Source organism: Struthio camelus, chromosome 2, assembly GCF_040807025.1.
Source record: "Struthio camelus isolate bStrCam1 chromosome 2, bStrCam1.hap1, whole genome shotgun sequence".
NCBI lineage: Eukaryota > Metazoa > Chordata > Aves > Struthioniformes > Struthionidae > Struthio > Struthio camelus.
The window spans coordinates 77,755,858-78,003,670 of NC_090943.1; the positions used below are offsets into that span (position 1 = coordinate 77,755,858).

The window sequence follows — 247,813 nt, forward strand, 5'->3', positions numbered from 1 at the left end:
ACTCCTATTTAACAGCAGCAACAAAACCCACTCCTCAAGCTTCCCCTTCTTCCTCTCAACTAGCTCCTTTCCCTCCCTTCTCCCTTCCCACAACTCAGGTCCTACCCCAGCACCTCATTTTGGGGGCAGCAGCACAGAGTTTGGTTTACAGCGCTAAGCAGCCCTGAGCTACCTTTGCCAAATGGTTGTGGGTAGCCTAACTGCGTAGCTGTGATCAGGACAGCTGCCTGCACATGTGATTCACACAACACAAAAATCTGCAAAGGCCAAGAGGTACAAGAATCCACCTTAAATATTCAGCTATCGTAAACAACAATTTGCCAGGATACCCTTGGAGATACAGTCATCAGCTGCCAGGTCTCTAGAACTACTGCTGTCTGCTATGCGCAGCCATGGACATCTTGGTTTTCATGGTTCAGCAGCCACAAGGTTATCATGGTTGCTTATCAACAAAAACAGGTAAAATAAGAATGTCAGAGAATGATGAAAAAATATACTAGAATCCAGTCAAATGAGTCTGAAGTGGTCTACACAACCCTGATATAGCAAGTGAGGGAAATTGTCGTCATCTGTAGGATGGTTTTTATAAAGCTGTGAGCAGCAGAACAACTCCAAATTCCATCCACGCTGCTCTCGGCACTGCTCTAGATTTCAGTAGCAGGACTCCTGCAAAGAGCTGCTTGCGGAACTCATCAGAGGAGTGTAATAGGTTTTTCGGGGGCGGGGGGGAGGGAGGGGAGTAGGGAGGGTGTTTGTTTTTAAGTCAAAACAGCTGCTGAAACCACCAAAATTAACCTGTATGAAAAAGAAGTTTTGCAAAAATGAAGCCAAATGCGGTCCTTTGCCCAGCTTGGTACATAACCTTAGCCTTCTCCCATGTCCTAGTGCAGAAACATCTGAACTAGAAACACGAGTGATCCTTATAAATGGTGTTAAACTGCATATTTTTCATTGAACTGCAGGGGACAGAAGCAAGGAGCAGAGAGACAAGACACCTGTTGCAAGCCTCCTTCAAAAGAAACTCTATAAAATCAGTTATAGGCTATCATAGAAAGCTTTACAATGCCTCAAAGGCACTGGGTCAATGTGTTAACAATTAGGTTCATATACTTAGTGGAAAAATGAAGAGAAAAGAACTTCGATGTATTCTTGTTCCCTGCAAACTAAAAATTTCAGTTGTACAGTCTGATGAGTGACATTATGTTTGAAATTCCATTATACTTCCAAAAAGAGTAAAAGAAACCCAACATGGTAGACAAAACCCCTAATATTGAAATAGTAATAGTGAAGGAAGAAAAGAATGATTTGAAGAGGTTCCCCATGGAGAGAGGAATTGTTTCTGTATAATCAAAAGACCATTCTTCTTCCCTGCTTTCTCAAGGCAAAACTTTGGTGCCAGTCTGTCTAAAAAGAACATCTTTGGTCTTCAGCTGATACCTTTTTCACTCACTGAGTGAACAGTGAGGAAAGGTAGCATCTTGGGAGAAACAAAGCCAAGAGCATTTACTGGAAGGTATTAACTATATCAGAAAGAGTACCTTAGACTGTGATTTAATTGAAATCAAGAATGTAGCTAGAGAAGAAAAAAACCATCGCCAGCATACCCTAGAGGGCAGTTCTCAAATCTGTGCTCTATTGACCGCTGACAATCCATAGAGAACTGGCAGGTCACACAGTGCTGCCTCTTCTCCTTGTCTCCAGCTGCTAAATTACATTAAAGTCAGCTTAAAATTCATTAAAGGCTTTCCTATCATTACTTTTCCATATATGCAGTCATTATAGCTGCTGCAGAGACATTGTATGATGGTGACTGTGACGGGAGAGGCCTGAGTAAATTATGCATAAGAAAGAAGAGTCGATCTTGACCAGAACAATGCTTGAGACCCTTTGCTTCAGAATTTAACAGCTCTTCAAAAGACAAAAACAGCTACACAGAGTGTTTCAAATTCAGACACTTAAATGCTCCAGAGACACCTTAATACTAAAAGTGGAGGTCATGTTTTGTTTTGCAGTTTTGTATAAATTCTTAAGCAGTGAGAGTCACCAATCGGTGAAACTGTCATTGCAATGATGCTGACCCAGTGTCAGTGATAATTACAGGTAATTTCAAGTGCTGTCATTAATTTGCCCTTTTCAATCACTCTGCAAACCTTTTTAGTCTTTGTCCTAAAAGGCCTATTTGTATACAACGATGCTGAGGGTAATAAGATTTCTATCAGTGGCTGAAGGAATTGGATTTAACTCTGATTTTTCTTAAGAGTTTGTAGTATCTTTTGCAGGTTTTGGAAGTTTTTCCAGAACAGGATACAGAGGACTGGACTTCCAGGCGCTACCAGAAATATACTGCTACCCAGCCCAAAAGGAAAGCTCATTTATTCGTGGAAGTTGCAGGGAGGTCCTCATCCCCACCCGCAAGCCAGCCTTTTTGCTCATGTTTAAGTAAGATCACAAATGTAAGGATTCTTGAATTCTGGCCTTTAATGGCATGTCCCATGGAACAAAGAAGAATCACCTGGCATGAAATAAATGTGGCTTTGCCATCAGGATGGAAATGACAGTGCTAGTCCAACATTAAATGGTATTTTGAAGGCAAACACCAAACACAGTGCTTTCCATTCATTACCTGCGTCATCCGATGTACATTAGAAAAACACATCTAAAGACCTTTAACAACACCTTATAGCTTAACTGAAAGAACAAACCTGTTGGGCTTTCTAATTGGGAACAAAGGAAAAGGATGAAATGGCAAAGTAAGAATCTACTGCAAGAAGAAACTTTTTACATATAAATAGAAAGCACACAACTTTTTTTTGGTAACTTACATGACTTAGCACTTTAAAAAAGTAATTAAAATCTTTACAGAGAAATCTTACTAAGCATTATGAACAGCCCAATGCCTTTAAAGACTTACTGTCCGTGCACAGGATTCTTGATAAGATTAGAATAAATATTAAAAGAATGTAAGTCCTACCATAAAGCCTGTACATCTGTACATCTTGGGAACTGGAGTTTGCATGGGGCATACAGAGATCCATACGCTGGATACCTTTCCTGCGTGCCATGGAGTTCCTCTGCATATGGAGTTTCCATTGGCCTCACAGCTGATCTAGGCTATGCAATGAAGCTTCCAGCACACAGCAGTTGTGTGTACTCTGGGCTCCTTCAGATCTTCACTGAGAATTCAGAGCTGAATTCGGCTTGTTTGGTTGTGTAGCAGAACACAGGAAATTCCTTACGACTGTGGCCTTCCCATGTTTTGGGGCAATAGCAAGAACAGTGGATAGCAAGTCAGTTTTTGTGAATGTTCAAAAATACAAAACAAGCCTGAGGAGACTTTCTTGAACCCAAGGGGCTTATAGGAAACTCAGTTAATCCAGCAGGTTTCCTCACTGGACTATCTACCACTGTGGAGAGATGAGTTGCAGATCCACTGGTTCTCTCTGGGAGCCAACGTAAGTAATTTAATCTTCCTAGGTGGAGCTGTTCTGCCCCCGCATGGTAGGTAGGGAGAAGAGCATGGAACTAGACTTCTGCTTTACACATAAAACCTGTCACCTTATTTCAAGGCAGGACAAAGAGTTTATGCCACACAGAAGAGACCTGTGCTGCTGTTCAGAGCATCATATTCTGTTACAATTGCACGTGCCAGAAAACCACAGTACGAAGACAGCTGAAGGGACATAAATACTGAAAAGAGCTCAGAACAAAGAATGGTAAGAAATGAAGATGAAACAGAAGCAAAGTGACCTATTGTAGACTTTGCATTGTGCTTTAATTTGAAGTACTAATTTAAAAGGATGGGGAAGTAAAGGCAGTTTTTTTACAGGAAGGATGCAAACTTGGCCTCTAGAAACAGGTTAATGAATATAGGGTGCAAACAGGATGGGGGTGTCTGACAACGTTAACCGCTCTGCAGATGCAAAGAATGAGATATAGAGCAAGATCCTGGAGAAGAACGAAGCAGAAAGCTTCTGTGGAGGAACCCAACCATCAACCTAGCAGCCAAAACTGATATTTTGGAGCTAGCCTTTGATGGGGGGAAGAGGAAGACCATGTCAGTAGAGAGGGCAATACACAGAACACGGAAGGTTCAGAGGAGCATGCTGAAACCTTCTCATGAGAAGACACAGCCTCCAAAAGAAGCCAGGCAGCACGAGCAGTCTCTGTCTGGGAGTGGCACAGAAGCTCATCTGCATTCAACCGACTCCTCTGAGAGTGGGAAGAAGATCGTGACTGTTTCCTGACTACATTCAAACAAATGTATAGAGCTTTTATGTGGGCAGGGGCAGCTGGTTCTTACACCATATGCTACTCCTTTTGGAGTATAAGTATATATCTGACTAAACGCAGGGGGATGTTTATATGATGAGCATGAAACAGTTTGAAACGGTACTAGAAGCCAGTAGTAATAAATAAACTTTGCTTTCCATCATGGGGCTCATCATCCTCTTAGTAAACTTTGCATTAATCTGCTTGATCTTAACTAAGATGGCACTTGTGCATGGAGGGGGGAAAAGACAGTTATTTTTCAAGATATGCCCAAAGTATATTTGTTACTTCACAAACATCCAAAACTTCACAAACAAAACAAACTGAAAACAAAACAAAACCTCATAAAATTCCATCACACCCCGGTAAATATTTGCTTCCTACATCGCTTGCCACCAAAAGCACTATATTCATTGATGCCTATTTAATACTCAGTTTCATTGAAATTACTCAGAGTAGAGAACTGAGAGCAAAGTTCTCCTGCTTTATCACCCCAGGACCCCTCCGCAGAGAGGACCGTGTGGGACTCCATACCAGGAGGCCTGGCAAGCCAGACCAGAATCCCTCACCTCAGAGGTGCCTCTGACCCTTGAAAAGTAGGGAAGCTGTGAACAAATGACTAAGTGCTATTCTTTCACAAAATAGAAACCATCCTTATAAGTGATGAGCATAGAATTTAAGGAGGCACCATGGGCTTCATTAACCCACATTTCTGAGGGATTCTCTCTGGCTTGAGAAGCATCCAGCCAAAAGCGTTTTTGCAGGTAATACAGGGTGGGAACTTGTGCACACATGACAGCAGCACAGTTTACAGTCCATGTTGTGATAAGGAATAAATAGGAAATAATTTCACAGCCTCTGGAGACTGAGTTCTATTAACTGTGGGCTGAGAAGAAAGAAGATCAAAAATAAACTGCTGAAGAAAAAGGGAAGAAATCTACCAAATACAGTTTGCGTATCTCAGACTGAAACCTGTGTGTGTCTGCGTGTGTATATATATACATGTGCATATATTATCTGTTACTAGGCTCTGCTGTTTTAAGTGAATTTCATACTAACCTCATCTCCTATGGAATGAAAGAATTGTTAAAAAATGAATGTTTCCCTGGAAGAAGCTTAAGGAAAGAGATCTTGAGGTGTATTGGTTCACATCCAAACTAGTTCTTACCTTGTGATACAGTGTAAATATTTATAGTGCGAGGACAGAAAAAGGCAGTACAACTGCCTTTGTACAACTAGCATGATGAATTTTCTTGACGTGAAATCTCTGAAGAAAGTTGTCCAGCAGAGAGAGAGAGCGAAAAGATGCCAAATATGACACAAGCATAAAGGCAGGACACAATGCAGATGTGTGGAGACAGGAGATACCAGGGTCTGTTTCTAGACAGGGGAGATGTCTATGATTAACTAGCAATCAGTAGATATTTGCCATTCTAACCCATGCAAACAACTTTCAATTAGACTTAAATTTCAGAATTTCCACAAAGAAATAGGCCAATATTGATGCCTAATGGATTTAGGAAGTACACATAAATACCTTCAGATGTATCATGTATGCACATATATACATATATACACATATGTTTCTGTGAATACACATCCGTATATTTAGGACTACAAAGGAAGAGCCACTGATTTATATTTATGTGATTATTCATAGATATAATGATATGGTGGGTTTATATTTGCACTGTATAACTCTAGATAGAAACACAGGTATGAGGTAGAAATGCTGGTATATATTGGAGGTTTCTTTCTACATCCAGAAGATACAGGAAATACATACATGAGTTAAAGCTGTACATAAAGATCTGGCAGCCTGATACACTGAATAGGCCTATGCTCTAACTGAAGGCTGGGGCTGTATTAATGTGAGTTTCCTTTCAACCATGAAAAGGAAGGAGGAGGGAGGTCTGGAAAGCACCATCTGCTTTTCCAGATTGCTGTTAATCTGCCAATAATTCATATTGGATATAAAGAATTAATGTTATGGGAGAATGATAAAAATATACAAAGCCCCTGCCTTAGCACACGGAGCAAAGACCAGCGAAGAACTGGCTTCAGGTGGTCCCCATGGGCCAAGAGGGCGAAGAACCTTCAGAAAAAAATGTTGCAGGTAAGAGAGAATCAAGCACAGACAGACATAGAAGGGGATATTCCCCTGATAATCAAACTCGGAAGAAACCTGCAAGTCAACAAAACTCCTTAAGTTTCTACAAGCAACACAGGAGAAACAGGACCCAGGCCAAGGCATGCATAGCAATGAAGAAAATCCTGGCTTTGCAGAAAATGCAGGCTGTGCTTTGTGACCCTGTGATCGTCTTCTCTGATAACACTCATTGAAAGTAGCCTTCAGGAAAAGGTCATATGAAAGGTGCCCAAAGTCACTTGGAAAGGATAACAGGGTGGCATCTGAGAGAAAGCAAAGCATGAGGTGAAACAACTGAGATGAAATGTTGATCCCTAACAGTTGATTGTGGGTTTTACATCGACCAGGAAAGGTAGACATATGGTATGCTAGGAAAACTGCCAACAAGATTCCTGCTATTTTTCAAATGCCTTTAATACAAATTTCAACCTTTTTCTTATTTTATCTATGCAGCTCTATCAGAGAAAAGAGTGTCGGCTCCTTCAAGGAGTGATCTCTATTTCATATGATGCCTCTGAACATGCAAGCTGAATTCAAGTAGAAATGAGTTACACGGAGGGCATACTTCATTGAAATAGAACTGTTTTGTCCTGCATATCCAGGATATTATTATCTAATAAGTGTAATATATGTAATATTCCAATATTACCTGGGTTTGGGAATCTCTGACTAAACCTATCCAAGTAAACTAAAGAGCGCCTGGGCACAGGTCTGAGCACTGGCCAGCAATCAGCCCTACCATGAAAGCGTTAGCATGGTTCCTGGCACAGTTTAGGCCCAAGCCAAATGACATTATTAATCGCTACGAACACTTCAGGAACTAAGGTAGGCACTCTGGATACAGCCAGCCTCTGTGAGGAAGAGGAAGGGTTAGGGGAATTTAGCTGTACGAACACCTCAGCCATGCCTGTTGGACCAGGATCACAGAACAGTCCCTAGCCCACTTTGTTCAGTAATACAGGTATGTAGCCTTTGAGTCCTGGCACCAGTTATTCATAAGTGCCTCTATACTTTGCTTCTACGGCCTTCATAAAATAATGACTTGGGCCAACGCACTGCCCACTTTGGAGCAATTTGCCAATTCCAGTGCTTGAATCCAGCTAATTCAAACAAGTACAGAATGTTTTTGCATAGGCAAAAAATGTTATTTTGGTTCCATACTTCTGATGCTCCCCCTCAAAGGTAGTAAAGGAGCATTACAGAGGTGAACAAATAACCTTTCACATCTGCTAGTTTTGCATTGTAGAAAAAAGTCTTTGGTGTCCTGTGCAGCACAGAATTGCCTTGTAACAACAACATTTGAGTTTCACACCAAAGGCAGAAGGACATACATACTCTGACACTAGAAAAAAAAAAAATCACCCGCCTCTCCAAGGATCGAAAGCTGGTACAGCAACATAAGTGATCTGGCAGATCTTGCAAGAGTAGCATAAACAGGAAGGGAAGAACTCCGCAAATTTGATGACATGTGGTCTTTATTTTCAGAGTTGTTTGATTGACAAGTGCCTGTGAAGGGGTGCTGAGTACAGGGAGCTCTGCTGATGGGCCTGGTGATCCAAAGCTGGAAGGAGTTCTAGACTGATATCATTGCTACCCGATGACAATTTTCTGGCTCTGTGGGGTACTTCTTCTGTCAGACATGCTGAGTTCTGAGTGCCACCTCTCCCTCATTTTATGTGTCTTTTTTTTCCTCTTTTTTTTCCTCTTCTGAGTTTTCTTAAAGCATAAAAATGTGTGAATGGGTATGCGCTGTAGTCTGAAACGATGAATGTGGTGTCTCTGTTTCATTTTAATTTTTATAATCCCTTTTTTATGCACAATTAAAACTACCAATAAAACAGCTCGGTTCATTCTCCTCTCTGATAAGCTTAAGCTGCAGGTTGAGAGCTTCTTGAAAGTTCAGCCTTTATGAAAAGACTACACAGGAGCAGCGGCCAAAGTCTAAAGCCACAGCACCATAAGATTGACCCTCCATCAGTAAAAGCACAGGCTAATAATTCACTTTCCAGGAGCAGGATAAAGTTTGTAAATAGAAATAAGAAATATTTTGGATCAAATAATACAGCTGGAAAAGAAATAGATAAGATTTTGGGCATACAAGTCTTTAACTGGGTTCTTTCCCATAAGATATTCATAGTTTAAAGCTTTAGTCTTCTGGATATTTGCCAGTAGCCTTAATTTCCATAGATGCTAAATGAATTTAAAGGGAAAAACTCAGCATTACATCATGTTCAGTTTACCTGTAACATGCAAAGCACAAACCCCAGAAATTACATCCGTGGCTATTCTAAATGTACTTATATTCCATATCTCCAAAGTATCTGTTGTTTAACTTGCTGTTCTGTTTTATGAAAAGAAAATGAAAGACATCATCAGTATAGCTGCTTAATGTTTTATTCCTTGCTGGGTATTTGGACTAGGAAAACAACAGCTTTCCTTTTGGCTGTTAGTGTTTAATTATTCGATGTTAACAGCCAAGAAGTAAGCTGTTAGCTCTCCTCCTCTTCTTCACAGCTTTTCCTTCCCTAGTGGGTCTAAATCTGTCCTTCACACATGGGAAGAGCAATCTGAATTGTACGGATTACATTTTGGCCTCAAAGGAAACAGCCTATGAATGACTTACAGTATTTCCTTTTAATATTGGTGTTGCTTGTTCTCCATTCTTTTAAAAAACATAAAGACACAGTAACAGCTTAACTTCCTGTCTTCAACGCTCTCCTTTAAATACCATCATAGATCCTTCTGCTTCACAGAGCTGCTCCCAAGCTAAGCTTTCTCAGTACCATTTCTGGAATGTAATGACCCTTCTACCCAAATCTCTCAACCCCACTGCTAGACAAAGTAAATCAGCTCTAAATTTGGCAATATTCCTGATGCTTCCTGAGAAGTCTTAGCAGCAGCATGCACATCTAACTAGACTGACTCTAGCTAAAACAACTATTTTAAAAAGTTGCTTTGAAAGCTGGCTGATAGTGGTATCAGAGGAAATGATTGTATCTGAATCATCCTCAAATAACAAACCATAAAGTAAATCACAAATTCAATATTTTTCGGTCAAGTGCTTGAAGGACAAATCCAATAATGACAGCAGTAGTAGTGTGTGAGCTGTCTTCTCCTAGACACTTAAAAAAGTTATGCATCTTGCCTCTCTAGGATGAAAGCAACTGTAATGACATAGTTGCACACCTTGAATGAACAGAGCTCTCCCCTTTATTCTCGTCTCCAAAAAACTCTAGAAACGGATTCATCTGCTCCAGCTATGCATGACCAAAGGTGGGTATGTATCCCTTCATGCCAAGTCATCCCTAACTACTTTTGTTACATCACTCAGGGATACACAATGGCTTATAAATATTTCCTAATCTTTGCTATCAATTTATTGCATCTGAATTACATTTTAGACTGATTCAATTCCACCAGCCTGTTACACTCAAGGGCAAAAGGGACACCCTATATTCAAACCAAGAATTTATTGTCAGCCTAGTTAAAGTCATAATAGTCTAATCAAATAAATATTATTAGTCCAGTTACAATAGACAACACACTAATGCTGCACAGTTCAAACTATATGTAATTATAATTGTATATACACAAACTTTTTATTATCTGCCCTCTTCTTTGGTTTTATGCTTACCTTTCCACTGCCCCTCTGGGTCTTAATGATGATGACTTAAGTAGAAGGGGAGAGGAATGGCAAGTTGTCAGCATCCAAGGCTTTCATTGGGAGGACTACAATGTAGATGTTGATAGTTTCTTCCTCCTCACTTTAGGATCTGCTTGGCGTCCTTTTTATATTTGCTAACATGCTCTACAGCTTGCTCTGTTTTCACTGGTCTCCAACTCCATATTGCATCTGAACTTACTACATATAGTGTGTGTTACATATGCTGAATAGTTGATCTTTGCTGTCTTTGCTATCTGTCACTGGTTTTACCTAGCTCCAAAAGTTGCATTCCTTTGATGACCAGTAAGTGACCACTGTGAGCTGTTAGAGCCTTGCAGCCTCTGGTATCATCCTGTGCCAGTACTTTCAAGGTTCCTGCTGTCATCCCCTGGTTTTAGTCATCTATACTGCATTTTATTCTGGGATCACAAATCCCAGAATTTCAGTTTAAAGAGAATAGCTACTTGTTATTAATATCTATTAGTTACAAAATATATATAACAATAGGCATAACCACACAGTTGTACAAAGCTAAACAAAAGCTAAAACAAAGTAAGTAGTTACCTAGTCCTTAGATGATTGATATTATAGCTAAAGAAGCTGAAAGAATCACAGAATCACAAAATGGTTGAGGCTGCAAGAGACCTATGGAGATCATCTGGAGCACATTGCACGGGATTGCATCCAGGCAGGTTTTGACTATCTCCAGCGAAGGACACTCCACAGCCTCTCTGGGCAACTCGCTCCAGAGCTCAGTCACCCTCATAGTAAAGAAGTTTTTCCTCATGCTCAGATGGCACTGCCTGTGCTTCAGTTTGTGCCCGTTGCCTCTTGTCCTGCTGCTGGGCACCACGGAGAAGAGTCTGGGCCCACCCTCTTGACACCCTCCCTTCAGATACTTGTACGCATTGATAAGATCCCTCCTCAGTCTTCTCTTCTCCAAGAAGAAGTCTCAGCTCCCTCAGCCTTTCCTCCTAGGAGAGATGCTCCAGGCCCCTCATCATCTTTGTAGCCCTCCGCTGGGCTCTCTCCAGGAGTGCCATGTCTCTCTTGTCCTGGGGAGCCCACAATTGGACGCAGTAGGCCAGGGGAGGCCTCCCCAGGGCTGAGGAGACGGGCAGGATCACCTCCCTCCACCTGCTGGCAACACTCTTCCTCATGCAGCCCAGGACACCATTGGCCTTCTCGGCCACAAGGCTGTATTGCTGGCTCACGCTCAACTTGTTCATGCTGGACCCAGTATTGACCCCTGAGAGACACCGCTAGCTACAGGCCTCCAACAAGACTCTGTGCCACTGAGCACAAATCTCCAGGGAGGCCAAGACAAGTCCAGACAAAGCCTAACAGATCTGGAGGCCTGCGCTCTTAGCTTCATGCAAAGCCTATGGTCTCATATAATCAATGACAACATCATTTTTACTGAGCTACATGGCTACAGCTTTTATTTTGAATATTAGCCTTATGATAACAATCTGAAAGTCAATGGCCGAGGTGGTCTTTATTCAAATGCTGAGTTTGAAAAAAAACTTTCAAGAATCTGTCTTCAAATCAGAAGTGGACGTCTGACAAGTGGTGGGGAACGTGATGCAAACGTTTCCTCTTTGAGATCAGCTATTCAAACTCGGACTACATTAGAAGGGACTAAATTTTTCACACATCAGTCGGTCTCGATGGAACACAGGAAAGAGCTGGTGATCGCACTCTAGTTCACTTCAGACAAGTATCTGGATTAATAATTTGCCCTCACATGAAAAAAGTGGGCATTTTTCTTAGTAGCTAAAGAAGAGAAGCTGAAGATTTCATGGCTGTGAAGAGCACTGTATATAGCACTTTGGTCCAGCTGAAAGCATAATTCTCAGCCAAAGTCAAGTGCTCACAGCTCCCTCTCTAGCTCACTCTATAGAGCGATCCTAACTGGAAGAGTATTGTACGTCAAGGAGTTAGTGATTCACATAACAGTTAATCTGAGTAGGTGCAGGCCTGTGCTGTGCTGTGCTGTGCTACACATACAGCTTTGCCTTCAGGCCTGTGCTGTGCTGCACGTATCCCTTGGCTGCAGAATAAACTTAGCCAGCTAATTGTAATTGAGGAACCTGTGGGCAGCTTCCACCTGGCCAGCGATTACACCTCCTGTGTGTCCTTGTCTTTATCTTAAAGTGAAGCAACAAGATCTCATGTGATCATCCTTTTGTTTGACAGTAGAAATGATGAACAGAATTGTTTTCCCCTAAGAAAATCCGATTAGAGCTCTGAAGAATAAAATGTCAGCAAACCTGTCCACAGATGGGACCTGCACTGTGTGCCATTCCCTGATTGGAGGTCCATCCAGTGCTGCACAAATGGGGGTTCCCAGCATCTGAAGGGACATAAGATTATCTACACTATCTTCTTTTTCCATCTAGTGTGAGCTCCAATAAACAGTATGTTAATCAATACATTAAGGAGTCTGAATGCTTTTCTTTCTGAGAGTGTAATAAACCCTAGCCCTGGTACACTGCACTCACAATACAGGAATAAACTGCAAATGCAAGTCTCCAGGACAGTCAACTTATTCTTCAATCTCTGCCTGTATGTCCAACCAAGAATGCAAATTTAGACTGTGGCTCACTATATCTGCCCTCTCTTTCTATTTCAATGTGTGTCACTTTGAAAGAATGGGTGTTCCTGATTATGTAACAATAATAAAAAGACATCAATGAAATCCATATAACTCTTAGTTTAGCCTTTACCCTTTCATGTCTTTTCTTGTGAGGCTCTCTTATTTCAAGAGATAAATTACTAACAGACACTGAATCTCATATCTCATGGAAGAAGGAAAAATATTTTTATTCCTATTATCTTCCTTCATTTTTAACCTAACGTTTCCTAATCTGCATTTTCAGGTGCTTTTTCCAAGCACTGTCAGCACCATCGTTCTCATTTCCCTCAACACAGATTCTTCTGGAATCTGGTGAAGAAAATTCCACCTGATGATGTTGTGTAAAGAAGCTTTATTCAAGGTCCACTGACCTAAGCTCTCTACAAACAGACAGAACACAATCCTAGACCACAATCAGTGACTTCCAAGATCTACTCTTTTCACAGATATTTTAACAAACCTAGGAGAAACCACTCCTATGTTCTGAGTTTACAACTCGTAGAAAAGAGGAGGCCCAATTTTTGAAAACTGTCTTTTGTGTACAACCCATCAACCATTGATTTGGGCTACTCATCTTGGAAAAAAAGAGATTGGGACAAAAATTAGTTATTATAGCTGCAGAATGTTTCAAAAAACAAAATTGCCCAAATAAGATAGATTTATTGTCTGATGTGTGAAGTTAGTTTAAGTATGGCAAGAACAAGGACACTTGCTTACAGATACAAAGAAGAGACTAAAAAAAGCCTGCCTTTGTGACTGAAGAATCTCTATGTCTTTAAAGACTGGAAGTTTTTATTCATTTCCCCACAAGATGGAGTAGCATGTACAGTTTTGACGATTCCTGCAGACAAATGATTTATTTATTTGGAGTGCATACCATATTCTTAGCTAATACTGTGGAACTATCTCTACTCAGTTCAGTAAACAAAATTCAAGTTCCAATGACTGAATAAAATCATAGAGAAAACTGAGAATCTTATTTCTCTTTCCACAATTCCCCAAGACAACTGATAAATTTGAAATAGGCTTTTACAGAGGTTCTGCTCATTGTCAGCTTCTTTTCATCTCAACTGCTGTCCAGCAGAAATATCCCAAGTTTCAGAGGATGCAGACTTTCAAGTCAGTGTCAGAAAGGCTCCACAAGAATATGGTTAGAGATCACAGGATAATAGGATAATTCATGCTGGAAGAGATGTTGGAAGGTCATCTAGTGCAACCTCCTGCTTCCTCCTGCTCAAAGCTGGGTCATCTATGAGATCAGACCAAGCTGCCCAAGGCTTTATCCTTCAGGTCTAGAAAAACTCCAAAGGTGATAACTGTACAGCCTCTCTGGGCAACCTGCTCCAATGCTTGACCATCCTCCAGGCGAACAAGTTTTTCCCTATATCCAGTCAGAATCTCTCTTGTTTCAATTTATACCCATTGTCTCTCATCCTCCACCATGCACTGCTGTGAAAAGACTGCCTCCATCTTCTTGATGACCTCCTTGCAAGTATTGGAAGGCTGTTATTACACCTCCTCTTCTCCAGGCTAGACAGGCCCAGTTCCCTCAGCCTCTTCTCACAGTGTAAGTCCTCCAGCCCCTGATTATCTTGGTGGCTAGACATGCTCCAGTTTACCACTATTTTCTGGTATGGAGGACACTCAAAACTGGACACAGCCTATCTCTGCTGTAAGTTGACTCATTGCGACTATCCATGCAGTTAATGCATGGGCTAACTCATATTAGATGCACTTCACACTTTTACACCAAGTGCACAGCATTGTGAGGGGGAAGATTTGCAACCCAGGAAACCCTGTCCAGATAGGTTTTGGATATCTCTGGGGGAAGGATATTCCACAACCTCGCTGGGCAACCTGCTCCAGGGCTCAGTCACCCTCACAGTAAAGAAGTTTTTCCTTATTATGTTCAGAGGGAACTGCCTGTGTTTCAGTTTGTGCCCGTTGCCTCTTGTGGGCACCAATAGAAAGAGTCAGGCCCCATTCTCTTTACATCCTCCCTACAGATACTTGCACGCATTGCTAAGACCCCTCCTCAGCCTTCTCTTCTCCAGGAAGAACAGTTCTCTCAGCCTTTCTTCACATAAGGAAAAGTCCCTTCATCATCTTTGTAGCCCTCCGCTGGGCTCTCTCCAGGAGTGCCATGTCTCTCTTGTCCTGGGGAGCCCAGAACTGGACACAGTACTCCAGATGTGGCCTCCCCAGGGCTTAGTAGAGAGGGAGGATCACCTCCCTCGACCTGCTGGCAACACTCTTCCTCATGCAGCCCAGGACACCACTGGCCTTCTTGGCCACAAGGCTGTATTGCTGGCTCACGCTCAACTTGTTGTTCACCAGCACTCCCAGGTCCTTCTCTGTGCAGCTGCTTCCCAGCAGGTCAGCCCCCAGCCTGTACTGCTGCATGGGTTATTCCTCCCTAGGGGCAGGACCCTGCGCTTGCCTTTGTTGAACTTCAGGAGGTTCCTCTCCGCCCAGCTCTCCAGCCTGTCCAGGTCCCTCGGAATGGCAGCACAGCCCTCTGGTGTATCAGCCACTCCTCCCAGGTTTGGATCATCAGCACACTTGCCGAGGGTGCACTCTGTCATTGATGAATAAGTTGAATGGGACTCGGACCAGTAGTGACCCCTGGAGGACCAGTATTGATCCCTGGCCCTACAGGCCTCCAACTAGACTTTGCATCACTGATCACGGCCCTCAGTCTACCTCACTGTCTGCTCCTCTAGCCCATACTTCATCAGCTTGCATATGAGGATAACATAGGAGATAGTGTCAAAAGCCTTGCTGAAGTCAAGGTAGACAACAGCCACTGCTCTCCCCTCACCAGCCAAGCCAGTCATTCCATTAAAGACGACTATTAAGTTGGTTAAACATGATTTCCCCTGCCTAAATTCATGCTCATTTCTCGCTATCACCTTCTTGTCCTTCATGCGCTTGGAGTTGGTATCCAGGATGAGCTGCTCCATTGCCTTTCCAGGGACTGCGGTGAGGCTGACTGGCCTGTAGTTCCCTGGGTCCTCCTTGCCATTTTTGAATGCAGCAGGGGCATTTGCTTTCTTGCAGATCTCAGGCACCTCTCCTGATCACAATGACCTTTCAAAGATGATTGAGAATGGCCTCAAAATGACATCAGCAGCTCCCTCAGCACTCGTGGGTACCTCCCATCGTGGCCTATGGACTTGTTCATGTCAAGTTTGTTTAAATACTACCTAACCTGATCCTCCTTCACCAAGGGTAGGTCTACCTTTGCCTCAACTTTCCCACTGGTCTCAGGGACCTGGGATTCCTGAAGGCTGGTCTTATCGGTAAAGACTCAGGTGAAGTAAGCATTCAGTATCTCTGCCTTTTCCGTCCCCTTTGTCTCGAGGGCCTCTGCCCCACTCAGCAGCAGACCCACATTTCCCCTTGTCTTCCTTTTGTTACTGATGTATTTATAGAAGCCCTTCTTGTTATCCTTGACATCCCTTGCCAGATTAAACTCCAGATGGGTCTTGGCTTTCCTAGTCTTATCCCTGCATACTCTGACAACATCCCTATTTTCCTCTCAGGTTACCTGTCCCTGATTTCCACAATGATCCCCTGCAAGGCCATCATAAATATTACAAGAAACATATATTCAAAGTTCAGCATAATTTGGCAACACTGACTTGAAATAAATACTATTCTTTCTTCATTATGGTGACAAAAGAACATTTCCTGTTTTGCTGGGCCCACTTTCAGAACCAGGTGAACCAGCAAAGAATACGACGTAGAGAGGGCCGTGATTACTGCCCTTCTCAGCAAGCAAATGGAATCTGTGCCTATGCAAGACCAAACACAACCAGACATAAAGGTCAAGTTAGTTCCTCAGTGAACTATATCCCATACATGAACCTTATCTCCTACAAAGTACTACTGGCAGCTAGTCAGGATATTGGGGATGGGAGAGAGGAATGAGGAGAGGCCTTGTGAACATTTAAAATAGGAAAGGAGCAGAGGGATCAAGCTGGCCAAAACTTGAAATCAACAGGATCAAGACTCCCTTGCAGAATCTCTGCTGACAACAAAGGAGAAAAGAGGAACAATTCATAAGAGCTTCTCTTGGTGTATGTGAGATTATATAAAGAATTATAAAGACGGTTCACAGCAGTTACTCGCTAGAAGACCTTTCTTTCAGAGATTCCACATGACCCAGTCTATAGGTGTGAGTGGAAGAATTTGTGCATCCTGATAGAGAACGATTAATCTGAGAACGATTAATTTCTGTATGTTCTTCTGACTGCTCGTTAGGGCTGCAAGAGTACCCCAAACAATTGTCTATGAGTATGTGCAAAAATTTGAAGCTGAATTCATTTCAGCAGTTCTTGTGAGTAGTGTATGTTTTCTTTCCACCAACATGTGAATGTTTCTTGCACACATGGACTTGCAAGGACTTGCACACAAGTCCTTGCACACAGACTGCAAACTAAGTACACATGCGGTAAGTCACAGCTTATCCCAACAAAAACATATCCATCTGTCATGTTGTTTATAAAATCTGAGCACATAAAAATGGGAAAAATACTATCACGATATCATAAATCTTGTAAGAAACTTATGAACATATGTCAGCACCTCTAAGTGAACTCTATTCTTTCTTCACTGTAGTAGAGAAGAGCATTCCTGCTTAGTTCTTTAACAAGACTTCTAAGCTAGTATAAAGGCACAGAAATCCCCCCTTTCCTCCTACAGCCTTTTCTGTCAAGTCATTTGTGACAGAATGGGGCAGGAGTCAAGACTGTGTTCACTAACGCATACAGCATGAATGACTCGGATAAATATCTGACCTCATCCATTAGAATTAGGACCTTCAGTGCTAAAATAAACACTAAGTATGTCCCCACAAATAGAAAAATAAATACTAATTCTCATTTTAGGTAACTTTACTACCTGGGTGACAGTTTTTCCTAGGAATGATGCTTTAGTGAAGGCCAATACGCCACAGAACATTAAAAACACATTGTGTTTCTAAACACAATGACTAAATGTTGCTTAACGCAAGCACCCCTGACCTGCTATTTAACCAGCCTAAAAGAATATCCAGCTCCTCTCACTAGCAAATTCATTCAGCTCATCCATGAAAGGGAACAGTTCAAGTTCTCCAAAAAACAGCGCTAGTCTGGATCCTGGCTTGGCAGGAGATGGGAAAGAAAGCTAAATAAAAAGCAATCACTAGGCAGGGACGTCAAGTAACCCACAAAGGGTTCCAGAGAGATCAACCCAAAACGTAATAACAACAGAGCAGTCAAAGGAGTTGTCAGTGATTAATACGGATCAGTCTAGTAATCAGCAAGACATAAACTGAGTAAAACCACAGTTAAAGGAGAAAACGGAAGCAGTATGACTAACATTAGAATGGTTTCTTGGTGGGCCCAGTTCTGCAGCTCACTTAATGAGTGAAAAAAGTAAGCTTTTTTCACTCATTCAAGTAAGTTTTTTTGAGATAAAAAAGAAAAGAGGCATATGCATGGGTTGGATTTCAAAACCATAGCTTTCAAATGTCTCTTTGTCAAACCAATGAAGACCTACGTTTAAGAGCCTGAAGAGCTGCTTATATGTCTTGTCTGTCTTTAATATTAAGCTCTTTTTGCTTACCAGTTTTCCAGTAACTACGTAACTTTGCTGTTTTTGTTTTCGGATTCAAAGTTCTTACAGGATTTTCCTGTAAGATGTTAATATATTTTTTAAGTGTTATTGCTATATCATTGCAGAAGCTTATCTTCAAATGCCAATGTAATACATTGCTATATCAAGTGTATTTCAAATATAATCCTTTCCTTCATAACATACAGTAAGAGAAAAATGTAGGTGTGCTTATATTTTAAAATAACAGCCTATTTTGAATAGGAATAGTAAGAACGGTGGATAGCAGTAACATAATAGGAAACAGTATTGGTCTGATATCCTGTTGCTGGCCAAAGAGTCCCTAAAGGCAGCAAACCTAGAGGAAAAAGAAATGATGCCAGTATTGCTAGTTACTAATATACTAATAGTAAGCATTAGAAGTTGTTAGCTATGAATAACATCTCAAAGTATGGTGTTTTCTTTGCTATCTTATTTCAAGACAAAATGTAGGTCTGCTTATATTTTAATTTTATTTCCTGTTATGAATGAGAGAGTGTTGTCTTCTGATGCATCTTAATGGCCTTACAGGGAGACTGTGCTACGGTGTTTTTACCTAGCAGCATCAAGTGAGGGTGACATGTGAAAAGAAAGAAGGGAAGCACTGCATGAAAGCTCTTTTGTCACAGCAGGTGCTGGAAATATTTAGCAGTGGTATGTTAATTAGGCATTACAGTTACACTTCCAAGCCTGGGATCTGGCGGTGTTAAATATACAGTGAAAAATGAGACTTTGTATGAGAAAATATCACTTTGCCACCATACATTTCCCAGCTTATGATAAAACAACTGAGTTACATGTGGAATGGCATAAACAACGGTGCTTTCACTCTACCATTTTGTTCCATCTTTGCAACTTTTTCATAGCCAGGTAGTTTACAAAGACATTTATTGTGAGATAGGATGCGGCGATTGGCATGTATGCCAATTTTTATGGCAAAGTTCTTTGGTCATCTGATACATGAATTAGCAATAAGAGAAACAATATTTTTCTCAACTTTGACATTATCTGAGAACCACTACGTTATAGCAGATGGTGGAGAAGCAGGTGCTGGAGCAATAATATAACTATCTTTGTAAGTCACAGCACTTTTCTATTAAATACAGAGATTAGATGGCTTTTTAAGATACCAATTTATTTCCCAACACTCATGCATTGTAGGGGAAAGGCAATAAAATTTCTTGCAGCAGTACCACCCTCCTATACTACTGACATATCTACAAAGCCAGTGAATCAGCTACGGATTTTACTAAGCCTGGCATGACTAAACCTACAACCTCACTGGTAAACAGTGTCTTTTTACAAAGGAAGGTAGCTAACCTGCTGCGCTATCCCAGTGTAACTTCTCAGACAAGACTTGGGAAGTTCATACATCTTAAATTATGGCGTTTAATCAGTTTATGAAAGGGTTTTATGATGCATTGCCTGCAAGAGCAGGGTAAGTGGACTTTGTGACCTTAGTGTATTTTCCACCCCTACGCTTTGTGGCAGAGGGGAGCCAGGCGTAGACATCCAGACATCTGTACCCAAGCCCTCTGGAAAATGTTCATACTTCAGCCACTGTGTGGGACCAGGCAGAGCTGTGTGGGTCAGCAGTGGCAGTTACTTGGCATGACACGAATGGGGTTCTCTCACAAAGCTTTTAGCACCTTGCCTACTCGAGAACAGGAAGAACACCTTCCAGCCCTAAGACCCTAGATGGGCCAAGGCTCCAGAGAGAAAGAACCAACATTTTCATCCAAACAAACAAGGAGCATTCCAGAGGCTGTCAGGCCAGAGGGCAGGCAAAAGCGATGAGGCCACTGGTAAAGTTATCTAAAAATCTGTATCTGCAGTGACAGAGGGAAGAGGAGCTGCGCACCAAACTATGCACTTGGACACATAGATATCAGCACATAATGGCATTTTAGGGAGACATCCTAGAGACTGAATCGTTTTTTTACTGGCAAATACAGTAGTAGTCCTAGATTCTTTTTTATTTTCAGAGACTAGTTCAAGGGAAGGCACTGTAGGCCTCTCCAGCTCATCCTCCTTGCAAAGTAGAGCATGAGCCTGCCCTTATGTGTAATCCAGTATCTCAATGCTAGCCTCGCATACAAGCCCAGGTTTAAAGCACAGTTAAATCAGGCATAACAGGTTTTTGGGAAGATGATCAAAAACTGGGACAAGAGCTTAGTGTACCCCTGCAGTGATGCAGACTTATTCTCATCCTCCTGGCAGGAAGGCAGCTGGTCTACTTTGGCAACTTCATGAAGACACCAAATTGCAAAAAGGGGTAGATAGGGTCAAGAACAGCACTGCCATTCAGCGGGACCTTGACAGCATGGAAAAATGGGCCAGCAAGGACAATGCATAGTCCCGTATTGTTGGTGGAGCAACACCACGCAATAAGACATGGACTGACTGGCTGGAGAGCAGCTCTACAGAAAAGGATCTGGGTACCCTGGTGGAACAAGGCTAGCCTTATAGCAATGAAGGCTAACCACATTAGCAAGAGGCCTAGCCAGTATGTTAAGGGAAGTTATCCTAAAGATTCCCTTTTATTTGGCACTCATCTGGAATACTGTGTCCAGCTTTGTGCCCCCAGTACAAAAGAAAAAATAATCAACTGGAGAGTCCAGCAGAGAGCCACTTAGATGATTTAGGGGGCTGGAGCACTTGATATACAGGGAGAGAGAGGGAACTGGGTTTGTTTAGCTCTAGAGGGCTAAGGGGGAAAACCTTACTGCTGGCTTCATCTGTCTAAGGCTGTAGAGAAGATGGACCCAGACTCTTCTCAGTAAAACACAGCAAAAGGATGAGAGGCAGTCACTGACAGCTGAAACAAGGAAACTTCTGATTGGACATAAGAAAGAATTCTTCACCATGACAGTGGTTAATCACCCTGGAACAGGTACCCAGAGAAGCTGTGAGATCTTCCTCCTTGGAGATGTTCAAAATGCGATTGGACAAGGCCCTCAACAATTTGACCTAGCTTTGAAGCTCTTGCTATAAGCAAGGGGTTGGACCAGAGTCTTCCGGGGGTCCCTTCCAACCTAAATTTCTCTATGACCTATACCCATTTTTGCACTATTACTTTACATTGCCTTAGCAATCTGGTGTTAAGCACTGGTTACAATGCGGAATTTCCTGTTCATGGAAAATGTCGATATTTAGCAATTTTCATTTTTATTTTGACAAAAAACAATTTAAAAAAGAAATATCTTTCTAGAATTTTTGGTTTGGGATTACAAAAAGTTAAGAATTTTCTTTGAAATAATTCCTTATCATAGGAATACATCAATAAAAATTTCTTATTTTCAATTTATTATTCATAGATTACTTTAAAAAAGACTGTGAATTTACAATAGCACTGGATTCTTCCAAATGCTAACCTTGTTATTTAGGAGGCAGACTGCTTTATTTTTTTCTAGGAGAATTTGCTCTGAGGGAAGATGTGGCTTCATTTTTTCCACCTGTCATCTACTTTAAGTTGTGTCCAACCGCATTCTATCTTTTCATGGCTATTTATTGAGAATGTAATAGAGGTATGAAAATCTAAGGCTGTTCAGTATGAAAACATCCTTCATCAAGATGTTAATTAGCCTTTGATTTAAATAGCTGTTTAATGAATAAAACAACTTCTAGACATCCTTTTGGACATAACTGCTCAGTTTTCCCTTCTTTAACACTTCATAGTTTCATCATTTCTCTAATTCTTCAGTGAACAGGCCTTAATATCTAATGTAGAAGACAAGCAGATTCAATGGTATGGAGGGAGTAGGGGGACAGTATTAACATAAACCTTCCAGTCTTTCTTTATACACTGTGAAAGCAGAAAGGGACATGTCCCTCCGTCCTTCTTTCCCTGTCTCATTAGTTCTGAAGGCTGCCTAGTTTCACCAAAACTGTTCTTGAAGCCTGCAGAGCTTATTCTATTGCTTTGCTGACAGACCACAGAGGCAAGAAGGGAGCCTTAGCACATTTCAGCCAGATCTGATGTGAAGCACCACAGTTTATGGCCATTGCTCCATACCACCTCCACGTCTGAAGTTCCACTGTTCCAAAGGAAAGAAAACCTGCCCTGGAATCCACTTGTTCCATAGCTCGAAGGAACAGCTGCAAAAGGAGAGCTGCAATGAACTGAGCCAAAGAAGAGGATATCATGCTGAAACACCAGCTTCACTGAAGTGAGCACTAAAGCTGATGTTAACAGGGCAGGTTTTGACCTGCTGTGCAGAAGCAAAGAGGCAGGGTTCATTATCCCTTCCTCCTGCTGCTATGTGGAGGCAAAAGGAATTTCCTGGTTATAGAACTGACTAGCTCCTCAAATAGCCTAATGACATATAAACAAATAGACACACATATCTTTTAATCCAGCTAACTAAAAAATTAAAATTACTAGTGCACATTAAGAAACAAACAACTACTTGATTTCTTTTTTTTCCCTTGGGATGTGGTAGATACTTTTGCTAAAGTCTACTGATCAGAAAAAGCATACAAAATACACCTCTGTTATCAATGGGGTACGGGAGAGGTGGAGCAGTGATTTCTATCTCAGTCACTTGACTTCTTCCCCCTTCTACCTCACCAGGTTGCCAGCATACACACCCTAGGCTGCACTATCTACTTTTCCATGCATGGCCAGCCCTTACAAGCTGTGCTCTACCTCTGTTATTTGGGCCTAGGTCCACCCCACAGACAAGCTACAGAAATACTCCCAAACACTATGGTATGGTACTTATTTTCACTTGTTTTCTTCACAGATAAGTAAAACATTCACATGAAATGCTAACAAGGTTTTGAGAAGTTCAGAAATACTCCCGTAATTCTGAGCATTAAGGTTGCACCTTAAGCTCCCAACACACTCAAACATCTAGAAACTTTCTGATATAATCAGGTACAAGCATCATCTCTCTTCTGAAGCATACTAAACTTTGCTATTAGTCACTTGTGGTGTATTTCGAAAGTGTAGAATCATAATTTTGTCATAGACCTCAATTTGACTATAATAAAATATAGTGAATATAATATAGCCCTAACAGCACAAATGTCACGAACTCTTTCACAGCCTGCCCAGTGCCTGCAACTTCAACCAAATGTATTCTTGCTCCTGTTCTCTGTAATGCTCCAAGTATCAAACAAGAATGGAATTAAAAATGCACTCTTTTGGAAGAAACACATTGTTTTAAAGCTCAATCCCCACTTCAAGTACAAAGAGGGTCTATTTTTTTAATTTAATTAATCATCAGTATAGTTCCTGAGTGTTCATTTCAAAATCCAGGTATGCAAGCATACAGTAAAGAGTACCTAGAAATTTAGCAGCATCAACAATAAATCTCCTTCTTGACATGAACCTACAACAACCTCCTTATCGTCCTCACACGGACCTTTAGGAACACTGACCATTATTGTTGATATGAGACCGGCAAGTCCATCAAAAAAAAAAAAAAAGTTTGCTAACAATTCTCAAAGAGGTTTTCTAGCATTCCTGATTACATAAGGATTTTGATACAGGACTAAAACTAATGGAAATTTATATCCAATCAATTTAATTTTCCCTCTTTGCATAGGGGGGCTCACTGCTCATACGTAGCACACAACGCTGCTTAGCAACAATGCCCAGCAATGGCAAGGCGCTCGCAAATGGAGTCTAACTCTGTGTCGACACAACCAGCATGAAACAAGTTAAAATGAAATGGTTCAATGATAACTACATGGAAAGAATGTGCTCCAGCAGCTCTTACTGATTTATTTTATTTTTCCAAGTGCTTTCCTGAGCTTTGAATTGTTTTTTCTTCAAGGATCACGCCGCTGCTAATACTTTTGCTCTTTGGAAAGCCTTGTGACTTGCCAAGTATGATTTCATGAGGTTTTTGGTTTTTCATCACCACAGGTTAGTTCAACACAGCTGGGATGCAGGGACAGGTTTCATCTCACACAATCTGACATCTACAGTGTTTACAACTACTACGACTACACCAAAGTGCCATCCACATCCCTTAACTGTCTGCAGGAACAAGCACTTACACAGCATCATATCATCTGACACTAAAACAGGTTAGCAGAACTGCATCTTAGAAATGTGTATTTGTCACCATTGACTACAAAAGTAGTCCAGATATTAGTGACTACATGTCGAAGTCTAAAGTTAACTGAGATAAATCTCACCTTAGGAGTCTTTCTTTCACACAGGGAAAAGGAGTTCAGCAAGTTGCCCATCCTCAAGGAAAGCCATGAAAAAGACTTAGTGGGGAGAAAGGACTACCACTGGATGAAATAGTAGCATTTCTTAAATGCCAGGAAGGAACAATTGCAGGTCAACTACTCTACTTGGACGTCAGGACATACCAAAGACTTCTGTGCTTTCTACAGAAGGCTGATTGATGCCTTTTCAGACAAGCTACACTGCCATAGCTACAATGGCCTAAAGAAATGAGGTATGAGGTTTGCTGCAATAATTAATTTTACTGAAAAATATTCTTCCTCCTTGAAGTGGTCATTTTTCATGCAGTGGTCCAAGACAAGATGTCCCATCTGATGCTCTTCTCTTCCTGAGAAGAGAAAGAGCAGAAAGGGATTGGAAAATATTCTTTGAGGCAGAACTAGCAAAAATATTCTCACATGTGCTAGGAGGTTCTCTGGGCAGAAATGAAGACATAACCTCACTCTACACTCTTATATTGGCTGAAGGTAATTCTACAGTTAGGGAATTCTGCATGCAAACAGCAGGAGATTAGCATTATTTGAGTCCACCTGAGAGAATGGGTCTAATTTTACTGTCCTCCCATGGGGAGCTCCTTATGCATAAGTTTTCGCTCCTCTGTAAAGCTTTTTCTTAAATCACCCCTGAATCCCATAAAAGGTGATAAAACAGCCTTTCACCAGGAGCATGGAAGCAATGGAGCAAAACTAGAAACTTAGGCCCACCAAGCCGCACTACTGCAACAGGTCCAGATTCATATTCAGTTATAATAGTTTGGGTCCATACCAACTTAGGATCAAGCTGTTAGGATTTCCATCCCTCAGATGTCTTCCTGAGCTGAGGAACACATACTCTCCTCTTCTTCACAGATTACAACATATACTGTATTGTATATACATACATATAAGTATATACATATACATACAACATATACATATATAATAGGTACTACACAGTACTTTTCTGAAAGAAGGGAGTAACATCACTTCCCAGCCAATCTTGGGAATGCAAGACAGCTGTAGGTGTTAACAAACCTGGAAGAAGGCCTCACAGAATAAGCATCTGATAATTAATAGAGGCTGGGAATGCACCTCCCCTGGAACTCAAATATGCTGATTTCAAATTTAGTTCTAATTTTACTCTGAAACCACCTCTTTGAGTTAATCTCATGTTTCTGCAGAACTTGTAAATATATTTACATCTCTCTGTAATATTAGAGGGGCAAAAATGGGTCAGTTTACTTAACTCAGTAATAAACACCCATATATAAAGATCACACCAAACAAGCCAAAGTTTCACTTTGTTAACATTAAGATAACAACTCTTTGGAGGAAGCTGTGCATGAAAAGTTTTGCTTATTCCATATTATGAAAAGAGAGTGTAATTTCAAAGAATTCCAATTCTGCCTGGTCAAAAAAATCACATACACCACTCTGGAAGGAAGGTGTGTTAAAAATCCTTCAGAATAAGGAAAGTAGGAATCACTATTTGCAACCTGCAGTCCAATGCAAGAATAAGGGTGTCACATCTCTGGTGATCCACATTCGAGCTTGGATTTTGTCATAAGCAAAATGGGTCTGTCCTGTTCGCAACTGTCACCAACAACGTCTCTACATCAGAGCATTATCCTATTCCTTGGCACAATTCGGTATAATTGGCAGTCTCCAGAGGAGAAGGGACAAACAGAATACAGTAGCAATGAGATGAGAAGGTCACAGTACAGGTCAGGAATGAGCTCTGCTCAGGAACTTCATTGCACCTGCTCTTGCTATGCCTGCCTTTCATTTCACCAACTTCTGAAATGAAAGCAGAAGTTGTAGACACTATATAATTTTTCCTCAATAAAAAAGGCAAAAGGTAAACAGTCCCCTCTTATAACTCACATCCCAAATTAAGAGTAATTACTATTACTATTAGCACTGAAAAGTCCACATAACCAGCCTTCTACAGAACACGTTTATATAAACAGCTAATATGAGGATGTCACTGCTGACTTGGTATCAAAGCTGAAAGTGTTTAACAACCTAGCCTTTGAAGAACCTAGACGCATCTGCTTTCAAAAGAGAAAAAAATGACAAAATTCTCCGCTAAGCACCCTATGGAATCTACTGATATATTTATAAAATCATGTAGCCCTCATAACATGATCTCAGTATAGCATCTACTCATCTACAGCCAATACAACTGAGGAAAAAAATACAAGCTTTTCAGTTTCCTTCTTTACACTGCTGAATATATCACAGTACAGTCCAATAAGGGCATACATACTTTTTCAGAGACTCATCCTTTTGCATCCCTAAACAGATTAACCTATGCAAGTGCATGTATATCTTTACAGATACATTTATGTATGCCCAGGGTAAAGACCTTATACTGTGAACAGTACTGAAGAGAGCTTACACTAGCTTATTTTATATCTGATAGGATCAGAGATCTTAAGAAACAGCTAAAGATAGACAAGACATTGAAAAGACCTGACAGGTCCTTCTTGGAGGGTAAATTCAGAGTCTGGTGTGAAAAAAAAAAAATCTTTCTGCTGTCAAACAAAGAGCTGTCCAAGACCATTGTCTTTAGCTAATGAATTTATGCACTTGGAAAACTGGCCTTTCCTCAGTCCCTTCAGTAACAAGAAACACTGCGAGAGGTCATCAGAGGTATATTATTTATCATGACATGACAGCAAAATATGGGAGGAGTTCCACACGCTATGTGCACAGTACAAAAGAGGCTGGCATGGGAGTAACCAATTAGATACCAGTAAATGATGAAGCCTAGAGAAACCAGCTTGCTTTTGCGTAGCACAGCTGGCTTCTGCACAGACAGCAGAAGTAAAAAGAAGTAATGCAACATAACTAACAAAGCCTACAGCAGCCTACCTACAGAACCGCAGATGGTGAGTTACTGACTTAAGTGCTCAAAAGGGTGCAATCTCAACAGTTGAAGTTTTTCCTATCATAAAGGCGTTTAAGAAGTTTAACTCTCCCTTCCCATATTCTCCACCAGGTAAAAAAGCCTTTTGCTCGGAGAGAACTTCCATAGTCTCCCTCTTCCACCAGCTGCCTATTTCACATGGCCCTTAGATACAGTGTCCTTCAGCTTCCACGCCTGCCTTAGATTTGACTGAAGTTGGCTCACATACCCAGGGCTGTTGTTGGGAGAGGGAAGGAAAGCTTACCTAACACAGACGTACTTACACATAACAGGACCACATAAGCCCTATTTCCTTATAGAACTCCTTTTTTCTCTTGAGGAACAATGGAGCCTGAGGTTGGAAATATTAAAAAAAAAAAAAAAAAAAAAAAGGAATACAACATTCTATCTAGTACCATGTTTCCTATGGAAATGTAAGTTCTCTCAGATCTCCTGAAACTTTGCTATTAAAAGACAGAGCACAGATCTCTGTGGACTTAGCTCCTTCTGTAGCTCTGAAGCAGACCATAGAGATACTTATAATTTGAAACAGCTAAGTTTTATTTTAGTCATATACAATTAGAGATAAAAATCTAAAGTCTTACTGTTTCCTTGTTGTCGGACATGAAATTTTGCAAATTACTATCCTTTATTTCTTTTCCACTTATTATTAAAAACCGTTATAACTTTCTGGTATCGTTAACTTAGGTACCATTCATCAGCATATCCATAATTTATTCACCTAGGCCAAATTAAATTTCACATTCATTAATAGCTAGACTTTTAGCAAGTCTTTATATTTTGTATTTCTTTATCTGTGCTCATGAAGTCTTGATAAACACTGACTGCAAGAATCCACTACAGCTCACATATACAAACATGAATATATTAACACTTTCAAGCAAATTATTAAAACAATCATAAATCAAAAATACACAACAGAGAAATCTTAGCCTTTTCATGATGCACAAGGAGCTATTGCAAAACCGTGGATGTTTCAATTAACGGCATCCAACTAAATCACTTCTTTCATGAAGCTTTTTAACTTTTAACTTTAAAGTGTGAGCTTTTTAAGCTCACACTTCCAAAATAAAAGCAGAGAATAGGAGAAAAGTAATCTGTGCACAACTGAAGGCATCAAACTATTTGACAGTGTGTGTAAAACTCTATGATACAGGCCATTCTAGAAAACAAAAGAGCTGATCAAGGAGAGCACACTGTCAAAGCAGTGAACAGTTTTATGAACAGATGTAGGCTAAATAAAATGGAGAATCTACAGCAATGAGCCTTTTCCTCCCTCTCCCCACCTTTTTTTTTTTTTGGGGGGGGGGGAGGGGGGGAGTAGGGCTGCTTTCAGCCTTTAGATCAACAAGATGCCAGAGAAGCAAAAATATGGAAGGCTTTAAATGAAGTATTTGATGTGATGGTCTTTATGCAGCAGAAGTGTTTAAACAGCAATTGTTGCTTGCCATGTTAGACAACTGTAGTTGAATTGCGCATCAACTAAATCAGAGGTTACCTACTTAGGTTTTACTATTATCTATTATTCCTTTCTCTTACAGTACCTTAGAGTCCATTTTTCCTTTCCCTTAAGTACTCCAAATTAAGTTAGCAGCATAGCCTGTCCACATGGCCAGCAGAACAACTGACTTGTATTTGCTCTTTTTTTAAGCGTTCTTTATCCCACCTTAAAATAAGGTCACTGGCTGCACAGATTTTACTTTCTTGCTAGGCAGAGAATTTAAACGAGTTCCTTACACCCACCTTTTGAAATGAGCTAAGCCTGTTTTCCCTTGTGGTGAGTTTTGACTTCCCTTCAATATGTGCAGCAGTAAGTGATTATGGAATACTTTTTCCTTTGATAGACAACATATTAATCTCCGTTTCCACAGCCTTTTTGTAACTTGCTACTATTGTCTTTCAGTCACCAGAATTCCCTATTCCTCAGCTTTCACTGCTCCCAAAACATAACTCACATCATTACATTTAGTAAGCCAGTTCTCAGATTCTGCTCCCAGTCTTCTGTCTTTCCTTGTACGTTTAGACTAGGTGCTAGGGTATAAGCACACCTCAAGGCAGGTACCTTATAGCCCTGAGACCACCATTCCTGTTTATTCCTGGTTTTTGTTGTTCTTTTCTGTAGTACTACTACTTTAAGAATTGCTTTATATGAGGGGGAGGGGCAGGTAAAGGAGAAAAAAAGGCTTCTGCAACCCAATGTCAAGGGTCAAACCTTTTATCAAGGTTGCATAACCAAGAATATTGTTTTCCTACTACGAGCTGACGTTCGAAAAGGAATTGTAACATGAGAAGTAGGCTAGAATAATGCTATCCAATAATATGGAATGAACTGATTGGGTTATGTCAATCTGAAGAGCACATCAGCTATGAGAATTAACTCACTCTATTGTACTAACATATATATATGTGTATATATGGGGGGGGGGGGGAGGGAAGCTGTTTGACCATCCAAATGGAAAATAAGAAATAACACCCAGGACACTCGAGTGATTATCCGAACAGCCACTTAGTTGCACCTCAGCCTGTTTGCATGTGAAGTTATTTTAAAAACAGCTATTACTTTTTCAGGCCTCCCATTCCATTTTCCTCCCTGAGTTTCCTCAAAGGATCCTAGACATGTGGAAAACTGACCATAGTTTTGCACCAAGAAGTACCAAATTGTCTTTGACAGTCATGCAATTATATTCTTTTCAAATCAAACAGGGTATATGTTCATATCTTTCATCAAAGTGCAGTTTGAAAAGCAGCTACACTTAAATATTTTATGTATCATTAACATAGCGTAAAATTTAACTTGCATTTAGGAAATAATCAAGCTATCCAACTTTTGTTCTGGAGACAGAGAGGAACATGACTAGCTCAACCAATTCATCTCAATTGAGATGTTTTTACTTTCACATGTTTGTGTACAAAATTTGGCGTCTCCCATTCAAAAAAAAATCTTCTAGTGTAAAATTATACATCAGTGCTCAGTATAAAAGAATCTGGTTTAAATTTCAAATTGCATTTGATCAGAAATATGGTTATATATGAAAAGCAATTATAATGCTTTAGCTGCTGTATGTTGAAGTAAGAGAAAAGAATAAAGTTAAGACTTTTTCCATTTCCATATACAAATTTTATTGCAATACCTGTATTCTAAGTGTACAGACACAAATACACAATGACTCATGACAGATTTCAAACCCTGCCCAGAGAACTGAGTTGATAGGACTTCAGTAGCTGATTGGAAGCTCCCCCACTCTCCAAGAACAACCAGGATCCACAATATTTTTGGTCCAAGATGCATGCTTTAAGTTCGCAGCTGAGTCTATGAACGAGTATATTTACCCCAGATGTGCAGCATAAACACAGAAGCAATAAAAAGAAGACTCATGACCAAAACTGGAACAGGACCACTAAAAATAAAAAAGAGAATGCATTAACATAAAAAAAGCAACAAAAAAAAAAATCTGCTTTGTCCAAAGGCCAGTATCAGTCAAACACACTCATCAGTTCATATGCAATTGTATGAGACAGCTCTTACACTGTTCCCATAGGAACACCTTAACACACACAGAAATGAGACAGCCATGTTTATCAAAAACTGCTGCTGCCGCTGTGTTTTTAAAAATAATTTTAAATATCCTAAACGTTACACGACTATAAAGCACAATATAATTACTTTTAAATACAGGTGGTTTTTGTTAACAGCTCACTATTGCTTGTTATCATGAAATGAATCTCCAGACTTGTAGAAGGTTATAATCTCTTTTTACTAATCAGATAGCCACCTGAACAGGCAGAGTCAGATATAAGAGACAACAGAGTCCTCTAGCGGCTAGTCAAATTTTGGCATAAAGTTCACATAATCTAGTAGCTGCCTTCTCAGAGTTTTTAATTCCATTGAAGACCATGGCAACAGAGAAGAGGTAGGTGGGGAGCTGTTGGGGGTTTTTTTGTTTGTTTTTAAAGAAAAGATGCACAGAAAGTCAAAGTCAAGCCCATTATAAAATCATTACCCGAAATGTACAATTCCAACAGATTTATTAGTTTTGGTCCAACAACTTTTACAGATTACGCTTTCACTTGACAAGCAGGGAGATGTTACTTGAATATAAAGTAAAAACAAAACGGAAACACGACCGAAATAATTTACTAATATTCCTATAAGATCTTGATCTACCTGTTTCAAATGTTTATAATTATTTTTCACAAGCACTTCTAAAACGCAATGATTATCTATCATGCTTAGGCTTAGCTGGGTATGGAGAACCCTAAAGAGACAAAAAGCATTTAACAAACACATTAATGACACAAACTAGAAACACACAGTGACTGCACAAGTAATCCCTATTGAGAGAAATACTTCATTAAGCAACAGAATCTGCTTCTCAATCCCTGGTGTTTCATTTGTTGAAGATTATGTCCTACAAGAACTCCTACAACAAGACTTCTACATGCAGATTACGTTGGTCCCACTACAGAAGCGACGTGCAGAAGTTTTCAGTACTGATGTCATGGCTATTTCAGTTCCTCCAGTACCACAGACAACCAGCTAAAACCCTGGAATTCTCCTCCATACACCTAAGTCTTCTCAACCTCATATGCTCAGTTAAAAAATATATACAAATAAAACAAAACCGACTCAGGCACCCCTAAAGACTTCGTGTTGTGCATCCTCAGAAGCGCCTTGGATAAGACTGCATACCAGTACTGTTAGTCCAATTTGATTCTCTATCATAGTTCCACAGGAAACCCCAGCTACTGTTCTTAAAAGCAGGAAAGCTCAAGACAACACACAGAAAACCACAAGTTCCAAGCAACACAGAAACAGCAACAAGCTTAAGGAGATTATTTTGCTTTAGTCCCGTTAAAGCACAAATTACTGAGTTTTAAAGAGAAAAATATCATATCCCACTCTCAGCCACATCCCACACAGTTCCCTTTTCGCTGGTATTGCTTTCAGAGACCATGCATTTTGTGGCATCCCCTATTAAAAAGGAACCTTCTTTCCTGAGGCAAAACAAACTTGCTTATTCAATGTATTTATTATTTCTGATGTTAAGTATAGACAGTAAAAGCCTGAAGCATCAGAAATACAATTATGCACAACATAAAATACACACTTTTTGATCTATAGCAGAATTGCCCCAATCACAGCTAGTACAAGATAATCTGTTCTCAGGTGGTTTTTATGAACTTTTCAAATTCCTAATAATTCTAAGAGCATGTATTTTAAATGGCACAAGAAAACAAAACAACAGAAAAAAAAAAATCACACTAAGCTTTCGCACCGCTCTATGTAGTGGTGGTCACAACTATTTTTAAAAGCAGCTTCTGCTGAAGCACTTAACTGAGGCAACCACAATTCATCTATAACCCATTTTTATTTTACAGCTTACTGAGCAGAACAGAGACCCTAGCAATCGGGTGATACAGACAGCACAGATCTGTAAGAAAGGAAGGAAGCTGCTTCCAAGCCGTGATTCACATAATGTTGTAATTTGTCTGCAGCTGGGCTGTAAAACCAACTCACTTTTACAAATTTTTGTTTCTTCCATTAACAGCCTGACCATAAAGTATCCATGGTGGCTTGCAGAAGCATTCTCAGGGCTCACTGTTCCACAACCTTTAACTTCATGTTGCAGCACAAACAGGAAGGGAAAAATCTACTGACCTGCTTGTATTGAAGACTAGAACAAAGCATTACATATGAATAGACGCTCAATGGCATAAGGGAGATGAAAAGATTCCACAAGGAAACTTACTGGAGAAGTTGGTGAAGCTGTTTTGACTGCTTTTATCACAGCTCCATTGAGGGGAAAAAAAAAATCCAACTACCTAAGGGTAGCATCCATCTGTTCTTTCAGTTTGTTTTTTTCTTTTTTTTAAACCTGGGGTTTAGTAGACTACACGATACACAAACCACTTTCCTATCTGCACAGACATACTCTAAAACATCACTGATGCTCATTTTCTCTTTATTGTCTTTGCCTTGCATGGTCCTTGAGTTCAGAAGGGAGAAAGTAAGATCTGCAATAACAAAATGCCACTGTTTTGATGATTTGCAGTAAAATTTGTTTTGTGTTTTTTTTTTTTTTTAAATAGAGCCAAGCACATATGAAAATGAAAATACTTAAGATGTCAGAGAAGATACAGGTTGTGAAAGTCACTACCTAGACTATCCTAAGCTCTCTCTCAAACATTTTCCTTGTGCAGCCAGCTGCAATGTATTTTCTTTTAAAAAGCCCCAGAATAAAATAATAATAGATTCCAGAAAAAAAGAAGCAATAGGGGCACCTCTGGATCTCTGGAGCCTCTTCAACCCAGTAACAAAAAATAAGAAGCTGTGAAGTACAACTTTACTAAAAACACAAGTCAACACAGTGACTTAGCACGTAGCTCTATCAGCTGAAACGGTCCCTCTACCTCCATTACCCAAGTGTTAGGCTGATGTGGGCAACTAGTCTGAATGACTGAATCTGGTTAAAAAGTAGACGTGTACGCTCTCTTTACAGACTGAGGAACACTATCCACGAGTTATCCGATCACAAACCTGGAAAGTTGATCTTGTAATAAGAGAGATAAACAGGATAAAACAGGATATTGGAATGTTATTCACTTCCACACTTTTAATGTAAGAGCTAAAATGGTTTATCTTCAGTTTCCTGATTAAAAAAATACTCAAAGTCTGCAAGTACACGGTGTATCAACTGTATTATGTTTTCAAAATAAAGATGAATGGTCACAATATGCATATTATTACATAAAAAACAAAAAGCTAGCTAAAAGAGTACAACTGTTATCACGATGATGCAAAAGCGTACGTAGCTGCCTAAATTCACTGTGACAATCGTTCCTAGCTTCAAAGGGACTGCTCAGTCTTCAAAGAGCAATTAAAGCAAACCTAGCTGATCACAAAACAGTACCCTGTTTCTTTTTAAACAACCCCAATCTGAAGGTTGAAAGCAACCTCTCCAGATTTACAGATTAAACATCAGGTTTCTTCCCAAATCTAAGCAGCCACCAGTCCAACGTGTTTTCCCATGCAGACCAGAACATCAACCTTTCAGGCCAAAGGTTAAAAGTAGAATAAACATGGGAAAGACAGGCTCCCCATGCCTGCCACCACCCCTGTTTCCAACTTACACTTTGAGCCCCGGAGAGTCCTCAGTGTAGAATCGCCACATCCCACCAGTGCCCGTGGACGTAGCACGGCCTGCGCTTCTGGTCCCGCAGCTGGCATTCTTCCTTCAGGGGGTAACACAGCAAAGCCCAAAACGCACACGTTAGCAACCTGCAAGCTCCTAACGCCAAACGCTCCAACCCCAAGAAGCCCTGCAGGCGCAAGGCGCTCGCACCAGCCTGCACGGCGGGGCAAGCCCCACGCAGGAGGCCTGGGGCAGCCCGCTGCACCGGCAGCCGGGGAGCCAGGCCCGGGCGCGCCCGCTCTCCGCCACCTGCCAGGCCGCTCGGGCAGGCAGCGGGGTGGGGGGCGGGCACGGCCCGCTGCGCCCCGCTCGCAGCCCGGGCGGGCACCGGGCACCTACCTCTGGCGGACGGTGGAGCCGGCCGCGCGGGGAGCCACGGCTTTGCTGGGCGAGCGGCCGGAGGCGCCGACGCTGGTGGCGCTGGGGTTGGGCCCGGGCTGCAGAGAGAGAGAGAGAGAGAGAGAGGAGAAACATGCGGCGGGGGAGAGAGAGGAGACACCGCAGGGGCAGCGGGAAGAGCCCGCGGGGAGGGCCGGGGGGACAAGACGACGCACCATAGCGCGAGCGGACACGACAGCTCCTCACACACTCGCCTCTTCGCCCACGGCCGAGCCAGCCACGTCCCCGGCCCGGCGAGGCCCCGCCCCCGGCCCGAGGCCCCAGCGGCTGCCCGCCATGACGCCTGATGCAACGCCGGCCCCTTTCCCCTTCCGCCAGCGCCCTCCGGGGAAGCTTGCTAAGCGAGCTAGCTCAGCCGCGCGCCCACTGCTCTACCGGCGGCTGGGCTCAGGCGGCCGAGCGGGGGAGAGGCGAGGCGAGCCATCGGGCAGCGCCGCGGCCACCTGGCAGGCGGGGAGCGGCGAGGCCGCGGGCGAGGGCTGACGTGTCCTCAGGAGGCGGCCGCCTGCGCATGCGCGCCGCCGCCGCCGGAGGGCGGGGCGGGCCCGGCGGCAGCCATGGCGGCGGCGGCGGCGGCGGGCCCGTCGGTGCTGTTCCTGCACCCGGACCTGGGGCTGGGCGGGGCGGAGCGGCTGGTGGTGGACGCGGCGCTGGCGCTGCAGGCGCGGGGCTGCCGCGTGCAGATCTGGACGGCGCACTTCGACGCGGCGCGGTGCTTCGCGGAGGCGCGCGGGCTGGCGGTGCGGCGGGCGGGCGGCTGGCTGCCGCGCAGCCTGTGGGGCCGCGGGCAGGCGCTGTGCGCCGCCCTCCGCATGGCCTTCGCCGCCCTCTACGTCCTGCTGCTCAGCGGCGAGGAGGTGGACGCCTTCGTCTGCGACCAGGTGCCGCGCCGCCGCGGAAGGCCGGCGGGAGGGGGGCCCGGTCGGGGGCGGCGGGGGAGGGAGCCGGCCCCGCTGGCCCCGCCGGCCCCGGGCCCTCCCCGCAGCGCTCTGCGGGCGGCCTGGCTTGGCGGGAGGAGGGAGCTGGGAAGGCGCCGTGATCTGGTGGGGGGAAGTGAGGGAAGAAACGCGGAGCCTCGGCGGGGGGTTTTGGGGGAGAGGGGGGCGGCTGGCTGTGCTGGAGGGCAGGGCTCGAGAGGAGGCGCTCGGGTGTCCGCCGGGCTCACGCGTGCACGCCAGCTGCGCTAACGCGAGCAATGCTTCCTCTTGCCCCGGTCTCTCCTGATTGCACCAGGTCTCCGCTTGCATTCCCATACTCAGACTGGCCAGAACGCGGAAGAAGGTTTTGTTTTACTGTCACTTTCCTGATCAGCTTCTGACCAAGAGAGAATCTTTTCTGAAACGCATCTACCGGATTCCTCTCGACTGGCTGGAAGAATACACAACCGGCATGGCAGACTGCATCGTTGTCAACAGCAAATTCACTGCCGGTGTGTTCAAGAACACGTTTAAGTCCTTATCTCACATAAACCCAGATGTTCTCTACCCGTCACTCAACATCAGAAGCTTTGAAACAATAGTTCCTGCAGACATAGCTGACCTGATACCCCAAAAGAAAAAGTTCTTGTTTCTTTCCATTAATAGGTATGAGAGAAAAAAGAATCTAGCGTTGGCCCTGGAAGCTTTGCATGAGCTTCGTGGGAGACTTGCTTCTCGTGAGTGGAATGAAGTTCACCTGGTTATGGCAGGTGGCTATGACAAAAGAGTTCTGGAAAACGTGGAGCACTATGAAGAGCTGAGGAGTATTACGACGGAGCTTAGTATTAGCGACAAGGTGACTTTTCTGAGATCGTTCTCAGATGAACAGAAAATCTCCCTTCTTAGTAACTCTGTGTGTGTGCTTTACACGCCAAGCGAAGAACACTTTGGCATTGTTCCTCTGGAGGCAATGTATATGAGATGTCCAGTTATAGCGGTTAATTCAGGTGGTCCTCTAGAATCAATCCTGAATAACGTTACAGGATTTTTGTGCGATCCTCTGCCAACGCAATTCTCTGAGGCCATGGAAAAATTTGTGAGAGATCCTCTCTTAAAAGACACAATGGGAGCAGCTGGGAGAGCCAGAGTTACGGAAAAATTTTCATCAGAAGCATTCTCAGAACAGCTGTACCAATACATATGCAGATTAACACAATAAAATTATATTCCTGTATTATATTTTACAGCTTGGTATGTTTGATCTTTATAGGGGACCAGTATTCGATGTGACTGTGAGTTTCCTTGTTATGCTGCTCAATACAAAAAGCGACAAGCAGAAAAGCTCCTGCTATTTTATTAGAAGGTTCACATGGTAGGCTGATTTGCCATTAATAGAAGCTCTGTGTGCTGTGCCTGGAAAAATGCATAGTTCAAATTGCACTAGACTTGCAAGATTATCACACATTTTAATACTGTATGGCATGGCTAATTGAATTTAGAAAATGCAAATTTGTACAAATAAGACTTAGTATTACAGCACAGCTTTGTTTTTTTGTAAAGCTGTCTTTCAAACTTCAATCTTTACTGCTTTGTAACTAAAAGAGCTGGAATGGAAAGAATTGCACAATTCAACCAACTGCACGTTTTTTTTTTTTTAAAAAAAAAACCCTTAAGAATGAGTGGTGTGGTCTTAAAATAATTGGCCTTTACTCCTCTCCTAGAATTTCCTTGTCTAGTCATCATAAAGAAGCACCCAAGTGTTTGAGCTGGAGGAAGCTGAGACAAGAACAAAACCAAGGACATCAGACTCCCTGGGGAAAAAAAGTTAGTTACTGCGCTGAAATTCTGTGCACATTATCTGCTATGCTTAAGGACGTAATTTTACTTTAACGATTTCTGATTCATAGAGACTTGAATGATACTCTCTTTATTGAAGATTTCTTTGTATTTTAAATGACGGAACACTAAGAAAAAATGGTAATCTGGGACGGGATAAGGATAGATTTTTATTTTGTCTATTTTAGTGGCAGCTCTTCAGTATGGTTTTTCTGAAGAGTTTAGCTGGGGGAGGGTCCCCATGCTTCTCTCCTGATGCAGTGGCCTTATATGAGACAGTAGTTCTGACTTTTTATTTGTTTGTTTTGAACTGTAATATCTGGTTTGGGGCCAGGAATATCTGGGTTTTGTGTCTTCTCCTTTTTTTTTTTTTTTTTTTTTCCAGCTCATCTTTACTGGTTGGTTCTTCTGGTACATCTCTAATAATGCGCTGTTACGCAATCTGTACAATTGAATTTTAAGCCCCAAAAATGGATTGGGAAATTATATAGTTTCCTTGCTCTTTGAAATCCAGTTTTACACAAAAAACATAATTTTATAGTTATGTTCTGCAATGTGTATTAAGATTTATGTGTTTTTAGATGTTCTCACATTTAGTATGTCACAGCATGCTTTCTGTATGAAAAACAGACCAGTCTTTCCATTGCTTAGGATTGCAACCTAGGTCTCAGTAAAAGGCTTTTTTTTAAAGTAGAAAAAAACAATTTCACAAATTCTGTCCTTGCCTTTAATTATAAAGTTAAGGTGTTATGATGGTTATTCATTGCATCCTGGGAGCACGTGATCTGACAGGCCCTATTTCCAACAATTCTGGTCACGTGAGAGGAATTGGCAAGCTTCAGTCTCCTCTCCTTGTTGCCTGTGTTAGCACTCCTTCCCTACCCTTTAATCCACTTGAAATACAAAGTTTTCCTAAGTCTTCGCATAACATTTTCTGGAAGGAAGCAGCAATGAGTGGCTGAAGGAACTGGGAAGAGAGCAAGAAGATAATTTCTAATCATTGAAGGTAACGCTTTCAAGGAGTATTTGGCTTGAGTATTACAAAGCTACAGTTAGAAAGTGCAAGATGGTTGGTACTGATTCCCATGGCTACTTAGTTTATGTTACATTCAGCTTTGCAGCTTGCACTAGAGTTAACATGGAGTTTAAGATATGTCAGTGCATAATGGTCAGGACAGCTGCAGGATATAGTTGATGGCTCCCAGTATTTAGAAGTGGGTCCCTTTCTTTCAAAAAAAGCATTTAGTCCTTAAAAAAAAAACAATGCTTGCAGAAAGTGGTGGTAGTATTCTGAAGATATCCAATATGTTCAGCCCTGTAGATCAGGGAGGAAGCAACCCATCTGAAATCCAGCAGGATGGTTAAAAATATGAATGGATTTTTCTCCACCTTCTCAGGCACAGAAACAGGAATTTCATGGGAAGTGCCACTGATGTAAATTCATGTGAGTGGTATCAGGGCTCTGGGTGCACCAGTAGGCCTTAATAGCGCTGAGCAGCCTCACCTGTGACCTTCATCCATGCTCCCTCTGCCCACTGGTCCAGGAGCTCTGTTTAAGCTTAAACCTTGGCCTCCAGCCCTTTCCTGAGGTGTGCTGTAGATAAGTCTGTGCCTAGCCCTGTGCCCTGCGGCTCCTATTGACTAAATTTCATGGATTGATCTTGGACCTGATTTGTCATCTCACATTTACCTGATGATCACTGGACTGTCAACAGAACCTGTTACTGTCTCCAAGCTGCCCTACTTGGGTACTGTGGAACTGTGCCCTGGTCAGTGAGGTCGCTGTCCCTGTGGTCACCATCAGCTTTCGGCCTGTCTTCTCTTGTGAAGCAGCCCCGCTTACTTTTCTCCCTGACAGTTAGCTCAGGCCTCAAACCTGAGCTGGCCACCATGGAGCATGGTCTCAGTGTGGGCAGGATCTTCCCCCTGAGGCTCCCACTCAGCTCCAGCTCAAAATCATGCAGGAAGCTAATGGTCAGCATGTAGAGGCATGATGCAACCCTTCAGGCTTCTTCAGCAACACCTGATCCCCAGCTTCCTGAACCATTCAGTGGGGACTGGGCAATGGTATGGGGATTTATGAGATAGATGTGGGTCATCTTTACAGCCTGTTCAGGGGCCTGCACAAGTGTGTAGATGTGCAGAAGTAATAATCTCCTAGCTCTCAGAAGTGGCCCTGGGTTGGATGAAGGCCCTATGTGAAGGACAATGACCCTGTTCTCCAAAACTCCGATGACTTATTCAATGCTTTGGAGTGGTTTTGGGGAGACTGCAATTGTGCAGCGGCCAGGACTGTCTTGCTGGAGTTCAGGCAGGGGAAGGAGTCGGCCACTAGCTACACAATTCAACTCACAAAGTTGGCAGTGGAAACAGCATGTAAAGAACAAACCCTTATGCCTCGCTACACGCTAGAGCTGCCTGAGGCCCTCCAAGATGAGAGGGCTAGGAATGACCTGCCCCAGTGCCTGGGGCAACCTGTCAGGCCTACCTATTGCTCTGGAAAAGCACCTGACTCTGCCAAAGAGAGCGTATCTGGATCCTGGGAGGAGCTCTGCCGCATTTTGCTCCACTTCCCTTGCTGCTACCCCCCAGAGGAGGAGCCTGTGGAATTTGGCGGCATTCAACCTCACCCCTCACCTGCGGAACACAGATGGAGAGAAGGGGATGGCTTTTACTCTGGTAAAAAAGGCCAACATGTTGTCACTTGCCCCAGCAATGCCCCCCTGCTTTGACTGTCCCTGACTACAGGTACACATGAGGTGGCTGGTGGGGCTGGATGACTCTGAGATTGGAAAACAAAGTTAGCAAAGAATGAAAAGTTAGCAAAGTGTGAAAGAGGGAAGCCTGGCAGGCAAGGTGGGGAGAGAGGCACTTCCTCCCTCAATAGTATTCCAGGATCTGGTTGTGCATCAGCACCACTGTTCGTTCTTCTCTTACCTCAGGAACATGCCACAACTCCTCAGAGGCAGCCTTCGTTTTCAGGAGCTCCTTGTCGCAGATGTCATAATTCCTATCAGTGGGAATGAGCTGCCAAGAGCTAAAGGCACAGGGTGGAGCTCCTGCTTCATGCCACTTTCTGGGAGAGGATGGCCCCTATGGCTAGGTCAGAAGCATCTGTTTCCACAATGAAACTCCGGACAGCGCCTGGGCAGGACTGCGATGCAAGTGGTGGTGAATGCCTATTTCCGTTTCTCAGAAGCTGTTTGTGCTTCGTATGTCCACAGAAAGTGAGAACCCTTTCAGGTAAGTGCTGTTATAGGAACCACAATACTGGAAAGCCCTGTTAAAAATTATCAGAAGTTGGCTATTTCTAAGAACCTCTTCATTCTCTGCATGTTAGTGGAATGAGTGGAAAACTGCCTTCTGAAACAGAAACAGACACTATGAGTATCTTGTGATGCCATTTGGTCTCTGCTATGCCCTGACCACTTTCCAGTATTTTGTAAATGATATCCTGTGGGACCTATCCTGTGGCATTCCTAACACTTTGATATTATCCAGCACTCAATAGGCACACATAGACTATGATGGAGACGTCCTGGGTCTCTTGCAACAGCGCTGACTCTGTGTCAAACCCCAGAAATCTGCTCCTTTCAACAAAACAGGGTGAAGTTCCTGGGGTACCTGGTGGACCTCAGCTGCTGGTATATGGAACCCAAGTAGATTGAAGCCATCGTAAGTCATCAGGCTCCTTCTGTGAAGATACACCCATCCTTCTTTTGGACAAAAAATATGGGGCACTGGGAGGTGGAGGGACAGATGACCCACATACCAGATTGTCCTTGAGATGTTTCTTGAGGGCTGCTGATTTGGGGTATGACAAAGCCTAGATGCTTTGTCAGCAGACCCCTCCTTTGGGGAGGCTGAGGGTCTCTCTGGATGCAGGAGAGGTTAGAAAAGCCCACAGAGCTGTGATCTACCTCTGCATGTTGATCTCTGCTCCCTGTAGGGTCTGGAGATCAAATAAGAGGTGTAGGGTGGCCATCGGGCCAGGTCTTATGGCACCTAGCTGCAGAGAAGCTGTGGGGGCAAGCCCTAGTTTAGCTTGAGGGCCATACCCTGTAGTGCTCAACTCAGAGCCTGAGCTAACGCAGGGAGCAGCAAGGGCAGGACTGCTCCAAAAGGGAAGGCAAGTCAGAAGCTGACAGTGGCAACAACACAAGCTGGGTAATAACCTCACTGAGAGGGTGCAGTTCCACAGCAACTGAAGTGGGCAAGTAAAGAAGGGGTGGTGAGAATAAAAGGTCCTATCTATAGTCCAGGGACCATCAGGCAAAAGCAAGGTAACAAGCCAGGTCCAAAACAGGAAATCCAAACAACAACTCAAGAACAGGACTAGGAACAAGTACACCTACAGCATACCATAAGCAGGAACTGAAGCTCCAGACCTGAACGTAAATTGAGCCTCTGGGTCCATGGGCAGAGGGTGTGGATGAAGACCCCCAGGTGAGTTTAGTAGGGCTATTGAGACCTACTGCTGTACTCAGGATCCTGACAGTGACCTGCTCATACAACTCCAACAGGTTCATATCATCTTCATAATGCAGTTGGAGAAGGCCAAAACCACAGTCGTTTTAACTAGTGACTGGATTTGTCCTTCCAGTGAGCATATCTGGACAGCCCATTCACTGCCAGTCCACTGTTATCTGGAGCCTTTCACCATTGCTGGTCAAGTCAACAGTTACTTACTGTGAGAAAGTCCCATGATCCCTAAAGATCCATCCAGTTGTTCATGTTTCCATCTGGAAGACTTACTATCCAGACCACTGCCAGCCCATGCTCCATCTGCTATCAGGATGCAGTAGCAACCACAGTGACACAAAATTTGAACTTTAAACTCATTTGGGGAAAGTTTCACTACCCTATCAATTACCAAGGTGATGGATCTGAAGGGCGCTCCTGGAAAGCAAAGCATATGCTCCCAAAAAAACCAGGGTTTTTCACAGCAAGTACCCTCTGAACCTGAGCCTTTGTGAAGGGTGGGAACATACCTTGATGGGAGGGGAGGTTGCTGTCAGGACCTGGGTGCACCAACAGGCCTTAATAGCCCTGACCAGCCTTACCTACATCTTCTACCTGCTTATCCTCTGCCCGTTGGCCCAGGAGCTCCATTTAAGCTCAGGCCCAGGCTCTTGCTTCTTTTTTGAACTATATGGTAGGTATACCTGTACTTAACCTGTCCTCTGCTGCTCTTGACTTCCTGCCTTGATTAACCTTAAACCTATCCTGCCACCTCACACTTGCCTAGTGATAGCAGGACTGCTGACAGACTCTCACTGTCACCAAGCTGCCCTGCTTGGGTACTGCAGAGCTGTGCCCTGGTTGGTGACATCAGTGCCCCAGTGTGCTGAGGTAGCCCTTGGCTCCTGGCTTAGCTGCCCTTGTGGAGCAGCCTCACTCTTGCTGTTCCCTGAAGTTAGCTCGGGGCTTCTTGAGCCAGATGTGGTTTCTTTGTGTTATTCAAATGGATTTTTTCCCTAAGTTTTTCCTTTTTCCCCGTGAAACTCATGGAAACTCAAGGAAATGTTTCCATTCATAACAGGCAGCTGCAAGGAGTTCCACAGCTTAATTCCCCATTGCATGAAGAAACACCTCCTTCAGACGTTTTTGGACATAGCTTCTAATTCATTTGTTTCAAGCTTCTTAATTCTTACATTAGAAGAGAAAGTGAACAACCACACCCTACGTATCTTCTTCCTGACTCATAATTGCAGTATAGTTGCAAAGGCCTGCCACTTTGCTTTCCCGTCTTATTCTCTCCTGCTAGAGGGAAGCTCTGTGCTGCATCCCCCAGAGCCACTTCCTTGTTATGGGATAAGGAGATGCAAAGAAGATTCTTTTTTCTTTTCTTTTAATTAATCTATCCTAGGTTGCCTCTGGACAGGGGATGCACAAGTCAGCTCCTCTTTGGCTGTCTTTGGTTTATATTCAGTAATCTCCATGCCCTGGATGGATTCCAGCTTGAAGAATAACCTCACAGCTGTCTAAACTGCCTCAGGATTTTTTCCTGTGTCTAGTATTTATCTTCATTTTCTGTCTTAAACCATTGACTACTACTGCTATGCATGAGAAAAGCAAACTATGTTCTAGAACTGCCTAGTGACTCTGAGCTGTAATGCTTCTGAGTAAGCTGCAGTTGTCCTGAAATGTTTTCAGATTATACAGTGTCTCATGTAGAAACGTTCTTCATCCAGTCCCACGCTTTCCTTTCACTACCGCTTAATTTTAAAGACCCACGCATGAACACAATGCTTTATGTTTACAGAAGAAAGAAATTCACTTTGTTTCAAGAGGTGCAAACATTCAGTAAGTTCTTTATTTTATGCCTAGATAGGTTTTTTTTTTCCTCTCTACTTCCTCTCCTCCCTTTTGGAAATCCTACAAGAATCTTGACCATGGAAGTAGACTGCATGATGTTTTTGTCAGTGATAAACCACCTGCCAATTAAATAGAAACACCTCCCTCATGAGCTGACAATAAGTGCCCCCATACTGCAGGGGAAATGAAGTACATTTTGTTTTGCTGTCTCTAGACTAACACAATATGGGAAAACAAAAGTGACTAGGGGTGTGTTTCCAAGATGGCAGCTTTTTATAGCAATACTTCCTTGTACCTATATGGAACCTGTCTTAAAAATACACACTCTTTAATTTGTGTATATTTTCCCCCTTTCTTCTTTACTTAAATAAGTTTTAAAGAGTTTTATTTAAATTAAATTGCAAATGCCCAGTGCAATCTGCCATCAGAAGAAATATTAAGTATAGCACTGATACAATTAAATGATAATTAGACTACAAGAAAATGAAGGACTTAAATTCATACCCCACTAGTTTGGTGTGAGGGAAGACAGAATACGAAGAAGGTGGTTGCAAAGAGGAATTCATATCTTATCCTCTCCTTCCCATATTTACACATATTTCCATCTTCAGTGAGAATGCAAATTTATAAAAAAAGACCAAATAAGGAAAGAGCGTAGCAGGCAAAATATGAAGCAAGTAGGTATAGGAACACTAGGTGTGACAAAGGAAGACAAGATGAGAGGTGATTAGGCTTCACATTTCTTCACTTAATAATATGGTGGGCTGGAAAGTGGAAACCCACCGTTTTCCTCGTTCAGTTTACCTTTACTATCTGTGGTAAATAAGATTTACTATTAATTATTACTTTATTATTAATTTAGATAAGGCTACAAAAATTATTTTATACACTCTTTTTCAAATTATAAAAATAAATTGGAATAACACCAATTTCAGGATTTCACCAGCCTCCTCATGTTGCTTTCCTTCCTCTTCCCACCCCCTTCATTACAATTTTATACAATTTTACACAATATAAAAAATTTATAGATTTTAACATTTACATAAAATCTATAAAAAACTCATGCTACATTATCCTATTTCTAAACTTTATTCCTTTTTATTATGGTTTTATTATTCTGTCTCATGGATGAAATGGCTGATATTTTATTTTGAATCATAATTTATCATACAGTTAATATCACAGGGGTATTTTTAATGAAACAGAGACTATAGAATACTGACAAAATATAGTATTATGAAAGGAATACATTCAATAGCATGAATATTAACACAGATAGTAGAAAAGTGAATATGCATTTTAATTATAGTTACCTTTATCTGCTTTTACGATGAAAGCAGAACATTTTGACCCAAAAGGAAATAAATCAGAGGTTAGTTGCTACTGATTTATGGAAGTGCAGTTCTTCAATGCCAGCTATTTTATGCAAGAAATTAAGTGAGTTGATTCCATAATTTTGTAGTGTTAGTCATATGGAAGGACCAACAAGTTTGACCTTATGAACAAACAAAACAGACAAACTGTTAAAATTGTGATATCTTCATCACCCCAATTCCTGTAAACTGAAAGAGAAGAAAAATATAACTTGAGAAAATGAAAATAGAAATCATTTGGAGTTTTTACACATGGAGAAAGGGAGCACAAGTTGCTAAGTTTTAAAAACCTTGCAGGAGATAATAAATCACTGGGAAACTAGCCTTCAGGCAGCCTATAACACAAATACAGGCACATACCATATTTTAATTTCATGAACTTTGTCCCCTCACATTACACAGAACATTTCTGCACCGTAGAACAAGATTTGTACGAGGCAACAAATTGAGAAGCCATCTTCAGTTATTCCCAGGCAAAAGTAAACAAATCTAGGTATAATTCTCAGTAGTGTCTCTAAGTATTTACATATGAATAAAAAAAGTCACAGGAGCATGATTTGGATTACTCTTTATCATCTTGATCCTGGCTTAGGATCAGCTCCTGTAAACAAACTTACAGTTGAACAAAAAGCTACACAGAGTAATAAATATTAAACCTAGTAATGACTGACTGCAGGAGCAGAACCTGATCGTCACATACTCCAAGAACATGGGGCTAGAGGACAGAAGAAGTATGAAATGGTAGAAGTATAAAACCTAGTAGAAATGCATTTTATATTAGCACTTGTTTTCTAGCACCTGGCACATAGGACAGACCATTTGTTTCCTCCATTCCCTCTTTTAAAAAACTTATTCATAGTAGTGAAAACCAGGAAAACTAACATGGCAAAGGACTGCTTAGCGGGAGGTAGGCACTGGAGCCTGGCAGGTCAGTTGACCCTCCACCCAGGTGGGCGACGCACCAGCGGAGCTTCTGAATGAGGAGTAATAGGAGTAATGCAGCAGCTGGAAGGAGGTGTCCGATGCTCCAGTTGAGGCTCATCAGCAGTCAGGGAGAATGAAGCCATCTTTGATCCTAATGAAGGAAACAGCATTCAGTGATGCCAGGAGGAAATCCAGGACCACCTCAATTCCCAACTATCTCAGATTCCCTCCAGTCCTTCCTTTCTTTTCCAACTCATCACCTATCCACATCTCATCAGGATAGAATTAGAGTGCCAGGAAGCAGCAGGGACCAGCTGCTCTCCAAGGGACAGGGAGCCAGGAGCTGTGTGGGGTAACAAGGCTGGCAGGGCCACAGATGGCAGAACACTGGGAGTGACTAATCACCATTGTTGCAAAGAAAGCTGAACCTAACACAAAGGGACCTGGAGGGTGGCCTAGGTATCAGCTGAGCAAATCAACCAGTTATGGCAGCTGAGTGAATCAGCTGGCTGTGTAAGGGTTCGTCCTTGAGTTAATCAAAAGAATGCAGATATATGTCTTCCTAAGTTAGCCAGAACAGTCTGGGGAGTGTATTTGTGGCTCATCCCAACTTAGCGTATTAAAAACCAAACAACAAACAGAAAGCTCTTCAGAGAGATCAATGGGCTTGAGCTGGTTTCAACCCACATATCCCTTCCTAGCAACTTGTGACACCCAGCATCGTGACGGTGAGCATATTATATAGACCAGTAATGAGAATCATATTTATATTGTGAGTCAACTGCCTATCGTAGTTGCTATACTTGGCTAAGTATAACTTGTACTTGTACTTTCATTCAAACACATTGCTGTATCACTCTCATAGATCAAAATCCCATGTAACGTCATATAGCTCCAAATAAGTGTGTCTGGTATTATACGTAACATATAGGCTCAAAATCTTGTTTATGGGCAAAGAGGAATACTTATATATTATAAATAGTATTTATTGCTATTATATATTTTAAGTATTATAAGTATTATTATATTACTTATATAAGTATTATTATATTACTTATATAGAAGTAAAGCCAAGAATTTTCTGTTGGTGTAATTAAAATCTTATGAGTCTAATCCTTTTTAATCCAGATCTAATTGTACCGAAAAAGAAAGAATAATAATATAGGTAAAACTGTTATACAGACACTAAGTTTCTACCCCTTTCCTGGTGTTATACTCATCCTTTCACTGCTCCTCTGGGTCCTAAGGTCAATGGTTTGGGTCTGCTGTGTGTGGAGGGGTTGTTATGGAGCGGTGCTGGCATCTGGAGACCTTCACTGGAAGGAACGGGATATTCAGGTTGACGGTTTCTTCTTCCTCACAGTAGGATCCACTTGGTGTCATTTTTATATGTTTGCTGGCCACCATTCACACCTTTCTCTTTCTTCTTTGGTCTGCAGCTCCATGTTACATCCTTTTTTTTTTATGGTGGCCCCTATGTATGTTAGATACTACTTCTTTGTTCTTTTTGTTACCTCTAAGACCAATTTTGTCTAGCTCAAGGTCTGACCTTTAGTGAGCTGGTTATAGCAGAAGTGTCTCCAATGCCAGGCCTGTGTCCTGCTCCCTGTCATCCCATGCCTGTACACCTCTACACCACATCCTGCATCTCCACTTCTCAAGGTCTCTGCAGTCATACTTAGTCCTGTGCTTCTCTACCCTACATCATGGTGTTAGTGTCAGAAATATCTGATTCTGCATAGAATAATTGCTTGTTGCTGCTGTCTGTATAAAACTACAGTTGTGCCACACAAAGATAAATAGCAGGAAAACAAATTAGCCATGGAAAATAGACAACTGGTCGGTTAGAGAAATTGCTGTCACAGCTAAAGCAAGTAAAACAAAATAGGCCAAGAAAAGTTCAGACAGAGCAAGTCTGACAAGCCTCAGTACTGTGGCCTTGAAAACTCAGCACAAAGCTTACAGCCTCTTATTAGCAATGGCAATGCTATATTGCAGAGTTTTATGGTTACGAAACCCCTGAGAGGAGGGGGAAGCAAATGACAGACAGTCTTTCCTCTCCAGACAGTCCCAAGTTCAGGGGCACGCTCCAAACAAGCCACATTTCTGACTACAGCATGGCCTGGCAAGCCCCTCCATCCCAAGAGCACAACAGGGCAGCTCACTCAGTCTCTTCCCATTTGTCTTCCAGCAGAAACACTGGCCTTCCCAGTATGAGCTTGCACACCCTTACTGCTTCTCCATTTCCCAACACACTACTGTGCCTGCTCTTCAGTTTGTACAGGCATGCAGCAGTCTCCACTGCATCCCCATCCCTCTGCACAGCCCTCTCCGGCACCACTGCTCCCTGGCCAGGGCCACCCTGCACAGCCTTCCCCCACCTCCACCTCCAGCAGCAGGTTCACGCTTCCTCACCCACCACCTCTCGCTCACACTTGCTCACACCCACAGTCTCCAGGCAAGCCATGAGTACAAACCTCATGTTTCAAGGCTTCAGACCATTCCTATTCAGAGGTACCTAGAGAGACTGGAGGAATAGGCCAACAGGAACCTTACACAATTCAGTAAGAACAAATGCAAAGCCCTGCACTGGGAAGGGAGAACCCTTCGCAATAATACGAGGGACTGGGGCTGGGGACTGACTGGCTGGAAAGCAGCTCTGTTGAAAAGAGCCTGGGGTTCTTGGTAGTGGCAAGCTGAACATGAGCCAGCAGTATGATATGGAAACAAAGGCCAACAGGATCCTCGGTTGTATTAACCAGAGGCCACAGGGAGTGATTATCCCCCTTTATCCAGCACTCATGTGACCACATCTAGAATACTGTGCCCAGTTTGGGGCCCCCAGTACAAGAAAGACATCAATAAATGGGACCAAGTTCATGGGAGGGCCCTACCAATGTGGTCAGGGGGTTGTAACATGTGTCCTGCGAGGAGAGGCAGAGGGAACTGGGTTTTTTAATAGCAGCCTTCCAGAACTTGTGAGGGGTTACTGAGAAGAAGGAGCCAGGCTTTTCACCATGGTGCATGGTGGGAGAATGACAATGGGCATAAATTGAAACAAGGGAGGTTCCAGCTGGACATAAGGAAAAACTTGCTCACCACAAGGACAGACAAACAATGGAACAGGTTGCTCAGACAGGTAGCGCAGTCTCCATCTTTGGAGGTTTTCAAGACCTGACTGGATAAGGTCCTGAGCAACACAGACTGATCTGAGCAGGAGGTTGGACTATATAGCCTCCTGAGGTTCCTTCCAATTTGATTTAGTCCATGATTCTATGATTTAATGATTCCAAGATTAACAAGCCCATTTTATCTTTTTCCTTTGCCTTGATTGCAGTGACCATAAGACTGTGGAGTTTAAGCTCTGAAGGGGTGTAATGAAGCAGAATAAAGCAAGCAGCAAAATAAAGACCCTGGACTTCAGTAGAGCAGACATCAACTTGCTCAGGGAACTGTTAGGAGGGATCCTCTTGGAGTCTGCTTTGAAGGGCAGAAAGAGCTCAGGAGTGCTTGGGTATTTTCAGAGGCAACCTTCTTGAGCACAAGGGCAGTCCAGCCCCCAAGTGGGAAAAGGAGCAGGCATAACCAGAAACCAGCCTGTTGAAATAGTGAGCTACTGAGAGAGTTGAAATGTGAAAAGGAAGCATATAAGAGATGGAAAAGGTGACAAACTCCCAAAGAGCAACATAGAAATATTGCTCAGGTATGCAGAGATGCAGCTAGGAAGGCAAAAGCTCAGCTAGAGCTCTAATTCACAAGAGATGTCAAGAATAGCAAATTGGACATAAACAAGTCTATAGAACCTGAAGGATGCATCCAAGGGTGCTAAGAGAGTTGGCTAACATCACTGCAAAGTCACTCTCTCTCATCTTTGAAAGGCCACAGAGATCAGGGGTAGTCTCAGATGACTGTCAAATATAAACATTACACCCATCTACAAAAGGACAAAAAAAAAAAAAAAGAGAAATTACAGACCAATCAGACTCACTTCAGTCCCTGGGAAGTTTATAGAACAGGTCCCCATGGCAGCTGTTTCTGGGCAAATGAAGGATGAGATGATGCTTAAGAAAAGCCAATACCGATTTACCAAGGGTAAATTGTGCTTGACCAACCTGATTGCCTTTTATGCTAAGATAGCTTACTGACTGGATGAGGAGAGAGCCGTGGATGTCATCTACCTTAATTTTAGCAAGACTTTTAACATGGTCTTCCACAACATCCTTAGTGACAAGGTGGTAAGACATTGACTGGACAGACATGTGGAAAACTGGCTAAACTGCCGAGCTCCAAGGATGGTTGTTAATGGCTCAAAGTCGCGCTGGCAGCTGGTTATAAGTGGAGTTCCTCAGATGTCAATGCTGGGTCCAATCACTAGTATTGGGTGATGGGATTGAAAGCACACTCACCAAGTTTGCAGATGACACCAAATTGGGAGAGATATATATGCTGGAGAGAAGAGCCACCATATATAGACACCTCCACAGGCTGTAAGATTGAGCCAACAGGAATTGCATGTGGTATAACAAAGATAAATGTAAAGTCCCATACTTGGGACAGAATAATCTCAAGCAACAGTACAGGCTGGGGTCTGACTGGCTGGGGTGTAGCTCTGCTGAAAAGGACCTAGGGGTCCTGCTGGACAGCAAGCTGAACACAAGCCAGCAGTGTGAAGGCAAACTGTGTCCTGGGCTGCATCAGCAAGATCAAGGGATGTAATTATGCCACTGTAGTTAGCACTACTTGTTAGACCACACCTGCAATACTGTATCCAGTTTTGGTCCCCCCAGTTCAAGAGGAAAATTACAAATTTAGAGAGGGTCCAGCAGAGGCCCACCACTATGTTTACAGGGTTGGAAAATTCAACATATGAAGAAAGACTGAAGAAACTGGGTTTGTTCAGCTTAGAGAAGAGAAAGCTTAGGGCAAATCCAGTCACAGTCTTCTAATGCTTAAAAGGTAATTGTAGAGAAGATGGAGAGGTTCTCTTCACGGCGACAAAACAAAAGGCAACAGGCACAAACTTCCATCTGGACAAAGGAAAAGAAATCCTCACTGTCAAAACATGTAAATTCTGGAATAGGTTGTGTTGGAGAAGTGGTGGAACCTCTCTTGCTGGAAATATTCAAGACTTGGCTTGACCGGGCTCTGAATAACCTAATCTGAGGCCCTGTTTTCAACAGAAGGTTAGACTGAATAATTTTCAGAGGTCATGTCCAACTAAGACTTTTCTGTGATTCTGTGATTCTCTCTACTTTGTTTAGTGATTTTAGAAACAAAAAAGTAGCCTCTTCCTTGTCATTTTCCTTATGCACTGTCCACAGCTATTGAGCAGGCAGTTAATTTTGTTCAGTCCATGGGGACTGTGTTTTGACACTGTAAGAACCTCCAGTGAGCTGAAATTGTGATCTGAAAGTAGCACTAACAGGTCTCTTTATTCTTGCTTAAAGGAGAGGAACAAAATGCAAAGAAAGCTGCTGTAGGGACCCACTGGATGTCACTGTATGAATGAAAAGTATTTGCTATTACTTCTGAGGTTTCAGCCTATTCCTTGGCTTTAGATGTAGCAAATGCAGGGAGTATACCTCTGTGTCATACCTCTTATGTATTAAAACCTGTGCTTGTGCAGATATGTAGCAGCAACAAGTGAAACACTAAATAGAGAAATTTTTTTGTTTTCTGTTTTGTTGATTGTGTTGTTTTCTGCTCTATGTATGTGATGACACTGTTTTAATATTAGCATTAGACTACAGGGTAAAAACAAAAATATCAAGTCATTTTCCCCACAGCACAGCTCCATTGTGGGAACTCTTTGCCTTAGTGTTGTAGCAAAAGCCAAAAATAGATTCGAATAAGAAGTAAGCAAATAAATAGATTTTTTTAAAAAATGATGGCCCAAATACAACATTACTTAGAACGCCCCTCAACAGCTGATCATTAGGAGCTGGGAAGTATATGAGAGAACACATCTGCTTTCAGGCACTGCTGAAAAGACAATACTAATCCAAGCAAGCCTTTGGTCTGTATTTGACACCTCTTCTGTCCTTAGGCAGAACCTCTCTACCCCAAAGTAACCCAAACTATTGAAAGATGGACCAAAAAGAACCCCAAAGAACATATGCTAAAAGGAAGGGAAAATAGAGATGAATCCCTTCCTGAAAAAATTTCACTCCTAGGAAAATCTATGCACCGTCATAAACAGCACTGCACAGAAAGAATTCTGCCGAGATGTTTAGTTCAGCCGGTGCTAGTGTCTGTTTTATTAAAATATTGTCTCTTAAAATTATTAAATTTATGTTACTAAACTATGTTATTAAAATTATGTCTATTTTGTAATTAATATTTAAAGGAAAGGGTACTCTGTCACCTATTCCCATAGCATCTCATTTTCTGGATGAAAGTATTCTAACAGAATCCTAGAAGCAAATTTTTAAAAGATCAATAGACAACAATCCAGAAGGATTAAATAACACATGTGAAGCTGATAGGAATGATTAACCATTAATATTCATTTCTTTTAGGTGCACAAGAAGCCAGTGCCTACATTTGTAAGAGATTCCTTGATCTAATATTTGGCTCCAAGAATGAATATTGTCCCCAAAAGCAACTTAAAGCAGAATTCCTTGGTTGAGCAAAGGACACTGTTTTGCAGGCTCCAGACCTCACAATTGCCAACAAGCGATTCTTTGTTCTGCTAATCCTTATAAAGGGATAAGACAAAGTGAATCCCGAGACCACTATACATAGACGAGTAGCAAATTTTGAAGAAGAAAAGACTGCAAATCTGTTGAATGCAGAGCAGACACAAGAAGTATCAAAACAACCGGCTAATAAAAAAATTTGGAAAGATATGGAATAGCCTGAAATAAAATATCCATGCTGCAATCTTCTTCAAACTGAGATTCAGGAGAAACCAGAACTTCCACAGGCGATTAGGAGGAAACAGGATTTTCCGCAAAGAATGTGTTTTTCTCCAAAGTAGGTAGCTTCTTCTTGAACCAGTCTCCTAAACAGCATTTTTCTCAATCAGACATAAAATAGTTCCTAACTACATTCATGTGTTACGGAACAAACTTGGAGTAACAGCAATGAATAGATGATTTACATCTAATTTACTTCTCAGTAATAAGGATCAGAATTTATACACACGTGCACACATACATTTAACTTACTTTAATGAACTGGAGGGAGGCATAGCCTCTTTATCTAATTTCCAGGGGGATAAAACACATTCTTGTTTAAGAAAATAATTGATATAAGGTCCTCTTACGAACTCAGCCGGAAATGGTAATATTCTTCAGGTCTTAGCCTAGTATCTGATATAATATCACTTTGGGCTGCCAACCAAGAAATATTTTTTATGTGCAAGCAACATTGTAGGAAGTGTTTTGTGACTGATGATCCACAAGAGAAAAAAAACAGATTAAACAGAGATTTTTAAAAAGCTGTATTGTGTTGCAAGCTGCCACACCTCAAGTCCAAAGTCATGCTGTAACAAGCAGTGGTTATGTTTGCATCAATGCCCTGTTTTCACCTGCTCTCTCTTTCTCTCTCTGCCCTAATACACTTACTGTTTGTTTTTACCAGATTTCACTCCCTATCCCCTCTCTTTATTACCACTTGCAAGACGCACTTCATTATTATAAAATATTCAGGAAACCGTTCTTCTCTTCTCAGAGAATTTCATCCTCAAATGGCCTTCATGACCACGACATGCAAAAAGAAAGGAGCAGAAAGCTGCTGTTTCTTGTGATTAATGCTTCATGCACTTGTACATGACACTGAGCTGCCATTCCCTTAGGAGCACGTGAAAGCCTTACAGAAGAGTAAAAAAAAGATTATGTCTACAAAACACTGGGATCTGTGACACATCCTCCAATGGCCATGGTAAGAAAGTGGAAAAAAAGTTCCCAGTGCTCAGATACCAGTACACAGTCACTACAATATTGCAGCTGCTTGGGCGGAAACTCCTCTCGATAATAAGCAGATGATAAAGAGGCAGGAAGATCAGCTCTTTCTACAACTTAATTCCAATCTCCTTTCTCTCTCTTGCCTGCAGGACTTCTTCCAGTTTTCACCCTCCTTCTTTAGATTCCTTCTATATCAGATTCTCTCACACAGGCAAAGAGTGAAGTCATTTACAATGGCAGTAGAAAGTTGATTAGAACAAATAGCAAAGGCCACAGTTTCAGGGAGTTAAAAAACTTTAAAAGCATTAAACAGATGATCGAAACTCAGGCAGGAGCTACTTATTATATCAATAGACTCCCACAGTGGATTTCAAGACAAGTGTTTCCTTTGCATAAGTGACTCCACGTTTCCTCCACCATGGTGACTCCAAGCTCAGAGTTCACCATAGAACTGTGCTGTTAACTATTAACGCACAAAAGGCCAAGCAATTAATTCCTAAGGTGTTCTCAAAATGACAGGCTAAGTCACACTCACCACAGGACTTTATGAGCCAAGCAAAGTAACTAAGTTCAGGTCTGAAATTCTTGGTGCCCTCCCCCATCCCAAAATTCAAATTACCTGTTAGACTGTGTTTGGTGCTAGCGCTGGCAAACAGAGACAGGAAAAATAAAGATATTTTTCCCCTTTGCAATATTGTTTGCCTCCTTCAAGTACCGAATTCTCTTTGCTAATAGCAAAGGGGATTCCGACCCATCCAAAGGAAAAGAGAGAAAGAAATGCTCTTGAGTTGGGCCTACAGCCAGGAAGTTATCTATAGACTTTCAGAGGATATCTTATTCCTCTGAATACTGAAGCTGATGAAACTCACTTTCACATGAGTTACGGCATAATCATGACAGGAGCTGACAAGCGTCAAAATCTTGCTGAACAAATAAGATTTCAAGTCCTATCTCTCTGCACCCAAGAAGAGCCAGCAAATATTACACATCCATTCTGCTCTTTCTCATGCAGTTCGCTCCTCTCAGTAGCTACAGCAGCATTCTAGAAGCATGTCCAATTCATGCTTTTACTTGGCATAGCTGCTGTTACCAACACTGATATTTAAACCAACTGTTCATGGTTTCCCAGTAGAGGTGGGACACTTTTCTAATTATCACTCTACAGTGGGGAGCAAAGAGTTACTGGATCCTCTGCCATCAGGACCGGGAATTTCTGTGCAGATGCTTAAGCCCAAAAAAACAATCCTTTGTGTTGACCAGAGACCCAAGGAATTATTTTCTTGATGGGCCAGAACATCTCTCTTTCGCTTTTTCATGTGCCCTCATCACACACCATGCAAGGAGTGTCTTAATGAAACAGATCAACCAGAGTGGACCTAGGTACAAAGGACAGATGGTGGTGAGAAACTGATAGATTAACACGGTGCTCACATGCAAACAGGGAGAAATTTCCAGCAGCTTATTCCTCCTAACAGTCACAGAATATGCATACACAGGGTGAACTGTGGCCTCTTTAACTGATAGGATACCACAAGCTGTTTGTTTTCAGAACAATGTCTACTTAATGCTCCCGCATAGTGACAAACCACACCACAGAGCAGATTGCTCATAATCACGCACTGTGCCTACAGCTGTGGGAATGGATAATTTCTCCTGACAACTCTCATCCTCCCCACTCAGGTTAGCTGCCATGACAGGCACTAAGAGTGTAAACTTTGTGTGACTAGGAGAGTGGGAGAGGCAATTTCAGGAAGAACTACCATGACCTGGAAGGCCTGTGGTTATTATTCGCAGTGAAGTAGTAACTTTTACACACACCTCCACATTGTGCTACTTCCTAGACCCATGCCATACTCCCAAGACTTGGGGGACTTCCCTTCAGCAGTCAGGCTTACCAAGGAGTGGAGAGTCTTAGGACAGTAGCATGAGATGAGGGTGAGCCTGTCCATTTGCTCTGTCAGAGCAGGTTCAGAAAACAGGCATGAAAACATGACATGGCAATGTGGACAGGAAGTTTGGGGACCTTCTGCAAATAAACCTCCATTGGATCCTTCCAAAATTTTATCCTGTACCTCCCCCACTCCCTTCCTTCCGGATGTATGACCAATTGGGATTGTATGTATGGGCAAGCAACACCCACAGCAGCCTCAAAGGCTTGGGAGAGATAATCCACACTGACCATGGTAGTGTGGATTCTGCCTTGGTAGAATCCACATAGAAATTCTACCATGGTAGGACTGAGACTCTTCCTCTCCTGGATCCGTACTGCATCATCTGCTCAACAAACAGAGCGGACACTTCATTTCTGGTCTCAAAATTCCCACATAACTTTACAGGGGATGCTAATACAGTGTGCCCTTGTGGCCAAGAAGGCCAATGGTCTCCTGGGGTGCATTAGGCAGAGTGTTGCCAGCAGGTGGAGGGAGGTGATCCTGCCCCTCTACTCAGCCCTGGGGAGGCCTCCCCTGGAGTACTGTGTCCAGTCTGGGCTCCCCAGTACAAGAGAGACATGGCACTCCTGGAGAGAGTCCAGCGGAGGGCTACCAAGATGATTAGAGGGCTGGAGCACCTCTCCTATGAAGAAAGACTGCAAGAGCTGGGCCTGTTCAGCCTGGAGAAGAGAAGATTGAGAGGCGATCTCATCAACGTGTACAAGTATCTGAAGGGAGAGTGTCAAGAGGATGAGGCCAGCCTCTTCTCCGTGGTGCCCAGCAACAGCACAAGAGGCAATGGGCAGAAACTGAACCACAGGAAGTTCCATCTGAACCTGAGGAAAAACTTCTTCACTGGGAGGGTGACAGAGCATTGGAACAGGTTGCCCAGAGAGGTAGTGGAGTCTCCTTCGCTGGAGATATTCAAAACCCGTCTGGATGTGATCCTGGGAAATATGCTCTAGGTGACCCTGCTTGAGCAGGGAGGTTGGACTAGATGATCTCCAGAGGTCCCTTCCAACCTAAGCGATTCTGTGATTAATGCATCTCAGATTTCTTCATTCACTCAGAGTAGGCTGTAAAGGAAGAGCAAGGAAGAGCCATTAGCACTAGGTCCCCTACACAGCAAAAATAAGATGATTGTCCCCTTCTTCTTCCATTGTTTGCAGTCAGGTCTCCTTCCAAGACTCCTATTCAGATTTTCCATTAGTGTCCCTGCCCTCTAGTTATTCCTTATGACACTCATATTGTGTTGTTTCATTAGGTCTCTAACTCGTAAAATAACTCAAATGCACAAATATTTTGATGTTGATTGTACTCTTTTGCCTCTCCTTAGATTTCCAAGCTCACTAGTAATTTCTCTTCATCCTCCAGCTGTATGATAGAGCAGTCACTCCCCTGTGGAGTCAAGCCAAGGTCCACACTGCAGAAAGATTCACAATAAGTCGTGAGTAAAAACAGTACAAAGGTACAAAGGGAGTCTCTGGTGAGGGAAGGCACTGTAATACACAGCAAATATCTTCCTGAGTGGAAAAATGTGCTTGTAGGATAGCTGAAGTGTTCTGCTAAGCAGGCCTGACTCAGGAAATTTTCTCCAGTCTGTAACTGCATGACAGACGTCTACGAACTTTTAGAAAGGAGGAGAAATGGTGGAGGAAAGAGGGAAGACCATTAGGGGGAAGGAGATGAGTTCTGGATCAACAATGGGAGGAGAAGCATTTGAGGGACCTCATAAAGCAGATTCAGGCACTTGCACGCGCTGGTTCTGTTTGCAGAAGTGCAGCACACAGGAAAAGGATGGTCACGCTCTCTCCCTATCTGATCAAAGAGCTCCCTCAAGGCTTTGTAGAAACTGTAGAGGTCACAACAAATTGCAGATGTAAGGATGCTGTAAATTATGTTGGCATTTAGCTTATCCAATGTTGCAGTCAACAAGCGAAAGAAAACTCTCAAGTTCTGCCAGGCAGGAAGTTCAGGGCCTGACTGAGGCCTCTGAGCACATTCTGACTGTGGCTACATATCCCAGGGGTCAGGCAGTCTCAGTGCCATGATACTACAGAAGGGTATCAAAATGTTAAAAGTGTCTGTGTTCCTCAAGGGACAGAATAGCAGTTGGTTTCTGCAGGAAGACACCATGGGCACCACGAATAGACCAGACTACTATCTCAAAGTCACCCCATATCCCCTCTCTGTCTGCTAATGCCCTGCTGGATCAGGGATCAGTACACCTTCCTCCAGTTACAGACATCGTGCAATGAGCACAGCCACTTGTAGAGCATGCTGTCATCACCACAGCTTGCACAAGCTGCAGGCAATTAGGCAAGTAGGGGAGGCTAGCACGCTAGAGGGGTCTGTGTTGCATAAGCAGGAGAGATGGGAGAGAATGGCTCTTGACACTTTGCTATGCCCCAGCCACTTTACAGTACAGACAAGACCCAGGACCATAAAGGCCCTGAGATGTGGGCAGTGCAGACTCATACCAGTTTGCTCTCTCATCCAAGTAACAAAACACATAGATGTGGTCAGAATGATCCATCTAGGACTACACAACCTACCTGCAGTAAATAGCTTATTGAGTGGCTTATCTACAGCCTCCAAAGGCAAGAGAAATCTCTTCATTATTTATTGTTAGTACCTCATGATTCGACATTTAATTTAAGTCGTCCACTGTGTATTGCCCAGCAGCCTCAGCATTATAAATAGGGAAGCACTTTCTTTCCCACTTAAGAATAAGCCACGAGGATTCAGGCTTGTCTGATGAACCTTTTTGTACAGCTAACGTTATATTGTTATACATGGGCGATGTTCAGAAGTTTGGAAGCACTCCTGTGATGAGGAAAGTTACCTAACTGCGCAAGACACTATTGCTTCAAGGTATCTATTGATTTCCAGCCTTCATGGGCAGAGGTGCTTCTCTCAATACTGTAGGAAATGAGGATTTCTGTTGCCTTTGGTGGCTGCAGATAAGCCACAGGACAAGCCTGGCCTGAAACCTATCCACATACCTTCCATCTGGAGCTGAAAAGTTAATCAGGCCATCTAGTCTATAGACCCCTTGCCCACATAACAGATAGACCCCTTTGTCATTAATAACTTTTCAAAGTGACTGCAAAAGCAGTTCTAGCGCTTATGCTTTCATAGATACTTGTGTCAGCATTTGAAACCTCTTTATCTACATAAATATCTACATTCCCTCAGGAATTCCTGAACCTGGAGAAAAGAGAGAAAGTTTGGAGAAGGAAGACTCTCCTTTGGTTGAGGAGGATCGAGTTACAGATCATTTAGGCAAACCTGACGTCCACAAATCCAGGGGCCCCGAGGGGATGCAGCCACGAGTGCTGAGGGAGCTGCCAGATGTCATCGCTAGGCCACTCTCCATCATTTTGGAAAGGTCATGGCAATCAGGAGAGGTGCCTGAGGCCTGGAAGAAAGCCAGCGTCACTCCAGGCTTCGAAAAGGGCAAGGAGGAGGAGCCAAGAAACGACAGGCCTGTCAGCCTCACCTCCGTCCCTGGAAAGGTGATGGAACCGCTCCTCCTGGAGGGTATCACTAAGCATACGGAGGACAAGAAGGTGATCGGGAGTAGTCAGCACAGATTCACCAAAGGGAAATCATGCTTGACCAGTCTGGAAGCTTTCTCTGATGGAATGCCTGGCTGGGTAGATGAGGGCAGAGCAGTGGAGGTTGTCGACTTTGACTTCCGCAAGGCTTTGGACACTCTCTCCCATCACATCCTCATAGGTACACTCAGGAAGCGTGGCTTGGATGAGTGGACGGTGAGGGGGACTGAGAAATGGCTGGACGGCAGAGCTCAGAGGGTTGTGGTCAGTGGTGCAGAGTCTAGTTGGGGGCCTGTAGCTAGCGGTGTCCCCCAGGGGTCAGTCCTGGCTTCAGTCGTGTGGAACGTATTCATCAATGACCTGGATGAAGGGGCAGAAGGCACTCTCAGCAAGTTTGCTGACGATCCTAAACTGTGGCGAGCGGCTGACACACCAGAAGGCTGTGCTGCCATTCCGAGGGACCTGGGCAGGCTGGAGAGCTGGGCGGAGAGGAACCTCCTGAAGTTCAACAAAGGCAAGCGCAGGGTCCTGCCCCTAGGGAGGAATAACCCCATGCAGCATACAGGCTGGGGGCTGACCTGCTGGGAAGCAGCTGCACAGAGAAGGACCTGGGAGTGCTGGTGGACAACAAGTTGAGCGTGAGCCAGCAATACAGCCTTGTGGCCGAGAAGGCCAATGGTGTCCTGGGCTGCATGAGGAAGAGTGTTGCCAGCAGGTGGAGGGAGGTGATCCTGCCCGTCTCCTCAGCCCTGGGGAGGCCTCCCCTGGCCTACTGCGTCCAATTGTGGGCTCCCCAGGACAAGAGAGACATGGCACTCCTGGAGAGAGCCCAGCGGAGGGCTACAAAGATGATGAGGGGCCTGGAGCATCTCTCCTGTGGGGAAAGGCTGAGGGAGCTGAGACTTCTTCTTGGAGAAGAGAAGACTGAGGAGGGATCTTATCAATGCTTACAAGTATCTGAAGGGAGGGTGTCAAGAGGGTGGGCCCAGACTCTTCTCCGTGGTGCCCAGCAGCAGGACAAGAGGCAACGGGCACAAACTGAAGCACAGGCAGTTCCCTCTGAACATGAGGAAAAACTTCTTTACTGCGAGGGGAGTAACAGAGCCCTGGAGCAGGTTGCCCAGAGAGGCTGTGGAGTCTCCTTTGCTGGAGAGAGTCAAAACCCGCCTGGCGGCGATCCTGTGCAATGTGCTCCAGATGACCCTGCTCGAGCTGGGGGGTTGGACTCGATGATCTCCAGAGGTGCCTTCCAACCTCGGCCATTCTGTGAGTCTGTGGGGCTTTTGCTCTCCTAAGCCCCTCCCTGCACGCTCACGCAGGGTCTCGCTAGTCCTCCTGCGTCACCTGGCCCTGCTGCCGCCTCTTGGCACCTTCCTTTCTTGGTCTGAGTTGAGGCAGGAGCTCCTTGCTCCTGCGGGCAGGCCTCCTTGCTCGACTTCCTGCTTGTTGGGTGGAGCCCTTGTGGAGCTTGGAGGAGGCGAGTCTTGAGCCTCAGACAGCTCTCTGGCACCCTCTTCCCGCCACGGAAGGATACCCCACGGCATTCGGCCAGGCAGCTCCCGGAAGAGGCCCAAGTCTGCTCTGCTGAAGGCCAGCGCTGGCAGCCTGCTCTTTGCCTTGCTCCCTCTCCTCCCACCATGCTCAATTCCACCAGCTCGTGGGCGCTGTAGCCAACGGCGGCCCTGACTGCTCGCCTCTAACTCGCTGCAACGCCCGCCTGCCACAGGCGAGACGGAGCCGCAGTCCGCGACGCTGCTCTCGCTCTGCCCAGCTGCCCAGCGCCTTTTTCTCACTGCCCGTGTGCAAGGCAGAGCTGGAGCCACAGGCGACCATCCCGCAGCCGGTGTCCTCAGCGGGTAGGCGGCGTTGCTCACCACCACCACCGCTGGCAGAGCTGGAGGGGGGGCTGACGATCCTCTTGGTCTGCGTGCTCCCCGCGCAGGGATCTTCACTGCCCGCCAGTGCCTTCAGCGGAGCTGGCGCTGCAGCTCTCCTCCTGGTCTCCATCGCCGGGGAGGTGGGAGCTTCTCTCCACACCCACCTCTGGGCTTGATCTGCAGGAGGGGCTCACAACAGGGGCCTCTGCATCCTCGCTGCACCACTCGGAGCTGCTCACGCTCTCCAGCTCCAGGACACAGCTGGGCGCGCGGCTTTCGCCCGCCTCCTCCGACTCCTCACTGGACAGGCAGCTGTAGTGCCCGGAGCAGCTCTCGCTCCCCCAGCTGGCCCAGCTGCACAGCGAGCATGTGTCTCTGGCCGTGTAAAACGAAAGAGCCACCATGTGGGTCACCAGCACGACCCGTGACTCCTCGCTGGCCAGGCAACTCCTCGCCCCAGCTGGGGAGGCAGCGGAGGGCTGGGTGGACGTGCTGCCAGAGCCCGCGGGGGCACCCTCCACCTGCTGCCCTGAGCTGGGGGCAGCGCTCGGCCCTCTGGCCAGGGCAGGGGACAGCGGTGGCGACAGGCTGCTGCCGGCATCCTGGCGCCTAGGTGTGCAGGCAAAGCAGCCCCGCACGGCCTGCCACCAGCGCCGAATCACAGTGGGGTGCTGCTCCTTCAGCTGCCTCCCGGCGCAGCGCCTTGTGGGCTCACACGAGGACTCCCCGGCCCCGGGAGCAGCACTCTCCGCTCTCCCCTTGCCACACGGGCCTTCCCCAGCAGCAGGCTGTGCAGCTGCTGCCCCGGGCCAGGGGGACACCTTGGCTGTCCTCATCTTCAGCCTCCGCCGCAGCCGCTCCATCCTGCAAGGGACAGAAGCAGGCGTGAGTGGCGGCTCAGGGACGCCTCGGCCTAAAAGCCTCTCCCAGCCCTTCCCAGCCATGCCCGGAGACCAGGACGCGCTCCACACACGCGCGCGCACACACACGCACACAAACATGCTCCAACGCACACACAGAGCAGGACATGCCCGGGCTAGGAGCCACAGCTCCAGAAGAGCCCTCTCTGCCTGCCCACCCCCACCAGGCTCCTGCAGAGCCAGCGAGGCACTCGCGCCAGCCCTCGAGCTGCCCGGCCATGCGCGGGCGACTCTTGCGGCCTCCCCTCCTCCCCAGCCGCTACCTGCTGCGCGGCACAGCTGCTCCGGCCACCTCCCTCTCTCGGCTCCGCTGCCCGCAGGCACAGCGGCCCGGGGGACGATGCGCGCCAACTGGGAGAAGGAGAAGGCAGGAGGCATGAAGGCGGCACGAACATTCAGCACCACTGCCCCCGCTCTCTGCGTCTGCAGGCAGGGCCGGGCCAGAAGTGGCTTCTGCCACCTACCCCAGGGCTCTCCCCGCCCAGCGCGTGCAGCAGCCCACCATGCTCCCCGCCCAGCAAAGCTCTCACCTGCCCACCAAGGGACGCAGCTCCAGGCGCCAGAGGCGAGAGCTCTGCACAGGCGCCTGCCTTCACGCTCCCGCCCTTGGCTTTCCACCGCCTGCAAGCCCAGCAACACAGCACCTACCACCAGAAAGAGACGGTTGGCGCCAGCTCCCAGGCGTCCCTCTGCTCCCTGCCGCACCCGCACCTGCACCCGCACCACCGCCCTGCTGCCCCCGAGGGGCACTCTTGAGGCGGTCGCTGAGCTCCCAGCACCTTCCTCCCGCACGCCCTGAGCTCCCACCAGCCACCCCGGGGAAAACACCAGCCCCTCCTCAGCAGCCTCAACACCAGCCTGCGCTTGGCCAGGCAGGGCCCCGGGCGCTCTTGCCAAGCCGCAGCCTCCCTCCACCCACGCACGACTCCACCACAAAGGCAAAGGCCACCACCCCCCGCCCACCACGGCCACCCACCCTCCCGGCGCCACCATCGCCCCTCTTTGGCACCGGCACGCTTTGCCCTTTGCTAGGCCCCGACCACCATGCCCCTCCCCGACCCTCCTCCTCAGCAACAGCTTCTGCCTCCCTTCTGCCCTCCTGCTCCCCGGAAAACACTCCCCACCCGCTCCTTTGCTTGCGCACGACCCTCGCGCACATCCCCTGCCCTCGCTGCCTGGCTGGCACGCGCGCACGCGTGCGGACACTGCTGCTCGGCCCCACAGAGGGCAGCTCCCCTGCCCCTGCCAAGCAGGGCCCTCTGCCAGCACACTTGCTCCTCCTGCCGTGGGGCGGCCAACACTTTGCCCCGCCGCCCTCAAGCACAAGCCCGGGCCGAAGGCAAGAGGCAGGCTCCGGAGAAGGTCCCAAACCCCGAGGAGAGGAGCCTCCCCTTGGCACGGAGCCCCTTGCTGGCTCTCCGAGCACAGCCCAGCCCAGCCCAGCCCATTGCTGGCTCCTCGTTGCCGCAGAGCCCCCCTGGCCACCTCACGCGCGGGGCCATGCTGGAGCCGCACGGGCTGAGCCGCGAGCCGGGCTCCCTGCAGCCTCCGTGGGCGCGCGGGGCCGAGGTGGGAAGGAAGCGGCTCTTACAACGTGCGGCTCCCAGGCTGGCGCTGCTCCCGCGACGGTCGCCCGACCGACACAGCTCCTGCTCGGCCACCGTCGCCACCAGGGACATCTGCACCAGGGACGGTGGGCGGCCGCCTCCTATTGTGGGCAGGACCGCACCTCACAATGGGGGGCGGGGCCGCAGCCACGCCCAGACCCTCCCCCACACACCTGCAGCCCCCGCACCTCCCCCCAGGGCCAGCCAGGCCCTCGCAGCGGCCGCCCTCCTCCTCCTCCTCCTCCCGGCCCACGCGGTTAGCCGGCAGGTCCCACCAGAGGGTCCTTGCACACCCCAGGCCCGCTCGTACCTCCGAGCGGCCCCAGCCGGGCTGCGAGACTGGGCAGGTACGGAGCTGGGCCCCGCGGCGCCTCCTCCTGCCCTTCCCGCTGCCCTGTGCAGCCGCCCCTGCGCCCCCACCCACACACAGAGGGTCTCAGCCCCCGCGCGGACTGCCCCGGCCAGGGCAGCCCTCCCTGCTCCTCCGCATCGCAGCCGTGGCCTCCCTCCTGCAGCCAGGGCCCGCAGCCCTGTCGCCCGCAGCTGCCTGCGCGGCACCTTCTGGCCCGGGCTTCGCCACCTGCCAGCTCGCGCCTCCCGACACCGTCCTCCCGGAGGGAAGCAGCCTTCGCCAGCCAGCTGTGATAAATGTTTTTGCAATCCTTATTATCATAATACCTGAGTAGCATAATACATGTGGTCTTAGAACGCTGCTGAGAGATAGGAAATTAATCGTACCTCCAACTTAGAGACAAGGAAGAGAGGTCTGTATTTTCTTAAGCAATTTGTGCTCAGCTCTTGGTCTTCTGATAAGATTTGCCTATGTCACTTCTGAAGACAGGACGTTGTTTCAGTCTCCTGAACCCTGCAACACTGACCACAAACACGTGATTAGTGTGCAGTCCTTGGACACAGGAGCTGCAGAATGAAATACAAGAATGAAAGCTGACATTCCACATAGTGGAGACCACGAGTGAACTTAGACTCTTTGTATTGGGCTATAGATGGAAGGGATCACAGCCTCCATTTCTGGCAGCTACTTTTATGTGGAGCAGGATCCAGCTGGCCTGCTCTAGGAGCACCTGCTGGATCAGGTCCCATGGATGAGGGAGTAAGCTATCCTCAGGGAGCTGAGCTGTTCCAAACTGCTCATCACTAACCCTGAAGCACATGCTGTGCCACTGGCTTACACGTGTGGCACCTTTGAACTAAAAAAGAATGTACTATCGTATTTTTTTCTGAAGTTTTGTTAATATAACTGTGCACAGAGGAAGACTGTATCCTTAGGATCAAGTGAAACTTTTAGTCAGCAGATGACATATTTTACTTTTTATCTATGTTATCTATCAGAATAATGTATAGAATAACGTACAGTGAAATCTTCTATTCAGATACCTATCAGTTTGTTGGAATTCTTCATTATCCTTACCTCCATTTTCAGTCTCAAAAAATAAAAGACCATACTGCTGACATTCATTTGAAATCAGATGAAGTAAAAGTTTCATGCCTTGGAAGAAAAGACTTTTAGCCCTAAGAAAAGGATCTTTCGGTGCAGGAACAATGGCTTGTATTAGATCTCCTTAGGCTAAAGTATTACTTCACTAAAAAAATTAAGCACTGGCCATTCCGTGTCAACTTTCAAGCGCCACTCTCCCTGCAGCAGAAACCCTAGAGCTTGATGTCCATGCTTTCCTTTCAGTGCCTCAAAAGCATATGATACCTCAGCATGGGAAATGAAAGCTTCAGCAGAGCTGCTGGGCAAGAAACCCCATGAAATAGTGAAAACTTCCTTGGAGAGAGAACAAATGCGAATACAACTCCCTAGCTGATGGGTGCTGTTAGCCCCTGTTCCTCTGGTGACCAAGACCTGGTGGCACTCTCAAAGAGCTGAGTCCTGATCTGTGTGAATCCTGCAAAGAGCTGAGTCCTGATCTGTGTGAATCCTGCAAACCTTGAGCTATTCCACCTAAGGCGGGATTGCCCCCTCTTTTGCAGTGTCTATTTTGAACAGGGACTTGTCTGATACACTTGAATACAGGAGCGGGCATCTTAAGCAGCAGATGCACAGTAAAACTGGAACAAGGCATAAGCTCCTTTATAACAGCAAGACTGATATGCCTCTGACTGTGCTCAGAAATAAGGTCAAAAGCAGAAGTGTCAGAAGCTGGAGGGGTACCCTGAGGAGCACGGTCTGGAATTCAGATGTCAGGTGGACGTCTGGTAAGATTTTGCCATCTAACTCTATGCAGAGGTCTAAACTTACAGCCTTCTCAAGTCAAGATTGCAGCTTCCAAAATTGGAATTTTGTTCTAAAAAAACCAAAACAAACAAACCCACCACTACCACTTTGTGATTTGCTCTCTAATGCAAGGATAATATTTTGCTTCTGACATATGAAAATGATAACAAAGATCTCAATGAAAGCACCTTAACATAACGCTGAACAAAGTTGACATACAGATAAATCAGACTTACCTGAAAAGGTCCTTTCTGACCTTGACTACAAAGCTCCTGGCACAATCACTCCCCACTTTCTTCCTAGATGTAGTAGATTTTACTCTTAAGATCAGCAAGTTAAAGGAAGTGATTGTTCTTTCTATTAGGCACTTATGAGTGCACAGTTTAGGACCTAGGAGAGACAGATAGCAAACTTGCACTAACGAAAATGTATTCTAGAAAGAACTCTAGAAGTACTTGAGAGATATTATTATATTATTTCTGAGGGAAAGCATTTCACTATATGATTAGAGACGCACTAACCAAATAGCTAAATACAGTTAGAAAGTAAAATTTTTAAGGTAACAGATGTGTCTCCCACAAGACCCTGATTTTCTAAGTTACCAGTAGCTCTTAAGCTATTTACGTTCTAAAGGTAAGGCTTAAACTATGCTTTTTAGACATGAAACGCTGAAGTTATAAAGAAGAGGGAGCCAGAATCTCCTTAGAGATAGGACAAGAAATAACAGATGTTAAGTTGCAACATGGGACATTCTGATTAGATATAAGGAAAAAAATTTTCACCATAAGGGTGGTCAAACACTGGAGCTCAGAGAGGATGTGGAATCTTCATCCTTGGAAATACTTAGAACTTGACTGGGTAAGTCCCTGAAAAAGTCTTTGATTACAACTACATCAAAGCCTCTTTTATATTCACGTTAATCATGTGATGTGACTGTGTCAACTCACATCAGTCCCCTGATGTCACAATATCAGTCTTCTGTTCCTATTTTATATTAAGTCAATCCTGACGGAGGTTGAAATTTTTTTTAAATCAGAACATTTGTGTTTACCATTTTTCTCTCAGCGTGAACACAGTCATATTTTAAATGCTTATTACCTTAATTGCTTTTTTTGGATGGCTATCCTAATATAGCTTCATTACAACGTTCCTAATTTTTCACAGCAAATCTACCTTTTAAAAACATCTACCTTTGTAACTAATAAAACCAGTGACATGTGCATTGTGACGAAAGAGTTTCAGTGTTTTTGACTTATCTAGATGGCCTCTTATTCAAGTGGAGTTACTCTGCAAGCACCTGGGAATATGTATCTCAGTTCTATGCGGTTTGTATGCACTTCTTGGATTAAATGAAAAATTTAATTATATGAAAAAAATGCAAATTGCTGCCAACTGTGTTAACTGTGAGAGCATTGTATTATCTTCTAACATAAATTGTCAGTGAATTGAAGAAAAGAGGTTTTGGAAGCTGATCTGATTACTGTCAGGGAAAGTGCTCAAACTCAATTGTTGGCAAATGTCCAGTAGCCATCACTGAATGATCATCGCCTCATCATTCAGCCTTCTCAACTGACATGCAAAACAACATCCAAATATTCATTGCACATCTGTGCTGGACAGATTATGCATTAGCAATTCAAATCAATTCAATGTACAGGCAGTTTCTGTAAAGGCGTCTGTTTGGGTGAGATGCCTTGTTGTCTGGGATGGATAATAAGGCAACTCTGTCTAATCTTGGAGAACAATCAACCCATCTTGAGAAGGTGACTGACTACGTATGCTCTTGCCCTGACAGCACTAGAACAATGGCCCCATAACGCACTTGACTCAGCTGGTAATAAAATCTACTTTTGATTAGCAGCTATGGCTTGTGTCAATCACCGCATGATGCACTATTGTCCTCTGGTCCTGAACACAGTTTATTTACAGGGAAACAAAAGCTTTTTGGATATGGCTGCTGCCCAGAGATTGCAAAATAGATTGAGCTGTCAGCCTCACACACTAGATGAAGATTAATGAGTTGTGCAGACAATAAATATGAAGCAATGACCATAAATATGCTAATAGGTATTATCCATATACACTATAATTGCTACAAAAATTAAAAAGTAGTGTGAAGGAAATAGGTCACAGGGTGACAGATAGATAATCTTGGATGCTGAAGATCTTTGGTTCAGTCAGATTCTCTACAGGTTTATTTTCTTCAATTAGACCCTTCAAAAGAGTAATTGTTTAAAAGCTATTTGAATAATCTCTTTTGAGACAGAGGTTTATGGGAAAATGTTTATGAAAAAGTGACTTCAATGAACATGTTATTAGAATGAAAAAGGTGACTAGCAAAAGCAAACTATGCAGAGATTAATATCTGTGATCAGCTGCCCAGCCTCCCTAGGAGGAAAGCATACGTTAAGTGGCACAGCAGTCAGGACCTCAAGGACTTCAAGATATACTAAAGAGACACAGCAGTTTGCATGCACAGACACAAATGAACAAGGTCATTCCTGAAGGAAATATAGAAGAGATGTATGTACATCTAGTTGTGCTGTTTTGGGTTTTTTTTTTGGGGGGGTGTTTTCAGCTTATTATTATTATTTTTATTTAACTGAAGGGAAGGATGCCCATGGCTCAAGTTTTCAGAGTACTTTCAGTCAAGCCTCTGATTTTCCTCTTCCTTTCAAAGAGCACACAGTCTAGACAGCACATGATTTTAGACGCTTAAGGATTTGATTTGAACCTGAAACTCAGAGAGTTAAACATCAAACTATGCTAGCTGCATGCATAAATGCTTCAGCAGCTAAGGCTACTGAGATTGTAGTGATACTGAAAATAAACGCAACCATGCTCTTGGTAACCAGGGGTTTGACTCTATTCTCTAAGACTCAGAAGTGCCACTGAATGCTTTTCAGGTCAGTTCACACCAACTATATCTCTCCTTCAGATTTTTAGCCTCTGGAGGTGGGAAATTATTCAGATACTCTCCCAGATCCAAGTTACTGCTAAAATGTTGTCAGGTTCAGTGAGGTAAATGAGTTATTTTCTCTTTCATTTCATACTTCAACAAGGAGTTATATCAGTCCATCTCTCAAATTATCATTGCTTGAATTTTTGGCTAACGGTCCACAGAGATGTACAACTGTCTTCGTGCTTCTGTGCCAGCCTTCCTGCAAACTCAGCCAGACATCAAATACGCTTGTCGAACATTTTGGAAGTTACTCTTTGTAAACAGAAATGCCAGTAAAACAAAGCAAAACAGGTGGGGGAGCGTTAAAGACAACATGTCTCACACAAAGCCAGCGGGTAAGAGAAGCAGCGCATCTTTTTGGATGGACAGATGGAGGGAGAGGGTCCCTGGAAGTTACAGGCTCAGGTACCAAGTTGTTGTTGATCCCAGTCCCACTTCAGCAGTGACACTGGATCTTTTTTACCTGGAGACAGGGACAACATTTTTCCTGGGACAACATTATCCATGTTACATGTTGTCAGGGTGAGCCAAGGCCCTGTCCCACCACTCAGCAAGGCAGTCAGGGCAGACTCTGAGTTGGTAGCCAGGTTCAAGTGAGAGTCCAAATCATCTTGCAAGTTCATGGCAATGAGACAGGTCTGAGGTCAAGCCAGAAACACAAGTCAGAAAATCCAGATCAGGTCTAGTGACTGCTGGGCAAGTCCATCGTAACAAGGCAGGTCTGAGCTCAAGCTGAGAAGACGGTGCATAGGTCAAAGATCAGTGAGGTCCATAGCCAAGCACAGGCATGGCTGTGATGGAGCTGGAGACAAGCACACCTACAACATAGCTCAAGCAGGGACTGAAAGCCCTGCACTGAACTGAAATGAAGCCCCTGGGCAGAGGCTGTGGGTGCAGGCCCCAGCTGAGGCTTGATAGGACCATTAAGACCACACAGTGCCCACAAGGCCCTGACTCATGTAAGCTAATGGGGTGTCATCTTGCCATTCAGTTGTTCCTACCTCCTCCACAAGAACCACACATGAAAAATCTCTGCATAAGATGAATCAAGTAAGTCTGCCAGAACCACAACAAAACCATGAGTTTTTCTCTCGGTCAGTTTTTCATCCTCCTTCCTGTTCAGGCACATAAATGCAAATGCCAGCAAAAGGGAGGGAATGCATGCCAGATAATTTCTAGCAGCTGTGAAAACAGAAAAAGAGCCGAGGGGTGTTATTTCACATAACTGATAGCTGAATCAGAGGCCTTGGCCCCTCTTCCGCTCAGGTCTCTTCCTTCTCCCTCCCACCAGTACTGGTATCTCTTTGAGTCCTCACTGAGCTGCTTCAGAGGCAAAATTAGGTAGAGAAATAATTTTTTTCTTTGTAGCACTAATTTTTTTGCTAGTTACTTAACTAGTTCATCATAGCGCCACGCAAACACCAAAGGTAGGAAAAGATAAGTGACTGCAATACACAAGCGTCCTGCTCAGTGATGGCTAGTCATTAGACTGGCTACCTGTAATGTCAGTGGGTACCAGATCTCTACTCTTCCCAGGATTTTCCATTCCTGTTTCAAGGTCAATTTCCCTTCCTCCTCTGCAGCCCAGAAGTTTTCCCCAGCTGCACGCAGTGAACAAACAAAACGTCAGAGGTTTGAACCTAGAAATTTTCACACGCAAAGCATGAAACAGACACCTATACCAACAAGCCACACTCCCCAGAAAAGACACGCTCCAGGCTCCAGGTTCATGGCCCCAGGGTCCAGCCTGATTGATAGGACTCTGCAACCAGGACCATTCATAAGCAGCCTTCCTGTTGGCTGCCCACCCAAAGCTCTTTTAAGAGAACACACATAAGACAGTGTTTCTGCTTATGGCTAGGTGAATGAGTAAACAGTTCTGCTGTAGATCACAAATACTGCCTAAGAGTTTTAGCCTCTGGATTTCTGGCCATATTGAGGAAATCAGGACATATAACCTAGAATTCATGCAGCTGAATGGGACTATTCCTGTTCAGTCAGCCCATAATGACAGCCCATCACTTTGGGACTATTCCAGCCAGCTCACTCTTTGCTACCTTATTGGAAAAATCAGTGAGGAAAGGCAGTGGATTATAATGAGATCCTGAGCAACGTTTTCATTATAAGGGCAGGTTTCGGTGACAGATGCTCCCCTAAAAGAGAAGCTGAATGCTCTTTGTGTGTATGTGGTGCCTGTAAAGGCTCTAGGTGTTTGTCTTGATCTGCTGGTGGTCAGCCATGCCTAGCTGCTCAGACTCACTAGGGGTAGGAGCTAAGGGCAGCAGGCCAGCAGCCTGGCTCTAGCAAACTGGGAAGGACAACCTGCTGGGTCTCGACACCCACCTGATTCAGCATCCCTTTAACACTCCTGAAGAAGGTACAATGACTATCCATGAACACATCCGCATTGCCGGGAAAGTACAAGGGCCTCCATCATGAGCAGCAAAACTTCACCCATACCTGAATGTGAGCTTCTCCTCCCCAGCATGTTTCTCCCTAGAGTAGGCAGAGCATTCACAATGCTTAGATTGTCAAACTAACCACAACATCAGGAAAGGAGAGAAATCCATCAAGAAAGTAGGAGGTAACTATGTAGATTCATCATTCCTAAATCTGCAAAGCATGTTCCACATTCCAGTTTTGTAGTTTAGCACATCCTCATTTCAAAAATGGGCTTGGCAATAATTTAAGATGAAAAGCAAAGCTTTCCAACTGAACAAAAAGGGGGGAAGCGAGTGAGTGAGCGAGTGAGAGTTCTCGGAAGAAACATGTACACTGGGTTCTCTCCAACAGTTTCTAAAACCAGTCTCTTATTCACATCTGCTGCTTAAGTGGGGGCCCAGTCATATAAATAAATGACATCAAATTTGTTTTTAGCAAATAGACCACTAAAACACTGAACATGAGAAAACATGGCACAAGCTTCAAAGCGTGATTTGTAGGGACAAATTTAACAGCAGTCTTATTTCTGTTGCATTTAGTTGAACAACTTTGTGTGTATTTATTATGAATTGTTGTGTTTTAAGACAGGGTAAAAGTTCATCTCATATGATACAACTTTATGAAGCCTTAATTCCCCATTGCTTTGCTAGACTTTCCCATCATTCCCTGAGGAGATGTTAGGAATATTAAATAAATGATATTAACAAAGCACCAAAAATTTTAGCAGTTCTGAAGGAAGGATCTATAGCAGTACCTGCCAAGAAAGTGACATTTTTGTTTTATTGTCGCTTTGAAGATGCCCTACATCATTAATTATCCTATTCTTACATGGAATTTTACTTGCATTTAAGCTGTAACTTTAGGTACTTTACAACATCAAACAATTCAAAATGATAAACAAGAGACTTGAGAAATTATGGGAAAACAGATGCATCCTAATGGCAGAAGCCCTAATGCAAGCAGACTAGAGAAAAAAAAATAGCAGACATCATATAAAAATTAAAAGAGTTCAAAGAAAAAGGAGCAGTACTGCTTAGGGGTATGTTTTTCTTAGATCAAATATCCCACTGCTCAGGTAAACACCACATGGGCCCAAATGCAGGCACAGAGGAACAGACTTCATATGTTTTGTTCTGTACCCTACCATGCACCAAATACAGACATTGTACAACTGTGAGAACGCTGTATCTTTAGCTTCTCTATTTTCACCCTGAGAGCCATCCCTGTGCTAGTTTGACCTAATCAGACAGTTCTCTTTACCTAGGGGAGGAGACTCATGGATTTGGAAAGAGTCATCTTGAAACTACAGGCTAAGGAAAGACTGTGCAATAAAGGAGTATGTGCCATTTGCAAAGGCCTATTCATTAAGGACGGAGGCTGTGCTTCGACAGGATTTGCAAGAGGAAGAACCAGATAGCTGTGTCGATCTGCTTCTATGACACAAAGGCCCCTAACAGTCCTTTCTATCAGGAAATTAATTTCACGCATCCATTGTTAATTGAGTGCTGATTTGCAGCTCTCTGCTAACGATTTATTGTGGAGTAGTTGCATCACCTTTGATCTCTGGGTACTAAAATAAACTCAAAGTTTCTGCATTACTACCACCTTGCTACCTTTTTGTCTATTTTCTTTATTCAGAGTTGTATTAATTCTCAAAATGAATAAATACCTCATTTTAATGTTGTTGGTTAGAATATTTGTTTTTAAAAACCTTCATTCAAAATGCTAACTGGCACCAAAAATACACTTTTTGTCTAACTGGACTACCGAGACTCCCCAGAAAGTCAGACTGCCAAGCTTGGGCAAAGCAGGTGGGGGAGAAAATAACAAAGGGCTAGGGAAGCTTGGTGAAGAAAGGTATTAAGCCGCTCTCATCAGCCTGTGGCACTATCATCAGGATTGCATTCGGAGTGTGATGCATGCCTACCTACATTTTATGAATCAACTTGCTATTAAAAATGCTTGTCATGGCATGGTACCAGTTTTTACACTACCTTGTAGATTTGCTGTCACTGTCCATCCCCCCCCACCATGCACACACACACATACTTTCAAAGAAGAAAGGCAGAAATTGTTTTTTACCCTAGGTGGGTGAAAGAATTTAGCATAAGGCACCCCATCTTCTTTGGGGCCTGGAACCGTTACAGCAGCATAAAGCTGGATAGAGAGAGGAGAGCTGAACTCTTCTGACCCCTTTCTGGATCGGACCGGTGTGGTCCATGCTAATCCAACAGACAGCTCGGCCCACAGCACTTGTCCCTGAAGTTTCAGGGAATAGCCAGCTGAAGGCAGGTACCATCTCCTGCCGGTGTAATTCCTGGCAATAGGGTGCAATGCAGAGGATGAAGAAGCAAAGTTCTCAGCCATGTCACTGGCCAATTAATGATCCATACACTATTAATCTGTTTTAGTATCCTAAGTAGCAAGTAGCTGATTTGCCTAAGATCCACTCTCACAACAGTAATAAAAAAGCGTGTTCGTAAGTTTCAGTTTCATTTCCTGTGTGAGCCTGGGTTTCGGGTTCGTTTTCCTTCTGATCCCAGCTGAGTTTCATTTCTTTGCTGCTTAGCTGAGCAGTATAAAAAGCCTGGCTGAGCCAGCAGTGTGCCTGCTGCACTCCACAGCGTCAGCCAAGGAAATGTCTGACCAGAATGTGCGCAATGCCGGTTTCACCTCTGCTGGGATCACAGGAGGCTCGCTTGCTTCCAAAATGATGTCCCAGGAAGCAAGAGCTATGGGGGGAGGTGTGCCTTCCCGAGGTCCTACTTCTACGCTCCAAGAAATGGGTATGAGCAAATTCTTTTTTCCTTAAAAACAAGAAACTAAAATGTAGCTTAGTGAGTAGAGACTAACGGAATTTTGCCCTTGGAAATAATCTTGCCAAGTAATCTCTTCCGTCCTATGTTCTTGCATTGCGCTGAAGACAAGATTCCCATGTTTAACTGCACGCTATGAGTGGGATGCTGTTGAGGGTGTTTTTTGTGTATGTACATATGCATGAGTGTACACATACGTAAGTGGTATTCATGTGTTTGGGACAGTGTTCATTTGAAGTTTATGCTCTCTCTCCACTTTTCTAGGAAACATCAATAGTGATAAGCAGTAATAAGCAATGATACACTTACACAGGAACATGCTCTGTGTACCAGGTTTCCTTTGCTCTGTATGTGCTTGTGTGTGTGTATGTATCCATCCCCACACCCATATGTATCCACATACAGAAAGAACCCATAAAACCTTATGCAAAGGCTGTAACAGAGGGAAATGAGCTGCAGTCCAAGAGCTAAATTCACAACAGGAGTATATACACTTCCTTCACGGCATGTGGCTAAGTACTAAAATTAGGCTTAGCTCGCTTTTGCATATGCTAAGCTGTAGGTGCATGCTTTTCTGTTCACACACAAAACTCTCCCAGATCTGACAGCTCTAAGCAGCCTGCCACTTGTGGGTTCATGCACCAGGTATTCTCCCTGCCCATCCTGCCTGTTGGACCTGATTCAGCAGGCATCCTCTAAGTATGCATAACTCCACGAAGAAGTTTGTCCCACTTAATCCTGTTTAACCCCACAGCACAGTAGTTAGCAGGCTGACCTTGGACAAAGGCTTCTCCACCCTCTTCTCCTGTGGAAGGAGTGTGCTAACCAGCGGACTATAGGCTGCGTTCAGGTCCTCTCTCATGTTGAAGCTGGTCAACTACTTCTGTAGTAAGCAGCTAAAAATCTCCTGAGGGATGGAGCTGAACCTAAATCTTCTACTTCCACCATAAAAATGAGGTTTTGGTCAGGTGAGCTGTCCAGGATTTGTATCATCTTTTATTTAGTAAAAAATGGGTTAAGCTTGATTGAGAAGGAGTAAGTTATTCTTTAGATGTGGTTTATATTGCTGCCAGTATTATTCGTAGAGCGATGCTCTCAACACAGTGGGGAATAAGTGATAAAAGAGTCATTTAGAGAGATGCTGCGTGTGACTCCTGTAACATGCTTTGTAATTTTTACTCCATATGATTTGGTCAGTGAACTTAGGGTACTGAATATGATGTTTATTGATAATGCGATAGGAAAGATGGCAGCCTTAAGGGACGCTGCCAGCAGAGGGACAGAATATGAGAGACTGTCAGAAAAGAAGGACCAAGAGAGTGAAAAGCAGAAAGAGCTACTCTGAGGCACCACACTACATAAACAGTGCTGATCCCTGTGCACAAGATCTGCCAGTTAATTAATCTAATTGTATATTAGAGTCCTGACAGCTGCACAGTCCTGCCTTCTGTTACAGATAACGGTTGTAGAGCAGCACGCAGCACACTGGTAACCAGAGACAAGCTCTTCAGTGGTGGCCCTCGATAGAGAGCGTGACGTTGCAGTTCCTAAAAATGAAAGAATGAAGACTTGTATCCCTCCCTGTGCCGAGAATCTTTAGAGGACAGAGGAGCAGACTAAACATTTAACAGCAACTGGTTTTATGCTTGCCATGCCTATATCAACTATGCACTTTTATGAAAATCACTTTTCCGGTGAAGAGAAATCTGTGTGACTCAAGAAAACCTTAGCCATGCCTACAGGAGATACTCCAAAAGAGCTTTTACTCACGTGAAGAACACTAGCTCTGTAATACTGCCAGGACAGGTGTGAGTTTTGGCTCCCTGCAGCAGGAGAGCTTGCCACGCATGCTTCACCTGAATGAGAGCTAGAAGGGTCTCATTTCATTTCCACAGGTGCTCACTGGCAACTCTTGCTCTTCAAACGCAGCTTCTTAACCTTTTCCTTCAGACTGCAACCCCTCCCCCAGGACAAACATGCAGGGAGGAGCGGCTGGTGCTACAGCAGGGCATGAATATTGTTCAGTATCACTTCATGGAAGATGTTATAGCAGGCTCATCGCCATAATATTTGAGCATCCTCCAGGAATGCTTTAAGCGATATGACTAACATTTGCCATTTCTAATGCTTTAGTCTTCTCCTAAAAAGAAAGTGTTTTCAATAGAATTCTTTATTTGGGTTTTATATTATAATGAGATGGAAAGGTATGTACATATGTACTAGACCACTGGCTACTGCAGTATGCTGTGTTTGAATTCTACAGGTATCTATTATGCATGGATTTATGCATAGAAAGTGAGCTCAAAGAAACATATCTGTCACTTGGAACAGTAAGTGGCGAGGTCTGCAACAGTCCTTAGTTGCTGTAGGAGCTTGCTTCACAGTTCTCATGCAGCTCCTCAGAAAACTGCAATTCCTGCAGAGGCAAACTGTGCCCATTTTGGAGAACCAGATTCATCAAAAATAGTCTTTGTCTGAGAGTTTTAGGAGATTTTTTTTTATGTTCTGGGAACATCTACAAAACATTGTAAATGTCTTCTCCGCAGTGTGGCAGCTAAAAAGTAGCATACTAATGGAGCAAGGCAAGCGATCAGCAGTTTCTTAGCTTTTCGACAGATTTTCCTTGGCATGTTTTAAAACCTGATAGGTTCCGATCGTTCACTAAGGCTCCTTCCAGTTAGGAAAACATATTAACATCTTTGCTGTAACTGTTCTAGGTGCCAGAGGCTCAACCCATTCAACAGGTTTTACCAGCAGCGGGATCTCTGGTGGATCCAAGGCCTCCACAATGATGTCCCAGGAGGCCAGGTCTCATGGAGGTGCAACTCCCAGGGGCAGTACAACTTCCACCGTCCAGTCCATCTGTAAGTGAAAGTCCCGCTCATAAGGATGAAATAACTAATGACTTCTGAGAGTTTATTTGTACAATTTCTGGGAAATCATACTATGACTTCCGAGCTCCATTGCTTGTAGCAACCTTAGAAGCTATCAGAAAAAAATCCTTAATATAGAACATGAATATCTGATTTGGGTTAAGCTGTCTCTTGTAGTTAGTGAGAGATTGAACGTAATAGAGAGACGTGAAAAGCTTTAAGAGCCTGGAAATCACCTGGAAGCTCACTGTGGTGTGGAATCTATTTATCTCTCATCATATTCAGAGCCTCACATCATGGGTTTCCCAGTTTAAAGTAAAACTGTCTGTAGATACTTGAAGACTAACACCATGAAGGGGATAGAAAGAGCATTAGCCTTGTACAAGTGAAAGCAATGGTAGTAAAACGGAATACAAGAAGGCTGATGTGTCAAGAAAATCATCCTGATGATGCATGTAAAACGATGAACAGATTGCAGGAAATCTGTCATGAGCAAATTTTAAAAATGTCTGGGCAAAATGCTTAGTAATCATTGCTTATTATTTTTTACTGTTTTCTGCTAGTTATTCCTTACATAATTGTCTTGTCATAAAATACTGAGCGCAATAGAAGGCCCAGGGAGCTCCACTGCACAAGGCCCTGTTTAAACACAAATTCAAAACCAGACCAAGAGCTTCATATTTAAACATACAAGACAGATAAAGGAGGAGGAAATAATGAAGCATAAGAATGGGGTCAGGCTAGCCGACAGGAATTGCTAGCTCATGTCTTGTGGCTTTTTAAAACAGCTTAGCTTGCTTTCTTGTAAAGAATTTGCATAGGAACAAGGCCTGCAGAAGGATGTTGAGGGGAAGTGCGGGGAAGGAGGCAGACCGGATGCGTGAAATAAGTATGTTAGCAACAGGAAAGATGGAAAAAAGCAAACAGTGATGGAGAGAGTGGACAGTGGAAAGCACACCAGGAAAATGGAGGTCAACTTGGAGGTGATGAGAGGCTTAGACTAAATCACTAATCAACAAGCAGTAAAGTTTGCACAGGCAGTTATGTCAGAGGATAAAATTGTTCTCACATTGTTCTTCATATTTACCTTTAGCAATGGGTGGCAAAGGAGGAAGGCGCTGAATAAGAAAAAAGTACTGGACCAGAAGCAAGCTCCACAAACAGTTCATCCCTCACTAATGGCATCATCTGACAGTTTCTGCCCTTCTCTGCTCTCCCCGATGCTGACATGAAAGAAAAAGCCTTTCCATGCACAAATAAGGATTCTGTTAAAATGATGGATGCTTGCAGGAAACTGGTTGTCCAGTGTATTTGTTTTAATAAAAAAAAAAAAATCCTGAGCTGATCGTATTAGTGGATATCTGTGTGAAATAAATGATAATGAATAAGAATCCCTACTAAGCATAAAAAACTTGGCTGCATGCTCAAGGGCACTGCTAGCTAGGGTACTTGTTGTTCCCTTCTTGTGGCTGATTTACCCCAGTTCTACCATCTCTTTACACGCGAGGGAGGGACTACAGAGTTAGCATTAAGCAATGGTCAGCATTTTACATCTGCTTTCTATGGATTAAAGGATGTGAGCAGGTACAAGTCAAAGGAGAAACTGCAAACTGTCTTTATTGATTTTTACAGATCATCCTCCTTTTGCAACCTCATTGATGCAGAATAATAAAAATAAAAGCATCCAAACTCTGGATATTGCAAGGGTGGCTTCTGTAGTTCACTGGGATCCGTTGCCTTCAAGGCTGGGCTGGTATGTGGCTCTAACTAAGCTGTCCTACACTTGTCTCCCAAGGAGTCCCAGCAGACTGTGAAATAAAGCTGTGATCTACCAGCAGATCTTTATTGCCTTCTGTGCCCTTACCATTGGGATGGGGTTGAGTAAGAAGGTCTATCATAGCTGTTTCCCTTTCAGAGATTCCCCTGCGTATAAATGTCATGGTAAGCTGTCAGCTAACAGCAAGGAGCTAGATTCCCACAGGCAAACATTCAAACACCTGTTTTAACACTGATGATGCTTAGAGTGAGTTTTAACAACGAAAGTAAGTAAGAATAATAAAAAATACTACAAAAAGTCAAGCACTCATCAGCCAAACAATTTTGTAAGCTATTGCTGTGTTATCTGAGAAACAGTGCATGACCATTTCATGACAATTAAAGATCTTTTTTCTTATTTGTCTGGATAAGGGGAAGATTTATGACTGGGATTCCACTTTAACATTGGCATTTCTTAACCTTAAGTGCTTTTGTATTGTTAAAAAGTAGTTATCAAAAGTGAGAGCTGACAAAAGGTGTTTATGCTTAAAAAGAGAAAAACCAATCCAAACCAGTGCAACAATCCTTGATGGCGTATCATTTCACTTTTCAGCACTTACATTATTCCAGTGTTTCTAGTTTGGGGTATTTTTTCCTTCTTTAGATCTTGTCACGCTGAGAAGTATCCTGAGTAGCTTTACTGAAGCAGGAAGCATCCTCAACAGCATTTAAAGTCACTTAACCAAAGCAGCTCATATAGGCCTGTATGAGAACAAAGGTAAATACTTCCTCCTGAAAGCCTTACTTGCAGCCTGCTTAAGCAAAGTCACATGTGCATTACTAAAAATGAAGTATTTACATTTTTAACAGAATATAATTGAAAAGGTCAAATAACAACAAATATGGTAACCTAAATCCCTCACGTCTCTCAATCAATCTTCCAGAACAAAAAAAGAGACAGAGAAAGGAAAAGAGGCAGCAGTGTGTGATTAGCAGAGCAATAGCACTGAAGCAATACACTGCAGAAAGCACATAGCTCGCTGCGTGGAAATCAATTTCTCCCATGGGATGGGGTCGATAGTTGTCTGACAGGGCAGTATAGAGGCAATTTGGTAGCATTTTATCTACATGAATCTCTTCCTCACCCCCACCAGCCTCACAGTTCATGAGCAGGATCCCTTACTAGAATAGATTTATTTATTTTTTGTCACAGAACTGGCAAATATTTATCATTCTGAAGATATTACCATTTTCTATTAAAAATCACTTATCCCTTTTAGTTACTCATTACTAGCAACTCTTTCCCAGCCTTGTTATTCTAATTAGCTAACTTACGCACACAACCCATAAAAATCACTGTCAGGTACTCCGGAAACGTGTTTTTTACTCAAATACATTCCAAATTATAGGTCACTCTTTCAGGAAAAATAAGCCCACAAACCAGACTCAGTTAACTCAAGGAATATTTGTATCTGAAATGACGTTTTTATACAAGAAAAAGCATATTTTTTGAGGAATGCATTATTCACATAGATTGGTTGTCCAGCGTATCTATTTTAATAAACAAAGCTGAGCTGATCTTATTAGCAGATATCTGTGTGAAGTAAATGGTAATGAATAAGAACCCCTAATAAGCATAATTTCAAGGATGGATCTTTGGAGCTGTGGGAGTTTGGTATTGTGCCCCAAAGGCTCTTGTAAATCCAGCTGCAGTTCTTGCTCATCATTTAGAAGATTAGGGGCTGATAAGCGACAGTCAAGCCTTATTAGAACAGGCTAAGGCAACAGGAAATGTTAATTGGGTAATTTAATGCACAAGGAGACAATAAATGCCTGCATTGTGGTTCAGATGTTGTTCCCTTATTGATTTATTCATGTCTTATTTTCTGAAATTCTCACAAATTCTTAGTGGAGAGAGTACAAGATAAAGTATAAGTTTACAAACACCAGATTACTTCTGTTATTTCCTACAGCTTCCCTTTACCTCCTTTGTTACTAATGGACCCTTTTGTAGCCCTTGATCCTTGTCAAGGCAGAGAACCAAGACTATTCTCTCCCCTGAGAGCTCTGCAAAGAAAAGGTGTTAGAGACCCAAGGTATAGCAACTGTTTGCAGTAATAAGACGCATTCAAAAATTCACCATGTAATTTTTGCAAAAAATTGGGTAGAGCCAATGAACAAAAACCTCACGGAAAACTCTCCAATTTCAGCCTCCCTGTTTGCCCCAAAATACTGAAGTCATATGGTGAACTGATACTCCACCATGTTTCCTGTGTTAGGGTTTCATTTCTTAAAAGAACATCAAAATAACCCCTGTTCCTGGAGCAGCTCCCAGGGAGACAAGACGCTCGCTGGGTGTGCACGGAGCAGGAACGCTGTGACAGTCTCGCTTTTCCTCTGGCCAGTTGGCAGCATCTTTTCTTCCATTGTTCTGAAGGAGGTGTAGAAATAGACACAGGCTTGATCTTCCTCTAGAGGTAAGGAAGATGAGAAGAAACTCCCAGCATGGATATTTCTTTCCTCTCTAATGCCAAAATTAATCCACTTACTTACACATGTGAATGCCTGGAACACCAAAATCCCTCAGGCAAATATCAGCTCCTCACTTGGATCCCATTTGAAGATTTTCCCCTCTGAGATATCTTTGCCGCGACTGAACAGGAGGGAAAAGAGGATTCCTTGGGTGGAAGAAATTCAACATGAGAAGGGGACATCTTTCCCTTTATTTAGCTAACTGAGGCACTCTCTCCCTCTCATTTTCTAACATTATAACTTGGAAGATTGGGGGTGACAATTCATGGACATTTTATTTTAATAATTTACATTTCCAGCAATTTAAATATTAAAATGCAGCTTGAAGGCACGCAAGCATCATTAATTTCAAATAAACATTGTGCATTATGCTCTGTTTAGCGTTCAGTCTCTCTTGCAGCCTACCTGGAGCAAGTCCAACAAATTCCTTTCAGACTGGCAACAAGGTAGCCAGTAGCTGGGATTAGCAGATTAGCCCATTTCCTATTCTGGACAGAAGGACACCCCCTTTCTCTTTCTCTAGGCTTTCTGTTTGCTCAAGTTCTGAGTACTGTAACTGTACTGAAATACAGTAATATCGTGTAGGCTGCCTACAGTCATCCATTTCCTTAAGGATTCACATATTAAGAAGACACAATTAAAATTACATTTCAACACACAATAATTCAAAAGATGTAAATGCATCCCCTTATGAAAATGTTCACCACAATGATTACAACATTAATTAATGTAAAATTTTTCCCCATCCCTCTATGTATCTCTTTGGAGGAAAAAAGAGCACTGAAATATAATCCAGTTTAGTGCTGATATAATACAAGTGATATTTTATCTAAGATTTCTTATTTTTACCTGGGGATTTGTTAACGAATGCTAGAATGTGAAAATAAACAAACAAATGGATTTCCGTTAATGCCATAAATTCACATAGAAAAAATTGTCCCTAAGGAAAGAAGAGTATCCTACAAAAACAGTTCTTAAAATTCAGATGTTGCTTTTTGCAGTCTTTTGCAATTGGAATTTCCACCCAGGCAAGATTTTTACTGGCCAGTTTTGAGCTAGCTCTGCAATTTATGTTTATACATAAACAGCTCTGATTTTAATTGCTATCAACTTCTTACACTTGATAGATGGTCCTAAACATTTTTTGTCTCCAGAGACTATTTACTTTGCCAAATATTGGCACGCTTGCAAGATTTATACTTCTCTAAGGAAGGAAGTTTATAATAAAATATAATGTATTCCGTGGCTGTGAATGGTAACTAAACACTCCAAAGATATTTCACAACTGATAGTTATTTCCCTTTCACACGCAGCACTGTACTGTTTTAGTCTTACTAGACTCAAGTTTTTAAAGAAAACCAAAACCTCTAATTTGCCAAATACACTGTTTCAGAGAGCCAGTAATACTTACTGTAAGTTTCCTTCCACTGCAGCCTTTATTGGACTGACATTCTCACTTTAATTTTTCCCAATAACTATTTTTAAAGGATAAATCTTGAAGGAGGCATTTATTCATTTATGGGTCAGGAAGAACTCCTTGTTTTACAGAGTTCAAACCAGCTATGACACTACAGTCAGAAGTAGGAACTGTAACAAAAGTATAAAACTCAATATCAAACACATGACTACTTCCTCATTATTAGATATATATAATTCAGTCGATGAAGGAAGTTATATTTAGGTCAGAATATTTGGACCCAGTTTGCTGGCAACAATCATGGGTCACATTGCCTAGGAAAAATCAAGAGGACAAGGAAGGGATCTCAGAAAAAAATATATCAAGTTGTATCAACTGCATGCAATTGCTGTTACATTACTTTGGAAGCAGCATTACCAAGGTCTATCAATAAGCTCTTTTAAAATGAGCCGAAAAGAATTCCATCACTGAAACAATCTGCAGATGTTACTTTAGTGACAAAGCAAGCCCTCACTCTTCAGAGAGCCCACTTTAAAGGGAAAAGACTTCATTTTCTTCTTATTGTTTAATTTTCTTCAGTCAGTTCAGCTTTTTACTATAGTTTTTCATATAAATCTATTTTTTGTAAATAGGTAGTTTAGTTTCACACAACTTCTTTGCAGAGGAAAAGGAAAGAAGTCTTAGTTGGTCTCTTTTTATCCATTATCACCACTTCTCGAAGATTAGAGGACACCAGAGCGCTAAAAGGAAACACGCTCCCCCTGGTCCATGTCCCACCCTCCCTCACTGGCTGGAGAATGGAAGGGAGAGGATCCAAGCGGGTCTCTCATTTCCCTGGAGCAGAAGATCATGCAGCCTCTACACGAGTAATTGTTGTGAAGTTTTAAATTTAAACATCCCTGCTATTTGTAAGATTATAATTTCAGGTTACTTGGCATTTGCCCTTGAACTGCAGGAAACATTCCCTACAATTTCTGTAAGAGACTCTAAAAACATCTAGGTCAAAGTAACAATTTCTACAATTACCCACTAGGAATCCTTCCCTTGGCCACTTTCCTTCTCCCACCCTCTTTACAGGGATTTTTCTGGAGCAAAGAGTACATTTTAAATGGTAGACAAAATCAAGATTGAACAAAGCAGCAGAACAGAAGTATAAAGAGAAAAAAGTAGCAATTACTTAAATCAGTTTATAGCCAGATTTAGAATCACCCAGTGGGAAGGATCAGAAGTCCATAAGAGGTCAAAAAGGAAAATATATTTACAGGTTTCATCCCTTCAGGAGAAAGCCGTAGAAATGGAGCTCTGATTCAGCTTATGATTCAAAAGGCACGTAAATGCTTACTTAGTTTTACAGTAAATGCTCAAGGAGTTCTTCATGCTCCGTCAGCATAAAGTTAGTTCTTTACTTGGACGTGGTAGTTTGTGTTGCGAAGATCATTTAAAATATCGCTAGTGAATTTCCAGAAAAAATTTGAGCAGGAGGAATTCTAGAAATCTATTTCAAGATTTTAAACTAGTATTTTTACTGTGATGCATTTTACTTACTCACATTGAAGCCAGGATATAAATCTAACAGAAATTTTGTACCGGTCCAATAGAGGACTTACAAAAGGCAGCAGCTGAGATGATAATTCGCTTTTGATTATTCATGTTTATTTTATCTTTAGCATAAATAGCTTATGGAAATAATCTGTTGCATGGATGGTGATTTTCTGATGAATTTTAAATTGCATATGGGATACTTTTAAGAAGTGGGATACTGAAAAATAAAAATATATTAGTAATTAAGTTCCTGTTGCCTACTGCGCTTAAAATGAGTATACGCACAAAGAGGTTAATGATATTATGATTTTCAGATAATCTTTTTTAAAACTGCTGACTTACAAACTGTTTGTGAGATTAATAGCACTGAAAACATCTAGAGGTAATAGGATTACAATTTAATATTAACTAAGTGTTTCTTGGGGTCTGCTGTAGCGATGCGTCATCTCTGGGATACACTAGAGTAATTAGACGGTAGTGGCATACAGTGGCGATGCATGATAACTGCAGCTTTTTCTTAGCATAATTAGAGCTTTCCATTCACAGGTAACAAGTATTTATTGTAATGTCTATTATAAACATGGCGCAGAGGAAGCACGCACTGCTCCTGCTCTAAGCTGATTAGGAAGGGACCAATTCTCAAAGGATATCATACAGATCCAAACGTACAGGGAAAGATTTTTTTGTTCCTCTTCTCTCAGATAGTAGGATTAGTAAAAATATCTACTCTCATATCTACTCTACTGCAGGACTGGCTGTATTGCACAATCCCTTTAAGAGAGCTGTTGTAGCCAAGGGTGGCCAGAGATGCCGGGCATTATGCTGGCTGCCGGACAGAAAGACAAAGGGAAGAGCAGCTCTCATGCCTGCCATGCAAAATTTTTCCTCCTCGTTTTGCTTAATAAAGGTATCTATATGAAAGGAGTTGACCTATTCTGTCCTATATTCCCATTCCATCTCAGATGACAGGATAATTCAGTTCTGCTTCAACATATGACTGCAGTAAGTCATAGTATGCCAAAGGGATATGTAGCAGCGTGCTCCCCTCATATCTGATCAAGCCACAGCTGAAGTATCTGTCACAGCTAACCAGGACAGTAAAGTGAGGGCTGTAGATACTCACCTTCTCTTGTAGATATTTGTAATAAAAATATTAAGGGTGCAACCGAAGTGCAAATGGAAATCTGCATGCATGCAAGAACCAGAAGACCCAACAGAGCAAACATTAAAAGACCAGCATGGATTTATAATCAGGGACCTAGTCAACAGCAGGCAAACTGGTAAACACTGAAGGGGATGCTGTTAATTTCCTACACCAGCATTAGAGAAAAACACAGCAACAAGTGGAAGAGCGTTGGGCAAATCTCGCTTGCGAAAAGTGGCACCATTCAGAAAGAGGTCAGAAGCCAGCGACAGTGCACGAGACTCTGTAACCTCCCTCAACTCAACGGGGTATGTTGCTGAAGAGGTACAATCCCCAGGAGGAAAACAAAAGCTTTTAAGAGATTAGAAAAGAAGGCTAGACAAAATAAAAGTATATGTTTTCATAATCATTTGAGGATGGATATTTCTGTAATCTCCGTTTTCAGGATGTCCCCACAAAGTACAAAGGCTGAGAATTTGATGTAGATAAATGGAAGTCAAGGCCTGTCTCTCACAGAAAGTTAGTAGGTTTTAAATGCCTGTAATGTGGAGGTAGGTAATGTGGAGTTTTGAAGAAGCAACTTCTGTATTTTGATTACAAGCTTCTGCTCACCTAGAAAATTCAGATCCACAGAGGATCTCGTGTAGTGCATGCACTTATAAGTAGTGTTATGTTCAATATTGATCCCTTCCACACCTTCATCCTGTTCAACTGTTCAGATTTCCAGATCTTTTTACCCAGTGACTGTGACTCCTTTTTTGCTAGGGCATATTTTTATACAAGTAAGAAAGGGGTTAATGATGAAAAAAGTAACAGCACAAAGAGTGAAAAACAATAACAAAGTCATCTCTGCAATACATAGAAGGTAAAAATAGGGATTGAGGGTCTACTATACATTTCTTCTCAATTTGAAGATCTTTCTAGTTGTATGAACCCATGTGAGGTAGAAAATTTTATCTGGAAGGAACCAAGTCCACAGGAAACTAAACAAGCTGTCCAAGGTCACACAGCAGAGAACTGCACCTGGGACTTTCTAGCTAGCATGGGATACAGATATCCTTTTTTTTTTTTTTTCCTAGGGAGTCACAGAAGCACAAAATACACCTTTTAAGTCATTTCCAAGACAAGACTCACATTTCTCACTTTTTGACCCTCTGCTCATTCACTGATATATTCCAGGGTGGGTACGCAAACCCTGCAAGATGTGCCCTAAGGGCTGTGCAGTACCATTCAGACATGGGCTTCCCTTATTCAGAGGTCTCCCTCAGAAACTAAATCCACAGCTTCAGGGGCACACAGAGGAAATCAAGAACAGAAGAGCCCCGTGCCAGTGAAGCATACAATAATAAACACTAAAAATATGTGACCACCTGTAAACAAACACCAATAGACTAAAGAGGAGAAGAGAGGAAAGGGAAGGTAGAATTCATGGTTGCGAGGGAAAAAGCAAGGGCAGTGAACCTGTGGACTGAAGGGAAAACCTCCCAAACAAGGAGCAGCCATAAGCAGCTCCAGTAGAGAGGGGGAAGCATAACCTCTTAACACACAGTTCTCCTAACCACTTGTTAACAACAGTGGATCATGTCACACAGTCGTAGAAATGCTGGCCAGAAGGGACCTCCGGAGGTCACCTCCCATACAAAGTGAGATTGTTGCCAATGCTAGGTAGGTCAGCTGTAGCTTTGTCCAGGTAAGTCTTGAAAACCTCAAAGGATGGAGATATTTTTAAATGTTTTCAATGAGTTCAACAGAATTGCCAAGTTTAAACACTTGGAAAAATCTGTGTATAAAACCATAAGGCTAGGTAGTTCTTCCACCAGTGGTAAGAAAGGTCACTGCATTTTGAACCCATAATAATTAAATTTATGTAATCTGTATGAGAAGGTTATCAGCATAGCTAGCACAGGCTAGCTTATTCTTCTTCCCTATAGGAGCAACAGAAGCTCATATAGGAGCACCTGTGCATGAATAGGAGCATCTGTCTCATGCCTTATGAGGAATAGAAGAATAGCAACAGGACAGCATCCATTGCAGGCATATCCTACTTTGACTATAATAGTATATCTGCAGTGCATATAGAAGTGTCCAAATGGATCCCTTGTTGTGATATTTGCAAAAGCAGAATCACTCCCTTCATATGGACACAAGTTTAGCCCCCTCAGGAGGTGTTTTTGGCCACTGCTACTGATGTTCTTCACTTGTAATGAGCTGGCTAGCAAAAATATTAAACATTAACATATTTCAATAGCACTATTGACTGTGCATTTTGCATAGACTCTGCTATACTCTTCTGGTAGAAAGATTTGTTTTGCTTTAGCAATGTCTAGGACTGTGCTTTCAGTACTTTTTCTTTGTTTAACAAGAAGCTCTCTTACTGAAAACCCAGTAGACCACAAAACCAGTCAGGGGCTTTTATCCAGGATGTCTGACCCATCGCCTGACAATAATTAGTTCAGGTTAATTACAGCAAATCTGTAGATTTGCAGCCAGAAATCATCTCATCCCCTAAGCTGAACCCTCCAGAGGTTTCTTTTATGAGCTCTGCATCCTAAGGGTGGACTTAAAGTAATGAATTTGTCTCTAATAAGATTCATAGGTTTGTTCCCTAAGCAATGGTGTCAATTATAGAATCTAACACTGATGGCTTATTTGGCTGAAAATAGAGAAATTGAGAGTTTTTAATGAAGCAAGTAGGATATTTAACATTTTTGTTTAACTCTTTGCATTATTGAAAAGTATAAAAATACAATTATGTGAAATATCATATCACTTTCTGTATATTTCTGTGTGCCAATAGCTAATTTCCTTCTGCTCTATAATGGAAAAGGTTAATGTAATGACTTTGAGATTTCATTTGGAAATGTTCCAGAAGAGTGTCTGAGTATTTGCTGCACTTAATGGCAGGAAGTAATAAGAGAGGTTATGTATTGGTGAAAAATGTTTCATGTACTGAGAAGATTAATACTGGAGAAAGGCACAGGGGACACAAGCCTGAGGCTTCCTCCTCAATTCTGACACAATATAATATGTCCGCACTTGATACGTGCCCTTCTGTAGTTAGTTCTTAATCATTAACAAAGCAGACAGTAAGTCTTTTGGGGACATGATATCAGGAGAAGAGAAGAAACCAATCGTAGGATTCTCTTCTATTTCTCAACTTAGTGGCAAACACCTCCAACTGGGAACACTGGATCAGCTGGTACTGGTGTCAACATAGCGTCTACACACAGACATAAGCTGGTGAAATCCTTCAAGGGGCTGACTCTGTCCTGAGCATTTCAATGTTAATATTAATTTTTGTGCGTAGTTATTGTACTTAAGATTTCTGGAAGATGAACCACCAAACCACGGCTTTATTTCAGAATTTTATTGCACGTGAATTTTATTACATATGAAAGATTTACTTCAAAAATCCTCTTATTCTGATGAGCTGTAGTAGTAACTATAGATACAATAGATTCCTAAAGGAAATTACTCACACCTAACTCTTGTCTTATGGAAATTCTTGGGGTTTTAGTGTCTTTTAATATAATTATTTTCCTCTTTTTTCTGCTTAGAGGAAAATAATATGCAAAAAGATATCTCTGGAATCCAAGAAAACGTTCATCACACAAGGATGAAAAATCTCTTGCTTTACCATGCCTTTGACCCTGTAGTGCCCTCCCTTAATTCAAACCTCGAAATTTACTTATAATTCAAACCCCATTCCTGTTGTCCTTTTTTGGAAGGCCCTTTGGCATACAAAGTATTTGTGCCATTTGTGGCTGGATTGCACTTTGTAGAGCGCAGCCCCTCAGACTGACAAGTACACTCTGACAGATCCTGCCAAGGTGCTGGACACGTGATGATGACTTCAGCTTTCTGTAGAAGGTTCCATAATTCTTACCATTCTCCCAGCTTCTTGGGTAGCAGCTACACACTGCTGTGGTCCTCTGTTCTCAATCCTGAACCTGTCTGGTCTGGCAGAACAGGGACTCATGTGCTGCTTGCTGTGGAGTTAACCTCAGTATGAAAGTGACATATCCTGGTCCTGATGCTTATGTGCCTGCCTCCAGATCCCCTGCCTGACATGTTTTAGGACGACAGTCTGAGTCACAAAGCTAAGGTTTCAAGGTCACGAGTTATTGATTTTAATAATTAAATTATTAGTTTACCTTTAATTGAGTTAAAAGCAGAGACAACATTCCAAGACTCTTAATTCCACAGAAAAGGGACTGGAATTTGAAGATGGTGCATGTGACAGGAGTCATCCCTGGAAGAGTGGGTGTAGTTAATGGCTGGAGGCACAGCATAACCTACAACAGCTTCTAATACTTAAAGCAAAATTTACCTAAATAAGAGTACCGATCGCTAGGTATCATCTTCCATTGTTGATAGACCACTGCAATATAATTCAGGCCAGAACTTCTCCCATTCACCAGCCAGGCTCCACATAGGCAAGTCAAGTTTTCAAAAAGACTTTGAAATCAGCTTTGGTCTGTCTGCACCTTCAACTCAGGGGAGAGTTGAGCCTCCACACCAATTGAATTCCTGGCTGCTTAGCTGAATGCTGAAATCAAAGTGCTAAATGGGGAGCTTGGGCTAAGACGGATACAAGATGTTGGGTTGAACCTAAAGATTCATTTCCAGTAAATGAGACAGGCATCAGATGGTACAGACTGCCACTTTCACTGGTGGTCTAGCTCACATTGGAAGTGGGGATTGAAGGCCGTGTATCTCTTCACCTGTCCCTAGTCAATTAGTTCACTGAATTCTCACCTTTTATTGACTGTCATACATAATCTTCCACTGATCTCTGCTCTGAAGGTCGCTTGTCTAATGAAGTCTGTTTCAATGTGCACTTGAAGCAATAAAGGCATCCATTAGGCAGCACAGTGTTTAGGAAAAAAAATGCCCTGGAAATGTAGGTTAGGTGATGCAAGACTAAGAGAAAATCCCTTTCTATAGCTTAAGCAATATGGTGATAACAGAGCTGATCAGATGCTTGCAGTGACATGCTTTTTCAGTTGGAAAACACTGAAGTAACAAGACCTAGACTTTTAATGGAAAAAAAAATACTGGATTTTTCATTTTCCTAAGAGGTCCAGGATTATGTTTTGGGGAGGAAAACCTATGCCTAAAAAAGCAAATGGACAACTGACCAGATGGTGGTCTCCAGATGCAAATATTTCAGTTTGAACTGCTGTTTTCACTGTTTTAGGGCAGGGAATTGGAATCTGCAAATCAGATGTTGCAAGTGGTTATTCGCTCCGAGAAAGAGGGTGTCTGTTTGCCCATCGGTAAGTGCAACTATCCTCTTACTTACTAATGTAAGCAGAAGCCCTTTCAAGACAAGCAGCTGAAGACTGCATCTACAACAAGAGCGTTTGTCTTAAGCACTTGAAGTGGACACTTGGACCTGGAATTCATGTTACTGGGTGGGGGGAGGAATCAACAACAAAAAAGGCTCAATTTTCTTCTGATGTTGAATCAAACCAAAATTCTACATCCTCTATTATCTCTCATAAAACTAAAAACTTGTTTTGCAGGTGGCCCTAGGGACAGACAAGTGACATTAATTACTCAGAAAGCTATCGTTGCCACCTCTCTGAGAACATTTCTGCTCTGAAGTTATCATGCCGTCATCTGCTTCTGTGAGGCGCGTACTAGACTTGGTCATATTAACTCTGTTAACTCGGCGTTGCAACATATTTTGTCACATAGCAACTGCTCCCTGCAGAAAGATCGTGGAAAGGCGCAGGTGAACAGAATATCCCTCTTCCGATCCTGTGTTGCAGTCAGAGCTCTCCTCGCATGGAACCTGCAACCTCTTAATTGCCTTATCCTCATTTATGTGATAAGTGGTTCATTTCCTTTATTGTGATTGAATCCCCTCCCTACACACAAGAAAACTGGAGCTGCAGAGAGTGCTTGATTGGATTTCATTGCTGTAGGCCATTTCTTAAACAGGTTACAGGTTGACAAACATAGAAGGGGGATCAATAGCCATCCTTTGCCTCATTGACAAGCTAATCTTTTCAGTAAACATTTCATCAGTACCTGCCATTTGTATACATACCTGTCTCATGAGGATAGAGAAAGCTCTGCTTTATAAGGTTTAGGTAACTAATAAATGAAAAGACAAGAATATAGATGGGGCAAATCATCAAGATAGCATTTTTCAGAAAATAGCCTTTCATTGCCTGCAGAATATATCTAAGCACGTTTTCAACCATTCTTAATTTTAATTAGGTTGCATTACACTCAGACCTGGTGTCAGCTTCTGTTCCCGTAACTCAGCTTGTACTGTTCTCTCTAAAAGGTCTGCCCTTCAGACCGAAATCCTCAGCCACGTTACAAATGCCTTCAAAGATCACACTTGTCAGAATTAGAGATGCTCAATGAGCTCAGCAAATGTAACTGGGGAACCAAACTGCCCCTTTTCAATGTAGTGGGCCTATCCGCTTTTTGCTTACTCCACTGTAGATGAGAAGGGCCACCACAATAAAGTGAATAAAGTTACGTTCACCTCTCTCATCAGATGGAAAAGACTTGATTTTTAATGAGGCTGAGGATCTCCTAATAATTTGAAAGTCATGAGTCAGGCTCCAAAAGAAAGCAAGATATTTATTTCAAGTATGCTTGGAGACATCTTTTTTGTTTGCTTTTGTGTCACATATTGACGTTTCCTTTCCCCTTGCCCCACAACTACGTGATCTAGAAACTGGCCTTGTCTGTTATATAGGCGAGAGTCAAGATTATCACTATATTTAGGCTTTTCTTATGGTCCTGCCTATTAGAAGTCCATGTTTGTATGACATATGTTGCAAGAACTGGTAAGGCTAAACTTCCGTCTAGCCTGACAGAGAGCGTGAGGACATTCACTGCAGAATCTAGTGAGAAGGAACATGGACAACAAACCTGAACTTTTGGGTTCAGAGGAAAAGAGAACGATTTTGTTGTTTATACTTTAGTAATAAGTATATTACCACCTTCTTATCTCCAATATCAGACAGACAGAAATAATCGATGCAAACAGGCTGTAAAGCATGACAGATAATCAATTTCCTTTACAATCCTTTCCTCTACTTCTCAAATAAAACGGTCTCATTAGCTGTGCTAGAAGATTGCACTATTTCCTTTTGAAATGTAGCTGGCAGCAGTGGCAATGGCTTGGGATACCCATGTGAACAGAGCTGCTTTTATGGGGAGAAATTGCCCTTCACTGTGCGAGCTTCAGCCTCTTCACTAAGACCGCTAACAGTGGGTGCGCTAGTACAAAGTGCCCGTGGTACACATGCTACTTTAGCTAAGCTTCTTCCAGTCATTATAGGCCTTGGCATTGCTCTAGCTTTAGAAAACTTTAAGGCCTCTAAACTATCTTCATACAGAACCGCCAGCTGGCCATTAAGGTGGGAGATAACAGTCATACCAACACAATCAGGATGCTGTACCAATGCTGCCCATAGCGTACGCTCATTCCTTTGGACGTTTTTAATTCAGCATTCTGCGAAGTCTTACAAATCAGAAAAATCCCCTACAATAATTTTGGAGGCCAAACTGCATCTTCCCTTTCTTCACTAACTTTCCTATTTCCTTTCTCCTGCGATATAAAGAAGCTCTCATAGACCACACATCAGTACTTTCCAGTCAAATACACTTTGTAGACAGCTGAAAGTATCAGAAGCAAAGATTACCTCAATATCGCAACTTCACTGACACCACTAGTAATATTTGAAATATTTTGGTCCTGTGTCTTGCCAGTGAAAACTGAGGTGATATAACTATTCAATGTTTGAAGAATGAGACTAGAGAAAAAGCAGGATAGCAAAAAGGTCAGGAGAGCACATACACATTTCCTTCTCTTCCCAGGGGAGTCTTTGAATAAGTCCTTTAAAATGAATATTAGCTAACTGCAACACACCTCAGAAGTGTGCAGTAGGATCTACACGACCGTAAGAAGAACATGTGGAAAGGAAGAGCTCAGTTAACATCCAACAGTCTGGGAAAGGATTTAATGCAAAATATTTTCAGCATATTGGATGCCCCTCTTTCTCATATTGAGTTTGTCCATGCAGGTCTGAGAACCTTTGTTTTATAGCCTTTTCAATTAGCAGAAGCAGTGTTTGGAGACAGCTTTTACTTGATGCAATATGAGTGCGCAGACTAGAATAGAGAGGTAATAGGGAAAATACTCCCATAACCACAGGTTAATTGCTAGTAAATGTTGTTCATGCAGTCTTGGTTATGTTGATTAATGGCCCCAGTGAGCAGCGGAAAAATAGCTAGACTGTTGGAATGATCATTAGCAATTTTAACTCTTCAGCTATTGTGATGAGCGTAAAGAAACAATTACTAACATTTATAATGCATCTCACTGAGTACAGTCGCATACTGAACTGCAAGTAACAGTCAGGTAGAAACAATCACTGTGTTTTTCTTGCATTCAGTTTTATAGAAATTTATGAGACAGGGAGAGGGCCAAGAAATGTTTTTTTCTTTTGTCTTCTTTTCATAAAGCTTTTGGAGGCATCCTTGACAAATGCATGGGAGATTTTATAGATGAATACAAATACTCTGTTCTGCTCATTAATCCTATTATTTAAAAGAGGAGAGAGACAGATGATGTGTGAAAGGTAGCATGCCAGTGAACAGAGCTTATTTTAGCTCATAGAGGCTTCAGTAATATTTTGTGCTGTGGCAGGGGACAGCATCAAACTCGCAGTCCAGAGGCTGAAGAAAGGAATGATGAGGCTTAAAGCTGCCTCCGATCTTTCAATGCTTTAAATGCCATAGCCCATAAAAGCATCCAGGAGACCACAGTGCTGGTGATAATTCCTGACAATTCCTCTTATTGCCTGGACTGACAGCACTCCCGGACACAACTGCAGAGTTGTATTGCAGCTTCATGAAAGGGAATCTCTCAGCAGTTGGAAGAGGGGATTTTAAAGCTCTCGTAGACCACTTCAGACCATTTGTACAGCACAAAACCAGAGCAGGGATCTGACCATTACCCTTTGGATACTCACCCAGCATCATGCAGGCATAAATTGCCTTCGCTTGCATAAATTACCCAGTCCTCAGAAAAGAAGAAAATCGTTACCTTTTGCCTAAGTCCTTTTACTGAGTCTTTTTAAAGGCTACAGGATGGCCCCTCAAACACTGGAATCCCCACAGCTGGGAGGATGGGTGAATGAGGAGCTGAGCCTCTTGAGAAAATAGCTCACAGAAACACACCTTCGCACACGACCGCAAACACTGCTTCAATCAGAGCAGGTCCAGATAGGAGGCAGATCGGGGGAGTTCTGATCACGCTTTCAGGAACAAGGCACCTTCCAGCTCGCTGTGCAATAGGCAGGGCACGCTGGTACACAGATCTGCCAAAACTAACTCTGGATTGTTGAATGCTACTTCTGGACCTAAGGGAGAGTCTTGGACTCAGTTCAGGTGCACCTGGGGAACCTTCTCAGTCTGCTCCACTGCATGAGCCAGACATGCACAGAATGATCTCTTGCAGGTTGGCAGACCTTTGTTCAAACTCCCATACTCGTTGGGCCGCACTCCACCTTCCAGAAGAAGAATTCCTCAGTGCCTTCCAACTACCAGATCTTAAATGATGGTAGTGTAACGGTGAGACCCTCATGAACAGCTGTAACTGCCTCCTAGACCATTACTGGAGGACACGAGCACTATATAAGGCCTTTATGAAGTATCCATAGTGCTCAGAGCAAGATTTTCCTGCTCTTTCTTCTGTGCTACCTCAGGTGAATTTGTGCTACCTACCTTCAGAGGCTTGATCACCCATATTAGTATTTAAATCCCAAGAGGGAAAAAAAACTAACTGTGAACTACAAAAGCTAAAGGATGACAAGAAGCTGAAGGGTGTATCTGGCTGATAATGAGGCAAGTTCAATCGTCGCAGGCTCCCCGAAAGCTCATCAAGAACAAGCCCTCATATTGTTTCAGAAAATATGCAACAGGAAATTACAGCCTAAAGGCACTTTGTTCACTAGCAATTCCCAACCAAAAAAGGGAGAGGACAAACCAAAATAATTGAATAAAACCTTTTCAGCTTCTTATGCAAGCTCTGCACTTGCCAGGGAGAGCAGACAAGTGGCCAAAAGGGACAGGATACATCATTAATTATCAAATATAGGACAGAAGTATTCTTCTTGTTGGAGAAACTACTCATGTGAAACTTTCTACTTTCGAGTGCAGGTGCTGTGAACACTGGCAGGGCCCATTGAAAGCTCATTTTCACAATTTAACTGTGCCTGGATTGGGGCATTTGGTAATGTAGCTGTGATGGAAGGAAAGGGGGAAAATCTCAGCCAAGCCTCTTACACTAGCATAGCTTTGCTAGAGGCACTTCTAGGAGGAGGCTCAGACTGGGCACAATGTGGACACAAAGACTATTGTAGAGTGACTTTTTTTCTTGGAATCAGCCACTATGATAGGTAGCTGTATGTAGTGATTTGCCGCAGTCATGAGGCCTTGAAAGTGCACAGGAGCCCCTTCTTAGCAATACTGCATCAACAGCCAACTCATTCTTGCAGGGGAATTTTTTCTTCTCTCACAGAAACCCTAAGTAAATGTTGGAGAACGGAGAAAAATTGAGGCAGTAGACAGAAAGCCACCTACATCTCATATGCAGCCAAGTAGGATGGAGCACATCATTGCTTCCCCTCAGCAAGGAGGAACCACTGCAGATCCAATGTGCCCACAGTCCAGCCCCTCAGCATCAGCCTTTGAGCCTCAATTCCCCTAGGAGCTGCAGCCACAGAACTCCTTCTCTTTCCTTTTCCACTCCCAGCACATGCATACACCCTTCACTGCCCTTGCAGGCATCTAGCAGCTTCTCTCGTTCCCTAAGGCCAACGAGGCTATTCCACAACTGTGTCAATACTACAAAAAAACATTGAGAACTGTATCATTTTAATAAATACAAGCTTTTCATTTTGTACATTTACTTTTTACTACTTTATTTTCTTGAGTCGAAGTTTAACGGGAACTTTATGTACAGATGAGGATAAAGTGGCAGCTCCAACGCTGCACTGTTCAAAGCTGGTCTAAGTGCAAACTAGGGTCTTACCAGAAAAAGGATAGGACAGCATATAAATCTGCTCAGTGTATCCCACTCTATATTTAAAGTTGTATGGCCTTAAATAAAATTCATTTTAAATTACTTTTTCAGTCAAATTTATGCAGCTCAAAAAATAGCCTGCCTTTACAATTACAACTTGACATTGTAATTATTTTTAATATATTCAGTAACTGTGCTATAGGATTAGGACTATTTATAATTATGCTCAGAGCAAAAACTATTCTAATGTTGCATAATTGCACTACACTGTATGAAGTTCGGCTGTATGCCAGACTGAAAAAAAAAAAAAAAAGTGAAATCATCTAACATTATACACTTCATTTCCCAGAACGGCTGAAAACTAAAGAGCAATACTGCCACCTCTCGCACATGCATTAGGCAGCCTCAGTCGACTGATGGAGCTGAAACATGTCTTTGCTCCATAGAAACAAGCAAGCCAAGTTTCTCCTGTCAAAGCATCATTCTGAAAGCAAGACTTCAAGATAAACACCTAATTTGTTACTGGGATTTTGACCAAATTCTGATAATGGGCAAAGCTGCATTATTTGAAATGTTCAGGCCGCTGAAGTCTTATATTGAGAGGGGAATAATCCTGTACGTACTCATCTTTTCAAAGAGTCTTGGCCTCGGGTCATGAAAGGGTCTCCCTTTTGGGTAAGGGAGAAGGTGTTTTGCAGGTTCACAGCCTTTCGGGATATGAACCCTCTCCTGAATTTCAGTGTCCCTGCAGCACAGCTTTGCCTGTGCAGACCTCCCCCAGGCACATCACTCAGGTTGCGGATGAGCAGGCCCTGCGGTCCATCAGGCTCTGCTGCCTGTGCTTTAATGTACTCTTGCTCTCCACAGACATATGCACAGCTTTTCAAAGGCTGCTGTTAAAGGAGGTCTCAGAGCATAGTCTGCACGTTATCCGTATGATCCACGTCTGTTTTTTCTGTATTATTTCTCTGCTGTGCAGCTGGGATAACTGACAGCCAACTACATTTTCACAGAATCACAGAATGGCCAAGGTTGGAAGGCACCTCCGGAGATCATCGAGTCCAACCCCCCAGCTCGAGCAGGGTCATCTGGAGCACATTGCACAGGATCGCCGCCAGGCGGGTTTTGACTCTCTCCAGCGAAGGAGACTCCACAGCCTCTCTGGGCAACCTGCTCCAGGGCTCTGTTACTCCCCTCGCAGTGAAGAAGTTTTTCCTCATGTTCAGAGGGAACTGCCTGTGCTTCAGTTTGTGCCCGTTGCCTCTTGTCCTGCTGCTGGGCACCACGGAGAAGAGTCTGGGCCCACCCTCTTGACACCCTCCCTTCAGATACTTGTAAGCATTGATAAGATCCCTCCTCAGTCTTCTCTTCTCCAAGAAGAAGTCTCAGCTCCCTCAGCCTTTCCCCACAGGAGAGATGCTCCAGGCCCCTCATCATCTTTGTAGCCCTCCGCTGGGCTCTCTCCAGGAGTGCCATGTCTCTCTTGTCCTGGGGAGCCCACAATTGGACGCAGTAGGCCAGGGGAGGCCTCCCCAGGGCTGAGGAGACGGGCAGGATCACCTCCCTCCACCTGCTGGCAACACTCTTCCTCATGCAGCCCAGGACACCATTGGCCTTCTCGGCCACAAGGCTGTATTGCTGGCTCACGCTCAACTTGTTGTCCACCAGCACTCCCGGGTCCTCCTCTGTGCAGCTGCTTCCCAGCAGCTCAGCCCCCAATTTTTGTTGCATCAATGGCAAGATTCTTGCTCTCCTATGTCCTGCTCAGCATCCTCCTAGACAAGCAGGGTCAGACAGCTCAGGACAGACAGAAGATTGAATTTTTTAAGCAAAAGAAGAGAACTTAAAACTTCTGATTAAAAGATTACTTCAGTAAGGGCCTGATTGCACTGCTCAAGCAAGTAAAGCAGCTCTGTGTCTGCAAGAAGAGGAACTTTATAAGGGAGTTTTATAGTGACTGCTAGGTCATACAAGAGTAACTCCTTGTGTGCTAAGCTAAAGGGCCTACCTCGCCCAGGAGTACCGAAGGGGTAATGAAGTATGCCAAGAGGAGCAGTGGCTGAGAAGGAGTTGCCGGGCCCAACAGCTGTTCGGGGCACGAAAGCCTTTCTGTGGGAGCAGGGCAGCCTGGAACGCTGCCAGGGCAGCCGCAGCCAGAGAAGGTGTCCAGGGAAAGGGGAGGAGGAAGCCAAAATCCAGGTGTTGCTGCCACTGCAAGGCCTTCTGGGTGTTTAGTAAAGATTTCTTTCACAGTTTGAAGCAGCAGATTATTTTCTGGCTTGTGATTTAGGGCTGTTCATGCAGGTAAGGCCAGGCCTAGTGCAACTGCTGCTTTGTGTTCCTTCTTCCCACAAGAAGATGTGAAAGCCCACAGTCTCTAGTACGAAGTTTTGGGGAATAGGAATTAACCCACGGTTTCCCTGAGACAGGCAAGTGAGAGCTGAATAGCACTAAAAGTCATTCTAGCTACCTTTTTCTGCTATGGCTTGGAAAAGGCAGCACAAGGATACACCTCGCTGTGGAGGTGGGGGTGTACACAGGTTTTTTGGTCTTTAGGTTGCATGAAGGAGACAGTTAGAAATAATGCTATTACGTAACAACTTCACCTTTATTCCAACTAATGACTGTAGCAGCCTAATCCCTGGCTTTTTCTGCATTCTTTCCAGGAAAATCATTTTCTGATGATTTTAATGCCAAGTTCAAAAAGGGAAGAAAGTAGCTTTGAATCATTGGATGGCTTTGTGCTATCTCAGGCCCTTTACATAGCCCTTCTTACACATAGCCCTTCTCATAAAGTCTCTGGGTGAAGATGGAGGTCGCACTCTTACAGGGATCAAACCCAGGGGCCAACTAAATGCCAGTCAGCACTTTGTTCCTTTAAATCTGCTCTCCCACAACATTTCTCCTACAACAGCAACATTGCCTGAAAGTTTGCCTGCTCTGCAGGTCTCTGTTGCTAGAGCTCTGGAGATGCAGTACATGAAAGTGGAGGGTTTGCCTATGTTGTGGTTGTGCTCCTCCCTGGTGACATAAACTAAGGTGACCAAAGAGTTCTGCTGGTAGGGCTGCAGCTACATTAGAAATTTTACCCATATATGAAACTTAACCAGGTCTGTGGCGTTTTTTTGGTTTGTTTGTTTTTGTTGTCTCTGGCTAATAGCTACACCAAGCACCACTTTACGATAAAGACCTGGCCTGAACAAAGTAAGAAAGCAAACAGCAATATAAACCCTTAAGAAATGCATGATTAAAAAGGCATTATCAGTATTTCAAACAAGAGCTGGAGCACTCAGCTATCTCCAGTATCATCTGCAACTGGAGCCATGCATTAGCTCTCCAGTGTGTCCCTACTGACTGTTATGTATTAAGCTTAAGACGCCCCATACCTAGGTTGAAGTCATACTTGACTTTTTGCAATCTGCTGCTTGGATCCTATAGGAATAGAAAAAAATAGATGCTGAAAAGCATTAAGACCCAAATTAATTAATTAATTAATGCCCAAATTAGCATTAAAACAGGTGAAATGGAAAAGGGTCTTTAAATACTGAATTAGGCAGAAAAACTGCTCTCAATGTAAGAGATGGTCACAAAAGCTAAAAACAATCTTAGGGCACTCTGACACTCTACAAAGGTCTGCATTTCTGCAGTCTGCTCTTCAGACACAACTCCTCTGCAGTCCAGCCAGCTAAGTTAACCACTTTACTGGGAGCACATCCACCTGAAAAAGTAAATCTGGAGATAGGTAGAGTGGCTGAGTTCCCATGAAGAGAATCATTTTCAAATAAGACTGCAAGATTTCACTCAAATGCTCATGACTTCATTGCTCATGCACTTATTATTATTATTCATGTGACGCGGCTTTTCAGTTTTCTTTCGGTGGGGTGATTTTTATCTATTCCCAGCTGACCTTTGAAGCAGCTTTTGTTCCCAAAAGGTAGACACAGGTCAACCTACACATACTTATACTATGCAGTAATTGATCACATTATATCCACTGTTCAAGTCAAGATCTGAACAGAAAAGCTATGAAATGTTTCAGAACTTAAAACTCTTCTAGGTAATTCTGATACAATAAAAACATGACTGGCATACCTGGTTTCAAACTCTGCTGTGTAAATGGCTTGAAACCTCATCGGATTAACTTGGTTTCATCTGTTACAAAACCAGAAGTTGCTTTCATTGTTGCGGATTTCAGTTGGCTAGACAACCATTATTTTCTTGCAGTGCCAAAGTCAATTTACAAAAGCAAAGGTAGGAAGGAGTGCTATAAGCAAGGCTTATTTTATTGCTTTATCTCCTACACTAGAGTACCAGCAGTCTGCAAGGCTATTCAGAGTGGGATGCAAACAGAAATGTGTCAATGCCACTCAGCAGTAGAGGAGATCTTCACTGAATGCCTCTGCTTGTGGCCTGGTGATAGTTCAGTTGGCTTCTGCTCCTCATGCTGCAGTGCGTGATCTGCTTGCAGTGTGTGTACACCTATGAAGTCTGCAACTTCTGTTCTAAGCCACAGGAAAGGAGGACAGCAGTCTCCTACAAGATGATCATCATTCAGCTTGTGCACTGACCCACTTGTACAGAACAATGCTCTTACCGTACAGTTCCCAGATGCTGAAAAGAAAGTCATTACAACAGCCTTTGGGAGAAACTTGTTATCAGAAATGTTTTGAGAGGTCAAAATTATTCTTGTTACCTATGTTTTCAAAAGTAATGCTCTTGTGAGCTATTTTTCTACCATAACAAATGTTCACTTCAGGTAAAACCAGATCTGTGGTCTTCTAACAATACTTCTACCAATTCTTAAGGTCATTCTTCTACTTTTTGGAAGGGAAATTGCCAGTTTTTTATGCTCTTGGGAAGATAAAGGAGAGAAGTTGAGAAACTGAAGTGGGTAATGTAGACTTCTGTTTTTGGCACATTTTAAAGACCAAGGCACACTTCTTCCCTATGTGATTTGTCATTATTTAACCATAAGTTTGGCAATGAAGCCCCCAGCCAGCTAGAACTCCATTCCTCCTCCTCCTCCTGGTGCATAAAGAACTTAGAAGCCATCTGCAGGCCTGTAAAGATAGGAATTTTTCTCTGATATCAGAGCCATCAGATCAGGCCTTTTCTTTATTCCCAGAGTAGGTGTGACTTCTGCTACATGTACAACCTTGGCTGAGGAAGCTCTTGAACATCTCGTTCTGCACTAACACGAGAGGAGGTAACCTTTCTTAGCCAATTCCTAGTTCCCACAACTCTCCAAGGGGTGGTGGGGCGTGCAGCAGTACACCTACACTAACACAGACAGTCTTTTAATACAGATTTCAGTGTACGTTTCCCAAGGATCTGGGCAAGCCACATCAGTAACATTTCCCTTCCCTTTGCGTTTGGACTCCTACCTACCCCACGGTTTACTGCACAGTCAGAGTTCATTCACAGATATATACAGAAGGCATCAATATTGGGCATCATGAACTTGGGTCTCTGAGAACTAAGTTGATAATTACTATTTTTTAATTGTTATAATCATGTTCATCTGCATGAAATCTGCATAGAATGCATGAAGAGTGCATTATGTCTACTTGGATGGCTTCGTGTTTCTTCCATGGCCAATTATCTCTGACACCCCTTCAAAATGTTTTTTTCTAAACAGCTCCGGAAGTTCACTTGCCAGCGTCATTTTTAATAAAGGTAACTACTAGATTTGTTTGGCTTCATTTCCCACTTCCCTCTGACATTAAAAAAATTAGATGCAGCAGAGAAAAATTCTGACTTGATTCACTCAACTAGGATATAAACAGGTTTACACCAGACATTCAAGGAATTGTAGGGCCAACAGCAGCAATGTCATTATTAAAAAAATACAGTATTTTAATATAGTTAGTTTATTTAACATTAGCTTTTACCTCTATGTCAGCTGCAGCAAGCATCTGTTTTGGAAAGTCCTTTTTACCTTCTCAGGTTTAACAATGTGTTGCCTAAACCATTGGTCTATTTGGAATTTCAACATTTTTCAGATGATGTTTGTGGATGGGAAGGCCTGAAGCCTGCAACTACTTAAACACACATGTAAAAACCTGCATGAGTGGAAGTAAAGTTACTCAACAGAGACTGAGATAATAATAAAGACTTGAGTAATTCATATTCAAAAATATTTAATTTCCAGATGTTCATTATGTGAATTCTTGGTTACAGCAAAAAGATTGTAACATACAGCACCAGAGTGACATACTAAGCCATAACAATGCAGTTTATTACAACTGTGTAAACAAAAAGAAATATATCTGCAGTGGCATTCTTTGTGAACCAAATTTTGGTATACAGAATCTCAGAAGTCAAAACAAACACACAGGGAAAAAAAAATCGCCAACTTGAAGCACAGTATATGAACCTGGCCAAAATAGCCTAACCCACATTTTATATAAGAAAAAATTGTCATTAGAAATGTTGCTTGCTTGCTTTTAAATTAAATCTGAATTATTTCAACGCATCTGTCCAGAACAGGAAATATTTTAAGATATCAACACAGAGTAAATTTCTCTTAATTATAACTATGTGAATACCTCCTACTGAGACATTACTAAAGGGGACAAAAGATCATTTAGTAATACTATTATCTGTATAGTATGACATATTCCCTAGGAAATAAAAATAGGTTATTGGGGAAAAAAAATGCAAGATGCTCTACCAAAGAAACTTTTTTTTCTGTGGGGCAGTTCTAGTCAGTTAGGAAAGATTACTTTTTTTTCTTATGGAAAACATACCCCCAGGTAGGTTCCTGCACAAAATCAGGGCACATAAGGGAGATATTCTTATGCCTGATGCCTTGACCAGAGCTGCTGCACCAGAAAGGCATGTGTTTCTTTCAGCTCCTGTGTAATATCTTTCACCTCCACATAGATGTGCTGGTGCCTTATGGGAGTCTGGTACTAGACACCTATACAAGGGCAACTGAATTGTTCTCCTGTTGTCTGACAAATGCACAGAAAACTTACACTCTCTAGCTGTAAGTTGACTGGTACCTCTCTGATTTGGTTAGCTGGTTTGCGTGCAACATACTAAGAACATTCAATAAATTAGAAAAAGCAAGTGTAAATTTCTAAGGGAAAAGGGACTATCTTATTTCCCTTAATGGAAGTAAATAATTTGATTTTAAGACAATGTATGTATTGTAAACTGTAAGATGGGGTTAGGACTTGAAATATGCTTCATTTCAAGTACACTTTAGGTGCTAGTATTTAAAATCTAACGTTGGGATTAAACCATTTTTGATAGCTTTCAGGTCATGCATTAGTTACAGCTTGCTTGATGGATACAATTTTGCCAGCAATATTTTAAATACTGTTCAAGGAGATCCTATGAATAAAAACATAAAGGTCTGAATTCCATTGCAATACATACACATACCTTTCACAAGGGGGAGATTTGCATATGTTCCATCTGTAGAGAATAGACCCCATAGTAACAAGAGGTATAGACAGAGCTAAGTTACAGTTATTAAACAAATATTCAAAAACCTGGAATATATAATTACAAGCTGGTATCTTCAGTTTACACAAAGCTATAAACCTGCTTTTTTGCTTTTTTAAAAAAGACATCCAATGTGTGCTGACTCACATGCTCACCCAGAGTCCATGCAAACTATTAAAAAAGGCCTTATAAACTCTTACCTTTCACAAATTCTGCATATACTTCATTTTCAAATAAACTGAAGCCCCCTCAGAAACAATGGGGACCTACAGACTACAGATTGACTCAAGCAACTGCTGTCCTTGTGGTAAGAAGGGAACAGCAGTATCAATCAGGAAATTTCATCGAATTGTACTTCACTTCAGACACTGTCAAGTCCAAATCCAGATTCATTTGCCACTAAGCAATAAGACTACCTTTAAAAAAGAAAAGTTATTTTCTCGGAGGAAGAACATTTTCCTCATAGTAGCCTGGATTTACTACATTTCCAGCTGGATCATATCTAGCTACCACAAATGTGGAGCCATCACTAGCAGATGCTTTTCCAACTCCCATCTTTTTTGTGTTCTTCCAAACCATTGCCGTGAAGTGACCTGGGAAAACGGATGCATTCATTTTAGGTAATAAGTCTATAAAATTCCTTTTAACACTAGAGGAGGAAAAAGAAGAAAGAAGCATAGAAAACTGCATTTGCCTCTCTGTCTAACAGGAGAACAAGCTAAGAACATGAAAAAAGGAAACTACAGACAAAACAACATTTTGTCTTGAAAAAGCCCAATAAGATTCCCCACTAATATTCCCAGTTCCATGTACTATTTCCAAACAAGAATACCTAGTAAGAAATTCATGAAAGAAGTAATTTGATGAGTATCTGATACAAAATTCTGCAAAGCAAACATCATGGTCTTTACTCCCTGCAGTATGATTGACAAACAGCAGTACGGACAGTGACTACTGCTCATTTGCCTGGACCATCTGATCCTCCCCAGTCAGGTCTGCATGCACAGCTACTCAAAATAACACTGTTTTCTGTGGCTTGTTCTGCCAAGTTCTAATAGCCACCTATTAGTTGTGGTACTCCATCAATTGTTCCCACTATGCATAGACAGATCCCAGGAGAAATAAGTGATTTTTTTTTTTCATCTGAAACAAGCCTGGGAGTATCTCGTGCTTGAGCATTGCTCAAGGAACAATGTTCTTAGGTTCATTCAACATCACATTGCCAGTAGGCAGTCAATGGGCTGTGGCTGAGCTCCAAATTACATCTGAACTAATCTCTGTGATTTCAGTGATGTACTTGGTAGAAGACGCATGTCAGCGTAAAAAACACTGATGTGTATATTTAGTAGACACCTGTATGATCACAGCTATATTTTCATAACTTCTCCAAATTAATTTGTCTTAAAAATAAGTTGCCTTTTAAAATCAGTGGCATTGAAGGAAAAAGTATTAAAAAACCCCACATATTTTGCTTAATTCCTTATTTACTACAGTTTCCTGTTACTCTTCTGTCAGTTTCTAACATAAAGCTATGGGAAAATTCTACCTCCCCTCCTCCAACTTTTTTCTAAGGAGAAAAAAAAAGATTTTTGCGAAGTCCTGAAACAAGTAGCCTAGCTGATTTTTTAAAATAAAAGCTGCACCTTGAAGAGAGTGTGCTCTATCTGAACTTACCTGTCCCAGAAGAAAACCCTGGGCTTTGAAAACTGTAATTTTTTATTTCACTGTACCATCTGTCAGCTACGTCCTTTCCTGAAACAAAAAAGAAATCTGCTGTGGAATCATGACAGGCAACATAAACAGAGAAAATGTAGCTCGCTTACAGCCTGGCCAGCAATGTCTTCTGCTAATAGCAGATAAGAATTGTGCAACTTAGGACAATTTCTATCAACATGGAGAAGCAGAAATGTTGAAACATAGGCAACACGGTAATACGTATTACCAACCAAAGAGTTACTGTTTCATAATACCTGTTGCTACTAAGCTACTAATTAGTCCACAATGTTTTTTGTTAACCATCTCATGCAATCAATTATGTGAGCTCTTCTCAACATCTTGACAAAAAAAAAACCCAACAGTCCATCAAATTCTTCACTGACGTGCCAGGGACTGTGTGGCCAGCTCAGTCCAGCTCAAAGCCCATATGGACAATCCATTTAGGAGCTGTACAATCACATAGAGTTGATCGCATTCAGGGAAGATCTCTGCAGCAAGGTGCTCTTCTGGTAGGACAGAGCTGATGAAGAGTGCTATACTATCACCAACAGATCAGGAAACAGGGCCATGCATCAATTCTTGGCTGTAGTTAAAACTTTGCAGGGTTAAAGTTAGAAAGGGCTTCAGACAAGAGAGATCGGAGCGACAAAGTATTTGGATCGAGATGGGGCAGAAATCCCTTTTGTCCTCAAAGAAATGTTTAACCCTTCTGAAACGCTCAACGTCATTATGCCATTTAGTGAAATTAAGGCACAAAGTGACGCTAACCAAAACCAAGAACAAGGAGAAGCAAAGGAGGCAAGCTCTCCAGCTAGCGCGTGTTCATTTGTTACTGCTACTGCATCAAGGCTTCCTTAGCAGTATCCTACTGTTTAGCGATGTATGAGCAGCCTGCAGTTTACAGGGCAAGATAATCAAGTGATTATTATACAAATTATACTGCTCTCTCAGTGAGCAAACGGAGCACATGCAGTAGGTGAACTCTTTTCCATGTTCTTTTTGTTTGGAGGAGAAAAAATACATTTAGGCTGGAAGACTTCTTCCCTGTTCTCTCCGTTCCTACAACTTCAATTATTCACACTGCAGTTTGTCCCTCTCTGTTTCGACCAGTTCTGCACACCTCTGATTATTTCCAGCGGTTTTGCAAAGTAGTGATGAAACAGGGAGTATAAAGGGAGTCAGGAAGGAACTACCTATTTGGTGCTCATGAGAAAAGGCTACACCTTGTCCAAATAAAACAAGTGGCTAAGTTCTGCCTAATTCAATTTACTGTCCCTTCCATTACTTGGGTTAAAGCTTCACCTCTAACTGAAGGTAAATGGTATCTTTGGAAAGTCCTTAGAGAAGCTGATTACGACAGGTTTGAACCCCAGTCTGGAAGACAGTGAAGACATACCTCCCTTGTCTCGGATGAGTGCTCTTGTCACGAGGTTTCTATGGTTAGCTTTTAGCAGCTTTTCCTTCTTGGGACATGTTTGAAAAGACTCAGATGAGTTTGCTAGGTTCTCTGAGCAAAAGGGCACAAGGACCTTTCTTACAGAGATGCCTCCCACCTGTGGATCCAAGTGTATGAAAACACCTCTTTACAGCCAAGCAAAATAAAGAAAATGAAATATTTGACATCCTCTAGTTCTCTGAAGTAAGAGCCACTAAAAATTAATGTACTCAAAAAGCAACTGCTAAACACTTGTACTTAGCACTTAAGCCATTATGGATTTCCACTTTGAGGTTCTCCAATTTGAGGTACTAGAGACAGACACCTCAAATTTACGTGTGTCTAGGAGCTGCTACCAAATGGAAGTCCTTGTGTCCAGCACCACCAGCTCCTGTCAAAGGCTTTCGCTGACTCCTGGCTGTAAAAGGATTGCTATGACCATCACCAGCGATATAGCAATACATGGCTGTAGATCTCTGTGGGTGATGATGCTTGCCAAAGAAATCCATCTTTGTTTTGTGTTGAGCAGTTAGGGAACCTGATGGAAGAGAGCAGATTCTGTTGATCTGCAATAAATCAGGTAGAACAGACAACACAGAAGGCAGAAGCTCAGAGCAGAACTTGCAGATGCTGTGCACTCAAAAGCCAAACATTATTTCTTTTCCATTACTGTTTCTTAGAAAATACTTATGTCAGACATTGGGGGGGTCCAGGTCTTTCCCTGAGCTATATCAATAATAATGAAATTTCTACTTAGCACTCCAGGAAGTATAACACAAGGTCAGTTGACTTAATAGCAAGCTGCCAAGGTTGCTAAGCCTACAGTCATGCAGAATGCTGGTCCCTGGTGGACTATTGGCTGCAGAACAGCAATGACTCATGTTTTGCTATTTTGCAGCAAAAAGCCTTAATCTTATACTGTTCCAGAAGTCAGACACTGAGCTGCTACTTTACGTTTCACATGTTTATGATTTCAATCTGCTAAAGTGATGGCATTGTTAGCCTGGCAACCTGGAGGTCAGAGCTGTCACTGAAAACAAAATATTGAGTGAACTGCCATCTCTGATACAGGTTTGCGAGCTGAAGGTACTGTGAACTTATCTACACTACACTGCTTGTTAGGATGGTGCTCTTTAGTAGAGCTAATTTACATTTTTCACACAAAAAGAGAGCAAAACCTCTCTTGATTCCCAAAGCAAATATTCTAAGAATAACAGTAGGTTCCTTCTCTCCCTGCCCAAAACAACAAACTCCATCAATATGTTTTATGGCTGAAGTCTGTAATGCGAATAAAATATCTGTTCCTTTGTCACTCCTACTAAAGCTAAAGTAAAGACTGAAAAAAATGCAAAGATCCCCCTGTATGTAATTCAAGCAGAAAAGAATAAGCAGGCAGTAAAAACCCCAAACAGATCATTCTGTCCCACCTTAGACTTTGAAACTATGAAGGACAAAATGACACAAAATGTGACGGCAGACATGACAGATCTTATAGAGCATATGAATTTTGTATGTATACCTGATTAAGTGACTACAATATGTAAATAAAGTTTTACAGAGGCAGGATCTGATTCACACCACTACTCACTACAGCACATCATTCTCTCCATTAACGCGTCAGTGGGACATAGCATAAAATGAGTAGTTCAAGAAAAAATAAATCCCATTCTGTTTACTGTAGCCCTAAGAAATGTGACTAGGCTTCCTGTGACAAGAACTTAAACTGCAAAATGTTAAGGTTGCGAGACACATGAAAGTTGTAACAGACAGAGTAGCTCTTTAGAATTTTTTTTAGGAATTTCATCATGCGAAATGTTTATGACTGGTTAATTGAAGGAAGATGACAATGGCATGAGATAAGAATATCCCAGTCCTGTACATGAAAGGGAATGAGCATAGTTTTGTAACACAATCTAGGATGTGTTAATTCCCAGCCTTAGCCAATGAAAGTGTGCAACTTTACTGTGGCCAGACTGTGAAAGCCTACAAGCTACTAGCTATGCTCTCCAACTTTCATATGCAGAACCAGAGTATCATTACGTGGTACTGCTGCCATCCTCCTTGAATCAATGAGCCATCACATCATAGGCTGTAAGAAATTAACGATCGATGTGTTCCCAGCAAAACAGAAAGTCACCAAAGGACCAGGCAGCTTTCGAAAGACTCTGCCTTGAGACCACATTATAGAAACAGCCTGAAAGGGAAGGGAATGAACTGTATCTGCCAGATGTCACAGGCAGGGGGGGGAGATGAGGGGATTCCTATGTGAAATGTATTACTTTGTGGGAAGACAGGCAGTTATCTAGTGATTAAACATGCTCTCTTTCCTCTGAAATACTTCTCCTCTGATTTTTCCCATGGGGTGGGGAGCAATGCAGTGTTGGAACATCAGCCAAACTGCTCTTTAAATTGATGGCTGATACACAGGGGACTACGGGAGACTCTGTCTTGAGTCCAGTGACTCTTGAGCTGCCCCGGACCTAGAGGAAATGATCTGATATAGAACAAGCACTGAGGCCAGCAGCCTACTGAGCCTAACTGCTCTAACAGAAACTTGCATCTTCAAATGTGGTCGTTCAGAGAATTGGCTGTAGTATTTTCATTCAAAATTACTGCAGAATAAGTGATGCAGTTATATTTAGTGCCAGTTTACCTTGCATTTGAATGTTCCATTCAAAAAATTCCCCTCACCCTGGGGGGGGGGGGGGGGAGGAACCCTCCGAAACTTGGGTTGGTTCCTCCATAAAATATATTTCAATTAGAATGAAAGAACATATACACACACAAAAACTCACTTCCACCTCTCATTGCAGGTGATAGCAGAAATGGAAGGAAGCAAAGAGCATGCAGATCTCTCCTACATTCAGTGCAGCTGCTTCTCTTCTGCTGCTTTACTGGCAGAAGCCATTAATATAATGCTGGTTGTTCTTAAAACATCCTTCTTGCTTTCACTGCTGTAAACCACATTTATAGTTTCAATATTTTTCTATGGAAACAAAGTTTAGGCTCCACCCTTCTTCTAATGATACCTGACCTACTCAGTTAGGTATAGGAGGTGTTATTCTGCTGACACCATCTTCTCAAAACAGTGCCAGGTGTCTTATAGCAAAGATAGTAATGGTGTTTGTATCATTCGTTCCTCATACAATCACCTCTCTGTGTTTTACTTCTATATTTGCACAAGTCCTTCATTTCTCTGGGCCCAGCCTTGCTGTTTTTCCTTATACTGCAAAATACTTACATCTTCAAGTTACACCACTGAGGAAAGTTACTAAAAACAGTCTAATGAAAAAAATCACTGCACACAGGATGTGCTTCTCTGTGAGGATGGGTAGCAGCATGGAGGTCTGCTTAAAAACTAGGAACCCCAGACCTCTAATTTTCCCTTTAACATTTTTCTAGTCTCTCTTATCACGACCTCCCTTCCACCAGCCTCGGTGAGAACTGGCAAATAAGTATTAATACAAGACAGAAAAGTTAAAACAGGAGATGTAACTTTAAATTTCCCTCAGAAATAAAGTTTTTACCTAAATAGGAGTCATGCTAATAGTTTAGGAAGTAATCCTCTGTTTCTAGCATTCCTTATCCAGGTCCTTTTTTTAGCAGCACTGTACGAGCCTGGTGTTGGGGAGGCACAAATGTGGCAAGACAGGCTAGGAAACGTTTCTGTGAGAGCATGCTCCTTCAGGGCTGGGGCAGAAGGCACCTATGCCACCCTGCCCACTGGTCCAGATCTGTAGGCCAGACCCAGGTTCCTCCCATCGTTGTGACGTTTGAGGGACAACATATAGTGAATTCCCTTTTTTACTTCTAGCATTCATAAGCTACAGTGTTTTCATGGGCAACATGGTACATCCTTTCACTGCAACACCATTAGCTCTGGACCGAATTTAGTCATCCAGTACTTGCCTTTAGTCTCCCGATACATGAGAAATGACATGAGGCATCCTAAAAAGTCTGACATACTACAGCTGCAAAGACAGGCTGCAGTCTCTTGCATTAGTGACAACTGCAAGTTCACTTATATGAACACAGACAAAGAAAAGTCTGCCACAGAGCAATTTCTACAGGACTGCAGGGAGGAAACAGCTGTCTCCTATTTCTTGGATTACAGGGATAAACAGATTTCCAGCCACAGCTTTAGGCTGTGTAACTCTAAAAACCTGAATACAATTTAAAGGGATTCTTAGGCCTGGAGAGGGGTCGCACTAGAAGGCTCTTGTAGTTTAAAGCTTAAATCTTTTCTGAAAGGAGGAGTGCATCTGTTACCGTTCTTACAGAACTCAGCAAGAGTCAAAACAAATAGCATCAAGCACCATCTTTTAGAGAGAGTGTGTTGCATGCTGGAGGTTTACTGAGTTTTGCTTTATCTGGGAAGGAAACTGGCTCCCTTTGTTAAGCCCTTGAATAGATGCCTAATACAAGTTTCAGCCTCATTGAGCAGGGTACAAATTAACTATCTGGAACGAACTATATGAGGAAGAGAGAAGAAGGATGAACGAGCTACACAAAGAGAAAGACTAAGCCCAGACATGAGAACAACTTTATTTGCAGAAGTCGTTTTCTCATTCTGGTACTCTGAATGATCCTGCTATATACAAAACATAGTAGTCAAGGAGATAGAGTGAGGATTTTACAGAAGAGAAGAGGATGTAGCTAAAATTTCTCAGCAAGACACTCAGTCCTGTAGATAAAAAATAGCAATAAAACTGCTCGAAACTGACAAGTTATGCATGGAAACAGCGTATAGAAGAAAACAAATGTGATCCAAAAGAGAACCATCATTATATAATTTATGGAAGGATATGTTTATTTTGTTTCTGGCTTTCTAAATGATTTAACTTTGGGGGCGGAAGCATGAACCATTAGTACTAACAAAGAAGGAAGAATTAAGCTCAGTCAGTGAGTCATAGGCACTACGCAAACTTTGCCATACATCTGTATTCCCCCACGTCGCTCTGAAGTATTGCTTCAGACTCTTGCAAAGGACAAAATGCCAAATATCACTGGATCCTACTGTATTTTCCACCCCTCTTTTTTTTTTTTTTTTTTTTTTTTTAAATATGAACAGGTACCCTTCAGGAACTAGAACTGCCACTTACAAAAGAACCTAGCAGTATTCCTGGGTCTAAAATTTAGTTACTAAATTTCAAGGTCCTTAAAGAGGAGCTTCTACCTCCCCTAGTCCATGCTGAAAATTCCAGAGGAAGGCAAGAATAGAAAAAAGCAAATGGTCACTTTTAATACATGTCACCTGGTCTCTGAGCAGGCTAAGACTTTAATGCTGCACACTGGAAAAGGAAGGAGAGATGAGCCTGTCGAATACAGTTCTGACTGAGTGCTCATCACAGGCTGTCAGCATGACTGAAAGTAAGTTCCTCAGGCATCCAAACTGAAGGCTGCCAATTATATATTATATTCATGATCAGAATGTATACGAGAGTATTTTTTTCTTTGAAAATGAAGGCAAAGACAGGGCTCAAAGCCTTGTTAGTACTTGAGGGTAAGCAGCAGAGACTAAATGTAGTTTCATTACACATTAGCCTGTGTCAGTTTGTTTTTTCCCCCGCACAAACAGGAACTTCGTGTGGTGAGCAATGGCCCTTTTTCTACCTTCCTCACCACAGTAGGCCAGTGGTCTGCCCTCTCGTAGGCTTGTACAAACTAAAGATAAAGGTGAAGAACAAGACATTGATGGCTTCCTTCTCTGCTCCCTTGGACATGCAAGTAGTACTCTTCTCTAGCGCTCCAGATAGATAGCTCCGCAGTTGGGACACACAGAGCACGTGGATGACTGTATACCATCATCCCATTCCACAGACCTGGACTGGGCTGTGGGTGGTTGGATTTTTAGAGCAGGGGAAATGCTGGTACTTTTGCAGCCAGCCAAGACTTCCAGTCAGTGTTCATGCTCCGAGTCCAAAGTACAGAAAATACACAATTTATCTAGCGTCTATGAGACAGCAAAAGAAGGTTTACCTGGTTGATCGTAGGATGCCCATGCTAGGTTTTCTCCACATTTTCCATTAGCAGACTCAGAGCTGTGTTTGAGGACCCTCGTGGTAGCCAGTTCTTCTGCATACCTAGCAAAGTAATCCAAACATCATGTCACTGACCACAGCCAGAGGCTGGCTGGGAAAAGGAAGAGGAATGATGGAACCAGGAATGATGTTAGAAGAGGAGGGTTTAAGTAAATTACTCAGTCCCAAATCCCTAAAGCCAAGGATGCTTTGAGCTGACATAGATCTAGGAGTCAGGAAAAGAGAAGGCCCAGAGGTCCAGTCATTTTTCCTGTCCTATGTAAGAGTTTGTCTCACTACTGAGAAGGGCCTGGAGAAAACAAAGGGCACAAATCTCCCTTCACCATGTTCTGTCTACACTTGAGAAACCCACAGGTTATCCTTAGCTGCAGCTGCTGCAGGTAAAGAAAACAGAAGCACAAGCTGGAATTGCTACAAGCACCAGCTCCTAATGTTTCTAGGGCACCACATGGGAGTCACCTGCACAAGAGACAATGATGTGGTTTAGAAATCAGAATACCGATGAAGGCTTCATCAACTGGGGGGGAAGAGCAGAACCCAAGCCCTCCCAAACAGGTTGGGTCAGTGATTCGCTGTCAAAACTGAAGGCTATTTCCAGCATCTATTTGCAGTAGTCTGTCTTGGGACCTCTTCAGTGACATATCCAGCAGAATAAAAGGTACACTTAAATCAGTTTTAGCTGATAAGCAGAGACTTGTTGCAAGCACTGTGAGGCATAAACCTAAATGTTCCTGTTAAATAGACTGAAGTGGGGATTCACTCAAAGGAAATGTAAAAAAGCGTAGATTTAGAAATGCAAAAAAAAAAAAAAAAACAACCCACCAAATATAAAAACAGGAAAAACATGCCAGGCAGCAGTACTGAAGAGAAGGGGACCACATGGAGAATCTGAGGTAACAACTGTGTGTACTAACAAAAGGATACACAGCACTGTTTTTATAGAAGGTAACATGTGCAAGCATGAAGTAAGACAAAAAACACATTGCACGATAAGATTAACAAGATCATCCTGTGTAAAATGCAATTATTTTCTTTATTCAACATTCACACAGACAATGAGAATGGAATGACCATTTGCTGTTTCTCACAGCACAAGAAATAGGAGGCAACACACAAAACCATCACACAGTAGATTTTAAATGCAAATAAGACAATGCACTTTTTTCACAGAGTGTGCATTTACTGGAACTCATCGCCACAGGATGATGCAGAGACCAAAGCACACATGGGTTTGGAAAAAAAAAAACTGGACAAATTTATAAGGAAAAAAGGTCATAAAAGGTAAAAGGTTATTAAACACAAATGAAGAAGATGTAACCTGATGCTTAGGAAATCCATAAGCTGCAATTTTCAGGAGGGAGGAGCAGTACATTTGGTCTGTCCTATTACTTTTTCCCTAAACATGAAAGTACTGAAGTAATGAAACATTACTACTTCTCTTCCCTGCTGGCATCTGCTAGAGACAGAATATCGGTCTAGCTGGACATTTTGGCCTGCGTCAGTTATTTCAGATATTAGGTTCTGATTTCCTTTTGTCCTGTTCCTCTCCCCTCACTAAAAAGGGGAGAGCATTTGGCTGACCCTGCAGCAAAATTGGTTCGTTTAGAAATAACGAAAACCTATCAGTTATAAGCCTGCTAGATCTTGACCTAGAGGATCTCTTGATATTCCTTCATGCCATATATTGCTGCAATTCTGTAATGCTTCTCTTCAGGGATTCATACATTCCAGGCAAGAGGCGAGACTGGAACAAAGTAAACGTAGCATGTAGACCAAGGTGCCAAGGATTTGAGATGAAGGATGTGATTAATTTGCTCTAGTTCAGGCATTTGAAAGTTTGACATTTGAATCTGAGATTGTCACCTTTACAGTTAATGGAGATAAAGAGGTGTCTATGGCAGATGACTCACCTCATCCTAAAGCAGGGATCCTATAGTCAATTCATCTAACCTGTCTCGATTGTTGAGACTGAAAACAGTAGAAAACAGACTATTTTCAACACAGATACAGAAGCACAGCAAAGTACCAGAAGTTACAGACAAAGACTGGTAACCTGCTTGTTAAGTGACAGAGCAGAAAAGAACATTTGTGTTAAAGATAGCAGAAATACCTAAATAAAAGGTGAAGCTCTTTCTTATTATGAAAAAACTGTCTTGATATATGTGCTTTCTTATATTTGAAGTCTTCTATTCAGATCAAACCATTTCTGGCTCTTGCTGTCAGCCAATTGCACCAGTCTCCGAACAAGTGTCTTAGCAGTTAAGTTACTGATAGCAATGAAACACAGGTTCCCCACTGTTATGCCTCACAGCGGGGAGACTCAGCTGAGACCAGAGAAGACTGTGAGGAATTCCAGAAGGACCTAAAAATACCCAGCAAGGGCAATAGCATACTTAGAGATAAATGTGGAGTAACGCACATTTGACAGGATAATCTGAACCATTCATAAAAACTGTTTTGTTTAAACAAACTGTAACCTCTTCGAAGACACAACAAGTGCGATTGACAAGTCAAAGAAATCCCTTCTTCATTGTGAGGTCGCAAGTAACAGAAAAACAGAAACAAAACAAACCCATGAAGAATAGGAAAGAAAAACCCAGAAGATTACAAAGGCATGCAGATGAGTCACTGGCATTCCAACTCTCGGAGTACTGTATCCAGTTATCATGATGTCTCAAAAAAAGAATGTGAAAAAAGAATGACAGAATAAGAGTTTGCTTGCTTCCAGAGGGCAAGCCTACATGCCATGTACACGGTGTGTTGTACAGTACAATACTTGGTAGAGATTTCTGATCTAGGAGTGAGGGAGCAGATGCATCCACGCAGCAGAGAGCAGCACCATGCTGAGACAGTAAATCAAGTTCTGGAATCGGTGTAGCCTCGCTGGATTCCTGCCAGCTGCCTCTGAGAACTCTGCATGGTTATGGTAGAAAGCCTAACAGGAAATAAGTTATCATGTCAGCAGGGATCACACTGGCCACTATTTAGCTATAATGAGGTGGGAAGACATCTGATTTCTGAATAGTTTAATGAACATTTTCTCCATCACATTTCCTTTGAATTGTGAGGACCTCTTCCTCAGCCTGAATAATGGAAGATCATGATAGATTTTCAAATCTACCTTTGAAAACTCTGATGTAAAGGGAAATGAATTAATCTCTGTCGGCTCCAGCAAAGAGGAAAAGCAGTAACGGGCTCAAATTTCAGTAAGAAAAACTTAAATCAGACAGCAATAAGAACCAGCGAAGGATAGCTGGTTCTGCACAATAGATTAAACTGACAGAAGTTGTGGAGTCTTCAGCACTGGAGAAGAGGCAAGACTGTTCTCTAGTCCATCAGGAGGGACAGAAGTATACTGATTTTGCATTTGCGGCAGGGAGATAGACAATCTGATTTCCTGAAGTTACTTCCTGGATTCTATTCATCTCACACCAGTCGTCACTTCCTACACAGAGGAAAAGCTGCCTCCTCCACTATTTCAGCTTGTAGGTGACAATACACCACCTGATCCAGATGGTGGTGAAGCACATTTTATTAAACTGTCCTCTGCAAAGGAGGAAGCACAACAATGTAGACAGGTGCAGCCCACATCTGGAAGAGGGTGCAAGAAGATCCACACAGCTGTGATCACAGAAGTTTACGAGTGAATAACTGGTGTTATGTGATAGAAGAGTTGGGTGAGGAGGGAAAGAGAGTAAAGCCTCTCACTTTCCACCCAGTAAGTCTTCACTGAATATCAGCATATCAAAAGGCAAGCGTTTCTGCAGTATGTACAGTCATACCATAAAAGTGATAGAAATTTCATTAGAGAATCAAAAGGACTGAACTCACTGTTGCGCTCCTCTGTTTAACTTCTTGCAGAGTTTTAATGGGGGTACTCCATGTTTCTTCCGGTAGTCATTGTGTGCTTTCAAGACTTCTTCAGCAAATTGTTTGGAAGCTGAAATTACATTAAAACGGAGAAAAAAAAAAAGGTCTGTCAAATAAAGACATCAGTGAAAATAGAAAAAGCATATCCTGTAGACTGTGAAGCAGGTGCAGGTTGGACTCTTTAGTGGAAGAACAGAAGCATACCACTTTCATTACCTTCACGAGTAGAACGAAATCAACCATTAAATGCCTTCCATCCAAGAACTCTAAATACACTTCAAATAGGATAGTATGGATTCATTAAAGGTTGAAGAAAAATGTAAACCTTATTCCCTTCCTCAACAGCAAGGGACTTAAAGGTTAGTATGACTGATTTTCATTTTACGATGTCTTTGCACTGCATGACCACTGCAAAGAAGTCTCAGAATAAATTAGAATTAGGTTCTTTGAGAAGATGCACTAGAAAGGCCAATTATTTTCATCTTCTGCAAGAATTTAGGTGATGTCTTGATGAATACAGAAAAGAAAATTGAGATATTAAAACATGTAGAGGTATGCAAATACTTTGCAACTTGCACCATTCTTCTTATTAGCTATCTAGTACAAATGCTTAGAGAGCTCAGAATACACCATTTGGCTCAAGACAAATAACCATCACAAGCAGCAAGTGGCAACAAAGGAAATAACTGCTGGGGAGGATTTCTCTTCTGTGCTAGGGTGTATTTGGTAAATATATGAACTCTGAATTTATTGCAAAAGCTTTAAAAGGGCTCATGTTTGGTGAACCTGGGAATTTCAGCAGCCCAAGGCAGAGCACAAGTGACAAGTCACAGCGGCAAATCAGAAGTAATGCATTTTGACAGCAATTTCATGTTACCTCCCTTTACACTTTTGTAAAACTTTCAGGGAAGAATTCTTCTGTGAAGTTTGGGAAGTTGCCCTGTGGAGTTTTCTGCTTAAAGAGAAATTTGTAATCTGAAGCAGGGTGTTGGGACAGCTAGAGAGAGGTATGGATACATCTTTAAAACATAAAGATACTTTTCACTTTCCCTGTACTGCTGAAGCTTCTGAACAGGCCAAGATATATTTGAATATCAAGTCCGCATTTACAGTGGACAGATTTCTACATTTCATAATGCTATTATTAAATATATGCTATTTTTGAATATCCTAATTAGCAGGATTCCCATCACTTTGCTTGTAAGATGCTTTCACAACCCTGACAGACCTCATGTCTACACAGGTTTTCCTGTTATTAACTTTACTTTTCCCAAGTTCTTTCCAATACTCTGGATTCTAACAACTATAATCAATAATTTATAGGGTGTATACTATTCTGTTGTTTTTAATGATGTGTTTTCCCCCAGGGTAGCTGTCCATTTGCATATACTGCTCTTTGTAACTTCTTCCAGAAGTAATTACCCAACCCACAGTCATGCTTTCAGCTGTTCTCAGCGTTTTCTCTAGTTTCCCAATAGCTTTCAGATAATATGGTGGCCTAGGGTAAGTTCAATATCCAAATATACGTAGAAAGCCATTATTGTTTCATGTAAGGCTTTATAACTTTTGGATTTGAAGTTGGGTTGATCTTTTCTGGACAAAAAGTGTCAGTGCAGACATAGATCTAACATATTCTCCATCAATATGCTTTCAGGCTAAATTCTTTGTTGGTATAAATTGTTGGTATAAGGTGCCTAGGAATTGAGTGATAAGAGATCCGCCAACCACCTCTCTCCTCCTACATTTCCCTCCCCACATCCCACCTTTCCCTTCAATTTTAATGAGTCACAACAGGGCACATAAATTGCACATCATCAGATAGAATAGGTACCTCCACTTTGGTTCTTAAAAACCCAGATGCCCTTTTGCTAACAAGGGTGTCCCATCACTCTTATTATCATTGCTCCTAGCCCACAGATTCCATTAGGCCAGAAGTCTTAAACCTCTCATCCGCTGCATCATGGGGGAACGCTGCCTACTTCTAAGGCTTCTGTCACAGGTTACTGAAAGAGCAAGCCCACCGCCAGGTGGTTTAACTTCATTCTGCTGGGGTCCACGTTTACAGCAGGGAAATTTTAAGATAGCCTGTAAATCAAAGAAGTTGATACAAGACATTACAAACTGCATCACATGCTTCAAGTTGCACTTTTCTGCACAAGACCACCTTAGAGCTTGTGGCTGACGTCACCTAGGCTTAATATCTCATCCGCTCAGCATCAAATAATGGATAAAAAAATCTGACCTGCAAGGGTGAAAGTTTTATTCAAACAAAGTGTTTCCGATTATGATAACAAAAATCAAACTCTGGAAAAAAAGCTTAAAGTCTACTGAAATGCAGATTTTGCCAGTGGTCAGTCCCTCCATTAACGGAAATAATGACCAATCCAGTTCTGTACTAAGATTTTGACTTACAAAGACCAAAAAGTCATGGACATAACTGACAGTTTCTTCAAGCCATGGCAAACACTGCTTTGCTGTGCTTTGAGACCCTCCTTCTCCTCTTGCCTTCCCTCAGGGGTGGTTGCTACAGAAACACTTATCTACCGTGACTCAAGCTCATGTGCTAACCTCCTCTCTCTCATGTGCTAGTTCTCCTGTGCATTTCGGTGTGTTGGGAGGAATTCCAAACTGCCAAATATATTTCAGATTTGTTTTGGAAGACATGTTAAGTTTTTCCATTTTATCCGTGTTCCATGTACTGAGAAGCCAGACATTAAGAGTGAGAGTTAATGAGAGTTTTCAGGCTCCCATCCAGATGGGAACAACATCCCAAACAGCTTTGGAGCTGCAACTTTTTTTCCTTCACATAGACTGCCTAAGCTGCTAGAAAAAAAATATTTCCTAATGCCAGGAAGCTGTTTTGGCTCCTGAACCATTACACGTTTAAAAAAGCAAACACACACACACAAAGCTATTAGATACAGTTGCTTGTTTCTCATTAGTCACACATTTACCTCTTTTGATTCTTTTGGAACGTCGACTAAGATGCGACAGTACATGACAATGAATTTCCAGGCTCCAATGGGGTATAGAGCACACCCTGCACTTATGTTTTCTGCCTTTCATTGGTTCTATTGACCAATTTTGGGTGACCATGGAAAAGTGAGCAGGAGCATCTAGGCTAACTTTCCCCATGAGATTTATTATTCCAAGTATTCCCTTTCTCCATTCTTTTACTTATCTCTAAACAGCACCAATCTACTCAATCTTTCTCATGTGAAAAGCTCCTTCTCCCTCTTCTCTGAGCCCCATCTTCTCCTATTCTTTTCTTCTCTCAACTTGGCTGAACTGAAGTGACTTAACTGAGCATGCCTTCCATAACATTAGCTGCTTTGCATCGCCTTTGCAGCCATCAGTTGGTCCTACAACACCGGTCTCGTAGAGCAGCAAGGTGGCACATGGGGAAAGGGCAACAGTGAAATATTCCACAAAAACAGGAAACCTCTCCACTCAAGACCTACAGAGCAGAAGTGCTGTGGGTAGCCCTTAATTTACCACTTGGGAGCCACAAAATTATGCCAGGCATACTCTGGACTAGAAAAAAAATGTCACCTTTTTTTGTGGCTAAGTACCCACCTCAGTCATTCAAAAAGGAATGCAGTATCAATTTCCAGAAGTATCATTACTGTCTTCTTAGCAGTCTCTGTCCTATTGCTTATGGATTAGTCTTTACAGGCAATTTTGTATTTTCCATCTATATTAAGTTTTTCTGCCTTCAAAAGATAATCAACATACAATGCAGTCAACAAAAATGGACTTCATGCAGGCCCAGTCCTACACAGAAATTCCCCATGATGTCTCTCTCGATCCATTTTTGAATCACAACATAGACCTCAATTTTTCACTCTAGGTGTGCATTAAAGGAAAACAGAGATAATGGCCCTACCTTTCAATTTTACCCCAAAATAAATACTCAAAAGCGTACCCATATAATGGCTAGAGCCATGTTTCTGAAGAAGGACATACCTTTCAAAGGACCCACTGTTTTGGAAAGAGGAAAGAAGCACCTTCTTGCTCCCCGTTTGAGATAGTAATGTCTGCAAAGATTGGCCTTAATGCTATTATTGAATATGTCATTTGGTAGCATGGATTTGACAGTCCAATTCATTCAACACTTCAAAGCACAGAAATTGACTTCTTTCAGTGCTAAACCCCAGTGTACTCCAAAAAAAAAAAAAAGGCTGATTTCTGGGAAACATACAGAAGTAATGAAATTACATTTATTTCTTGGAGGGAAGGAAAGAGAAAATGATGCTATATTCAGAATTATATCCTGGTTGAGGTTTCTTTGTCTTCTTTTACACTTTTGATCCAAGAATTCAGTGAAGATACAACATCTCCATCCCATACAATGGGCATTTATGGGAGATATCATAGGCGTTGGTACGATCCTTTTACAAACCAGCAGAGAAAGTACTGCTTAAAAGCATGAAAGGAATTGGGGGCTATAATTAGACATGACTTTGAATGGGAGTTGTTTCCTGGAACTTTCTTGCATTTATCAGGCTGCTCAGAATAGTTTTTCTTTCAGGTCAGGAGTGGTCTCTGCACAGAGAGGATTCTTGGATGTCCTTCATCATTCATTTTTGTCTTACCTTTTCTTATACACCTGCTTATCACTGGGATGAGCTTCAGTGCAACAGTAAGAGGTTTGAGTTAACTGAACCTGTTGGACAAAATCCTCGTTCATTCAATTGTTGAGGTTTCCTCTCCACCAAACTGGCAGCTTAATAACGTCACATTACCTGTGCCACATGGCATAATACAGGGTTCTCCCCCATACCCAATTTGAGGCATATTATATGAGAATATAAAACTGCTGGTGTAATAACCTGTCAGTGCCATTAGGCATGTCAGTATTTGATTGCAAATCCTATTCTTGTTATAATAGACAGCGTTTATTACTTCCTCACTTAAGGCCTTTTATCGACTGTAGGCAATTGGCTCCCTGATTAAAAAGGAACACCTGGTGAACTGGAAACTGCACAGCTCTCAGAGGAAGCAAAGCCTTTTGTGATATAAGCATAGAAAAAAAGAAGGCTAATTAGCACTGTCTTGAGCACTGACAAAACCAAGTTCAATTTCCTTTGGAAGGGGGAAGAAAAAAAAAAAAAAAAAAAGTCCTCTGCCTCTAACCCCTCTCCTCTTCAAAATAATCAGATCAACGAACCTGCTCACAAGCACTCTTTCACTGACTGGTCATTATGGATGGTGAGTAGTCAATCATAGCCTTATATCTAGAGAAGCCAGCGCTGGCTTTGCACATGAGAGGTGGTAAAAAGTATTATTTTTACTGCTATTCCACCACAGAGGACAGCCAAATATTATAATCAAGCCACACATGCAGGGACAGACTCATTCAAAGAATAATGGTGTGGTGCATCTCCCAAATGCCTTAGCTAATGAAAGGACTGGAAAACACTGGCAGACAGTTAAAAGGGTTAGTAGTTGACTTAAAAAGGTTAAGGAGACCTTCTCATTAGTAAGACTTTACACTTTTAAATCTAACTGCCACAGCACACAATTCCTAGGGCATATATGCTTCCAAATAGGAGGTCCCACATGACTGACCACGCTCTGCAGGAGAGCACAAAGCAATCTTTTCCTTTTCTTCTCTTCCTCCCTTTCCAATGTCAAACCTGTGGAAAGTTTCTAATTTCACTAATTTACAAACAAATAACGTCCAATTGTATTCACAAAAGAGTAACACCCCCAAACAGACCTCCCTACTACAAAATCTGCACTTCAGCCATTGGGTTGTGTTTCTACCTTACAGCACTGTTCTAACTACTGGGATGGCATGTCTGCAGCATGATGCTATGCTCCTTCACAACAAGAAACTCTCCCTAGCCCTTTAGCCCTTTGTAAGTCACTAAATGCATTCGGATGTGCTAACTTGAGCAATTTTTGCTGGTGATTTATTTACATTTTGGATGATATATATTCTAGTGCTCTCAGATATGTGAATGTGGTGCTTCTAAGGCCAGCAATAGAGAGAACCTTGTTGGTACCCTGTGTCAATTTTATTTTACATAGCACTGTAGCTGACTCGTGCCAACCCAAATCTTGGCAAAGTGAAGAACTTGGCACTTCTCCTGGGAGATGCTCTGCCATCTTCTGCCCCTACCATTTATGTTATACTACTGCTTGGGGTAGCCATACCTGATCTAGCTTTAATTTAATTAGCTCCAATACCCTCCCACCTTGCTTTTCTGCCAAGGACATCCAAGCTAGTAGGGCATGCCTAAACATGTTTGTTTATGCACCTCCCTGAGACATGGAAATACAGCCTTGCAGTGCATATCTCTTTTGATAACTGATAAAAGGAGCATAAACTCACCTATCCAGTAGCCCAGACTAGGCAGGGAATCACAGGAAGCTTTGGTTACTCTCTCGCAACTACACCATTTCATTCTCTTCCCCCTGCTCAAACTAAATCCTAGTTCTCGTGACCCAAGAGCTTGAAAAGAATAAATTATTTAAAATATCAAACAGACATACAGTCCCCCAGGGACAATAAGACTCCACCGACACCCCCAAAATCTTTCAAATCTCTTGTTTTCAGTGTTGCTTCTGCAGTTCCTATTGCTTACGCACTGGCCCAGTCCTTGGGAGTCAAGGAAGAAACAGACTGCAGTATATGCAAGGACAATATACGCATGCCTACACCCAGACTGCAATTCCAACGGAGAGCTCTTTGCATCTCTCCAGAAAGCGAATGCCACACCTCCACCATAGTGTCATGGGCATTCCCCATCCTTTGATGGGGCATGCTCTCACATGACCTGCCATGGAGGCAGTTGAGGGGAACATAACCCTCATGGACACAAGGACTCATTCAGTGAAACTACAGAAGCTAAAAGGTGTGCCTTAGCAATATGTCTTCCTAAAGGAAAATTCAAAACCAGGTTACACCCTGCAACAGTACTCCCCAAATCACTTGTTGTGGATCATTCATTAAGTGTCCAATACATGACAATGGTCCACAGAGTTTACTTTAAAAAGACAAACACATAGGGTACAAACTAAACACGCATTCAGTAATTTCCTAATATCCACCTATCACAAACTATCATTAGAGTTTTCTCAAGGAAAGAAAGTACCTCCAGGAAAATCTACTGGCATGTGGATGTTTTTCTCCCTGTACTCGTACTTATGATAGAGTATAGAGACTCCAGCAACACATACAACCCTTTTCAAATCAATGACGGGGAAACATATACATAGGCAGAGACAGCCTTCGCAATCCAAATTAGAAGTCGGCTTCCAAACCCTGTCACTACAACGATGGCATGGCAAGGCTTCAGAAGGACACAGTTACCTTACCATTCCGTAATACATCAGCCTCGGAAGAGCATACATCTCTGTAGCAATCATACTTAAAGCTAAGACCAGGCAAAGCCCACATGATTTCTATGCAAAGCTGAGACTCACTCTGGTAACTTCAGTTCAGTCAACATTAAATAATACTTGCGGTAGCCTTAGATAGGCTCACACTGTCCTCCTTCAAAACACCCAGGATATTTCTACAGTCTCTTAAAAGCTCATACTTATTTGCACAAGAGCCAATTCTGAACCAGAATCATTAGCCACATGCTTGGCCTTACCTCATCCTCCTCAATAGGGCCACACAGCCCAAATCAGATACAGTTCCTGTTCAGACCTTCGAAGACTGGGCAGAACTTGCTTACATCTGCCTGTAAAAACACAATGTAGATATGCGCCAGCTAATCTTTCGGAGAGCAGAGTGGCCTTTACCAGTATAGCTATCTGAAATGTCCTTCTGCCCTGGTGAGACGTGCAACAAACAACTCAGCAAACCAAGAAACTCATTTTCCCTTTTTTTTTTTCCCCCCACCATAGAGCAACAACTACAGTAAATTCTAATCCAAACCAGACAGAAACTACCAGCTGAACTAACAGAAAGCTAAGGCCCTGGGTTGAATGTTTTCATTGATTCCTGTAATAAAAAAAAAATCTAATTAAGCATGAATAAGATTTGTAAAAGATTTCTTGGAGAATTTGGAAAGGAGAGCTATCTTGGGTACTGCAAACTATTACATTCTGTCTTATTTTTTGTGAGCCCCGTGATGTTTGGTTAATCAGCCTTGAGCATTAGGAGCTAATACTACTAATCTAACACTAACAGGGAGTCACCACTGTTGCAAAGGATGGCGGCCGTGCAACAGGCCCCTGTCCGCATTCCCCTCCTCTCCGCTGCCCAGCCTGGGAGTACAAGACAAGTGCAAGTTCGGCCCAGAATATTGTTTGCCAAAGTCTGATGCCCTCCTAGCAGATTTTCTGTATTTATAATCCTTGAATGACGTATTTAGCAACTTCTACACTCAAAAACTGGAAAAGTGTGGTGCTTTTTAATTGAATGGATTCAGTTGACTTTTGAAAGGCGCTTTTCACGCCACACCTCCAAAATCCAGTGTTGTTGTAAAGAGACACAGGCAGTAAGTGGCATTAATTGTAAGTTCTGCAAATGCCCTAATGTTACCATACACTAATGTTTGGTTGCTAGTAGTTATTCATTTCCTCTCTCCCAGCAGGTCTGGTAAAAATAGCCAACACAAAATGCGTTGTCATTTTGGCAGCTGGAGCGTGACACGTTTTCAGAAAACGAACAGATTGTGTCTCCAGTAAACTTGTACTTAAGAACCGCTACAGCTGCCTCATAGTGTGACTCAAGAGTACAAGTTCTCACTCTGCATCTGCGGAAGATGGAGTTCTGGGCAGAAAACACCACAGCCCTTTCTACATGCTCCAAAATGGATCTTTAAAGTTAAAAAGCAGCGCATGCTTCTAAGGCACGTTAAAAAAAAAAAAAAAAAAAAAAGAAAACTGCATTGAGTTTGGCTGTCTCTTCTCCTTCGTTAAAGCCTTTTTTTGACCCTTATTTATTTTTGTATTGACTCAACTGGCAATATAAAGGGTAACTCCCAGCTCTTTCTCTAGAGTTCCACCCACAGAGACAGAAAAAAAAGAAAACCAAACACAAAGAAGATACCCAATATTTACTGAGCCTTTTCTTGCCTTTCTCTGATAGCGTGCTCTACCATACTCCAGAGCATATAGATCTGTACAGTGTACATATCTAGCATACCAGTAGTCAGAAGTCATGGAGCGACTCCCTTGCCATCGCCTCTGCTTGGTTTTTAGAGAGGGAACGGTCCCTTCCCCCAGCATGCAGAGCTGGGGGAGAAGCAGAAGGAAATGAGACTTTCTGTAGCCTTTTTCCTGCCACCTTCGCAGCCTCATCGGAGCCTGCGACCCCAGCCCTCCGGAGCGCAGCCAGCCACCAGCTGCTCCCCAGCACATTGCTACCAGCTGGCCTTATGGCTATCCCTTCGAGCTGGGGGGCTCTCCACTGCGGGGCCTCCAGGACCACGCGCGGCTGCCGGGCAGCCCGGGCCCTGCCACGGCGCGAGTCCCAGCAGCGGCACAGCACAGCAAGGCACGGCACTGCACAGCGCAGCGCAGCGCAGCGCAGCCAGCGCACCATAAGTTCACTTCCTGCCGGAAAACACTCAGCGGCTTCTTCAATTTGGGATCTGCGGGGTGGGCAGCTCGCACCGCCTGCTAATCCAAATGCCATCCCACAAAACAAGACTGGTAGGAAGATGGAGGGGGTCCCTATGCTCTGCTTAAGTATTTGCAGGCGTTATCCCCCCAGGAGATGTTTTCCTAAACCTGAGGAGGCAGCTGCAGTATGAGTTTGGTTTTAGCAGCCTGCAGCTTCCAAGCAAGAAAGCTGAGGCAGAAGTATGAATTTCTTCAAACATTCAGTTTTATTAAATGAAGCAAAACCAATGCTGAGTCTCTAGCTCTAACAGTCGCAAAGAACAATGCTTCAAATACAATCCGACATCTAATAACAACGCATTGTTAGGGAGCTTTTATCAAAATGCACTGACAGGCCTCCGAGATTTAAAACAACCGGATTTGTTTGTCTGAGGATGCTTATACCTCAAGACAGACTGACTGAAGATAAAAAGTTAAAGAAACTTTTCTGAGGACCTTTATTTTAAAGTAGAGGGCCTTAGTTTACATGAATGAGAGCACTCTTACGTTCACACCTTCAGGTAATCTACCCTACTTCTTCTGGTCCCAGCGAGCAGGAGAGGGCAAGCACCCGGTTTGGAGGTCACTGAGAGATCAGGCAGGTCCCACCTTGCTACTTTTCCCCACAGCCTAGTACAGAGAAATCCCCCTGCACCTCCAATGCCTGTTTTGTGTAGCAAAACGTGAGTAATTTTACCCAACACACAGAGGAAGCTGTGCTCTTTGAATGGGTAAGAGCAGCCACTTTGAAAGTAAACAACACTGAACGATCAGAAGAGGAACTTAGCCATCAATGCAATGGAAACGGCAGTCAAAAAACCAATTGTCAAGACAGGATTTCAGTTTTATGATTCACCTCAAAATACCTCAATCAGTACATAATGGTCAGAGACCACTTAGATCTCAAGCACTATTTGTATAGCAACTCAGAGAAGCAAAAAATACCCAAGCCCTGGCAAAAGGAATTTCTAGTGCTGTTGCTTTTAATTTTGGAACAAACAGCTGATGTTCAGTAATGAATGTGGGGGGTGGAGGGGAATATAACAGTTAAGTGAGCAGTCATTGCCTTATGACTGTATCAGAAATTTGCAAACAGAGTCTGTACATATACTAATATAAGAGGAGATTTTAATCAATTTAGGATTGTGAGGGACACAATGTAACATTTCCACTACTTTTGTCCCATTGACTTTGCTAATGCAACACACAGCTGCTAGATTTATCTGATATTTGTACTTTTTAATGCTATCAGCAAGGAAATATTGATCTTGACACTTCTGAATGACTTCTGAAGCTACTATAAATTACGGTAAGGTTATGTACTGAAGCCTAATCCATTTGAACACATCTGCAGCTCCCAGGACAGAGGGCCAAAAGCACAGTGGCAGCTATATGGTGTTTAGCCTGGTTTGGGTGTCATATTACTGCTACAAACTGCTCCAGCAGCAGCTTTAGTTAGAGTAAGAGCAAGCCCTTTAATAAGGACATTTTCAGTAAGGCTCAGAACCCATTCAGGATGCTGGCCATTTAAAAAAAAAAAAAAAAGAAAAAGAAAAAAACCTCAACATGCCCAATCTGAGGCCCGTTAAAGAGTTACTTTAAGAAAGATTTTCCTCAAGTTTCACTGGAAGAGGCCTGCATTTTTTAAGCGGAAATAAGTACCAGATTCTACTGAACACGTCCTATACATTCTGCTTACGTACCGGACAGACACTTTATGCCAGCAGGCTCTGATTTGCTATGGAAATAATGTCCCAACTACAAGAATAAAAAGCAACTATCCAGTTCCACCACAGCTGCAGTAGATGAGCACAGATGTTTCAACTCTAGCCCTGCTTTTGTTTGCCAGTCAATAACCTCATGCATACCCCCACTAGGCTCAGAGATGGGTCGTGACTCTAACAGGACTGAGACGAACAAGGCCAGAGGGCACGAGCTCCCTTCTTCATGCCTCTGACTTCTAAGCCACTTTCAAGTTTTCCTCCATCTATCACACAGGAAGCACGTCAGACCTCGGGACGGGGACAAAGGGTGGCAGCTGAGGGGGAACCCAGGCTGCCATCCACAGCCAGCGGAGAGGAGGGAATCCACTGCCTTCACAGTGATCCGCCCAGCTCTGGAGCAACCCTTGGGCTTGGCAAAGTTAAAGACTGTACTCAGTTAAACTGTAACCAGATGTTAAATCTAAGTCCTTCCAAAAAAGCAAATTAAAAAAGGCAATAAAAATGCTTTAATCTCTGTGCTTCAAAGAAGCATTCTGTCGCTCATCTACAACATAGGTAAGTTTTTCCAGACAGCTAGAGATAACATGGTTGTAAAGCTGCAGTGCTTATAATTTTTCTTTCTCTGAACACCGTACAGCTACTTTATACAGCAAAGCAAAGCTTTTATCAGCTACAAAATGTAAACTGTATAAAAAAGTAATAAAATACAGCTACTTTTCTTCTATATGGTGCAGGTTTGGGGTTGGTTTTTTTTTTTTTTTTTTGCTTTTTTAATCTAACAATTGCCTTTCACTGTGTCATAAAGAAAGCTCCTCCCAGATTATACCATGCACAAATGAAAGCAGCTTTCTCTGAGCAAAGCCACTAACGTTTTAGTAATGCTTCTGGAGCACAAAACCAGGCAATGGCATTGTAAGAACACACAGCCAACTGCACCAAAGTATTTGCTCACCTGATTTTCCCATGACCAAGCTTTTGATTGTCACCTGATGCCTCCTGTCTTGACTTTCTCTGATGAGCAGTGGGGATGAGCAGCTGTAATTTCAGTGCAACTTCAGCCTTCTGCCACCACCGCTGGAGCAAGCTCAACAGAAGGAAATTGTAAACGCCCCTTTTTATTAGTCAAGTAAGCCTGCCCATGCCTTATATGGAATAGGGACTTTTTTTCTTGAAAAGATCCTGTTTGGGGTCAGGAGCTATTTATCCTCCACAGTAACCAAGCAGCTCAAAAACACCATATGGTTTCACATACCAACACAGTTTAGTAATCGTGAATATTTTCTGATAGAGTATGCTGCGAAAAAAATTCCTGTCGACAATTATGCTGCCACAGCTGGCACAACCCACAAGGCTAATTAATACAGCTCAATACTTTTTAAAGTTTTACTGAGTTATTATATGTAAAGGTAAAACAGGCCAGTGATAAGATAGTTTAAAGTGTTAGGTACATTTTATGCCTCCATAAAAATCATTCTGGTAAAATAAAATCTGGAGAGCATATTAATAGAACACATGGGAATGCAGCATAAGGCTCTTCAGCTTAGACAGGAACTGCATTGGTGGTTAATTTCTGTAAGAAGGGTTTGAGCTGTACATGCCTTACTCTGTCTGTGCAAACACACCGTAGGTTTTGCCACTGCTGGGTTCACATCATATCTAATACCTCAAACTGAACGGACAAGTATTCCAGCCACCGAGTGTGAACATGATACCTTGATTTTTTTTTAACCTAGGAAGTGCTGCATTTCTCAAATAATAATTCAGTTATTTGCCTCCTACCTCCTTCTTTTCCATCACCATCGCAAAAAAAATCATCTGAGGTTATTATTTCCCTTTTTTTGGAAATACCTTTCAAAAATTCCAGGTTTTGTACAAAGTCAGCTGGCTCAGCCCCAACTTTGCATATACTCATGCATATGCACCACTTTATCCATAGGAAGGGGCGTAGGAATTGAAGCTCCCCTCCTCAGCTAACTCCCCACGAGGCATTAGCAATCCAGGCAGCTGCTGGCTCTACCACGCAGAAGGCTGCATACCAGCGCAAGGGACAGGTGACAGGGAAGGCAAGTTTTAATTACCCATTTTTCACCTCTAGAGGCTGAGTCTGGTGATGAGAAGAGAAATGAGGACTCAGGAATAACAGAAACCCAGGCTGAGTGTGTGTCATTATCTAACACCAATCTGGTCACTCAGAAGAGGTGTGTAGATAACTAATCACCACCTGGAGGGGAAACCACAGGGTGTAAGCTCAAATGCATTTTCACAACTGCCTGATACTTCCCTTAGCTGGTAGTAACCCAGGCAGCAAAAGAGGATGAAAAGTCTAGAGAAGGTAAAAAACGAAATCTCTGCCCACCCCGTCTGCCATGAGGGTGGCAGCTGCTGGCCGAGCAGTGGGATGGAGAGCTGGAGGTGGTACTATCGGAGGCCTTTATAGAGGGGGCAAGCAGCTGTTTTATCTGGTTGTGGGAGTGAATAAACCATGTGCCAGTCTATGAAACCTAGCCTCTAAAAATGCTCTGTTAGTCCTGAAATACTGGGTTGGACTATCCCCAGGAGGTTCCTCAAAAATCAGGAATATCCTGTGCTACCCTGTGGCTTTAAAAAATAGTAGAGGAGAATTCAAGTTTGCATAGTTAGGAGTCTCTGGTACTTGAAATTTTCACGTTTATCCTCAAAGTTGATTGTTACATTTTATACTGTTTATATTTTAAATATATTTCTAATATTTGACTGCATTATAATGCAATATCCACTCATGACCTGTGCTGCTATTAAGAGAGCAGCATAAAGATCTTCAAAAGTGACTAGCTAGAGACACCTCCATAAGATTTTCAGAAAACGGTGTACAACCACAACTTGGAAAAGAGGGTTTCTCCAAATTGGCAAATCCAGTATAACTTACAGGAAAGAAGTGGCACGTTTGCGGATCAGAAAACCAGGAAATCAAAATTACTGCTCAGATATGAAATGTGTAAAGTATCAGTGCAATGTAAATGCAATGACTTATCAGAGAGTGTAAAGTAATGAAAGCCTGGACAAAAAAAAAAAAAAAAAAGAGGAAGGGGAGAACTGTTTTTTTTAGTATTTTAACATTAGCCACTGAAATTTCCAGACTAGAAAATATTGCTGATCTAGTCAGATAGCAATTTGGAGGAAGTATGCACGCTAATGGTTAAGAACATAGTCATCTCTTTGAAAATAGTAAATTTGATTAAATAAAAGCCATAGCCAGTGAAACTTGGACATCATACATAAATCATTAGTACCCTTTTCCAGTTTTAGGAAGTATCAAATAGACTGAAACCTGAGTGGAAGAAGAAAGGATTTCCCATTTGCTTGATGACATATTAGAGCATCTCCAAACACATGCTTGTTTAATTATTCCATGATTCCTTTATACAAAGAAAATACTAGGATGAAATTGGTTTTATCCAGTAGTGGGCACTGGAAACTATCTTATGGAAACAGAAATACCCTGACAGAATCAGACTTGAGTCTTTCTTGTTCAACATTCTGCCTCCTATAGCAACACCCGCTAAACATTTCTGAAAAATATACAAAAAAGGTACAATCTGGATTGACTACTTTTTTAATAGTTTAATCTTTTTGCTAGACAGAAAACAAAACAAAAACAGCTGGCTAGAAAAAGTAACACTTACAACTGCTAAAGACAGCTGTGATAAATATTCTTTCTGGAAACAGGTTATAAAGCCCATAAGAAGGAAAAATGAAGTTTGAAAGGAAGTGCTTGAACTACAACAGTCAGAGAGCTAGCAATAATTCATCCGAAGTAGAGGTATTTCATCTGTATCTTCAAAATCTGAGGCTAATATTTTGGTATCAAACTGAATATGTGGCATTCAGATTAGAAAACAGATACCCTGTCTTCCCATTTCTCCCTGTGAAGCGAATCCATTTCACCCATCCACATCAGTTCCTTCTCTTTACCTTGATGTAACTGACCCTAAAGTTTGCAGTCTCATAACCTCCTCTGGTGCCACCATATATAAACACACATCTTTCCCCTACTTTGCTTTCCTATCTCCCCTGCTACGTTCCTGCATCCCTTCCCAACACTGTTTTTTCTTCACAATCAGTTTAAGGAGTCCCTCAACCTGGCCTGTGCTACCTGCTGTCCACGTTGTGATCAGTCCTGGGAAGCCACAGGCACTTCGATGGATTACATCCGGACATGCGTACCCAGCAAGCCCAGTGTCTGAATGCCCAGGCCCAACTGGGATTGTTCTACCGCTTATTGTCTCATGAGGCATAGTGTCCATACCCACATGCTGACAGTCTCCTATATTCCTCCAATAGCTTCCACCACCCTGCCATATATGGCTAAGTCAGTACAAACTTGGGTCCTTTGGTCGAAACAGATGTCTTGCTGGCACAACAGGAAAACCCAGGAAGATCTTAGGTTATTCAGCATCTTCCTTGAGGTGTGCCTCCTTTTCGCAGGAACACAACTGAGTACCCGTCCCCATCTGGCAAGAGAACCTGCATGAGCAGGACTCTGCACTGGCTACATGTCTGTTGTGAGGACTCAACTCTAGCGCTAAACACACTGGAGATCAGCCTGCAGATTTCTGTTCCACCAGCAGTGCAAATGATAAAGTAACAGCTGGCCAGCTGCTGCCTATGGAGGTCCCCAACTGTTTGTTGACAGATTCAGAAACATTTAAGAAGGACTCAGAGGAGCCCTTTCTTTATGTTCAAGCTCTGATGCGTGCAGCTGATGCAAATGCCAGTTGCTGTTAATGTTTTGATTCATTAATTCATTACATAAATTGGTATGAATCAAGTGCAATTGCACCTGCTTCAGGTGCTCACAGGGACTGGGACAGAATTAAATTTCAGCACCGTCATATGTAAACCCTGCTAAGGAGGTGTGCATAGCTCCCAGCCTTCTTTCAAACACAGTACTAAGCAGTTTCTCAGCAAGGCAAACCAAGCATACAAAAAGTTTGTGAACAACTTTAAATGTAACAAATCTGTTCTCCCTGGAAACTCTTAACAACTGACCCTGAGGACCAACAGTACTAATATGAAGAGCTACGTCATATATAGTCACAAGAACCATGCGTGAAAAATAAAATGATCCAGCAGACTATCAATTAAACTAGAAAACTGCACATCAGTTTAAGAGGTGAATGGGGCAAAAATTGATGGTAGCATATTTGAAAGTACTCCTCCTGTCCCCGTTTTGCCAAGCTTTGCTTGTAGGACAGAAACCAGTATGGCCATTTTACCTGAACCGAATGGAGTAATCCAGCCTGTATAGCAGGTTCCAAAAGATTCAACTTTAAAATAGCTGGGGGCATTATTAATTTTTCTTGCAAGAGGGAGATTCATCTCTACTTTCTAGTTTGACCATAACTCTAGTAGGAGCCCTACTGCCCCATAAGAGGCAGGGGAGAGCACTTGGCAGCATGCGACAGAGGCATTAAGGCAAAGAGGGGAAGGAGAGGAGGACAGGGTACCCTGGAAGGACTTCTGGCACAAAAAGGGATCTGAGGACATTCAACATTAAGAGGGTTTCTGTCAGTGCTACAAAGTGTTACCCCTCTCCTCCAAAGCTGAGGCAGACAGAGCAGTACCTGGAGCATGGTGCTAGATACTTCATGGGCCCTGCTTTATCACAGTACCTTGGGCAGAAGTTTTGTCTGCTATAAAAACTGAACAGAATTTCTCTGGGCCCAATGCTCTGTGGTTGTGATAGGAAAACGCCAGTGACACCCCAGGCGAGCTACAAATACACAGAGGAGTCAGACGACTAGGCCAGCTGCTAGCCTCAAATAGGACTCCAAGTGTCCTATTGCTCCGTTTATCCATATATAAACGGAGCAATAACAAATGCACTTTCGGCACTCACAGGCAGCCCATTCGCTCCACAGCATTTGCAGTTTTGCCTTACTTTGTATAGCTCTGCAACTTATTACTTTTCATATCAGATTCATATATGAAATAACCTTTGTTTTTGCAAAAACATCACTCTGCTAACTGGAGGCACTTGCTTGACATCCATATGTTTGGCCATTACATTAACATATCCTTGTATTTGGACCACTTTATGGTCAGCAAGTGAATTTGAGCAGTTATTCGTGAAGGAGCTCACACAGTTATGATAGGTCATCATAATGATGAAAAGATTAGTTTAAATTTTCAGTAGCAGTCAAAAAAGCCCATCCAATACAGGACCAACTAGAGAAGAAATAAAGAGCAAAGCAGGGAATGTTACTGTGGGACTGTACAAACCCCCAATTTGCTTGCGCATTGAATTACATGGGCAGTTCTGGTTTCCTGATCTCAAGGAGGATAAAATAGAAGTGGAAAAGGTTCAGAGAAAGGCAACGAGGATGATCTAGGAGACGAAACAGCTTCATAACCCAAACAATCAAACGGGGCCTCTTCAGCCAAGGGAACAGATCACAGCAAGAGAAATTACAGACATCTACAAAATGACGAACAAAGATAGGAACTGATGTTGGTTGCTTCCTCCAATATAAGAATGAGAGGATATTATGTGAAGCTTGGACCAGGTTCAAAACAAACCAGAGACTGCGGATGCACCAGAGGAGGCGCTTTGGCGCTATGGGTGCCAACAGTTTACATGGATTCCAGAGGATAACGAAAATCATGGATGAGAAATCCACTGAAAATTACTAAGCACGCATGAACGGCACTTGGTTCAGGAAACGGCTGAGCTGGAAAGAGGTGGAGCTGGGGCCTGTTACCAGAAAGTACCACACACGCTTGCCCCATTTCTACTTCTCCTTCGATCTGTTTGTGGCCACCGTTCCCCTCTGTGGACACGGCGGTGTCTGAGAAGCTCCTCGAGCTTCGAGTGGGAGAGCAAGTCAGGCGACCAGGGTGGTGGTGGTGGCGGCGGCGGCGGCGGTGGCCTGCCAGCGCGCGCCCTCAGGGATGCAGCGTGGGGTCTGCTCAGTACCGCCGTTGCTGTGCTCCTCCCCAGACCTCTTTCCAACAGTACCGCATTCAGCTGTCCCTCCCTGACACGCTGGCCCAACCTGTGCGCCAGGCTCTCCTCTCCACAGCCCCTCCCACGGCATATTTCGTTTCCCGTTAACGGGCCCCTGCGGCTCCCCAACTACCCACCCCAGCACCGCCGGACCCTCCTTCGACCCGCAGCTTCGCCTCAGCCTGGCTGCTCCTCCAGCGCTGGGCTGGCCACGCCGGTTGCTCAAAAACCTGCCCTTACAACCCAACCGCCGCGGAACCGCCGGCGAGGAGGGCCCCCGCCGGGGCCGCCCCGCTCCCCGCCGCTCCCTCAGGGGCGCTGCGACACGCCGCGGTCGCCGCCCCGCGACATGGCGGTAACGGCGCCTCCGGCCCGCCGCGCCCCGCCGCCGCCGCTGCCGCTGCTGGTGCTGGTGCTGGGGGCGGCGGGTGAGTGAGGCCAGCGCTGAGGGAGGCCAGCGCTGCCCCAGGCAGCCGGTTCCCGGGCTGTGCCCGCGGCGGGGGCCGCTGCCGCCAGGCTTTCGTCCCCTGCCCGGGCCGGGCTGGGCCCGGCCGGCGTCGCGGGGGGCTCGGAGGGGTTAATTTTGGCGGGGGGGGGGGGGGGGAGAAGGGCTCCCAAACTGGGAACAAATCACAAAACGGCCTGTGTGTGCCAGGCCTGTTGTAGGTGTTGGTGCTTTCCGGTCTTCTCCCTCCAGCTCTGCGGTCTTTCCCTCGACTGTTAGGTTTTTCTCAAAGCTGGGTCGCCACGGCTTTGTGTGGTAGCGTTTCCCCTGGCTGGGCCGCTTCATTCCTCCTCCACATCTGCGTACGGCTCTTACTGTGCCTTTTTCCCCCTTCCTTCTTTTTTTTAAAGTATGAATCAGGCTGATTCAGGCTTTCTGCCAGGCCTCCTGTTTGCTCGCGGCGAGAGAGAGAACCGTTCGGATGCCCCCTTCTGCAGTCAGCCCCCAGGCCTAGCGGTGTGGGGGTTTCAGCTGCTGCTTGCTTGTTTTATTATTATTATTATTATTTAGGTTAGTTTCTAGAGCTCTTGCTTGTGAAGAAAATCCTGTGTCACCCCTTAAAAAACCCGGGCGACGATAAAGAGAACCGATGACATTAACAAATAATGCAGTCGTCGGGCTGTTCTTGAGAATCCCACCTCCCGTTTCTGAACGCTGCGAGATGATAAATCAAGGTGGAAACTTACCCTTCTTTCTTCACTGATGTTCAGCAAGTGCTTTTTCTTTTTTTGTATGAATTCTGCCCTTTTTTTTTTTTTTTTTTTTTTTTCATTCAGAGTCTTCTATCAGAGTCCGTGCAAACTTTCCACTCATTTTCTTTGCTCTATGGGGTGATTTATATACCTATATATTCAGGACACACTTTTTAAAAGAAAATATTCATGATCCTGTATAGATAGCACATTTGACTGAAAACATGACATTTTGTGACTATTTATGTAATTTTAATGTCTCTTGTCCATGAATTAAATTAATAAGCCATCAAATAACATACGGCTAAAGTCAACAAAAATTAAATGAGGTTCTGTGTCTTAAATACAGTTTTAGACAAAATTCTTTAGTTTTCCTGTCTTACTCTTTTTGCCTTTTATCATTTCAAAGACATTACTTCAGTTTTTCTTTTTCAAATCTACATTCTGCCGTGTCAGCATTGACACGGGTACAGCCCATGAGCAGTACTTTTTATTCCCATTCTTTTCTTCTGTGCTTGTTACTTAGCATTTTAAGACCTTGATCATGATGCATAATTTGAATACTGTTTTTATTGGAAAATCACAGAAATTATTGGCATTAAAAGTTTGTTAGTGGGTATTCTAAAGCAAGAAGGTAAAGAAAATTCCATAAATCTCCAAGATCAACTGGAGCTATAGATGTTAAGAAACTTCTTCAGCTTTAGTCTGTACTGCCTCCCATCTGCTTAAAGTTGAATCCATATGACAAAAGCAGCAGAATGGGCCATGTCTGTACTCTGCTGGTTGCTGCAACGCCTGCTATTTTAACCTAACTCCGCATTCCCATTTGTGTTATTGCAGAGTTGTGAATCCCAGCAGTTGAAGACTCCTCATTCCTGAGGGATTTAGCTGCAGTGGCTGGAGAGATTACTAACCCCAGTTATGGAAACAGAATCCTCTCCCACTACAGCTAAATCTAACAGGGATTGTGGCTTTTCAAAGCACGGCTTCTGTCTGAGGATATGGGATTTTTTTGGTAGCTGGCCTAAGACTAGAACTTATCGCCACAAAAACCTGTGAAAGTTTACAAGTGTCATCACTTAAAGATCTTTTTTCTTTTTCCTGTTAGGGAGTGTAGAAACATTTATAATTTGCACACGTAAAGTTTTCCTCATAGATGTAGATGCAAGATATCTTGCTCTTCTTTCTAATTCTGGAAGGCGTTCCACCAGAAGACACTAAGTCTCGGGATCTCGTAGTTGGAAATAGTCTCTATGCATGATGGAATCCAAATTAAGCTTGCTAATAAATCCTCAGCATTGCAGGTAAAACTGCTAGCTTGAAGGTTATTGTCTGCAGAAATAATGAGCTGCTATGGGTTTTGATAGCTCTAGTGTAATCCAGACTCTTAAACACAATTTATTATTTCATTTGCTCAGAAAAATCATCAGATCTATTTCTTTTCATCTCAGTAATGTGCATCCTTCTGTAATCTCTTTAGGTTTTGTAGTACATGGAGTAGCAGTGCTCAAGCATGGAAAAAAGGTGTAGATCAAAAAATTGTAGATTAGTTACTAGCATCAGTCTTTTTATCTGCCTGCTTCAGGCATAGTTTATCATATACCTAAATATTTAGGTAAGATCGAGGGCATTGATTCTGGGAGCTATGAAAACCGTGGAGTTCTATCTACCATTCAGGCCATCCTGCATATCTTGTGAATGGAGCTCTTACTAGGTCTAAACATTCATTGTACAGTAAACAGATATCCTTCTGTAAGGTGTGGTATAACTTTCAATTAGACTCTTACCTAAAATATGCCTAACTATAAGAATATAAAACCCTGTAGTGTTATCTCTACTGGGATAGCTGCAAAATTAGTGCTTCAAACAACAGAAGGAAATATTTCTGTGTAGACTTTTTTGCTGATACTTACATTAGCTCATTCTGTGCACTTGATAACCAACCTTTAGCAGCTCAGGTCATGTCTTGCCTTACATTTGAAGAGCTCTTCATGTTAAAAAGCGTTAATATAGTGCTGCTGTCTTCATTCAAGCAAGAGGAGAAAGATAAATAGTGGAACAGAGCATGCTTTCTGGATATATGAGTATTAATATCAGTGGATTTTGACATCTGGATTTTGTTTTTGGTTGGCCCAAATACAAAATACTGAGCCTAATTAATAATGTAGTTATTACTGGTTTTACACTACTACAAGATAACAGTGGCAGGGAGAATAAAGGAACGAAAACTATGAGCCTTTTTTCACTGAATGTGAACTCTTGCGGTTTTTATACGCTTTTCCTGCTTGGTGAGACTGACCATAAACAAAGCAATGGCCAAGGTAGTACAAATCAGTCCATTCAACAGCAGAGTGAATGTGTGAATCTTGTTTGTATTATGCGAATACCTTATAACATTTCTAGACTAAGATTCACAGATTAACTGTGACCTTGTAAATTATTCTGCATCATATATAAAAATGCTACTATTTATATAAATAAATATGAAAACTTAATATATCATTACATATGTATATATACATATAGACATATAGTATGTACAATATATGCATGCTTTTTGTATTGGTGTATATATATATTTTATGCTTTATAATATGCTGCTTTAATTTTTTAAGTCTATACTTTTATAGCATTCCCTTAATGAATCTTCCATTCTCTGTCCATTATTTTCGGCATTAGGAATATTCTGGAGCATTTACAACATAGAACTATACTAACTGTAGGAATTACATGAAATGTTGCTTGTGCTGTGCTTTGAAGATATAAGCTGCTATATATTTTCCATATGATTGTTTAACATAATTGCCTGTTTTAGAATATGGGAATTTTTCTTTTACATATATCTTCATTGAACGTGAACAACGTTATGTGACAAACTCTCAGGCTACATAAGCTTTCTTAGTTCTTTATCATTTTAATATTTTTAATGAAATCATCTACTTACAAACGAATTCATTATGCCCTCGGCTGAAGGGTGTTAAAAGTTGCTATTTGAGGAGCTGATTCCTTAATAAAAAAGCTGTTCTAAAATTACTTTTTTTTAGTACTGTCAGTATTAGTGTGCTTAAGAGTATTCAGCTGTAGTCTTATGTTGTTGAACTAAGTTACAGGTATTTCATTTGTTTAGATATCACTGAGAAGTACGGATAAACCTTCAAGAATTATTCATGTATAAACTGAAAGGTGCCATATTTAATTGGCGTGCAGCTGTTGCTGCAGTGGAACATTAAAATAGTTAAATAATCAGCTACTGATGAAAGCAAGGAGAGGGCAGGGGTTCCTCCGCATGGAGATAAATGTCTGTTCCTTTCTGTGTTATATTTTCCTGACTCCATATCTTAAAAATCAAATAACAGTTTTCCATTAGAATGGTTTTAGGAGGAGCCTGCTAATTTTGACTTCACAACCCTTGCTTTATTTTCTACTGGGTGGTGTTACTAGATTGTTGTTTCACTAGATTTTTAGAACCTGGTCCTTCTGGGAGACACAACCATATATTTTTCAAAGCTTTATCTATTAGTATTTAATTCTTGCTGTACAACTGCATGCCTTTTTCTGTGCTTGCAACACAAAGTCCACAGGCTTCATGTTTTTTCCCTAATGCATTCCATATTCCTCTGAAATTTGAGTTTTTGTATATTTGTGGTGAATTACATTGGTAATGATGACGGTAAAATTATTTTTTTTACAGGAATAAAGCAATTAATGATTAACAACTGCTAGATATGATACGAGGCCCCATATATCAGTTAGAGAAAAAAATGGTGCTGACACCTAGGGTTTATTATGTAAATTCTAATGTACGAATAATGCAATTATTCAAATTCTAATGTCCTTCCTGAAACATAGACAAAAAAATCTGGTAAGTTCAAAGATGTCCTAATATGCTGTGGAAAGTTTAGTTTCTCTGGTTCTTTCTGGTCTTCTTCAGTGGCATCTCTAGCAATAATTTAGTTTCCTCATTTACTGATTTTCCCTTTTCTGAATTAGGGCTGTATTGCTAAATTTATATCTATCTCATTTATAATATTTCCATTTCTCTGTTCTGAGAAGTTCAAACAATCAGTGTTTTCCAAAGAATCTTAAAAGCATTAACTTCTTTGCTTACAAGGGTTAAAACCTTGAGGGGGTGGAGGGGTGGGTGTGCGCACGCGTTTGTGTCTGTTCATCCTCCTGAACCATCCAGTTAAAGGAACGTCCTATATTGCTAGTGACAAAGTATCATTATGTATTTGGCTTGTTTTCATGCCAACACTTGAATACATTTTGTCTTAGCAGAGGTTTAGAAACTCTAGGAGTGGTGGTTTGTTCTACTTGTTGCAGCAGGTCCTAAGGAATTATAAGGCTTAATATAATTATTCATAATACAGTACATAACTGTGCAAAAATTACATCAAGTTCCTCCTGTGTTAAATATTATTGTATGTCATTGATTACGTGAAATCGGTTGGTTGCAAGCTTAGGCCTTGCAAACGAAGAATTCACGGGGAAAAATCCATAACCCAATAAGGGTGTTCCAGGCTTCTTTTAGTAATCATGAAGTGAAACAGGTAATGCCATCAGAACAAAAGAAAACTGGGAAACTTTTGACTGCATGAAGTGAGCAAGACAGTTTGTAAACAGGGCAGCCAATGAAATCTTGTTTTGTGAGGTTGGTTTTCTTGGTTGACTTCAACTGAGGTTATGTTACTCTGCAGAATTTTGAAACTCTTCTTTCGCCTCTTACAGGATATTTTAATCGTGACATGCAAGCTGACATATCTACAGGAATCAACTGAAGAAATAAAAACCTTATAGGGTCAAACTCATTCGCATTCACAGTTTGGTCTTTCTTTGACCTAACTGCCTATGAATGTTTTAAGACCTTTATTTTGCAGGGACATACAGCGACTGAATTGTTCTGTAAGACTAGTTACAGGAGACTGGACTAAAAATACAATTTCTGTAAGAAATTACATAATAAAAAAAGTCATGTTAGTGGCTGCTTATGTTGAAAGAAGTAAGGTTTATTAAGCAAATTTGCGTTGTATATTAAATAGCAGAACACAGCTAGACAGTTGAGACTTACAAAGACATGAAAAGGACAGCAAAAAATACAATAAACTTCTGCAATTGCAATGGGATTTATTTTTTTAAAAGGCTTTTGTAAGCATATTACATGCTTTAGGAATATCTTCTAGCATTGCTAGAGTAAGAGTTCAGTATACAAGCCAATTAAGATAAAGTCAGTGTCACATTGACCGGTAGTAAGAAAATAAGATCATAAGAGAGTAAAAAAGGCAATTGAAAGCAACAGGATAAAGGGGTAGGAAGAAAAATCTCTGAAGTTTCATTAAAGGCTTAATTCTAGTCACTCTGAAGGTTCAGAGCACCTAGCATAGTAGATGTCAAAAAAAAAAAAAACTAAAATGAAAGAAATTGCAAATGTGAGCAAGCTTCTTCCTCACATGTAGCAGTATTTTTAGTCATTAGTTACCCATCACTCCTACTATTAAGTCCTCATAGAAGATTAGAGTATTTTTAGCCATTACTTCCTTTCTCTTTTTTTTAGACCAAAGAAATATATTATTTGGCTTAATTTCAATTTTACTTGTACTTGCCAAAGATAAAACCTAGAAAGGGCGTAAGTTACTGCTGCAGTGGAAATTGGCTGCAACTGGGAGTTGCTTTAAGATTTGTACTTAATTTGGATGGGGCAGGTTTCCTCATATTTCACACATGTGATTGGGCAATCCTATCTTTCAGACTATTTCTGTGGCAATTGTATTTTTACTTATTCTTTTCAAGGAGATTTATTTGCTTTGGTAGTACAAATGTTACTAAAAAAATTTCCCTTTTCGAAACTTACTCTGAGAAGAACCTTTTTATTCTGGCTCCTGTAGCTACAGTAGTCATCAGGAACACCAAGTTTCATCCGCATACACAATCTGGCAGCAAGTAGTCAACTTTCCAAGTGTTTACATACAACTCAATACCACCTACTTGTGGAATCTGGAACCTACTTCAGTTCCACAAAAGGGTAACATATCTATTTTGAATTGCTGCTAGTTTCATCCCAAGTTTTAAGAAAGATGTACTTTTTTTTTTCCCCAAGAACAGGAAGCATCCAATATAACACAACGCAGAAAGGTAAAATTACATGGTGTTAGTATCATAGATCATTGAATATTTTAGACCAGCACTGATTTTAATTTCTTTTTGATTGTTAAAGTTTTAGTGTTGCACTACTTGTTTTTAAATGTGATTGACTTGTATTGATTAGCAGGAAGCTCTCATTTCTTGGATAAGACTCAACTCACAAAGAAAGGAGAGGCACACTTGAAACAAGAAGGTATAATTAGAATGTACAACTCAGTGGCTCTGTCTGAACCCATGAAAATAACATCTCTCCCAGATGTTCCACAAACACCTCATCAAATACTTGGAAAAGAAGGCTCAACTGGTAAGCCAAACATTTCTTGAGAAACCTGATTATTCATTTATATTAATCTATGTTCTGACATTTCATAGTTATTAATTATCTAGAGGGTTTTGTTTTTTTCTTTTCCCCTCACATTATTTCCTATGCAGTGACTGTATTTCTATATTCCATGGAAATAAAATTCACTTCTATCAAGTCTGCTAGATAAATGACATGAGAAATTAAAGCTCTTCTTGTGCATATGCAGAAGTCAGCAAGGCCTGTATTTTACAAAGAGGTCCACTTTGAAGTACCGACTACCTTACAATAGTGTCAATTGCCTCAGTATTCATTTTAATCTCAAGCTATATTTTCATGTATCTGATGGTACTGGTTTTTCTTTTTAGTTCTAGTGTATGTTTCTATTAATTCCAAAGGCTTTATCCTTAAGTGCTTGACTGAAAAGTTGTTAAAGGAAAGAATAAATGATCCAGAATATCAGTGGGTTGGTCCCATGGGCTTGATAACCAAAGGTAATTATATTTTTAATATCTACAACTAATTTAATGCATTCTAATTTAATTTTTGGTTTATACAGTTTTGTAGTAGAGTATGCAAAAACAGAAGCAGTTTATTGAAAGTCTTATATTTGCAAGACAGCAGAAGTGAATTTTAATGAAAAAATAATAAATTCAGAACAGAAACACAAGGCTGTATAAACCATTCAAATTATATAACTTTAAAATTCTGAGGCTGAAATTATGATTTTAAAAATTATTTTATGGAAGCTCATGTATTTGTAAATCAAAAGTAGATGCAAGTAATTTGAATGACTTGACATGATGCCATGCCAGCAACAGTAAATGGAACAGCACTTCAGATTTTACATATAAACTTCTTAAAAAAAAAAAAAAACAAACAGTTAAAATAATACTTCTGATTTCTTCTCTCTGAATTAGACTGTGTTTAGATAGAAGGAAGTTAATGATTGTAGTCAGTTTCCTGTATTAATGTAAAGTTTATGTTTATAAGACTTCTGAGAGATCAGTGTCAATTCGATTTGGAGAAAAGAAATAAAGAATAGAAGATGTTTAAGGTGGAAGAAAGAGAGTTATGAGAGAGATCAGGGTGGAAATGATGCAAAGGAACAGAAGGAAGAAAACAATTAAGAGGAAAATAAGAAAAGTAAGAAGAGAACAGCCAAGTTAGGAATGAAAATAGGACAGTAAAGAGGTAATTCCAATAACAGGAATAAATGATGGGAAAAAATTATCAAAAGGAATTTTTAAAAGAAAAGAGTTGAAAGGAAAATAAGTAATAATCAGACATAAACTATAGAAATAGTACATGCCCTACAAATGTTTTTCATTGTCTTTCTCAGTAAGAACCGCTAAGTACAACGCTTCAAATTCAGTGAGGAAAGATTTATGATTTGTTTGCTATATGTCCAGAGAAACAGAAAGGATGTCCTCAAAATATATGGGTCTAGCCCTCTCCAAAGCTCCATTCAAAATGAGCAATTATCAGATGTTGTTTTATACTATTTCACCTCCTTCCAACAGTTTGGAAACTGATAGTAGATCAGAAAAGGAGGCTGGATCACAATTTTTTCCTTGGGCATCTAAAAATTGCTTTGTTCTTTTTTTAGGATATTTTAAGGAATTAAATTAATGCTTACCTTCCTCACTATGTGATCAAGTTTTTGTTTTGTTTGGGGACTTTTTTAGTGTCAAATGGGAAATAAAAACACCTTTTATATAAAATGTTTCAGTAGATAGAAGTCACAAACACAAAGTGGGCCTCTTCTAAAGAAATTAATTACTTTGGAAGACCAAGAGCTAAGTGTCATTTGTCATGAATAGGTCTCCAATATAATGATCTACTTTCATTTCACTATTACTACTTGTAATTCACTAAATATTACAGATCTATGTCTGAATTCCCCCTTTTGCTGTTAAGAAAAATGCTATCAGGATCTGAATTTTCTAAATATTTCTTCCTGATTGTCCTTTTCCTCTATAGATTGTGTTTTGCAAGAAATATATCACGTACACGTATGCACACTCACACAAATGGAGAAACAAGTCAGTGCAGTGCTTTGGGAACTCATAGAACAAGCATTTAAATGTTTTACTTTCTTGAATACTTTGTTCATTAGAGGTTATTAACAAAAAAAGTATTACTTTATCTTGTTATTTATTTTATAGTATCTCAAATATCTATTTCTAGAATCACAAAGACTTGTTTTAACAGAAGATTGCCTGGAGATCTATAACATTCATGCAAGTGACTCTGGAAGTTATACCTGTAAAGTTACCTATGTACATAATGATAAACATATGGTGACCGAAGTCCATTTTATGATCTATGGCAAGTAAAGTTTAATTGTACTGCTTTTTGATTTATTCTAATAGCATTTTTCTTCAATATTTACCTGAAGATTAGCATAAATGTAGAAGCAGCTCGGTTATATCATACTGGAAAGAAACCCTTATATGTAACTCTTTTATACAAACATACTTTAAAGAGACTGCCTAAGAAAAACATGATGAAATTATGTACAAAATTATGTTTACTGTTGATACTGTTTATGATTACTCAGACCAAAACATTTTTATGCTCATTCTGTCGAAGAAGAAATCAGTGATTACAAAGGCTGAAGTCATAAAGGGCTCTAGTTGCCTAACAGTCCTTTAAGCGCTTATGTCTAGCATTGAATTCTTCAAAACTCCTATTTAAATTCCAACTCTAGCTACATTTTTGAGCGTAACATCTACTAAGTTTTCATATTTCTGCTGTTAGATGTACAGACTGTTTTCAGCTGCTAAGTAGTGAAGTTAAAGGTGTTCCCATATTAGAAGCATATGCACCTTTTTCACCCCTGAGGTCCTTGATATCAAGTGTGCTTCTCAAAAGCATTCAAAAGTGACATACCAGTCCATCTACTACAGAATTATATTCTTGGGACAGTTCTGAATACTTTATGAAGGGCATCTATAGGAAAAAGTAAATTTATATAAAACAAGAGAGCCTTATCAAGCCTATACAGGCTTGATCTTGAGAATAAAATGGAACAAGAGATAGAGCTGGAAGATGTAGAAAATAGCTAGCTTTTAAAAGAATTAAACAAGAATCCAAATATGGTCCCTTTCCTTCCGAATTAAAAGCAGCTCAAATAGTAATTAAAATTATGCTGTGATGCCACCTACTGGATTTCTGAAGAGGACACAGCCCTGGCCACTGTATTTAATCTATCATTTATTTTTAATAGTAGGGTTGAGGTTCTGTTTTAAAACCACAAGAGCATGATCTGCTCCTCAATTTACCAAAATACCTCTTTCCAAGACTGTGCCTAAGTATTTCTGTATTTAATTCCAAAAAAGTTATATTCCTTCTTAGGAATTTTAGTTTGGTGGCTCTAGGAAATACAGATCTGTGTCAAAAACCTCATACAATTTGTGTACTGCTCTCAGTTCCTGTTGCAGTCCATGGAATTTGAAAGTATTAAGCATTTCTTAAAGGACATGCTAATTAAGCATTATTAAGCTTATTAATAATAAGCATAATGCTTAATAATAATAATAAGCATAATGCTTATTAAGCATTTCTTAATCTTATCCCAGATCCAGGTGGCTATATCCAGAGTTTTACTACATTTTTAAAATGCACTATAAATGCGGAGACCAGCAAAATGTTTAGCATGTATAGCGAAATTTTTCCAACTACTCAAAGCTGGAAAATGTATCCTTGGAAAACTGGGATTTAATTAAAAGTCCATCACCATATGCATTAAAGCTTTATTAAAGATAAACAGCAGCTGCACATACATATGCTTGGAATAAGTGTTTGCACTGTGGTCTGGTGTGAAACATCTACTCTGCTGTACAAAATTAAAAAGCAGAGTATCGCTGAATGATATAATTGCTACATACATGCTGTTAATCCCTTTATCTTAATCTGGATCAGTACATGTCTGAGGTAAAACACTGATGTACAAAGGAAATCCAGATTAACTACTCAGTTTTGGAAATTTTATTATAGCATTGAGAACAAATATTGAATAGTTAGTTCATTTCCAAAGATTTTCCCAGGGATATTAACTCAATTATATTATTAGTGTAGGTGTCTCCTATTTTATTTTTTTACTTGTTGAATGTGCTTCTTCTAACTGTAAAACAGAAAATAAATACAAGGTATAATGAATAATGGTTTACATGATCAAAGCAAGAAGAGTCACAGTAATGGTAACATTTTGTGCTTCAGGTAGTACGTCTGTACCACACATAGTCTTGATGCAATAACAATGTTGTGACAAGCTCAGAGAGAATTTCTGAATCTCTGACCCTTTCCCATATTCCTGTTGTTTGCCTGTGAAGTTTTTTTAAACACGTGCCAAGAGAAACTTCTCTCCATGAACATGAGATGCATATTACCAGATTGCAATTACACCCTTGCATATTTTTGAGTACTCTTAAGCTTGGACAAAAATCATTGCTAGAATAACCAAGTGCATCCTAATTATGATTACCACTGTGGAGGAAATATAGCATGCGTTGTTCATTAGATCAGCAAGGGTAGCTCTCATCTGACTAGACAGGCATTCCTAGAATGCATTATTTCTCATCCTACATCCGATGAATCACCCTAAAAACCCTTATTTCTCTCCATGGGCTAGACAGGAAACATAGGTAGCTCTTTCAGCCATAGACATCTTTGGTTTGAACATCTAGAAGGTACATAGGTTAACCCAACTTCAAAGTTCATTTCAGATTTGCAAAATTGCAGCAGTTATGAAAGAAAAGTAAGATGGCAAAATAATGGGATAATGGAATTCTGTAATGTATAACCAAGATTATGTTAGCTCTTTTGGCATCATGGCTAGCCTAGTAGACTCGTAACTTAGCTCCCTGGCATATTCCCTGATTGACCTGCCCTGATAGTTGTTACTGCTGCAAATTTTTGCGGTTGTTAATCAAAGCTGCTTCTCTCTTCCTCTTCCCAGAAGAATCTGGAGGTCTGCCTGCTTGAGCTTGCGGGTGATGGTGTATCACAATCATCACACATTAAGAAAGGAAATTGGGTTATTTCCATCTCTTCCACTAGCCTTCTTAATAAACGTTCTGCTATATAGTTTCCTTTCTCCTCAGTTTCTCCCATAGTAACCTTCTGAAGCTAGAAAGACAGTATTTCATAAGTCATACATTCAGTGATATAACTACAGTATAGAAACCATAATTTCACAGAATTTCATTCAAGAACTAAACATAGGTGAGATTGTGATTGGAGTGCTTTGAGTCGCATCTCTATTTACCCTGTTACTTCCCTAGTGGGCATTAGTTGTGAAATAACGAAAACAAACTATGTACTACATAGAACAAGAGAGTAGGTATCCAAGTCACTGTGATAGCATACTCTTAAGTATACCCTGAATAGCTAACTGGGTTGAGGTAAATACTGGATGAGAAAGAGTTTAGATAGCCAAGGGAACTTTCTTTTTTTTTACAGTGTATCATAAGCCAGGGAAGAGCCTACATCTGGCATCAGAATTCAAAACAGGAAGTTGTGAAACCAGTGCAGTTGTTTCCTTTGAAAAAAAACTGTTAGAAGACTTGAAGAAATTAATTCATGACCTGCAGTGTGGAATTCAGCAGTGGAATGTGCAGTGCCATGCAGCCACAGATACAACAGCAATGCTAACACGCAAACTTACATTCCACTTTGTAGGTAAGATAGATATTTTTCTTCTAATTTTTCACATTACTTCCATCGGGGACAGAAAAAGAGCTGCCTGCTGCGGTAATAAAGCATTTATATACACGCTCCCAGTTAAAAATTTAGAGTTCATATTCTGAGTTCTTTGGGCATATCCAATTTTTACAATGTAATCAGGCTAGTTAACTCCTGTAAGTTAAAGCAATAGAGAACACAGTTGTATTTTCAGAGCGCGCCATCTCTGCTAAAGGTGAAATCAAAAACTTATTGCTGTTTTTAAAGATAAGTTTTTCTAAATTGCCATAAAAATCACACGGCCGAAGTTTCTTGTAATTCTGAAGTTTGTATAAGAGAGGTTAGTTTGTACTGGCAAGTAAATGTACAGTGATAGCTACTGCAGTGAAAATGGGCTAATAGGAAAAAAACAAGAAGAGCTGGAAACAATAGCAGGGGCTATGTGATGACAGAGATTGTGGAAAGCTTCCAAGAATATGGAAAAAGAGACATTAATCCACTTTCATATTCTTAAAATGACCATAATCTTTATGTAATAAAATGTCAGACCAAACTGATTTCTGTCACCAACCCTATGGAGCCAAACTTTTCCAACTGTTTCTGTAGTCTCTACTGTGCTATGACAAAACCCGCAGGAAAAAAGAAGAGTAATTAGGAGACATGGTATATCGTCTACCTTTATCTAGTCCTAACTGCATAATTCTAGGTTAATCATAATCTGAAGGAATAATCAGCAACTCTTGCAGGTAAGATTTTTGTTTTAGGGAGAAAAATAACACTCTAGAAAATTCAGTTGCAAAAAGCTTTGTAAATACTAAGTGAAGACTCTGTGGTAGTATCCCACAAAGCAAAAGTCAAATTAGGCACACTGAAGCTTATGAAACAAAGGGCTATTCTTGTGTTTTAACAGTACCCTTTTAAACAGTGCCCAGATATGTCTGTAATACACGATCTCACTGTGCTTTTCAATTTTATTAAACCGTAGCAATCTAAACGTACTGTTCTTCTGTTTCACAGAGAAGGCCACATCTAATAGTTTTTTAATTGGCTTACGTACGCTATTCTAGCCAGCACTATACTGATGTGACCTTAAGCCCAGACACTGACAGTTTTCATGCTGACACCTCCGCAGGATGCTACTATTGATAAAACCTGTGAAGCGCAGCCCAAGAATTAAGGATCCATGATGTCTTAAACCATACTAAAAGCATTCAGAGCTCAAAGACACACGATCCTCCACATTGCTTGGCAAAATTAAAACCTAAGTTACTTTGTCTTCATAACTATTCTTATCTGACAGCTAAACTGAGTTAAAATACATTCTTTAGTTTTGAAATGTATACTTGCATTTCTTACACTTTCTTCTTTGACTCACCTGGTCTTGTGTGAGCTCTTAAAGCTGTGGTTCATTGATACTGTAGGTCCAGCATTAGGATTCAGAGTAGCACTTGAGAAAACATTACAGCCATAAAATACTAAATGCTGATCCAGAGCTTACATTGCCAGTTCAAATTGGTAAAAAAGAAAAAGCCCACCAGCTGACAGATTAACAACACATGCTCAGAGCATGTGCTTATGACAGAGCAGATAGCATTTGTTCTCCTGCAGACAGCATAAAAGCTAGACAGCCTAAATACTGCATCTTGTCTTCTGGCCAAATCAGGAGAACGTAGTCATGTGCCTATTTCTGATCTGGATTATGCGAGTAGTCAGCTGAGCTGGGTAGCATGTGGCTCCATAGTTAATGGTAATAGAACCAGCCTCATTGGCAGCAGCTCAATTTCTGCAAGGAATTACTGGCTGCAAATATTAAGCTTACTCTCTTATGTTAGAGGAACTGAACTTCTGTTGGCTACTTTTTTTTCTACTTTATAGAAGGGTGTTAGCTCTTACCTGATCAATGTAAGCACTTGCAGCTGGTACTCAGAAGGTGCTCTTATGACCCTGCACTGGAAGAACAGTAGGTTGCTAGCTCAGAGAAAAATGAGCCACCAGTGAGGGATGCATTTTAGAATGCAGCGCTCAGCGGTAGGATTTAGAGATACCTTTTAACCTTTTTCCAAACTGCAGAACGTGTCAGAACTTAGAGCCAGACAACACCGTATATAAATTACCTAGCAAATAAAACAGCGTCCATGCTGCATCCTTGATTGCCATTTTTATTTGAAATCCAAAGTTACAGTAGTAACCTGAAATATTCAAACTTATCTTGGAGTGTTAATTTCCCTCCCGTGTTCTCTTTCAGATATGATGTGTATGTAAATATATTTAAAACAGAATTTCAGTTTTCTACTTGAATGCTCATACTGAGTAAGCTGTCATTTTTTCCTAAGGTAATTTTTTTTTCATCAGCAGGCAGGAGAGCAAATAGACTTCTTGCCATGTAGTGTGTTTGCCTATTGCATATAGCCATGTAATATGGTCTCTGTTCACACACAGGTGGGGAAATGGAAAAAACACTTAGAGGACTGAACAGAATGTGCAAACCATTTGATGATCTATTTCTCATTTTAAATTTTTTGAAGTAGAAATTGTTTCTTAGTGTAGCAGCCCCTGTTATCTGTCTTAATGTGTATATTAACTGAAGATCTCTTCTGGTTAATTTTCAGTTTTTCCCTTTGCACTGGCATTTACAGATCCCTGTGAAAGTTCAGACTGTGAAAATTCCTCCAACTGTATCAAAAAGGTGCAACTATTCATTAATAATATGAAAATACATTTGAAATGTGATCCATGTTTACATTTCTGTCCTCATGTCATTGTATTAAAAGCCTATATAGTTAAGGAACTCTGCATGCAAGAATAAATGTGATTGATAGAGAACCATATTGCCATTGCAACCAGAAATAATAACACTTCAGAGATCTGTGAATTTGTTGTGCAGACCTATTTATTCTTACATCGTATCCTTTTTTTCTTGAGTAAACCCCAAATGTAGGAGAATTTTCAATTTTCAAGCACCATTACAGTTGGCTTTAAGAGATGCACTGTTTAGATTCAGCAGGAACACTAATAACTGAATAGGCATGGAGATGGAGCCAGTATTGCTTTTATAGCACTGACTTCTCAGATTATCTTGAAGGTCTGTTGCTGACTCTTTCTCTGTAAACTACTAGCTCTTCTGCATGCCTCTCCTCCAGCCCCTAAATCATGTTGGTGGCCTCCACTGGGACTCTCTTTAGTATGTCACTTGTCTTTCTTGCACTGCAGAGCTCAATAGTGGACAATACTGCAGTCTTACAAATGCCAAGCAGAAGAGAAGAGTCACTTCCTTCAGCCTGCTGGCTACACACTTACTAGTATAGCCCAGTATGCAGTTTCCTTCTTTGTCAAAAGGGCCCAGTGCTGACTTATGTTCAACTTGTCCACTGGGACTACCCCCCCCCCCAGATATTTTAGTGTCAAGCTGCTTTCTACCCAGTGGGCACTCAGCCTGTGTAGCTCCATGTGTGCCACGCAGAACTAAACCACTGCCAAAGTGAGCCACATCTTCTATGACGTTCTCCCCCAGTATTTATATTCGTCGCATGTCAACTGGTACCTGGTTACTTTCATCTGAAAGTGAAAAGCGGAGCATATTCTCAGCTCTTCATCTAAGGCATCTCAGATGATTTCACACAAAGTTTTGAAAATATACCCACTGATGTCATTTTTCAGCTTACAGTTAATGACCTCCATTTCCTGTGTAAGCTTTGCCTCAAACTAACCAGGCCAATTATCCATGCACATTCATAAATCTGAAAGCCAGTCCAAATGTAGTCTTGAGTTTATGTTGGTCCAACTGAGCATACTAGTAAATTAAATTCTAGCCCAATGCATGCGAGAGAATAGGATTATATACCAGTACAAACACAATAGGGAAACCAGTGACAGTGGAACATGGAATAATGCAGGGGACACTGAATAGGTCTCTTACAGCCTCCTTGTGTCAGAGGCTGATATTATTCATCCACAACCTTTAAAGATCATCATATATTCTTAAAAGGCTGTTTTTATTCCATGTTACAGTTTCACTGGGTTTAGTTGTCACTTTGCTGCAAGTCCAGGAATAGCTTCCCTACTGCTTCCTGTGCTGTTCCAAGAAAGTGGCAACGCACATTCCTCAGCAAGGTGACAAAAGGTATCCATGAGATGAAAGCCACGTCTGCTCCCTTACAGGTCTCTTCTTCCCTCTTTTCACCCACCTCCTGCAGAGTTTGCCTCTCTTCCTGTTCCAATAGTCATGCCGGCCTTTCATGGCTCTGTCTGTCCTGCTGCTGTGTCATTGTTGGAATCACTGTCGTTGGTTTCTCTTTTAGGCCTATACCAGGATTCAGCAATTTCTGAGAGTCCTAAGATCACACTATCACAGTCAACAGATGCATTATATTCCTGGAAGCCTTACAGGTTTGAATATAGACCACTGCAAACCAGGATTTGGTAAAAATATTACCAGTAGTTCAATATGCACAGGATGTTGCAGTAAGTGTTAAGAATTTGTTTCCAAAAAGATACCTAATTACTGTTGTTGGGAGAAAATATGTTCCTCCTGGTTTGCAAATGGAAAGCGTCCTGACTGTTAGCATGATGTTTTAATGCTGTAAACTGCAATGAAGCACATAACAAACTTTTCATCCTAAGATACTTAAAATACCCCCAAGATATTTGAAAATTAGGTAACAAACACAGTTTAGGTAACACGTGTTAAGACCCTTGCACAGATAGGGCAAGCTGTATCTCATATATATATATATATATATATATATTTCATTAATACAAACCCTGTAGAGATTGTTGTCCATCACACAACCAGCAGTTATTTTGACATGAATTGTTTTATGTCTACTGGGAAGTTTCAAGTATGGCCATATATTTTTATGCTGCTGAAGCCTAAAACTAACTCGCTGAGGAAAAAGAAAGAGTGCATTCCAGTTTGATTCTAAGCAGGCCAAAAAGAGCACATTCCACATGCATCCAAAGAATGTATCTTGATGAAATTATTTCTACCTTGACAATAGTGACATTTGAGTGGTGTCACTTCAGTGTGAATAACCACCCAACAAATTCATGGTCAAGTGGACCTGTCAGCTGGAACTATGTGGTACAGTACTTACTAGTGTGAAAAGCAGGACCCCAATACCCACCACACACTCAGTCAAGCTACAGTTCTTTCCCATAGTACTGTGAGAGAGCTCGTCTGTCCTGAGCATACAGATTACCAGCACTTTTGTGTTCTAACTTGTGTCCACATTGCACAGAGGATAGACGTTCAGACCCTGGGAAAGAAGGAGGTGATCTTTCATTCATAGTGCAGGAGAGGCCAGTCAGACTGGAGGAAAAGCATCAGCTTAGGTGTAGAATGCTGATTACTCCCTCTGTTACAGCTGTGGAAAGTTTTGTGCCGAAAAAGGAAAGGTAGATAAAACAATATATTCACCTAAATAAAAAATAAGAAATGCCAAGGAATGGAAAAATTAAAACTTTTGAAGCTGTGATCCTATTGAGGGTTGAAGCTGTGCAGAAAAGCAAATGGAAAACATAGTCCTGAGGAACTTCCTTGTCAGGAGTGGAATGGAACTGTGGTCATGTGTTAACATATAGAAGTTGCACTATTGCCCTGACTGGTTGAAAGGAAAAATACAGTACAGGATTGTTAAGTTAAAAAGGTTGGATTCTTTGCTAAACTAGATTGTTGGTATCAACCAACTGCTGATATTACTAAAGCTCTAAGTTTGATAAGAATGTAAATGAGTAAAGAAACATTTAAAGAATTCAACTCTATGGCTAAAAATGCTTGGGAAATCAATATGTAAATTAGAGGCAGTTAAAGTGTGCTTAGAATAAATGCATAACAAAAATCTTTAAGGGCACAGCTCATTAGAGGTTTCTCTAAGCAGTGTTTTATTTACCCTCTTCCTCAGTCCTGCAAAACTGTGTTGAATGTGAACAAGGGAACAGCTTGAAGCCTTGGTGCAAAACAACTGCTATGACTCTAGTAATGGAAGAACGTTAACTTTGCCCAATGAGTTCTGCTGAAATAGAGCTGTACTTCTTGCGGGAATTTTATAGCAACCGGTGGGAAATGAACCTGATAAGAGACAGTGGTAAAAATTTGGCCTTATCTAAGTTTAAATTTAATGTGACAGTCAAGAAGGCCTCTGGGGAAATTAAGAATGCTGCTATTGCATGATCCCCAGAAAAGCTGTGCAGGCAGGCAAACACACATACCCGTTATTCAGCAGAAACTAATCTTTCTTAGAGTTTTGGAAATCAACAGAAAAAAAATGTCAGCAGTCTTTCCTCACAAGGGTCAGCTGCAATGCAGGGAACTCACTGAAGCATGTTTTGTAACACATCTTGGAAAATTTAGCACGCTTTTTTTTTTTTTTTTTTTTTTTTTTTTGCAAACATGAGTCTGGCACTTTTTCTGCCTTCCAGCACTTCTTGTTTTTTCAGAACAGTTTATGTGATCATGTTTCAACCCTGGACGGTTCTCAGCTAGTCTGTAGCCCTGACAATGATTCTAAGGTCTGGTAACCCACAAGTGTGGGGAAACAGCACATATGACGTAGACGGTCCCTCTCAGGCCTGTGTTCCTATGCAACGTGTACTTATTCCTAGAATGAATGTTCTTCCACTGTCTAGCTCTGCTAAGAATGGCACAGAAAATATAAACGAATTTGTAATGTTTATACTATCAAAAAATTCTGTGCTTTTATCAGTCTTTCCTACAGCACTGAAATACATTATCCGTGACAATTATATAAACAGAAGTTTACAAAAAGATCAGATAGAAGAGGATGATGTCAACAGAGGCAAAAAAACCCCCCATGATTCAAAATTTTAAAATGCTCTTAGAAACATTCCCTTCCCTCCAGTCGTATTTTGTACCCAGCCCACAGTTTCTTATCACTGAAGGAATCTGAGCTTTTGAAATTAGCAGCTTGAGCTTCTTGCTGATTATAATTGAGCATGCAATATGCAAGATCTGTATGCAAGTTGGTTTGCTGAAACATATAATTGGCAAAAGCATTTCCTTAAAAGGTGACAAGTAAAATTAATTATTTTATCTTTTATAAAAGGCAGAAGAAGGTTAATATTACTATGCTTGGCTTTTCTTTCTATAAACGTAAAGGATTACTCGTCTGCTGTTTTCTAAAGAGCGTGCTGTCAACAGTTAACATTATGACTCTGCTACCTAACTAATTGGGAGCGAAACTGATTTTTCTTAAGCCTGTTTAAAAGTCTTTGAGTTATCATTTTAGAAAACGCGACTTAACCTAACATGCTGGAGATTGTAAACTGCCATTTCTTCAAAATAAGCATAAGACCTCTGTCTCTGCTGTTGTCATCGTCTTCCACTTAATACAACAACAGCAAAACTCCACAATTTGTATGCACTATTTATTCATAAAGACAGTCATAAAAGAACAAAACATACTGTATTTCTTTAAGAGCACTATCATCTCATTAATATGCAGGTTCATCCACCCGACACCCTTCCTCCTCAACTGAATGTAGCGAAGTTTTAGAATCAGCCTTCAAGACCCTGGAAATCAACTTTGTTTTAAAAGTCCAAATTATTATCCAACATTATCCAACAATTAAAAGTCAGGACCTAAAATTCTTTCTTGAAGTGCTTTCTTGAAGTTTTTATTTACTTATGCAGGAGATTCAGTGAATTTCCTAAAATAAGAACTGAGTAAAAAGTGACTACAAATTTCTGCATTTTGCACCAAATATAGACAATTCATACCAGAGTGTTTGATCCAAGAATCTTTTGCTATAGCGAGTGTTACTCTACTTATGTCACTAGAATTACAGTAGTGCAGTCCCAATTTAGTAAGCACAAAATCAGGTCTATAATCAGTATCATTTCAATTTTTTAAGTCTATATTTTATTATATTTTTCCTCTTAACAGTGGTTTTCTTTTTCTTATAGTAACATGCCCACCTGGTAGATTTAGTGCTGACTACAATACTGTATGTACGCTCTGCGCACCTGGATCTTACAATGAAAAATATGGGCAAACTGCATGTGAAAGCTGTCCAAAGCAACATACTAGTGATAGAAGAGGATCCAAAACTGCAAGTGACTGTCAAAGTAAGTTATACAATAATAATAAAAAGAGACTGCGTTGGCAATGATCGGAGTAGCTTAAATCCTACTGAAGTAATCATTTTTTTACTATTTTTATCGTGAAAGGATAGAATCATTATAGGAAGGATTTTTATCATAAAGGATAGAATCATGAAAGGATTGCGAGGTATATTTAGGGTTTTGCCACAGTCGTGGAACACAGATTTTTGCAGGTAATCACAATCCATTTCTATGCTTAGACCTACTTCCTTTTGATCCTATGCCATTATATGGCATGTACTCATGGGCAAAAAAAAGTGTGAAGCAGATATGAAAACCAGCACAATCAGAATAGTGATTTGCACATGCTTATTACCAGGAAGGACCGTAAAAGATGGATCGTGATAGGAAAAAAAAACAACTCTCTGATCTCTAAACAACAAGGGGAATAAGCAAAGCCCAAAAGTGAAACTATGGGGTTAAAAGCACAAATACTTCCCAGTTAGATTTCCAAAAGTTACTGTGACTGTTTGAGTCCTTTTCTCTGCTTGTTGGTGCTGAGTAGCAGCATATCTGTGGTCTTTGACACCCCTAGCCAAGGGAAACCGGAGAAGTACGCAGGCTCTACTTTCTGTGACTTGCTACAATCTCTCTGTCTTTTTCAGGAACTCTGCCAATCTGGATAGTTTTCTTGATTATCCCCACTGGAGTCATCCTTGTCCTACTGATCTCTTGGGTGTAAGTATTTATTTATTTGTGGCATTTTTTTAAACTGTATATAATACAACTGTTATGCACATTTATAATTTTATATTATTATTTCTGTATACTGTAATACTAACAGCTAGGATGCCTGTGCATCTCCTTCACTGACAAAATATGAAAGGAACCTTCCCAAGTGACTCTGACATTGGACAATGTCAGGCAAGAGCACACAAACCAACAGCTTTTGTAAGGTTTTATTTATTTATTTATTTATTTTGCATCCAGTACATGCTGGTGCTTTGTAATTGTATTACAGACTGAAAAACACAGCCTGTGGTGGACTGAATGGGAGAATGCTACTGTAATTCAGATCTTTGTCTCAATATACCCCCTCCTTCAGTAGAGGATATGCCAAGCTTACTAAGAATAGCAGTCTGTGTCTTATTTGAATCCAGAATTCAAATATATTTTGTGTCAGAATAAATTTGAAGAACTGTATTTTAAATTTTTAAATTTCAAACTAGTCTCTGCAACAGCTGAAACAATCTTCGTTCTTGGTTTCAAATTCTGTTTACTCACTAAAAGTTCATCACAACTAACATACTTGAAACAAAAAACACAGTTTGACTTCTTTTTAGTGAAAGGTTTGTAGGCAGATGAGCTGTCTGTGACTATCTAGTCATTCAGGAAACCCATGACATTTTAACAATGAGACAGATGACAGTAACTAAGATGTTTTTTCCCCTGGTTCTCTCCTCGCAAAGGAGAGATGCTTCTCAGCAGGGCACTTTTTAATGACAGATCAGAGCCCTGGGAGTAAGGTCCCCTCCGTTCAGGCACAAATAAAGAGCATAAGTCTTTAATTCATCTTCTAAAAAAATCTTTAAAGAACAGCTAAATAAGGAGAGGTCCTGCACAACAGACTTAAAAAAACACCTGACAGAGTGGACTGAATGAAGATTAAACACTTTTAGACAGAAAGTTTTAGTTACCAAATATCTTCTTCATTCTGGTGCACAGCATCTCTCGTTATTCATCAGTTCTTCAATGATTTTTTAAAATATATTTCTTATAGTAGCTTCAAGGTTTCAGCACTTTTGCTGTGATGAGAATGAATACGGAACAAGGGATGGATGTATTTAACATGCTTAAGTGTATATAAAAGGTTTTGAATTGCTCAATTTAGGCCACAAAGCAGCATTAAAAACTTGAAAAAAGACAGAAGAATCTTTTTCCAGGGATTATTTGGAAGTGTAAAGTGATTCTTTCCTCGTGACAGCAGTGTGTTGTTCTCCAAGCTGTCTTTAAAGGTAGAAAATCGAAAACTGATGAAAAGCATTAATTACTGGCTGTAAACCATGAAGAGTCTCTCTCAGAGAGCTCTAATACCACCTGGTGCTTGATTCTCTAGATGTGCCCTCCGATCAGGTAGTTAAACACTTTGATGAGATCCTTCCTGAGCCATCTCATCCTGATGCTAAAAAAATCCCAGCTCTCGCAGCCTCTCCTCCTAGGTCAGCTGCTCTGCTCTCTCCATCATTTACTGGCCCCCCAGTGAGAGCTGGACTCACTGCAGTGTGTCCATGTCTGTCTTGTATTGGGCAGCCCAGAACTGAGCACCACACTGCAGATGCGGTCTCAATACAGGGGCAGGATCACCTTCCTCGACCTGCTGGCACTGCTCTTCCTGATATAGCCCAGGGCACGTTGCTGGCTCCTGGTCCACCTGGCGTCTACCACGACCTCCCCATCCCCAGGGCCATTTCTGCAAAGCTGCTTTCCAGCCAAATCAGCCCCCAGTCCAACAGGGAGATATCGCAGAATTTGGTACTTCAGTCGTTAGCTCAGGAACCGTTTATGCCATAGAGGGGGATTTTTTTTTCCTTTGTTCTTGTTTTCCTAGATGGTGTAAGCTATGGTAGTAGTAGCCTTCATCCCAACAAAAATTGCTAGACATAGGCTTTATGCTCTAAAGTGGCTCATAACTCAGGAGAGCAACTTTGTAGGTGGGTTCTGCTGGAGAAAAAAAAAAAAATCTTCTCTGCAGTGTGCCCAAAAGTCCTTTAGCAGAAGAGGATGAGACCGAGAGTCTGTCTGATAGTGGGCACTGTGAGATAGACAGATATGCATATATATCTGTGTAAATATATGTATATATATATTTACTGCTGCTGCTACAGTCCAAAAATGGATTAAAAAGTAAATTTATACACTAAACAGTAGTAACACCCCCTACTGTCAGAGCAGGCACCAGTGCAGAATCACAGACCAGTGGGCTGAAGAGCAGTTTGAAACATGCAGCATAAGCACTGGTGAGAAGATCATGAACCTAAAGAAAGCCTTTGCAGCAAACCTGTTTTTTTTAATGTCCTAAACCCCTAATTAGAGCTTTCTGACCCTCCAGGATTATTCAGCCGTGCTGTAGAAGGCGGCTAGCAGCCCAATACATAGAAGCAGAATCAGAACTGAAAACCAAATTGAAAACCTTTGCAAATATTGCAACTGTTGCTGAGATTCGGGCACAAAGGAGGAAACTGAGGAGCCCTGCCAAATACGACAGAAAGCATTTGCGAAAAAACAAGTGTGGCTGTTTACAGGAAGAATCTAGAGGATTATTAAGTAATGTCACGCTTACAGAAACATCAACACCCTTTGGCTCAGATCACTCTCATAACTGCACTTGGCCAAATGAAGCAGAAACCAGTTTTGAGGAAGACAGATCAGAGAATAGATGGGGAGAAGAATAAATGTATTCTGTTTTAAAAAGTGGGTCTCATTATTGGACATTTGTTAATATAATGAGTTAGAAAGTTTGTTTAGAGGTTCAAAGAATATATAATAGTATGGTTCTGATCATCTATTGGAAAACTTAAGGTTAAAAGATCTCTCTTTACATACATGATGCTAGTGTCACTGCATTGTGTCTTGCATTGTCAAGAAAGGCTATCTTATTATCCTTTATGTTCTAAGCACTGCAGAAAAAAAATTAACAAGAGCTTTTACTTTTTCAATATTTTACTATTGCCCTTCGGGTAAGTCTCCTTCAAAATATCTAACATGAATCTGTTTTTGACCATGTCTTTGTTCCTCTTGAAGACGGCGAGTTCAACAGGCAGTTCAGTTTTGTAGCAGTGATGTGCTAAATCCAGATGTGCTTAAAATATTCCAAACGGTTTCTAAATATACGTAGCCAGTACTTTGAAATAACGGGCAATGTAAAGCTTTTATTTTTTTCCCTACTATCACTGTAGAGTTTAAGTAGAAGGTAAATAATATATTGATCATAACAGTTGATGTTATGTTATGCCTGCAAAAGGATATTTTATCTTTCATGATTTAGATGAAAATTATATCCAAGTGGAGAGTATTAAAATATATTCTAAAAGCCTTAATACATGTATTGTGAAAAAGACTGTCTAAAGTGGGAAACATTAGTTATTTTATGTATCATTTTGAAAAAGTGATAAAATTAAATGAATGCTAGCAATGTTCATACGATAAAATCTAAAAATGATTCAATAAGTCAACATTTTCAAAGTACTGCAGCTAAAACTAGATCTTTAATGCACATACATCTAGATTTTTCCATCTAGCAGTGTACGTGTTAAACATATTAAAATTCAGAAAGTTCTTGGTCTACTTGATGTTTCGGCAATCGTCAAAGTAATCACCTACCATACTGATCATACATGATCCGCCTCAAATAATGCACATGTTAATAGCATTGAATCGGTATGGAACTGATCAGCTTCAAATGTGATAATAGGAGACTTTAGCTCCATGACATAAATCACCAAATATGAGGCCCCCATTTACAATTTCAATGCTAACAAAAGTGTACCATTTTTACTGTAGTGTGATAGGACACAGAAACCTGCTAGGACTTGGAAACGTTTTTGTCTGCTTTGAAACTCATTTTCTTATGCATTGGGCTCTGCAAGAACTTGTAACTAAGAGAGGAGCAGGAGAAAGAGCCCAAAACAAGCGGTTGACTCCATACATTCACCCGGAAGGCCGAACGCCTTAAGTGGTAGGTGGAGCCACTCTTAGGAATTACAGCTGCAACCTGCATTCAGTCCACATGAATAGCTGGAGCTACTGCTCTTATATATATATATTGGTTTGTATACAAACACCAGCTGTTCAAAGAATATGTTGGAACCTGAATTCAAGTCTAGCAGAACAGTGGCAAATAAATGAACCCCAATAAGAAAAAAAAGTAGCATTTGAAACAAAAGTCTAACTCATTTGACTAGAGGAAATAGTTCTATAGTCCAAACATCTATTATGGACATCTAGGCCACAGTTTTGCAAAGGACTACCCACACCTCAGTTTGCTCTCAGTAAATACTCCCAGGACTTCCTAGAAATAGTGACATTATTGAAAAAGAAGTTTTGAAATATGCTTGAAGTGTGAAAGAAAGACCTAGAAAAGCATCATAAAGCTCAGTGTGGATGCATAAACAATGCGTTACTTTTCGATCAAGATACATACATGCAAAACTCCAATTTATGACATTAGGTAAAGTAGCATAGAACTAGAACATGAATGAAGAGCGAGCTATTATCCTCTCTGAAAAATCAGAAATCTCAACTCCTACTGGCACCAAAACTCAACAGAAATGTAAGCCAGGAATCCCTTGCTCTGTCTTACTTGCTTTGATATTTGCTTCTTGGATTATCCACTCCTAAGGGCATACAAAAAGCCTGTGCTGGTGCCCTTCCCTTGCTGCCACTCTGTTGAGAAGAGCCAAATTAAACAGAACGGAAACAGAACTGAAGCATCTCCCTCTAGAGCCTACTGTTGACATTAACTCTAGCTTTCTACAGAGAAGAAAATAGTGTTTTGTAAGTGTGTCAGCTGGGTCACGTTATTAAAGCAACAGAAAGAATCTTGTGCTTCTTTGAAGTGCCCTTGTGCCGCCTCCAGTCTTTCTTAAGCCAACCCAGATTTTCACTCGGATGGTGACAGAACGTCATTAGCCCTTAGTTGGAAAGCTCTTCACAAACCCGTATCAAATTTCTCTCCCTTGCGTTCCAACTTCATAGTAAAATTGGACTCTGTTTCTTCCATCTTTTCTCCTAGTTCCTTTGAATTCAAAACTGATAAATGGTTTCTTCATTCTTGTGAAGGTGTCACAGGGCTTGTGAAAACCTAGAAAATATTTAAGTAGTTTTGTTCATCCAATAAAAAGAGCCTAAGCCCTGTATGCTTCTGCTGCTGGACTTGTGTTCAAGAATTTAGGATAATCATCTCATTGGTTCTGCATATATTTAATATAGCCATTCACAATCTTCAAGGGGGGATTTGACATAATCCCTCAAGGATCTTCACTGTTTTCTTGTCCAGCAAGTGCTGAACATTCACATATGACTGCAAAAAGCTCTATGATTAAATTCTGCTTTTTCCAGATTCTTAATTCATCATCTGAGTCAAAGGAACATGTTTTTGCATGATCTTTCATTGACTAAAATCTTCATGGCTATATAAGAACAGAAGTACCCCGATACCTTCTGTTCCACAAAAAGGTATGTTTTCAAGGTCTCCACTTTCTGTTTGTTCACGCTATTTTTCTAATGTGGCATATATATACTTAAAACATTTAAATTCCCCACATTATAGTAAGCAGCAGATTGTTTCAGCAAAACATTAAGCAAGCCAACAGTCTCAACGTTAAAAAGATGCTTGTTTACAATTTGGAAAAAATAAGGAATTCAATAAATCTTCTCAGTTGCTGGCAGTTTCTAGGGACAAGTCCAAACAATTTAAGTTCAAAAAACATTTCAAGTGCATTATACTCTTGTGTCCAAGTTTCTTATGAATACATGGAAGAAATCTCGGAAACAGATTTATTATCAACATATTCAACAAGTAATTTGTATTTCACGATTACATGCATCAGTCTTCCTGGAGATATTTGGTGAGAACACTTGCAAAGATCAGCTGCATCTGTACTCATCGACCATAAGTAGACAGAAACACAGAGAGTAGAACAGCACTTAGAATATAAAACTGAATGCTCTTCACTCACCAAGAGACACCACCACCACAATACGCGTGCTTAGAGAAGCACCTGAAGGAGGTTTCAGAGAAACACGCCCCTGGGGTGGTTTGCAGGGAGAGACATCGAGCCCCACCGTTTGCTCGGGAGGAGGCTGAGCCTTAGAGCTCAGGGACAAAATAAGATATTAATTCTATCCGTAACCTTTGTGCAGATTTCCAGCAGATGGTGACAGAAGTCTCTTGCAAATCAAAATTGTGGATGACTATAACCATACAAAGAGGCACCCATAAAACTATCTAGAACAGTCTTCTATAGTTAATTGAGTCTGACACTCGTGGCACAAATTTATATGCATATGGCATTACCCAAAGATTTGGATAAAAAACCAAAACATAAAGAGCCCTGAAATTTATTTTGTTTGGCAATATTTAACTATATAAGTCACAGAAGCAGGCAATTGCAGTTAGTTCCAAGTGTTGTATTGGAAACAAAAAAAAAAAAAAAAAAAAGAAAAATGTACACTGTACTGCAGAGAGAATTTTATAAAGTTACAGACATCTATGTATAAGGATACAAGACCAAAAAAGTTTTTTTATTAAAATAAAAAGCTTTAATACCTTTGCATTGAAAAGAATTAGCAGAAAATAATTGCTACAGACATGCTACAGTAACATATATGTTCAAAAAGTTTTCAGTGCTTTCTTTCATAGTTCAGCATTTTGGCAAAAATAAGTTTTTCCTGTATATACTTCAAAAGTTGGCTATCATAATACTGATATAAAATACTTCATGTAGACTAAGGTCAGGTGCATAAAATACAATAAGTAATAAAACATACTGTTCATATAAACATTTAAACATATTTAAAGAATAAATTTCATTAGATAACATGCAAATACTGCAGTATTTAAAATGGCACTTAAATATACTGAGATTCTTTATAATTTTGCATCCAATAAGAGATTCTGAAATGTACAAAACTATAAAAAATGAATGAATTTCTTCACTGAAGTAAGGTACTGGTATAGAGCTTGATTGTCATTTTACAACCATTGAGCCCAATGTCCTGCAAATCTTCACTAGTCCCAGTAAAGATATTTACCCAAGGGTGGTTTACTGAAATGGGCCCAAGGCTGTTAAGTTTTCTTCATAATAAAATATGAAAGTATATTTACATGAGAATAAACTCTTAAATTTTTGGTAAAGTAATTAAGTAGCAGCAATTTGTTTCTTCCACAAATGATGTTTAAAATAGGTGCATGCTTTTCATTTTCATCGATATTCATCTGAATAATACAAAATTAACATTTTTTAGTAAACTCAATACACTATTTGTTCATTGCTGAAAAAACCTGTAACATCCTTTCCTTGCAAAAATCATAAATCCATAATGTCTTCCAGACTCTTCCAGACTATTTTTACGGTTATAAGGTCAATGGAAAACAATTTAATTGTGCTTAAACAAACATCTGAGTAGTGATGAATAAAAGAATCGTCTTTCGCATTATTCCAAATACTCTTAGTCCTTCACTGAAAGATATTAGTACATCAGATTTTCTGGAATCTGACATATTTCTGTTTCCTGGTTCAGTGAAGAGATTGACACTTCTGAATGTCCTTCACAATATAAAAAACGCAATACTTATGCACATTTTCTAAGCAGTTATGTATAATATATTAATGTTGACAAGGTGAATAAAAGGCTTATGATCAGGAAGTGCAGGACAGGCTCCACTTTAAGAGAAGGAGAAGAAATGCTGAATGAAACTTGTACTTGAGATGCGATTAGAGCTGACAGTGGCACGTGAGATGCTAGTGTTGGACTGTCCGAATTTATCAGTGACTCTATCTTTTCCGCTTCTTTATTGCAGGCCTCAATCTAGGAAAAAAAGTTACTATTACTTCTCTTCTTACCATGTAAAATGCTAATGAAAGAAATGTTACTAGATAGGAAAATTTAGGAAGTAATATCTGAATTATTCCAGTCAGCATGTAAGATTTACATCAGTGTTTTGGAGTAATACTTAAAAACCACTGAAACTCTTATTATAGGGTTTGGTACTATGAAAACTTACTGTCAAAGCCCTGAGCAGTAGCAAAAGGAAAAGAAGGAAGCGCCATCCAAATTATCACGGATGATGTGTTTTGAATGTTGACGCTAAAAAGCTCACAGTAAATTATAACTAGAAATGAGTATCTCTAAAACTGAGGATTTCCTCCCTGATTGACGAAAATACTGCCTTGAGATCTGCAGAAAATCAGGATTTTCTGCTTACTCGGATTTTTCTTCCAAATCAGGGAAAATTCATTTATTTTATGGAAAGGAATAGAAGAATGGAAATAGGAAAACCTGAGCAAATACTAATAATATGTCTTTTTTCCCCCTCCATAAACCTGTAGACTTGAGGATAATTACGAATTTATGTTAGAAAATCCAGTTTGCCACCTCAACTTGTACTACATTCCAGGAATCAGTTTCGCATTAAGCCTCTTTACAGCTCTGGAAGGTGTCTCTGGTGCAGGTTTTTTAACTGGCCAGACTTAATATCTGGAGCCTTGAAAGTGAGGAACTTGCAATTCTGTAAGAGCAGCAGCTCCCCGGGGCTCCCTTCACACGGACGGAGTCCTCCCCTTCCCAGGAGGCCGGCAGGACCTGCTGCAGGCTGGGCGAGAGCTGATCAGGTTGGCAGGGCTCAAGACCTCATGTCCTACGTCCTGGAAACATGTTGGGCTATTGCTGCTAAAGGAGGAGATGTAACTTGGAGATCAGTTGGATATAACCGGGTTGCTCCAGTAGTAGGGGAAAGCAAACAAATGTTGTAGCTACTGGAGAAAGGACTGCCCTACTTTGATGCTGCAACTTGCAAAATTTATGGCAGTGATGCTATCAATTCCTGTTATACTAGCTCTCTATATATATCTAGACATACACACACACATCTACTATGTGTAGCCCATCTCTGAAGTAATACTGAGTATGCAAAATTAGACTGTAGAAATAAAAAGGAAATGGGAAGCAGCTTTTAATATAAACCAAACAACAAGGAAATGAAACTGCCTGAATTCTGTTTGTATTGTAAAGGGATAAGAGAGAAACTGTGGGCATGCTTTCTCTTTTTCCTTTTCTAAAATAAAGGATTTAGCTTTGAAAGTAGTGAGCATCAAGAGACAAGTTAATAGAATGAACCACTCAGAGCACCTAATCCCCAAAGGGACTTTATTATAAAATGCCATCAGCGGGGCAAAACAAGACTATCAGAAAAAAACTATAAAATGGCAAGGAATTGTTTTCTTTTTAAGAGGAAGATTTCCTCCTTGGTCTTGCACTGCCTTTACAAGCAGAAACTAAAAATGAAGCAAGAGCTTCAGGAGAAAAAAAACGCAGTACATAGCCAAAACCTTGGTTTTATTGCTCTGAAACACTGCTAGGAAAATAAGATTAAAACTTTGACCTGTATTTATTGATTTATGTTTAGAGTTGAGTACTGTCAGCTTTATATGCTCATTTGCTAGCATGAACTAGCTAAAACACTTCCTTTTTAAGATCACAACAGTGTCCTTCAATAATGTATTTATGTCATTCAATAATATATTTATATTCATCAGCTTACATTTGCTGTGATTTTAGCCACAGAAAGTTGAAGGTTCATTCATTTTAAAACTAAAATGATACTGTTCTGTCATTGGCATTAGCTATTCCATTTGTGATTGTTTGTCTTTGTTCTGCCCTGTGGGCTCCTTCAGCTCATCCCTCTAATTTCCCACATTAAAAGCCTCTTACCAAAAGAGCAGGATTTTCAAAACACATCCCACCTTCCATAATACTAGTTATTGGATCCAAGTCACTAGAGAAACCCCAGTGTACTCAGCACACAGCAAAATACCCAATTTTACTGTTTTTAATATAGCATTTTTAAAGTGAAATGTAGACGCATGGAAACAAAGTATATCCACGCTGGGTAAATAAAATAATAATAAACCCTTACCTGCAATGGTTTGGGGTTCTGATCCACAGGAATGATGAGAATCACAATTTCAGATTCTATACTTAAGTATCCAAACACATCACACTGTGGCACTGAAACATGCAGGCGGATTTTTTCAAGTATGTCAAGTACAGTTATTGGCTTTTTATTTGTTACCTGGAAGAAAACAAAGAACTTCACAGATCATGTGATGTTAGGCAAAATTACATTTCTCCTCTTCAGTTTTAACAACTTGATTACATGCTAGTTAATTTGCTTTAACTGTTAAACTAGTCAACACTAAACTATAGCAAGCAAATGTGAAAGGAAGAGAGGAAAAAAAATGAAATGACTTCTTAAATTAATTTATCATGGCTTTGATATGGGTTGCCCCCCGCCAAGGTTGGTATGCGTATCTATCATGCACCTCAGAATAACCTAACGGGTTGTGTGTCACGGCTGCTTGTACTCCCATGCTGGGAAACAACAGGTAGAGCAACCTACCAACTGGCCCTGGTTCTCCCATTACAGAATCCAAATGTTCCAGGAATGACCAGAAATGAACAAGTCATGGGCTTTGTGAAGACACACATACGTCTACATGCACGAACATGTGACATTTCAAGAGCACCGTCCAACTGCCAGGTAAATAAATTTTTCTCTTACAATTCTTGTCGCTGTGTCTGACAAACAATAAATTGATGTAGATACTCAGTCATTTTTAAGGATTTCCACACAGCCATACGAAGAGAAGAGCGTTAGTAGAGATAGGTGTTGCACTCAGTATAGCTTTGTGAGTCCAACTGAGGTGAGAAGTGCCAGTTCTTCATATGGAAGCTGAAAACCCTACTTGGATCCTAGTTGAACAAGCACCTATTCAGCCTGGGGGAATCTCTAAGCAAGGTATTCAAAAATACAACAGGCAATAACACATTCCCGTAATGCCTGTCTCTCATCTGATACTGCCTGACATTGCATTCTGTTGCCATATGCTAAAAATGGCCTTGAGGGAACTCTGAAGGATACAGACCATTCAAATGTATAAACTAAGTCATTATTATGAGTAATGAGTATGAGTAAAAACACGGTAAATGAATCACTTGATTACTGGTGAAATCTAACTATCGCTTGACAAGGTGGGATCCAAGTGGATACATTCCCATTGCAGAATCTTGCATAAAGGAAAGACTCCTATCGGTTGTAGAAATTTGTCTCCTCAATCTTTCTGGCTTACTTAGTTATTTGTTAAGAAAACAGTTTTTATTAGAGAGTAACAGGAAACAGGATGCCAGCGTGTCTGATGAGGGCCTTTTCTGCACTTTGCAGCCACAGTAAAGTCCCACAAACGATAAAAAACACATTATGACAGGTACTTTAGTACTGAGAAAAAGAAACCTGAAATAGAAGCAGCAGAAAAGCAAGCAGAATATACGTTGGCAGCCTCCCTTCTTTTTCACAGCCACATGACATAAGCCCGAAACTGAGAAGCTGTAGAGGTCACCCTGTCCTCGATACCTTTCGAGATGACAACTGTAAGACATTCCAGGATGCAGTCACGATGTGACCGGTGGACAAAAAAGGCAAACAAAGCAGGGCACACATCCACAAACTCTCAAGAGGAAATCATTAGTAGGACATGAATCTGCAGTGCACCTTTGAGAAGACGAAGGCCAACTACATACTGGGCTGCAACAGCAGGAACCTAGCCAGCAGGAATCGATTATTGCCCTTTTATTTAGAGCCCCCAAGGCCACATCTGAAGTACTGTGTTCAGTACAAGAGAGACACTGAAAACTGGAGAGAGTCCAGCAGAGTTCAGGTTACCTCTACTTCTAAATGTATAGATAGGTTAAAGTGATTTTGTACTGTTTTGGGGAAATTTTCTTTCTTTCTTTCTTCCTCTTTTTTTTTTTTTTTTTTAAAAGAAAACCATGTGCAGACACATACATAAATTCTTGTGTTTCACTAAGCACGACTGTCGCGCTGCTGCGTGCTGCTGGGATGTGGTGGCAGAGGCACCACTGTTCCGTTCCATGCACTGCAGCAGCACAGCAGCGGCCAAGAAAGCAGCGCAATCCTTGCATGCACCACACGGGAAAGCTCGGCCAAGAATGCTGTGTTCAATGACGGACAATGAATATGAGAAAAGCGATCATAAACTGGAGGTTTTCAAGGAGCCGCGATATGGGATGAGGCCATCTAACTTACAGAGAAGTTAAATTCAAAAACAGTTTAGCTGAAGAGCGACAAGAAACAAGAGTAACGATCTAGCTGAAACTGAAGAGCGTAAACAATCCAATTTGCGCATAGGGCAACATCAGAATTAAGTTACCTACGTTAGAAAAGAGTAAGTGAGCAGAATAATCTTGCCAGAAAGGCCATAAATAACAAATATTAATTCAATTCTGAACACATTATTACTACCACGTAATACCTATTCCCTTAGCATTTGTCTTTACTGTTGCAAATCGTTTAAATAACTCCTTCAAACTTGACTGTGCTTGTTTGGGTCTACTCGCATTCTGTTTTGTTTTGCACTGTAATTCAATTTTTATACCTGAATATCAAGAAATAAAGGAGAGTGCAAACTCCGTAGAGAAAAACAAACTGATCACATAGTCTATAGAAAAAATAACTGGTTTATAATATGTTAACTTCTCAGGGGAATATACAGTGACTTGACTTCTCCATGGACCATTTAACACAAGCAACGATTAAACTGTTTACCCGTGCAAAAGTATCCAGCTTGTCTTTGTCATATAAGATCCTCAGCATTCCAGCACACAGTGGGCAGCAGGCACCTGTGTGATTTAAAAAAATCCCAGAAATTAAAAAAAAAAAAAATTCTTTTTACTTTAACTAAAATAGCAAATGAAAATAGCAAATCAGTATACCAGAGCAAAGTAAATCTTTCAAAATGACAGCAGAATTGCACAATTTCTAACTTTTTTCATGTTTAAAACATTGACAATGCAAAACCAGTCACCTTTTGGCAGGCACTTACTACTCTCAATGTGAAGCAACAAGATAAATTTCCAGTTATTTAAATATGATACATTACTGGAGGCTGAAAGCACAGGCACATAGTATGTTAGAAGGCAAGGTACTACATGCATGCGTGCATGTGGCAACTAGAGACATGGGGAATTTCAAAAGCTAAATAGCCAGCCAATATAAATCAATATAAATATGACACTGCAAATGTTCATTTATGCAGTTATGTCATTTTGGAACTCAGTATTTTTATATGGTAAGGAGAGAAAAACAGCCTATCTGACAGATTCTTGTTTCACACAGAAGCACGTTGTATTTCCCCTACTGCTTCCCCTCAACGTCTTAGAAACCAAAGGGCTGATATTTCAACTTTTTGCCCCGGTTGTATGTTTAATTCACACCCGCTTGACTTATTGTAAATAATTCACATTCATACGAAGACATTTACAATACTAAATATAATACCAGAGCACACAGACCCTATTTCAAATCAGTGAGCAGAACAAAAAAAAAAAACCACATGCAAACAAAGTTATCTTTGAAAACTGAGACTTCCTTGCTCTGTGTTACCTCTGATTAGTTACTATATTTGTGAAAACAACTAAAAAAAATAGTTCAAAATAGCACAACTGCAAAACTATTCCTACTATCATCCTCTTTCACAGTACTGTAAATACAAGTGGTATCTGACTGCTATTTCTGGCCTGTCTTCTAATTAAATGTGGTCTTTGTCATCCTGGGTATTCTACTTTGAAGAGAGTTTGGCATTCCAGTGTGCTATCTGTGCTGCCAGTTCAAAAATCGTATTACTCACCCGATTCCCACCAATGTTCTACCCTCGACACTAGAGAATTCATTCATTTCTCTCAAACAAGTCCTCCGGGGACAAGCAGAAGTTTCTGAAGACTGAAGGTGCGTCATTCCTAAAGCCAAAGGCCTTTCCACTTTAGAATTACTCCGCAGAGTCCTGACACTGGCCTTGTTCTAGCCCTCAGTGATTATTTTTTGTTTTTTCTCTTAGTTGCTCAAAACTATAATGGAATAAAATATTTTAAAGCATGTAAGCTTTGTTCCAAATGTACAGTTATTTTATATAAATAGCCAGGAGAGTCTCTACTACCTGCAGTAAGCTCCAAAACTAAATTGACATACCTGGTGCAATAACCGGTTTGCAGCCAGTTGCAGAAACCAGGGGACATTTAACAAAAGCACACTCTGTATGAAAGCCATAGTCCGAGAGAACGCCTACGGCCTGACAGTGTCCGTAGTAGTCGACAGCCACGCGGTCGGAATAGGCAGCGCACACGCTGCTGTAGGTTTCCCCGTTGTGCCCACATACAGGTTCTACTGATTTGCAAAATGGCTGAAACACGCAAAAACATTTTAAAGATCAATCGATTCATGCTACAGGCAAGATTTTAGAGTAGCTGTAACATCTGGAAAAACAAATTTAATGGGAATTTGCTGCTAATATTGTTAAACATTCAAAAAGTAGGAAACTTAGTGAAATTACCTGAAAATGTATCAATAGGCAATAAGTACAAAGAATAAGTACTTAAGGAAGACAATGGAAGAATGCAAGTCCGAGTCTGAGAAACATACAGTAAACCAGTCGTACTGGGAACCAACTATTTGTTCTGTGTTAATGCTTAAGTAAAATCCGTTCTGAATGCGCTTTTATCTTCTTAAAATTTAAGATGTATTGGTATGTATTTCTAACACCTTATTTTTAGAAGCTGAACGTGTAAGTTTATTCCAAGTGAATAAAATCCATTACTACAGACGTCTGACAAAAATGTTTATTGTTGTTGTATTGTCTTTACGGCTATAAAAATATTTATTGTGTTCCTTTTCTCTCATAAAAATATATCTAATGTGTCACTTGATTCCAAATACGTGCAAAGATCGCATACAATTGTAACACAGTTTCTTCCTATTCTGCCAATCTACAAACATTAGCCCAACACACAGAAGAAGTCAAGCACCAACAAACTTAAATTTCTGGACCACAGACAGAAGCAATGCAATTAGTGACTCTTCACAGACAACGTCTGATTAGTACTCTTGTCCAAATTCTTGTGAAATGCCACAGTTCATTACTTAATTTCTTGCTGGGGTTTAAGTATTTTACTAAACTAATTAATATTTCAAGTAGCTCACCTCAGATATTTAATCACTACTGTACATCCTCTAAAATAGCAAGACTGTAAGAGTTTCTGTGTTACACACCCAGGTTAACAACACAATGGAGAGAAGACAAGTAAATGTGAGCGTCACAGAGTTTCATAACTCACACAGTCCTCTCCCCTATAAAAGGAAAATTGTAAGAGTGAAAACTTAAAGCTAGCCACATCAAAGACTTCCTGAACAAGGACACAACTAGACGGATAATTGCTGGGGCAGGGGGAAGCCATACAATAGTCCTTCCCTTCTTACTATTCAAGGCTGGCACATTTGCTCAGTACCTCATGAGATACCTGATGGGCAATGAGAAGAATTATCTCTACTGAACAAGATTGCTGAAAAAAATCTTTCTGCAAGAAAGTGAAGGCATAAAGACAGAAAGGCAGAAACTAAAAGTGGGTTGAAAGAGCAATAGTATTTGTAATACAGAAAAAGCTGAAGAAGCGTTCTCTACTTGCAAGAGCATCCATCAGTTCAGCCAAAAAGGAGGTCTCAAATTCACCTTGATCATTTGAGGAAAAAAGCGGAGGTGAATAGCCTATAAACAGTAGGCCAGCAGTTTTGAAGAGTAGCTCCTAGGTGGTGTGTAAGGCAACGGAAATGGCTTACCAACACTGTAGGGGATGGTGGTGCAGAATAACTAATCTGTTTTGAGGGATCAGCATGAAGACTGATCCGATCCCGATTAGCTAAGGCAAATGCTACAGACCGCCTAGTCTCCAAAGAAACCAGAGGTGAATACAGCACAAACAAGGAGCTTGCAAAAGTCAGGGCACAATCAAACAAAAGGGTGAAGACTTTCTATGAACTTGTTGCTGCCAAGACAGCAGCGATCCCGAATCTCTAACTCCACTATTTATGCTGATAATTGGGAGAGTTATCACATAGGCAAAATTGTCCTGCCATATTCATTAATTGTGTCAAAATAAGTCTGGAGAAGTTATATTTAATGTAAAGGAGAAATGACTAGGCATTAATTTTGATTTTTAAAGAAGTTTTTTCATCTTGGTGAAAATTAACATTTAACTCTCCAAGGAACCACACTGATTACTGCAAACATACCTCAGTGGAAGCTTCAGTATAGGAAGACTTCATATAAACATCAACAGACTATTTCCCCCAAGAAAGCAGAAGGAAAGCTTTTGATTTGTTTTGAGAAAACTGTTAACTAAAGCAGAGAAACATCCAACAAAATCCTGGATACCATTTTGTGCTGGATACTTTTTTATGATACAAGTTAAAACTACACTTCTGAGGCATTACTTTCAATGAAAACATTTTGTAAGCCAGAAGACTTAGAATATGACAAAGCTGACCATTAAAGAACATTTGACATTCATTGCTATAACCACTTCATACCTGGCATGGTCCTCGGTATGATAAATTTTTTCCTTTTTGGTACAAAGTACACAAGTTACTGTATTCCACATTGTCTGTGTCACAAACAGGATCCCGTGTCTGGTCACAACTTAATTGCCTTGGCACACATTCATGCTGGCTACATTCAAACTTTCCAAAACTAGTCAAGCAAACTTGTTTCTTTGGTATGCACCTGCATAAAGTAATAATATTATCATATTAACATCACAGGATTTTTGTAAGTCTCAAAACACTCAGGAAAAATATTAACTAGTGACATCTTTCCCAGCGCCTTAGAGCTAACTATGGTCGAGGAGAGCTGCAGGAAATGCACGTGGCAGAACACGCTGCACAGCCAACTTCAGCTTCCGCTACAAACCTGGACCTTGCTCACATCCCATTTAGCCAATGTATGTGACCACAACTGAAGAGTCTAAATAAAAACTGATCTTTTATCAAGTATTTTCTATGGATTGTAGAAAAAAGTTTGGCTAAACTTACCTATTGCCAAGCTTTACTTTGTAAATATGTATTTAAGCAAAGGCAGAGAAAGAAATCAAAACAAGTGAACTGCAAGGGCAAATGGTTATATCGCAGAGGTCTAGACCAACTCTCCCTTGAGGGAGTAGTGAAAACAGGGCTTACAAGAGTATATGGTTTCAATTACAAATATCTAATTGGATTCTAGCTTTGCAGGTTCAGAGTATTATTTCACATCCTGTCTTGGGGACAACAGCAATGAAAAAAAGGAAAATCTAGTACTGTGACATAATTTCTTTTTGGGCAAGTCACCCCTCTAAAGCCTTCACAGATAAGAAGTAAAGAGCAATAAAACAGCCCTTTCCCCTTATATTAAACTTTCCCCTTTATATTAAACACAAACCTTAAATGGCCTAATCTGCAAAACATTTGCCGTATTTCCTGCAAGACATCTCTCTGCTAGTTAGAGAGATGCTAGCCAGCACAATTCGATGAACAGACTGATGACAGGTTAAACGGTTTCTATAAATGACTATAATGCTACCTGGATTACGTGCAATGTTTCCTTATTCCTTCTGAGCATTCCCATCCTATGCTTTACACATTTCCATTTTGTATTAGGGAAGACTCAGAAATTCTGAAATTTAATTGCTTTAAATGTAAGGGCAATGTAAGATCTTAAATGCATTCTAAGCACTTCAGAGACATTTAAAATGGGCTTTTTAATGTTTGGTTTATCCTGCATTATCAAAGTGACCTAGAACGACGGACTGCATACAGTCCTTCATTGAACCTGCAAGCTGAGGTTCTAGACGTAACGGTTATTCTAGAAAACTGAGATATATTCTGAATTGTAAAGTTAAAAACAGAAAAGAACGAATATCCACAGTGCAGCTTGAAAACTCATACTTTTCAATGCCTCAACTACTGTGACAGCTACAAAAAGAGAGTGTTTTCTTTGCAGTCTTCTGCCTCAAGGCACAGAAAAAGGAAAACATTGCTATCATCAGCTTTCCTGAGCACACAGTATTACACAACTTCTTGTTGTGGCCTTCTTTCAAAATAGAACACGTACAAATTCGAGAGAGACAGCAGTATTGCACAATACAGAAAAAAATTGAAGACAGAGACTAATAATCAAAGCCACACACTTCGACTTCAGTAAGAAATGTCTAATTTTCTCCTGTCGTTACTACAGTACAATATTTTTGTTTTAACATATTTGTCTGTATAGCTTTTTTTCCCTTACATGGAAAACCCATGAATTTTGAAGAGACTAGGTTTTCAAAGATATCGATCTAATTATGTAGAGAAGCTTAAGTGTTCCAGAGTGATAGATATTTCCTATCTTAGTGATTTAAAAAAAAAAAAAAGTATAGACATTACTGACTGAACAAGCCAGACTGAATCCAAGCCTGAATTCAATTCATATGATTTTTCTTTTTTAAAGAAGAGCATATCAAACAGAGACAAAGTAATAAAGTGCCTCATCATTTACTGCCATTTCAACAAAATTCGGTTCTTCCATTTTTGAAACTATACTTCAACTCTGTCTTATTGCTAAAACTAAGACCTGCATCATGAATTTGAGCAATGTATCACTACATAAGCAGAATCAAGAGCTGGAGGACATTACAGTCCATAACTAACTACCATAAATAAAAAATCGTTTCTTCCAATATCTACTTTTACTGGAGCATCCCACAAGTAGAATGTTATTACAACATACAACACATTTAGCAAAGAAAAAGTATATCTGATTTAGGAATAGCAAATGTCAAAGAAGAACTTAAAAGATATTTTGCTTTTACCTCTGATTTTTATTACAAGGGTTGGGGTTACAAGGGTCCTTGGAGATACACGATCCAAATTCAAATTGATTGTCCTGGAGCCCAACACATCGAGCTATGCAGGCGCTTGGGTAAGTGCGCCCATTCTGTCCACACACTGGCACAAATTGATCTACACAGTTACATGGCAAACCTGTAAAAGCAACACAAAACAGGAATTTGGCGCACACTTGTTTTCTGTGACAGAAAATATGCGAGGGGGCACTAAGCCAACTTTGTCCTCTAGCAAATGCAAAGATGTACCATATCGTCAACCGCTTCTCCTCCTCCTGTAATTTAGCAATACCTGTAGCATATACGTGTTTACAGGTGGTAGGAAGGGAAGCTTGGTCTGCAGCCTCCTTGCTGATTCTGCTCAGCTTTTCCCTTTTATTCCCAAAACTCCTTGTGGCACTATCCTGTCTCTACCTATTTCTCTAGCTTTACTGAGATCTAATTTCCAGCACTGATTTTTTTTTAAAAGGTATGTGTTTTCTCTGAAGTATAGGTTGAACACAGGAAAAAAAAATACTTAGAAGAATATCTTTGTAGCAAATTATCAGATATTTCCCAGGAACACTGTAGAAAGAGTTAGAAGCTAACCTTCTTTCTAAGAATAATAATCTTTAAATTTCTGTGGTTTGGAAAGTTACCTGTAAACTTCCGACGTTCATCTTCTGAACTATGCTCATTCAGGCACTGCCGTGTAGAACATATCAAGTTCCCAGCAAAACAAGAACAGACGTTACAATCTATACTAAAGGATGTTCCATGGCCTTAGAACAAAAGAAATCAAGTGCACGTATATAATTAATGCACACATACCAGAGGACTACATACTCATATGTATTACACAGATATTATACTTTCATTAATTGTTCCCCTAGTTTCCCCTGCTCAGTTTCTTTTACAACTGCAACTTCTATCTTCTATTAGATTTTGTTTTATTCAAGAAAAAGTCTGTTCTCACATGTGTTTTTGATATATTAATTAAACACAGAAGCACGCACTTCATCCTTTAAAGGCTCATTTCTTTCCCTTGTCCGTACTTTGCCAATAGGCAGAAAGTAGTAACTTTCCATTCTAGTCTTTATCATTTTGCAACATCCTTTACAGACATAATTTAAGTCACAATAAGCAGTACAAGCCACACAGACTAGTTCCATGCAGCTCTGTCTGGAGCAGGGAACAAGACAGGTTTTTGCCGAGCTGAAGAGAAACCCAGATGCAGATTAAGTACAAGAACACACACAAATATAGAGATCTCTGCCCATACACTGACTTTTAGAAAGGAGCGATGCAACTGACAGCTGCTTTTTAAGGCTAGAGAGATCTGCCTAATTTTTCCACCATGTAAAGTCAATAACTATCTGACACTTGAATCTAAGAATCAAACTGTAACCTTACGGAATTTTTCTTAAATTTAGCAATTCAAGTTTAGTTTTGTGAATCGTCAATACGGCTGTCCTTCGCTACGTTGTAAAATCAGACTATGTTGATAACAACCTGCCTATCCGTGACTCGGTCCTTAAAGACTATCAGCAAATACAATGTTCTTCAGGAAGGGCAAGAGTAACTGCACCCTAGAAAATAAGGCACTTCTCTCTAATCTCTTTCCAAAAGGTTGAGTTTAAGGATTGGAATTTCTGAAGATATTCCAGAGGCACAAGTAAAACACTGTGTCGGAGCAATCCGGAAGAAGCACTCGGAGACAAATGAAGGCTGAGCAAGAGGGAATGGGAGAGGAATGTCTCTGCAGCATAGAAAGCTCTATTTAAACCACAGGGCTACCCAAGAAAAAAGGAATTTGTCTGCAGAGAAGAAAGAAAAGTTTCCAAGATTCAGAAGTAATGTCAAATGCAGGACTGGGAATCTTGGACCTCCACTCTTCTTTCGTAAAAAGCAACTTTGGATCCACTCGACAACTTTGCAAGACTATTTGTTTCCACTATCAAAGAGAGAAGTCAGTAAGTAATGGAACTAGAGACTGAAATTAAAAACATTAAACACAGCAAACTGATAGCCCTCTGCCTCAATATTAATTTCATACTTGGAGTCAATTCACAACATAAGATGCAAAAAAATAACGGCAACAGATAAAACATTCAGGGGTGTTCTGTTTACAGAGTGTGGTTTTAAAAACCACATTTCACATTTTATGACTAAAATCTAGCTTTTTTCAACTGCCATATAAATTGTTAATTCATTTAATATAATTAATAGTTGCAAAAAGTTCACATGGTGAGCATAAACTGAGTTACTTGTTTTCAATGCCATCATCCAGTGAATACAGAAATTAGTCATGCTTCTTTTTTTCTTTTATTGGGCAGCAGGGATTTAATCACGACACACACCGAATGAGTAATTATGACATACTAAAGGAAGCTCTTGGTGCCTCAGCAAACAGTCAACATATATATGGGTGTGTGTATATATATATATATGTATATATATATATATTTTTTTTTTTTTTTTAAATGGACAGCACTTATGGAATACCTACCAGCTGTACATTTTGTTGTTACAGTTACCGCCACAAATGACAGCTGTACGCTGTGCAAACATTAAAAAGCAAATATAACTTTGCAGTCCTTTTTATGACTTTATTCACAAATATTCAAAAAAAATATGGTCCATAAATGTTCCAATCTATATCCAAATAATATATTTGCCAATTGCTGTATTTAAAAAGCATGTACTTTCACCAAATACTTTACAGGACTGCCCATCAAAAATACCATTAAAATTACGATATTTTCAGCGAGATGCTTCTGTAGACAAACGCTACTAATTTTGCAACAACAAATATGTTTCAAGTATATATAGCCAGCTTTTATCCTCTTCTGATGACTGAACAACATAGCAAGCTGTAAAATTCATGGAACATTGCAAGCAGGCTTTTGTGAATGACCAATATAATTGCACAACTGATTATTTACTTATTTGATATCTTCTAAGAGAAAGAAAATATCCCAGTTACCTACTCTTTCATGATTTCACAGTTAAGTTCACAATGAGAAAATTACATTTGTGCCAGGCGTAACTACAAGAATTGCCTTCCTTCTTAAGATTTACTTAATATAAAAAGAACTCTGTCTTATTACATGGAAAGAAAATGATTCAGTTATTTTGGACTTATTAGATATCTTTGAAGGCTTACTTCAGGGTCTGATTTCTAAACATTAAACACAATGTTCAATACTGAGATATTTTTAACTGTTCACTGATACAAAAGTTCTTGCTTGCTGCCTGATGCTAACATAGCAGCTTCAGATGGATCACAGCTCAGCACAGAGTCTGCTTTACATTCAAGACATTTTGTAAGATCTGCCCTATCTTAATAGGAGGTTAATTTTTTTTATTTCTTTCTAAAAGAGCATAGTGTTGACCTGCATGATAAAAATACACTTCCAAATCTCTTAAGAAATGAATAAATCTGATAATAAGTCAATATTGGCTTTTAAGAACCATTATGCATCAAGTCGCTTTCAACTACGCTGTCAGATTAGGAAGAACTCAATTAACACTTTTTACCTTTGCGTTTTATTTTTAAGTAGTAAAATTAAAGTTATTTTAGAAAATTATTAATTTAGATGTAACTCAAGAAATAGATAGTTAGCATTCTTTTATTGCTGAAATAAAAAGCTGTTCATCTTACTTCTACCTGGCAGAAGCAAAGCTGCATAAGATCTAGAACCACCACGCTGGGGAAAACTCTGAAGAACCACACTGTTCAACATGCCTTTATTATCATAATGTATCTGCTTATATATTCATTTTTAAGCATTTCTTAACCATGTTGGTTCATATGTCGAACTGTAATTCTTACCGATTATACAAACATCAAAACTTGCATCAAGGCTTATCACAGTACCATCACAATGTTAGAACTTAGCCTTGCCCTTCATTAATAGGCAAAACCAACTCTACCCAACAGCTCCGATATTTTAAACTTAAAAGGCACCATCTCCTTCTCCAGTTAAAAAATAATACGACCAATATACATCAAGATACAGTTCAGGTCACTTACATCAAACAAACTTCTCAAGACTAGTCATATTTTTACAAAGTTAAAACCTCAGTAGGTTTAAATAAAATGACTGTTTTAATAAATTAAAATGACTGTTCCAGAAGGAATTATTAATAATTACTGAAAGTTGTCTTGAAATAATAGTTCATTTCCCTTCACATGTCTTATGATTACAAAAATAACTATTGGTCAATACCAGGTTATCTTTCAATTTATTATAAGCTTACAGTATAAAGAATCACTGTATCATCCCTACTTCCTATTCATAGATACACTCATGATCAAACATTCAATAAGATTTTTTTTCTGAAACGCACAGGCTTTCTCATATGCTTAATAAAAATCAGGCTATGAAGGTACAACACGTTTGTACCTGTTTGCGGAACAGTCTTTTTATAACTTTTTTTCCACTTGTCAACATTCGAAGCCTTCCAGCGCAGCTATACCTCTATGCAATATAGTATTGATTATATTAGCCTAGTACAGATTTAAGAGAACACACTTGCTTTTCATAATTATCACTAGCGGAGAACTTCAAATGGACCTCAGAGTTCACAGGCAAGAATTAATAATTATCATTGCAAAGAATCATGGATAGAAGACAACGTATCATCACAGACGTTGTTAGGCTATGTGATTAAAGGCTAATCACAGGGAATACAAAGATCCAGCAAGGATCAGAGGAACGCTAGTAACCTAACAAAAGCACACTGAATTTGCTACTCCTAAGACTATCAAAGAATGGTAAGACCATCACTGCTGGTGTGAAACCCACTAACATCACTCAATAAAAGAAACTCCCTCTCCAGAATGTCATGCAGACTAACCACCATTATTGTCTAAAGGGGTACCAGATCTATTACGGGATACCTGGGGAAGAGAATTTGGGGACTGTGTAAAATTTATTATGGGATGTTTTAAGGAGATTCTGGGAATGCACAAAACTTCTAATGGGATGTTTTAGGGAAGGACCAAAAGTGAGAAAAAGGAGGGAAAAAGATGAATCAAGCAGGAATAAGTGTGGGAAGGTATCTGGGTGGCTAGCTGTGTTAGCAGGGTGTATGTACGCACATGCCTACTGGGTGTACATGCAGTGATTACTGACTTTGTTCGCTGCTAATTCAGACAAAATTATTTTGATGAAATCAGTTTTAAGTGACTTATGTAGACAGCTGCGTATGGGGTACCAGGCAGGAGTGACAGTGAACGGCTGATGCTATGGTAGCAGGAGCTATTAAGTGCAAACACACAGAAAATAATGAGGTCCAGTAGACCAAGGATTCCAACCACTGATTTCAGCATAAGAATGTTAAAGTTCCTGAATGTTTTACAGTGGATTTACAAGAAAGATCATTAGTTCTGCAATTGCAGAATCAGTTATACTGTGCTTAAACCTCACAATTACAGCATGTTTAAAATAGATTAATTTATTTCACTATGCTTACTTCATCCCTCCTGCTTACTGGTTCCCCTCAGAACTTTTTCCCTCATCAGCTCCCACTAGCAAGTTCCTCTGCGAGGAAGGAAGCAAGGTATTTATCAAGTTATCAGAAAATATAGGGGATGTGAGGCAAGTCAGTGGCCATTTTGTGGAAAAATGGCTTGGTCAGAACAATCTACACACCAGGACTTTTATTTGGTTGAGAGAGATATAATTCAGTATTGATCTAAATAATGGAGCATAGATAAAAACTAAGTATTATAAATAGGGATGCGGACATTAACTTATGTTTCTTGACAGACTCTACATTCAGATGCCCTGCGTCTTCATATTTCATCCATGTTTAAAGAAAAGATGCTGTATGAAGATATACTTACTGTTCTAATACTTACTTTTTCTTTGTCCTCCAACAATGCATGACTTTTGGAGGTCAACACAATGCATTTCCATGCAGTTTTCTAGCAACCCACTGTGTCCACAGGTACAAATCTTGTAACAACCAACATCACCAGCTGATGACGGAACCTGAATAAGCGTACCTTGACGGACAATAAAATCTGAGGCTTCCCCCAATTTGCAACCTATATACAAAGAGAAATTTTAGTTCAGATTTAATTAATGTTTAGGCACGTACCAATGCCAAAAGTAACTACCACTGTTTGATTTGTGAAAAAGCTACAGGTATCACTAAATGCTTGAAGAAACAGACGGTATGTTTTGCAAGCAAAAGAGTTGTTGTCACTAGAAAGTAGATCTTTGTGCAAATAACAGCACTGGTTATTATAAACAGACTTGCTCTTGCGTTTCAGACAAATTCACTAATTTTGTAAAGTCAACAAGTAGCAGACATGGAAGATACTTGCTTGAGACAATGTTCTGAAGTACTTGCAGAAATGCAGCTTCAGAGAAAAAGACTGGTAATCTTAACAATTCTCAAGTAATTTCATTTTCCACAATTCTGTATAAGACATGTTACTTACACTTCATTTTCCCCAACACAGAACCTGAAATAAAGGCTCAACGCAAAGCCCAGTTTTTCTTCTCTCTCACATCTTTCACTGTATCTTCCTACCCTACTTGCACCTATTACAAGAACACCAAAGAACTCCTTATAAAGGTATACAAAAATAGAAGAGAAAGGGAGAAGAAATAGGAAAACTAGAGAAAAAAGTATGAAAAAGAAGAAAGAAGGTCTTTAAAACTACAAAGAAGAAACAGCAAAAGAAACATGAAGTTAACATTATGCTAGAAGTAACTGCTGAACTGCAGCAAATCCCAGAAACTTTCAACCATTAAGACGACAGAAAAAACAAGTCACCATTCTACCCTCAGAGGAAGCAAACTGCCTCTTCATAAGCTCTGGGTGAGCTTGCTTTCAGATCATTTTGAATGACTTTTGCAATAAGTCAAGGCTGTTAAGAAGACAGATGAGCCAGACTCTTCTCTGTGGTGTCCAGTGACAGGACGAGACGCAATGGGCACAAATTGAAAGTCAGGAAATCCCATCTGAGCCTAAGAAAAGTGTTTTCTTACTTGTGAGGGTGACTGAGCACTGAAGTCCCCATCCTTGGAGATACCCAAAGCTCAACCAGACACAGTCCTGGGGAAATTACTGCAACTGACCTGCTCCACGAGTCCTTTCCAACCTAAACGATTCTGTGATTCTGTGAAACTACTAATCAGTCGAAGAACCCCAGGAATAAAAGAGGCTCAGAAAACCGGTGGGAGACCGCTAAGACAAATGTTCTCTGCCTCTTCCTCTAGTAAAGGACCTATTTCAAGTAGCTCAGTTTAAAAATCTCCATCTGTCTCTCTCAGGATATGCTTTCAAGCGGTCACCAAATGCAAGGTTTCTTCCTTGCCTCAAGCAACATAGATGACCCTTCATGTCATAGCATGGTATCTTTTGCTTTAAAGGAACTTAGGACTGGAAACAGAACACAGATCATCTATAGTGATTTAAATGAAGTCTGTCTTTCTGCAATGCAGTATGATGTTTCTTGTGCTCAGTAAAGTAAAATTATGCTTCTGACAATTCTGTGAAATCTTTTTAATTTTTTTAAATTATACTTGGAAAAGCTTGAAATATCAAGTTAATTTTTTAACTCATTTCAAAAGCTAAGTCCTCACTCCTGCAAATGCTGACCCGAATAATCTTTGCAAGCAAAATTACAATTAAAATTGTGACAAGCATTACAGGTGTTTAAGGTAGGACAATGAAGTGGCTGTAGAAGTTGGACATACTACAGTCTGCCACGTCTTTTTGCAGATTAAATTCTTGTCATTGTCACCATCCAAACCTGCCCTTTCAAAAGTTAGATTAATGAAACTCACTCTACATGAGGCTCTCTCTCTAATTAGGTCAGAACTTAGGCCCAGTGCAGAGGTTAAACGACACCTACGCTCTAAGTAGTTCCTAAGTGGCTGTCAATGCCTTCCTAGTGAGGTGCACCTACATTAAAAGTTTCACTCAAGGAATCAGCAGCAGAAACGCTGTCAGCTATGACTGCTACATTTCCATTCTTCAGTTCTTGCAAGAGGTAGTACTGTGGGCCTCATGTAGAAGGATAAGGCAGCACGAAAAGATATGTTATTCCTGCTTATCTTTTTTCCCAAACCCAGTGTCACTCTCCCCCAAACTACAAGCCTTCAGCTTTGGGAGAGGAATGGAGCTTATCTGTCTTGCAATTCTGCCTTTTTCTCTACTCAGACAATGAACTAACAGTGCACTCAATCATTAAAGATGAAGTTTAGACATGCTGCATCAGTGCTGCAACCTCAAATACTAGAGAGAAGAAAGGAGAGGCAAATACAGTATGTTCCACGTCACTTCTTTCCCAAGTCCTAAACACAGGCACCATGAACTGAGTGAAAGGAAGAGGTTGGAGCAACAGTACAGCCCTTAAGGAAAAACTTGGGTACGAATATACTTAGACCTGCAGTAGTTACCAGTGAACTTCTGGAGACATTCTGAGAAGTTGATCTGGCCTATGAAGGAGGATTTGAGACAATTCTACATAAGATTCCATCTTGATCTTTAATATTATATCAGAATTGCTGCCAATGCAAGTGCACGTCCATTTGATCAGATTCTCAGAGCTCTCAGAATGCTGTCCCAACACTGACAGCCCAATTTGTAATAACTTCAAGGCAAGATATAATGTCCATTTATTTTACCAGTAAAGAAAATTATGAGGATATGGTTAATAATAAATGGAAATACTACTATACATGCCCTGGCATCTGCAGAAGCCGTGAGCTGCACTGTATTTGCAATGCAGTATTTTTGTAACTTTAAATAGTAGGCAGGATGCTTAGAGATCACATATGGACATTTATTTATTCTGAATCAAAATAGGTATTATATCTGATAAGATGATGTTTGTTTCAGTGGACAATAAACATAGGAACATACGGGAACCTAAACAAGTTGGAATGCTGGTTATAACTTTTGGAAAGATGAGGTAATTGTAATAATAGTTCTTTCTCTTTTGGGATATTTTCATTTTTAAAGCTTTCAACAAAGTTTCAGTAACATATATTTATCAGCAAAACTCATGTGAACACCCTTACCTGGAACACACAAATATGGAAGACACAGTTCTCCAGACTGACATCCTTTTCTATTGACTTCACATAACTGGTTAGCTGCACATGGATTTGGATTACATGGATGTGTAACATCTTCTACAATGCTACCTAAAGAACTTGGGCCTGAAAACAAAATATAGGTCATCTGTGGTGATTTACATAAGGACTATATTTCTGCAATAAAGCATGACAATTCTTGTATTCGGGAAAGTAAAATGTTTCTGACAATTTTGTGAAATCTTTATTATTTTTTAATTATACTTGTAGAAGCTTGAAATGTCAAGTTAATTTGTTAACTCATTTCAAAGGCTAAGTCCTCAGCTCTAGAAATAGTGCCTTGAATTATTTTTCACAAACAGAAATATATTTGCTCTATCTTGTTTCCTCAAGAATTTTGTCCGCATGACAAACATACAAAGAGATGATGACCAGCAGTTTAATCAAGAGAAGACCCACAATCCATTCTTAAGTGCACTGGAAGTTTAACCAAGTGTGTATTATGGATAACCTTTTAAGATAAAACTTTGCTTTTGTTTTCCTTTAACTCACTAGTAACGTTCTCTTTATACAAGATAAGGAGAAGAGAAGATAACACGGAAAAGCAGTAGCTTAATGGAAAGAAGGACCCAAAGCTTTAACGCTGTCTCACTGGGAACAAGAGGGAAAGGACATCTTTCCAATTGCTGCTGAATCAACATTAATTTAGCTGTTGAGGCATGCTTTCAGTTGTAGCTCTTTCTAACCAAATTTTACTATTTTTAAATTTTCTAGGACTTTGAGAAAGAAATACTAAAATGTAACTTGCAAGAGGGTCTAAAACTTACAGATCTTGAGAGCTAAAAAGGTCTAAATCCTACAGAGATAAATCTGCAATAGGCATATTGTGGAAAGGAATGGAAAAAGATGCATTTAACAAAATCTAGAATCAAAGTAACATTTTACCAATACAATTGTGTTCCATGTTGAGGAATAAGACCAAAGGCAATGCGCTAGAGGAACACAGAACCACAAAGACTTCTATATTCCTATTAAACCGATGTTCTACTGCCTAGTAGTTAATTTCATTCTGGACATCAAGAAATTGTGCTCTAACTCATGCTATTGTTTCAATGACATGAATTTGAGATCAGTCCTCTCAAGCACGATCCAGCTTTTGTCCTGTAAATAAAATTCTGCTCATGGTTTTACTATCGCTCAGTACTTTTTTGGAGGGTGAGATGGCATCCTGATGAATGCTATTTTTTTAAAGTAGGATTAAGTTAGTCTATTTTGAATCAGGTAAAAATATTAAAATGCAATAGGCCAGATTATCATCTGATACAGATTAGTATAGAAGCATGGACTGTATGAAGCACCAAAACCAAAAGGAACGAATGCAGTGAGATATGACAACTTGAACAAGCAATCTTCTCTAATATGCTAAACAAATACTTCTACTTCTCAAATTCAATACAATTACAGTTTTCTTTAAAAGAAATAATGCAAATGATTAAAAGCACTCATAAACATTTAAAGCATTTGGTTTCTAATTTTGTTGCATAGGTACGTTGATACTTACTCAGGTATGTATCCAAAGGGATGCAGTTCTCCAAATCATCTGTTGGAGATAAGAGCTCACAAATACTTTCAGCTGTGTGGCCTTCAGGAAATTTATTATGATCTCCACATTTCTTGAGTATTTCTACACAATCTGATCTTCAGATAAACAAACAAATAGAACTTCATGAACACTACTTAAAGAAAAAAGGTCTTGTATGAAAAAGCTTTTCACTTTCTTCCCTTCCCCAAAACCACACCTCTGGTTCTTTCCCTTCTGCCTCCCCTCACAACAAAGTGCTGATGTAGATGCTGAAGTTTACATATATGAATAGAAACAAATTTGTGCTACAAAGACAGGAACTATTGCTTACACTCCCCTTCCTTTGGACTGGTCAATCTATAGTTTCTATGGCCTCATATGGACGCATCTTGCAAGATCAAACATTTCCTTCCTTTATAAATGTCCAGTAAGAGTTGCGCTTATACCTCATTACCTGTGTTATTAATCACTCTTCTCTATCCAATCACCTACATTCAAAATTTTTATGAACTTCATATATTTCACAGATCTTTCTCTCTGCTAGCTGACAATCACCAATAGGTGAAAAACTGAAAAAGGGGGAAGAAGGTTTATAGACAGCACAGATAGCCCAAAAAAAAAAAAATTAGCTTTACAATGGAAGCACATACATCCCTCTCATTAACAGGCAAACACCTTCAATTTATAGTGATGAAGATTCAAATAGCAGCAAATAGGAGATTCAAGTAATAGGAACTATACAAGCTCACATTCTTTCCATATTTGTCTCCTTTAATATAAACCACACACAATCCTACAGCAGCTTTTCAGTTCGCTGAAAACCCTTAGCAGAACCTCTCAACTGATTTTTTTAAGGTACTTACTTGCAGATAATACTTCCTCTAGATTTGCTGTGGCAAGGTTTAATCTGCAATGAACAGGCAATTGCCTTCCACATTTCTGGTTGACATTTTTTAATATCAAGAACAGGAATATTTATAAACGGCATCTTAATACTCCCTTTTTCCCACAGTTTCATGTCATTCATAGCTCCCTGGTCTGATTGAGTATTACAGCTCCTGAAAAGCTCAGTTGGTCTTAAAAAAAAGGAAAAGAAAAGAAAAGAAAAAAAAAGTTAAGATATGGCAGGTATACAAGGAAAAGAACTTTTACACACTTTACTTTTTACCATATGAATTCTACCGTCTTGATCCTGCTAGCCTTCTGTAGCATAAAAGGCACAAATCCCCTCCACAGTCAAGCAAGAATGAAAAATATTTGAATGTAAATAAGCTCTTTAAATCGCAAGGCTGAAATTCTGGTTCTTACCTCCACCTTTTGGATCAAATATCATTTATTTATTTATTTGTTTGTTTGTTTATATTTATTTATTTATTACCTGAAGAAGGTTGACTTAAAAGAAAACATTTTAAATATTAGGAACATCTTGCGTGCATGTTTTCTGGTGAATTACTAATGCAAATTTTATAATTTATTTTTGCCCAGACTGCATCTATCACATATATACGCTATTATTCATGTAAGAACAGTCACACTACTTATACTAGTTCAAGGAAAAGCCAGAGATCTCTAGTAACTAACCAGAAAAATTTCAAATGTACTTTTGAAATTCTACAACTGTTTCACTTGTAACCTTGCAACTATTAATTCAGACTGAATTTTTAAATCACCGATTTTGCCTTGGAGGGTGTAAAAACATAGAAATATTTCTAAAAGAAAAGGAATTTTGAAAAAGAGTAATTCATTATGATAAATCCTACTACTCTCAGGAAAATGTTAAATAAACATAAAAATTTGACAAGCATTTCAACCATATTTTATAATTACACAGCAATCCAGTAATCATGGCTTAATTGTTTATGCAATAAGACAGAGGAATATGCTTCTAATACAGGACGACATTTTACAAGTCCACAGGTTAATTTTTGTTCTAGGAAGCTTTGTAATGACAATTAAATACATTTCCAAACGTTTTCTAAATAGAAACTATTCATTTTAAAATTGTTATCTAAAAAAAGACTTACAGAAAGACAGTGACATACAATCTAAAAATACGTCTTTTTTTTTTTTTTTTTTTAACTCAAAGCACAGGAATTCCTTTATAAAATAATCAGTGTTTCTCTCCTACCTGTTATTAAAATTAGTGCAGTAAGTAAGATTTCTACAGCCCAGCTGACAAGGTTCTCGTACATCTGCTAAACAGGTCAACATGGAAACTTCAACTGCGTTATACTCACAAAAGCGATCAAATTCTTGCCAACTCTGTGAATTGCCCCAGCTCGTGCTATAAAGCTTAGTGCAGAGCTCTCTGAAAAAAAATATATATAAAAAAAATCAAATGAAAAGAACAGCAGTCTTTCAGATATGGTAACCGAACCTATAGTTTCTCTGCTGATCACAGCAGCCTAAAGTAACACTGCAGAAATTTGCTTTAGCACCCATAAAATCAGCCAGATTATCCAACTGCTGTGCTCAAATAACCCCACTCTACTGGCAAAATTTTCTAAATTTTCCAGTTTTAAGAATGCCGGCAAATATTTAAGCTAGTAAGACTGAAAAACTTTGCAGTATAAAACAGCAATACACAACACAAAGACATACAAAGACAAAGCTGGAGTTTGCAGGAAACCTGAACTAATGTGGTGAGAACTATCCCAGCCAATTTTATGTGTAGTAAACCAAGCTGACATGACAATGAACAAACTCTAATCCCATCCTTCAACTTCAGATCACATCTTCTCCTGCTACAGAAAAACAGCAAACAAAACCGCATTTCTTCCTTTGCCCTGATTTTTGAGGCAAATGAATTGTTTGTTGCCTGCATTTGCCTTCTTCCCCGGGTCACTTTGTTCACAGTGGCCGTGAGGCCGTTCCCAAACGAAGAGATGGAACCTCACTGTACTGTTACAGTCTATCATGTATTGAAAACGGGAAGGAAGGATCAATGTACAGAATGGAATAAAAAAAGCAAGCAACGAAAATACGTTATACCGACTGCCCTATGCTGCAACGTTCTGTGAAATAACGTAACCTTATGACCCTCCCAGAAAACTTTTACCGTAAGATTTTGCTGTATTCCAGTTGTTTTGTTTAGGTAAACTTCAACGCAAGAGAAAGCAACAGCTCAAAGCGAACTTTTGCATTTTTATTTTCTCACATTACATGCCTTTAAAAGGCCATAATTATCACTTTTTAAAGTGAGAAGACAACCACTCAAAAAAAAAAAAAGAAATCCTATAGTTCTTTGCAAGCACGCAACTATTTGACCAAAATGAGATTTCTTTTTAACATGGGAACAGTTAGTTCCAATATTAAATTAATATATAGCCTAAGCAATCTTTCTTGGACAATCTAAACTGTATTTAGTAAAAAATACCATTACGGTTTTTAATATGCAGCAATTTTTAATATGCAGACATTTGAGACTTCATACTGTTCATTGTCCCATTAGTTCTCATTAGCATCTGGTCTTCAGCTTGTTGCAGTATTGGCTACTACCACCACAAACAGAGCACAGATCGCACTAGTTTAGTGTTTCTTTCCTCTCATGAAACGGTATTTGTTGAGATGAGAACAAAGTATTGGGCAGAATGTGACACCCATCAGATCACCTAAACCTGTTTCTTAGGTTCACAGAAGTCAATACTTGACTTACACAGCAGGAGTTGAGCAAAGGCCTGGCAGCAGGCAACTTCTGAAGCATTTTCACATTCGGAAATGAGGGAAGAAAGATACTGACCTACACGTGGAAGAATTTGCTTTAGAACAGCAATGGAGCTTAGCCCCATCAAGGCCTGTTGAAGGTGGAGGGTGCACAGTGACTCCTGGGTGAACAGATCTTGAACTCTCAAGAAAACATTGCCAAAGTGGATCCTGAGGAAGAGGCATCGTTTTACAGCCTTCTATGAGCCCGTCAACAATTTCAAGCTCTGTTTTCATTGACATTAGAATTCTTTTACAAGCAGTCTGACATGCGTAGTCCTCTGCTCTATCACAGCAATACAAACCTTTTAAAAAAAAATTTTTAAGTTAATCATGCAGCATATAGCAACTACCAAGACACATTACACAGCAGTCTTTAGAGAAAGGGGTTACCTGAACGTTTTTTAAAATAAACTCAAATAACAATGATTCTTTTGCTTCTTTTAAATGTAAATAGAATCAACTCTGAAGAAAAGCAGGAACTGATATGCAGAATTTATAAGCTGGTTATTAAAAAAATCAGCAATGCACCTATACACACCGAAATTTATCACTGCATTAATTTATATGATTATATATTTTATAAAGTAATATAATCTACACAGTAGATTTATACAATAATACAATTTATATACTAAAATTTACACAATAAAATCCTCAAGCATTGTCAGTATTTTTTTATAATTTTCATAAATGAAAGAACTTTTATACTTACTATCTGTAGGGTTTCTCATCGGATATGACTGTGTATAGTTGTTCACACAGTGTATTAGCTGAGGGCTAATAGATGCACAGTAGTTTTCAACTGCTTTAATTTGTGAAGGACCAGGAGAAGAGTCTGTTCGAAAAATTGCTTGACAATATTCCCGACAGTTTGTATGATGACCTGCGTAACTGCAACAAACCGATCCCACTGGGGAAACAAAGAACCCACAAAACAAAAACAACAGAAAACCTATGGGTTCCCATATACAGAAACAAGCATATCTGTACACCACAGGATGACGCTCAAGATATTACTGGAATAAACTACCAAATTCTTCTATGCATCATCAAAACACTCTCTGGCTACAGAAACACTGTGCCTACCTGCAACTAGCCAAAGTATGTTTTCTTGCTCAGTTGGAGAAGAAAAGACCCAAAACCTTGTCTTGAAATCAACGTTCAAGTCACCAGCAAGCCAGCCAAATTTTATCTTCAGCCGTTTTGTTTTTATTTATTTTAAGGTAACTAGACTTCATTCTTATTTAATTATCAGACAAAAATTAACAGTAAACAAATAAATATGGACACCGTATCCAAAAACTTTTTCAAAAGATCGAGTATCATTCTGATTCATCCACTTTTGTCATGTTATTAAACAGTTCTTGAGAAATATTTTTACTAGACTTCATTCGGAGACACGCTCATCTCTTTTCTACAGAGAGACATCAACCAACAGAACACCTGCGTGGTGCAAACCTTCCTCTGCGCCTTCCTAAATTTTTTCCTTAAAATTCATCAAAAATGAGCTAATCAATTACTGAATCATAAAACAAATAGCAAGAGATAAATTAAATATTTATATAAATTATATAGGCAGTCCAATTCTCCTATTGCTTGAGCAAGTACATTTATGCGTGTGGTTAATACTTGTATGGAACTAAACTCATGGGATTTTTAAACACAGGCCTACAGAATTTCTTAAATGTTAGAGAGGAAAGTTATAAAGAAGGATCTGAAGGAAAACAATAGAGAGAAACTACTTAGTATATACTTACTTTCATTTCTGTTAATACAACTAAAGAGAGCATTCTGAAAACAAAACAAAAATACGGTTACAAGTAAGAAAACTTCAAATGCATATTCAAGTGTAATCATTTCTTATTATTAGCCAATTAATTCAATTGTGTTATTGCTCTAATTTGGTCTAAACTAGAACAAGTAAAAACACTGTATAAAAATAGCGAGAACAGGAAATGAAAATTCCGCTTGCACTCCTAATGGAATACAGAAATATTCAACCAACTAAATAGGAAGATTTTTCCGGACTACATCAGAAAGGATACCCTGGAATACGATGGAACAGAATGTTTTACTGCTTATTATTATTTTAAAGAATCTACGTGGGAAAGAAAACCTTAAGACACTCAGCAACAACACGGCTTACAAGCTAAAGGCGAGCACTGAGATGCACGGTGATTTTGTATGCTTTTCTCGAAGATAAATTGGAGCAAGCTGCCAATTTGCACTCCAGGGCTGGACTTCTAAGCGCTGTGTAGTTTGATCACAACATGCATCACGCTAGAAACGCAGCCTTACAGCTGTGAATCACCCTGCGATCAGCGTTTGCAGTACTTCTGAGTACTGACAGCAATTACACTACAGAGTGCAAACCTGCCACAATCATCTCACTGATGATAACTCCGAAATAAACAACATCACTGGCCAAATTCTTGCCACATCGAGAGAAAGTCTGGCTTCCTTTCCGCCCCTATTAGCGCTCATGAGTTCAGCTTAATGCAAGTGTTGCAGCCAGCAGGATTTCTTCAAAAGCAGCAGCTCAATTCCTGATGTGACAGCAAAAGAACAAGACACAGTCACTGGAGATTTTTTTTCCACTGACCTAATCTTGCTCTTGTATTGTCATGTAAGGCATTAACTTTTGATTTCTGATAAAATCGGCTTAGCTTTAGATGAATCAACAGTAAGCTTTCAGGACTGTTTTCATCTGTACAAGTTGGGTGCCTAAATTCTTCTCACAGAGGAAAGAGTAGCAAGACTGTTTTTATACACTTACGCACTGATCTTATTTGCCACCTTAGGGACTTAAGTTACCAGAAAGGAAGTAATTTTTAAATATCTGGAATTTCTCATGTGCTGCTTCCTTTCTTAACTCTCTTATTGAAAAACAAGAAATATCTACATTAACTCTTCTGGGCTCATGCTAGCAACAATGTAGCATTGCATGAAAAGACCTCCAAGAAAATACGCATCAGTTTAAAAATGTCTTTTGCTAAATTATTGTAACAAAACTTAAAATTAGATGCCAGATATTTTAAATGAAAAGTAAATCCTTTGCCGAGATCTGACCTCTGTAGTTAAAGGTATTTTGAAATTACAAAGCAAAGCAAGCTTTGCTTCACAAAAATGACAAAACTAGCACCAAGCCTGTGTTCTTTCAACAACAAAGGATACGAAAGGAATCAGCTCTTTACAGTAAAAAACACAGACTTCTTCGGTTAAAATGCATATATTTCCACATCCTGATGCACAGGAGAATCAACTGTAAGACACTGAAGTGAAGCAGACTAAGGGAGACGCACAGACCTCAAGAACTAGCCAGTGTACGTACATACACGTGCAAGTCAGAGCATAAGTGCAAGCATGCACACACACCTTTGCACCCAGAAGGGTGCAGGAAAGGGAAACAAAAAGGAATATTTATTAATGAAGGACATTAGCTAAGTCCAGAATGTATTCTTCATTTCTGAAAGGAGAGTTTTATGAAGTCGATTATAGACAAATCAAACGCTGCCTGAAGCATGCCATCCACAACACCCTCAAACTGCAGCAGCCAAAAGGTACAGTTGGGGGATATACAACATTTTAACCTACAAAAGAAGGGGCAGGACACACATCCAATTGGTTTGCTTCAGAGGACTCTAAATTAACCTAGAGACAATTCAAAAAGGTCTACACTCTGAATTCCTGCCCAAAACAACCGCCTTGCTTTCCTACACTAAAACGTAGATCTCTTCTCAAAAAAAGAGATACTGCCTATAAGTTTTCTGAAACTCAGTGACAGGATGAAGCGCTAAGTCTGAAATTTAAAAATATAGTTGCCAATTATCAGACTTCAAAATTACAGGATTATGATAGAACAGAGAAAGCTGAACCCTCCCCACACCTTGTTAGAATACTAAGCATGATTATCAAAAATGATTAACAGAGACAAAACACACAACCACTTTCTTCATAAAAAGTTCTTCATAAAGTTCCTGATCTCCTCTACTTCCCCTACCATCATCATCATTAAATGAATTTGTATTTTACGCAGCACCTAGACAAGAAAACAGAAACACATAAAACAATCCGCAAACCTAGCGCGGGATTAAAATCTTGTTTCAGTATAGCAAAAATATCAGATGTGCTGCAGCCTCTCAACAAAAGAATGAGGAGACCTCACTCAAAGGCAGGATTTTAAACAGGACAGACCCAAACATCGAATCTTATACTGAGCAGCATCACAGTCTTCTATACACGGTTAGAAATGCATTTACTGGATAAACCATGGCAGATATGGCTTTGAGGAGGCTTATCCTAAGAGGATAAACACAAATCTAACCTGACAATGCAAGTTAATTATCTATGAACATCAGCTACTTTTCATTTTAGTGATACGGAATAAAAACACAGGTCCACTGAGACATTTCTTTCAAACCATACAAGAATTCAAAAGGCTGCCTTATGGAAAACAACGGCCCAACAACTTGCAAAGTAACAAACTTAGATATTTTCGAATACTGAATTTTACATCTTTACTCCCAAGAACACAGCAGCAGCTCCTATGACCTCTGTGTTATTTTAAACCACAGATACTGCAGAATTTCCCTGAGCCTACGAATGAGCTTGCAGCAACATTCCTCAAGCTTTCATCTGATTCATTTCAGATTTTACCTCTTCACTTCCCACAAAGCAAATCCTGTCATCCACTCATCTGTGTAGCAGGGATAAGGAAAAAGGGAACTTACAGGAAATAGAAGATTTAGACAGAATCACCATCCTACACTTGTAAAGGACAGATTTATACTGTTGCCTAAAGGCTCAGGCGACTTTCACATGATGCTTCCCTTCTGTATGGATGCCAGACAATGGGTCACCAGATAACCACCGTTTCAACAGGGCCGTCCAGTTCCTTTGGGACCTTTGGTGTATCAAAAAAGGCAGAACCGTCAGATAGGAACTGCCATTAGCACCATCTCTGTGATCTAAAACTGACTGTCCTCCGAAGCCGCTGAGACTAGACTCCTCCCCACCCAACCTGCGTCAAGCCTTGAGAGGTGGTGTCCAAACCAGGCAGGTACAAAGCAACACCGTTCCTCTACTTTTATTAATGCACTGTGACAGTACAGGCTGCTGAAAAGGCTGAACTCTGTCCGTCGCGGTTATAACCGAGTATTAAACACACTGTCAGTCAACATAAGCAATAATTAGAATCACGGAGTGAAGTTGCTTTAAACTCAGCTAAAAATTTTCACAGGGGAGTTATTAAAAAGTCGGTTAGGAATAACAATTTGCAAACAAGTCACCGGCCCTGTTGGCTCCGACTGCAGTTTGCAAGTACACACAAAAATAGCCAAAAATATTGGGAAAATTATGTTGCCTACCAGCGTTCATCCTCTGAAAAAAAGGCTCAAGTTGGGGCAAGGTTATCTTCCTGTAAAATTTGATACACCTTTTTAGTGAAACAAAGTGAATCCTCTAACCAGGTACACAATCTTTCTCTTGCTGTACTTTGAAACTGCAGTTGCATGCACTGCTGAATCACTGTCACTATCAAGAGGAAGCGGTCTTGTTTTTAGCTCTTCTCTCCTCTCCCCACTTCTATACTATTGCAGGTGTCCTCACACCAGCTCTGGTAATAGTCATCTTTCCATGACCTGATTGTTCTGAGTGACCCTGCAGAAAATGGTCCTTTTTTCTCTTGTGCTAGGAATTTTAAACATCTCAGAGAAGGACCTACCAGATGCCAGAGCCAGAATAAGGTAAGCGGAAGTGTATTTGTATGGGCAGCGGTGGGAGAGGATGTGTGTGGAAAAAGGGATGTTGTGGGAGGCTGCAGGAACAAATTTTTCAGCAGTACTGTGGTGTTAAAGCAGCTCCCCACGTCTCACGGAACTGCAGCCTGTAGCCATCAGAGAACACAGTGCTAGTTAAGGTGCTGACTTTGCTCTTCGTGTAGGCCTGGACAACCGTTCAGTTTCCCAGAAAGTACAAGCTATGCAGACCTGAGGGAATCTTAGGAAAAATAGTATGTAGTCATTTAAAATATTTGTCGAATTAAGCTGATAACAGCTTTAGACAGGCCTAGTCTGACGTATGTGATCAAAACCACAACTTCATTACCGAACACACGGTTAATCTCCTTCAGTCAAGTCACGTTCATATTTAAGATACTAGCAGCTTTTCTGCCCATTCAAGCTTTCTTCTGAATCTGCTACCTAATATTGCCAAACATCCCTTGAAACAGTGCACTGTGAGAACAGAAAGACAAAGACTGGAAACAAAGCAAAAGACAAAATAGAGGGGGAAAAAAAAGAAATAGGAAAGGAAGTTCTGCTTAGAGGAGTAACAAAATCATCAAGATCTGGGAAAACTCAGATAAAAGCAATAGTATAAACACAGACACATTCCATTTTCAATTCTTGAATAAAATACCAAGTGAACAAAGATGGCAATATTAAAATTTAAAGAACACAAACATAGAATGATTTGTTTTACTTGTGCATTAATCTCCTCATCTTTCAGACTTCTCTCTTGTTACTAAATGTTGTTGAAAGCAGTCATTAAAATTACTAAGATTATAAATAGGAGGAAGAAAAAGAGGAAGGCAGACAGAGGCAACACAGGTGTTTATGCCTTAAGAAAACAGTCTCAAAGATCTTTTGGTGTTATGGAAACTGAAAAAGACAAATTACAATTTATCCGACATAGAATATTTTTCAGATGCTCCTGAAGCAAGATTTTAGCCAGTACTGCAGGACCTAACTGGTTTCGCTCTTTTTGGAGCTCATCAGCTGCAGGTAACGGCTCAAAAACCAAAATGCACACCCACAAACATACAGAGCAAAGCATCTTGCTAAAGGAAGAAGAAGTCTTTTCCACCACATGACGTGTTTTTGTATTATAAGCACATTTTTTCTTAACTGCTGCCTTTTGTACCTTGAATGAAACAAAACAGCAATGAAGTTATATTTTCACATCAGAAAATAAGAGAATTTTGCTAAAAATCACAGCTTCATTTTCCTCCTACAATATCTGCATTATGTTAGCTCTGGTGGAAAAATAAATTTAGTATTACTGCCTTGGGGAAATTAGCCATGTTAAAACTATCTGAACACAGATCCTATCCAATCAAGGCTATCTGAAAATAAAAATACTAACTACGATTACAAACTCTAGAAAATGAAATGCTTCACTCTATGAAAAAAGCAATAAAAATCCTGTTCATCTCTCCTTGACTTCATTTCACCTTAGAATTTATCAACAGAAGCTGAAGCCACAAAACATACTAAGGTTTCATGGAGTCAACTGAAATTTTAAATGATGGTGCACATCTGTGTAGAACTCAGAAAACACGCAAAAAATAACAATTAAGGCCAAGATTTTCCTCAATGACGTAAAACAGTGAAGAACTGAACACGCTTTCAGAAATGCACAGCAAGGTAAAAAAAAAAAAAAAAAAAAATAGAACTTAAATTTCAGTAAGATCCACGTGCTTTCTACCAACTTTCTCTGAATGGCAAAAAACAGACCAAAAGTGGCAGAAGAGAACAACAGATAACAATACTAACTAGAACGTGTAGGTCAGTCTGCCCCAAATACTTAAGTAGTACATCCCAAGGCCACACACAGGCATGTGCTTCAGGAGTTCATTAAAACATTTTGGGAACCTTTTCCTACGCTACATTCTAAACAGCTCCTTGAGGTATTATTTATTGTCTCTGAGTAATCGGCACAACTAGGTAAGAGCCAAAAACTGCTGACTGCATTTTACAGAAGGGGTAATTAGTAGGCAGCATTCACTAAAACCTCAGCCTGAAGCAGGATCATACGACCCTAGAACGTTAAACAAGCCAATACTACAGCACAGTGAATACTTTTCTGCATACTTATTGGAGCACTTGAAACTGCAGGCACTGCATTTGAAGTTTCTGAATTTAAAAATTGTAGGAAAACAAAAAAGTCAGATTAAGTTAAACACTGTTCAAATCCGTGAGAATAAAAATATCTTTTAATAGCGTAAGGACATCAGAAGTGTTCAATATTGTGTGTCAAAAATAGTTTTAGGACCAAAAATAGTTTTGTTTTTAGTTTTAGGGAAGAACAGGGAGCATTTCCACTTACGTTTCATCCACGTGGCAGCAGATGTTATACTGCTCAGCTGCAGAAAATCTCTAAGGCCAATTAACTGGAGAAGTTTGAACAACGGCTTGTTTAGAACACAGGAGGCGAAAAGAAATAAGAACGGGATTTCCAAACGTGCAGAGAGGGGAATTCTCAGCACGCAGCGCGGACTTGGAGCTGCACCTGTAACGCGAACGCTAGCACTGCCCTCGCCACACGCAAAGGACAGTGATCTTAAAAACCACAGTAAAGCCCTCAAAGCTTATTTTGAGTGTTATAAACGAGTTTCAGTTACTTCGCCAAGCATGTATTCCATGCAGTTTTTTCAAAACGAACCTCAACTTCATACAAAGCTTTTAAAAATGGTAAAAACCAGAAAACCCTACATACAGTCTCCACATCTTTTTTCCTTCTTCCTTTGACTATTACCTACCTGCTTTTTAGAGGAAGATGAACAGGATAGTAGAAAGCTGGAAGAAGCAGTGAAAGATAAAAGAGATGAGATACATACAACCAGACAGAAAATGAAAAGAAGACACAAAACAAATATCTGAGAAGCAGAGGAGGAAAAGAGATCCCCCCCCATGAAATCTTTCAAAAGGAGCTGATGAATATACATTTCAGTAACATTTTTAAATATTCAGACAGTTATGTTAAAAATTTTAAATTAATGTATACAGTGCTACTTGAAAAAAATAATAGGGCATCACTTAAAAGTCTTCAGTGCACAGATCAAAAATGAATAGCTCCTTACTCCATGATCTACTTATAAGATGTCCAAATGACAAGAATTACAAGCTACGTTTAAAGTAAAACTAATCCAGAAACAGATGATCAAGAGAAAGAGAATCTTCAGTTAATCTCGTGAAAAGCTGGATCATCAGTGCTAAACTGATCCTGCTATCATACAACCTGCAACTCTGCTTAGCAACCTCAAGCCTTATGTCATCTTCTCTTTCGGGTTGTTCTGCCGCTCTGAACACCATGCCCTATTCTCAAAGACTTACTGTAGACTTCATGCTCACTTGTGGGAAGCTGAAAGGCTAACAACTCATGAAGTTGCTTCTCTCATCTCAAAACGCTGCCGAAAAGTACTCAACACAGTTCAGTTAACTATCATAAGCTATGAAAATCAGTAAGCTATGAGAACATTTTAGAAAAGGGAACTACATTTTTACATTTTTAATTCAGCTAGCTTTTACTTATTCATCATATACTGAAACATACAGTGCCTCAGGAACAGACTTGAAATCGATGAACAAGCACCAAAATCGGTACTGTAAACTAATTCCCAAATTGGATCCGCATTTTTCAGTGAACAAAGTATGAATTCTTAAACACAAGGCAAACATAGCCAGTATAAAATTGCATTTATGTGCTTTACAGGTAGCGTCCGATAGTCAGCTGGTTCAGTTTCAACTAGCCCCTCCCTTCCCAGTGGTCCAGCTTCTTCCCCAGTCAACCCAACTGATTTCAAAGCGTGGTACCAGCCACAGACACGGAAGCTACTTGTAGACCACATAAGAAGCAGGACATAATCACCAGGGCACCAATAAAAAAATGTTTAAATAAAAAGGAGGAAAAATGAGTAGAGTGTGAAACAGTACAGATTCCTACCAGAAGCAGTTTCTGGACTCTCACACCTTAGGCACAGCTTCCTTGAATTTTACACATGCAATGAGTCTCTTGAGAGCGCAGAAATTACCTTTTTCTATGAGTACTAGTAAGCCTGGATATTTAGGCAAATCCTTTTTCATACAAAAATCTCCAGGAACTGAAGATCTAACACGTCAGCTATTTCATTTTGGTCCCTAACACAATATCCCTATCTATACTTGTAATCCTCCTAAACCACAAAACAAAACAAACAAAAACCTCCCAAAACTCTCTCCTCCTTTTCTATTTGAAAGACTGATTTCTTCTTTCATCATTTAAGAATAGCTCCCTCTCCTCTTTAAATGTGTTGCCCATACACAGAATTAAGGTTTTTCTGTCCAAAAACAGCAAGATCACTCTTGAGTAAGAGTGAAGGACCCACTTTTCAAAACTGCAGACAAAAACTGGAAAAAGAAGAGCTGGGAAAAGTAAATAAGGTGGCTATCACCATTTTGTAGGCATTCTTTAATTTCTTACCTTTCCTTTCCCGTTCTCCTTCAACACATATTGGTCAACCTCCTACAGCAATGCAGAAATCCAGAAAAAAAGAAGGAAACATACCAGCATAATAGAGGAAAAGATTACAGATGTGGACAGCATAGCATACCATAGCATGAGAGGAGAAAGAACTACTTAAAATGAAAGTTCATTTTCAAGAGAACAAACTATAGTCACTTCAACAACGAAGAGTTCAGGAAAACATTCCTTACATTCTTTGGATAAAGGAATCAAAGAGAGAAAAAAATAGTTTAATTAATGTTTCCCGGAAATAGGAAACATACTACATTTCTGCCCAAATCAAAGAACACAGATTTTCCTGATATCCTGCACTGCTGATTATGAGCAGAATTTGTGCAGGATTATCTAACTCGGGGCAAAAGGTAGGAGTAAAGGAGATGAAAGAGGGGAGGAGGGATCTGGATTTTAATTAAGAAACCTTTTGAAAGGAAAGAGAGTCCTAGCAGAATAGCATTTCTTCAATGTGTTTCCGTTAAAAAGAATATTGATGAAGGCAGACTTCTGAAAATATCCTCATGATTAATTTTAAGAGCAGAACACCAACTACTAGAATATATAGTTCCACTACAGTTAATAAAAATTATTAATTCTAAATAATTTATATTAAATAGGCTACTTAAAAGATTCTCTTTTGCGTTAATTTCTTTAGGTCAATTTAAAGCTGAATCTCCTATTACACAAGCTGAAATGTTTCTGACAGAATGAGCGCTCAGAGTGAATGCCTACTTCGTGCAGACGAGTTCCTATGAAACAAACTATTTCACAATCCACGTCTCCGTTTTAAAAGTTGCATCTTTTTCATTCAAATTAAGATGTATGCAAGTCTGTAAAAAAGGTAAGTCTAATAATTGGATGTTTACGAAACCGTAGAGAGAGATAACTTACTTCTGAATGGAAATGAGTATATCCAAAAATACTACTTTAAGAACACTGATCCTTCCCTCCCCTTCTATGCAATACATTTACAGAATTTATAAAAGAGCTGATTTTTAATAAGATACACACACATACCTCATATTCTTTTCTGCAAACCTTTAAAACGTCATTCTTTGAAGAAGCCTGAAAAATAAATTTCTTCATTTGTAGTAGAAAGTGAAAATAAAATCACGTTGCAAAATAAAAAATATTCGACCTTTGTATTAACTGGGACAACCATTAATCCATAATCCATATAAATCTTCCTTTTAAATAATCTAAAGAATCCATTTAAAGCTTAAGAAAAAGTAGAAACTGCAGCTTTGTCACTACTCAATTTCATTAAAAAGCAAACAAATCTCATATTTGTGCATCAAGTTAGTTGAAATTAAAGGCACATACAAAGCAAAGCTGTTTTCATCAAATGTTTACCAGATAGAGTAGAACACTGAAAAAATTTAGCAAATAAAAGAGCTTGAGCATAACATGAGGTCCTCCACTTTGGCTTGCTCAAAACTATTGTTTTGTTCTTGTCTCCCTCTTGCACATACGCTTACTTCTACAGTTAACGAAATTTGCAGAAATTCTCCCCTCAAAGTAAAGATCTGCTCCTTATTTGCTCTGTAGGTGCAGCACCTGTCACTCCTTTTTCATAGGACAGATATTCAGAATTACATTACATCAGCTATCTCCCCCCAACATTAATTTAAAATTATTATTATTACCTAACCTCAACCATTCTGTGATTCTGTGAAAATATCAGGGTAAAGTCTGACCTCGGGCCTATCATACCATATTCACAGAATCACAGAATGGCCAAGGTTGGAAGGCACCTCCGGAGATCATCGAGTCCAACCCCCCAGCTCGAGCAGGGTCATCTGGAGCGCATTGCACAGGATCGCCGCCAGGCGGGTTTTGACTCTCTCCAGCGAAGGAGACTCCACAGCCTCTCTGGGCAACCTGCTCCAGGGCTCTGTTACTCCCCTCGCAGTGAAGAAGTTTTTCCTCATGTTCAGAGGGAACTGCCTGTGCTTCAGTTTGTGCCCGTTGCCTCTTGTCCTGCTGCTGGGCACCACGGAGAAGAGGATGGGCCAGACTATTTACACCCTCCCTTCAGGTACTTATATGCGTTGATCAGATCCCCTCTCAGCCTTCTCTTCTCCACACCAAACAGGTTCAGCTCTCTCAGCCTTTCCCCACAGGAGAGAAGCTCCAGGCCCCTCATCATCTTTGTAGCCCTTCACTTGGACTTCCCTATCTCTCTTGTCCTGGGGAGCCCACAATTGGACGCAGTAGGCCAGGGGAGGCCTCCCCAGGGCTGAGGAGACGGGCAGGATCACCTCCCTCCACCTGCTGGCAACACTCTTCCTCATGCAGCCCAGGACACCATTGGCCTTCTCGGCCACAAGGCTCTATTGCTGGCTCACGCTCAACTTGTTGTCCGCCAGCACTCCCAGGTCCTTCTCTGCAGAGCTGCTTCCCAGCAGGTCAGCCCCCAGCCTCTACTGCTGCATGGGGTTATTCCTCCCTAGGGGCAGGACTCTCTGCACATCCCATTACTGAACTTCAGGAGGTTCCTCTCCAGCCAGCTCTCCAGCCTGTCCAGGTCCCTCGGAATGGCAGCACAGCCCTCTGGTGCATTGGCCACGCCTCCCGGGTTTGGATCATCAGCACACTTGCTGAGGGGGCACTCTCTCCCTTCAGCCAAGTCATTGATGAGAAAGCTGAACAGGACCGCACCCAGTATTGACCCCGGGGGACACCACTACCCACAGACCTCCAACTAGACTTTGTGCCACTGACCACCACCCTCTGAGCTCGGCCATTCAGCCAGTCTTCAGTCCACCTCACTGTCTGCTCCTCTAGCCGTCGCTTCCCGAGTTTGCCTGTGAGGATGTGATGGGAGACAGTGTCAAAAGCCTTGGGAAGCCAGGAGAGAGAACCTCCACTGCTCTCCCCTCATCTACCCAGCTAGTCATTCCATCAGAGAAGGCTGTCAGGTTGGTCAAGCATGATATCCCCTTGGTGAATCCATGCTGACTTCCTCCATGATCACCTTCTTGCCCTTCATGTGCTTGGAGATGGTGTCCACGAAGAGCTGTTCCCTCACCTTTCCAGGGATGGAAGTGAGGCTGACAGGTCTGTAGTTCCCTGGGTCCTTCTTCTTGCCCTTTTCAAAGTCAGCAGGGGCATTTACTTTCCTGCAGTTCTCAGGCACCTTTCCTGATCTGCATGACCTTTCAAAAATGACTGAGTGTGACCTTGGAAGGACATCACTCAGCTCCCTCAGGACTTGTGGGTGTATATCCCATTAGGGATCATAGACTTGTGGGAGTCAATTTGCCTAAAGGATCCCTAAACCCAATCCTCTTCCACCAAGGATAAGTCTTCCTTTCTTCAGACTTTCTCCCTGATCTCCAGGGCCTGGGATTCCTCAGGGCTGATTGTACCAGTAAAGACTGAGCCAGAGAAGGCATTCAGTACCTCTGTCTTTTCTGTGTCCTTTGTTACCAGGGCTCCTGCCTCATTCAGTAGTGGGCCCACATTTCCCCTAGTCTTCTTTATGTATTTATAAAAGCCCTTCTTGTTGTCCTGCCTGTCCCTTGCCAGATTAAACTCCAGATGGGACTCAATCTTCCTAGCCCCATCCCTGTATACTTGGGCAACATCCCTATATTCTTCCCAGGTCACCTGTCCCTGCTTCCACTGTTTGTATACTTCCTTCCTCTGTTTGAGTTTTGCCAGGAGCTACTTGTTCATCCATGCAAGTCTCCTGCCATCTTTGCTCGACTTCTTGTTCACTGACATGCACTGTTCTTGAGCTGGGAGGAGCTAATTCTTGAATATCAACCAGCTTTCTTGGACCTCTCTTCCTTCTAGGGATCCTCTATCCCATAGGATTCTTCCAAGACCCTGAAGAGGCCAAAGTCTGTTCTCCTCTAGTCCAGGGAGAGTCCTGCTCCCTGCTCACAGGATCCTGAACTCATGGTCGCTGCAGCCAAGGTTCACACCCCCAACTAGCCCTTCCTTGTTTGTAAGTATGAGGTCCAGCAGAGCACTTCTCCTTGTTTGCTCCTTTATTACATGCATCAGGAAGTTGTCACTGATGCTCTCCAGTGCCCTGGACCAGGGCTTGTGCCCTGCTGCGTTGTCCCTCCAGCAGATACTGGGGTGGTTGAAGTCCCCCATGAGGACCAGGGCCTGCGAATGTGAGGCTACTTCCAGCTGTCCGTAGAAGGCCTCATCTACCCATTCTTCCAAAGAAATTCCTCAAAGTGCCAGCAAAAAAGCCCTTCAAGTTTCAAAAACCAAAATTAAAATCCAAATATTTCCACATTATCCCTGATGTTTGGCAAATATGAGTACTTTATTTTAAATGAAAGATACAAAGTGTATCAACCAGAATCAGGTACAAGTACAAAATATACCCAAGACAGTGAGATAACATAGTCCAGAATCAAATAATACAGCATTAAATTCTGAAAAAAAAAAAAAAAAGAAGTGACATAGAAATAAGCAAGACTAAATAAGTAGTATTTCATAGGACACTACAGTAAATAAATTGTTTTTACCAGCTCGGGAAAACACTTAACTTTAAGATAAGTTTGAAAACCCAGCTGAAGAAATGCATTTCAGAACAGATACATACATATACTTTCTGAACTGCATTTATACTTCTGTCGTTTTTCTGAATGTGCCATGAACCTTCATTCATATGGAATGGCCAACGTATTCTCTCAGACTGTTCCACAATATCCAGTTTGTGTCCTCATCCTTTTCTGCAATACCTAGTGAGCATACTCACTGCTCAACTCTTGTTGAATAGTTTATACTGTAAGCTTTCAGGAGAAGGTAGCATCCTTTTTTTTTTTTTTTGGCATGACAACAATTTGCAATAGGTTGCTGGTCCAAGACTAACACTACACAGATTAAATCCAATATAGTATCTTGCATGTTAGGTATGTCACTGCTCCAGAAATGAATTATAAGGATGATAACAAATAATTATATACTCTAAACTTTGAAAATGTTTATTTGGTCACAGGCATATACTTAACAATTGCAAAATGGTTCTCAGATTTGTAATAAAAAGACCATTGCTAAATGCATGTATTATACTTAGAGTTGTCACCAGTGCACTCCTCAGACAAATTTTGATATGGTAACACCAAAGGCTGAGAAACCATACTTTTTCCATGTGATGAAGGAAAACCTCTCAAAAGAGGCACAAAAATCTATTTGGAGTTGTGACTGGAATGTTACATGGCTAGACATTACACTGCACATAAAGAAAGTTCAAAAGCAGTCACACATCCTACCTCCCTGAAGCTATGTGCTTGTCTTCTACTCAGCATTACTGTAGAATAACAACTTTTAAGTAGAGTTTGTGAAGAAAGTTTCAAGAAATTAAGTTAAGCATAACCAAAGCAAAGAAAGCTTCAGAATCTCTATAGATGCAGTTAATAAATTACTACAAAGTAACAAAATACAGCAATTGAACAGCAATCACATGCCTACTGACCGGAAAACAAAAGTGAGGAAAAGCTAACAGATGTCCATTTGTCTATTAGCTCTCTTACAAAAAGGAGTCACTTTACTTACACTAATCATTTCACGCATTGTTGTTGTTTTGGGGGCTTCCAGTCCTGGTCTTCCTAGCCTGTAAACTCTTTTCACTGTATTCAGGACATCTCAAACCCTCTCTTGCAGAGCTAGCATTTCCTAGCCTGTCTACTGTGGCTGAGGGATTCTCTCTCACTTATTCTGTTCAGTCACTTGCTGTCGGCTTGTCCTGCTTTTTCGGAAGTCCACTTAACCTAGTCCTCTTTGAACACGGCAACACCCTTTCACCTTTGTCTTCTCCCCTGCTATACAGGTAAGAGGCAAAAGGATGTGTAGGCCTGCTCCCTAAGCTCAGCACAGCTGGCTGGGCAGGAACAGCTTTGTCCCAAAGTTGCCTAAACCAAACATATAAGGCTGGGGGCAGGGGTCTTTCCCCAACCATTATCGACCAGTTCTGAGGAAAAAAAAAAAAAAAAGCCTCATTTGTCAACACCTACTTCTTCCTTAGGTTTTCATCTGCCCCCAAAACTCCAGAATCTTAAGAGAACAAAATAAAATATAGTTTATTCATCCTCAGTCTTCTTTGGAAGAGTAGTTAAAACCAGCACTTTGTCTAAATTTTATTCTTATTCAGGCAACTGAGCTAAAAGCCATAAGGCGCTGATGCTTCAAACCTTAAAACAATTTGGCAACCACACTGTTTATCGATGAACTGTTAATTTGTCACTCCTCACCACCACTGGCAAATCTACCTCCCTGCCTTCATCCACCATGAAAAAAAATACCATACACTGGGGAGAAAAAAAACCCCAAGATATTGCAGGGTATCATGTGGTAGGAGTAAAGCATGAAGCAGAGAAACAAGACTAAGTCAACTGAATTTGGAATTCAACTTCCTTGATTAAAATACAATCCTGATAGCAGAATATTATAATGTTGGTTTTATGGGTTTTTTTTCTTTTTCGTTTTTTTTTGTCCTCTTAGATTTCAGTGACCATGTCCAAGCCAAAATATTTTCGTAGGCAGGAAGCATTAGTTTGCTATTGACTCAAAGGAGAAAGTCAAGTAAGTTACCTAACTCCTTCCTCTAACAATTTGTAAAATACACAAAAGAAGTGACAGAACAATTAAAATTTATTAAAATTTAAAGTATCAAACCACAGTACTAGAAAAAAATTTTGTTTTCTGATTTAAACTCTACTTCAACTGATAATACTGAATGAAAAACAAATGATTGCCTCTCTCAACTGATCACAACGCATGGCTCTCTGAAAATGGCTCAACTCCACTATGGTAAGATATCTTGAGTACGTCAGAAGATAAGTCAGTTGAATAATGAGGGCAATCACTTATCGTGTGGACTAGAAAGCCCCTCTTGATAATTGCCTGCGTACCCTTTCATACATGCATACACAACACACCATTTGTAGAATCAAGTTTTCTCCATGAAATGCTAGCCCTGAGGTCTTAAAATTTCCTCTCCCAGCTCATCAAGTTCTAGCAAGTAGCCTAGTCCTATAACACAGTTAAAAATATATCTGTATAAAAGAGTAAATGTTTATATTGGATTTTTATATTAGTAGACTTGAACTTTTGCTTTGGTATTGAAAATTGACTCTAAAAATGTCAGTTCTTTGTTTTAGTTTTGGATTTTGGTTGCTGGCATTTATTGTCAGTTATACTTTCTGGTAAGTTTCTTGTCAAGTTTCTTGTCGCATTTTGCAAATTTTAAAAGTGTTTACATAATAATTGAAATTTGCTGTAAAAAAAGTCTTAAGCCTCAAGTTCACAGTAATATGTGAAGGAATTCAATATACCATCATTTAAGCACATAAGAAATAATTAGAAAGCCGTACCTGTTTACATGCTTGCCGACATTCCACAGCAATAGCTAGCTCACAGCAACCTAAACCAACCCAACCATCAGATTTCTTCAAAACTCCTTTAAAAATAAAATGACAGTACATATTATGGCACAGCTTCTCTTACTACTATCATTTTTTTTCCCCACCCAGTCAGTTACTCTTCAAATATGACAATCCCTGTTCTCCTTCAAGAAACCTATTTATAGGTTACACTGGCTTGGAATGATTTCATAAATTCCAGCAAAAACTTTAAGCAGGAAGCCCATGCCTTAATAAAAGTAGAACTTGGCAATTATGAAGCACCTTCTATACACTGAATTTAAAGGGTGGTTTTGTCAGGTTTTTGTTGTTGTTGTTGCTAAACAAACTACTTTACACATTCATTGGAAGTTTGATAATTTTATCTGGCTAATCCAAGGTATAAGTCAATACAAGCCACAAGGGAAAAAAACAATCATTACAGCATTATCTCCTACAGACATATTTTCTTGTAGGTTTCAACAGCACCATTTTTTAATCAAGTTCCTCAACACAGAATATGATATTTCTTGATTTTTTTTTTTCCAAACTTCCGCTGTAGTTTCTCTCACTGATTAACACATTTGGATATCCAGAACTATCTTCAGTAAGTCTCCTGTCTTCCTTTCTCTCTTTTTTCCACTTATTTCACTATACCCATTAGCCCCATTTCTTACTATAAAATCACATAGGAAAGAATTTTTGCAACAATTTGTTACATCTCTTCTCCACCCCCTCCCCAAAGCAGTCTACATTCACAAATATTTTCAAGATATCAGAAGTCAAACCAAAAAGAATGCATTCCTGTATCTATTTCACATGTAACCTTTAAGATAGAAATAATGAGAAGGAAGGTTTGATCTATGGAGCAGCCTAGCATCTCTAAGCCCATTTTAAAAACTGTTTTTTCCTTAGGAAAAAAAATGTTTAGCTCAAATGAACCATTCACTTTTGCTATGAAGTTTTTTTTTAATAAAACAATGTTTTAGGAAATATGCAAATTATATCCTTTAGCTAAGGGAAAAAAAGTCAGTCGTAGAAAACAAAAATAATCAACTTCTTAACTAAAAAAAAAAAAATACTCAAAAGTCTAGTAGAAATACCTATTCTGAAAAGTCAAATGGGATGCCCAGCTTCAAAAAGAGAAAGTTGAAGAGCTGGGTGTTATAGACCAGCGAGCTTAAATTCAGTGCTAAGAAAATGCTGCAAAAACTAATCAGAAATTACTTGCAAGCAATGGAAAACAATAGCTAGTATGGATTTATCAATAAAAAAATTGCCTTTATAATAAAAATTGCCTTGTTGGCTTTGCAAACATTGATGGCATAGAAACGCCTTTGTCTATAGCCTTACCAGTATCAATCTCTCATGACATTTTAATAGGCAAATTAAAAAAAAAATAGTAAATTTACAAAGAGATAAAATGTTTTAGCTAAATTAACATAATTTTCAGCAATTTAAAACATTAATTAAAATTTTAGAAAGCAAATTAAAACATTACTGCTTGATACAAGCAGTGTGGCAGGATTGTGTGGTAGGGGTGAGGCAGAGAGGCAAAAGTGCAGAACAGCTTTTGGTTGCAACCTGCATTTTGCCAATTTTAAGCAGCTCTGTCTCATTTGAAGGGTCCAGACTTTCCAGAAGCCCTGCAGGCCAGCAATTCAACGATCTCTTTGAAGACTGTCCGAATCCTCCTCTTTTCTATTCAGAGTCTTGGCTCACCTTTCCAATACTAGTTAAGAGCAGATCTGAAGGCCACAAACAACTGCAAATTCACCTTACATTCCACTTCTGTAACTGGGGTAAGGAATTTGTTTTTCAGAGATTGAGCATCTCTCTGAAAGCATTCAAGAGATGGTTGTCATGCATAAATCAACAGTTGGTTATTAATGTTCAAAAATCCCAAGTTTGATGCATTTTTTTAAAACTAACTGCAGAAGTAAATAAGACATCAACATGGCCATCTTGCAGATATGTAAAAACACACATTTACAGTTAATTACAGAATCAGCTACCCAATACATTTTGTTTTAGGCCTAAAAATTATGAAACAGTTGTTTCTGCATAACTTTCATATGTGGAGATATACAGAGACTCCTTTCAGTCAAAACAGTAATATTCAGCAAGATATTGACATTTTAAGGTTCTTTTAAAATACCAGCAAGCTAGTAAATATTAAACAAAGATCACTTGCCAATAAGAGAACAAAATTTCCACAACATTGTGTTGCAATAGCAGCTACATCCATGAGAAACACACAACAAATCTAGTTGTGCAGTTTTAGAGACAACATAAACTCACAACACTATCAAGCATCCATATTCTGTGCGAGACAGAGTCTCTCTTTTCCAAATGTACTTTTACTAGGACTCAACTCCAGAAGAATGAAGTAAATTTGTATTAAAATTTGGTGTAAAACCCAAAGCTACAAATACATGCTGTATTAAGAACACTGATGAGCTCCAGTCATAGTTAGTTGGGTTTTTTTTTGTTTTTTTTTTTTTGGCAAGTGGTCCCCCTCCCCAAGATATTTCAGAGCACCACGCAAGCTTGTGGAGAAAAGATCGATGTCACCTCTACAGGAAAGACTGAACTGCAATTTCTGTACAATAGCTTATAATTTTGTGATCAAGGTAATTAAAATGCATTCATTTATAAACAAAATTACAGCTTCTATGTACATTGGATTGCAATCTGTAGTTTTGATTAACCAAATATTTATTTATCGAATACAATATCAAGTAGAACACAAATTGCTGAATTATAAAAGATTAGCTAGTTGCATGACATGGGCTCTTCTCCCCTAAATCCTCCCAGCAAAGTTTCCACAAGCCACAACACAGTGGTCAGATGGCTTACAACACACACACATTTTTCTTCCTTACTTTCCTACCATAAACATTTTACTATAATTTCCACAAGGGTATTACAAGATCAGAAACAGGGATGGAAAGCTGCACAAATATGAAAGATTAGAATGTGATCTCCAGTAATTTATTTTGTGATGAAAGAAGCAGTCTACATTATGAAAATATTTGAGAATTGCTGGATCACACTGACCTCCAGGAAGCTGGGAAAGAAAACAAAAAGGAAGATGGAAAGAGAGAGAAAACTGAAAAACAACTATGCTTATCTCTTTATCTTCAAATGTTGCACGCGTCAAGAAAGGTGCAAGAAAGCACAGGTCTGTGTTTTGCTAGGTTTCTCTGATAAAGTCTTCTACAGTCTGCTCGCAGAAAATGAAAAAGCTTAAAAGTGAACACAGTTACCATGTAGAATTACAGGTTGCTGGGTTCGTTTTTTTATTTTTTTAGCTGGGGCCCCTCGATCATATCACATGTTCATGGTCAGACAGAAACATTTTTAATTTCCCAGGTAACTCCCCCAAAATAATTCACGTTGTGTAGGCTTTTTAGATTTAATAAATATCAATAAATATTAGATTTTTAAAAAGAACTTCTCCATTAAAACATTCATTAGTATTTGCTTTCAGAAAATATGGAAGAATTTTTTTCCCAGAGAATATTTACATTCCTGAACATCTAGTATTAAGTATTTTAATGCTTACAACACTGTATTAGGTAGGACAATAAAACATAAATTAGAGTTATTTTGTGAGGGTGACCTCATAAAAGGAAATTATTAGCAGACCATCATGAAGGGTTTAAGGAAGTGAAAAAAGTGCATGTCGAGGGGAAGCTCATAGTGCTAGCTGCAAGTACATTGAGATTTTAAGGTGTAATAATTACAATAATGAAGTGACTGGCAAATCAGTTTTAAAAAACTTTAATATGCAATGGTTGCATCAAGTTACTGTGAGGAAAGAAGGGGAGAAAACACAAACCACAGTGAAAACACCCTAACGATGTATGTATGCATCAAGCAGCAAATCATAGGGAAGAGTTACAAGTGATTTAGCACACATAATTATGCAATTTAGCACACTTAATCCCATATGCGAAACAGGTTTCTATATGCATTCTTAAACAAACAGGCAGGCACGTGATACTGTTCAGAATGACAATAACCGTAAAAATCATCTGTCTATTCAGTCAGTCTCTGGAGATTGTCTAGTCCAACCGCCTTGCTCAAAGCAGGGTCAGCTAGAGTGGGCTGCTCAACACCATATTCAGTCGGATTTTGAATATCTCCAAGGATGGAGATTCCACAGCCTCTCTGGACAACCTGTTCCTGTTTTCAATCACTGTCACAGTATAAAAAAAGATTTTTAAGTTTAGATGGAGATTTCCTGTATTTTAATTTGTGCCTATTGCCTCTTCCTCTTTCACTGTATACCACCGAGAAGACTGTCTCTGTCTTCTTTACACCCTCCCACCAAATATTTATACACATGAATAAAATCCCCTCCAAGCTCTCTCTTCTCCAGGCTAAACAATCCCAGCTCCCTCAGCCTGTCTTCATGTGACAAATGCTCCAGTCCGTTAATAAGCTTAAAGACACATCTTAAAGCAGCCCTTTGCTGGATGCGCACTGGTATGTCTGATTTTCTTGTACTGGAGAGCCCGGAACCAGACGCAGAACTCCATATGTGGTCTTACCAGCGCTGAGCCTATGGAAGGTTCACTTCCTTTCACCTGCTGGCAATGCTCTTCCTAGTATGGCTCACTGTAGGCTGTTGGCCTTCTTTGCCCTGAGGGCACATTGCTGGCTCACTGCCAACTTGTCCACCAAGATTCCCATGGCTTTTTCTGCAAAGCTGCTTTCCAGCTGCTGGGCCCCTAGCATCGTCTGGTGCATGAGGTCGTTCCCAGGTACATGACTTTGGGCTTCCCTTTATCAGACTTCATGAGGTTCCTCTCTGCCCATTTCTCCAGCCTGTCAAGGTCACTCTAAATGGCAGCACAACCACTTTTTGTATTGGTCACTCCTCCTCGTTTTGTATCACCTGCAGACTTGTTGAGGGTGCACTCTATCCCATCATCTAAGTCATTAATGAAGATGTTAAACAGTACTGGATCCAATACTAGGTACACGCCTAGTGACTGGCCTCCAGCTGGACTTTGTGCCACTGATCACAACCCTCTGAGCCCAGCAGTTCAGGCAGTTTTCAATCCACCTCACTGTCCACTTATCTAGCCCATACTTCATAGTTTGCCTATGAGGATGTTATGGGTTACAGTGTCAAAAGCCTGGCTAAAGTTGAGATAAACAACAGCTGCTGCTCTCTCCTCATCCACCAAGCTAGTCATCTCATCACAGAAGGCTCTCAGGGTGTCAAGCACGATTTCCTCTTCATAAATCCACGCTGACTATTCCCGATCATCATCTTGTCCTTCACGTGCTTGGAAACGTTATCCAGGATGAGCTGCTCCATCAACTTTCCAGAGATGGAGGCGAGGCTGACTGGCCTGCCATTCCCCAGATTCTCCTTCCTGCCATCCCTGAAGACAGGAGTGACATTTGCTTTCTTCCAGTCCTCAAGAACCTCACCTGATTGCCGTAACCTTTCAAAGATTATTGAGAGTGACCTCACCAAGGCCAGCTCCATCAGCAGACGTGGGTGCGTGCTCATGGACTTGCGTATGTTTAGTTTGTTTAAACATTCCCTAACCTGATCCTTCTCCACTGAGGGTAAGTCTTCCCCGCTCCAGACTTTCTCTCTGGTCTCAGGGGCCTCGGATTCCTGAAGGCCAGTCTTATCCATTAAGACTGAAGCAGCCGTTGCCTTTTCTATGCCTTTTGTCACTGAGTCCCCTGCTCCATTCAGCAGCAAGCCCACATTTTCCCTAGGTCTCCATTTGCTGCTGATGTACTTGCAGAAGTAGGGCAACTTTATTCTTGCCTTTCATTTTCCTTGTCAGATTCAACTTCAGATGAGCTTTGGCTTTCCTACCCCATACCTGCATGCTCGGACAGTTTCTCTTTACATTTCTCCTGGGTCATCTGTCCCTGCTGCCATATCTTGTATGGTTTTGTTTGTTTGTTTTAAGTTATCTTTTGACATTAGTCAGGAGTTCCTTTTCATCCTTGCAGGCCTCGGTGCCACCTCTGCTTGATTTCCTGCTCATTAGGATTAGCCATTCTTGAGCTGGGAGAGGTGAGCCTCGAAAAATCAATTAGCTCTCCTGGACCCCTCTTCTCTCCATGGCCATATGCCATGGGATTTTTCCATGCAAATCCCCAAACCAGCTGAAGTCTGCTCTCCTCAAGTCTAGCATGGTGATCCTGTTTTTTGCCTTGTTCCCTCCTCTTAGGATCCTGAATGCCATTATCTCATGCTTATTGCAGCCAGCGTTGCCCATGACCTTCACATCTCCTGCCAATTCTTCCTCGTTTGTAAGTATGAGGTCCAGCAGAGCGCCTCCCCTTGTTGGCTCTTCAGTCACCTCTGTTAGGAAGTTGTCATCAATGCACTCAGGAAACCTCCTGGATTGCCTGAGCCCTGCTGTGTTGTCCCACCAGCAGATAAAGGGATAATTAAAAAACCCCAGGAAGACGAGGGCTTGCACACATGATGCTTCATCAAGTTGTGTGAAGGTGGTTTCATCTAGTTCTTCCTGATAAGGCAGTCTGTATTAGACACCCACAACATGTTTGTCTGCCTGCTAATCCTAGCCGGTATGTTCTCAGCTAGATCATCCTCCATACCAATGCAGAGCTCCATTCCAGCATTCCGGCTTTTCTCTCACCTAAAGGGCGATTCCCTCTCCTTGCCTTCCTGGCCCGTTCTTCCTACGGAGCCTGTGTCCATCCACTGAAGAACTCCAAACGTGGGAACCTTCCCGCTATGTCTCTGTGACCCCATCGAGATTATAGCCCTCTAACTGCACACTAACTTCTAGCTCCTCCTGTTTGCTCCTCATGTTGCATGAATTAGTGTACAGGCACTTCAGGGAGGCATCCAACCATACTGATTTCCCAGAAAGGGAATGAGATCTTCCCCTATAATACTGTCCTGTAGGAACCACACCATTAACTTAAAATAAATAAATAAATAAATAAAATCTTGCAGGCCATGGAATCACTGGAGAATACTAAACAGAATTTTAAAAGCAGCTCACATCAAAGAGGAAATGTAACATAATTACATAATGTAATTTCACATGCAAGAAACAGCAGCTTCATGGGGTACATGGGAAGTTTCATAAGTTTCACGCAGGTACAAGGCTTAGGGTACTACAGGAAGATTTCACTTTTTGGGAGTGGTTCATTGACACAGATTTCCAATGGTTTTTTTGCTTGCTAACATAAACCTAAATTTTGAAATAAAAGATATATTTCTCTCTTGCAATAAAACCATCAACACTCATTTGTGAATAGCAGTTGAATTTCAAGAAAGATTAGGTATTACTTCCAATTAAAAATTTGTCAGCTTTTAGATGACAGCGAAAAGTATTGCAACTTCAAAAAATATCATAGGTCTTAGTAAAAATAGCAAAATCAGAACTACCAAATCCCTCTGTATGCACTGGATTCTACAGTTTGCCTCTGAAATGGAAAAAAAAAGTCAGAGTAGGTGATACAAAACTATTACACCACTCTTTCCTCACTACCACTTTTTCAACTATACCATGCTAATTTCACTCAGTCTTTCAGAACAGATACATGATACCGTGGTACCAGTTAAGTCCTATTTCCTCTACTACTTTAATCTCTTTTTAATATAACAATCCTCTTTAGAAATTCATTTTTCAACCTTCTAAACCCACCTGTAACAAGCAGTTTAGTTCTTTATCTGAGGTCTTTGGTATTTCTCTAATACATCACAGAAGCACATATATTAATTACACAAACAGATCCAATAACTTCTAACTAGGAAAACAAAGCAAGTTTTGCAATAAAAAAATACATAGGTAACCCAGTTAGGATTAAAAGAAACAAGCAAACAAAACGTAGTTCATAATGAAAGCATTATTTTGAAATTTGTAGGTGAGGGTGGTAGACAGAATATAAAAATATGTATTTGCTACAAAAAACCAATCTGATTCAACAATGAACTAGTATATCTTACCTGGCAAAGAAGAATTGATACAACCCCAAACTTCTCCCTGAAAAGTAAAACGCAATTAAGCAAAAGTAAGTTTACGAAATAAAATAAAATTGTTTCTAACAGATACCAAATACCATTTTCAACATATTCGCCCTAGAGTTTAAGTATCCTATTGGAAGAACTCTTCTACATCTAAAGTATTTTTTGAGGAAGCACCAGGTCATCTAAGTTAAGTAATAATACGTGCCTTGACAAAGTTGCCATCTACAGAATATCTAATCAATAGCAGCATTTTTACAAGTATAAAACATACTGTAAGCACTTGGACTATGCTAGCTAGTCAACTTTTTTCACTGCTATTTAGAAAATTAAGTAACAATGTCTTAGCCAAAGAGACAGGTTTATCTAGGACCAAGACCTGGGGAGAAGCTTGTTGTCCTAGCACTCTTTTCTACCAATTACAAACAAGCAAATAAACAAGCTCCCACAACACACTAAACAAGATAGACGGGCTTTAAGGCACTCCAGAGATAGGTAGGACAGGTAAATGTAAGAGGGAAGTCTTATTACCAGGAAAGGTTAAAATATAGATCTAGTAAATTTTTTTTTTTTTTTTTTTTGTCCTGAAGCAGTCCTGGTTCTAGGCACAGGGCCTGCTGAATGACAGAAGATACAAGTGGCTGATCGTATAAGGCAGAAAAATTTCTTCGAAGGTGTTTTTTTGTGGCAGGAAAAAAAAAGATGAAGCACTTAAAGAGTTGTTCTTCCCCCCTCCCCAATTACTAATATCACCAAGACGACTAGGCAAGGTGACTAGGGAGGACTGTATGAACTGTGGCTAGTACAAAAGAACTCTCAGGTCAGACCCAGGTCTGCCACAGTTAGCTCTGATACTAACACAACAGAATTTACAAATATCCTGGAAGAAAGATGTTTAGGCAAAAGAAAAAGAATTCAATTCAAGGTAAGAATTTTAGTTTAACTGTCAGAAACAAGTACATATCACAGTTACAGGGGCTGCACTATGTTAGAAAGCTGAAAAATTAAAAGCTATGGGAGTTTCTGTACACTATATGCTAGATGCCCAATGTCCTACAACTGGAGACTTACAAACACTTAGACAATATGACCATATCATAGTATTGAAAAATGACACAAGTACATTTATTCTAATATGATGTTATTGATACTTTTAAGCAAGTACTAGGAATAAACCTTAGTATGGTGAAAGCAAAGGAAAATTCTGCAGAATAGGAAAGCGAGTGCCACGTCTTAAGGGGCTTTAAGTGAAAGAACGTTAAACATGTTCATGAGGGTTCTATTCAACAGCACTGAAAGTGCATGACAACACAGGAGACTGATTCCCTCATCACAGGAATTACTGACTTTTCAAAGTTAAAACATACCCATGTCTAACGATCTAAAACAATCCTCCTCCATTATCTGGGGAAGTTTCCCACCTCAAGTTAGAGCCAAAGCCAGTTTAAAAGAGGAGGACAGTTCTATAAAAGCTGCTACTTCTACTAGTTCCACTCCACTGATTCCAGCTACTTCCTTTATTTCATAAAAAGGTAAGTCATCTTTTGTTTTTGACAGTAACTATATTATGTAATACCAGACAAAACCCTTTCTATCACATTACCCGAAAGAATATAGAGAGCTCAACATCTGTAACCAGTGCCCCAGAACACACAGACCATCAGATTAAATATATAACCTATCCGCTCTTCTGTGCGATGTCACTAGCACATCCCTTCAACCTTTCCTGGAAAATCAATAAAGAAGGGCAGTATTTGAAAATAGAGAATATGGCACTAAGTTGAACTGTTAAATATTTTAAAAAGACATCTAGATATAAAAAATTTATAAATAAATGAATATTGCTGAAATAGTAGTAAGAGACATACTGGACAGCAAACTTACCATTTATAAATATGGTAATTGGGAGTTAAAAAAGTAATATTACATTAATCATACTTCCCCTTTCAGATTCTCAACCCCATGTTCTAAAAATGCATTCCTCTACTATAGAGATTAATCCTACTGTCCCTGTTAGAGGATAAAGGTAAGGACCAGGACAAAAAAATAGTACCAAAACAAACGTTATCCACCACTTCAATACGTTTTTCACATCACAGCTTTTACTTATACCAGCAACAACCTCTAAGTTACCAACATCTTAGAGCTGATGCTCCACACAAGCAAAACACAGGAAAAAAAGTGCTTTTGAAACACAGGAGGAAAGGATCTATAAGCAAACACACTCTTGCAAAGCAGCCCATAAAATGTTACATTCTGAGATTTACAGCCCCTTCATATTGCCCATCTGGACTGAGTATATGTTTCTAGTCTTGCTGGAAATAGTACTGATAGTGTCCAGAAGTAATAAAAATTAAAAGAAAGAAATCAGACTTTTCTAACAGTAAATGTGTTAAAGATTCTGAGTTGCCAAGATTGAAGACTCTAGAATTAACAATCTAAATGCCAGTGGTTATCTCTTCCTCAATTAGATGATCCCCAAAATAGGGTGCAAATTATATTCTTTGTTTTTCTAGTAATATACTGAAGAACTTTTAGGAAATCATAGACTTTCTTACCCAATAAAAGCATTACTTCCACTTGTCGGATATGGCCATATGTTCAGAGCAACCACGAGGCTCTCCTTGCCTTAGCCCCACCAGAATCTGTCAGCCTTTTCCCATACACACACTGGAATACTAAGTTAGCTCAATCAGGCAGCTGCCAGCAACCTCCAGGGGACTAAGCAACAATCACCCAATGCAAAATTCTTTACAATGTTAAGCCACGTTTTCACTCATTTTGTAACAACATGCATGACCAAGACATCTAGCAAAGCTGTCAAGTCCAATCTTACTGCAAGTAGTGTAACATATGACATTCTAAAGACAAACAAAAAAACCCAAAATCTTACCTTGGGGATCAACTAATCATATGAAAACCTCATTTTAAGAAGTTTTGTAGCCCTCAAAATAAGAAAGAAAAAGCTTGAAGACACATACACAGGCTCTACCAGCTCAAAACTCAAAGCAAATCAAATAACCATGAATCATTTTTAAATCTTATTTTTGTAAGAAAAATGTTATTAATATCAGATTAGAGTTTTGTTTTTTTTTTTTAAATTACAGTTAGCAAGCCTTACCATTGATTCTGGACAATACTCGGGTGCTCGTTGCAGCAAGTGCTTCAAACGGGAATCACTCTTAGAAGACAAAATCTTTTATAACAGAAACAGAACACATTTTAAAACATACAGAAAGACATAACAGTTCATTTAATACTTTTTTTTTTTCAATTTATTTCCTCCTTTTTAACTTTGATTTCAGTTCCCTTTGACAACTCTGGGCAATAGCTAATGTGTACAACCTGCAAAATTAAAATTTTCCTTTATAAATATGCTGCATTCTTTATTGAGAAAAAGAGGTTTTTATTTTTTTAGAAGTGAACGAGAATTTCATCCTCAAAAATTTCATTCCAAAAGTTTCTACTGAACAAGTTGTGTGGAAAAAACACAAAAACAGAGCATTTCTGTCCCATGTATCAAAATATTATGCAACTCTACCCAATTAACTTGCTGTTACATTTTAATTACCTGATCTCATGCAACTAAGCTCCTTCCAAAAACCTAGAACACTAACTGACGTGGAATAAACATTAACAAAACACCCAGATTAGGTAAAGAGGCTATCAAAACTGACGGGGAAGTGAATAACGCCTGCAGGAAAGCAAGATCAAGTTAAGGACTATCTAAGTGAACCGAACGTACACAAGTTCATGGGACTGGATGGGAGGCAAGTGAAGGTGCTGACAGAGCCAGCCAATGTCACTGTAAGGCAGGTTGCTATCATTTTTGAAAGGTCATGGTGATTGGAAGAGATTCCTGACGACTGAAAAAAGACAAACATCATATCCATCTAGAAGGACGAGAAGGATAATCTGGGGAATTACCGGCCACTCAGCCTACCCTCAGTCCCCAGCAAGAGTATAGAGCAAATCCTCCTGGAAGCCATGTCAGGGCACATGAAAGTTAAGAAGGTGACTGGGAACAGCCAGCATGGGTAAACCAATTCACTTATTCAGAAAAGAGAGCAAGTAAAGAACAACTAGAGTAGTATTTTGGCGTCTTCCAGGGTAACTGAATCATAAAATAATTCAGGTTGGAATGAATTTTAGGTCATCTAGTCCAACCTCCTGCTCAAGCAGGTCAACTACGAGGTCAGACCACGTTGCTCAAGATTTTATCCAGTCAGGTCTTGAAAACCTGAGGATGGAGACTGCCAGGGCACGCTGTTGGCTCATATTCTGCTTGCTGTCGGCATATCCCCTAGGTACTTTTTAGCAGAGCTGCTCACCAGCCCATCAATCCCCAATCTCTATTGTTGCAAGGGGTTCTTTCTTCCCAAGTGCAGGACTTGGCACTGAATTTTGTAAGGTTCCTGATGGTCCATTTCTCTGTCCTTCCCTCTGTCTCGGTGGCACCTCTGCCTGAGATTATCAGCTGTTCCTCCTCGTTTGGTGCCACCCGCAAACTCGATGAGAGTGCAGTTTGTTGCCTTCTCCAGATCACTGATAAAGATGTAAAACAGGACAGGTCCCAGGATAGACCCCTGATATACTCCACTTTCTACTGGCCTGCAAGTGGAGTACAAACCATTAGCCTCGCGGAGCCTGATCATCAAACAGATTTTTTACCCATCTAGCTGTCTATCCTATCGAAATCATAATATCCTAAAATGGATACTAAAATACTGTGGGAGAGGGGGTCAAAAACCTTGCTAAAGTCAAAGTAAATCACATCCACTGCTTCCCTCTCATCCAGAAATTCAGTCATCAAAGGCATTCAGGGTGGTCAGGCATGATTTACCTTTCACATGCCCAAAAAAGCGTTCCAGCAGGACTCACTCCATGATTTCCTCAGGGACTTAACAGAAGCTGACTGGCCTGTAGTTTCCCAGATCTGGTCTTTTTCTGAAGATGGGTACAACATTCACTTTCCTCATTGGGAAAAGTCATTGGGGACTTCCCTCAAGGTGCACAACCTTTCAAAGATGATCAAGAGCAGCCTTGCAATGACATCAGGCAGCTCTCTCAGCACCCTCAGATGCAGCCTATCTGATCTCAAGCAGTTGCATGGGTCAAATTTTCTCAAGAGATCCCTGACTCAGTCCTCATCCATTGCTGGTAGTTCTCCTTCCTGAATCCTTTCTCTATGAACAGAGGCCTGGGACACCTTGTTGGTGAAGACGGAGGTAAAGAATACACGCAGCACTTCTGCCTTAGCTGTGTTTGCTGACACTTAATCACCCACCCCATTCAGCAACTGTCCCACATTTTCCTTGTTCAGCCTTCAACTACCGCTGTAGTGGGCAGGTGGTGGTCTTGTTGCCCTTGAAATCCTTTGCAAGTCTCAACTCGGGTTGAGTTTTGGCTTTCCTAACATCACCCTTACCTGACTAGAGTTTTGCCTTTCCTTACATCACACTTACACGACTGGACAATGTTTATAAATTCCTCCTTTGTTACCTTTCCCTGCTTCTACCACCTGTATACTGCCTTTCTGAATTGAAGCACAGTCATGACTGGCCTGTTTAACTAAGCCTGTCTCTTGATATATCTACTTGCTTTCCTGAGGCTCAGGATGGACTGTTCCTACGCTTGGAAGAGGATCTGGACAGAGACCTCTGGAATGGTACAGAAATGAATGCTACTGGGAACAGTATCATTGTGAACTGTCCCAGAAATACAGTTAGGTAAGAAGTCCATTAAAGAAAGACAAGCCCGTTTGTTCCTTGCTGTAGTATGTGATAGACAAGCTATCACTAAATGAAGGAGATACTAAAACTAAGTTTGGACTAATACTCACTAAGACTACCAAAAGAATTAGATGTTTGAACTATAAGATTAGTTGAAGAAGGAACAAATAAATCTAATCTAGTTTTTTTTTTTTTCTCCAGAAGTCTCACTTAAAGTAGTTGAATTACTAGTTAACAGGATATCCTGGCCTTATTCAGGCCTTCTTAAATGACAGGATTGAGGAGAACCCTGCCTGCTCTCCTGTGCCCTTCACCCTAACTCCCAGGGACTGTAGCTGCCCTTCACCCACTCAAGGGCTCCTTCAGCAGTATCAGAGGTACCTATGTAGATGAGCAGCCAAGGAGTAACGCTCAAAGCCAAGCAAATCTGGCAACCTCTACAGCGTCCTAGATCTGAGGCCCTAAACAATAAACCTCCTGAGACTGCAAGTCTAGTCAGCAGATGAGTGCCTCCATCCGCTGCAGAAGGGAGTCTCTGAATACTGTCACTGATGACACTGTTTGTAACATGTGGATTAGGCTCAGATGGCTCCCCAGGGGAGCTTATTCCTCTTCACCTGTTCTAGGGCCCTAGATCTATTTTGCAAGTGCACATCCAAAGACAGGAAAAGAGCCTTCTTCCTGTTGCCAGAAGTCACAAACTTCCAGTCTCCACTTGCTCAAGGACAGACTCTGGCCATCCTTCTTTCCAGGCAATGCATGGTTCAGGCTGTTACCCCAGCAGGACTCCACAAAGAGCCTAACTCCCATCCATGTTCTCTGAGGCAACGCTTCCTTCCTCAGCTCCTTTATCTAGCAGTTCAGGAAGGTGACCAGAGCACGATTCCTTCAACTTAGGTACCACTGTCCCCAGCCTTAAGGAGACACACCAGGCATTCCCTGCAGCACAAGACTTAAAACAGTCACATTTTTGCTCAAGAAATCCATTTGGGTCAAGGCCTCCAACACGTCATGAGCACCAGAGACTGTCCTGCAGCATGTAACAGGTCCAGTTTCAGGCAGCACTTCCTGTTTGCCCTCTCTACAAGAAACTGCTACGTTAACTGCCAAATTCCTGTCCATGCACCCTACCTGTACGGCATTCCCTAGGTATTAGTTAAAGAGAAATACTAGGCACAAGCCCGCTTCTCTTCAACCCTCTGTCTGGCAAGCAACTTCTCACAACGTTCTACGGCTCAACTAACAAGTCCAGGAGGAAAGGGCTTTTTAAAAAAATAAATCTTAGGTGATACGATGTGACAAGGCAACAAGCGCATGGCAAATATTTCAGACAAGGGGTTTGGAAAGATGAAAGAAAGGCAAATTATTCAGCCAACTCATTCCCCTTAGCATCGCTCTCCCACCTACGTAAAACTTTATCCTACAAATTTTAATTTTAAAATAAAAGGGCACTTATCAAATGATACATTCCAAGATGGATTCAAAAAAGAGAACTTGGACTTAAACATCTGAAATTGTGCTGCATAAAGTGGTTAAGCTACAGAACATGAAAATTAGTAGAAACGTAGCAGATATTCCCTTCACCTTGTTTTCTGGGCAATATCAAAGGGTCACTCGTAAAAGGATACTGCCTGAACCGAGGTAAGACAGAGAGCTGCTTATAGAACAATTTGGGGATGCCTCTCTTGCTTTAGACTTGCTCTAGACTTTTCACCACCACAATTCTGAATTATGCTCATTGTCCGAGTAGAGATGTACCATTCAGATGAGACAAAATCAGAATATCTTACCAAAAAAAACCACAGAAAACCCTAGAATGAGAATTGGTATAATGGAAATAGGATGAAATCTGCCAGTATAAAGCTCAATGCCTTTCATTCAGATCTAAAAGAAATTCATATGAAAAATTGGGAACTGCAAACAGATAGAAATAGATGAAAGATTTGGACAGATTGTTCCAAATGCCAACCAAACGCAGTACAATGCCTGCAATTAAATTTGATTATATGTGGGACTGTGCACTCTCTTTCTTGTACATAAATTTCAATATAGTTCTTAAAACTGGGTGGTATTTTTGTTTATACAAAAATTTATGTATAGTTTTGCTTACCTGTATTCAAAGGGATAAATTTACACTGAAAGGGCTGCAGGAATAACTCCAGGAATTGAGAGTATCTTACATAAGGGGGCTAAAAGACTTTTTCTTGTTTGACTTCACAGTCAGAAAGCTGAAAGGGAATTTGGTTGTACTCTACCAATACATCAGGGAGGGAAAAAAGAGAATTTAAACTAAAAGATTTTGTTAGTGTAGTCACAAATAAATATAAGCTTAATCATAACCAGGTTAAGAGCTTGAATAGCTCCAAAACATATAACGAGGACAAGAAAGGGGAGCAGGTATGATTCAAGGACACAATTCTAACATAAAAATTGTATGTCAGTAAAGCATATATACCCACATACAGATTTACATAAAGCTGGACAAGGTATTACTCAAAGGTACAAATCTAAACATAAGTTGTGGAAAAACATTTTCCAAGCTTGAGTTTAGCACAAACAGTTCTTTGTATTACCCTATGAATAAAATAAACAAATTTTTGCTGGACTCATAACGATATATATTATAACGAGTATCTTAGTTTCTCAGCTAAGAAAGAAGAACTGGCAGATAAAGAACAGTATAAATTTTTGCTCTTCATTTTAAATTCACAAAAACCTGGAAACACACATGATCTAGAAATTGTGCAGAATATTCACCCCCTCCATTTTCCTAACATGCTTAATAATTCTTGATCAAATCCTGACCTCAAATTTGGATCTCTAGTTCTGCTCAACTTAAACAGAATCTGTATTCCACTACAAAAGGGAAGAGGACTACAGTTCTAAAGCTTTAAATTCTCATTTAAATAACAATAAGTTTCATAATATTCAGTATTCTCACATTCATAATCGTTTACCCACAGCCCTAATCTTCCCACATCATTGTCTACAGGCATGATTTCAATGCTGAGGGATAAAGCAAATTTCAAATAAGCTTACCTGTTCACAAACATCACGACACATTAAGTTGTCCTTTGCATGGTAACAACAAGATGAGCCTATGGAAAAGTGGGGGGAAGGGGAAATACCTTTAAAACATTTGAAGCACTTAACTATCCCTTCTGAATGGAAGGGCCCAACTGATGGCCCATCAGGACAATTTATCTGGTCCACAGCTCACTGTGAGAAACCTCGCTTCCCAGAAAGCAAAAAAGAACATCGGAAGTCTTTGTTCTGAAGCAAACTCCGACCAGCTCGCCCAGCCTCACAGAACCGCACCTGAACTTTCATTGCCACCTCCAGGAGATCTCAGTGGCCTTCCCTGTGCTTACAGCCAAGCTTCTGCTTGGTAAATACCTTGCACTTCGCTTGGCACCTGCCAAATCCCTTCATGAGGCAATGCAATTTATTAACCCAGGAAAAAACAAAAGTGAATAAAACGGTATAAAAAAAGAAAAGAAAATAAATTATATGTCTTTACAAGTTGAAGTAGTTCACAGAAGAATCTGAAAAGTGGAAGAAGCAATTAGGAACAATGGGAAAAGAAAATGGGAGCAGGAGCCCCATTATACACGGTGATGAAGACAGCTGCAGATTGAACCCTGTCTTCTTAAAGGGTTAGGGCAGATCTCCAAACTACTTCACTAGCAACAGATGATTAAGAGAAGTTCTGCTAGTCTAGATGAAAGGTACAGGACAAACACAGATATGAACACAACAGGAAAACAAATGACAACTGAAGCACTGGGAAGTTATGAAGCACCAGGATTTAAAGCTGCAATTTAAAAAAAAAAAAAAAAAAAAAAAGTGTTATGCTTTCTTCTCCCTACCACCCGAATAATATTTTCTTCATTCAGAGTTCAGTTTGGCCAATATAAAATGAATTGTACAACTGCTTGATATTCATTTTCATCCTCATTGCCTAGCGTTTGGAACTTTGCTTAACAAACGTCTTAGGAAGAAAGATTTCTTTCACAGCTCCTTTCACTTCTAAGCACATCTTCACATACAACATTCTATACAAATATGTACATTAGAGTATGTAACCCCCCTCCAAAACCCCAAACTTTTAATGATTACATATTTTTACTCAACTGTATCTGAACTAAATACCACACCAGTTTAATATAAAAGAAAAACCTGTGCAATGGTACTACATATAGAAAGTGATATTTCATGATACCTAGTTACCAGACCTAAATGGATTTTCACTGAATCAAGAGGTATTTTAGGCAAGATTTCCTCAATAAATTCAGAGCTTATATCTGTTATCATCTGAAGCTTATAGCTGTTACAGAAAAGTAGCCAGTTTAAAAAAAACAAAACAAAAAAAACCCAAAAACCTACCACCACCAAAGCCAAAATTCTATAATATTACACTGACATAAAATAACCCTAGACTATTTAAGCCTGAAAATGTTAAGGAACTGGAAAGAAATAAAAAAGAGAAAAGTTGTCTGAAACATAGTCAGTCACAATTTAAAATGGCTACTACAGGTTCAAGCTATATTTTCCTGTAAAAATAATTCCTGAATTCCTGAAGAGGAAAGAGGAAAAATTAAAGCAGAGCATGTAACTGGTGAATATTTTCATTAATAGAAACAAAGGCAAATGCTTATAAGCAGCAAAGACAGCAGTAAAATCCTGCTTACAACACAACAGAATGAAAGAATGGAATTATAAGATTGACTTTGATGGTTTTGCCGTTTTCCTACCATCACAAAAAGAGATAAACAGATGTGGCTGATGGCTTCAGAAACCTTCTGATTTGAGGACAACCCATAGGACCTTCAGATTTCCCTGCGCTAAATTCATCAAGCAGATTCATGCCAAGAACCAGCCTCACCATAAACAGGTTCCACCATATTGAAAATTCAGTAACTATTTCACTTAGCCAAATAGCTTTCTTATTCCCATTATAAAGCTACCCTATAAGAAATTTACAACGATAAAAGCCTCTACAAGTATAATTACATACGCGATTATGATCTGAGTTCATGAACGTCCTAGACAACTTCCACTTAAAACCTTCACACAGATTATAAAATAATCTCTGGCCCACTGACCCCCAGTTTTCAGTGATTCTCAACCCTCCTATGATCAACTAACATACCAGGAGGATAATTCTTCTTCTCTATCACTTCCACTGCCAAATTTCAAGTCCTACCAATTATACTAAAGAGCGCCACAATGAGATAACAACACGCTAAACCTCGTGGTCATTCCATTCCTTTTATATAAAATCCTAATTAAGTGATGGTATCTTGAATTAGCAGGAAGTTTAGCTAGCCTATACTGAGCTTTAGTGCTACAGTCATAAATGGAAGTTATTAGTAACATCCATCGCAAGCATGATTCTTGAATTCTCCCTCAGTCAATCTCTTCTGAAACAACCTTATGACATCTCTTTCTTACCTCCTTATTCACACATTCTCTAGAGCACTACAGAGCCACACTGACATGCCCATAAATGTCCTGATGACTGCAGGCTCCTGCTTTTGGTATTCCATATTTTTCATTCATATGACAGCATTGCCAGTGTGATCAATTTATTAAAAATCTACTTGCCACTATGTTTGTGGTGCCTTCTAATTACTGTTTTTCAGTACTGGCAGGACATTAATTGATATCACAACTTTAACATGGAAAACTATATTTTATCACCACACTTCTCTATATTAAAGCTCTGACCTTCACTTTTTTTTTTTTAATCCAATACTATTTTCCTTACGGAAAACCTGAGCAAAATTATTTAAGAACTGTTCATTTTATTTTTTTTATTTTTATTTTTTTTTACACACCTAACCTCTACTCACAACTCCCTTTTCTCTGGGCATCTGGCAGCGGTAACCGTAACCCCGAACTTCCCGGTCTCTAAAACAACGTTTTTCCTGAAGCCCTCCAAACCTCGCCCAGGGCTCACGGACTTGCAACGTCCTTTCCAGCTCCCCTCGGCCCGAGCAGGCTCTCCTCGCTCACCAGCGCGGTGCTGAAACACACGGACTGCCCTAGCACTTCCGACCGTAACCCAGACGACAGGTTTTTCCTTCCTTCCCCATCTCAAACCGCAGCCTTGAAGATTTACCCGTTCCCGGGGCGAGGGCACGCCGCCGGCCCCTCGCCCTAAAAACAAGCTCCTTCTCCTCCCGCGGGGCTCGGCCGGGGGCTTTCGCGAGGGCCAGGACGGGGCAGCAGCGGCGGCCGGAGGAAGGACGCCGCCCCGCTGCCGCAGCGGCGCCCGCGCAGGGCGGCGCCCCCCGGCCCTCACCTGCCGCCGCCCCGCCGCCGCCCGGAGCCGCGGGCAGGTGCGGGCGAGGCGCGGCGGGTCCCGGCGGTGCCACCACCCCCCTCCCCCGGCCGCGGCGGGGCGGGACGGGGCACCGGACCGAGCGCCGTGGCCGCGGGCGACGCCACGACGCTCGCCTCGCCGCCGGCTCCGGCACCCCGCCGCCGGCCTCGCCCCTGCGCCATGTTGTCGAACGGCGACCCGCGGAGCCGCCTCGCTTCCCCTCTGCCCCGGCTCGCTACTCACCGGCCGCCCCGGGGCAGAGCAGCGCGGCCGCCGCCAGGCAGAGCAAGGCCCAGGGCGGCAGAGCGGCCGCCGGCGCCATGGCCCGCTCGCCAGCCCGCGGCGCACTGCCGCGCCGAGCTCCCGCCTGCCGCCCCCTCCCCCCGCATCCCTACCCCAGCCCCGCTCCGCTCCGCCGCCCCCATTGGCTGCGGCCCCCGGCCGAGCCCCGCCCCCTCGCCGGACGCCGCGGTCATTCCAGAGGGCGCCCGGCGCCGCCGCGGCTCCCCCCGCCCCCCCAGCAGCGTTTCCAAGCGCACCCGGCTCTTACGGCGGGAAGGCGGCGCGGCGCGTTTCGCCGAGAAGAGGGCAAACGCCGTCGCCCGCTCAGCCCAGGAGCCGACGGAGCCGGGTCCCCGGGGGCCGCGTCCCGCCCGCGGCGGGGGAGGAAGGCTTGCGGTGCCGGCTCGCCGCTGCTCTCCCTCGCCTTCTTAAAAAGCAGGTGAACTCTCTCAGCCCGTAAACAGAATTCCGTAGCTGAGAACCGCACTACCGTTGCCCAGCCGGGACCATCTGCGCGGCCGGAGGGGCGGCAGGCTGCGGCCGGGCGCGGGGGGCCCGCGGCGGAGACGGCGGAAGGGGCTGCGGGGGAGCGGGAGACCGCCGCCCTCCTTCCGAGGCCTCCTGGAGGAGGCGGAGACCTCTACGGCACCAACAATTGGAATAGTCGGTCTACAAATACATTAATGTATCTCCACCTGCGGTTTTTAAATGATTGATTGTGAGCCTATTATATAACCGCGAAACATCACTTTCTACCTGAAACTATCTCACGGATCCAGTGGCCACGGGGGAGAAATGAATTAGATGGCACAACAATGTAGGTTACCGACGTGAGCAATTTTTTTTTCCTGTAAAACCAAATTATCCCTTAAAAAAAAAAGAATTGAAGTTTTAAATTTAAAGTTATCCAATAAATTCAAAACAAATTTAAATTACTGCTCATGTCATAGCTTTGCCTCAGTAAGTCTGGTCATTTAAAAGTGAATATGCCAGCTTCCGACAGTTCCAGGCTTCTTGGAGAAACATCTTAACATCTCATTACCAGACTCTCAGGCCGTAGTAAAAGAGCCAACATCTTAGAAACCCAGAAAATTCAGTGTCCCACATATTGCTTGACTCCTTTTTCCAGTAAACTCCTTCATCTCAGTAAACTCCTTCCTCCAAAGACAGTCTGTCCAGCCACCAAGCTATTAATGACTCCAGAGGTCCTCTACGGACTGGAGAACCTGTGGGAAGTCAGCGCAGTGTAGCCATTAATGCTAGCATCACATTCACAAAAGGTCCAGAAAACAAAACGAAGCAAAACAAAACACAAGGGCAACACAGAAGACACTCCAACTCCCAGGACAGAGCAATTAAATCACACAGCTTCTTTACGGAGTACAATTAAGTACAATTAATTGCATTTTAATCTGAAGTCAAACAAGTTAAGAATGCTGTTACAATATTCAGAATGCAGCTTTGCTGCTGCTGGATAGATGGTTCTTGCAGAGCTTTGTGAATTCAAGAAACTCAGAAGTAGACAAATTAATCTGATTGTAAAAAAAAAAGTTCATGTCAGAGGACAGAAATGCTTCTTACATTTAACTAAGAAGGCTTACACGTAAGTTAAAAAGTTAAATAGCTGTCTCCCCCTCTCCTCCCCCCCCAAACTCTGTGTTGACTTTTTCTAATTCTGCATCTGCCTGGTATCTTGTCAGAATCGCAATTTCTCCTTGGGCCACTAGGTGGAAGCAGATCCAAAAGCAAAACTGGCCAAATGGCCAAATTCTAGGGCTGATTTAACAAGGAACCGGAAACCAATTAGTTACATTTTCCCCCACTTCTTATGCTAAATGGTTTAATTTTGTTTCATTTCAGATGAAGGTGAGTATCAGGTGCAGGTAATGTGGTTTCCGTACAATCTGTTTCCCCTGAATATCATTTAAGTGTGAAGTATTATCAACATAGTAGGTAACTATTACCCAAGCAAAGAGGCAAAGATGCTAGTATAGCGAGCAATTTAAAGTCTCCGGGTTTTTACTCCAAGTCACAACCTCAGCTCCAGAAGAAGTAAGTGAGACCATTAAAAGTATTTCTTTTGCTTTAAGGAAGCAAACTGAATCTTGAAATAATACAAGCTTTTAAAATTTCACTTTCAGTAGTGACAGTTACAAGTTCTTCTTAATCCAGTGGTTCTAAAAAGAGCTCAAAGATTTTTTCCTTAAACCTGCAGGCTACCGTTTTATAGTTAAGCTATGCATATAGACCTTTCACGAAACAAACAAGCAGACAAACGAAAAAAAGAGGCCATTTGAAATTAATTCTTACTCCATGTTTAACAATGAGAAATGGAATTTTTGTTTTTGAATTAAGTAAGTGTCTCAGTGTAAAGCAGTTTGCTACAAATTTCCTGACAGCATATTTTTAAAACTTGATGATAGGACAGAAACCCTTCTGCAAATTTACCTTGAACAACGAATGTTTTTCTGCTTCTGTCAAACGCTAAGGAAAAAGCAATATTGCATTCCGTATGCTGTATTTCGGGTTGCTTAGAATACAGTAAAGTGTCTGTAACCTGTCCATTCAGCTACGTCTTTCCTTGTAGTCGTAGCCGCCTGAATAACTAGCCCGTCATATTTTGTTATGATTAGCGTTCAACCCTATTTCCTTAGCTTAAAAATTACTGAGACGTTAATTAATGTAAATTTATCTAATTTGTACATGAACAACTGAGTACCTATATGGTAAGGCAGTGCCAAAGTGCTAGCCCATGTGCACATGCTGCGTGGTGCAAGCGTGAAGTACAGGCTAACTGTTTTATCTGTTTCTCCCTACCGGGCCTAGGCAGGTCTGTACTACCTCCGATACGTCCATGTGCAAACTGCCCTGGTATATCCCGCTGCGGGACCACCGTAACCAAAGGATGTTCGTAACAAGCTACTAGCTAGTAAGTGAGGACATTGCCTGTTTCTTCAGCCTAAGGAGGGCAGATGGCCACACTGAAGACACTTTCAAAGAAGTTTTACTCTTAAACATAAAGGTCAGGCAAACCTTAGTTACTTCTTTCCTTCCCCCTTTAGATGCCAGGCAGCGTTAATAGTTGACTTTCCAAATAACGTACGAGAAAGATTAAATTATTTTCAAATTACTTACTGGAAACTAAAAAAACTGAAAAGGTGTTTCTTTCATAGCAATTATATTAAAATGTAAAACATAAATACAAAAGTGAGGTTTTGTACCTGGTATCACACGCATCAGAAGCGGTGTGCAGCTCTACTGATAATGTTATCTATAAAACAACAAAGATGCAAAATTAAAGTCAACAAAGATGTGAATTAATACTAAATAAAATGTCTACAGTTAATCGTAAGCAAGTTAAATGTGTGGCACATATTAAGAGCTCATGTAATTTCTCTTTAGGCAAAGAATTAACGTTGCACACATGGAGTATATCCTCGGAAGGATAGTCAAAGTGATTAAACAGATGTAGGACATAAATAATTACAATCCATCATGAAGGGATTAAATAAGTAAGAGAGATTCTTTCATCATCAGTGAACATAAGCTAAGAAACTATTCTAAAGGTCTGAAAATTAACTTGAAATAGATCTCATGTTCATTGAAAGGAGGCATTTTGAAAGCCATCTTCAAAAAATCTGACTCTGTTTTATGTTGCCTAACTGTTCTGTATAGAGCAAATGACCGGAAACTAAAGTCATACAAAAGTCTAAATTTTAAAATCCTGAAATCAGTTATGGATTAGAGACTTACCTGCTTCTCTACAAATAAGAATGCTGAGTGAAGGAAAACTCATTTCTTTCTAACAGACTATATGAAATGTGTAATTTAAAAACAGGTTGTGAACTGATGGAAAAATATCAAGACCATTCACTCTTTAACATATAAAAAAAATGCAAAAGTAAAGCCTGATTACTAAGTCCGTCTATGTTAGAGAAGATGATACTAAACATAAGGTCTAAACTAAACATATGTCACAAAGATATATTTACATTTACGCTATTTGGTCAGATGCATTCTACTCTCTATACTCCCTTTATACTCTCTGTACTCTCCATACTTTGTACTTTATTCTCATACTTCGTGTAAAATAGAGTTCTGAATTAATGTAACTACATCAATTTGCTTCCTTCAGGACTACGTCTGTGCAGGTCAGGGCTGCTTGTAAGAATATGGACTACCTTCATGCAGAAAGCTTCTCTAATAGGATGGAAAATCATTTCAATTTGATCTCTGGAATAATACTGGGGGCTTGCTAGAAGAAAAAAAGTGTTTTTTTGTTTGTTTTTCCCTTCAATTTCAGAAATTGAAAATGAGGGTAACTACACTGGCAGACTAATGATTTTGGGGGCCAGAAAACTGACCCCTTTAAAATGTGAAGGGGAAAAAAATATATTTTAAATGTAATCCTGTTCAGTCCAATTGAATCCTTCAACCATCCTGATTATCTCAACTTGAATCTAAACTCAAGTATGTGAATTTAAACTCTCACACTCCTCTACTATAGTAGAGAGGGGCAATGCTCATGCAAGTAGAAATGCTATCTCCTTTCTGGCCTTGGCTTACTGTCCAAGAGGACAAATAACAGTATTTAGTAAGTGATGACACATCTATGTCTTTGGATATACATAAAATGAATATTCGCTTTTCTTTTGGACTGAATCTTCAGGATCAGCAGTGCATCTGCCAGCATAACATAACCACGGGTTGGAGAAAGAAATGAATGTGTTGAAGAACACTGAGAATGCCATATGGAAATTCTTCTGTGGGTTATCCCACTGAATCGTCATATATAGGGTTAGTTACTTCTCCATATGGTGTTTAAGGAACACATTACTGCTGGAATATTTTCCAAACGCTATTTTTATGTTTTGCTGTATGATGCAATTGTGTTAAAATCACATCATAACCTGCACCTACGGTAAGATATGTTAATGCACCCAAAGAGCTTTACACAGTTTCCTCCACATTTAAGCAATTATAATATTCTCCCAACTCATTTTTGAAGAACTGTATGTAATTCATTCACTGCTATACAAACATTTCTGCATAAGCAGTCTGCAAGTTTTACAAAAATGGGTGTGGGTGGTATGAAATCACTTATGTTCCTAACTGACAATTAATGCAGTTCCTTCTAGTTTCATGCAGGAAAACTCAGTGCAGATTGGCAGGATAAAAAGGAAGGGGAAGGCATACGTTTTCATTTTGCAAACAGTTTGTGTCACGCTATTTAAATCAGTTTTAGTTAAACTAGCTAAAAACTAATCACTTTTAGCTAAAATAAAATCATTTGATTCTTGCTATTCCATACATTAGCTAGCAAGTTCTATCCAGACAACATTAGAATTATGTGAACTGCAGATCAGTGGCTATTCCCATTTGTACCTATATATGAATGACACGAGTGAATGAAAGAAGAATTTTGCCAGTATGCATTAAACCTGAATACTTCTCAAAATACCTTACTAAAAGAGTCAGAAAGTACTTTGCCTATTTATTCTAACTCCTGTAACTTTTAAAAATAAAAATAATATGCATAATTTACATATTAACCTTAGCAGTGAAGTAAGTTTTTACAGAACTCTCATTTCTTCTATAGGAAAGGAAAAGCTACATGCCTGACCGAAATGCAGAGAGGGGATCACTGTTCTGGTTGATCACCAAAGGGCAAGGTCACAAGGATCAAATGAAACATCCTCTGTTAGGCAGCTATAAATAATATACATGATAGCACAATAGTTCATTTTTAAAATAATATCTAAACGTATCAGAATTCAGATACTGAAGAATAAAGGTTTTTTTTTTCCATATGCTGTGCCATATATTTAAAAATTCATAGGTAAATTCTTATCATCTTATATCACCGAAAGAATATTAAAATTACTTTTCTCTTTAAAATGGTTATATTTACTTTCCTTGGGTAGTGAAATTAAAACAGACCTTAAAAATCACTAAGCACCTTATCTACGAAATCTAGGAACCCTTCACCCTTCTGGGTGCCTATGCTCTTCCCAATGAAAGCCATTTCTCTACCTGTCTGGAGCACTGCCACCACCTAGATGCTAACCAGAACGCCACCTGCTCATAGGTAACCAAACCAGGAGGCATGCTCAGAGCAGACTTACTGCAAGAGATACCGAGCTCAAATATGACAACACCAAAACATATAATTTACCAGTATTCCCACTTCACAGCTGTAACCTTAAGGGAGAGATTTCTCTTTTTACAGTAGCATAGTAATTAAAAATATTGATGTAGAAAATACACACCTTGGTTCAACTTCCTCAGCCCAGAGGCAATCAAACATCGCTCCTTCAGAAGGACGGGGCAGGGGGGGAATCTTTCTAAGCACCCTGTTATAGGCTGCCATAGAGATATGAAGATAGGGGGCTACTGTTCCATTCATGGTGTAAAACTGAGTTAATGGGCTGAAAAACGCATCCTTTGGGTCAGAGAAACGGACAGAGGCAACACGGAAAAAGGATTTTTAAATATATATTGGTTTAGGTACTTCCCTCAGGGGAAAGAGTGCAGGATCTTAGCTGCTGCTCTCTAAGTCATTCACTATTTTATTCTCCTAAACTGAGAGGGCTTTTTTGTTTGTTTTGTGAAGTTAGGCCTACTCTGTTCTTTATAAGAAGGGACGCACCCACCAAGTACCGTTCCAAGCTCTGGATTCTTGAGCGGCTAGAGCACGCAGGTAAGCTTTGGAAAAGGTTTAATACTCGAGATACTGGTTTGTGCGTAGAGTTTCCCATTGGCTCTCTCTTGGTAACTCACTGTACTGACCGTCTCCGATCCCAGTCTGAGACATCCTACTCTCCCCAGGCGCTGTTTAGGAGGCCTCGGCGTCTAAGTCCGAGCTCCGGAGTCCATTCTGGCGGTAGAGGGTAACCTGCAAGACACAAAATCCCTTCTTTGTATCAAGCCTAGCATCCATTTAAGAGGTGAAAGGTTATGCTAATGTATGAGATTATAACAAAAAAAATATAGAAAATATTGCTACTCTTGCTACAAGACGTTGTCAAGAAGTAAACTCTTTTAGGATCTATAAAGGCAACTGTGATTTTGTTAAATCAAATTTAGAATTTCTTTCTCAGCTTTTATACCGTTTATACTCAATCACTACAGAGGCTGGGATTGTCTGCTTTATCAGCTATTGGAGTCTCTAAACCTATTAAATACCAAGTCATCCTTTAACAGATGTATGCTCCAATGTAACCACAACCCTACACATTTTCAAGAAATGCTTACCGTACCAGGCTACTACCACTCCCGTTTTATTTACCTTGCTTTACCTATTTCTTCATCTGCCACTTAGTTCATGATGAATCATAAGTTATATCTAAAACACGTATAAAAATTTGAATCAGTTAGTGTTCTTTATATAAATCTTATCAATACTACTCGTTCTAATGACAGTACCAGAATAGAATAGGCAAACGTTTAAGTGTATTTACTTATTTATTCAACAACTATCACTAGACCTATCCAACAATACAAAGTGTTGTCAGTAACATTTTCAAAGCAGGGACAACAAACTGCTACAACAACAACTGAAATTAATATCCTAACTATGGCATTAATGACACAAGGGAAATCTGAAGAACACTAACACGGCCATTTTGCTGAAAGTTTCAGAAATATTCAAACAAACAAACGAACGAACGAACAAAACCAGACTGATACTGAACGTCAGGAAGCTGCCAAACGCAGCAGCTTGCCAGAGGCAAGGCTGCCGCAGCTCCACGCACCCGGGTCCGGCCGGTAGCTGCGCTGAGCCCGCGCTGCCAGCACACACAGGCACGCGTACACACAACACACACAGCAGCCACCGAGCAACGCAGGCAGAAACACTCGGCACTTGTGCAAACAGCACCGACAGCCTCACCCTGTTCTCCTCTGTCTGATACGGATGAAGGCCCCTTACTGGGAAATACATACACACACTTTGCATCCCTCCAGTAGCCGGCTCTGGATCCCTGGCCTCCCCAGCTGCTGGCACCTAAACGTACCAGCCCCCGAGCCCCGTGTCCCCTATCCAGCTGCTGGTGCAGCCCCCCGACACACACCAACACGCTGGGAATCACTTCACTAAGCAGACTTAGACACAGAGTCCATCCAGTAACTTGTCCTGGATCCTCGTTCTCCCGCCAGACACGCGCACGCAAACCGCCCTCCCCACCGACCCCCCCCCCCCCCCACACACACACACACCCCCCACGGACTCTCTGGCAGCTGGCCTGACTCAGGCTGCTCTCTCACCCTCAGAGGGGCACACCTGCCTGGCTCCCAAGCCACTTGACCTGCTGGCCGGCTCGTCTGCCTTGATATTTGCTAGCAACCACAGGCTGCCATATATTCCCTTGCTCAGTCCGGTGGCTGGCACCACAGGCACGCCGGCCCCCGTGACCCGCGGTCCCCACTCCGGTTGTCGGCACTTGAGTCCACTCTTCCCGTCTCTTCAGTTGCTGACGCCACACACGGGCCTCTGTGACCCACGGCCGGACTCCAGTTGCTGTTGCGTAGACCTCCGCACACACACAACAGACAACCCCTCACCCGGCAAAACGCTTCGACATGAACTCACACGAGAAGACAGAACAGACACTTGTTCCTCCCCAGACCGCCTTGATCCCTTCCTTTTCCTGCCTTTGGTTCTTCCCCTAACCATCCCGTAATAAGTCTCGTGCAATCCCAAAATGCTCTTCCACTGCCTCCCATAACGTGGGCAGCAGGCAGTAAGCCCCCCTCCATCTGTCAGGTGAGGCAAAGAGCCTCTCCAGCCCGCTCAGCGGGAGGGTTTCCCACACGCACCCCGGCCAGCCCTGGCTCTCCCGGGACAGCTCCAGCTCCGGACTGGGTCATGGGGCTTCCCCGCCTGCCACTCTGCCTCCGGGCTCCTTCCTCTTCGTGGAGACCACCTTTTCATCACATAACCTAACACTGAAACAAGTAATCTAATTATTTTTAGGTCTCTTACTGTAACATCTGCAAACCACAGCTCATCAGGACACATAACCAGCTGGGTGTCTCTCGATCACTGTCATCGTAACAACCAGCTCGAGACCCTCTCCTTTGAAAAAACACCTGAAGCATTTTACAGTTACACTAGCACACGCAAATAGGGGGCAAGGAAGGGCAAGAAATCAATGTGCCTGTAAGTTATTCAAATTAGAATAAACATTTTAAAAATTCTGGAATAATGGAAGGGAAAAAAACAGTGAACGTAAAAATAAAACAGCTGAAAACAGATTTGTTTTCCAGAGCTAGTAACTATTGCTGGATTTTATGTTCCTCTGCCTCCCTCTTACATTCTTTGAATTTTTCTGCAGGAGCATCTTATCATTTAGGTATCCCTGTAAAGCATGCTGCTTACTCTGAGTACCTGGCATACTAGCAAAACATGCAATTTTAAACAACAATGTGCAATTTTAAAAGTACCACTTCTGCAAAATGCTGAACAACGCCACCTCGATCCTAAGAAAGCTGGCGTGCAATATAAACAGAATAAACTCATTCTTTCCAGGAAACACTGAGGGCATGTTTTCAAATGCAACACAGTCAGGGAAAACAGCATTCTGACATACTGATTTGCTGGCTGGCTAAGTTAGTATTTGTTACTTGTTCTTTGTTTACTGTTGCTACAGAACAGAGTTTGTATTAGAAATACAGTTTTAATATTGCTAAATTATTTAATAAAATTAAATTAAAAAATGGGATAAAATGTATTAAAACTTTGTCAAGGGATCCCTAATTCTATTTACAAGCCTAGAAAAACTCCATTTTAACACCTCCTCCTTTTTTAAACTTACCATTACTGACTGTTCTTGTTATTTCCTGTAAAGTAAGACCAAATCCCCAAATATCAACATGCTTAAAGGCAAAGCAATCAACCAAAACAGATTTATTAAGAAGTCCTGGTGTCATGTATTGTTTTGTGCCAACTTTAAGATTATTTCCAACATCTAACTGGTTGTTTGTCAGCAAATTCAGTACTGCAAAGCCTAAAATTAACACACAAAATACTTTAGAATAAAAGTTTGATTCATACAGATTTGAAGTTAGCATTGCCACATAAAAATAAATCAGTATTACCTACTTAATAGCAAGCCAACTATATAGAAAGGCTGGAGTGCTACAGCGGCACAGAAATGCTCTAATAGGAGATAATTAAATCTGTGCTAATTAATCCCTGATATTACTGAAGTCTAGCTGACTATGTCTCTCAATCATAAAGGCTAGACAAGGGTGAAAGCTGATCAGAATACTTCCTTCAAACTACTTGAAGGTGATTAGCTCATTACAGGAGTTGTTTAAAGAAAGAGCTGAAGTAATGCTGGAACTCTAACGTTATTTTGACAGCTTGTGAAGGATTGGGAATGCACAAAAAGACTTGAAAAGATAAAATGCAGAGCTTCTTTTTAAAAAGGGACAAAGGAAAGAACTAAGAAATTATATAGCAGTCAACTTTGTTTAGATTCTTTGGAAAAAGGAGGAGGAAACAAAGGAATAAATAGTCCAACACGCTATTTTTTAGCACTATCAAGACAGCAAGCAACAGTCAATATGCATTTCGTCAAGAACAAGTTGTGTCAAACATAAGGATTTCCTTTCACAACAGCTGAAGCAAGGAAAATTCAGTTTAGACATCAAGAAGAGCTTTCTGAAGACAAGGCTAGTGAAGCAATGAAACGTATTGCCTAAGGAAGTTGTAGAATATCTATCAGCGGAGACTTTCAGAAACAGTATAGAAAAAATATTTGCCAACAACATAGGTATAGGCTACCTAACTTGGCGGAGTATGAAAGGTTTGCTGATTTCTTGGAATCTTTCAGCCCTATTTTTCTACGATTATTTAAATAGACCTCAGTACAGTGAAAAATGAACAGAACTTTCAGTTAACATGGTAAATATTATTGTAAAAGGATTTTGTCTTTAAAGGGCAGAGCTGAATGCGCTCATAAACAAACCTGAAATAGCTGAAAGCACTCTTGTTCAAGCTGAAAGCTTTGTAACCGACCTCCTATAAATGTTTTGCTCCTAACTCTGTAATGGAAACATAGCAAAGGAGGCTGTTGAAATTTTTCAGCTTGTCTGAGGATTAGGAAAAAAGTTACATATTCAATTTAGGAATAAGATCTAATCACCAAAAAAGACAGCAATAAACAAATCATTTCATCTCTAGAAAACATTACCTTCTTGCAAATGTTTTTTAAGTGTCAAGACTCATTTCCTAAACTTCGGACCTGCCAAATTTCATCTCTTTCCAGCACAAAGGTCAAACTCATTGTTGCACTGTTCTCTTTATTCAAAATGTGCACGTTTTCTGTGAGTCACATTCCTATATTTTAAGACGTAGCGTGGGCAAACTAGGCTTATGTATCATTGGAGGTACAGCCTCAAATACTTCAAAGGAGGAGACGGAACTTCTGCTGCAACTATGCAATAAAAATGAGCATATAAAACCTTAATTTTCTATCTGCTATTGTGAAATGGATTACTAGATCCTATCAAGTCAACTTAAGTTTTGTAAACAGTTCAATCAAATGACAGTTAATGAAAGTTCCCATGCCTGTCTTTTGCCTTCTTTTGCCTTTAGCACACGCACCTTCTATGAATGGTCTACTGCACTGCTGTATTCACAGTCAGCTGTGGCAGCAACCTCTTACTGTGTCATTACTCTCTCTTTAATAAAGAAGGAATATGTAATGAACATTTGAAAAAAAGCTAACAAAAACAACCTGTTCTAATAACAAAAACCAAAGGAATTACAGATATTAGGAAAGAAGTGAGAAATAACCCTGCAGAATTAATTCATCCCAAGAATATTAGCTATGCATTCCTTCCTTTCTCTACAGCTACTGCAAATGCCCGCTCGAGTATAGGACTGGAAACAGTAATCTTAGCAAAATATGTGCTTTGAATATGTTTATAGAACTATTTTCCTCAAAAGAACGCATAAAATAGGCCTATTTGAGAACGCACTGTGCAGAGAGTACATAGCTAAGTTATATGAACCTAGATCTATAAAGACGTAATAGAATTATTCTATTTTGCACGCTTAAAATAGATGTGTAATGGTGAAACAATACTATAAACTATTATCCGGGATATTATTAAATTTAATAGTATGTCAAGCGCTAAACATCCGGAAGGTTTAGAAAAAAAAATATGAATGAAGTAGGCAATTTGGATTAAGAACCCTTTCTAGAAATATTTATAATTTATTAAGAAGTTATCCTTGCTTGCTTTGCTCCACACCTCAATTAACTACTTACAACTTAATCATTCAACAAACTGCAACTTTAGTAATCCCCTCTGGTGTATGTACAATGATACTCTATTGAAAACTAGAACATGACTTAGAAAAATGAGATAGTTTCTAATACCTAATTACAATGTTACTTCACCTATGGTAAAGATGCACAGAATATGCAAGGCAGGAGAATAATAAAGTTGCTTCTGCAATATAATCTTACAATTTATTGTCTTTAAGTGTGAAATAGCATGGTTGTTTTGGTACCATACACAGGGCGATCTTACAAAAAAAAAAGAAAAAGAGAGAGAGAGAGAGAGATGAATAACTAACAAATCTGAACTTGTGAACTCCTTCCAATGAAAACTGATACCAAGTTAATCATGATAAAATGTTTTAATTTGGTGCTTTCACATTTTTGCTATCTTATCATTCATTCCTAAAGTAAGACATTAACTCTTGACCTACCTGCACATTCCATTAGCATTATTTGATGAGCTACTATTCTTTGCACCAAAAATGGTAATCCTGAGCCACTTCCTGAGGTACAAGAATGAGCAAACAAATCCTTAAAAAAGGGGAGGTTTTTTTTTTCTTCAGCTAAAACAAAGAAATCATTGAAATAAAGCAGATTTTAAAAAAGTTTCAGAGTTTTTGACTGGCATCACTTAAAACTGACCAAAAGAAAAAAAGGTATGTAGATGACTATATCTTATGCTTAAGTTTTCTAAATCAATTAGATTTTGTAGTGACTTTTAAATATAATTTTTATGCAACAAACATTTTAATTTACCGCATGTGTGCCATTTCCAACATTTGAAGCAGGCCAGCCACCATACCATGGTCATGTGCATGTAACTGATGCATTTGAGTTTGACCAATCCTGTAATGGGCCTTAAACCACAAATGACAGACTTAGCAGTGCTGCAATAGGACTTACGACAAAGATAAAAAATGAACTGTGCTGCATTGTATTGCTTCCAATGCCGGAAAAAAAGAAAGAATATGTGCAGTTTGCATATCTGATTTTACTTGATCTAATTCAAATTTTCTCCAGCGCCATAGAGGTATTACAATTTGTAGAAGCGTTAAAACTTACCTCTAAGTAATTAATTGCCTCCATTTGATTACTTTCACTTCAGCACGAAGTAGCCACATAAAACAAAGGGAGACATCATTACAGAACAGCCCATCTTGCTCCTTCCCGGGACCAAACTGATCTCTGCCTAGGCGGCTGACAAGCCTTTGAAACTGAGGAACCAGGAAAACAAAACAGAGACAACAACTGCTTGTTGTCTGCACTCTGCAGTCAAAGAAGAAAAGGTAAAAGGTTCCCAGTTTTCCCTAAGTACATTGAGAGAACAGATGCTCTCGGGTATTGCAGTGAGAAGAACAAAGGCATTAAAAACAAACAAACAAACAAACAAACAAACAAAAAATTAAGAAGTTTTTTGGCTACAACCTGATTTCTTGGTCAGTTAAGCGAGTCTTCTTTATCTATACACACTTTTTTGGAATGTATTAGTAAATAAGACAACATACACAAAGAAATGTGGGAAATGCTCAACTTCAAGCCTGTATAGTGCAGGAAAGAAAAAGAGTCAGAATAATAAAAATAATTTGCGAGAACTGAACGCCTACAATTCCCTACAAAGAATAGTTCTATGTCTTCACAGATAGGATTTTTTGGCAAGGAAGCGCCCCATTTTGATCTAAGTAGTACCGCACAGTTGCCACAAACAAAATTCAAACACCAAAAAACTTTAACTGCCTGAAAGCATTAAATTATATCGGAACCATGTAAAAATGCTTGACAAACAATCAAGTTAGATTTGTAGTTATACAACAAATGAAAAATAATGTCATATTATTCATATTATTATAATCAATATAATTATAATAAATAGTAATAAAATTAATAAATTAATATTTATTAATCTGCTGTTAGCCTGACTAATAGAAATTAAAATATTCATACCTTGGGGAAGTAATGATTTTGCACTGATGTTCCAGTTACAGAGAGTTCTACAACAACATTCCACAACGTGATGTATTGACGGTACAATTTCTTATGTCGCTCCTCCATGTTCCAGAACAACAAAACATCTATTCTGGAAATACATGCCTTGTCACTCAGGCTCATTGAAGTAAAACATTGCTGAATCAAGCAACAATTCAGACGATCGCATGAACCCCCCCCACCAATGCATTCAAATGGCATGGATTTAATGGCTTCAGCTGTGGGGAAAAAAATTGCATACCTTGTTCTTATAAGCCAAAATATCTACCCATATATTAGCAGACATTTGATAAATTACAAATGGGTATTATCCTATATATTCTATTAAAGCTTAGTCCTTATTAGCACTATAAAATAAAAACTGAATTAAAACATCATAGATACTTCCTTGCCTCTGCCCTTCCCTGTTCTTTCCTGCTCTCTTTTTGTGCACATGCCTCAAAAGGGGCACCACAAGTATCTGCACTCAACATTAGACGCTTTTCCCTGCACAAGAGTAACTTAAAACAGCATCGGTCTAACCACAAACAAGATAAAATTCTCTTTCGTATCTGTAGGTCTGCTCTCCCCATAGGACAGGCCTACTCTTTCGGATGGAAATATTAACTCAAAAGGGAATCATCAGTGGAAGTTTTCTTACTGTCTTAGGAGAACAAAAAACAAATCCAAAGCTACTTCATGCAGGTCTGATTTGGACCAGCCATACCTGTCCAAGAGGGATCTTCAAAGCAGAGAACTTTTAAAAATAATTATTAAAAACTGAAAAAGCCAAGGTAGACAATATACAGAGAAGTAAATTTGAAAAGATCAGTATTATAGGTTCATTTCGTGTTGCAATAAACAGGAATTAACATTACTGATCAACCATATAGAACAACATCATTCTGTTCATTTCAGACATTTGTTCCCTCCCCCCCACCACAAAGTGCTTATGAATGAAACAAAAAAAAAAAGCTAAAAACAAAACTGATAAACACCCACTGCAGTCACAAAAAGGCCAGACGATATCTCTACAGTCTCCAGAAATATTTATATCATACATACACACACAAAAATTCACATCACCTGACTTCAAGGAGAGGGTTCAGTTGTCTAAGCACAATTTTTAGCATCATTTTAAACACTCTAGGGCATGCCAGCTCTCACTGCAGCCAGATGTAGCTCTCCCATGCTTTTTGTGTCATATCAGCTTGCCTGGAGCAGATGTGTTAGATAGGCTTCAGCTGCCAAAATAGATGTCCCAGGCTTTTTTTTTTAGGCAACTGAGCCCACTCTAGATGTGTAACTTAGGTACCTGAATTCTCTAAATGGACTTATAAGCTATATGACACAAATGCCAGTCTCCTCTCCACCCCCTTACTTTGTCCAGGAATGCACTGGAGAAGCTTGAAAGACATGCTGTCCTAACATTTTATCTAGTAAGAACAAATAAGTTGAGTTTAAAGACAAATTCACACTTCCTCCAGAAAATAAAACGGAAAAAAAAAATTCAAAATATCCCAGAAGGCCCGTAAAAAGCACCTCGAAATCTTAAAGGAGGCTCCACATCGTTGGCTGAGTTGCTTTGAAAAACACAGTCATTTGTTCCGTATTACAACATAACATCCATAACTTCTAACCCATAACGTAATTCAACTCCTACCCAAAAGCAATTGTGTTCAGCCAACTAAAAGGCAACAACTGGATAGTTGAGCAAAGCGTAAGGTCTCCTGGCCTGACAATCACTGTACATGTAGCTCCAGACAGTGGCATAAACACTGTGAAATGAAGTCGACTTATCTTCCTTGAGGAAGGCTTGCAAGCTAAGAATTATTTTAAAAAGAAAAACATCATGATACAAACATAATGCAAGTATTTCTGAAGGTTTTAATAAAGAAATGGCTATGCAGGACCAGCAATGGCTATGCAAGGTCCAGGCTGTTGGAGCTAACCAACAGCCAGTGATGGCCAGCTGTCTCACCTCTTTACCTCTCCATGATCATCTCTGATTTTAAAACCATTTTCCTTGGAGTAACTGAGAGCATCCCATCTTCTAAAAACCTCCTGCTGCACAATAAAAATTCAAAAGATGTGAAAGTGATAAATTAAATCAAGGATGAAAAATCAAGGCTAGGAAAGTGAGAAAGAAAGAAAGAAACCAAGCTGTAGCTCTAACAGTTCTTGCACCATCTGCACATACGAGGAGGTGCTAGACAGAATTTTACTGATGCATCCTATTTTGAAGATGACGTTGAAAGTAGTCTAAGTATTGCGTTGTCTATACCATTATTGTTGTTATTTCACGCAGAAGAATGGCTGTGCTGCCATTCCGAGGGACCTGGACAGGCTGGAGAGCTGGCTGGAGAGGAACCTCATGAAGTTCAACAAAGGGAAGTACACAGTCCAGCACCTGGGGAGGAATAACCCCCATGCAGCAGTAGAGGCTGGGGGCTGACCTGCTGGGAAGCAGCTGCACAGAGGAGGACCCGGGAGTGCTGGTGGACAACAAGTTGAGCGTGAGCCAGCAATACAGCCTTGTGGCCGAGAAGGCCAATGGTGTCCTGGGCTGCATGAGGAAGAGTGTTGCCAGCAGGTGGAGGGAGGTGATCCTGCCCGTCTCCTCAGCCCTGGGGAGGCCTCCCCTGGAGTACTGTGTCCAGTTCTGGGCTCCCCAGGACAAGAGAGACATGGCACTCCTGGAGAGAGCCCAGCGGAGGGCTACCAAGATGATTAGAGGGCTGGAGCAAGAAAGACTGCAAGAGCTGGGCCTGTTCAGCCTGGAGAAGAGAAGATTGAGAGGGGATCTCATCAACGTGTACAAGTATCTGAAGGGGGAGTGTCAAGAGGATGAGGCCAGCCTCTTCTCCGTGGTGCCCAGCAACAGGACAAGAGGCAACGGGCAGAAACTGAACCACAGGCAGTTCCACCTGAACCTGAGAAAAAACTTCTTCACTGGGAGGGTGACAGAGCATTGGAACAGGTTGCCCAGAGAGATAGTGTAGTCTCCTTCCCTGGAGATATTCAAAACCCGTCTGGATGTGATCCTGGGCAATATGCTCCAGGTGACCCTGCTTGAACAGGGAGGTTGGACTAGATGATCTCCAGAGGTCCCATCCAACCTAAACGATTCTGTGATTCTGTGATTCTGTAACAGTATCAAGACTGATTTCTTCTCTATTCTTCCATGAAAATATATAGGCAAAGTTTCAAAAAGCTATTCTCTTAGGAAAGAGGTAAGGTTAGAGACCCCACTCCACAGTAGGATGTTAACAGAAGAAGGCATAGCCCGATTAAATTGTTCGGAAATCTACCCTTGGCAATGTGTGAGAACAGAGTGCAACCTCTACCGGAGGTTACTAAATGGACTCAGACATAATAATCGAGGAGACAAAGTTCTTTAACTCAGAAAGGCAATTAAGACAGTAAATGTCAGTATTAAGAAACATAACCTTAGCACCAAGCTAAAAACCTTTTCAGCTTTTTTAAGTAGGCTCTTGACTTAGTGGCGTTCATTTCATCTTCAAGAGCCAGCCACCACAGAATAAGTCAAGTGAAGATCTTTCAGTTCAGGCAAGACAGTGAGAGGTGACCCCAATAGAGATCTTAAATCAAACTTGCCCGAAACTCATTGGGATTAATATAGTCACTCAAGTTTTGACATCCTTCCCCTCCTGAGAAAATTACTCTTGCAAAGAAGGAATATGAGGAAAAGAATATATCAGATTTCCTGATCACAACATCAGGAATAATCAGTGTTAGTGCAGGTACCAGAACTGTGCTAAAGTGAAAGATCAGGTAATTCTTATTTTGCTCTGAGGCAAAGAAAAACTTAGAGAAAGAGCAAGAAAACAGGGAAGCATTCCACAGGGGAATGATAAAGCTGAGAGGGGGCATTTTTTCAACTGGAACTCAAGGTTTAGCGGGGTGGAAAGGACAGTTTTCACACGCATAATAAAACAGAATTTTTATCTCTGAAGGTGTAATGGAGAACATCTTAGCAATTACAAATTACTGTAATTCAAAAAATTGCCTTTAAGTTTTCAAAACTCCACAGCATCATCTTTTTCTGCTTCCTGCTTCAGAGATCTCTACCAATATGTCTCACCTCATCTTGTACAGAACTTCACTTTAATACTTGGCTGCTTTTCAACTACAATAATATGGTGCTTCAGCACATAAAACTAATCTAATCTAAGATCTAATACGACAAAGTCCAATTTGTTATTAAATCAGATTTCCTACATACATGCCTCCCAAAAAGCTAATGTGCTACAGAAGACTGAATCTGCTAATTTTTAAGACCTCAGAACTATTTTTGTATCTCACAAATCAGTAGTTTGGTACATTACCCATTGGAAATACCCATACAATAGGCTGAAAAGCAAGAATCCATGTCAATATAGTCAACCAACTTTTAATTCCCTCAAAATGACTTTTGTACGGAAAATTTTACTGAATTTTTGCAGCTCCTAGCATGACTATACTGCTGAAATGCATATACGTCTGGTTTTGAGGATGCA

General features: G+C 40.8%; 6 protein-coding genes across 22 annotated transcripts; 3 read left to right on the forward strand and 3 right to left on the reverse strand.

The window, feature by feature from the left end:
• Nucleotides 1-30,567: 30,567 nt before the first annotated feature.
• SEC61B (SEC61 translocon subunit beta) lies at nucleotides 30,568-35,509 on the reverse strand. The gene is made up of 4 exons (XM_068931292.1): nucleotides 35,220-35,509; nucleotides 35,005-35,102; nucleotides 34,604-34,705; nucleotides 30,568-30,870 (listed from the first exon to the last, which is right to left on the reverse strand). Exons 1-4 carry the CDS (start codon nucleotides 35,220-35,222, stop codon nucleotides 30,783-30,785), a joined length of 291 nt encoding a protein of 96 aa, XP_068787393.1. The 5' UTR covers nucleotides 35,223-35,509; the 3' UTR covers nucleotides 30,568-30,782.
• Nucleotides 35,510-35,606: 97 nt separating this feature from the next.
• ALG2 (ALG2 alpha-1,3/1,6-mannosyltransferase) lies at nucleotides 35,607-37,225 on the forward strand. The gene is made up of 2 exons (XM_068931293.1): nucleotides 35,607-35,945; nucleotides 36,298-37,225. Exons 1-2 carry the CDS (start codon nucleotides 35,622-35,624, stop codon nucleotides 37,198-37,200), a joined length of 1,227 nt encoding a protein of 408 aa, XP_068787394.1. The 5' UTR covers nucleotides 35,607-35,621; the 3' UTR covers nucleotides 37,201-37,225.
• Nucleotides 37,226-74,443: 37,218 nt separating this feature from the next.
• On the forward strand, nucleotides 74,444-79,260 carry LOC104145124 (interferon alpha-inducible protein 27, mitochondrial). Its single transcript, XM_009676487.2, has 3 exons — nucleotides 74,444-74,663; nucleotides 77,411-77,557; nucleotides 78,660-79,260. Exons 1-3 carry the CDS (start codon nucleotides 74,516-74,518, stop codon nucleotides 78,686-78,688), a joined length of 324 nt encoding a protein of 107 aa, XP_009674782.1. The 5' UTR covers nucleotides 74,444-74,515; the 3' UTR covers nucleotides 78,689-79,260.
• A 23,878-nt stretch (nucleotides 79,261-103,138) lies between these two features.
• GLIPR2 (GLI pathogenesis related 2) lies at nucleotides 103,139-129,930 on the reverse strand. 2 transcript variants are annotated; one of them, XM_009676523.2, is made up of 5 exons: nucleotides 129,779-129,930; nucleotides 117,497-117,605; nucleotides 113,604-113,707; nucleotides 106,148-106,225; nucleotides 103,139-105,066 (listed from the first exon to the last, which is right to left on the reverse strand). In XM_009676523.2, exons 1-5 carry the CDS (start codon nucleotides 129,789-129,791, stop codon nucleotides 104,906-104,908), a joined length of 465 nt encoding a protein of 154 aa, XP_009674818.1. In that variant the 5' UTR covers nucleotides 129,792-129,930; the 3' UTR covers nucleotides 103,139-104,905. The 2 variants fall into 2 exon arrangements, with proteins under 2 accessions (XP_009674818.1, XP_068787410.1); XM_068931309.1 differs by lacking the exon at nucleotides 103,139-105,066 and having other exon boundaries at nucleotides 106,161-108,162.
• Nucleotides 129,931-136,139: 6,209 nt separating this feature from the next.
• LOC104145135 (zona pellucida-binding protein 2-like) lies at nucleotides 136,140-182,569 on the forward strand. 14 transcript variants are annotated; one of them, XR_011138946.1, is made up of 12 exons: nucleotides 136,153-136,239; nucleotides 143,271-143,450; nucleotides 143,816-143,941; nucleotides 145,638-145,778; nucleotides 148,914-149,132; nucleotides 151,745-151,821; nucleotides 153,434-153,596; nucleotides 157,057-157,218; nucleotides 157,860-157,932; nucleotides 163,312-163,428; nucleotides 168,401-168,514; nucleotides 178,339-182,569. XR_011138946.1 is itself a non-coding variant. In XM_068931305.1 (11 exons), exons 1-10 carry the CDS (start codon nucleotides 136,161-136,163, stop codon nucleotides 163,388-163,390), a joined length of 1,299 nt encoding a protein of 432 aa, XP_068787406.1. In that variant the 5' UTR covers nucleotides 136,153-136,160; the 3' UTR covers nucleotides 163,391-163,428; nucleotides 168,401-170,588. The 14 variants fall into 14 exon arrangements, 10 of the variants coding, with proteins under 10 accessions (XP_068787402.1, XP_068787407.1, XP_068787406.1 ...); XR_011138947.1 differs by lacking the exon at nucleotides 178,339-182,569 and adding an exon at nucleotides 170,532-170,624; XR_011138945.1 differs by lacking the exon at nucleotides 178,339-182,569 and adding an exon at nucleotides 169,329-170,588.
• RECK (reversion inducing cysteine rich protein with kazal motifs) lies at nucleotides 163,719-243,396 on the reverse strand. Of its 3 annotated transcripts, XM_068931296.1 has the most exons (23): nucleotides 243,273-243,396; nucleotides 235,825-235,930; nucleotides 232,257-232,306; nucleotides 225,465-225,523; nucleotides 219,815-219,889; nucleotides 216,676-216,712; nucleotides 208,677-208,762; nucleotides 202,354-202,401; nucleotides 192,819-192,852; nucleotides 191,774-191,971; nucleotides 191,096-191,363; nucleotides 189,485-189,664; nucleotides 188,220-188,432; nucleotides 187,336-187,472; nucleotides 185,760-185,900; nucleotides 182,579-182,767; nucleotides 177,369-177,491; nucleotides 176,698-176,869; nucleotides 174,407-174,599; nucleotides 172,016-172,226; nucleotides 170,597-170,670; nucleotides 167,891-168,046; nucleotides 163,719-165,783 (listed from the first exon to the last, which is right to left on the reverse strand). In XM_068931296.1, exons 3-23 carry the CDS (start codon nucleotides 232,270-232,272, stop codon nucleotides 165,568-165,570), a joined length of 2,826 nt encoding a protein of 941 aa, XP_068787397.1. In that variant the 5' UTR covers nucleotides 232,273-232,306; nucleotides 235,825-235,930; nucleotides 243,273-243,396; the 3' UTR covers nucleotides 163,719-165,567. The 3 variants fall into 3 exon arrangements, with proteins under 3 accessions (XP_068787397.1, XP_068787398.1, XP_068787396.1); XM_068931297.1 differs by lacking the exons at nucleotides 232,257-232,306; nucleotides 235,825-235,930; nucleotides 243,273-243,396 and adding an exon at nucleotides 229,304-229,645; XM_068931295.1 differs by lacking the exons at nucleotides 232,257-232,306; nucleotides 235,825-235,930; nucleotides 243,273-243,396 and adding an exon at nucleotides 228,997-229,151.
• Between the last annotated feature and the right edge of the window lie 4,417 nt (nucleotides 243,397-247,813).

Excerpts from the sequence above, each read along its gene's own strand:
- SEC61B (XM_068931292.1), bottom strand. Across the intron at positions 34,706-35,004 it reads GGCTCCACCGTCCGCCAGAG|GAAGAATGCCAGCTGCGGGA; the intron begins GTAGGTGCCCGG and ends TACCCCCTGAAG. Across the intron at positions 30,871-34,603 it reads GACTCTCCGGGGCTCAAAGT|TGGTCCTGTTCCAGTTTTGG; the intron begins GTAAGTTGGAAA and ends TTTTATTTTTAG.
- LOC104145124 (XM_009676487.2), top strand. The coding sequence starts at position 74,516 with ATGTCTGACCAGAATGTGCGCAATGCCGGTTTCACCTCTGCTGGGATC. Across the intron at positions 74,664-77,410 it reads TTCTACGCTCCAAGAAATGG|GTGCCAGAGGCTCAACCCAT; the intron begins GTATGAGCAAAT and ends TAACTGTTCTAG. Across the intron at positions 77,558-78,659 it reads TTCCACCGTCCAGTCCATCT|CAATGGGTGGCAAAGGAGGA; the intron begins GTAAGTGAAAGT and ends ATTTACCTTTAG.
- RECK (XM_068931295.1), bottom strand. The coding sequence starts at position 229,075 with ATGGCGCCGGCGGCCGCTCTGCCGCCCTGGGCCTTGCTCTGCCTGGCG. Across the intron at positions 225,524-228,996 it reads GCTCTGCCCCGGGGCGGCCG|GCTCATCTTGTTGTTACCAT; the intron begins GTGAGTAGCGAG and ends ACTTTTCCATAG. Across the intron at positions 172,227-174,406 it reads CATACCGAGGACCATGCCAG|CCATTTTGCAAATCAGTAGA; the intron begins GTATGAAGTGGT and ends TGCGTGTTTCAG.
- GLIPR2 (XM_009676523.2), bottom strand. Across the intron at positions 113,708-117,496 it reads TTAAACAGAGGAGCGCAACA|GTATGCAGAAGAACTGGCTA; the intron begins GTGAGTTCAGTC and ends TTACTTTGCTAG. Across the intron at positions 106,226-113,603 it reads GGCATCCTACGATCAACCAG|GAAAGGACGTAGCTGACAGA; the intron begins GTAAACCTTCTT and ends TTTTTGTTTCAG.
- ALG2 (XM_068931293.1), top strand. The coding sequence starts at position 35,622 with ATGGCGGCGGCGGCGGCGGCGGGCCCGTCGGTGCTGTTCCTGCACCCG. Across the intron at positions 35,946-36,297 it reads ACGCCTTCGTCTGCGACCAG|GTCTCCGCTTGCATTCCCAT; the intron begins GTGCCGCGCCGC and ends TGATTGCACCAG.
- LOC104145135 (XM_068931298.1), top strand. The coding sequence starts at position 136,161 with ATGGCGGTAACGGCGCCTCCGGCCCGCCGCGCCCCGCCGCCGCCGCTG. Across the intron at positions 143,942-145,637 it reads CATGGGCTTGATAACCAAAG|AATCACAAAGACTTGTTTTA; the intron begins GTAATTATATTT and ends ATCTATTTCTAG. Across the intron at positions 157,933-160,303 it reads GTCCTACTGATCTCTTGGGT|GATTATTCAGCCGTGCTGTA; the intron begins GTAAGTATTTAT and ends CTGACCCTCCAG.